Here is a 244,327-nt window from a genome sequence, read left to right on the forward strand (position 1 = left end):
GCTCCCTTTGTGCTGCTGGCTGCGTGGTGTCCTCTTCAGTTCAGCACGGAGTGTGCTGGCTGCAGACAGGAGGCTCTGCCGGCTCCCGCTGGCTCCGCCGGCTCCGCATGGAGAGGAGAGGGACCCGCCTGTCCCCAGAAGCCGCGCTGGATGGGTTTAGCTGTGAGCAGTCCATGGCTGGGTTTAGCTGCCTGCGGCTCTGGGACAGTCCCCCTCAGTGACCCAGGGTCCGTGCCGCAGCGATGGGAAAGGGGGAAAGGGGCAGTGGCCCCGGCCCAGCCTGGCGGGGCCGGGAGGCTCGGAGCCCCCCCACCTTCCAGCAGGCCACCTCCGACAAAAAGGGGCAGTCCCGCCTTTCTGTGCAGTTTAAATATGTAAATTGTGAGAAGCGTAATTGGTCTTAAAGACTGTCCATCAACTCACGGTCAACCCAATACATTCCAATGGGAAAACATATCCCACATTGCAGTAAGGAAAAAAGTACAACTGTGTAATTTAGCAGAGGAGGGAAGATGGTTAGAGTTAGTTTCTATTAGAAATCAGTCCAGCACATCAAGTCTTTGCATAAAAAAAGCTCCCATTCATGGTGGTTTGAAATTCTTCTACCTCTGTTATTAAATGAAGAAATCCTGGCTCCTCTCTGCCAGCTCAGGAACTGTCCCAGCACAGTGCAGCACATCTCAGAAAAATCCCAGTGGATACATGCCTAGCTTGCCCTTCCAGTGGTGCCTGAAATGTACTCCAGGTAACTCCTTGAAGTTTTGTACACATTAAGATTTTCATTGCAAGAAATATCATTATTGATAAAAAGAAACAAAAAATGCCCATCAAGTTAGAACAGCTCATTAAATATTTCAAGCATTTGTTTAAATAAAACATTTATCTGGGAACTGGGAAGACTTTCAACTTCAGTGACAGAGTATTTTAACACTGTCATCAGCCTGCCAAGTGGTTTTCTTTTTTCTTCTTTTTAAACACAGATCCATAATCAAGTGTAAGAATTTTTATGTATTTTTAATAATTTATTTTTTTGGGAGCACTTTTACCACTAATGTTTGATTAGACTATAGCAATATTAGCAGCTATTCAAGAGTGGTCTATTGGAAAGGGAGTAAGAGAACAGCTTGCTGTCAGATACTTCTGGAAAAGAGTGGTAGTCACTATGCCCCCATTGTAATACAATCATGCATGCCCTGCTGAACTTTTTTCCACAACAGAGTTACACAAATAGCATTTATTAATGATGAACAAACATTATTTAGCCCCTATACAGTACCTATGCCACCCTCTGGAGTTTGCACAACAGAGAGGTTTCCCAGGAATAGGTACCAGAGGCACAAGAGTAATGGGCACAGAAGCTGGGCATTGAACATGGGCACTTCTCTGCTGGAGCACTCACCTCAGTGATTTGCACAATTCATTCACTGCAACCTGTCCACTTCTCCCTCCTTCTGCAGGCACTAATTTCACCCTTCCCTGGCTTCAATCTTCCTCAAGCCAAGCCAGCATAACCCACTGCAGTATTGCCACCATTCTGCAGCTTAGAGCTAAAGCCATTCCCAACCTCAGAGCACAACACTCCCAGCTTCCCTCTCAGCTACGACCTAGCAGTATTCAGGAGGGCAAGGATCATCCCACAAAGGGAGACAGAGCTTTTCCACCACAGGCACTTTGGGCTTGGGGCCACTCAGAGAAAATATCTCCCCCTCCAATCCTCAATCAAGCAGATTCTGGAACAAGCCAGAGAAAGCACGGTCACTGTGTCTTCAAGGAGAGGCCAAGGCTCAGACAGCAGCTTTACTAGACCTTTGATGATACAAATGTGATTTTTAAATTAGAAATTTTTATTTTAATGAAAGAACTTTTGATTTGTTACATTATCAACTATTCCATCATTTGCAAGTTTTAGCCAGAGCTCTTGCAACTGTAAGAGGAAAAGTGAGGTGAGTGGATGAGCAGAGCCTTGCACCCAGGTATCACCCTCTGTCTTAAGGCAGGTGATGCTGAGGGGCAGCTCTTGAGCAGTGTTTTATAAGAACTCCCAGACTTGTGAAGTTCCCCCAGACCTCTAAGGGTGTGCACTGCACCCAGCTTTACCCCAGCCCTAACCAGGGCAGCAGGAAAAGGTCCAGCTCCTCAGATGACAAAGGGCTGGGTCACTTCAAATTCAGAGCTCCTGCAGGACAGGAAAGGGAGGAGGTTTGTGAACACCTCAGAGATGCAGGAGCTCTTCGCACATATGTAACCTGAAGCCTCATGCTGTACCATAATCCTGAGCAGTACCTGGGTTTGATATTTGTGCAGACAGGAGTCTCACTGCCTCATGAAAGCAAGAAATACCAAGTTACTGAAAAAAGCCACCATCTGTCTTCTATAAAACCAACAGACAGAGCTTTTGACACTGGTGAACTGTTCTAATATACTGTTTTATTGCCAAAAAAAGGCAAGATGCAACTGAGCCCATCACCATATCATGCTCAAATTAGAAAAAACCTACTGGATGTGTGTTGTGCATTAAATAAAAAGGCAGGTGACTAAAAACTTGTGAATCACCTCCTAACAGACTCACACCTGTACTTGCTGAATCAAGGTATGTTTAATACGATTGAATGATCTTCAAGTACATCAATCAGGACAAGAAACATAACTGATACACAGGCCACCATTCTTTTTCTGGTTTGGATTAAACTAACTTTTAAAGCCAAAGCTACAGAATTGACAGGAAAGGCAACAAACAGGTTCTTATCAAACAGCTCTGCTGTGAGAGTCACATCATGGGCTAGTACATTCTAAGGACAGGGATGGCACTGACAAGCATTCAAATCTGTAGTAAAGGGGGGGAAAAGCTATTCAGTACAAATATTTTGCTGTGTGGGGAAAGGAAGAAGGCAAATACCAATTACTTGTGTTTGGACAGTAGTTCTTTCCGTGAAGTTACTGAATTTGGTAAGATGTTCTTGTCCTGGACATCACAGCCACAGGTGTCAAGTGAACTGACCATAAAGAAATAGGTGACATTTTACTAGTTTGTTTACTAGTTTACTAGAATCCATACTGTGATATTTACAAGTGGAGAAGCTGGATGCTTTTAATAAAAATTTAAAAAAATTTAAAAAATCATTACCTGGATGTTGGCTTCAGTAAATTCCCAAACAAAAGCAAGCCAGCATCCCTGCAAGTCCAGAGCTGACAGTTTCACTGAGATTTAATAAAGCCATCACTAGGGATAGCCAGAACACATAATTTAGTGCACTGGCACTCCAGCTGAAGAAATAGTTCCCCATTCTTAATGGACAACACAATGGAATTTCAGCATTTACCAAGCATGCCAAGAACTTCTAATTACCTAATATGAACTTAGGCAAAGAGCCATTCTGTCTTAAGTTCTGAATTCAGTAAAACAGATCAGTGCATTGTTTCAAGCAAGTAGGCACCGAGTTTATAAAGGAAAAGCATAATCGTGGAGTTCAGCTCTGCATTGCAATACACACCACTTAACAAAATGGGCAAGTTAATCAAGGCAGTGACTTTTCTTTTTTAAAACTCCACAGTAATGACACAGAAGGTGAAACCAACATTAAATACAGGTGTCCAATTAAAACTCATTCTCACACACATGAATTCCTCTGCAGTTATGTAACTATGCCAGCACCAGGATATCTCTGCAGCAAAGCATGTTTTCAGTGATCCCAGCTCCTGCATACCTCAGACCCTGTGACTGTAGTGGTCAAACCCATTCAGACCAGCTGATGGTCACTTGACTCTCCGCACTATTTATACATTGCTCTATTAAGTGAAGCTTCTGATTGGGCTGAATAGATTTATGAAAATCCTGCCCAAGACATTTCTTAAATTGCTTTTCCAGAGAGCACTAGTACAAGCAAGCCTAGGGAGGTATAGAGTTGGCACAGCCTTCTAAAACAACTTCCTAAAGGCAAAACCACTCACATTCTCAAAGGCCAACTAACTAACTTGTTTTTAAAATTTGATTGCTGATAAATGCAAACACAGTTACCTTTAACCAGGACTTATTTTTGCATTGACCTCACAGACATGGTCTTTGAAGGATTTGATACAAACAGATAAGAAACTGGCTTAGCTGCAGAAATCCATAAAGGATGCTGTAAATACTAATTTGAGCACACAAAAAAATGACCAAGCCAAACTGTAGACTAATTCAACATACGTTTTACAGCCATAATAAAATAGGTTTCATAAGGAGTTAAGCAAACTGTTCAAAATGAAATTGATGGAATAATGAAGCCTGCAGCTTTGAAGAGTGGCACAAAACTTCCATGGAAGGGTATAAGCATGAGTTAAGGTCCCTAAGTTAGAGGCTTCTGTATGCTAGGAAGTAATGAACTAAGTTTCTCTAATGCCTGCATTAGGACCACACTGTTTTGCAAGTGAGTAACATTCAGTTGTCAGCTATTGTTAGTACATGCTCATACCCCAGTGTATTGTAACCATCCACTGGATGGTAACAGAATGTGAGAAACTGAATTAACTTATTCATCAAATCACAATTTTATGAGCAGTAAGGTAGAATTTTATATAAAGGCAGCAAACAGTGCCAGTGACGTTTCTGTTTAGGCACACAGTGTTAAACAAACACCTTGCCAGAGGATTCCAGCTCAGTTTTTTACAAGACATAGGGAAGGTAGCACTGTGCACACAAAATGTATTAGAGAAACACCCACAACCAGACCTGCTTGTGTGGACACAAACCAAATGTTTCTAAGCATGAGGAAGGGTTAGAGTGCAGGAGACTGCCAAAGCACAGAAGAGATGGAAAAAAAAAAAGTGAAAAAAACACTTTCCCCCCACAACCTGTGTGTTCTGGGTTCCCCTCAGCAGTCACAGCCCCTGTGCCTCTGCAATGGCTTTGCCAGACTCACTGTACACCAGCACTTTCAGGCACATCAGGGTATAGAACATGTGCAAAACAGACCCACCCAGCCATTCAAGAAGCAAATAGCTGGTGCTCACAGCACATCAATATTGCTGTAGTAGAGATGCTAAGGATTCAACAGCTGTCAAAGAATTATTTTATCAGTTTCTTAGCTAGCTTAATTCTTTTTCTAAACAGCATGCATGCACCTTGCAACAGCACACCCCCAGCATGCCAAATATCAACAATTTGACTATCAATGCAGCTGAAACATGAGCAGAAACTAAATAGGTAATCACAAAATATTGCATTTTAGTGCAGATATGATTCAGCTGAAGACTAAATACTAATAAATTCTGATGCTGGGTGAACTTACTCAAACAAGCCTCTCTCAATACCCCTACAGCACATAATCTTTGATGGCTGAGCTCTGAAAGCCCTGCTATGTCCTTACCATGCAATTCAATTCAAGCTACCATGCAGTTACAGCCTCTATAGTACCCAGTCTGTGTGGAAAACAGGGGCCCTCATCTTTAGTAACACTGTTATTTATTAATGCTGGATACTTACATGCAGAAAATATGACAGAAAGAAAATAAAGAAAAGATAAAAATAAAAAAAAAGAAGAAAATATCAGGGAAAGAAAAAGCATAAAATGGCAAGCACCTAGTAAACAAGTGAAAGCATACCAGGGATGAGACCAGTTTGATCCAGAAGTTGGGTAACAAGCCAAGTGCCAACAATTTCTAAGACTAACTGGCAGCATTAACAGTGTGATCCTTCTGTATCTTTCTCAAGGACCTACTTTAAAGATAATTACTCTCCTAAGTGCAGTTAGTACATACTTCACAGGAGAATAGCATCTGTGTAACTTGAACTTCACAAAATAAGGTACTTAATTAGCCAATTACAGAGCTGATGTTACAAAGCTACCTGGTCCTGTATCACACAAATATGCAACAAGAGGGTGGCAAATATAAATTCATTTACTGTCCTGTTGCCCACCATCTCCTACCTGCCTTCCTGTGAAGTGAACTCAACTGGGGGAAGTAAACACATCCTCCCCCCCTCTTCCAGCCAAGTGCAATATGAAGCTTAAAACATCTATGCTGAGAACTTAAAATATAAGTTCTAATAATATAACATCCCTTACAGTGCTATAGGGAAAGTAACTCTGGCCCCCAAGCAGGTCCAGGTAAGCTGGGGAAAGAAAATAAAATAGCTACCTAGATAGGTGTTTTAAACCAATTAGTTGTAAACCTGAAGGATTGGGAATCTGGGCTACAGGCATGGTTTGGGCGTTGTTGTGTCTTATGAATGAGAGGTACTCACTTTATCCCTCCAGTACATGCAGTTTAGATGTCAGCCACCTTCCTCCCCCTGGTAAATCCTAGAACCATCCCAACAAACAGAACAAGTCCACGCAGGGTGTCACACCTGTTATACAGCAGTAATCTTTACCCTGGAAACCCAAGGGTGCAAGTTACAAGTGTGTGAAAGACAATGCAGAATCTACAACTTCAACAAAAGCACAACACAGTCTTAAGGTGGACTTCAAAAAAATCGTCAGGGAGCATTAAAGCCCTCAGAAGCCTGCAAATCTGAACATAATGCCCAGATTACAATGCAGATGCAGTCAAGGTCTTCAGAAAATCTAAAATTAAACCAGAACTGGTGTTCTAGGCAAGTGTTCTGCAAATTAGAAGATGCAGCAACTTTCAATGACCAAAAATAAGGTTCGCAATTCTTCAAGTGTTAAGAAATCTTTGCAAGAGACATCTGAAAGCCAAGGGCACATTTTATCTTGCCTGAAGATTATCACATGACAACAGCATGCTACTGTGCCACAGAGACCTAACTGTGTGTGTTTATCCCACAGCTCACATGACTTTGCTTCCTTTAGACCATAAATGGTGAAGAGAGATACGTTTAGCAGAAGAGCAACAGGTAAAATGTGCTAAGAAGTTTCCTAAAATAGGCATCTATTCTACAGAACCCAGGGTAATATTTACTGGTGTTAAATCTGCATGAAGTAATAGACACCAGCCAGTCACACACAGGTTACAAACACCAATTCATGCAGCTCTAGATAGGCAATATTCTATATTTAACTTAGGAGAAAGCAGGAATAGTGATGTGTAAGGGACAGTGGCACCAATGCTTTTAAAGTTAGTAAGATTCTTATTCCAAACTGGTCTTCCCAGGAACACTGTGGAAGAAGTCACACAATTCCAGCTTTACAAGTTAACCAGCAGAGGAGTTTTAAAGTACACAGAACTGAAGGACCTTAGGGAAACAAGAAGACTGTTTTACTGAGACAACCATTTGAGTGAGGATCCCCTGCTCCTTCCACATAAATATACAGGCATACATGCACTTCACTGGAGTGATCAGGTAAACAGGGACAAACAAGTGCCTTGGCAGGGGAGATAGATGGCTGTCAGTACTGCTTTACCTTCTTTAAGCATTTCAGCAGAAAGACCTGTTTGGATCTAGGACTGTACTGCATGGGCCACTAGCTGAGCTGTGTAATAAGGCCATTAACATTTGAGTGACACGTGTAAGTCAAAGCCAGGCTGCCCTCTCATGCTTGACCTCTTAATTATCATACAGATAATTAAGAGGGAACCAAAACACGGGGCTGCATCCATCAGCACAAAAGCAGTTTGTACACAGCAAGTGCTAATCAATAAACTTCTAGAAAATGTCACAATAACTATGCTAAAAAGGCACAAAAGTCTGGGGTAAGTCTTAAATGGGATTTGGAAGAAAAACCACAAACCCATGACCTTAGTAGGTGAAAAAAATGCATGTGAACACATTACAATATGAAAATTTAACTTTGACTTTATCCCTCTTTTCAAAAGGGGAAATACAGAACCTGAAAGAGAAGACTGAACTTATAGAAATATTTTGTGCGAGTGTATAACTCCCACGAAACAGAATAGAGGAGGCACCAGCTGGAGAAGCATCTTCTCTCATGATAGATATGATCTCCAGGCTGTTTTACCCACTCAGAATCTTGCCAAGACTATCTTTCAGTTTTTCCATAACATGAACTGTTTTTAGACCATCTCCATGAAAAAAGGCAAAAATTAGCCCAGGACCATTGTGTAAGATGTGACTGGAAAGAACAGAAAAGTAACTCACTCAAGTATCCAATTAAATGGGATACCTCAAGAATCTCAGGAATACTCAAAAATTCAAAAGTATATCCAGGACAAACAGGAAGAAATATTGTCCTTCATTTAAGGTGACCTTAAAATGAAGAAGGCAAATTTATTCAGGGCAGGCAGTGACTATAGTGACAGGAATTCACAATGCTAAGAAAAATAATAAGGACAAGCATACCAGTGAGTTTGAGCAAAGCCTCTTGAAGGGAAATCCTGGATAGTATGGAATATCAGTAATATTTAATCTCATATGGATTGCTAATAGGTTCAGGCTATCACAAAACAGCAGACCACAGCAATTATAAGGGGATCTCAGTTTTGAGCTGTGTATTAAACAGGATCTGCTACCAAAGCTGTGAGATTAACACCCCACTACTACAGTGTGTCGTGGTGGACAGTGATTAAACTCATTCTGCAATTTGAGAAGATCTCTTGGAGAGTTATGAACACTGTGTTACAACAGCAGATTTAACTGGAGCTTCTCATGACATTCCTGATGTGGCCTGAGTAAGTGCTGCTTCAGGAGCGTGTGACTACAGGTTCCAAGTGAAGAGCTCCACTGAAAAGCCATTATTCCTGGTTCCCAACACATACTTAAAACACCAACTCAAAGCAGACTGTGATTACAGGCTGTATTATAGAAACCCAGGCTATACCTGCCCTATTCCATCCAGTTTGATTTACTGCAATGCCCACTCAGCTGTTGTTAAATTTTGCTACTTAATAGGACATCTATTCTAAATGCAAGTATTATCTATTCCTACTCTTAGAAACACCATTGCAGAGCAGGAGAAAGTCTTGGTTATTCCTCTGAGAAGTTTTAAGAGTTCTGTAGGATTGTTTGCTTTTTTTATTCCAAGTAATTTTAAGGTATTCCAGTACTGAATTAGCCACAGTACACTAGAATAAACATCAGAGCATTTTTGAATCAGGCCTACTCCAATTCAACAACTTCCTGCCCAAAAGGGCTTTTTCATAATCAGAGATGCAGCATGAAGAAATGACAGCAGAGTATACTCTAAAGGTAGGATTAAACACCAAACACCCAGACAGGACAGTGAGGATGATCAAGCAACCCAAAAACTTATGGTACATCAGAACACTACAAGCATTTCAAAAGGGCAAAACTCAAAGCCAGCTTAAGTATGAATCAGCAAGCAGAGGACACAGATCAACCATTTAATGTGTCTGCATCAGTATTGTGAATGAAGATTGCAGTTCAGAACAGAGATTTGTTTCACAAGTGAGGTGGTCTCCATCTCTCTACAGCTGCAAGACACACTGACGTGTGTCAGTACTTGTTCTGTTGGTCTAAAAAGAAAAATATCAGTAGCAATCTCTGCAATAAGCACAGAAGACAAGTGTCAGAGTTCTATATTCATGCACAGTAGTTTATCTAAATGCAAGGTTACCTGGACAAGGGAAGTAACTCACTGCAAAATACTGTACGACAGTCAGGAATGTGTCAGATCCATTGCTGCAATTAAATTTAATCTTTGAAACAGAGCCTTTAGAACTAGATTCCTATTACAGGTAAGATGACATTGAGAAAACTTAAATTTAAGAGAACTTAAATGTGTCCATATTAAATTCAGATTTCACACTGCATACTTTTATTCTTAATATCAGATGAAGGAAATACTGCCTTTTTAGCGTAACAGCTGTTAAAAAGTCTAAGTATTATCAAAACATAGTTCAAAAACACCAGGTAGACTTATACTGATAAATCATTTGTTAAAGTCTACTTGAGCCTGATAGCTTGTGAAACACAGCACTAACACAGGAACTACTATCAAAAAGCCAATCTCATTCATCCTCACTCTTTTCTTAAGATGAGTGGGGAAGCCCAAACAAAAACATGTGCATGAACACTTCTGATAGGCAGCAAGGATGACAGGCACTCTTGGCTCTCCATTGTGTATCTGCTAATAGCATGATCAACTTCAGAATAACTCTTACTTCTTTTTATCTCTCTGCCCATAAGAGATTCATAACTACTGCTGTGAACACGTGAAGTAATGCCAGAAACAATTCCTTTTCCCTGTCAAATGTTGTAAGGAAGGCTCAATAATAAACTACTTACTAATAAAGCAGAGTCACTCATGTACAAGCTTTAGAGTTACGGATAACACAGCTTTTCCACTCTAATTGTTTTCCACCTATACAGCACAGTAAGCTCTGTAAATAATGCACAGATTTACAGGTAAGAGACCTGAGAATTCTATGTTCCAACACAGGTTCAAAGCATTTTCCCATCATTTGGTAGCAGCACTTTCTTCTAAATGAAGTGTATGTTCCCATTTGGAGACTTGCTTCTCCATCCCACTGCAGCAGCCTTCTAAAGGCTCCCAGGGGAAACATCTCCCTTTTGTTGACAGAATGCCTCACACAGCATCACTGGATAGCTGGGAAATCCAATGCACTGCAAGAACACAAACATCAGCACAAGATGACAATTAGATGGCAGAGCTGCATGTATCAGGAAAGTAAAGGAAATACATTAAAACAGTAATTTTGGAGATAATGCCATTCAGAGCCTAGATCCTGATGCATATAATCACAAGAATTACATGTACCAAAAAAAAAGTCCATGGTATAAGGCAGGAAGACTCTGATAAAGTTGTTTTAAAAGTATGTCATTCTAAATACACAGAGATTCATAGTACAAGACAGACATTTTCAGTGAAAGTAATCCCTCTGACATCTCAAAAAAGAGGCTCTTAATAATTGATGCCTTCAAGAGAACTTAGCTGAAGCTATATATTAACCCCCAGGAGATGCAGTACAAGTGGTTTTTACCACATTCTGCCTTAAGAACTAGGAAATAACACTACAGGTTCTAATGGGTTTAACTGCTTTCAATACTAAAATGTGGTGAGGAACTAAATATGACCCAAAGTTTGTCAGAAGCTGCTTCTAACTACGTGTGCAGCTGACATACCACCAGTGATCAGTCATACACAGACATGCTATTGGAAATTCTCCTGAAGAATAACCAGGCACTTAACCTAAATGGCAAGAGTGCAAATTGTGAGGGAAGATGTAGATTGAAGCAAACCAGCCTTCTCATCCAGCACTGCCCAAGTTCTGACAGTGGCAGGACAGAGGAGTTCAAAGGTCACTTTCACAGTTGATGTGGGTTTCCTTTAAGATGCCTGGAAAATGAGTGTGCTAACCACATCCACATTCTGAAATACTTTTTTGAGAACTCCTAACGAAGCTTCAGCCAAAGGAACAGGAACTGACTCATTTGTACAGTACCCATGCACTGCACAGTCACACTCAGATGTGTGCCTGAGGTGCACGTGGGCAGGGATAAAGCAGGCAAAGTTCACATTGTATTTGAGGGACGCCAGTCTGGGATTCTGCCTTGACACACCATGCTCAGCACGAAGGTGTGTTCACACACATCTTTATCACGGCAGCCTGCCACCCACTGTCAGCCCCAGCTCTACTATTTCTGCTTCTGAACACAAATTTATGTACAGAACTGAAGACTGCAAGCTGAGCTCCAGCCCGTGAGCTGTCCGCAGTATTTTACTATTTGCAACTCAAACCAGCCATGAACAAAGAGATAAAGATAAATAAGCTGTCGTGGTATTACAGCCTGTGTGTAGAGTGAGGGAAAAAAGCCCGAAAGCTAGTGTACCTTTTAAAATGGACTTGGCTGTATGTACTGTGTGTGAATCAACTCAAAGCCCCAGCTATGTTTTACTGCAAGATAAAACAGTTCTGAAAGCAAAACTTGAAGGATCCAACAAATCATTCCAATATTTCCAATTCATCTGGAAGTCTTTGGTGCATGGGAAAATAGAATGCAGTGAGGGAAGCTCTGTACAGGGCATAGACACTACTAAGTATCACCTTGCAGCTGTTAGCTATGTATAGACTTGCAGAAAACAGGCATCCCATTTAAAACTCTGCTTTCTACAAAATAGGTGTGCCACTAGGCCATTGTTTAAACCCACTGAAACTGCACTGAATCATTTCCCTGAATAGCATCACAATGAAGTGGGTGTGTTGTTTTTAAATCAAGGTGTCTGCTAAGCAAGTTCTTTTAACAATTTTTGATTATCAGCACATCCCAGAACCATAAGATCCATCTCTGAAATTCCATAGAAATTGCACTTACAAGCCTAAGATGCCAAAGAAGCAACTCTGGACCAAATAAATCAGGGAAAGTAAAGGCTGAATTCCAGGAAGAAAACACCTTTGGTCTGACTACAGAACTATGCTGCTCAGGATATCCATCAGAACCTTCATTGCTCCTACCTAACTGGGCTCCTGAATGCAACCCTTCAAAAACAGGTTTACCTGACATCCCAGGAATAGTTTTCCCCATGGGTTTGGCTCTCCAGGCTATCACAAAGAAGCAATTTTATCTACAACATACAAGCGTTTTGTTTGGAGTTTCCCCCCCCTCCCCTAAATGAATATTTGACTAAGCTTCCTTGCCCATATCTAGGCACCTTTTAATTGATGTGTGCTTCTGTGGTATTGAATTGCATACTGCTCCTCCACCACAGCATTGCTTTTAACCTCAGCCAAGAAATAAGAAAGTTCCAGTAGGCAAATTTATCAGGCAGCAAAAGCATTTTGGAAGTGCTCAAACCAAACAAGTCAATCTCTGAAGTTACAAATTACTGTGGGGCATTCTGGCTACAATATGCAGCTCTTTGAGCAGAACATCCTGGGGAAAATACAGCACTCAGCTTGCTAATACAGCTTTTTCCCCCTTCCCTACCAGATCAGGTAACCAAGCAGATGAATCCTGTGCCTAACAGGAGAGCAAGGAATGCCATGGTACTTCATACCTAAGAGGCAATTAGAGATTTCTAATTCAAATATATTGCCACCTTCTGTACTCATTTTCTAGAGCATGATCCACATATGCTTTCAGGGGAAATTTCGTTATATAATAGTGCTACTAAAACACATCATTGCCAAGAAAGAGACACCTAGATAGGATAACAGTCATAAGAGCTTTCTTTTGTGGTATAAGAAACAAGTGGTACATGTCAGTTTTTTCCTTACATAAATGTTTCTCCTACCTTGCTGCTATTACTGACATACCTAGTGGAAGACATCACCTTTCACATTCAGGCAGGAGCCATTCCTCCCCATCACTCAGCCTACTGAAAACAGCTGAACAAAACCAGCAAGGCAGTTGCAACCTGGAGCATCACCCTGACATCAGCACACTTCCCCCAAGTTTGTATATGGATTTCAGAGTCTTGGAGGTTCATTCTTCCCACAGCCATAAGCCAGCTGGGAAGAAAGCACCTTGATTTTCTGAATATGACAGGAGATTTTTGCCTTCTCCAGCTGCTGTACTAAAGAAGGCTTTAGTGAGACCTGCCTGATATTGCTCAACAATTTCTGAGCAGTTCCAGACAGGCAGGTGATCTCCCAGGAAAAGTGGTGCCACTAGTGAGAGAGAAGCTCACACTACACCTGTCTGACAAAGGGCAGCATTTTTGTGTTCTGGATGTGAAGATTGGCTATCATCAGTCATTTCAACTTCTCAGCCATCTGAGCATCATGGAGCAGAGCCAGACCCCTGTAGCTGACAACAGTGGCAGGGACTGGACCACTGCAGCGCTCAAGAGAGCAACTCCTTTACGAGACACATAAATCACAGACAGCTTCCACCAGTAGATTGTCTGGGCTAGGCAGGAGAATGGAAACAAAGCAGCCACTCAACTTCGAGTTCCTCTCCCCAGCCACAAGGCACATCCTCCTGTCTGCCTGCACCAACAGATGCTCCTGAGAGTTAATGACGCTGCACTGCAGCTTGGTTCAGCTGGCACCTACTAAAGGAAGGTCAAAAATCTTCTAAGGATGCTCAGAATCCCTTAAGCAAGGATCAGTTCCCTGGTAAAGCAGCTTAATACCTTCACAGCCCATGCTGTGGTTGTTCCTCCCTGAGAAGACCAGAGTTTCTAACACCTCGCTCTCCTTGCGCCCTGCTCAGGCTTTCCCTATCACAACTGCAAACAGTATTATGCAATGTACGTGAGTGCTACATTTCCTATAGCTTCCGGGAGAAAGAATAAACATTGGATTTCATTCTCATTCCACAGCTGCTTGTGGGGAGGGAGGCCTCCCATCCACTCCTTCCTCCCCTGAGGAATTTCAGAGGAGGCGCGGAGCATTCCCAGCCAGGGCTCAGCTCAGCCCCCAACACAGCGTGCCCAGTTCAGCTGCTGCCCACCAAACCCAGGCACTTCATCCCCGTCACACTGCACAGGGCAAAATACCTGCCTGCTTAGGGAGCTAGCACCCTGGAGGCTGGTTTTGCTGTTAGAGGTAAATTGGAAGCACTAATTACTGATGATAATCTAATTTTTTCACTCTCTAGGGACTCTGTCAAGAGCAAGCTCCCAAAAAGAAGACTATTTGTAAGCACAGTGCAAACTGATTACTACTAGCACACATAAAACATATCCAGCAGAACACTTCTACCTTCATTTACTTATTGAGAAATCAGTGATTTATCAGGCACCTAAATACGCTCAAGCTTTACAAGAGACATGTTAAACTGATTTAAAAGGACTTCTGCACTGATAAGTGATTAGTGATACCACAAACATAGTCATTAATGATGAATATTTAGATCTTCATTAATTCATCCAGAAGCTTAACCAAAGCCAATAGGTCTGAGGAGTTAAATATTTGCTGATGCTACATGAAGATCTCCTCCATTCAAAGGCCGTCATCTTACTAATTAGTGAATTGGGATACAACTTGCAACATTTGCCTGAAAGTTTAGTCTTCCCACATGTTAAATTAAGAAAATAGTTCAAAACCCATCAAATTTTCAATTCTTTTCCTTTCTGCAGATGCCTCCTGAAAATCAGGATGGACAAGTATCTTGTCTCCTCATACTCCCAAATTTTTCACCCTTTTTTTGCCAGCTTGCTAGCATACAAACTTCTCCATTGTATCTGCAGGTAGATACTGGCAAATACCTCCAGTTTTTATACAAAACCAAGAATGGTATCACCTGATCACATTCACATGACCATCTCCCATTCAAATCATCCAAATCCCATTCAGTAAAGCGCACCTCCAAATGCTGAGCCTTATCACAATATCAATTTTAACTAAGCCTGAAATTTAAAGTAGGATTGGGTATAAGCATTATAAAAGTCTGCTCTTTTAAATACTGTTATTCAGGGTTTTAATATCTGTTAAATGGGCCTCTCAAATGAACAACTACTCCAAGTATTTGCAATAAAGGTAGAGCATAGAAATCATTCCACGTGTATTGCCCAACCCCACACTTGTTAGACAAGGGCAGCAAAAGATTAGTAAAACAAAAATATTTAATTATTCACAAGCCATCCAGACCTGTGATGATTTCCTTAAGGTGTGAACAGCTGGCTACAAAATTTAGACCAGATGTTGCTCTTAAAATGTGCACTGATTTATCAACATGCAGTTTCACCATGACCAAGACAGCTACAAAACCGTACAGCACTATGCATCTATTTATAGGAGATATTTCTGATGGTGAAGAAAAGTGAAACATCTGGTTCAAGATGATTATGAAACAGACAAATCTCATCACATAATAACTACAGAGCATAACTTTTCAAGAGCACAAACTGATGTGCAAAAAGGAACCCAAAATTCTGCAGGAAGGTACTCACACATGTATTAGGCAGCATTACTGTAAAGATGGAGTGCAGAATGACCATTACAAGGCCAACATAATTTTTTTCAGGATGTTGACTTTGATATCTCATTATGTAGAGAATAAGCCCAGTCTGCAGATTTCACTGGGAGGGTTGCATCACTGCCTAGTACTAAAAGCAAGCATGTATTGTTGTAACACGAGTAAGCGTTCACATATTCAAAATGAAGGGGGTTTTGTTCTCCCTCATCTACAAAAACCTTTGGAGACAGCCAGAAATTTTCAAAATGGATGCAACCACTAGTAAGGGCTTGGCCTAGAAAACTTACTTCTTGCTGGTTGATATGATCTAATGTTCACTTGTGCTCTCACAGAGAAATAAAGTACATTTTATGAGTAGGGAAGAATCTGAACAAGGCTATACAAAAAGTCAGCGAGTTTTTCCATCTGAGAAACATGTTGCTTGCTCAGTGTTTCTAGGCAATAATTCTGTCAGATCATTAGTTTCCCTGGTTCAATACCTCATCTTATAATACATAGTATGAGCTGTGCCAATATAGTATATTTTTTGAAAGAACAGCCATAGCTTCTTCCCTGAAGTCAGATGCTTACACCAGCGTATCTTGCTGTTGTATATTATAGTCAAAGATGAAATTTTTCACCATTATAAAGAACTCAGGCTCCAAAAAAAAAGAATAATTTCTAGGAGATTACAGAGCATGTTCTCCTGTGAGCCACACCCAATCCAACCTTTCCAAATCTCTGTTTAGGCAATGCAATGACCTGACTTTTGAGACACTGTGGGGATATAATAGTACACAAACTTGAAAAGGAGGTTTAAACTGTTCTTCTTGGACAAAGAGTTTCAGTTAAAATTTATCGCCAGGAATAGTCAGATTCAGCAGCATCTGTATTGTTAGGCAAGCCTAGACAAAGCAAGCTTTTCTGCTGGGAATTGCACAATAGGCCCGTGTCAGTTATCTCTGAGAACAGGTCAGAAACACAGCCATCAGGATCTGCTTAAAAACTGTCAGCCAAACCATTTGGGCAGGGTGATGGTCCAGAGAATCTCCTATGTGCCAGACAGAAGGTGTGAAAGTGAAAGAACAATTTGTAGGTCATCACTCCATCATCAACTTCAAAGCCATCCAGCAACTCTGTAAGGTTGCTTGAGTCAATTCATTCTTAAACTTTATATCTGAACCATAAAAACAGATTTTTCTGTCCTGGGACTTTTGGACTTATAAGATACTACCTATTTGTACCAGTAAATCACTTATTTAAATCACTACTGCTCATCAGCCTTTATGAGCAATACAAGATCTTCACAGAAATGATGATGATGTTCTGGCATTCTGAACTGAAGCCAATGATAGATCACAATTATCATATGTAGGAGACAAGAGGATTTAGATATGCACTCCACCTCAGTCTGTCCATGCAGCAGCTTAAGTTTAACTTTGTTTTTTTTGGTGCTGAGGATTTTCAACAAGGCATTTAAAGAAATATTAACAGCCTATCACAAGCCTATAAAATTGCTACATCTCTTACACACGTATTTTGAAAGATGTTTCATCTTTCTTACAAATCCCAAGCAAACAAGTAACACCAGCTCCACTTTTCAGCTGTGCCAAGTAATTTGTAAGAACAAATCAAACATGATAACCCTCAAAGAAAACTACTTCAATCATGCATTTCTAACAATTATAGGGGCAGAAGAACTATCTGCAGTACTAAAATTACAGATGGATGAACAAAGTGTTTCTGCATTTGTAGAGCACAGATTCCATGTAAAGAAACCAGCTTTCAGACTTCAATGCAACTAGCACTTAAAGGAGAAAAATTTGCTCAAAGAATTGCAGTGAAGAAAAATAATCTAAAGGGCAACTCCTTCCTTTGCCATGTAATAAATGTAACATATCTTCAGGGATTGGAAGCAAGCATCCCTGCCTATCACAAACTTTCCCTAAGTTAAGGTTAACTAGAAGGGTAACAGCTAACCCAGACCCCAATTCCTGGGCAGGGGAAAGAGTAATGTTTAAGAGGTGGGGAACCATGGTACTACCAAAAGCAATCCCTCACCACCACACTTGGGAGTGTGCTTGTGTGCTGATCAGACACTGAAATGACCTGTGGAATCCAACCAGTTCAAGATGCTACAGGGTGAGGAGGGTACACACCACGCATTTGAAGTTTCCATAGTTCACTGTAGCTATTATAAGGATTTCTCACTCAAAGAACCCATTTAGTTGCAAAAACTTATCCATATCCAGAAGGTCAGTGTGTGTTATGTGTGAGAGAGGAATGTGATGTGCACCAGCACATGGTCTAAGAACACCCAAATCAATGAGTCTGGAACTTGCTGCTATCTGACAATTCTGGGTGTCACCATGCAGTGCTGCTCTATCACACACGTGCCTTGCTATCCACACAATCAAAATATTTTACAGAATCCACACGCTGCTGAAATGTTACCAAACAACTGAATAAATCAGGGACAGAGGTGAATCAGCCACATAACCCTTTCAGCATCTAAGCTGCCAGCTGACACAGAACTACAACAGTGTCCCCCCCCCCAAAAAAAGCTATTTTAATGCATTTCTCATGTTCCTCATGTTTGCCCTTCTCTACGTCAGTCAGGCAACACCACTTGCAATAATTAGTAAAAACTGTTATTGTGACACATAACAAAATTTACTTGTTGCGGTTAAAATTTCAGATTCCCCCAAAGCATTTTGTCATTCCAGGCATTTTCTTTTTTAAAACAAATATTTTCATTACATATGTTCACAAAAATCAGACAGCAAAAACTTACTAACAGAATGAGGGCAAAATGTGGTTTTGCATGAGATCATATACTACAAAACGTAAGGGGTTTTTTTTATGAATAAACTGGAACAGTCAACAGTATGACACAAACCAAAATACAAGTAACAGACATGATCTAAACAGAATTTGACTGGAACATGTTTATTTAATTCTCGAAATTTCAGCTTATGCTTAAATCAGTCAGCCCTCACCTCATACAAGCATTTCAAAACAGGTGAGTGAAACCCACTGGGAGGGGACTGATCATTTTAATAATAGACAACAAATTGACTACAGTTAAATTTTTTTCAAGCTCTGACTACTTAAACAGAGTAGTATGTGCTTTTTATTTTTGGGAGAGTGGGGGGAAGGGAGCAGGGGGACCTCTGGGAAGAATGCTAACCTTATGAATTCTTCCTCTGGAATTTTAATTGGTAAATCTATAAGTAAAAACGTACCCAGCTGCAGGGAGCTGCTCCCCAGCCCCACCACAATCATAGAACTTCAGAGCCGTGTGCTCAAGCCTGAAAACAGAACATTACCCTCAGATGGTGCCCAGCCACACCTGAGCTGAGGAGGAGACTCCAACAGCAGAAGTTGGATTACACTCTTCCCGATTTGTGAAGCCAGAGTGCCTCTGGAAGACACGCTTATCTCAACATCTATTCTTTTTATTGCTTCTCTTATTAGACATTTCCTATTCGTTTTTGCAATAAATTTAGCTACACAAGAACCTTGAGCTCTATTTTTATACGCAGCATTGTTCAAAGAGCTTCCGAAAATTGTATTAGGAAAGAGAGAAAGGCCTTTGAACAATTAAGACAAGCTTCATACCAGAAATGTAATCTCAACACTAGCTAATTTCTTTTTGCCCTTGTCGGAAAAATCTTCACATGGGGATCTGAGACAGATGAAAGCAAGAGATTTAAAAATAAGAAACAGCGTTTTATGCATCAGAACCAACGGAGAAGACCATACTCTGCTTGACACCTTTTAACCTGTAACCAAAGATCTTTCCAAATGCATGTTCAATAAGTTACAGCTCAAAAAGAAAGTAAAAATAAAGCTCACTAAGTTTAACAGCAGATTTGAAACGCAGGTTACAACTTCCACATAATATATCCATTCTGTACTTACTGACCAATACGCAAGGTCTGCCATGTATTATGGGCACTACTGTTTCCCATCTGACTTGCAGGCAGTTTTCAATGTAGCAATTAAGGTACCGTATTGAAATATAACTGAAAGAAACGTTTTTATATGCACTCACACGGTAACATGGTTCCTAGGATCACACTATATTCAGAAGTCTTGTAAAACCCAACATCCCGAATATTTATGTATATTTATATATCACTATATTTCTGCCTTGAAGAGAACTGTGTCTCTGAAGTACATTACTTTTTTTCTAGACACTGAGAGGATATTAAGTAACATGCACGTGGGAAGTTATATCTAGTTTTAACACGCAGAACGCAAGCGATCTCGCTTAGCTGGTGATTTAAAGTCACTTCAGTTTCCACACACGAAAAACAATAGCAAAGCAAACTTCCAGCGCCTGCAGCCCCAGCCTCCCCCTTCGGCGGGACCCCGCACACCGGGGATCCTCCTTTCGCCCACCACCACCCACACCTGAACGCCGCGGTCCAGCTCCCACCCCCGGGGAAGGAGAAAGGAGTTTCCCCGCGACAAGGAAGTCGCGGACACACGTGCTAGGGGTACTTTTATCCAGACGGGGTTCCGAGAAACCTCCGAGGAACTTCCCCCTGGGCGAGAAGAGGAGGGGGGAGCAGGCAGCACCCGCGGCGCTCCCCCCCGCGCCCCACAGGTGCGCCCCTTCCTTCCTTCCCCAGCGCCGCGCACGGGGCAGAGCGCGGCTCCGAGCGCGGCTCCGCGGGCCGGGCGCTCCCGCGGGCTGCGCTCCGCACTCACCCGAGCCCGGCGGCGCTTCCCGCTGACAGGCGGCTCCCAGGAGCCCCGGGCCGGCGAGGGCGGGCGGGCGAGGCCCCTGCGCGGGGCCCGGCGGATCGGCGAGGCCGCGGGAGCGGCGCGGAGCAGCGCCCGCCGCCGCCGCGCTCCGCTCTTATAGCGACCCGCCAATTAAGGGCGGCCAATCGGCGGGCGGCGGCCACGTGACGGGGCAGTTCCAATTACGGCGGAGAATTTTCTGAATTAGCGGGGTTACACAAAGGACACTCATTGAGGGGGAAGGAAAAAAGGGCAGAGAGCGGGAGAGGGAACGCCCAGCCGGAGCCTGCTCGGTGATTTAAAGCAGGAAACTCCCTCGCCTCACACAGACACGGCCGCATTCAGCACCGGCCAGCATCTCCGCGGGAGGAATGTCTGGCGCACATTACGCTAATCCTCGCCCCCGAGCTGGGGTTTACACAGCCACCGCGGCCATCGCCTCGCTCGCTTCCCCCCGCCGAGGGCAGAGGCGCAAACCGGTACTTCCCGCCTCACCGCCGAGAGAAGCCCTGTCTGCTACCTATATATACACACGTATACAGATCTGTTTTCACGTATAAGCTGGAAGCGGCTCGCAAAGCAGAGGCTGCTGGTGAGGGATGTGCCGGCACTGCTCCGAAAAACTTCTGCGCGCGGCGGATAGCACGAGTCAATAAAAAACGGGAATTATTGAAAGGCATTATTGAGCGATTAACAATTAACAGCCCCCCGTGCCAGAAAAGGCTCCCGCAAGAAAAAAAGCGCCTGCGCTAATGAATGCTTTACGTTTTAATTGTGAGGGGTTGCTGCGAAAAGACACGAATAGTAGTGTATAAAAGCAGGCTCACCCAGAAGCAATGCTGAAAACCTCACCTGCCCACAAACCCGTACGGAACACAGGCCAACACCTCCGAGCGCCCGCCTGAGATTCCACCGAGCCACGCTGCATCCCCGTTTTCCTGCCCTGAAGAAACACGTGCGGCCGCGAACATCACACGGGCGCAGCAAACGCCGTCCAAGGCACAGCCGGAACAACGGCCAGGCTGCCTGCCACTGACAAGCCCTGCCAATCCCAATTTATGGGCAGGAAACGTATGCCAGGACAAACCAGCCGAGATGACTCAAGTCGCCTCTCCCCCACCCTCCTGTTCCACAGAACAACAGCCCTCTTTAGCAGCGGGGAGTAGGATCTCTTGGAAGAATGACTCAAAGTTGCTCTCAGGGGTAGGGGAAAAACCCCCACAGAACAGAAAACACCCAATTCCCCCCCGCCCCCTCCCCTTCTTCACACTATATTAATTCAACACACAACAACTGTCTTGAGGTAATAAATACAGTAAAGAGAATCTAGCTGGACCACAAGATAAGTTTACTGAGGTCAAACCCAAAGGAAAACTAATCTAACCACATTTTCAAATTGTTTGGACTATTCCATAGACCAATAAAACCATAAAATGACAAAAACATCCTATCCTAGAATAGCATGAGGATAACAAAAAATGTTATGTTTAATTAAAGGCAGATGACTTATTAAAATTTTCACACTATGTACATACAAAACTCAGTATCAGTTTTTCATCTACCGTATTTTTTTTAAGAAAATGATCACGTGTTTTAAGCTTCTGGGGGTATTTTTTATCTTTGATTAAAGCGATTTGATTAGAATAAAGAGATCAGAATACTTTATAAATCTTGTCTATGAGCATTAAGCCAGTAAATGATTTTAAATAACAAATAGATTAGTTTATGGAGAATTACATGTTCCATCTTCTTAGCAGACAGCGAATAAATTTCTCTTAAAATAGCCATGGGCTTCCTCCTAACATAAAAAATGGGAGATGCTCTGTCCACCTTCATTGGAACTTTAATGATAGATAGCAGAATTGAAGACAAGACCTAAGATAATAGGTGGAGCTGCAGAAATTAGGAACTGGAAAGCAAACCAGCTAACATCTCCCTGAGGACTTTATAAACGTGATTGTATCCCCCATCTTGAAAAAAGTTCCAACTTCCCCACAGTTCCCGCAATTGAAAGGTCATTCCAGAAGTTGCTTCTGATGGTTTGGACCTTCTTTTTTTTTTCAAAATTTCCATCTTAAACTTATTCGGGGGCCAGCTGCTGGCACAACATGAAGTGATCTGCATTGTCCTCTCTTCGCTAGAACAGTGCTTTTCCTTTTCCTGTGCTATACCACAAATGCCCCCATTCTTCCATTCTTTTCCTGTGCTATACCACAAATGCTCCCATTCTGCAGCTCACTGGTAGGCAGCCGTCATATCTGCCTTGGACTCTGATGAGATAGTTCATGCTAACGATTTTATCACGCTCCATCTCCGAGTTCTTCCCGAAGCATTTATTACAAGGTTCTTCATGAAAATAATTTAGATTAAAACAATCGGTTCTTTTTGAATGGAAACCGTGACTCAGATGAGCCAAACACAATATTCCACCAAAGTATTCTATGTATAGCATTTGTGTGAATTCGTGTGGCTGAAGCCAGCCAAATAACATAAGTACTCCATAATGGAAAAGCTGATTAACCATTATAAATACTTCAGAAATACATTTTAAGGTAAATCCTCATAATATCCCTGTGAAATGGTAGTCTTAAGTCTCCTTCAGAAAACGAGAGGCCAGGAATACTTAAAATGTCTTGACCAACATCACAGAAGTTTCCATCAGGAAGTGAGCTGCACCTAAGGAGCTCTTGGCTCCCCATCCCACACCACATCTCCTGGAGCACACTGTGCATCTCATTCCAGCCTAGCACTGAGCTAGATCATCTACAGTCACCTTCTATGTGGCAAAAACTAGCACTGAAAAATTACAGCAGCTGCTCTCTAATGGGGTAAGAAGGTGCTTTCATCATTGTCCTCATTGTTGAGAAATTCTCTTTTTGGCAAAGTCAGTATAGTTGGTGGTGGTGGCATTTTAGGGTGGGTTTTTTTGAGGGATTAGGGTCAGAGGCTGAGACTTTTGTCCTGCTGCAAAATGGGAATGCAGAAAGGTGCATCACTGAATTGCTGGCAGTGATGGTCTAATTTCAGCTGCCTGGCAATTCAGACATGACTGAAGTTCGTCTGGATTCCCTCTGTTGTGTTCTCTAGAGTAAGTACATGGAACCCCAACTAGAAACACGGAAACCCAACTAGAGCAAGAAGGCAGAGAATGAGGAATGTGAGAGGGAAGGCACTATTTTCTTCACCCTGCTCCGTGCACCCTCACAGATGAAATCTCCCACCTCCTGTGTTTTCCTCTGCTGACCATTTCCTCAGGAGACCTGCTTCTCTTTATCGTTCGAGCAGAGTGTTTCCTACTGTAGTCAGCAATTGTCCTCTCCAAACTATCTTTCCCTTCTGACTTTCTCACCTCTATGTCTTGGTCCAAATGTGAGGGGTAAATTGCCTGATTGCTTTTGAAATGCTTGTCATTGGTATTGGACACAGGGGCAGGACAACACTGGTATTGGACACTAGTCACTGGTATTGGACACAGGGACCATCCAGCTGACAACACAGGTGAGAGGGACTGATCCTGTCAAGATTTCAGCACTCCACAGCACTGCCAAAGGCCACCACCCACCACACCTTAGGTTCTCCTGTTCCCCAGGGAGCTAGACAGCCCAAGCTAGACAGTTCCCATCTTGCATAAAGCCATGAGGGAGGAGAGGGAGAGGAAAAGGCCACAAAGACACCACATGTGCAAGACCACTCGTCACTCTAGGTCAGGTTTATTCACAACAGTACTTTGTGACCAGGACTGAAGATGTGGAAGTCATCTCAGGACTGGGGAAAAAAGTAGATGCTCCAACTCTCATTTTCCCTGAGGAAGGGAGTGAGCTCCCCAGCAAACTGACACCACCCTCAATGCTAATTGCCCTCCTCTGCCGGAGGGGAAGAGCCCAGCCCACGGGGAAGCTCCCAGCATCATTGGGACGTGTGAACCAGGCAAAGTCACAGACCATGGACACGTGTGAATGTACATACCATTTCCCTATAGCTCCATGCAGAAGCAGACGATGTTAGGGAGAAGAGGAAGAAATGAATTTTCTCTTTTCTCCCCTACAAATCCCCTTCTCTGTCGATATTATTGAAAAAGTAAAGCTTGTAAGCACATATATAAACATGCATCATTTACCTAGAAAGTGAGGAAGTCCATCTTTTTTTTTTTTTTTTTTCCCTTTGGGTAAACAAGAGATCTAGGCTCTGAGAACCTTTTTACTTAAAAATGCCACACAAAACACACAAACAAACAAACAAACAAAAAAACCTCAATCCTCTTTGATATTTACCCTTAAGCTATCCCCTATCTGTCTCTTTCTAGTGAAAGTGGAAGGGCTGTATTAGTATGTTTGGCTGAAAATGCACTTTTCCCCACCAGCTTATGCAAGTTATGGTACCTGCTGAGACTGATTCTCAGCATCAGTGTGCAGGAAGCTCCTCCGTGCTCAGTGTTATATACATAACACACAGCAGTTTTCAGAGGCACTGAGCTGCTCCTAATTTCCACTGGGATTGTTGGACTGCATCACCTCTACATACCAGCTCTCTGTAAACATCTCTTTTTCATGTATAAAACATCTCCTTTGAATGCCTGCAGTGTCTGATCACAGAACCTGAGCTGTGCTCAGCATTCGGCTCTCACGGAACACGGCTCGTCAGATACAATGATGGGCAGAACTGTAACATTTGTGTTTCCAGTGGTGGGTGAAGACAGGAGGTTTCCACCACCCATCCACAGCGGATTCTGGCACAAACTTGTAGGAAACACGAAACACTGCTACACATTTGTGTAATGAAAGCACTGCAGCTTTTATCTCTTCTCGGGGAAAAGCTTGTTAAGGACACAAAATTAAGACTAATTAAGAAGGAAAAAATAATATTAAAGTAAGGTCTTCTGGTATTCCACTTCAACAAAAAATCCCTATGTATGGTTTTCTCAAATAATTGGTTTTTTTGAAACATAGACTCACAAATACAAGAACCTGCCCAATCTTAGCATTGCTTGCTGCAGCTCTGCTGAACTGCTAAAAGCAAGCACAACTCAAGACCAATGCAGTGGTGTTGTGTGCTAAAGTAACAAGAAAACCAGAGTACTGCTGCTGCCTCCATGGCACTTGTGAAAAGGAAATCTTGTTAGACTCATATCAACGTAAGTAAAATGGCAGCTTGAAGAAGGATTTCATTTGCTCCGTTTCTAAATGAACTTTTTCAGACTACAGCGACATAAATATACAGTGGGTGAGGGTGGGGGAGGTTTGGGTGGGAGAAGGGGAGGATGGAGGAGGACAGGGTTTTATGCCAAGAGCTGAATCATAACCATGTGAGTAATTTTGCCTTTTTTTTTTTTTTTTTGTAAGGGTATGAATCAAATTAAATGTGTTTTGCTGTGGGTGAAGGAAGAGAGAATATAATTGCATGAATCAGAGCTATCATCAAATATGTGGCACAGACTAAAAATTAATTACAATTACTGCCTTCTTGTAAAAAGTTTCTGCTGTAAGATGCAGCAATTTTGTTAATCAATATAATCCATTTTAAAAATTCGCAGGAATTTAAACCTTTCAATTACTTTCCTCTTCCTTTTAATTTTTTCCTATTATAGCAAGAAAAAGGTGAGCTTCTTTGAACAAAATCTTTGTTTATCATTTAGGTGTTCTTTTGCTCCAGTGGTAAAAGAACTGCTGCTAATAATGAAAATTAGATATTAGACCACATGTAGTTTATTCAGTCAGGACTAGCTCAAGGATGCAAGTCCAGGGAATACATGATTTACCACTTTAGCACAGATGCTTTATTAGGCATTCTAATAAAGACAACTTATTTAATGGATAAGCCAAACAGAAAAACACTCAATATCCCTTTGTCTTTTCCTGTAAGAGTGAGATAAGGTCATGGAAAAATGAGTGTTGAGCACTGGGTTTTTTACACTTTGGAATAGTCATTTAAGTATGAGATACTGGGAAAACCAGAAGGGGTTTAGAACATTAAACTTCTTTTAAAGAGGCCAACATAAATACTTGGGAACAAATGCATGCATTATGAATGACTAGTTAGACAGATAAGCAAGGATATATGTATTTTTGTACTAGTAAGAAACCACTGATTTTGATAACCAAAAGTTAGTGAGTCTTCGCCTCCAAGTTTCTAGTGTGGAGAAAATGGTGTTTAATTCCCTGTCTGAAAAACACAATAAAGCTACAGCAAGGCATCATTTGGAATCAATTCCTCCCCCTAAACAACTCCAGATCTTTCCCATAGTAATTCTCTTGCACGTGCCCAGTAAAACTCTCTGTATAAAGGACTGGTATACAGCATGTTCAGGAATTCAGCTGAACCACGAGCCTTAAGGACGCGATTCCCAGACAGACAGAAAACTTCTGTCGAGACCACTGCAGCTGCTGTGACTTTCCAGTGGTGTATGTGGGGGAGGAAGAAAAGGGAAGACAATTCCCTCAACCATTCTGAAGACCCCCTTCGATCCTCTCAAACATGAAGCTGCTGGCCCAACACCCTCCTTGTTACCTCATGGAGTCTGTTCCTCCTTTTTTATCAGCATCACTCAGTACCCAGGTTCACCCAAGCCTCTGTCAGGTGCCAGGTAGAACAAAAACCCACCCAATTTTGCAGTGCTTGGTGAGAGGCAGATTCAACACGTTCCATGTGGATTATCCCAGCCTTACAGCACCTCACGGTCTCACCTCACATGCAGGACATGTCAGGGGGAAGAAAATAACTCAGAAGACCTCTTTGCAATTAAACACTCAGGACTGAAGGATTACTAGACAACAGCATCTACTGGAATCACTCTGTAAAACACAGCAACTGAAATTCCCCAAAAAACCTTAAAAATCCCTCAAAACACAGCAATAGAAATTCTCCTGCAAAGAGATCACTGCCACTGTGGCAACCAGTATTTTGAGACAGCTTACTGGTGCGGTGGCATAATAAGAACACAAAAACATTTTTCTTTATATTCACAACCTCAGGGAAGGTCAATTCCCCCTCACTTTCCTCAAAACAAAAATCACTGATCTTCCCTAATTTTACTTGCAATGAAGAATAAGCTCCAAGTAGAAATAAAATGCAAGTTGCCAGAAGTTAACCAGAGAAGATGCTTAATATCTCTTTCTGAAGGATAAACCAGCATTTTTACCATAGCTGTGGTCATCTTTATTTATTACACAACAGATTACCACAGGCCGTGGGTTGTTGGGCTTTTTAAAATTTCTGGTTAAATTATTTCTCAACTACTGTGTAGAAACCAAACTTCTCAAATGTCCCTCCTCCTTATTTTGGCATACAATGGCAGAGCTTAGTAGGGACTTTTAACTGTCCTATAGATGATATACATCACTTGGTAAAGTTAATTCCCAGCTTTCCATGGCAAATAGCTGCCATTTCTTGCAGCTGTTAGAAAGCTACAGAAAGGAAAAGAACATTTTTCTTTGGCTAAAAAATCACTGTATACCAATATTGATCAGAGCAGTAATGTTCCCAGCCACTAAACAGAAAAGCTCTTATACCTCAGTCCCAGATATTAATCATGTTTTGAATATTATTATTATTATATGCAATATAATTTTGTATATTTTAGCTATGAGGTTTTTAAGTAGTTGCTAGAACATACCTTTTCTACCAGCTCTTCTCAACTCCATTTGTCTCCATGACAAATTTCAAAGAGAGTCTTCTATCTTGGCTACAAAACCATATTAAGGATAGAGAGTAATTTTTATCCAATTACAGAAAATAATATACTTATGCACTTAGAAAAATCATTAGGAATTTATCTAAACACCACAGATTTTTTTGGTAGAAAACCTCCTGTAAACTCAATGGCTTTAAATTAGTACACACATTACTAATACTTATTTACTTTAATGGCTTAAGAAATATTTCTGAAAGTAGCCTTTGAAAACTGAAATTCTGTTTTGCTTTCAAAAAAGTCACACATCCTTCACATTTCCAGAATTACTGAAATAGTTCAAGAAAACATGATGGGAAATTCCATTTGAAAATGCCAACACTTGCAAATACAATTTGCAGCATGGGATGGGAACATGATCAGAAACGAAGAACAAATACTTGTCCACAATTACACCTTTTGTTTCTCCAATCCTATGAAGAAAAACTATAGGAAGGAGGAGTGTGTGGATGTGAGGAGATGGCAGTTGTAGTCAGGAACATAACATACCACTCATAACAAAATATAGATCTTTTTACCTTCAAAACTCATAGGCACAGTGTGGCCTTGGGTACAAACTATTGCTTGCACTCCAGTACATTTTTTATTCCTGCCCTGTTAAATTTAAAAGGCAGCCCAGGATTATGAGTTTTGGTGAGTTCATAATGGATGCACATGTGAGCTTTTAAATTAGCCTGTGATTCCTGAAACACATTATTTGGAATTTGTTTTGAGGCATGTTCCAGGAGAGAGAAGTCTTAGCACAGACAATTCTGATCTTGCACCTTTTACAGAGCTAACAGGAGGAATTTGATTTGCATGGATTAGTGAAGCCACTGCGGGCTGATTCATGTGCCTACAACGGCTTCTGCACTCCAGAACTGCATCCAGAGGAGGGCCACAATACTAATAAACGCAAAATTAATTTAACACCTCCTAAATTACAAGGCAAGTCTTATCAGTGCTAGACTGTGAGCTTCTTGGGGCAGAGACAGCCTTGTCTGTCTCTCTTGCAGAGCATTAATCATGCTGTGGGTGCTCACGGCTAATAAGACACGTAAATCTATTCTGATGTGGTTTTTTGCCACTTCAGACTCGAGGAGAGTCACACACACACAGACATAATCTTACCTCTCTACCTAATGATACACTAATGTGCCTAATTGAGAAAACAAGTCTTGATAGGAACAGAAAGGCTTTGTTTTTGTTTATGCCACCCAGACAGAGTCTGTGGCTATACAATGCAAATAGTTGGCAAAACCCAAACCGCAAGTATGCAACAGCACTGTGAGTAATAAAGATAATGTTTGTATTTTGTTTATGAAGAGCCCTAACCAAACACTAAAGCAAGCGTACCGAAACCAAACAACACTCAGATCTTTAGAAAGACTTCAGAGGATCCAAATCATATAATTTAATCACTTTGTTCTTTAACAATCTAAACATCACTTAAAATTTACAAGCAGTAATTCTGTGTAAGTTCTCTGAGCTCAAAAATGGGATGTAGCCAGTTGCCTTTTTCTCCCTCAACTATTAAAGTTCAAACAAATCAAGCTCTATTACTGAGGGAAAAATAAAAAACACCTTACAAAATTCCCTTGCCCCTAAGGTTGAGAAATGCTGTATTGCTCAGCCAACATGGAATTCCTCCATCTCTGGAGTCATGTGAAAGTATCTCATAGTTACTTCACTGTGCCGAATAATCTCCATACAACTTTGACAACACACCTGTACTTCTGTGTGGAGTGCATGGGTAAGAAATGTATTCTATACTTCCTTAAAAAAAAAAAAAAAAAAAAAGAGATGCTGAGGTAAAAGTTCTTGCTAAAAGATAAAAGACAGATGGAAAGCCAAGGATCCAACTGGTTCCTCCCCACAGGGTTCACCAGAGGCAGCCTGGACAGCTGTGCATGACTGTCCCCGAAAGATGTTGAGCAAAACTGCCAACACATACCTTAAAAAGCAGAGTCTGGTCTGCAATATCACTCTCTCCAACCCCTGTGTGTGACATAAGAAATCAAAAGAGCCAGCACAATCATCCCTGCAAGGATCTGCCCAACAAAATGTGGGGAACCTGGCTTGGAGAACTCACCTAGAAGTAGAACACAGCAACAGTCAGCTCCTCCTGCACAGAGCTGGGACACTTCGCTTCCTAACCCATGGTTCTGAGCTTCCACAGGCACCCCAGACCCTCTGCAGATGCTGCCAAGCAAGATTCACAACCAGGGTTGCCAGGTGACCCAGACCTGCCCAGCAATCAGGGGCTTAAGCAGGGACAGTGCTGACCTCCTGTTCTCTGCCTGAAGGGCCAGGTCTGGGTGCATCACCCCATTTTATACCGTGGCTGCTATGACATGACTGTGGCCAGAAGTCTGCTTGGGCAGAACCTTTTCTCTAGCAAAAAATGACCACAACTGACATCTTGAAGACTACCCTACACACACGTGGAGAAGATCAAAAAACACATTCTCTTCAAAACAAAAAGCACTCCAGCAATATTAAATCTTCAGCTCTGAACCAGCTATCTTGTCCTAAGGAAAATCTGCTGGAGGACTGGCTAGGAAGGACTTGGAGAAAGAGCAGAGATTGCCTTATCCTCATATTATCTGCTCTGCAATCACCCCTGTATGAGAGGCTGTGTTGGCTTGGTCTTTGCTTACAGGGTTTCTCAGGGAGAGCCTTGGCAAATACAGCACTGGGAGATAACACCCCTTGTCTGATTATCACCCCCACACGCTCAGGGACAATTGTGAAACACTCCTATAGAAATCCTATCATCCTGTAGCTGGAGAGGAAGGACCAGCATGGGATGTGTGTGTGTGTAGGAGAGAGCATCAACAGCAGAGCAGCAACTAAAGGGGGAAAAAAGTCAAACCAAAAAACCCCCAAACCAACGAAAACAAACCGAGAAAAAGAAAGCTGCAGGAGTAGTTAAAAGATTCACAAGGATGATTTCCCTGCTACCATACCCATACCATTTCCTTTCTTTTATGCATCCACTTGATTTGTAAAGGGAGTAATGTCACAGCCATTACTACAATCAAATGGGAAAAACTAAGTAATTCTGTAAGCCACTGGGAAATCTGCACAGTCTTTGTAGCGTTTGTCTGGCCAATACTCCCAAAAGTGGCACCTTGGTAACTCCTCCTCAAAGCTCTTTGAGCTTCATGTTTGCTCAACAGCCTAAAGATCCCATTCACACATTTCCGCTGGGAAAATGCATGTGAACAGTTACAGAAACCCTCCAACAGAAGGCAAAAAGTGACCAGCATATCTTTCCTTCATGTCACAGACATCATCAGCGCTGTTATTGAATGTCCCTTGCCTCCAACAGCCAAATTGCTCCATTTCCCAAGGAGAATCCTTCACTTAAACCCTTCCCAAAGCCAAAGTGTCCCCGCACGTGGAGTATCAGCAGTCCCAGGGGGTGCTGGCTACATGTGCAGAACCTACACATGAGGAAAGGTGGCACATTTAGGTATTCCTGGAGCTCTGCTCGCACCTTCCTGCCCCACAGCAGTCCTCTCTTGACACAGATGCAGTGAAGTTTGGCAGGATTCATATATCCCATGCCCAGGAATCTTTTGATTTCCTGCAGGCTCCGAGTGTCCTGCAGTTAAGTCCAGGACAGCTAACCACTTAGACGCCTCCACAAATAAATGTTCTGGGAAGCAGGTTAGATTAAAAATACACTGTAACAAACATCTTAAAATATGTCTGCTCAGTCAAGTCTGAAAGGCAAGTGGTGCTGGTACATTAAAGTATTCCTGTTCATAGGGTAGCTTAAAAATACCTGATTTATTGCTCTTGGCAACATTATGTCTATAGATATTCAACCACTCTTACCTCTCCTACACTGAATAGACTGCACAATATCATTCTCAGAGAAATACTACTTCACTTTTAGATACCTTGTTCAAAGTATGAATGGTTATTTTCTCATCTTAATAAATGACGTAAAACCTCCGGACATATGGTAGCATTTGTATGCTTTTAGGCAAGCAGTGATAACTTTCAAATGTTACTTCCCCTCCTCCTCCTCCACTACATGAAATAAATATACTGGAACCCATTTAAATCCTAGTGACAAACACATTTAAGAGAGACTAATTTCAGTTAAAGTTTCCAAATGTCAGATGTACACGTTAAATAACTATATTAAAAAAATAAAGAACAGATGAATTCTCATAATTGGTTGAAAAAGTGCCTATATATTTCCAATAAGGATTGCACAACTTTATGAGACAATGCTTGCCTAAATTAGCAAGGAATAAACAAGTGTCAGCCCATACTTACAGGGACATATGACAAGTATCATCCATACTAACTCAACAGCTACCTGATTAGAGGATTGCTGCTGTTTCATTCAGTTTTTAAAGACTCAATCCACAACTGCTTCACTTTTTCTAGTTTAAGATCCATAGCAGAGCTCAGTTTTTGAATAATGGTTACGCACTCTCTGTGGACTAAGGGTTGGATTTCTCACAAGTGGGAAGTCACAAAATTCTTAAATGAAGGGATGGCATCACACATATCAAGGTACTTTAACAGGAGAAGTCATCTCCAGGAAGGACATGGACCTGGTTGGAGCAAGTCCAGAGGAGGCCACGAAGATGATTATGAGGATGGAGCACCTCTCCTGTGAGGAGAGGGCAGAGAGAATTGGGATTGCTCAGCCTGGAAGGGAGAAGACTTTGAGGTCACCCAGTTGTGGCATTCCAGTACCTGAAGGGAGCTACAAGAAAGATGGACTATTTACAAGAGGCTGGAGTGACAGGAGAAGGCAGGATGCATTCAAACTGAAAGAGAGTAGGGTCAGATCCGAGATCAGGAAGAAATTCTTGACTGTGAGGGTGGTGAGGCCCTGGCATGGGTTGCCCAGAGAAGTTGTGGATGCCCTGGAGGTATTCAAAGCCAGGCTGGACAGGGCTCTGAGCAACCTGGTCTAGTGGAAGGTGTCTCTGTCCATAGAAGGGGATGTTGGAACTAGATGATCTTTAAGGTCCCTTCCAACCAAACCCTTTCTATGATTCTAAGGCTTTGCCTGCTGTTTTCTTTGGAAAAACAAAGCTGCATTTCCCCAGCAGCTTTTTGCATTTACCAGATCCTCTCCTCTGACTGAGAAACTCGCATGTCCTCCCCCAAAGTACGTAGCAGAGTCGCACTGAGTGGTTCAGGCATCCTCTCTGATTGAATGCTGTATTGTCATCCATTATTACTCAAGGCCACTCATAACATGCATTAACATTTATAAAGTTGGAATCTATTCAGCCTGTCCACCCAATAGCTGGCTAACTGGATGTTATTACTTGAAAAATAAACCTCACAAAAAGGGAAAACAAAATAACCTGGGTACACAGAGTAACCCACTCTGTGCCTGTATTTTCTCTAACACAAGCAGTACTAATACCAAATAAATTGGCAAGTATTTAATCTGTAACAGCTTCTAAGCTCCTTACAGAACAAGAAGAGTGAAGACTACACAATTAAAATTATTTTGCATTTTCATAACTGAAAGGAAAACTTTAAATAGGCGAGTATTTTCTACTGGTCTGGGGTAACTTATTGCTATTCCTTTAAATTAAAAAAGGTGCTGCGTGCTTCAGGGGGAAACAGGCACCAGTAACGACAAGCTGTTCAGCACTTTAGTGCCAAGTGCTCACAAGAATACTGAACACAGAACACATCCAGAGCTGCAGTAAGTCAAACTCAGGAAACCAAAAGGGGAAGAAACGTCTTTCACCACCTTGACCGAAATTAAAGAGAGCAAATCTTACCCCAAAATGTTGCTTACAAGGGCTTTGCTTCCAGAAAACACAATGTAAATTTGCATGAAGCTAACTGGAAACCAATAAAGGCTGCACTCCTGCACGGGAGCTGGGCGATGCTGGGTTAATGCACAGAACCTTTAGGCTCTGCCCAGAATTATTCCTGTTTCTGGAGCTCGGCGGGCTCCGCACGCGGTGTCCCGGGCTGGGTTTTTAAAAGGTGGAGGAGGAAGCGCGGCCGGGACCCGACAATGCCCACCCGCCCCCGCACGGCCCCGGAGCGCGCCGGGGGGAGCGCGGCTGCGGCTGCCCCGGGGGCCGCCCCCGCCGGCCGCTGAGGAGCCGCCCCATCCCATCCCATCCCATCCCATCCCATCCCATCCCATCCCGTCCCGTCCCGTCCCGTCCCGTCCCGTCCCCTCCCCTCCCATCCCGTCCCGTCAGCGCTTCCCCCGCCGCCGCCGCCTCCCCTCCCTCCCGGCGCTGGCGATGAGAGACGGAGGCGCTCGGTACTCGAGGTCCTTCCCGTAGGCTCGGTACACAGGCAGGACTCGCGTAAAAGCCTCTTCCAGAACAGACCTAAACCAAATAACCCCCAAAAGCACACGACAGGCACCACCGCCCCCAGCCAGTAAACCCCCATCCTGACTTGCTGGGCTGAACTCTCCTTCCAGACGGAGAGGTTTTTTCCGGGGGGATTCCCGCCCTGTTCTCAGGAAACATTTACATCAGTATCTACAAAGCATTCTTCAGAGACTGATGAGAAGTTTTGAAAAGAGCTTTGTCTTCAATTATGAAGAATATTCAGCTTTAGCACGTAATGTATGTCCCATATCAGACAACGCTTTGCACAGAACAAAATGTTCAGTGAAAAAGCTTTAACTCTATGGCTCATTTTTGTTCACAGGAATTTGGTGTGATGATGAACAGGTTGGGCTATGTGAAAGGCTCATTACATCTTCAGAATTCTCACAACAGTGAACCTTGCATCCTAAAGGAGACCTTTTAATTTTAGTGAACCTCAAAAACTATCTTCTTCAATATTCTTTGGAAAAATACATTGCCCTATCCATTTTTCATATGGAGCAGTCAATAAGAGAACCCACGCAGCCATTGCTCAGAACCAATGGTACAATTTGAGCAGGCACAGATTAAAACACAATTAAAACCATAGTTGCCTATTTGCAAGATGATTTATTGCAACACTTCATATCTGGCCACTCCTCAGGAGCAAACTTCCTGTAGGTTTAGAGAGAACAAGACTGTTATACCCTGCTCCAAAAAGCAGCAATTCCCACCCAGTAGGAAGCAGTGGGCAGTCTTTGAAAAAAGCAATGAATTTGTATCATAGATTAAGTAGAGATTAGAGGATTAAAATTTTCTATCATGTAGTGCACACTTGGGCATTTAATAATTACATAAATGAGGAGGAAACAGTTGGAAAAGCAGGTCTTGAGCTTCTATTGTTATGACAGACAAGATGTGTCACCATAATAGGTCTCTATTTTTAAGGAAAAAAAAATTCTAATGAAAACAACACTTTGAGCAGTGGCACTGCACAGAAGCTATACTAACTTGTCATAATATGTTGCTTCTGTTGGTATGACTTCCGACTGAGTAACAAAATAAATATGAACTTCAGAATACACAGTTTTACTGAAGTGCTTGGAGTACAACCCTTGGGAAGCACCCCTAACGTGGATTTTCTGATTCCTCTTGTTAAGATGTAAATGATTGCCAACCTCGGTTGCAGGTCACTGCTTTGGGGTTTACCCATATTCTTGTCTTACAAATGGCAAATCATGACACTACTTTTCAAAATGCACACACACAAATAAATTCCTCAGAAAAGGTGATTCACTGTAAAGCCAGCTATGAACTGAATGAATGGGGGAAAAAACCCTAAAAACCCCAAAACTTATTAAGATGCCATTTGCTTCATTTAAATTGCAGCCTTTTTTTTCCTTCTTCTTCATTTCAGTCATATTCTGCTTTCTGTGAGCAAGTACTGAGTCCTGATTTTGCTGAAGAACTTTGCACATCATTAGCATCACTAACTCTTTTTGTACTTCCTTGTCTTTTGTCATTTTTATAATATGGGACATTTATGATGCTTGCCATGGCACCTTCTGTGTTCAGGCTCACAAAAATCCTTCTCATCAGCTTCCACAGAGTGCAATCTGCTGTCGCTGCTCCAAGTGGTGCATGTGGTGGCAGGGGGGAGAAAAGATGGCAAAAGCTGCCAGGGACAAACCCCGTGCATGCAGCACTGTACACCTGGTCCTTCCACCTCTCTGAGCATCCCTTTCATTCTCAGGATGAGTACAGAGGCATTTTCATATCAAGCATAGTTCCTTGCTTGTGCCTTTCCCTCGGTGAACTGGCTGGATGCAGAGTTCGTGGAACTGAGGTTCAGAGCACGTGGTGCAGTGACAGCTCTCAAATGAAATGTGTGTTGTGGCAGGACTTTCGCTTCTGAATAATCGTTCCTCACAAAGAGTAAGTGTCAGAGCTCATGACTCTTTTACAAGCTTATTGCTACTATCAATGTAGTAAGGGAATGAGTTTTTTCTGCTCAACCCCTAAGAGGAAAAGCAAAACTGATTTGGGAAGTAGCTCACGTGTATTGATATTAAATATTAACATGAAATACTTGATTTAGAAAGCTTCAGGTATTTGTAACATTTTATTACAGTCCAGAAGATCATGGAAAGTTCACAAACAGCCTTTCCTAGTGATCCAGCCATGTTAAAAATTATTCTGCTTTTGCAGCAAGGCTAAATCTGGTTTGCTAACCTTAATGTCACATTTCAGTAAACAGAGATTTCCGAAGATTCTTTTTTTCATTGTTTCAGCATATTCTCAGTTTTCATCGAGGTGGGTGTTTTTTAGTATGTCTCAGCACAGTCAATCACCATTCACTGTGTATTATATCACACAAGCTGCACCAGTACAGAAAACATGCATAAAACCATAGAATCATAGAACGGCCTGGGATGAAAGGGACCTTAAAGACCATACAATTCCAACACCCTGCCATGAGCAGGGATACGTTCTACTAGACCACGTTGCTCAGAGCCTCACCCAACCATGCCTTGAACACCTCTGGGGATGGGGCAGCCACGACTTCTCTGGGCAGCCTCTGCCAGTGCCTCACCACCCTCACAGTACAGAATGTCTTCCTAATACCTAATCCAAACCTACTCTCTTTCAGTTTGAATCCATTCCCCCTCGTCCTGTCTCTACACGCCCTTGTAAAAAGTCCCTCTCCATCATATCAGGGAAAAGCGAGAAACTAGAGAGCGAGAAACGTTGAACTTGCTGGAGTTGCCTCTAACAGTCTCTTTTTTCATCTTCTGAGTGGAGAGGGGGGAAAAAAAAAAAAAAAAAAAAGGCAGAGAAATGATGGGAGTTCATCGTTTGTGGCTCCCCCGAGCCGGGGGAGCGGCGTGGGCGGTGCAGTACCGCGTCCTGCCACGGGAGGGCGACAGCCCCCCTGCCCCGGCACTGCCCCGCCCGGTTGCAGCCGCGCCCCGGCGGCGGGCACAGAGCCCCGGCAGCCCCGCGAGCCGGGCCAGCGCCACAAACCAGCGGACCACCCCTCCGAGAGCATCCCCCAGGCTCCACAGGCCTCTGCCAGGGAACAGTGAAACCTCACGGGGCTCTTCGAGCGTCAGGATGCAAGCGAAGCCTTAAGAGATTCGTGTGAATAATACCAAAAAGGTCTAAGCTTCTTAGTGCCACGGGAGTGGAAAATCCCATTTCGGATCTTTGTGCTCGTAACTAGGAAAGAGAGGAATGAAGGGTTTTGGTTTTAAGCAGCTGAAGCGCTGTCCAACTGTAAGACAAGTGGGATGTAGCACTTAAGTAATGACTGTTTTGGTGTCAAGTGAAGCCCTACAATGTACAGAAATCTTACTAAATGAGTAACAGCAGGGTCTGCCCTCTATCTAGTAATAAAAAGCAAAACAACAACAAAAAATCACTTTCCGAAGTTAATAACAACAATGTGAGAAAATGTATTGTAAACCACTTCATTATAACAAATATTCCATTAAAATAATGTGATTCAACTTTCTTGAGATTCTTAGACCAATTTTATTTACGAAAGTAAGCATCTCTGTATTTAAAGGTGTTAAGAGCTCATATTCTTGCAAGTTTACTCAGTACAGCTGTGAAACTCTTAATTTTTCTTCCACTGCTCTAAGGAAAATTAAATGCTGCAGATGTTATCCTTTATAGTGCCATATACACAGAATCAGTTCCTCATTTGCAGGGCAAGTTATTTACTTTTTCCTACGATCTCCAAGGCAATCATGATCATTAGGCATTGCCAGGGTTAAATAAACATGACCTGAAGTGATCACAAGTCAGAAGTTATGTGAAAGAGATATTCTCATGTCAATAAGTGGAAATCTAGGAACTGCACTTCAAATATTTCAAACAAATCCCTCTCTTCAGATGAAAACATTAAGAACACAAGTGAAAAGGCAGAAATAGACCTGAAACAGAAGTATTTCCTGTCTCTGAGATATATGTGAACTAGACATGCTACATTATTAAAGATGCTAGTGGTCACAGATAATCAATAGGTTAAAGCCCATAAAATAAAGCAAACAGAACCCAAAAACCAAAATGGCAACAAAAAAAAAAAAAAAAAAAAAGACCAAAAAAAAGAAGAAAATAATTGAGTACTCTCTGAAAGTTTTTACCCATTCCAGTTCCACATGTCCGACCCCCTCTCACTCCACAGCAACACCCCTGTGTGAGGACATGAACTGCCTGGATCCTGCCTGTGCCCTGGCAGCGCTTCTGCAGCGTGCAGCCTGGACAAGCCCACCTGCCAGGAATTCCCCTCAGGACAAATGCAAGGAGCTTAAGAAGATTTGCATCCATTCATAAAAGATTGCTTTGCTTAAGATGAAGCCAATGCAGAAGGGCTTGCAGGAACTTGGGGTACTTTCAGGGCTATTGCCTAATTTTCCAGAGCCCCAAGCCCAATTCTCTTTGGGAACGGGGGCACTGAACACCAAGTGCCTCGTTGTTGCCCTCACGGCAAGGAGCCACTTCAGAGCAATCTCTGCTAACCAGAGCCATTATTGCCTGACACTGTTTCACTTCACCGAGCTTTCCTCACCTCATGAAACCCTCCTCCTCCCATCCCATAAGAAGGGAAAAGCATGCCTTGAAAACCTTCAGTGGGGAACTACTGCCAAGAATTGTTTGAAACTGGAGAGCGCTCTCCGCGCCATGAAGCCAGCTTCGCAGCTCTTATCCCTTGCTGGAAATCCACTGTTGCCCTCAACCTCTCTGATGCTTCCCATGCTTTTGCAATTACCCTCCCAGACTGCCACTCAAGCCTGAGTGTTTCCTCAGGTTTGTACATGATAAAGGTCCACTGAAGGCACCAGAAATGCTCCTCCACCTATCCCACTACTCCATTTCAGGGTCTTCCCCAGATCAAACCTCAGGACATCGGAGCATCTAAGAACCAGTTGTTGTTATAAGACAGTACCAACATCCCCCAGCCAGCTTGTTACAAGTAGAGACTTCTTAACAATCAGAAAAAGAGAAATATCATGAAATTAAACAAAAAATTGGAAAGTCACGCATCTTTATTTATTTGTGTGTAGCACCAGCCTCTTAGAAGAAAGTACAGCTCAAATAGTTTTTATTTAAATACTGCAAATTAGTGAGCAGGAGCAATGTTACCAGTAAAACATAGAAATTTGTATGACAGGTTTTCAAAATAAAGTTTTCAACACTAGACCATGAGGAGTTTTTCAGAGCTGCAGGTGGGAGCTGGGAACACTTGTCTGCCCCTTTCATCTTTAAAAACCCTGAACACATCTTTAAACAGGAGTCTTTCAGAACATCAGAGAGTATCTGAGCTCTTCTAGTAAGGAAAAACAACAGTAAGGAAGAACATCTTACGTAGATACGTTTAAAGAGAAGAGAGTGTAGCACAATACAAGGCATGAAACCAGCTAAACCCCACTTTTATCTGTCACACACACCAGGCATTTTTATTTTGTACTCTTTCATTTATAGTACTTATTACTGGTTTTCAGTCTGTTTTCTTGCTAAGACATTATATAACAAGAATTAAGGAGTCAGAGCCCTTTGAAGCACCCTCAGCACATAAGACGACTCATTCACCAGGTTGCTAGACACAATGAAAGAAAAGATGCATGAAATCAAGAGCACTTGCACAATCCTCCTCCCCAGTCATCTGTTTCATCTCTGCCACCTATCTTCTAGGTTTGGTCAGCAGAGTTTAAACAGCTTCAGCCTTGTGCATCTTTGGGGTTTTTTTTAAGACATATTTTACTACCAACACTGACAAAAGCAGCCACCCAAGGCTGAACGGAGTTTTTATCCTGAACTGTTGTACTGGTCCTTTAACTTTTTATGACTCATAGTTCAAGTATTTGGGAATTCCCCTCTAAATATGAGTTTGACACACTTGCATTATGGAAAGTTATTTTATTCAAAAAGTAACAAAATGCAATATTCATGCAATACCCAGGTCTATATTTAACACCACACAATTGTTTTTTTCTTTTCTTTTTGCAATAAAGCTTCTAATTGAAGACAGATTTAAAAAAAAAAATCAAGAACAAGACTGAATAGCAGAAATAGCAGCATTGAAAGAGACAATCACAGTGTTACACACCCAAGCAAGTCAGGAATTTTTTTTTAACTATTCAAACAATGTTAGAGCTGTTTACCTTCTGCCCAGACCCCCCAGCTGCATGTAAGAGTACACAGCTTCTCTCTTACCTGTGTGCTGAAGTCCCTTCTTGGTGGGCTGGCTACTCATCAGGGATCACCTGACTAAACCCTGGAAAGAAATTAAAATATAATCAGCTGACCAACTCTTGCTCATTGGCTTCCAGCTTAAATACTCCTCTCCACAGCACTTTGTCATGTGAGGCAGGACAGAACCAGCTGTCATTGCTTCAGAAAAAAGGGAAATGGGCCCCTCCGTTTCCACCTCCTTCCTTCCTCCTCGCTCACTCTTTCCTATCTGTCCCTGCCTCCGACCTCCTCCCTTTCTCATTCTTCCACTTTGCTCATTCACTGCCCGCCTGGCTGGGGTCTCCCAGGGGAAGCCGCATTCCACAACGCACAAGCATTTCCCCTGCATCCCGAGGTTTCTCAACAAGCTGCCTACACATTTGTACTGAAAAGAAAAAGAAGAAATAAAAAAAAAAAAAAAAAAGGAGGGGGTAAAAAAAAAAAAAAAAAGAGGAAGAAAAAAATAAATCAGAGAAAAACAGAGAAAAAGGCACCACATTCCACAACCCTCAGTCAGCCCTGGCAGACTACGAGGCATTTTCAGTCACACAGCACAAAATGCATTAGTCAGAGCTGAAAGACCACACACTTTGTACCACTACCATGCTAACACAGAATGGTCTGAGCAGAGCTACAGGAAAAAGGAAAGGAGGAGTTCCTATCGGTGCTTCCATTTTACGTGGGGTGGTCACCTAAATATATGAAAAATTTGCAGGAAAAGGCCCAAAGTTGACATTCCCAGCAGAAACAATGTGGACGTGGGCAGCGGGGAAAGCTTTCGGCTCACGGAGCGCGACCTTTGCCGAAAGGACTCCCCCTCCCGCAGAATGTGTTATTCCAAAGACTGCAAGACATTATCTAAATCAGAACTTCTATCTCCCCAATGGTTTGTTCATAGGAAATACAAGCCTAGAAAAAGTGAAAGTAATACTGCATGATTCAGATTCCCCGAAACCACATATACTTTCAATTCAGACTTCTCTCTTCTCCACTGCTCCTTACAGCTCTGCAGCTTTATCCATCTATGGAGTTCTGTTTCCTCTACTTACGCAGTTTCAGCCCTCTGTGTTCGTGGAGAATCTGATCAGCAAGAAACGAGAAGGGAGCTCGGCGTACAAAAACCCTCCGTCCTCATCCCAATGACCTAATCACTCATCTATCTGCTCACTGCTTCCGTCCCCCACACGCACTTATCTGTTGCTTGAAGGCATTTTAGGAGTGAGGACACGGCTTGGGAGAAAACACCACTTCTAAAATCACATCAGAGAGGGAGAGCACTGAGAGGAGCACACATTTGTGTCAACTGGGAACAGCAGCACGGAGCCCCCAGCCCCAAATTCCCTGCTCCGCACGGGACTCTCCCTAACACACCCTGCCAAGGCTCAGGGGCTTAACTCAGAGTCAGGGAAGTGTAGGCAGGCGGGGGAAAGATGGGGAGAACCCTCAACCGCCTGCACTGGAATTTCTCTTCAGGAAAGTCCATGCTTTAATGAAGGGCTGATACTAGACACCACAAAGAAACTTTTATTTCTGTACGCACATGACTCAGATGCGTTTTCTGTGTGGGTTATGTGGTTATGTTATGTTTCATCTTAAAACACTGTTTCAAAGAAACCTTTAAACATTAGTTTTAAGAAAAACTCCATGTGTTTATGTACAGTGAGTGGTTTTTAACTGCCCTTTATTGCACAGTGCTGTATACAGCAGAGATACTAATGCCTGTTTTCATTATAGACATAATCTGAATCTAATACTAAACACAATAATCTGTAAAAATATTTATTTTAAATTACGTCCCGAAATAGTTCCCAGAAAAGTAAACAAACTGAACCCTTCAGCAAAACAGATCCCCTTGGTTACAATATTGTTATCCGTCCTCTTTTCTCATTTTCTCGATTTTGAAAATACATTTACTCACTGCGGTATTGACTTAGACGCATTAGTTTATAAAATAAATGGTAGCTGCTGCTGTGCAGTATTTCAGCAGAGGAAGGCTGTCCAGAACTGCCTCAGAGACCGAACACTGTCGCCATTATAACAAAAGCATTAAAATGAATAATTCATGAGCAGAGGAAGTACCCTACCATTAAAAGGCACCGACTATTCCATGAATTGTCCAAAAGCTACCCCTTTTACTGCCCAGTTCCTCTTACTATTTAATTATGCTTCATTTTTCTAAAATGGCATCAAGTAGTAATCAGCAGAAACACACGGACCACTTGAGGAGACTTTCCTGAGGAGTAAGAAATGAAAGCTAAAAAGTGAGCCAGAGAGAGAGAGGAAGAAAAAAAAAAGTGTTTATGTCTGATGATGGATATATTAAGGACTTCAGACTTCAAGGGGCTTTTCCAAATTGTGCTTTCAAATCTTGAAAAAGAAGGACATTGACAAATATTTTTTGCAAAAATAAAGGCAATCAGTTCTTTGCCTTTATCTGGTACCTTCCTTTTCAGGATCCCAAGGCATCATGAAAATGCTCAGGAATTAAAAACCCTCATTCTCAGGACTTTCAGAACTTTTCTTCTTTTTATAGGTGCACAACATAAGGCGTCAAGAAGACTAATTATTTTCTCCAGGTCACACAGGAAGGCTTGGAGACTGAGGCAAGAATAGAGCTTCATACCCTGGTTACCAGTCCTGTGCCCAACAAAAAGAGCAACTTCCTTGCTTTATGCTAACAAGCATCACAAGGTTCAAAAGTCCTGCAGGTTTTAACCTCATAAAATGAACTGTGGTGCACAGGCATTTTCTGCAGGGATAGAGGAAACATTCTGAACCGTTAACCCCACATTACAGCAGAATAATTTGCAAATTTAAGTTTTGAATAACATATTTAAAGGAATTTGGCCTAGAGTAGCAAAGTGCATCTGCTCATGTTTCTTTTATCTGCTGCAGGAAACACACATACAGTGCCTGGAAAGAGATTTTTGTTATAACATACCCTTCAAGACATTCAAAATTGGTACACTAACATCAGTAAACTTCTCCGATTTAATTTGAACCAACGTCCGGTTCTTAAAATTGAAGAAATTGCATCTCTCAGACATTTTACCACTGGCACAGCATTCCATAATGTCGAGCAAAAGCCATCCTAAGTATCTTTACTTACATGTGTCACTGTTTAGGTGTCCTACTGTCTTACACTTACTACTGTCTTACACACTCAAACACGATTCTTACTCCAAGGCTCTCATTGCAACAAGTTCACCAATTATGTAGTAGCAAGCCCATTAATACTGAGATACAAAAACCTGCCCCCAAGGCATTGTGGATGGAATGAAAACATGAGGTGTAACTTTGCAAGACCAGACGCTGTAACTGGTCAACTTATTGATGCTCCTGGGCTTTTTATTTTTAAACCAGTTGGCTTCCTTGCAGAGCCTTTGTAAGCACTTTTTTGATTGTGACTTTCCAATTTCTAATTTTTTTCACTTTTAAAAAAAAATTCAATAGCATCTGTTTGAGAGAGATGCTCTTTTGATCTGGTATTAGATGGATGACTTTCATTCTGCCAAAAAAATTTGCCCTTCAGTCAACTCAGAGCTGCTCCCACAGCAAGTTCTTACAGGAATAAGGAAATGCTCTCTAACAGCTAGAACAATCTGTACAGTTAAACATATTTTTAGTGTTCAGTCCCCAAGGAACTGTGAGTAGAACTGAACTACAAAACAAATATAAAAAACCCCACAATTTGTTGCTAGATGTAATTAATACAGCCCAGGTCACAGCAAGCAGGTTTATTGTAACTAATAGACTATTTCAGTACAAATGACCGTTAATGGTTTGATAACTTGTGGCAGGAAGAAAGAGGAGGAAAAACCACAAAATACTTATGATAACTCTTCCAAAGATGGAAGAAGTTATCTTTTTTAAAATTGCACCAAAAATAAAACCCCAAAAACCCCCACAGTTAAAGGAAGAAATTCTGTGAACACTTCAAGTTTATCTCCTTCAAAATATTTATCTTGAGTCAACATTACAGGACAAATTCTCTGTTGACATAAACCAGTATGAGTGTGTCCACCAAACCAGCAACCTCCACCAGGGCATCCAGACTACTGAGTCACTACCTAAACACAAGTGCTCCAGAGAACAAATAGCATCAAATAATTTACTTCAGAGAAAACAATGTCAGCAGAGAAAGATCACCACTACTTCTACTTGGAGGTAGGTTAAAAAAATAAAAGAAAAGGAAAGGAAACAAAAAGTTGTCATGTCTGTAATCAGAGCAAAATTTCCAAGTGAAAGGAACTTAATCAGCATTTTGCTACTTGGACAAGCTGGATGGGAAGAGAGAGGAGACTTTTGTAGAGTAGTAACAATCAGATTGCTATATTGTTCAGTATGCACGACTGTCTCAAAACTACATTATGGCTGCAAGCAAGAATGAATGGAATTACATATATATGAATACACGTCAGGGTAATGATGATAAGGTGACAATCAAGTGCAAAAGAAAAAAAAAGTAAGAAATCAGAGGTAGAAAGAAATCAGAGTAGTGTTCAGCTATCCAAGAATAACCCATCGGATCTCAGTATGCCAAAAGTGTGGTCAGATAATGTACACAAATTTATATCTAGGAGCTTAGATATGTTTAGAGCGTTTTGCTATTTGTTTTACCTTCAGTGAGTAGATTTATGTTCCACAGAGCAGTGGTGTTCTGCCACACTGGTGTTCACTTGTATCAGCAAACACCAGAGTTGTGTAGACTGTGCAAAGAACTACTCACAGACCTTTCAGTGCTACAGAGGAACTGAACTATTACCTAAGCCTTCTAAAATAAAAAATAGTTTTTAGATATTAATATAAATTAATTTTATAAATAAAAAACTACTTTTAGAAGATATTTTGAGGGCTAAATAAACAGATCCAGGATGCAAGAATAGTGAGGGAAAACAGAAGGGCAATTTCCACCTTCTTTATAGTAAAGAAATACCTCAGAGGAGACGTCTCAGCACAACTACAAGATCACAGAATAGTTAAGGTTGAAGAAAACCTCTGGAGGTCATCTGGTCCAACCTCCATGCTCAAACAGGACCACCTTCAGAGAGCTTTTGAACACCTCCAAGGACGGAGACTCCACAACCTCTCTGGGCAACCTGTGCCAGTGCTCCGTCACCCCCACAGCAAAAAAGTGATTCCTAACGTTCAGATGGAGCGTCCTCTGCTTCAGTTTGGGGCTGCTGTCTCTGTTCCTGTCACTGGGCACCACTGAGAAGAGCCTGGCTCTGTCCTCTTTGCAACACCCCTTCCCTTCAGGCATTTGAACACATTTATGATCCCCTCTCTGAGCCTTCTCTTCTCCAGGCAGAACAACCCCAGCTCTCTCAGCCTTTACTCACAGGAGAGATGCTCCAGTCCCTTCATCATCTTTGTGTCCCTTCACTTGACTGTCTCTAGTAGCTCCATCTCTCTTTTACTGGGGAGTCCAAAACAGGACCCAACACTCCAGATGTGGCCTCACCAGGGGCTGAGTAGAGAGCCTAAGGATCACCTTAGGATCACCTAAGGATCCTGTCCCTTCACCTGCTGCACAGCACTCCTCCTAAAACAGCCCAGGATGCAATCGGTCCTTTCCAAGGCGAGGGCACATTGTTGGCTTATGTTCAACTTGATGTCTACCAGGACCCCTGGGCCTTTTCTGGAGCTGCTCCCCATGTGGTCAGCCCCCAGGATACACTGGATGGTGCATGGGGCTGTTCCTCCCCAGGGGCAGGACTTTGTGCTTGCCCATGTAGGTCCTCCAGGTGTGCAGGTCTTTCAAGAAGTTAGGAAAAGTTGCTTACTTGGACTAAGGTGCACACATACTTTCACTGATACCACTATTTCTTACTTTCAGCCACAGGCTGGACTTTATGAAAGAGGTTTTGCTTCCCTTCCCTCCTTGACAAGGAATCCCTCAGCCTCACTATTCTCCTCCTCTCTCTCAAATACCAGTTATTCCTGGAGTAGAAAAGGTAAGGTTTTAGTAACAGTTCATTTCTGTTACCTTGACACTTTCTGCCTCATCCACAGTTTTCCAGCACTTTGAGAGAGTGGGCTTAGAACAGAGAACTTAGAGAGGAAATACATGTAAAATATTTCCATAATTAAAAGTAGTCAAGTCGCTCAGGTATTTTTTCGTAGGATGTTCTCATGGTGTTTTCCAACAGAACTGAAGCAGCAAAAGCTCTCTGAGTTTGATGAACTAGTAGAGTCCCATTGCAGTCTCTGAAATGTCAAACTGTCATAGGAAGGAGAGTAGAAAATATTTTCTTTGGGTCTCCTTATCAGACAATCTACTGCCAAAGGGGCTAGCTAGCTACCAAACAAGCAGCTTCTCTGACACAAATTCAGTAACCACAAATTCTCTTCAGATTTTACAGGTGCAGCTCAGTTCCTCCAGTCCAGTTTTCTGGTGCCCTGACCCCCTGCAGCCAGTTCTCCAAACTCCTGAGGGCTCAGGATCTGCCCCAGACCTGCACACCCCATGCAAGTGGGACACACTGCAGCACCTCAAAGAACACTGGACAATGATGTGTAGGCACTAAAACCCACCCTAAGCACCCCAAATTATAATGTGACTCTTTCATGCTCATATTTGAATCATTTGGACAAGATGTGCATCCAAGACCCTAAATCTCTTTATTCACATGAACGTGTATGTTGTCTGTCCCACAGCAAGAGCAATTATGCTCAGCCATAAACTAGAAACCACTTGTAATTCAAGAAGACACAGAGGCAAATCTAGGCCATTTTACCACAGCATAAAAAGGGAAACAAACTGGTTTGTTTCCAAAGTAGAAGACCAAATGACTTTTCTTATAGCACAAAGTTCACTGAGAGCCCCTCAGACACTCAGCACAAAAAAAATCAGCCAAAACAGAACAGGGTCCTGCCTCTACTATGCCTCATACTCCCAATTAAATTTTATACATTCTGTCCCACAAAAATAATTACATTGCCAGGGCTTGGATTTTCCTCACATCTTTTCCAGTGACCTCCGTATTTTCAAATCCGGTTTTATTCTCTGAAATATTTCCAGACCAATGATCTTTCTAATTAAGGAAAAAAAAAAAAAAAGAAGAAGAAAGGTATCTTCAAATACTTCATCTTTGCTATTAATACACTTCTGAAAACAACTAATAGCTTCTCCAGGCCAACATTTCTAAGAAAAATACAAATTCAATCACTTGCCTCAGAAGGTGCAGGGGTATTGTAGCTCTGAACCGGCTCCTCAGAGACCAGAACAGTTTAAATATATTGACATTTGTTCAGCTTCCTTAGAGAGGCCAATAAAGCTAATCAAGGAGCACAGCACCAATAATTACTCTCGTTTCTACTGCAGTATTTTCAGGCACGCTGCAGTTTCAGTCTTTTGGTGTTGTCATCTTCTGTTTTGGGACTGTGGTGTGAATGGACACCCTTAAAGCCTCCTTTTGGGGCTCAGGGGCTACGATGTGACATGCTGTGAATAATCCCATTGTGCTGGATGTAGGCACACAAATAGGAGGACTGTGACAGCTCTCTCATACCTGGACCGCTCCTGTACAAGTGGATGTTTGTTCCATGTCTACAAAACCAGGAAGAATATTTATTGCATGTGTCTGTAGGAATACCTGCTCAGTATTTTTCAGTGTACTTGTATCTTGTTGTATCATCTCAAGCAATGATTACACTCAAAATGAAGAGTCCAGCAGTGATTCCCAGTAGAAAGGAAGGAGGAAGATTTCAGGGCCTCCCATCCATTGTTCTTTTGCACATCTATCTCACTGGGATTATTCAGAACATCAAAAACTTATCAGCATAAACAAGACTGATGACCAGTGATCAGCACCCTGGTCTCTGGTTTTGTTCTACCAAGCCATCTTATAAACACTCAATGCTATAATTAATAAGCAGTAACATTCATCAACAAGAGCAGCACTTGCTTTCACTGATGATGTATAAAAAAATTAAAGTATGCTACATAATATCAAAAAAGGTTCATTTTGGTTGGTTTTTTTTTATTTTAAATAGAGAAGAAATGAGAGCTGAAGTTCTCTGGTCATAGAGAAATGGTCATTATTTCTTCACAGTTTAAAAAGCTTCAACAGCCTATTTCAAAAACTTATCCTCTATAAATGTGAGGTATTAACTAAATTTCAAATAGCTTGTTCACAGTTTTTATGGCTAGAAGCCTAGTTTTTTTTCTATAGCATGTCATTATTTAAATCAAGTCTTATTTAATTTAAGAACCATGGGGAAACAAAAGAAAGGAGGGGACCTTGGCAAGCTGAATGAAAGTCAGTTCTCAAGGAAGGGTGTAGAGCAAGAACAGGAGAGAGAGAAAGAAGAGGCGTTTTCAAGTCCTAAGGAATGTAAAATTTGCTTATGCAAGTCCTTAAATATAATGTCCATTGCACCCAAACAGTAGGACTAAATGCCATGATTTTGAAAGAGATTATCTCAATTACTTTCTAAATGTGTTTTTCAGGTTGTGAGCCAGATGGAGGCTCATGTGGGCTTGCCAAGTGACCAGCTTTTTAGAACTGTTCTTAACTACTTATCTTAGGAAAACTTTACTGCTGAATTAGTATTCCCAGTTACTTAATGCTATTATGGAATCATTAAGGAGGTAAAAGGCACACAGGCCTGCAAAGCATTAGTGCTTCTAAAAATATAAGATGCACAAAAAGGTATCTTAGTGCGAAGTTGAGCACTCAAAAGGCAGATGGGGCCAGACAGAAGGACCCTTGTGCAACAGTAAATCCATCTTCCTTTATGTGTGCACACACCACGATAACAGTCCTCAGTTATTATTCAAAAGCTGGGGGTTTTTTCTTTTTTTTTTTCTTGAACAGGTCCATCCCATTCAGTGCACAAGATCATTGGCTGTTCACTCAATGAGCAAAGGGATATTCCAGTTTACTCTGCCATTCACCAGATGGCCACAGACTTTCCTGCCATGTCCTATTTAACTCCAGCTTTGAGACTGCAAATTTCTTCATGGGCTTATCACCATTGTATGGATACTGGGAAAATTACTTCCATAATATTTATAAGCACCACCTCCCTATGAAAAAAGAGAGAACAACTATTTTAATTTCACCTGGGGAACTGAGGTGTAAGAAGCCTTGGATGATTCTGGTCATCCAATTCAAGCCATAGCAAAGAAAATGAGAAATGATGCCAGGTGACCACAACAGGCTGAGAGCTACAATGGTTCAGCTGCTTCCAAACCACCCCAGCCATGCCCACAGCAAGACCCTCCCACAGATCTTGGCTGGGGGCAACCACCTCTGAGCGAGGTGTCTCCAACCAGCAGTCAGAGACCTTCAAAATGTAGGTGCCACTGAACTCACTGAAGGAGAAGAGGCTGCTCAGGAATGCCAACAATATAGCAGTCAGATGCTCTGAAAATGGGATAAAGGAGTAGGGAAAACAGCTTTCCAGCAGTGCTGAGGGACTCAGCTGCCTCACAGACCTCTGGGAGAAAGGTAGGAGGAGAATCCCTGGGCAGCCCTCAGCTGTCCTTTCCTCGAGTTGTTCTTTCCTGGCAAACTTCTCTCCTTCACAAGACATCTTTCAGAAGCTCTAGCTGTCAAATTTGATGCATCCCCATGCAAATTCACCTGAGCTAGTGAGTGCAAGAAGGAAGTACTGTGGAATAAATACCATGTGAACATGTAATTAGACCCTCTAACATGGCTATATAATCAGAGCTACAGTGAGCTATGAGAGCATAGACAAAATTAATTCCAACTCTGGATAATCTTTAGCGCCTCTCTTATTATTTTACTACCTTTCACTATGCAATGTGATTTTATTCGGTGTATTTTTTAAAACCCTAGGGAAAAAATACAGAACACATACTCACAGGGAAATGGCCCAGTGTGGAACAGCTGAATCACACTACATTTGTCTCTGTCATTTGTACTAATGGGGGAAATAATTACAGCAGTGAGATGCTCTTATCCATGTAAGCCATCGTTTTGACAGTGGGTCAGCTACGCAAGACATCTAGGAAAAGACAGGAGGCTCTGCTCAGGAATCTTTGGCTCTCCACTGCAGGGAGCAGTGCACCTGAGTTGCACACAACTTTTGAACCATTTCCTCAGCCTTGACATTTTCTGCTTATATACTCTTCATTTTTTTCTTTACAGGACTTGTTCTTCATTCACTCTTAAAGTTCCAAGCACTGGTCCTCATCATTATCCTGCTCTCCCACTGCTCCCAGCTCCTCATTTTGTTCCAGTCTCTAGTCTAGTTCTCCTTTCTCTCTCAAATTCCCTATTTTCCTGACATAATGGCTATTCCTCATCTCCCCAGTTGACCTAATTTCTCTTGCTTGTCTCCTGTCTCAGGTATTTATTCTGGATTTCTCAGGCCCCTTGTCTCAGTGTTTCTATACAGAAGAAGTCCAGCCCTGGCATAATCAGTCCACATCACAACCACTCCTTCCCCACTCGGCACTCCACAGTCTATCTTATGTGTCCACTGCAGAAAAGTCAGGATTTTCCTGGAAAAGCTACAAGATTAACTTGAAGAGGGTCTTTGATCTCAGTTGTAATAGCCAGGGTCTGTACTGCTAGGTACAGCAGGTTATTTCCGTGTTTAATTATACTTGTCAAGAGCAAAGTAAAAGGATGTTGCCTCACCTCCAAGTCTCAAATCCCTACCTCACAGTACAGGCAAAACAGCACTAAAACTACAGAAAACAGTCACAAACAGCTGAACATATTTCAACTGACAATTTAATTCCTCCTCCTCAACTTCAACAAATTGTGCCCAAGGCAGAGATGTGAAGAACAATTGATGTGGTGTGGTGGAGTCATGCTCTGAAGGAGAGCAGGCTCTTGTGCACAGAGAAATTGTCCATTTATTCTCTTTCCATCCTTTACTCCCCAGCACAATCAATTCTTTTCTGTGTCCCTGGACAAGGAATTAAGCCGACACATTAGCCAGGGTCGGGTGCAGACCTTCAGCACAGTTACACAGCTCAGGAGCTGCATCTGGTTCCATCACCCACACACCCCAGTGAACTGCAGTGGTGGCCTCAAAGAGCAGCTGAACAAGGCAGCATTCCAAGGCATGGATGTCAGACTGAAGGATAAGCACAGCACAGTAGCCACAGGAAACAAAAAAGTCCACTTCTTACATTTTCCCTTTTCCTGGTTCTAGAGCACAGATCTGCCCTGTCCCTCCCACCAGTCTGCTCCTGAAATCACTGATGAGTGACATCTCCCTGTCCTTATATTATTTCATTATAATTTCTCTCCCCTGTCCAGTTGAGGAGAGGAATGAGAGAGGGGCTTTGGTGGCCACCTGGAACCCAGCCCAGGTCAACCCACCCCAGTCCCCAGCCCCGCCTTTCCCAGAAGAGCACTTGTGAGCAGGGTGAGGTGGGCACAGCCCAGCCCACACCATCAGACACAACTCTGAGCTGCACAGTGGTCCTCTACTTCCTGATTTTCAGGATCGAACTCACAGAGGTGATTACAATTAAATCCTGCAGGACATCTACAAGTGAAACTGGATGTTTCCCAGATGAATTTTATAGTTCAGATTTACAGCACCACTTAATGATAAAAGCCTGCTTTATAATTTTTATTATAGTTTGTAGTCACTTTACATTACATATATCTTTTGCAAAACGCAGTTCGTTAACCATTTTCAATGTTCTGAAAGCCTGCCTTTAAAGTTTACATGAACCAAATTATTTGTGTATAATTACACTTTTATTATTTTTAAAAGAACTCTTAATCTCCTTGACCAAAAAAAAAATAATCTTTTTTGTTTTAAAAAACAAAGAGACGGAGCCAAAATATGCAAGGTAGTGTGCTGGCATTCCACTTTTAAAAAATAAAAGCTAAGGATACTTTTCTAACAAAGCTTTCACAAATTATTCCTACTTTAATTAAATCCCTCTTTGCTGGAAACTAGCAAAATGCCATTAAGATCAGAAGACAGTTATTATCTTTCAGTCTTTTTCCTTTTGTATAATACATTATTACCTAAGTTTCAGCGATTCTTGCTGCGTTATCCACCTCTCCTTTAAAGAAAATACTCTGTAACCATAGCAATACTTTCCCACCCTGGTATTATTTCCCGCTGGTTTGTTCTAGGCTTTTGCACATAGCAACCACAGCAATCTTCGGTCCAAGCTGTCAACTTCTTCTTGGTAACTCTTAGCAAAATTGGTGGATCTGTAAACTACCAAATATGCAGCTTTATGTTTTCAAAACAAGAAATAACGTTCTGAATAAATTGAGTATTTAAAATCACAACTCTACTTCGTATGATATTTCTAGTGCCACAAATGTGAGGTTTTGATATTCTAGATGCTGTCTTCTAGTTTTTATCATTTTCTGCAGAGCAGTGCATCAATCCCTCCTTAGGCAAAAAGCAATAGGCAGCGTTGTGGTATCTCACAGTTAGTCACCGGTCTCACAACAGAACTTTAGGTTCAAACCTGCTCCATTTTTCACTGAAGTCATTCAGGGGAACACCAGATGTACCATCTACACCCCACCAGCTGGGCTTCAGGCTCACAAAGGCAGCACAGTTCTGCAAGGCCTGAGACATAAATGCTTTGAATCTGGCACCTAAGCACTCAGAATGTCACAGTACAGAGGGCAGATCTCAGCCACGTGCATAAATGTTTAACACTACAGAAGCAAACCATGCTAGTGGGACTTACAGATGTAGGTGTTGGCAGAAGAAGGTGCATCAGAAGCACAGCAAGCCCAAGTCAAACAACCCCAAATTCCTTATATTATTTCACTACTCATCATGTAATGCCATTAAGGTTCTCAAGTCTGAGCAGACTACCAATGCTCTTCTTGATCTCCACTTTACTGTGGATTTTAACTGAAGAGAAGTAATTTTTTCCTCTACAGAAGTAATGGCACATGAGAGAAAAAAATTGCTAAAAAAAAACCCCTCTTAAAGCTAACTAATCTTGATTTTGTTCAACACCTTTTTAATAGTATTTTAAGTTGCTGCCTAATAAAGACAACAAAAGCACTAGTAAATTTTGAGGTTTTGCTACTAGTAGAGTTAGTTTTCATAAGCTGCATAGTAAGGTATGTAAGTCAGTGAATTGTGGTGAAGGTATGTAAGTAAGTAAAGTAAGTTAGTGAACTGTGGTGAAGCAGCACAAAGTATGTTTGGGAACAACAGTGATTTAAAACATTGGTGTTTTACTGTGCATCCTCTCATCCCACTGGAGTTAACAGGGCTTTTGCCAATAACTTCTGTGTCAAAATCCTACCCCCACTCATTATTTGTTCCTGTGAATCACCCAGGGATATTCCCCTCAGATGTTCTCTGGAGGGGGAGTTCCAGAAGTGGAACTAGATATGCAAGACAACTTCACTTACAAATCACCTACTGAGAGAGGTGATTTTCTTCCATTGAAGAAAAAAACCCCATTTATCCCAGTCACAATGATAGAAACAACCAGAGGAAGCTGAATAGGTATCAAATACACATGTACATACATATATATATATGCACATACCCCCACACATTTATTTATATATATATGTACAGCCCATATTTTATATATATATATATACTCACTCCTCCCATATTTTTATGTATATATACACACATACGTAAAACAGAAGGGAAATAAATCAAACAAAAAATCAAATGACCTAATATATTTGTAATATACAAGAAAAGTTACTCACTAAGCCAGTATCAGCTACCTAGATTGGTTTGGGGCTTTATTAGAGTCTAAAATGTTACAAAAGAAAACAATGGTGAAAAATAAATTTAATAGAACAATTATTCCAGGAGGGAGAGAAAAGACTATATATTACCCTACTGTTTTAAATGTTGTTGGGTTAAAGCATAGTCTTATTTATATTCTAATTTATGGATGCATCAGACCCATGCACACAAAATTCCTCTACTACCATGACCCAAGCTGGGGCTACACACCAGAGAAATATACACTACCCAGATGGGCCAATACAGGAGTATAGGAACACATTCCTGATGAAAAAAATTAAATCTTTACACCATTGCTGCCTGTGGTTTTTTGTTTGTTCTGTTTTTTTTTTTTTTTTTTTTGTCTTTTTGTAAAATGGAGTTAGATCTTTATGCATGCAGAAGAACAAGGGCCCAGATTTGGAAATAGAAAGGAAACAAAGGTATATCAAAACTTTTCCAATAAGATCTAAAGAAAAGGACAAAAGAAAGTTTATATTTTGTTATTCTGGTACTGTGCCTAGCAGATACACATTTATGAGTAATTTCCATAAAATTTACTAAGATTTTTTTTTTAAAGAAAAAGATGGAAATTTGAAATTAAAGGTTCCTATGATTTAGCTATTTTCACTGAAAGATTAGCATAAATACAGAAAATAAACTAATTTTGTCACCAGAGCACTTCAAAATTAAGACTTAAAGCTAGCAAATTGCCCTATCACTGTACAGTAAAACACTACTTTGTAATTTATCAGCTGTTATGCTCAATTTGTAGAAGGATTTCCAGACAGAATCTTTCAACTGATGATCACAAATAAGAAAAGGAGGCAACATTTTCTTTTTCCATAAATGAAGGTGGTAATAGTTTTATTAAATTCTAATTCAAATAACGTTATTTTAACATGTTGATCAAACGCATCATGAAATCCAAACATGACTTGCTTCATTTAGTTTTATGAGGGTACAATGGGAAATGCCATTCTCTCCAATCACAAGTTTTCTGAATGTACCCACTTCACTGGTCTCTTAACAACAAATGCAATTACATTTTACTGTAAAATAATCAAATATTCTCTTCCTTGCACATAAAAGCTATTTTGTTTTGGATGTACACACTTTGGTTAAATTTTCTCTTATCTTAAAGATGCAATTTTCTAGAAAGCACCATCCTCATTTAGAAAACTATGGCATTTTCTGACTCTTGATTTGATTTACAGAGAGACCTAAAGGAAATGGAATCACCGAGATTAATTTTAAATTTGAAATTATAACTCAATCCACAAAGCTAAAGAAAATGTACTTAAAAAAAAAATCTATTATTATTTCCTATAAACTAATGAAGGATTTACAACATTTTAAATAACATTTTGCCAAGTTGCTCTTTCCCCCAGTCACAGGAAAAAAACTTTGAAAACTTTTTCAGGAATTAAATACAAAATGAAGTCAATATTTTTTCAGTGAAATTTCAGGTTAAAACAACATGTCTTTTAATTTAATTTCTGTTTATAATGGTTCAGGTTGACATGACTTTAACAAGTCTTCAAAAATTTGCTTAATATTTTAGGTACATCTTGTGCCTCTTACATAGACAGGTCCTTGATTGCACTCCTTATTCCTTGCAAGAAGTTTACTTTTCTTGTTCTTATTTCATGTGTTTTGGAGACTTTTAATATTTATCCCTTCTTTTAAGAGGATAACCAAAGGTCTATCTTCTGGAAGCTGTGAAAGTCTTACCCTTAATGTTTTTGTGGTTCTGTTTGGTTTAGTGTTTGGGGTTTTTTTAACTAGCAAATAGTGTCTTTCTTTTAATTGTAAAGGCCTCATTACAGTGACCTTCCAGACACAATTTACATACTTCCCCATAATTAAAAATGAGCATTGTTTTAATGCTGGTCTACTTAAAGATGTTTGGTTTTTTCCCTTCCAGTTTTCTGAAGTCTCTGAACTCTCTTTCAGAAAACCTTCTGTAACTGGATCTCGTATAGGGACATCAAATGACCCGATATCCACTGGAAAAGTAAAGAAGTGTTAAAGGAATCAAAGCAAGAGCGAGGTCTGTGACAGACAGCAGGTATTTTGGGAAGTTAAAGAATATCCTTTGCTTATAAATCCATCACTTCAAAGAAAAAATTTTTCATTTTTATCCCATTCTTACTGGAAAAGTGTGAGCCAAACCCACAGATAAACTGGTTTTAAACTGCAACCCTGAATCTGAGCAGAAGGAAGAACACAGCCCTGTTTGGGACATACACATTAACCATTGTGGATGCAGAGCTCCTATTAGAATATATTATCACACAGTATCCAAGTTTATCAATGCTGGCCTCAATTCAAATATGCTGTTAGATGCCTTACTAAGTGCTTCACTAAACTGAGCCTTTAATGCTATTTAAAACTAACTTAATATAGAAAAGGGCTATAGATTAACTGACACATCTATTGCCTTTTTTGTTCCAATCACTTCTGTTTAAGTGCACCGCACTCTGGGGAACATAAAAACTTGGCAGGGGGGAGGAGGGGAACCTCAGCAAGTTATGTTTGACCTGGAATTGAAAATTCAAACACCAGACCATTCCAGACCTCAGGCTGTCTGATTCTTCCAGTCTCACGTAATCTATTCAATAGTTAAGCCTCACTCCCTATTACTCCTTAATAGTGGTTGTGCCTTTTATTGAATTCCTCAGAGCAAATCATCTAAAACTGGCTTTGAATGACCATGTGGCTCCTGGAGTTGATTTGGGAATCCAGAAAACAAGACACGTACCAGCATTTGAGCAGCTGGCCACAAAATGACAGCCTCAGGCAGGAACTCTGTGGTACAGGCAGCAATGCCAGAAACCAGCTCCCTCTCACACCACCTGATGCCTCAGCCAGGAGACCCTTCTCTGTCCTTGTCCAGTGCTTGTCAGTCACACTTTCCCACTCTTGTGACAAGGAGAGATTTAGATATGAGATGTTCTCAGAGCACGGAACATGCACCATTAGTGGGATGTTGGCTACTTCAAAACAATAAATGAAGGCTGCCTGCAGAGCCCAGCACCTCCTCTGGACAAGGGTTCAAAGCAGGGAACCTCCTCCCTGTAGGGATTTTCAGCAAGTCCCAGAGGCTGCTGCTGCTGCCATGAGTAAGAGGGGAGTTGCACACAGAGGCAGGTGGCAGGAACCCCTGGGAAGAGAAGATTGCCAAGGGCAAATGTCTGTTACAGCTTTGTGCAAAAAAAAACCATCTCAGGAATATCTGTGAACATCTCATTAACTGCCTATCCCTGACTGATCCCATAAACACCATCGTTTCACCACAGGTGTGTTCCTCCCAGAAACAAAAACAACCCCAAACCCAAAAAAACCTCCAACACTTACCGTATACTTAGATTTTGCTACATGACACAGCCATGTAAACAGAATTAAAGTAACACATGCAACCTTGATTTCAGCATTTCCCAGGCTGGGCTTCGTCACCTTAGCATGCCTTTAAAAGTGCACTGTGTACATGCAAAGTTTCCTCAAATTTAGGGGACAGAAAGAAGCAATCAAACCAGGCAAATTCATTTTTTTCTTTTGTGTCAACCTATTGACAATTGGACACCTGAGAGACAGCGTGAGAGCACTGACACTCCGTGCTGTTGCTTGAGTCAACCAAGAAGTCAAAACCAGGCTCTATCACACTTTGCAGCAGCCCAGGCTAGGAGAGAAAGCAGAACCCAGAAATCTTGTGTTTCAGGCAGTGTTCTGGGAAGCAGCAGCACCCAAGCTCCCCATGGTTGTCCCTCACCCATTGCCATCTTGCCCTCATTACCAGTCTGACTTAAAGTTCCCCTTTCCTGTGTTCACAGCAAGCCTAGCCCTGTTTCTTGCCTGTTGTATGCTGCTTCTATCGACACATGAATCAGAACTGCTTCCCACCTCCATTCACCATCTTCCTCTGCTGCCTGGAGCTTTGGAGATTTGGTTTGCCTTATCCATCTGTCCCATCCTCCAACTGAATCAAATTAATGGGACATGAGGCTGCATTTGAGGTAAGATGTGCTAATACACAGAAGTATCCAAAATACACTGGTACACCCAGTACTTCTTCAACTTCATGTTTTTCTACCTTTAAAGAGGATTAGCTGCCTTTATTTTTACCCTGTTTTCTGCCCCTCTGTCAATCAGAAGACATTGTCACAATCCATATTCCCCCAATATACAGCCTGGGGTTTGTTTTGAGGCAGAACAAAAGAAATAACTTCTTCCAAGTGGTGCACAGTGCAGTTCTGGAGTCAAGGCAATTAGGCCTAAAACTGACAAAAGAAAATGACTTCACATCCCAAATGAAGAGAGCAAATGGAACAAAATATAATGGAAGAATGACACAGCTGAAAACAAAACAAAGACGTGCCATATTTCATAACAATGCAGATGTTAAGATATTGAAAATATTTTTAGCATGTACCAGGGAACACAAAAAAGAAAAAAACCTATTGGGAATTAGAGTCCAGATCTACATTGTTCCCCTGTTTTCATGACGTTTACAATAGTATGATTCCCTCCCACCCGCCATGAATTTAAACAGCTCCAAAACAAGCTCTTCATTCTGCCAAAAAAACATCAACATGTTCATTAATTTTAAACGTATTCTAGTGAATTTTACCTGAAGCAACCCATTAAACTCTGTGCAGCTGTTTCTCTGCTTTCAGAAGCCTAAATTGTCTGTACATGGACCTCACCTTAGTCACAACCACGCTGGACCTTTCACACCCCAACTCCATTTTTAGTTTTGAGTTCTAGTATTCTGTACACTTAAGTTCCAGAACCTCAAAGGAACGTAACTCAAAGGGCGTATCTTTCATTTCAAAGTCAATTTAACACCGCAGGAGTTGATCATGTACGCTCACTCCATTGTGTGTTATCATCCTTTTCCACTGCCCTCTCCTCTAGAAATTCAATTTTTCTTCAGCTGGGTAACCTACACATCCTTCAGCTGCTGAGAAAGGTAACTTCTCCTTTTCTTTTGCCCATGACCTGCTCTTCTGCAGACACCCAGATAAACCCTACAGTAAGAGGAAGAACCAGTGCAGAATGACAGAACTGCTGTGGTCCCCAGCCACAGCAGGTTACCCTGTGCCCTGCTTAGTGTCACTCTGGGCTGTCTCACCTGAACATCCCTGCATGACGGAGCTCTGCTGGGAATTTGTCCCTTCCCAGCTCCCAGTGACAAGACCAGTTTCTTGCTTTGCAACTCTGCTGCCTTTCTCCAAAGGGAAACAAATCACAAATGCAGCCTGTGTGGGGGTTCTGAATTCCCCCACCCATCCAAAAAATGGTTTTCTGGGGTAGGCAACTCAATGTCACAGGGAGACAGACAAGGGAGTCAGAGTTTTCTCACTATAACTCGAACCAGCGTTCATGGCCACCTCACAAACTGGACCAGCTGGGGAGCAAAAACTCCAGCCTCTCAAAGCTTCACACCCAAAGAGATGACAAACCTCACGAGGTTATACCTCCTTTCTCAGCCTCAGGTACATCTCATGAGATGTACAACATCCTTCATTTGCACATGAGGGCTCTGCACACAGCAGCACAAACTCCCATGAGCAGAACACAGCCTATGCAAATCCCAGATGCTTTCTCAAAGCTTTTGACTTTCTGAACATTACACAACACAGTCTGAATCCTCATCTTCCCTCTGGGATGGGAAGTCAACGGCCAGGAATGGGTAATTATTGCCTGGATAATTCACTCCACTCGTAAGAGGCCTCAGTTATCCCCCAGGAACAACTCATGCATAGATGAGGAAGGGACCCACACAAACTGAATTATGCTGGTGGTGACAACCCATGTGCAGCCACAGTGTTTCCAGAGGAGAAATACAGAGAGTGACAACAGAGGGGCTGCAGGGAGAACAGCAGCAGTTAACAGGGTGATACCTCCAAGACCAGGGTCTGCACTGAAGAAGCCTTTGGATAACACCACATAAGGATTTCAACAGCTGAGCAGCTGTCTCGTTTGTATTGGAGAGGAATAGAGGATATGTTTTTATATTAAAAAAGTCTTCAGGCTGAAGCTCTACAGTGCTTCTTCTGGTAGCACACCTTGTTACAGGGCACCATCACATACCAGGAATTCTTAGTGGCCGCCAAAGCTGATCATTACTGAAACACATAAATGGACAAAAAAGGGCTTGTGCGAAGGCAGCCAAACAGCTCTGTGATAATCTTCACTGGTCAGTTGCCCAAAACAGATCAATAGTTCAACTTTATTCATGGAAAAGCCAACATTTCACTTCACATTGTCAGGAAAGAAATGCTGCTTGCTTCTCCCTTCCCAAATTTCTCCAGCAGCTCTGCTACGACTTCGAGGACATTGCACAGTTAAGAGTCCCCAGGACCTATTTATTTACCTGCCATTGCCACCATCCATGACACTGAGTCAGAGGGTCACACTAGCCTACTTATACAAGAGGAGCAGCTTTGGAAAGCCTGGTTTAGTCTGCCTGTCTTTAGCTACAAACTATCAGACACAGGTTTCAGAAAGATCTGCCAAGAAATTAAAATCCAACGCGTCAGAAGGGCAGAAACAGATTGCAGAAGGGCAAGCTGGGAACAGGGGAGTTCCCAAGAGGTCTTAGAGTTTATTGAAGAAAAAAAAAGTCAAAAATTTCTAGTTTTTCCCTACGTAAGAGGAAAGTACAGTTTGACTTAATTGCAAAGCATAATGATAAGCCAGCATATATGTACATGACTCATTTTCAAATAATTACAAAATGCAAGGAGATAGAGAAAACACAGTTTAGGACTGTTTTCTTACTCTTAAGACTCACACAGTAGAATCAGGTCTAAAGGAGTGTTACAAGACTCAGACACCCTATACAAACAGATTTATCTCCGGTCAGGCCTGGTATTTCCCCAAAATCCCATCTGCAGACACAAACTACACACAGTGAAGGCAAACTGCAATGCAAATATGAGTCCATACTCCTCTGAGAACACACAAAGTTGGTGCATGGCTGAAACCTGGGACCGCAACCCCAACTGACACCGCTCTTGTGGAGGTGTAGGATCACTGAATAAATCACTTAACATGTGCCTGGCAGGCAGTGCTATGGAAAAGAAGGATTAGGGCAGTCCCCAGACACCCAACAGATATAAACTCACCAATCTTGCTCTTTCTCTGCATGGCAAGATCAATACTAGAATACACAGACACTGGAACTGCATGCAGAAGGTGCTAAATGAAAGTGGAGAAGAAATAGAAGAAGCCTCAGGTGATTTAAGGGATAAAACTGAAGTGTCTTCAAGTGAGACTTAAGGATTTAAGTCTGTATAAATTATCAGTAAGGATAATTTTTTTGAACAGAGTACCAGGCTAAGTGATGGATTCTCTGTCATCCCCTTAAGTTTTTGCAAGATACTGAACACAGCAGAATCATTGCAGAGCGTATTTCTGTGTCCTTTGGCGTGCAGGATATTTTAAAAGACAGCATGAGAATCTTTCTGGCCTTGAAAACAAAATTCTGAGGGCTGTGCTAAAGCTGAAGACTGAAATCTAAAGAAAATATTTAATGCTTTAAACAAATAATGTGTTTCTTATTTAAATAAAGCCACCTTCAGACACTAAGCATTATGAGTGGGGAAAGTACAAGCATTTACAAATGTCAAGTTAGTTTGACAGAAAATTTAAGAAATAATTTGATTTCTATGAAATATTTTCTATTCATTCTCTAATTGGGGAAAATTCATGTGAATGTCAGTCTCGCCTCCTACCAATTATGACCAAAATATTGCCTTTTACTTCCCATCAGTGACACACCAAGTACTGGCATTTTTATTTCAAAATTTGTATGTGAGGACAAAGTTAACATATCAGTAAAAGGTTGTGGTTAGTTAGGTAAACTCCCCGTGGTAAATTTAGTTATTTCCTGATGTCACAACTTAGTAAGACAGGAAAGTCTTCTGCCAGTCGCTACCTTCTCAACACATGGCAACTCATTTCAAACCAAGAGGAGACACAAAAACCTCCCCTTTTGCAATAAAGTAATTAATCACTGTCTGCTAACTTTCTTTCCTGCTTTTGTGTCACTTTTTAAAGGAATTCCCCACATTCTTCTTCCAAACATAGATTTTAGGTATAGCATTAAGCAAGTTCTTATTAACATCAAATAAACAATTTAATTCTATGCCTCACAAGGCCATGGTTCTTTGCACATCTTCACATCCTTTTGTCACCCTCAATCCCCTCCCAGTAGGTGTAGAAAATGAAAACATAAAAAAATAAAATGAAAATACATGTAGAAATATGGCAGCAAAAAAAATAAGTAAAGGAATAGCAGGGTCAAAAAGTGAAAATATTAAACCCACTCTCATTAAAAACAGAAATGGAATTAAGTTAATTAATCATTCAGGTTTCATCAATGGGTTTCTATATGGATTACATGAGGTATAAGTAACAAATATTACAAATGTGAGTTTGGGATTTAGCTTTAAAATACACAAGTTATGCATTTGAGGCAAACTTTCCGAATGAGATTACACAGTGAGTATGATGGGAAAGAGAAAATAACAAATTAAGAGAAAGCAAAAGAATATACTGCAAAGGTTTCATCTGTTGTTTAGTGTCTTTCTGATTCTACAAAAAGCTACCTGAGAGCAGAGATGCCATTCACTTCCAGAGGTCCCAAAATCCATGCACTGTGAAGCATCATGGATATCCTCAGTAGCAAACATTAACTTTTCATTTAATACAGTCTGGAACCACTCAAAGGGACTAGGAGTAAAGCCTCTGAGGTCTCAAAGGCAGCTTTGTCTCCACAGAAGATTAATTTTTTTCCGGAATAAGAACAGAGATGGGGACATTGTACAAGAACTAAAATTCTTGAGTAGCAATTAATTCATTAGTGACAACTTGGTAACAGCACCACATAATATTTTAACCATGTACCAGCTTCAAAAATCTCTTCAACTCAGGCAAGATAAAAAGCAGAATTTTCTACATGGCAGAACAGGGCAGGTTTTACAGAACTATGATGAAAATTAATGACTGTATTATGAAGCAAATGATACCAGCCAGCCTCCAATTATTTGCAGTTCAACTATAAGAGTGGCACCCTGAGAAAATTCCAGCTAAGCTGTTTGGACTCTGCACTTTCCGACAGCCACTAAAAGTGGAAACGCAACTCAAGCACTGCAACACTCGTAGGGTACATTTTCTATCAAGTGTACACAGTTTAAGCCAACCAGAATCTGTGACCTAACAAAAAGGTGTCACTCTCAACCATTCATCTTATTTTTCCTTTCCAGATACACCGAGCCACCAAGGGCAGGGAGATCCAGCTCTTCACCAGTGGCCATCAAATGCAGCCCTGCTGCAGCTGGAGGAGTCAGTGGCTTCCTCTGGAGGGCAATTCAGCAAAAAAGCCCAACTTGCGAACTCAGAATTGCCCTGGAAACCCCAATCATTTTCCATTAGCCAGGGAGGAAACACAGTCAGTGTTCCCTCTAGACAAAAGACAACCTTTGTGAATGCCCCACCAAAGTCATCAAAGATAATGCCCTTCAACTAACAGTCCAGCAGAAAATAATGCTGCCTAAAAGAGAGGCAGAGGGAGGGAAAGTCTCGCCTGACAAAGCAGAAGCATAAAACAGATTTATCAGAGTGGGAGGAAAAGGGTGATAATGAAGAACATTTCAGTAAGGCCAGCTTGAGGGAGATTAACATTCAGTGTAAAAAAAAACCAAAAAAAAAAAAAAAAAAATCACAGTAAAGTGACTGCCTTGGGAGAGAAAAATGTGCTAGATCTTCAAGGCGCCATGCAGGCCACGTGTCTTTATCAGCAGAGCTGGTGGAAAACCCAAGTGACTAAATAGTAACTGCAATCAGCTTGTAAAGTAAGAGAAGCTTCTTCGTATGGGTCTTAGACTGAAACAGCATGGAGATGGCAAAGGTAAAAGAACATTTGAGACAACTGGAGCAGGCAACAAAACCATCTATGAACTTGAACACGAAGACTGAAGTATTTCTTTCCCCACATAACAAAGAAAAGACACAGCTGCCACTCAAGGAAAGTCCTGTGCTATTTCAGAAACACTGGGTCTGAGAGATGAAACTTTTTATCAGTTCTGATATGCTTCTGCATAAAATACCAAATTTGAGGGTTGAAGATCCACAACATTTTCAGAATAAAACATTCCCCAGTTCAAATGCGGACAATTAGATGAACATATTTCGACAGCATGACCACTGAAGAATAATAGGAAAATGACCTTCAGCAAGCAGGTAGCAGTCAAAATCCAGATGTAAAACTGGAACCATGTAACAAGACATTTGACAAAATGATTTTTAAATGGACTTTTTAACCATACCTCTTTAGTTATTCAGCCATTTTGTCTTTTGCCTGGCCTTGTTGTTTGTTTTTTTATTCCCTAAACCTTTTGATAAATTTTTGTCACAACCTCTGACTGCATTAAATGTAAAGAACCTGGTGGACATGAAATCTAGGCTCACATTCCCTTTTTCCACTGAACAATTTCAACTCTTATTGGTAACTACAAAATTCTTGCCTAAGTGCCACTGCTCACCGTTACTTAATGTCTGTTTTAGAACAGCTACCTGTATTTCTAAAACTTCATCTTTTACACTATACTGCTCCCCAAAAGCCTCACAGCTAAGTTTGATTTAATTCTAACTACCTAAGAATTTTCCATCTACCCAACTTTCTATCACCCCATAGGTTTGATCAGCTCCTCACTATGTTCCAAGACATCAACTAATGAGAAATAAAACACAAGGAAGTTTTTTTGGGACAAAACCTTCTTCTAACTTTAATCACTAAAAATAAAACTTGAAGTAATTGTTGAACCAGCTATAAATCAGTAATTTATTTAAGTAATGCACCTGGCTTCAAATTCTTATGAGCTTTCTAAGTTTTGCTGAATGAACCGAGCTACAGCAGACTTCTTGGAAGGACTGCTACCTTCTGAAGGATTCAAAAGCCATGACAAGCACTACTTCCACTCTCCTCCATTCCCCAGCCTCAGAAACACAGAGCAGTTCTATTTTAGGTTGAGATTTTCTAGGTCTGTCTATGGAGGAAATGGGGCAGGGAGGGATTTGGTTTTTTTTCCACAGACTTTGTGAAATAAATGATTCACAAGATATTTTTGCAAGAAATTAACAGAATCATAGAATTGTTTAGGCTGGAGAAGCCTTTAAGGTCATCAAGCACAACCATTAACCCAGCACTGCCAATCCACCACTCAGATCTAAGACCCCCATGTCTACATGTCTTTTAAACATCCCCAGGGACAGTGACTCCACCACTTCCCAGGGCAGCCCATTCCAATGTCTGACCACCCTTTCCATGACATTTTTTCCTAACATCCAACCTAAACCTCCCCTGGCACAACTTGAGGCCATTTCGTCTTGTTCTGTCACTTGCTACTTGGGAGAAGAGTCCAACCCCCACCTGCCTACAACCTGCTTTCAGGGAGTTGTAGAGAGTAGGTCCCCCTGACCCTCCTTTTCCTTTGGGAGTTAAAAGTTAAGAAACAAGGAGCTGATGAAGAAGAATGAGGAAACATTTCCCCAGAGCAGCTGCTGTGTCTGGATGCTGCAGCTCCCTGAAATTCCACAAACCATCCAAGAGAACCCCTCCCTACTCAAAAGCATCCTCACCACAGTCAACAAATTCTTACACCTTTGCAGATTCCAAATTTAACAGGCAAATGCCCACATGGGAAAGCATTTGAGAAAACAGAGTTTAAGAAGTTGTCAGTACTTGGGTGGTCTTTGTAAAGGATCGTATCAATGTTTATCTAGTGAGGTAAAATATGTTAAATTGAATAACCCTCTCAGGGCATTTGCCACCAGCAAGCTGACACAGCACACCACTACTTAGGGTAGCCCAGCTTGCTCTGACTGAGCAAGCAAAACAAAAACTTCTTTAAACTTCCTAAAATAACCCAGTCTGGGTCAATGGAGATAGCACTGTTACGTCTATGTGTTGGATATGCTGTTAAATATTCATTCCAATTAGAAATTATTTGTGCATGGGGTAAAGCAACCAGGGAGATTATGTTTACATGTGTCAGGAAGCACCAAATTTTAAAAACTCCACCCATAAATTTTGTGTCATTGGGTGATGGTTTGATGATTAAAGGTAAAACTGCTGTGAAGCGAAGAAAAAAACAAACATAAAACCAGAAAAGAAGGCATATCTAAAAGTTGAAAAAGCAAATTGGCAACTGTTTCAGTCTCTGAAATTAGAGGACCTGGAATTTCTGTGCATTCTCAGGAGCCAGCAGGATGCAAGGCTGCAGGAGGTGATGTCAGAAGTGGGTCTGTGCCTCGCCACTGGGCTCAAGAGAGACCAGATAAGCAGTTTCCTGGTTTGCTTTGGGCCCTGGCTTCCATTTTATCAAAGGTTTCGTAAGAGTTTACAACTTTCTTTGTGAGCAACACAGACTTCATACAACCAAAATCTGAATCAAAGGCAGCATGTGACTTTCATTTTTACTTTGGAATTATTATTATTTTCAATATAGAGTGCACAACCACCTCAATTATCAGGAACACTAAGAACCATCCAGATAAAAACTAACAAGTACAATCAACTGTTTGTAGGGCATTAGAGAATAATTACAGTGCCTGACACCCTTCCCCCCCAAAAAAAAGAGAAATACAGCAAGTGTAGTGGACAACAAAAAGGAAAATTTTAAAAAAAAAAAAAAAAAAGGTACACATGCAGGAGCTTTATAATACTGAAATATACAACCTGTTTTCTCTGAGGATCTTGTATTAGAAAAACAGAACTGAAACAGTTTCCAAATAACTGATTCCATAAAAAAAACCCCCACACACCAGTGTCCACTTTCTAAGATAACACTGGAGTAAATAATTGCTTGGGAAATATGCTATGGCTGGTGCATCCCCTTAACTACTTAAGACCATACACTATGGCTTAAAGTATGATTTTAAATAGGTATGGAAGTCTAACCCTCTGACTATGTTACTAGTGAAGTTCAGTTCCATAGTGCCTGGTAACAAATTATTGTTAGAGAAAAAATCAAACCTTACTGTCATCTGTGCTGACCCAAACCTCCTTTAACATCTGACTGCCAGTGGTTCACCTTCATTACCTGACTATATTAATTACCAGATAAAGAGAAAATCAAGATTTTTTTTTTTTATCCATTTTTTCCTTCATTATAATATTCCATTATAGAAAATGAAAATCAAGAAATTACTCTAAGAAGTCTGTTTTGCTATTGTTGAACAAATAGGAAAACTGAAGGCCATTCAAGGGAATCATCAAAATAACTGAGCTAATGACAGGACTGATTCTTCTCCCATTCTTGACAGAGATGAGTGTCTTAGGTGTGGTAAATAATTAACCCCTTCTTTGAAACAGGCTCTGTTGCCTTACTTTTTTAATTTACAAAAACTCTATATAATGTCTTTTTGCATGATTCTTCTTTTTATTTCAGAAAGATCTTTGATTTTACTTTTTTTTTCCTAAACAGAAGAATATTTTAGTCTCATTTTTTTAATACAGCTCTTAGCTTAATAGGCAAGTACGGAAAACTTTATGGGACAATCTGAGCTTTAGTAGGAAACAGACACTTCTCCATGAAACCCTTAAAAATGGGTTTAGCTGGTATTGTCTTTTCATGTATTTTTATCTTAGTACCACTGGGAAAAAAAAGTGACCTACTAAAACCTCTAGAAAAAACAGATCTGACAGTAACATATAGAATGGGTATATTCAAAGGCCAGCTTTGACTTAGGGAGGCCAGTCTGCTTTGTTTCCCTCGTCAGTCTTAGCCAGTGTGGACAGAGAAAACCTCCTCTACAGGGTAATTCAGAGTAGAAACCAGCTTGGGGTGCTCCTTATCACCCACTGGGAAAGCTGGTTTATTGTACCAATCGCAGGAACCCCAAGGAGACAAGTATTCCCGAGTTAAACTTTGTGTCCCCTGCAACATCCATTCCTGTGACTCCTTGTAGGGTGCAGCACAGTGTTTGTGCTGATTCTGTACCTCGTGGTTAGCTGTGTTCACACCAAGATTTACCAGTGGGAGACTCTTCTTTAATTTCATTTGTTACTGGGTTGGAAGGCTCCACAATCTTGGTTTCATACCTTCTAAATACTTTTAATACTTAAGTGCCATTCTCATGTCTAATGGTCAAGTTCTTGCTTATTTTTAACAACCTGTTTTCTCCAAGTTCTTATTCAGTTCAAGTCTAACATAGCTTTAGTCATTGTGCTTTAGTCATTGTGCATTTGGATAAGTAATGAACCTAGGGGTAACCTCACCATATTTATAGGAAAGGAGATTTCATCTTCCACATTCAAAACCTGTATTTTTCATTTTATTATATGGATAAGCATTCTATCCTGAAGCAAAATTTCCCAGTTGGTTTTTGCACGTAGGTTTTTAATTCAGTCCATCTGAGGATAAACTGCAAGGGATAACAAATGTCCAACTTATTTTGAACAAGGGCAGAATTAAAGCTGAATATTGATACTTCAGAACAAAGAATCTTAACTCCCTTGTGTAGGCATTAAACTCCACATATCATAGAATCATAAAGGTTGGAAAAGACCTCCAAGGTCATGGAGTCCAACCTTTGACCAATCACCACCATATCAACTAAACCATAGCACTAAAATGTGCTACAATAAAGACTGGTACAGTCTTCAAAGAAAACAGAACTGTTTTTTCTTTGGGAAGTTATTGGGCCCAAGAAAAAATAAAATCTGTCCTTCTCAACATGTTTTCCTCCCCAATATTTCTGTTATGCATCTGGAGTGGCATATGGTCAGCATTTTCTGTAGGGGACTGCAATTTGTCTTCGTTTTACATATTAATAACCACATTCAGTCAGGCCAAAGATACAGCTATCCCCATATTGTGTCTTTAGCAAAGGCTGAGAGCTGAGGGCTGGGAAGAGCACCAGGACAAGAAACGCTTACAGGCATGGACTTTGGGATCCCTCTGCAGCCTTCAGGGACTGGGCTCTGTGTCCTTGTAAGCAAGAGTTGATGCTTTTGCACTGACAGTCCACACCCAGATAATCCTGCAGTATGTGCAGTGGCTCACAGTTAAACTATGCACTATGAAAAAAATACCACCTCTTACTTCTTCTGGATCTGTCACTTGATAATTTTATTTGATCCCCTCTGGGTCTTGTACTACAAGAGACACTTAATGAACATTCCTTGTTCATTTTTTTCCATTACGCTCCTATATAGATTTTTATCATTTTCATCTTTAGCTGTTTCTTTGCCAGGCTAAAGATTCTCAATCTATTTAATTGCTCTTTATCATCACTGCCACCCATTTCTAGTTCTGTTATCTCTCCTTTTTTCCCCCCCTCATCCTTCCTTTAAACCCAGGGATCAGAACAGCACCCAGAGGTCAAGACAGAAGCACAGGCAGTTTATAAACTGGCACAGCAGACTTCTGCTCTGTGAGCAGAAATTTCTCTGAGAGAAAATCTTCCCTAATTTTTTTTTTTTTTTGACCAGTCCCAAATACTTGATCAATGCCTGGATTTGGCATGATAAACTCTCTACAACATTGCTTCTTTCTGTGCTAATAATGTCAATAATGGCAGGATTGTTCTCCTCCACATGCATTACTTCATAGCACCAGCAGTGAGCTTCATCCCCAGTTACTAAGCATCATAAGATCCCTCTTGGGTTCTTCATAACTGGCTTTCCTTTATGCTACTCTCATTAACTTAGAATCATTCTGCATTCTCCCTTCCAGATTACCAATGCATTATGGTGTTTAACTCAGCACAGATCCATGAGTAACTCTACTGGTGACCTCCATCCCCTCTGTTAAACAGGTCATTTATTCATCTTTTGGCCAACTATCAGTCTAGGACAAAAAAATTCCTCTTATGTCAGAGCAGTTTCATTTTGCTCAGCACCTTTGGTGAGTCGTTTTCACAAGACTCCCTGAAACCCCAGTGTACTGCATCAGCTAAATCACACTTAACTCACAACCTCAACAGTGCCTTCAAAGAACTCCACCAGACCTGTGAGACTGTTCTGACTCTTTCCTGGTACATCAAATTATCCATGAATGCTTTAGTTTTCTTCTCCCCTGTATTTACCAGAAAACTGGTGGGTATGAACGCCAGTCATACTTGTCCTGTTATTTCACAGGCTTTCTGGAAGCCTTTTAAAAAGCTGGCATCACCTTTGGCACCCCCAGCTTCAATGCTACTGTGAACACGGTTATCTCATATGCCTTTAGCTACAGGTGCAATGTTCTTTGAGCTCTTTTAGAACTTAATTATCTATTGAACCACTGTCCTTCCCATTTCTGATGATTTTGAAAGAACTTATGATGAGCTTCTTTGCCTTTTACAAATCACATTTCAGGCTTTAACTCGTTTTACTATACATTTCATGTTAATTTTGCACAAATTTCACCTTTTTAAAATTTTTGGACATGTTTTTGCAGAGTATCTTTCTGTTCCTTACAGCTTGCTCAACCATGCTAAATATTCCTTAGAACTTTTTTAGGGAGCCAGAGAAGCAGTTTTTAGGGAATATGCATTTTTTTCTGAGCCTCTCCACAATGGCTGCAAGCATCTTATTCTCTTGACAGTTCCTCTTACCAGGCTGTCCATAGGAACTCTAATCAGTGTCCTGCTTGCTGTCTTCTCTATGGCAGACCCGGACTGTCAATAACTCACTGTAGAACTAAGCCATCAATCCCTCCATTTTATCTTCCAGTCTTCTAACATTTGCATAGAAACACTTCTATTTTGGTCTGCCTGCCTGTCCTTCTGTGCTCTTGTCTAAATAGGACCTAATTTTTCCAGCAGTTCTTCACTGTTTTCTACTTCTGTCCCATGTACTTCAGCCACTGACAGCGTCACCTTGACCTGTGTGCCTTTCCTGCTTGTCCTCATACAGAACATTGGGGTTACACTGCAGACTGATGCTGCGTAGCTATTTATGCTAAGCCTTTTATCTAGCAACTCATGTATTGTTTCCAGCACTGTTCTGGTAGCCTTTGTATCACCAGCACTTCTCCACCATGAAAAGAAAGCCTAGACTCCTTTTGCTGTAAGCCACCTTGGCACATAGCTGGAAAGGTACCATGTGCTCCCTTTCAGCACTGGTTGCACTCCACAGCAGGAGGTTATCCCTCCATTACCTGGAACCAACACCCTGCAATGACATTTTTAGAGCAAAGGGATACTTGGACATCACCTGAACTCAAGGTCTCATCTACAGGATGTAATTTCAGGGTCATTTCTCCTCTGCAGGATTGATGTCCTGCTGCATTACAACTTCCCATGGGACCCCAGTGGCAGCCTCCCTGGAGACAAAGGTGGGAATACCTGCCTGGAGATTGGCTTTTTGCATTTGCTAATTAGGAGATGTTTCCTTACACTTTGCATGTTGTGACTTTCACAAGAGTTCAGTTGCATTAATCTGCAATGAGCATCTTGCTTGCAGTGTCATAACTATCCCTTCGGTTTAACAGCTGCATTAATACCACTGAGGGCAAGTAAATGCTGGTTTTTTTCTAACTGGAGATCTGATATCAGCCTCTAGCCTGAGAAGCCAAAGGGCCTAAGCTAAATGGCCTCAGACACACTCCTTGTGTTTTACGTTTACTCTCATTGTATTCGATTGAAATTTTCACTTTGTGTCTCTCCCTCCAGAGACTTTGATTCAGACTATCCTCATCCCCCGGAAGACATTGGTTTTCCACTGGTTTTCTAAAAATCTAAAACCATTCCAGTGGTTTTCTAAAAAATCCATCTTTAATACTGGACTAGTTGGTGCTTGGGAAAGTTTAAAGTACTCATTTATTTTGTGAAATGTTAATAACTTCCCTGCCTTCCATTCAGGATCTTTAATCCATTCCCCAGGTTCCCACAAACCATTTTCAAGACAATTCTATGCAAGTAACGAGGAGTGAGAAAGTTTAATTTTTCTTGTGTAACATGCTGGTATCATCAACAGACATTTCCCATAACTGCTGGGCAATCATGCTTTATAATCTAAGAGATCACAGCCACTCCATGATAGCATGAAAGGAGTGATTGTGCAAGCTCTTAAGCACTGCTTTCCCAAGACAACAGAACACATAACCAGCCACAACTTTTAGTTCAAAACAGAAGCACAGAACTGTTTTCTAAGATGCAGCCTCTTCTCCACTGTTGAGGGGAGCTGCACTTACAAACACACCCTTCACCAAATCAAAGAGTATTCTACATAACCAAGACTTGCTGATTCAAAAGGGGACCTCACACATTTAGATTCCAAATTTAGATTTCTTACTATGAGTTCTACTTTCAATTACATCAAGTCTTCTGCATTTTATTGCCTCTGATGTACACAGCTTTTGACACAAAAGAAGTCTTGAGAGCTTACACGCACGCACTGTCACTGCTGTATTTATAGGCAAGATGCTCAAACATTTGCATTTTATTGTAAGGGATAAATTGTGCCATACAGTAGAGAGAAATTCAATACTAACTGATTCACAAAACAGGCCTGATTTTTCAGTTGATAGAAAGTGGTTCTACTTCCCTTTCCACCACCAAATCTAATTTAAAGTAACCCAGTGTAGTGCAAATACATCAGATACTCAGTAATCTCCTGTAATGGCAGGGAAACTCATCACAAATTGCTGAATGTTATGAATCATCTTGTGAACACATAACTGCCATACACTGAAAAAGGAGCTTTAACAAGTGGTTTCATTCATTTATGTCAATACTTCATAATTAGCACAGAGAAGTGCCTGTAAATTGAACTCTTGAGCATCACACTGCTTAGTTACCATTTTTTTTTTAATTTCGTATTTTCAGCACTTGATGTAATGGAAGACCCCATTAAAATTTGTGCCAATGACAAATTACATTTTCATTTTCTCTTTTAAATGTGTTAGCACAAGCTAATGAACTCAACTCAACAATGTTCAACAAAGCCATAAGCATATGCTGACCTGTACTACATAAACAGTTCAACTGACTTTATCAGGGATACTAATGTAAGTTTTTGATGGATATTTAACCCTGTTGCTCAATAACAGCTAATAATAAAAGAACTACTGGTCTACATGGAAATTAGTGCCGACGCTCACTCAGAAGTAACAGGTGACAAGAAAAACATGACAGCCAGATGCTTAGAAGAGCTCTCTGCTGCACAACAGCCTGAAGATCTAGATTAAGCCACCTTTTCATTTGTAATTGAAGAACTTTTAAAGCTTTGCAGGGTATTCTATCCAAGGCACACAGTATTTGGAAAGCTTTATGATGGTACCCAAAACCCCAAATCAGAGATCAGGGTCTTACTATTCCCCAGCAGAGACACAGGTTTACTACAGAGACCTTACAATTTCAGGGCTTGAGAGCCCACAAATCCATACCCAAACTATGGTTTCCTTGTTGGTACTTTAAGCACTGGGTGGAAGTAATTAATCATTTTTACTTGGATTCCATAATCTCAGGATGCCAAGCCACTATAATTTAACAGTTTAGTGGTGTCAGCTGGTTGGTTGAACCTACAGGGTGCACAGTCTCAGCCCATTTTAACAGCAAAATAAATCATTCTCTCTGCAACTTCCTTTGCAACTGGTCACAACTCAAAGCATGCCCAAGGCCAGTTCCTGTGGAGTGGCTGACATAAGGTGACTTAGTCATCTGTGGGGATTTGCAGTATAACCACATTCTCTCAGGAGCAACTGAAAGGTTTAGACAAACTGCTCTCTTAGACCAGAAAAGGAAGTGCAAGAGTATAAATATATCCATGATTGCAGTGATAATTCCACTTTGGCGCTTCTTACCAGGATAACTTCCCACTCATCAGTTCTAAAAAATCCTCAAGCCCCAGCTCTGAGTTTGTCTCATCCTCCATGGCTTCCCAGGATCCCCGGAATACAGACCCATGGACTAATTTCCACAGGCTGTGCACACCAAGGTAAACATACAAGAAAAGCTTTGCCTTACTCTAATGTTGCTAATTAATGACCAAATAATTATTGAAATAATCCAGTATTTCCCTGTGCTTTGAAATAGGAGACCTGATCTTGAGCTCTTATTACATACTGCTTGTTTTTACCTTTATTTCTTAATTGAAAACAGCATTGTGTTGGATTTTTTAAATTTTACAAGATTTAACCCTTAACAAGGTATACATATCTCCACTGCAGTTATTTGAAGTGACATGTAATTCTTAATTACATCTTCGTAATTTTGCTATTTTCCTCACACTTTCAATCCTCCAGTGCTCATTAAAAAACATTACTGATAAGACATCCAAAACATCCAGACATGCAAACTCATCTCTTGCATCTAAAATTTCTCCTTTTCAAGGATATTCAGGCCTGTAACTGCTGCTAGGTTTATCAATATAAACTCTATTTATTTAAAGGGATTAAAAAAAAAAAAGTCTTCAGGCAACTTACTGCTCCAATTCTTAATAGCTACAACAAACCATAAAAAGTAGGAAAATCCCACCTCTCCTTGCATACTGCCTTCAAAGTACTTTTGCTCCTTTTAGTAGTCAAATATAGATTTTTCCATGACATTTTGATTAGGCTCTTACTGTGAACACATTAAGTGATAATTGATCCAAAAATACTTATTGAGCCAGGAATATCAGAATACAGTAAATACTGGGAGCACCATAGGCAGCAGCATGAATCACTTCACATACCTGTGGTTTTCCAGGTTCCTGTGCTTAGTCATGAGTACACTCTTCATATTCTTGTACACAGAACACAATTTCTGCCAATTTTTGTTCTTGGCTTCTACACTGCCACCTGTAGTCATACGAGAGAAATTAGCCATATTTTATGCTGCAAATCCTATTAGCACAGTGTTTCAGCTCACTTGTTTTTCTATACAAACATTCTAAAGCATCCCCTTTCATAAAACCTGCATTTAGATATTCAAACCAAGTTATTTACATTTTTCTCTTTAATACATTTGAGGGGGAAAAAAAAAAAAAACAAACCCAAACCACCAAACAATCCTAACTCAATTTAAACCAAGAGAACATTTAAAACTCTAAGACTCTTTGCAGATTTTTATTTTATCCTTCTTGCTTAGTGGACACATCATAACCTCGACAAAGCAAGGTGACTTCTGAAGCGGCAACGCAAAACCATCTGCCCCTAATTACTTGGTAAATACAAAAACCCCCAATTTGATTTGTTCTTCCATCTGAAAAATGAATATAATTGTACAGAAACATAATTTCCATGCTCAGCTTAGTTACCTGATGTAGGCTATAAAGAAGTGTATACAATTAAAAATTGCTAGTATTTGGTAGATCATCTCATAGAACTAGCAGCTATCTTGAACTTTTTTATACAATGAAAACCACTCGATTTATTCCAGGCTTACTGCACTTTGAGCAATATGCCACAGATCCTGCCAAATTAACCGTTTACAACAAAATAAGACCTAAACACACAGTACCCAGAGCCCTCACGTTAATCCTTCCCTGAAAATGTGAAAAAACCCACAGAAAATTCATGCCTTCCTGGAAAAACCAAAGCTTCTCGGTGTTCAGAACACGGGTTTCACCGAATAGCGAAGTTTCGGAGTACAAGCTCCGGGGGGAAACCTGGCTTTCGCACGCACATGCCTTCTCCTTTCTTCCAGTTAACAATTGCCCATACCATCCCTGGAAGCGGGCGCCCGAATGCTCCCACTACGCGTCTCCCTGGAAAAAGGCTCCGGAGTCAGGAGCGGGCAGAAACAAACTCGGGTCCCCGCGCCCCGGGAGGCTTCGGGCACCCGCACCTCTGCGCTGCCCTACGGCAGCGGCACCGCAGCCGCCACCAGAAACCTCACACTGGAACAGAAACCGAAATCAAACGCGATTTCCAAGAACAAGTTGGTCTTAGAAAAAAAAACCAAAAAACCCGAAGATGATATAATAAAGAAATAAAATTTCCGAGCGCTGGCGAGGCTGCCCACGTCCCGAAGCACACGTCCAGGCAACCCTCTCGCCTTCCCACAGGCGCCGGCCACTCCCGGACAGGGGAGGCTCCCCCGGCCGCGGGAGCCCCCCGGGACGCGGCCACCATCCCAGCCCGGCTGCGGCCGCTCAGGTGCGCCGGGCACCGCCCCGCTGCCCGCGGCCCCCGCGGCACCCCGAGCCATCCCTCAGCCCCGCGGAGCCCCTCGCACTCACGGCCCCCAAGCCGCCCCCCACCCCAGCCGCACACCGGCGGCGGTGGCTCCGCCGGGACGGAGCCTGGGCAGGGGATCACCGCTACAGCCGCGGCGGGGAGCGGGCGCTGCCCACCCACCTGCGCTGGCCGGGCCGGTGCCGCAGGATGAGGCGGCGGCTCCTCCTCGCCAGCGCGGCTCGCTCGCTCCGTGCCGCTGCCTCCGCGCAGCCGAGGGGAGCCGCGCGTCCCGGGTGCCGCCGCGCCGCCCGCCAGGGATTCCTGCGGGAGGGCGGGCGGGAGCGAGGGAGGCGGCTCATCGCTGGGCACAGCCTCCCGCTCCCTCCGCCGGCTTATCCTGCCTCTATCCCTTCCAGGCACGTTCTGCCGCACGGCACCCGGACGGACCCGCAGCGCGCACCTCCGGCCCCTTCCCTTTTTATCGCGGGGCCGGGGCTCCCACCGCCGCCGCCGCCGTGCGGGGGGCTCGGCATCCGCGCCGCCGCCTGCCCACGGCCGGCCCGCCCCCGCCGCCGCCGCCGCGCTCGCACCGCCCGCCACCCACCTGTCCGCGCCCCGGCCCCGCCGGAGCCGCCCCCGCCGGACCGCCCCCGCTCCGGCCCCGCTCACCGCAGCGGCCTCCGCCAGTGCGGGGCTCTGCGGCTCCCGCTGGAGCCGCCCGCGGGCTCGGGCTGGGGCTCTGCGGGGGAAGGGAGGAGGCGGCGGTGACGCTCCCGCGGTGGCCGCGCTGCTACAGCGGGGCCGCGTCCCACCTGTGCCCGCAGCCCCCGAGCGCCGGGATGTTCGCCGCCCCCGCGGCGGGGAGGCGTTTGCCAGGCGCTGGAGGAGCTCCGAGTGCCTCCCCGCTCTGCCGCCCAAACAAACGAGGAGTCTTGGCCGCTGCAAATAATTTACGTGTTCAGGAACGTGCTGGAAGCCCAGTTGTTGATGGGTCTCTGACAGCTGGCGGTGAGAGATGACCTAGCTGGAGGCGGTCGGCTCTTAAAAATTTGGGTTGCGATGCTTAAAAAATTCGAAAAAAGCAGCAGGTAAATACAGAAAAGTGTTGGGAAGATGTCTGTGTTGTAACTAAAACTGCAGCTGAACTTGAGGTTGTGCACATGCTGTCTGAGCTCTCGCACTGATGGAAGAACAGCCCATCCTTATGAACACTTCTCTCCTTCTCTGTCTTTTGCCTTAGGTATTTGCATTTTGGAAACATATGAGATATTTAAATTCTTGAGTTTGTATCTTTTTGGTCAAGTGGGTGATGTTGACATTAAAAGTGTGCCCTACCAAGTTAAAAAGAGGGTTGGGAGGAGTTGAGTGCGTTGATGCAGCGTCACACCGACTGATACCATTTTCAAATTTGTATAATAAAAATATATGACATTCATTCTTTTCACAGCAATAGATTCCACTTCGTTTAAAACAATCTTTATCTTTCCCAAATGTTTTATTCTAATCCTAATATTTTGGGACCCAACCTTTTCAAGGTAAGCCAGAAATCCATACAGTCATGTTACAGACTATGATATCATGCTGTAGTCTAGTCATATTAAGATGTAAGGTGCAAAAATAAAATCACTTGTCTTTGTCTAGTCTTTGGCAGAATTAGGGCTATTTTCAGTTCCTCTTCTTACATCTCATAAGTAAGACGCCAGACTACCTGAATATTTAATGAGTAGTAAACCAGAAATCCGTAAAAGTAGCAAATATATGAGACATATTTTGATGGCAGCATAGACAGGTACTTATCTGAGAGAAGTTTGGACAATTTAATTTCACTGGATTAATAAACAGCAATTATACCTAAACATATCTGCTGCAGCCATTCCTAATGTAAAAATATCAAAATCAAGCAAAAGTTACACCAAAAAAAGTATCAATGAACCCGTAAGAGATGAGGATAAAAATTGATACAGGCATGTAGAAAATGCTTTTTTAATCTTCTCCAACCAAGAAAACATTCCTGGTCTTTCTCTTCAAAACTTAACAACCTAGTGGCACATTGGTGCAATAATTCAGAAGACAACGTGAACACTGAAAATTGTTGTGCCGTAGCTCTGCTTAAAAAAGCATTTGTTAAACATGCAGAGCAAGCTTTTACAGCTGCTAAGTAATGAATAATATTTTATCTCCAGATTGTATGTTTATCCTCTTTCTATTTGAGCTTGTGGTACATGAGACAAAAATATTAGGTTTTTCAGTTTTACCTCCTTGCTTAAATTTTGATTAAATATAACTATCAATATGCCAAGAGTTACCAACTGGTGCATGTCATACTGAAATTCCACAGTTACCTACGGTAAGGTCTGCCCATGACTTCAAGGACTGTGTCTCTTCAAACAGTACCTCAGCAATAGAAACCACATTGACATGCCTCTAGTGTAGAAGAGTTCATTTTCCACTAAGCCCTTCATAAACATAATGTTTTGTCTACAGGTGTCTTTCCTATAACTGTTACAAATGTATTAAATGCTGGCAGAAAGTTCTTGTCTTTTTCAGTGAAGCATGGCCGGTGCACACTGTTCCCTCTGCAAAAAAAGTCATTGCTCCTTTCAGGTCTTACACAACGCTGCTGTTGAATCTAGCCCATCACAGGAGAAATGCTCTCTCGATTCTGATTTTCAAACCCAGAAAATAAGCCTTTGGTCACTTAATAATGACTATTAATCAGACACTATCGTACTTGCCTTGAGTGTGTGAGATGCAGAAAATTAGATCAGTCATGCACAGACCCTTTTTTTTCGTCTCCTCTCCTCTATAACACCCACCTCCCAAACAGCTCTGCCTTTTTTTTTCTTCAGCAATTCAGGCTTGGAAGAATAAATTCCATTGTAACAATGATTCAGAGACAAACTGAAAGCCAAGTGAAATATTGTTCTCCCAAATCTGACAGGAAAACTTATATGATGGAAACACACAGAAGATAAAACTCACTTCTCTTATAATATGCTCCAGAAAGCATTACTTATCACTGTCCCCTCATTCCCAAACTAATGGGTTGCTGTAGTACTGAAAATTTCCAGTTTTTCAGATGATGAGCTGTGACTCAGTACTCCTACTGATACATCTCAATGCACCATCCATTTATTTTACATGCTGGTAAATCATCTCTCCCTTTGCTTCCACCAGAACTTGTTAAGCACCATCCTGTGTCTGCACATCTAATCTGCCACACCATGTGCTTCCCTGTCCATCTGAGACCAGATCAGGCAAAAGCTCTTCCACTCCAGTGTTTTTCTGGTCTAGCTCCTTGTTTCAGTTGCTACCCAGGTGTGCTTACAGCTCTGAGAACATGCAGGTCATCATCTTAAATGGTGCTTTCTCCACTCTCCAGCCTGGACTACACCCTTGTTTATTGTCTAGGGAAATCTGAATGGTGGGTGCAGAGATCTTTCACCTGTGTCAAGGTAGTTTGTAGAAACTACTTCTGAGAAAATTATGGGTTTTTTCTCTATATGCAAAATCCCTTCTAGGAGTCAGTAAGGTGACAAAGCAAATTTTAATCCATTTATAATCAAAAGAATGGCTTCAGTCTATGGAAACCAGAATTTGGCATAATAAAGCCAACAGCTGGTTGAGGAAGAATAACAGTGTGGGCTCTTTGATGTTCACAGATGAATGCAAACAATCAAAGATAGAGTTAGGATAGCACATGACATTTCTGAGTAGCAGTAAGGAGTTAAAACCGTTTCATAAGCACATTTATCAAGAAAGAATTTTCTTATAGGGAAACCATTTATTGCCCATAATAGCAGCAAAAAAAAAAAATGCCCTATAAAACATTAACATGCAAGAATATTGTGCTAATGAGAAATCTGTGTTAAACAGCCCTTATGAACTGTGCAAAATGGAGTGCAAGCAGCTGGAAAGTTATCCTAATTTCAGGGAGTCCTCTTGCCTCAATTTGCTATGTACACTGAACATCAACATGGTGCAATGACGGTATTTTCATATCCTCAACCTCTGTCAAATCTCTGCAACATTCCCCAATGGACATCAGAGACAAAAGAAAAATGGGCAGAGCTATGGAGTAAAAATGCAGTTCTAGTTAAAACTATTAATTTAGTTTTAACATCTGCTTAGAGGCATTCATTAGCCAGTGAGCACTAAAATTTACACCAGAGAACCTCAGAGCTGGAGAGGAGATTAAAATATTTGACATGGGATTCAGAAGAGCAAAGGAAATGAGCTGGCAGTGGGAAGGAACTGCTCATGGTGGTAGTGGGAGAAGTGTGGCCAGACCTCTGCAAGGGTAAGGAAATGTTACAATCCTGCATATAATCCAGCATCTAAGCAAATGGAAGTACTAAGGCTGTCTCCAGCCAAGCTGCAAAAGCCAGGAGGCAGCTGATCAGCTCCCCTAGAACAAGTTCTCCCTCGAAGAGGGAGACTTCAGATAAAGTCGTTGGGAATGCATAACAGTTGCCTATAACAACAACCAATTTCCTCACGTTACATCTCTCCTCCCAGGTTAAATTATCATCCTTCTATTAATAGGACCATCAAGAGCCTTTTTCTCCTTCTTTGGAAAAGAATAGCTGAGAATTATGTTCAGTCATAAAATGTTAAAAAAAAATGGACAACATTTTAAGGAAACAGGCAGTTTCAATCTGATGGTGTTACAAGCATTCCAAACTCGTTTTTTTCAGAGTTACAAAATCTCCAATCATCAGGACAAGAAAACGAGATTTTTCTTCACATCACTTTCGTCAATACCAACTATTTCTGGTCTCTACTCAATGAACATGATCATGCCAGCAACCATCTAGCAGGAGCAAAGTAAGGCTTGAGTGTCAATTCCATGGAAACACAACCTTTTAGTAAAACTCTCCTACTTCATCTACTGTGCTTTAAAGTATTTCCCTTGCCATCTGTGTAGCAGGTTCATGATCAGTGCTGCTTGTAAACTAAACACATGTCCTAGAATCAGTCTTCTTTCTTAGAATGGTCTTCACCATAGGTTTGCTCAACCCCTTCCCATGTTCTTTTCCAAGTGGATTTCAGTAGATCTCAAGTCACTTTTTTTTCCCCCAGAAAAATACATGGGTTTGCTGAAACCCTGTTCAAGGAGAAGCCAAAAAGCAATACAGTTTACCTTTAGATTCCAATACAGGTTTAAAAAAACAGTATTTTTCATCTAGAATAAAAGAGCTCAGTTCCAACAGACTGGGAAATCATTACAATTTTTTATCTATTTTTAAGCAGATCGTAGCTAATATGGGTCTACAAATTAGATGTCCATGACCACATAACTCCCTGGGAAATATATCCTTTTTTGTCCACATCAACCGTTGAAGTAATTTATTAATCTGTTTTCTAATGCAACCATTTCCCTGGACCAAACCCATTTAGAAAAACCACTGGTTATTAAAAGCATTTGCAATAAAACTGACACGCATTTCTAAAAACTGCTGTGTAAATCAATATAATTCTTAATTGGTTAACCAAATAGCTGCCACGCTAATGAGTCACTGCAGTTCTCTGCAAACATCTCCTTCTGCCTGGTTACACTTCTTCAACTACTTCTCAACTCCACAGGAGGAAAAGTTCCAGGGCCCCTCTTTCTGCTCCCTGCAGTCATTTTGGCTTGTAACACTGCAACATGTGGACTATTGGTCTTCTAGTAGTTTGGATCTCTTTAGAATATATTCTTAAAATTTATTTCTAAGGGCTCTGTCTCTAACTGCCCATGCAATATATGCATTTATAAAGTGAGGGGTTTGTAACAGCAGTGAATAGGAAAATCAGATGACTGACTGCCTAGGCAAGAATTACAGAACATCTTGGAGAGAAAGCTAGAGAAATCACAAATTTTATATATGCAAGTGCCAAGCTTAATTATGGGTCAATTTGATGTGAATAAACTCCCAGATCCTTCCATGATAATGCTCTGAACTCACAGGTTGTGAAATTGAGTTAACTCCAGGGCAGTGTTATCACTTGTTGTGTGAGTACTAAACATTTATTGAAGAGACACCTTCCAAGATATGAGTATCTGATGCTCCTAAATGATAAGAATAAATATAAAACATTGAGCCAGACAATCTAATAGAACTCTTACAGCTGGGGTGGCATTTCAAATGATAAAATACAGCCTCCTCAGCAGCAATTGTTTCAGTTAGTGGCAAGAGTTTTGTCAAATATATGGTATTTTGCCAAAAAAGAAAGGGGACTGATACAGCTTTCTATAGTTTCCTACTAGATAATTCACCACTGTTTGAGGCAACACAGTATGTATCTGAATTGTCTTTTCCCCTCTGTCAGTGCAACCTCATTTACTGGGTTTTAAGTTTTAATGTAGTCCATTCAAGAAGAAAGCATCAGCCACAAAGTTCGGATTGTGACTTGGGTCACAGTTTCCCCAGAATGAAGTCCTTTTGGTTTAGGATCCTCTCTAGACTTCCTTTATCCTATCATAGTCAGGACAGGGCACAGAGGGAGGTGATATCTTCTATTTTCTTCTGATCAGGTCAAGCCAGGGCTGCATTCCATTTCTCTGCTTACTTTGAGAGCTGCATCCATGAAGAAAACTGACAGAGCTATGGAAAATTGTGCAGCAATGCTACCTAAACAGAAGCTGGACTTCAGATTTAAGAGGAGTGGCCCTTTCCCAATCATGGATTTTTTTCTTTACTTTTCCATGCTGAAGGGGTGTATCTCAAATCTGTTAATACAGAGGTAATTCCTCATGTGGAATGAGTAATTTCATCACTAGGTCTAATACAGGGTTGGAGTTACTTTCCTATCTACATTTAATCATGGGCTCACATGCCCCAATTACTTCAGAGGTGCACAAAAATATCAGGATGAATAAAATTCTCTACATGTGGTTCAGCATCTTTTTTCAACACTTCCACATGCTGAGTTTTCATTTGTTGATAGCAATGACTGATTTTTAAGCAGGCTACAGTATGAGATGGAACATTTTATTGCCAATTGTAAGATGAATTAATGACTCTTGAAAGCAGGTTGACCAAGTTAGAAGGCACTGACTAATAACCTCTTCATCAAATAAGAAAATTAATCCGCACAGAAAAAAAAAAACAAAGAAACAAACAAACAAAAAAAACACCACAGCAAAAAACCCCCAAACAAAAAAACTCAAAAAAAGCCCCTACAAAAAAACCCCAAACAAAACACAACTAAAAAAAAAACCCTGGAAAGGAAAAAAACCACAAAAACAAAGAGGAGGAGCAAGAATTTGAAATTGCTCTTGCAAATTGCAAGTCTTAAAAATAAAATCTTCAGGCTCTGTCCCTCTCCAGATACTAATTTTCATAAAGATTAAATCAATACCATCAAGGATAAAAAATGAAAGACAGACAAAGAATGCCATCACCATTTCTGTTGCTCAGAGTTGCTGTGGAACATGTATTTATTGTTCCAAGCAGAGTAGGAGAAGTGAGATTGTGGATGCCATAGGAATGTCTGGAGGTCTGTTCTGTTCCCTCGACACAAAAGGAAGCCATTCCCCAGGGACCCTGAGCTATTACTGCAATGAGCTTTATTAATAGCAACTAATAATGCACAAGGATGACCTGGTAAGGTACATGTCCATAGGAACTCAGGGTCATCAGAGTAAAGGATCACAACTGCCCTTTGTGTTTTTATACTCCATGAGGTATCTTAGGATCTGATTTCACAAGTCTGTTGCCATGCAGGCCCTTTAGAAGATGTTGGAGATTGGGCATTTATTCATAAGGATTTCCTAAGAGAATCTTTTCTGTGGTCAAAACTCTCTGTTCTCCTGGAGTCACAGAGTGGTTGGGGTTGGAAGGGACATCTGGAGCCACATTGCTGCCGGAGGCTCCAGCCTATGGATTATTTTTAAAAACTTCTTAGACATGAGGGAAAATGTTTATATTTACACTTAAGAGATAAGAAGATTATGAAAAGCACTAACAACTTCAGCACAGGGAATTTTCAGGGAAATTAATGACTAGCCGAGGTTAATGGCCCTCAGCTTCATGTTGGCCCATCAACTCTCCCAGTCAGTCATTAATTCCCAGGAAATGCCTTGTGCCTTGATTGTTATTGCTTTAATACATTAAATTCAAGTTAAAGGCTTGACTTAATGTTTAGCCACTATAAAGTAAAATGCAAGGAAATGTTCCCACTGGACATACTCATTGTCAAATATATTTTTGTTTACCTTTTTAGGCATTTAAATAGAGGAATTGAATACTCATTTACCAATTTTCTATGATTTTACTACTCATACTAGTACTCAAGAAATCCTCCAATCTTCTTTGCCATTTATTTAATATTTCATTGGAGATAGCTTATCTGAGTTCAAATTTTATTGAATGTGCCAAATATAAATTATTACATTTAATGATAAGATGAAAAAATTAAAATTTGATCAGAAGTCATTTTGTTGTAGTTGATTAGTGCCATACTAGTGAAAAAAACTTGCAAAAAAAAAAAAAGGCACTATGACTATTTAAAGTCGCCAGCAGAAAGTGAAAAATCAATTACTATTTTGGCCCCAAATCAATTGAAAGGTGGAAATCTGCTGGTGCCAGTTGTCCTTGTGAAACTTCTGCCATCATGACCTCTACCACGGGGAAAAATGCTGTGGACAGGATGATGCCAGTTGACCTTGTGAAATTTCTGCCACCATGACCTTCCCCACAGGGAAAAATGCTGTGGACAGGATTTTTTTCTGCCATGTTTTGATAAACCTGAGATGGATTTAAATTTTTTTAAAAAGCCAAACCAAAAAATCCCACCACCTGGATTTAGTGTGAATTCTGGTCTGAAAGCATGGCTCCCAGCAATGGTGAAAATGTCCTGGTTTTTTTCTTGAGTCATTTTATATGTTACTCATCACACATGCTTGGCCACATACTTAAACACGGCCAGTTCATTTCCCTTCAACACATGAAGAAAAAACTACTTTCTTCAACATCACACTCAAACTGTCAGTGTTTCTATTTCATTCACTGGCTGAATAATGTACTCTTGCCACTGTGGAAAATAGTTGCACATGGGCTGAAAAGCCTGATCTTGAAACTTACTTTAATGTTTCACAGCCAAACCTTGCTTCTGGTGCAGCTCCATTAAAGCCAACAGAGTTATGATGGGGATAAACCTGGCATTGTAATGTGCCTGTGTACTTAGGTGAGGTTTGATTTGATGTGCACATAAAAGCACATCAGAATCACTGCTAGATTCCTGCATTAAGTTTTCAGGAGTCTGGGAAATGTCTTGCAGTCACTGTCATGCGTTGCTGAAGACAGTATACACTTAAAAGTCCTGGGAATGTGAGACGATGCTAAGTCAGGCCAAAATATGAGACAAAAGCTGCCTATAAAGGGATTCAGGCAACTCAGTCTATATTTTGACTGCTACTTGCTGGATGAGTGATATTGTATAAGTCACCTTTTCTCTGCATCTGTTTTGCCAGACTTAAAAATGAGAAAAATGCTCATAAAGAGAGAAAGAAAAAAAAAAGGTTATTGTCACTTTTAATTTGATACTCTATACTAGCAGGCCTGCCAATGCAGTGCTTGTAGTGTAATTCTGAGCTACAATCAATTCCCCCTTCCCTGGGATCAGGGGCTGGGGTTATGCAGGAGTTGGAGGCACAGTGTGGAGACACCCACAGTGTTCATCCATGGTCAGCTCTGAGCTGGAGTGAGGAGGCCAGCTAGAACCCCAGGGGTTCACGCTGGGCATCTCTTCACCCCACAATCTGGATTATTGACCTGGCAAAATAAAGAGCTGGCTGCAATGATAATGTGGTTAAATCTCCCAAAAGGCCCAGTCCAGCCCTGGTAAAATGCACACAAAATGCAGGCAGCCTATTCTCATCCCACCTCTGCAGAAGGGGAACTGCAATAGAAAAGCTACTGAGAAAGAAGAGGAAGAGTGTCAGACATCCTGAATGAAGAGGGTTTGCAGCCCCCTGAGACCCCTGTACAGCTCTGCCTGCAGGCTCAAGGAGATTTCAGTGCATCCATCCACCCTCTGGCTCCTGTGTGGATGACACCTGAGTAACTGGGAAGAGCATTTAGACTGGATGTGAGTCAGGGAGTAACTTCAGAGTCAATGCACAAATGTGAGGTACCCTACAAAAATCTGCTTTCGAGGTTCAACTATCTCCCCATACTGGACAGAACTGCTCCATATTTTCCATTCTTGAAATCAGAATTTCTTGCCTTCTCCTGATGAAACCTTTGAGGTGTATTGGGTAATCTGTCTGGGCATTTGCACTGCTGGTGTCAGCTTTACAAAACTGCCAGCTCTGCTTTGAATGTGCCACGTTCCCCTTTCTCAGCTGGCTGTTCTCCCCACCTTCAGTATCATCCTTGTCACCGGTGTTTTGCTCCACCAGAGGACATGGTCATGGAAATGCCAGCATGGGACAGGGGAGGGGCAGTGGCTTAGGGCAAAAAAGAGACAAAAATTCCTGGCTGTGTGTCTGTCACACCCCCACTCCCCTCGGCAGACGAAGCAGATCCTGTACCAGACCAGCTGCCTCACAGGGCTCTGAAGCAGGACAGGGCTCTGGTGTGGAACATGTGCAACAAGTTGTGGAAGCAAAGAAAGTTTGGGAACAGAGAGTCCAGGAGAGGAATGGTGAGAAAGCTCCCAGAGAGAGTGGGGCAGAAGTTGACAACAGGAGGACGTGGGTCTCACTTGAAGAACTGCAGTGAATGCAAGCAGTCATCACAGCTCTCAGCACCTGAAATTACTGAAATTGGCTTGCAGTGGGAAAAAGTGGGGCTGTACTGGGAACTAAACCATCATTTCCAGCCTGTTTGGGGATGGAAGCAACCTTCCAGACATTGTGTGAACAGGAGACCAGCACAGAGAATTACGCCCAGCTCTTCAGAGAGCCTGAAGCCAGGGCTCTCTGTGTGGTTGTAAACTGATTCCATCCCTCTCAGTGGGGTGTTCAGGCTAAGGGCTAATGATGGTAATTGAAATGTCGACCTTAACGATTTAATTGCACAGCAAACAAATATCATTCAGCTCTACAGTACTTTTACATTTATAAAAAGGAATTGTTTTAGCTACCGTGGTAGATAGATGCAGTGTCAACCACCTGCTAGAACTGCTACAGATCTTCACATCAAAACTGTCTGAATCAAGGTATTGCTTAGTTTGTATTAAAAAAATCCTCAATTTTCCTGTAGATACCACTAATATAAACATTTTGTAGCTGCTCAAATTGCTTGCTCTCCCCTAAGCCAGCTGCAGAAGTATCTACATTTAATATGTTTTCAACAATTGGTCATTATTTATTAAAGTATTATATAAGAACTTTTAATAATTTATCCTATAATAATTTACTTTATAATAGTTTCTACAATATATTGAAATTTTCCTCAGTACAAATAATGGTGTCAAAACAGAAACTGAAACACAGAGGGATTCTGAGGTAAGTTGCACTGAATCTAATAAAAGCTAATAACAATAATAAACAAACAGCACAGCTACTCTCTGAAGGCACTGGTTTGCATAAAGAACAATGAAAAAAAACCATATATGAGTGCCTCTCATAATTTTTTGACTTCTCTTAATATCAGCCATGGCCAGTGTGTTGCCAGGTTTTTCAAACAATACTGCTGCACCTAATTAAAGCATAGTCCTGACTGATCCAAAATTATTTCTCAGATTATTCCTGAGAAAACTGTTCCTGAGATTATTTCTCAGGAGCCAGAGGGCACCATGTATACCCAATCTCTGCCCATGGCAGGGAGGCTGGAACTGGACAATCTTTAAGGTCCCTTCCAACCCTCATCATTCTATGATATTTTCCTGCTTTGGGGGAGCAAACCTGTGCCAGATGGGTGAAACAATTCCAGGGCTGGTGCTGCACCACCAGTTTTGAAGCCAGGCCACTGTGATGCTTCCAATGGGTCTCATCTTCAGCATCTCACCTGGGACTACAACCCTGTATCCCTCTTATCCCAACAGCCGTGATGGGAGCTGACGGGCCACAGGTGGGACTGGCTTCTCTTCTTTCTTCCTTCTAGCTCAGGAAAGGTATCACTGACACACGAGTCCTTTTTGCAAACATTTTATTAATAAAATTTAAAAACAATTACCACAACCCACTCATCCCTTGCCCCTTCAGCAACACACCATCAGACACCTTTCACACACTCCCTCTCTTTTCATCCAGTCTAAGTTTTTCCAAAAGATCAAAAGCTGGTAAAACTGCTGGCCAAGTCATATTTTCCTCTTGTCAACTAGTACTATTTTCTTAGCAGACACATAGGATTATAGCTGCCTTTTTTTTCTCTTGTTTCGAATGAAACTTTGCTAAACACAGCCTGAAATTGCAAATAACTTGCCGGGAAGCTACAGTAAGCAGTTCAAAAGACCATTCTGGCAGTAAAATTATTTTTAGCCAATTACCTTCTCTGTCTCTCTTATCATTGCCACTGCTCTTTAAGCAAGCTGCCTGTTAACATTTGAGAAGTAACTCACAGGGGCCTTGATGTGGTTTAATGTGCTCCTTGCCTTCTAAGGACTCTGCATGTGGGTTTGTTTCATATATCTCTCCTTAGGCTGGGTCATGGAACACCATGGTACTGCACAGCTCACCCAATGTAGTTTTGAACTATGTTTTTTAGCCTGTGTCCTGCAGCCCATTACTGTCTGCACACCTTTCTTTAATATTAGTTATCAAACAACATCTAGGCAAGGGCTTTCTGGGGATGCCAATACAGCACAGTTGAACTCTGCCTCGACAAATCATCCTGAACAGAGAGTTTCTCTTCTAGGATCCATTTAATGAAGGAAAAATAATTATAACATGCTCTTTCTAGGTGTCCAATAGTCTCTTTGTTTATTTGGCCTCCTGAGCTGCTCCTCTGTACCATAGCTCTGCCTGAAGCTTCCTCATGCTGTGCTGCACTCTGGCAAAATCCAGGTCTGGTAGGGAAGCTCAGCCCACAGAGGCTGTGCATGAGGAGTCCACCTCCCTGGTGAAATTCAGTTCCATCCACAACCTCTTTTCATATGTTCATATTTACACAAAGGCAGCCTTCATGCTCCTGACTCCATTTAATCTTCCACATTTCCCCTCCAAACAGCTCATCTCCTTTTTATTCAAATCCTCCCCAGATTCACTTCCATTGTGCATTGTAGATGCAGTCCCTTGGCGTAATGAACTCTCTCACAGCTGTAGCAACTATTGTTGAATTGTCAGTTCTATTTAAAATGTCAGGATTAACTGTTACCCAGCTGGTCATCTGAGCAGGAAGAGCATGGGCTCATTTGCTGTTGCCTGGTACATGGGAGACGTGGGAGATTTACGCAGGGCAGCACCACTGCTTGGTAGGTTAAGAATGAAAAACTCTGGTCTCTTTCTTCCCTGATTAAATGCCACCTCTGCCCTACAAATACCTGAAAGAGAAAATACAAAACTGAGTCTAATTATAATTTTCTGTTAATAAGTCAAGGCCATGTTTTATACAGAAAAAAAAAAGTTAGTGCTTCAGTGCTAGAAATAATTTGTTAATCAAAAAAAAGTGGCTGAGGCTTTTGAGCCTCAGGATCTGTGCCTTTTCAAAACAAATATTGCAGTTTCACAATACTTGCAACACAGCCTGATCAAGGCTAGCACACAGCTTCAGCTGTGGATCCCTGGTGCTGGAACTGCTCTCCATGGAATTTTTGATCCACTTCTACCCAAAGTCCATAAAATGCATAGAGAATCAGAATTTTTAAAGCAAACATTTCAGAAACACAGATTGCTGGTTTGGATCCATACTTGGCCTAGAAAGAACATACTTGGTTGAAATGGATTGACTAATTTGACATTAAGATATTACAGACTCTGTAAAATAAGTTCTACAAATCCTATAGTTTCATCCATTGTCAGTTTTACTTTAGCATTTCCTCTCCTAGGCAAGAGATCATGGCTTTCAGACATTTGTCTCAATTAGTTTGCTTGCCAGTTTAAACACTTGTCCCAATTTAAGATAATTACATATCATTTAAAAATAAATGAATATAAAAAAATCTCATCAGAATTGTTTGCAATCAATTTAAATAATCAGCCAAAGTTATTATGACATGTTAGACTGATAGTATCTGCAGATGAGATCAATTTATCATTTGTTGATCATGGTTCAAAACATAGGTAAAATCCCAAGAAACTGCAATCCAACACTGAGAGCATAAAATTGTATTTTTACAAATTGAACTGGAGGGGAGTGCTGGGATTTGACTGCCTGAATTTATTCCTGGGAAGAATATCAGCCAGAAATCATAGTTGGGAACTCGGATGTTGCTTGCTTTCACTTATTTTAAGTAACACAAGAATATAGAACAGAGATTAGCCTGATATGAATGTGGGGGAGTCTTAAAGTCAAGAAGCCTCCTGTACTTCCAGTGAAAACATTATATATGATCCTCTGGGAAGAGCAGCACTAGGTTACATTTGGCAAACTCTGCAGTGAGGAATGCTGGGCTCAGACACATTTGCAAATTACTATAGACAATTTTTGTATTTTGTAGGGCCAGGGCAGCTTTTGCTGATGCTTTGTATCTGTGCAGGAATATAAATATTAGACTAAAAATAAAACCAAAGACTGAAATGGAAGTTTTTACTGAACATTTTTATTACTTAAATGGAAATAGAATTTTTTTATGCATCCCTAAATACATTTCTGTTCTAATTGGCCTGAGAAGTGACACAGATTGCTAAAATATCTGTTTTCATATATATATGTGTGTATATATATATGTGTGTGTGTGTTTATATATGTGTATATATATATATATATATATATATATAGGGATTCCATTTAGTCTTCCCTATTTGTAAGACTTCACAGGCTAAATAGGAATTGTAATTTTTAAGTGCTCCTTTTAATGTCCTTCCAGTGTCATGTTCTGCTGGCTAGGAAGGAAGACCCTTCACGATGATATTGGGGTGCAGCAAATTCCATCATTTTTATGCAATATTGGAAGGGCACAGAGTGTCTTGTGTTTTAGGGTACCAAAGTGTCCTCTAAAAGATCTTTTCCAGATGTTTGTTTCTTTTAAAACTTTGTTTTCAAAATGTAGCTTTCCAAGTTTGCTCTTGGATGTCTTTTGTTTTGTTTTGAGTAAAAGTTGTCAGATACATACTCTCAATATCAGGTGTGGGAAAGTTCTGGTAAATCTTGCCAGTAAGGTATATTTAAATTATAACTAATTCTAATTTCCTACCTCTCTGGAACACCAGGAAAACAGTGAAATTGCCACTGAATTTTCTTCTATTGCTTCCTTTCCTGGTTCATCCTGTGACCTTCCAGACCAAGAGCATGTCCCCTGATACCCGAAAGTATAAAATTCCCACAGTTTTGTACCTGGGTATTAATTTTGGTTCCCAACTTCTCTTCTGGATAAGGAGGATTAAACTCTGTTTCCTTTGCATCCAGTTGCAAAACACCTGCCAACGTCAACAGGGCCAGAATTTCACCTAGAAATTTCCCTCCACGCCACCTGTGAGGTTCCTGATGGTGATGGCATGTCCCCAGCTGGAGCTCTGACTGCTGCACTTCCAGAGCTCCCAGTGGGATCACACCCAGAGGACGAAGCTCAGAGCATGCCCTGAAGTGATTTTAGTTTTCTAACCAGTAAATGGCAGCTTCTCTCTTCTTTCCTTTTCTTTAACAAGGAAGACTTGAGCATGGCTTTTTATCTATTATTATTATTATTATTATTATTATTATTATTATTATTTTAAAATATACTTTTCGAAGTGCAAAAATAAAGTACAAACACTTGCATGTCTGCTATGTCACATGTTTATGTCTTTTACTGCTCTTTAAGGAAAAAATGGAGATGGACTTTTGTGATTTAGTTTTTTACTATAAGAAAGTGAAATTAAAATAAAACTGTATTTAGTACTGCAATACTGTTTTTTATATACATATAGGTATATTTATATCTATGCATATACATATATATGCATAGATATATTCATGTACATATATATATAGAAAGACATACACATGTGATTTGAGTTTGCCTGGCCAAACATTAAATTGCAGACTGTCCCTCTCGAGATAAAGCTATTTTTTTGGACCTTTGTTCGCTGAGGAGAATACAGCCTGCACATGGCTGTTGAACTGAGGAATGTAGCAGCAGTGTCAGGTCCGTGTCATGCCTCCATCATGGGACTTAGAACTCTTGTTCAACCCACAAGAATAACTCACTATATGCTCTACACAGAAAAAAAATAAATCTAAATGTGGCTGTACTGAATCAGTGGATTTAAAAATCTTTGTGTGTCAAAAATTCACTTCTTTTGATGTCAGTCCAGCCAAGTTTAGTCTCATGGTCATATGCATCTCAGAGTCAACTTCCTCTTTCATAGAGTCATGAAACCCTGCTGAAAAGCAGACATTCTGTGGTTAAGAACGTGTTCAGAATTTAGGCTGAACATTATCAGAGCCATGATTCAAATAAAGGATTTTTGAATTCCAAGAAAGCATCAGTTCCCATGTACCTCCATTCATACTTTGCCTAGGGACAGCAAAGTCCTTGTCAGGAGCATCACTGCAGTCCAGAGAAGGCTGGGCACCTGCCCGGGGCAGCACCTGGGCGTAGAGATGGACTTGTCATGTCCTGAATTGTGATCCCCTTTTAGCTCTTCCTCTGTCCACCAAGACAGAGTGAAATGTATTTACAAATACCAGAATTAGCTGTACCATGTGATTAGTTAAGCCCTTTTTTAAAAACATGTGGGCTGCCCCCCTCTCCACCACAAGCCTTATAAATAACTTGCTTCCTGGCTGTTGTGTTGACAAACTGAGCTCCTTCAACCACCTCTGCCACCCCCACCTTCTCCCTTCACCAACACATGCTACTTCTCAAGACTTCAGAGTTTATTTATCAAGCATTTTTGGGAGGTGGTAGGAGAGCAGGATGGAAAAAGGAATCAGATTGTTGACAAAAATCAAAACCATCAATTAAAACCAAATCCTTTCATGTCACATGTTGGTACACACAGGAACTAAGCCCCAACCTGTTTTGAAAGTAACACAATGATTAGCATGGAGTTGCTCAGGAAATCTTGAACTTCAGAAGCCCACAGGACTTTTTAGGTGACACTGAAGTGGACTGAAATCCACCCAGGTGCTGCACAGAGCCGGACACTTCCAGCCCGTGCCCTGGTCAGCTGGCTCAGCAGCACTCACTCGAACATCCCTTCCCAGGCTTTATGCTCTTACTTAAAGGCCAGCTGATGGCTGGCCTTGTGAAAATCCCTCTTCAGTGCCAGTGATTCCATCTGCAGGATATTGGAAAGTAAACTGTCCCCCAGTTTAAATGCAAAAGCCCTACTTTATACTGCATGCAAAACATAAAATACCTTCCAGTAAGTGCTTCACATCCAGTGCTTTATGCACAGGGCTGAAGGGTTTTCTGTCAGAGTCATTAGGATCCAGGAATAAGTAGCAAGAAGTTTCAAGTGACCCACCACAGGTGTGTTAAATGCCTTTTAGAGGTTATCACTGTCTCGTGTTCAGGAGTCTCCCAAATGCTGACTTGTTTTTTACCTATACAAAGCATCTGATGTCACTGGTGTGTGTGGGTGGAAAAAGCTGTACAAAGGTTAAACAAGTTCTTTCATCCTTGCTCATGAAAGTAGGCTCATATTGCATTTCCAGTAACTAAGTGCATTATTATAACAGATTGGGGATTTACTTTCTGCGTGCGTCTGTACCTCTGGTGACTAACTGGCCATGTGCTCTCCCCATTCCTCATGATGTTGCTTAAATTATTGCTTAATCTGAATGCTCTTTTGGCCTGAGTTTAGAAAGGTAGTGCAGCCAACATTTCCCACTATCAGTGAGCAGCCTTTCTAGCACCGCACCACAGAACCTGCTTGCAGGCTACAGAGATGAACATTTTAGAAATTACAGTGTAAAGATTGTATCCCATAAAACAGATTGTTTCTTCAGCCAAGTACTCAAACAGAAAGAGGTCACTGAGTTCAACATAGGAGCACTCATTTGCATGTGAGCATGGGAAAAATCCCACTGGTGGTAGCTTAATATTAAGCAAAGGATTATGAGTTTTGCTAGATGGAGGCCTAAAAGAATCTAGAATCAGTGGAGTTACCTCAGCGGATATTATGCACTAGAACTATCCAAAAGCCTCTGATAAAGTGAGGTTTTTCCCAGAAAGACTGTTCAACACATGGGAGCCCAGGATGCTGGAGAAACCCTCCTCATGGCTGGAATATGAAGGCCATGCACAGGTTGCACTCAGAGGTGCAGTTGGAGGCTGAGGAGCTTTACGTGAGTCATTTTTTGCCGGTGTAGCTCCCGTGCTGCAGGAGGGTAGGTGTATCAGCACAGAGATCATCACAGCTACCTCAGGGAGAGCTCTCAGCCTCCCACACTGCTGCCAGCTCCACCTGGGCCAGCCAGTTCAGAGGCAGCTCAGATGAGTCTGCACCAGCCCCAGTGCCAGCTCTGTGCTGACAACTGCAGCACAGCACAGAGGCGTGAGATGCAGAGTAAGAACAAAGAACCCAGATGGCCCAGCAGAAGCTGAGCTGGGGTGTCTTCTAGCAGAGCTACTGGTGGGAATGAACCCGAGAAAGGGATGTGTGCTTATGTGAGAGCATCTGCAGAGCACACACACACAGAGAATCAAAGTCGTTTCAGCTGGAAAAGGTATTGGAGATCATCGGGTTCAACTGGTAACCCAGCACTGCCAGATCCACCACTAAACCACGTCCCTCAATGCCACATCTACACTTTAATATATAAGAATTAATATATAGAAGACAAATTGCTGGTCTTTTAAATACCTCCAGGGTTGCTAATTCCACCACTTCCCTGGGCAGCCTGTTTCAGTGCTTGACAGCTGTTTCTGTGAAGACATTTTCCTAATATTCAATCTAAACCTCCCCTTGATGGGGACTTCCTTCTCTTGTCCTATGATTTTCTACTTGGGAGAAGAGACTGATCCCCACCTGGTCAAAACCTCCTGTCAGGGAGTTTTAGAGAGTGATAAGGTCGCCCCCAAGCCTCATTTTCTCCAGGCTAAACACCCCCAGCTCCCTCAGCCGCTGATCATGAGATTTGTGCTCCATCCCCTTCCCCAGCTCAGTTGCCCTTCTCTTTACAAACTCCAGAGCCTCAGCATCTTTCTTGTCGTGAGGGGCCCAGAACTGAACACATTATTGGCTAAAATTGAAGAAATTTTACACATGGTGACAACCCTAACAAGGCCAGGTGAATGGCAGCCAAGTACATGCTGTTAAGTGAGAAGAAATAACAATTAGTAAGAAGAATTTGGAAAGTCACAGACACCTTATTGACTTTAAACTGCTACACTCTGGAAAAGGGTTGGTTCACTCCTGACAACAGCTCTGCAGGAAAGCTTCTGTAGAGTGTGGAATCTGTGGGAAAAAATTGACAAATTGTATATTATGAGGCGTAAGACACAGGATGGAAAACATTATAAACAGTATAATGTGATAGGTACATGAATAATGCACTGCCAACAGGGACACTGTGTTCAGTTTTGGTCAGTGCTTTTAGAGGAGATAATACAGCAACAGAGGGGATTCAGATAAAAAATAATTAAAATAAATAGAGGAATGAAGAATTTTCTATGTGAAAAGATAAAAAGGATTAGGTCCATTTAATTTAAAGACAAAATAAGAGGGAATATATTAGAGGTTTCAATATGATGACTTTGATACAAATGAAATATCCTGTGCTCCTATTCAGTGTTTCTCTCATTCAAAAAAATTGGAAACATTGCATGATAAAAATCCATAAGGAGTGATAAAAGACTGCATTTTTTCTCACAACACCAATACAAAATTACTCTCTGTAATTCTTTCTTCTAGCAGAATTAAAATGGACTGAATGCATATAAAGAAAACTAGAATATGCAAATTCAAAAAGTTCAAGAAATATTTTTCACGAAGTTGTAAACACCATCTCTAGATTAAACAGATCCTGCTCTGATATTGTATGCCAATTCCAGCATACATTCAGGACAGGGAAGAGAAAGCATGGGAGGGAGGGTGCCATGAAAATGGTTTTTCTATAACTGGTGGCATTATGACTTTGGATATCTTATGCCCTGTTCATGAAGGTAAGATTCATCCTGTTCCAATAGCAAAGCCTCTCCCCTATCCTTGCACTGCCGTAAGCCAATGAACTTTAACCTCTGTATGTTAAACCCACTGCCAATGCAGACCCAAATCATGCCTGCCCTGTGCCTCAGGCCGGGCTAACACAGAGGAGAAAATCCACTTCTGGTGTGAAAATGGAAAAAAATATTAGCCTGACAAATTATTTTTAAAAAATACTGAGAGCTATTTGTAACTGTTTGGAAAAAAATGAACAAGTCCCAGCGGAGACAGACTGGCAGGCAGAGAGTGGAGGAAACATTGCAGAGCTAATTAATTTATTACATAAATCCATAGCTTAACAACTGATTAACACTCGATATAAATGCCATGAGCAAAAAGAACATGAGAGCTTTCAGGAGCATCAACCAGCATCCTTTTGGGAGGGCAGGACCGGTGTAGTACCGAACCTTCAGGAACGAGTGGCTCATCACACGCTGCATGTAGTGGCCAGATTTTTCCAAAACCAGAAGCTCTTCCTTTCCCATACCTTAAAAAGCCAACAAAACAAAACAAACCCACATGCAGTACAATGAAAGAGAGAGAGAGAAAAAAATTTAAACCCCCTGGTCTTTGTAACCCAGTTCCTCCTACATGCATTTCCCACAAACTGTCAACATCCCACAGGAATCTACCCACGTTGCACATCACAGCACAATGCTCCCGACAAAGGCATCTCAACCCATGATGTTTCAGGCAGCCTTTCAAACCGCCTTCAGTGTAAGTAGGTTCAGCAGCTCTGTAATTAGGTGTTAAGTTTGATCAATCCAGGAATTTTTGCAGGGACAGGCTTCTTTGGCTGTTCAGCATGATTTATGCCTGTGTGGTCTGGCTGGAAGGAATAAAGGGGGGTTTGTCCCATGAAGAAAATGAGACTTTCCATACTTCTCGTGAAGCAATTAAACATATGTTCAGGTTCATCTCTATTTAAAACAGCCTTTAAACAAGCATGGGGACCTCAGTTGTCCTGTTAGTTCCATGGAACTAAAACAGGCAGGTGACTACTCCCCCTAAAGGCTTTAATTTATAAACATCAATAATAATAATGTTAATAATCATTGTCATAACAACATCTGCTCAGTTTGGCTTTACATGACAACACCAGGCTTCAGGAGGGAACTATGATAAATTAAAAACACAGGTTCTTACCATAAACAAAGCTGGGGAGACAGCATTGGGAATAACACTGATCCCTGCCAGTACAGTTTTCTTTGGTACATGCCAGAGTGTTGCAGGGTTAAAATGGCCATTTAAAATGCCTCTTTGGTGTGTGATTAACTCTCAGCAAGCAAATATTCCTATTGACACTGCAAACTGAAGGCTGTGTCATATGTTTCGTTTTAGTCTCCAAAATCAGGGGTTAGGACAAAAGAAGGTAGAAAAATATCATTTTAGGAGATCAGGAGGTAAAAGACAAAATGTAAGATAAAATTATAGGGCCATGTCAGCATCCAGTTCTCCAGAGGGCTGCACAGCATGTTTTGAGGTGTTTCACTAATCATTGCATTGGTACCTGTTGAGAGAGGTGCTGCTAATGACTCTTCTCCTACTCCAAACTCTCTGCCCAGAATGGGAATAACAACAAATTTGGCAATCAATTCTTGAAGTTTCAGCACCTATCATGTCTAGCACAACTCACTAATCTAAACATGCATCTGCCTCTGTTTTCACCACACACATACCTTGATTGCCACAAAGCCTGATTTACACTGTTATCTCTCAGGTGTATTCGATGCCTTCCCTGCGGCCCCTTTCAACTTCCAGATGAACTTTGGATGCACCATCAGCCAGACAACATATTTTGGCTCTATGGTTTCCAATGCTCTGTTACAACTGATACTCTGATAGTCTCTTTATTTTATTTAATTTGCCTTCCTATAAATTTCAGTTAGCAATTATGAGAAGAGTGAAGAGCCATGGGCATGCAGAACTCAGTGGTGTTCAGGGACAGCTGCCACACTGCAGGTGACTGTCTGACCACACTGTGATAAAGAACAGTAGCTCTGCTTACTGTAGAAGAGTTTTCCAGATGAATTTTTGTTTTTATAAATCTAATCTTCATTCACACTATCTTCTCTTCCTGAGAAAAATTACAGCATTTTATTACTGGTTATTTTTCTGAAGTAACTTTGCTTTTGCGGTTGCATGTGGTACAAACAAAATCTTTGCATTTGCTATATATGTGTGGGTATATATATAAATACAGATATGCACAATAAAATATGTGGAGGTATCTTGATTATGCTCATTTGGGGGAAAGATTCAAAATTACAAAAGAGCAAGTTCGGTGGTTAAAAGACATATTTTAACTGGGACATGGTGCAATTCTTTCCTCTGATCTCTACTGTGACCTTATGCAAACCACATTATTTCAGGAAATGTTCTGATCTTTCTAGTCAGTGATTGTGAAGCAGCATTTTAAAGGAGGGTTTTCAGGAATATTGAAGTTTCTTATTCCATGGAAATGCAAGGGAGGAGAAAAAGCACTCTTATCTTACCTAATCATTCAACAACTTGTATTAATGATACATTCATACACCTAAAAACTTTTTTGGATTTATTTGCATGTTAATATTAATGTAAAACACATTGAAAGACAAATCATAAAAATTAGAATTTTAATGTCTGAATCATCATTTAAAGGAAAGGGTGACAACATATGGATGTTGTATATTATGCTTATGTATATTAGATGGTCCTAAGCCCCTAAACCTTGAGACCGGCCTGAATGAAGCATCACACCTCTAAGTTCATGGTAAGTGATTTAAATATGAAACATCTGGAGTTTTAGACAATTATGTCTAAAAAAGTAAAGCTTGCAGCTCCCCCAAATATACTTTTTTTAAAAAAATAATAGTTTTTAATTCTTGGAGTACTTCTGCAGTATCTTGAAATAAGAGAGGTTGCAATGGATCTTTGCCCAGCAGACACACTTGGGAGGAGGATTTGGGGCCAAACTTTTCTGTGTTGGCTCCTTGTAACTTCACAGCACACTCAGTGCTGTGGGTTCCCATCCACTGGGTCCTCTGACTTTTTCAGCTCAGTTTCCACACCCTTGTGAGCTGCTGTCGGGACAGTGCTTGAGGATGTGGCACACGGGAGGAGAGGATAAGGTGGATGAGATCCAGTGTGGTTCACCCCACGTTACACTGGAGAGATGCAGCAACACCTGATGGACAGACATGCTCAGCCCACACCTTTCCCATTGTGTGGCCACAGCTCACAGAAACCAGGAGGGGAAGGGACAGGTTGGGCAAAAAGCAAATGTGGGGGTGCTGACCTGTTTTTATTTGTTTGCTTTTTGTAAAACTCATGGTGATAAAAAGGCAACATAAATTAGTTACTCATCATGTCTGCAATTATTAAGGAGAGCTGTTCCTAGTTTCAGTCCAAATTATGGTGCTAGTAATTTCAGATGGTTTTTTAAATCGGTGTGAGAGATTGCAGAAAATCTGTCCCTGAAAACAAGCAGTGACCATGAAGGTGTAAAATGAGATAATTTCCGCTAGAAACAAAAGAAAAAAATGTTAGTATTCAATTACCTCAATGATAATTAAAACTTGTATCTGATGGCTGTAACTTAAGCATCGACTTAGGAACAGAAACCATTTTGTTCCTTGTTGGTCCTAATTTACATTCCTACAACAGTGCTGGAATAAAAAGACAGGCCAGTGACCAAATAGAGGTGTTTGTATAGCCTTGAAGCAAAACACTTAGGATTTAAATTCCCTTTACTGCAACATGAGCTTGGTTAGGGCAGATTGGCTCTTTGCTTTCATTCACAACAGGCACAGAAGCAGCCAAGTTCAGGTTCAAGAGTCTCTCAAAAGGCTCTTCAAGCCCACGTGCCTTTCTCTGGCTTTGTGGTATGAGAGCAGTGGGCTCCTCAAGCTCTCCAGAGCTGCTGCAGCACACCTGCCATTGAAAACCTCCAGCGGTGAAGATGAACAGCAAAACTGCTTCCATTTTTCAGATGGAAAAAAGTCCATTGTCAACAAACTCCTCCACAGAAAGCAAAGGAGAGATCATCACCAGCACGTTGTAGGGTGGTGAAGCCCCCACCCACAACAGGTACAGCATCTCTGAACACCGACAAGGAAACCTGAGCCTTTCTTTGTTTGCTTTCTCCTGAGGAGGTGTGTGTGGAGGCCGAAGCCCTCTTAGCACATCGAAGTGGGACCAGCCCATCCTGACTGTGGGGACCCAGCAGGCAGACCCCAGCTCCCAAAGGAAACAGTCAGGGCTGCACAACAGAGAAGAATAAATAACACAAAAGGAGGGGAAAGAGCAGTTATGAGAAACAACCTCTGAATGATCACATCTTGATGTATTTATTTACACTACTTTTCATAAATTCCACCGGCCACATCCTTAATCCCAAAGATTCTGAACTATGCAGCAGAACCATTATTTTCCCTGCACAGGGATGCTTTCACTTTCAAGTCGCTCCTTGGAAGCGCTTTTACAATTAAGTCTTTATTAAAACCTTTCAGAATAAATAGCAGGTAAACTTAGAACAGGTTCCCTCCAGGTTTTGCCAGTAGACATGCAAGTGCTGCATGTCCTGAGGGACAAGTGATTTGTTGCCAATAACCTAACAGAGTGCTCCTCACAAAAATATTCTCCCTTATTCCTTAATAAGGTCCACATCCCACGTGTCTGCTCATGCACACTCCTAAAGTAGACAGGTGAGAGACTGGGCAATCTCTGTTTCTTCAGGATTTTTTTAATCTCCTTTTAAACAAAAATGCTTTTAAAATTAATTCATCCTAAAAAGAAGGCAATAGCTCCTCCTTTAATGCCTTTAACTCTGTGGGAAAACAAATGGTTCCACAGAACATTAGCAGCAATCACAGGGCAAACCATCTATAGTTAATCAAAGTAAACATTACAGAGGACACAAGTTTGCTTTCGCTTACAGTAAAGGAGTGTATATAGATATCTACTTGGATAAATAGGCTTCTCAGAAGGTTTGGTGGGTTTTTTTTTCCTGGAGAAAGCCCATAAAACTTGGAAATTCCAAATAGATATATTTTTATGTCCTATTGTGTAGTCATTCATAAACTTAATGTACATTTACTGTAAAAGTACCATTGCCACTGATTACTACCGACTTATTTCAAGCCAAATAATTTTGTGTAACAATCTCATAAGGAATACATTTGCAGTATTTTAAATAGCTAAAATTAACTGATCATAGATGGAATTAAATGGAACCATTATGTGAAAGCCCTGCTACTATGCAAGGTGTACTTTTCACACAATATGCTTATCCCAGCCACACTGGCCCCCTTTCTGAAAATTCTTTTCCTGCATTGTTCTAGCCCAGCAGTCATTCTGCATATTGACGTTCCTGTGCAAATAAACACGTGTAGAAATGAGGCTCCTTGGCATTTCCTGAACTTCAGAGTGTTTTCAAGTGCACTTCCTAAGGCCTTTTACACTTGAGAAAGACTCGTGTAGTTTAAAAGAAGAAAGATGAATTCTCATGGCACTAACACATGCTTTGTGAAGAATATAGATTTTGCAATGTGTGCCATACTATCCACTCGGAATGTGCTGCTGTTGTAGAGAGAGTCACATGCTTGTTTCTCTTGAATAGAATTATGCTGTGAATAAGTCACTGTGAATCAAAGTGTCTCCTAAACCAATAAAGTACTGTACAACAAGCTCAGTAATAACAGAACAGGGTTCAAAGGGTTGCAGGCATTAAATAACGTGGTAAGATGGTGATGGTCAAACATACAAGGTGTGTGTTTAACTCTGGAGTCTTTAAGAAACTTTCAGCCTGGTTTAATGACTCATCAAAGATATTTTAATGCTGCTTTGCAAGAGGTCTTTATCTTGCTGAATGTTATCTTTCCAATAAATTTCCATTGCCCCTCAGGCCAAATCATTTCAGTAGAAGTGCATTGATCAAGGAGTGTAATGATTCTCTTCTCCCACACCTGTCGTTTCTACCATTTCATTTTTAGTAGGTTTTTCCTTGATTTTCTCAATCATTAGCTGGTTTTATGTCTGGGAGAGTGTACAACAGAACAGAGGGGGTGCATACTTAGGGCTGCTCAGCACAGCTCTATCATCCTGTTTTTACACCAACATAAAATTGGTTTAACACAGTGATAAACCAGGCCTCTAACAGCCAGTCCTTCGTATCTCAAGAAGACAGAGTTAATCTCTGGATTTTGGGTACCCTTAGTCACTGCACAGTTGCTCTCATAGCTGCTTTTTGTTTCATAATTAAGCTCGCTGCTCTGTTTTGCCAGTCCCTCACATCTTGTGTAAGCCTGTGTAATATCCAGAGCACAGAAGCTTGAATGTGCTTAGTTTTGAGAATATTCATCAGACTGGGGGATTTGGGTTTGCAGATTCCCTGTCAAAGGTATCTCACAGCTGTGGCTTGATAAACTCAAATGCTCGCATTTGCTCATCATCCAGAAGGAAACAAAACTGAATTGATACATGTAGCTCAAGAAGCAAGTTTTTATAAGGCAGATGCAGAAAGACAGTTCTGGCTCCTGGGATGGCTGTGTGAACAGGAAGGATACCTCCCATCATGCCAGGGTTTGACGACTGCCGCTGCAGTGAGTCGGACTCTCTTTCAGCACTGTTTCGACATCCAGGCAGCCATCACTGTTAGAGCTGCACTTTTGTGATAGCTGTCACATGAATTTTGTTTTCAGCTGGCTTCATGTGTTTTTAAATCAATCCACAGCTCGTGCCATAAGGAGACATTTGTTTCTTAAGAGGAGAAAGATGCGCTGAGTGATGTGGGAAGAGGGACACCGTGAACATGTTCAGAGGGGCTCTCAAGGATGCCAGCCCCACAGCTAGAGCTCATGGTTTCCTCTGAATATCTCAGAGGCCCTTCCAAAGTATCTCCAGCCATCTGTGTCCTCTCTATATGCTGTGGTCCCATGTCTCTGCCCTGCCTGCTCCCTCCCACCAGGGTGGGTGGGATCTTGCCTGCCTGCACAGTACTGAAATCCATTTCTGCCAGTGCAGGTAAAAACAAGGACTGCGAGGAAGCATCAGGCTTTTAGCAAAGGCAGGTCCTGCAGCCCCTGGGGCTGGTGCAAGGACAGGAGAGGAGCATGTGATGGGGGCAGTCAGGACATCGAGCTGCCAGTGAGCTTCATCTTCTGGTTATGGTTTCACATCTTGCTGAGTCCTGCCAAGGAAAAGAGAGGAGACCCTGCCCCTCACCTTCTCTCCTCCCCCAGCCACACGGTCCTGCCGCATTCCCTTGGGATGGTTCTGGTGATCAGATAGCCCTGGGGCAAATCAATTCAGAGAATTGACCTGGTGGAAATCCAACACTGCACATAAATATGCAAGTAAAAGAACAATTTACTGCCAGATATGTCAACCTGTCAAGTGAGTGGGCTCGCCCTAAGGCCACACTATTTCCAGGAGGGAGAAGGGTGCCTGCAGCTGGGGAGAAAGGGCAGGGGAGATGGAGCAGGCCCTTTTCAGTGGAAGGTGAGCACTGACTTACCAGGGCTGCTGTTAGTATGAACTCACCCCCTCTGGTTCTGTGCTACCTGTGCTTAGGATGGAAGGGGGCTTAAGAGGGGACAAAATTCATAGAGGAAAATTTTAGTTTCTGGAGGTTCATTCAGCAGGGTTGAATAATTAATTAGTGGAGAGAAACACACTTCTCTGGGCAAGTGGTTATGTTATCTCAGTTGTGAGATGACTTTACCTCAATTATATCAGAATACTTTATCTCAGCTGTGATCATGGAAGGAGCCCAGAGACATCTACAGCTACCTGAGAGGAGGTTGTAGTGAGCTGTGGTCTGTTTCCTCTGCCATGTCCCAAGTGAAAGGACAAGAGGGGATGGCCTGAAGTTGCATCAGGGGAGGTTCAGATTAGATACTAGAAAAGAAATTCACTGACACAGTTGTCAAGTATTGGAATAAATTGCCCAAGAAGCTGGTGGAGTCTCTGGAAGTGTTCAAGAACCATCTGGATGTGGCACCTGGGGACATGGTTTGGGGGTGATTATGGGGGTGCTGGGTTGACAGTAGGACTGGATGATCTTGCAGGTCTCTTCCAACTTTGATGATTCTGTGATTACACCCTCTAGGGACAAGGCTGCTTTGTGAAAATCTGTAACAGCAATGATTTTCATCTTGTCCATCAAGACCCTGGAGTTCTCTGTTAGAGGGCTGAAGGCTGGTAGGGTGACCCACTGCCCAGGATCTGGGCTGGCTGCCTCACCTCCTGACAGCCCCCACAGAAGTCAACTGTAAGCCCAGGAGTCTGTGGACCACAGGTAGAAGCCCCTGACCCCACAGAACTAGGAACTCAATTCCCTCTGCACAGCCAAAGCAGCAGAAATTAGGAGGGAGCAATAACACCACTCTGCTATTGGTACCACTGAAGTAAAGATACATAGTTAACAAAATTGTTGGATTTTTAAATATGTTTATTTAAAAATATAGAATATCTATGTGTATTTAAAAATAAAGAATATCTGTATTTAAATTAAATTATCCATGTTTTATACTACATGCTCATGATGCTCACCTTGCACTTTCCCCATGGAAACACGTATGACTTATCATGACAAACCACTAGCCCTAGTGAAGAGCAGACCCAAATCTTTGGCAGGAAATGATGCTATGTATTATAAAGCTATTTTATACTAAGCGTGCATGTTTTCAGTCTAATGCAAGGTAGAGGAAAAGCCCCAACTGTTTTTCCTAAATGGATAGAATCTGGCTAATTTAAGACAACCAAGAATAAAATTTCTGAACATTTCGTACTAAAATTAAAATTCAAATAAAGCTAAAGAAACAAACCTTCTCAAATGTTCTCCAAAGAAATTGTTATATTTTGCTATCGTGGAATTTCACCAGGACTCACTGAGTTCTTTTCAATTCTCATTTTATTCCTAACCAGCTCTTTGTCCTCTAGTTTGGACTGATGTTAATTTATAGGATTTGCTGCCACCTTTTTCAGTTACTGAATTCAGAAATATTCCTCTTTAAGCAATCTTAGCTGTTCTAAGTGTATTTTGGAATCATTGGACTGCCTATTAGTGAAACTAATAATTTCAGGTTGTGCATGTGCTGTATGTTAAGAGGTCCAGTTTCCATACTTAATAAACATACATAATAAAGTTGCTGAAAATTTTGTGCCTCTGTGTGCATAGAAGGAAACTACCTCCAAAACTGGTAACATTTGGAGAGCAAAAAAAAATGTGGCATCTTTGTCTCTGCTTTATGAAATTCTTAGGTTTCAGCAGTCATGCACATGGTGCATATGGTCTGTCAGTATAATTTACCTGAGTTCATTCACCATTTTAGTCAGTGAAAAACTCACCACCTGTGCTACGTGCTAAAATATTGATAAATAATAGATATGGAAATTAGTTACTCTTAATGTATAAGATGTTGCTATGTTAATAATTTCCCACAAGGCAGACGGAGTTTGTATAATTAAGATCATTTATCTGTAAAAAAGTGAGTGTTTGAAGTTGCCAATGATATGTATCACAACATTATCAGAAATTATTAAAAAATCCATGCTGAAAAAAAAGGAAGGGTACATTTCTCCACAAAGGCAAGATAATGGAGCGTTGGAGATTTTGAAAATTCTAAAATGCTAGACACAGAAATAAAACGTTTTGTTTATTCAAGATTTGTTTTTCAACTCAAATAAAATGCTCTGTTTATTTAATATTTGTTATTCAATGTAAGTGTGAAGACTGACAAGAATGTTATGTAAGTAACTCAGTGAAACTTGCAGGACACAGCATCATCTTATTTACTTGCTTTTAAATGTCTGCTCAATGCCATGAGCACACAGGACCTGTGCTTTGTTTAAAGTTCTGATGGATAATTCAGGGCAAGTAATTCCATCTCCCTGTGTTTCATTTGTTCACACTCATGTCTGTGCTGGAGGATACTGGGATGTATTATTGGAAGTATTAAGGGTTTGATTATCCCTTTCTGAGCATCACTGCTCTTACCTCAGGACAGCAGAGAAGAGAAGTGACGAATACACAGTTTTTCAGTTTTTCAAAAAAAAAGTTTTTAGTTAAAAGTTGTTGTTCACTGACACACTAGGGGTGAAATTCTAGTTCCATTAAAGATGTGGATTTGCCATCATCCTCAATAGGGTTGGGTTTCATTTGTCTTTGATGGGATTTTGCACACTGTCTCATTTCAAACTACACTTACTATATCTTTCACTAATATCTCAATTCATAAGGGAAAACATCTAAACTTGTAAGGGAAAACCTCTCCTCTGGAGGAATGCTATGCATGAAGAAGGTGACAGGGAGCAGCCATTTTATCCAGAAAGCTCCAAGTACGACAGTCTGACTTTTAATTTATCACAGAAGAGCTAAAATAGCTACCTAAACTGTGGGCAGTGTTTTGACTCTAAAATATGCACCTTTGTTCCGTGCCTTGGCTGCCATCGAGGTATCAGATGTTTGAGGTGCTGCGCAAGAGCAGGCAGTTTATTGCTGTTCCCTGCTTCTGTTTTTCCCAAGCTGCAGCAATCAAATGAACAAGGAAAGTCATTCCTACAAGGTGGAGTAGATATCTGTTAACATGCCTGCTGATTTTATGGTGGAGTAGAAGGAACATAGCTTTAACTGCTCGCTGTAGAACACTCTTAAACTTGCATTTATTTACATAGCATCTAAGGCATTTAGCTGACTGAAGAGAATTGATTAGCAAGGAGGCTGTTAAACAGCAGTCCTGTAGCAGGCACTGCACTGAGGATTAGAGGTTTATTTCACTAATTGGTGCCCTCCTGTAGTCTTTATGGGTCAATTCTAAAAAAATAAAGGAGAGCTCCGAACTGTGTTTGGAATAAAAGCAGAGTGATGCTTTTCACTGCACAGAAATCCCATAGATGAGCTCTTTTAGAAATGGGTTTAGGATTTTCCAGCCAAATTTTTCCTCTCTGGTGAACTCTTGCTGTATCTCTACTATGCTGTTTAACCCTAGAGAGCACAGCATGGTGAAAACCAGACCTGCAGCAGACGCATTAAGGATGATGCTGTCTTAGCTGCCCACCACAGCTGTTTGGGATGTAGGAGCCACACACCTCTGTTTTGAAGAATTTTTTATCAGGGGAAGCAGAAACAAAGCCCTCACCTCCGGGGTTTTAAAAGGTAATCAGAATAAAGGAGATGTGCACGCTGCACCTTAAGAGCAGCGTTGGTACTCACACGAAGGGTTGCCTGGCTCCAGCTGGCTCCCGGAGGTTTCCAGGGCATGGACAGCACCACTAGAGGGCTCACAAAGTATTTAAAGGGTTATTACGTGTGGTACATGAAAAATAGTCTCATTTTACTTTCTGTTCCCCCATTTGTACAAGCAACGAATTTCAGAGCCGAACCTGGTGAAGAGTACCTTTGTTTTAAAGTCAGCCCAATGTCACAGGTTTACCTCCGTATGGGGACACTTCCACCTCCTGCCCTCTCCTGTGTAAGCAGGCTTTCCATGGAAAACAGTTTTGGCCTGATAATGTTGCAGTCACCAGCCAGAGGCAGCCACTGTGCAAAGCAGCACCTGCTCCTCCCAGTGCTTCCAGAGGAATGGAGGAGTTCAGGGCACCAGGTATAGCAATATTGGTGTATTTTATAGACCAGTGCTTCAGGGGCGAAAAAAAACCAGTCAAAAACCCACAAAAAACCCCCAACCACAACACCACCACCACCATAAACTCATTTATCTTCCTCTTATTCTAAATTCTGGGATTACAAACTGTCAGGCATATGAAGATTTTGTTATATTGTTCATGGGGTCAGGGACGTTGGCCATCCCTACAATTGGATATGAAAGCTATTTGTGGCAACTAATAAATAATGTTAACTACCTCTAAAACACATTTCCTCTTAAGGATCAAGATCTATCTTTGTTGATGGGGGAGAGTTCCAAACTAGTATAACGAGTTTTCTTTTTTGTCCTAGCCCTGAAGACCTTGTTACAACATTTGGTGCTGAGAGTAGAAATGTTCTAATATATAGCCCCAAACTAAAAAATGTGAAAGCAATAATCACAGGAGTATTTCAACGCTAACTGAAATTAATTTCCTTTTTTTTTTTTACTCTTTCTTTTCCCTTTCCTCTCTGAAACAGACTGCCAAGGGAGTTATTATGATTACTCTGCATGTTTTGCAGATGGTTGGCGGCTGCACAGGGTTCTCAAGAGAGGTCAACATCCTATAGCATCCAGCTTGGATGCTGCCCTACAGACCAGCTGAGCTGTGGAAGTCCTTAGTCAGCAAAGCTTCTGCTGACATGACTAATTAAAGACTCTGGTACGTGTCATCTCCTCAAAGCTCAGACTGAAGCCCTTTCATGAGCTGGGACCTGATTTTACTCTCCTATTAAACCCAGTGGATGTACTCTACTTGTCAGGAATGGAAGCTGAATTGGACTTTTTCCATTTTAAAATATTTATACGTACACATGTATATACACATAGAAGCTGTAACCCTGATGTGTTCAGAAGCTGTGTTCATGGATCTTTTCAGGAGCTTCAGCTAAACCTCAAAAGGGTTTTTCTTAGGGATACTAGAGACAAGGTCATTGGTTATATCATGTCACCACTGTGAGGACAGGAAGTTTTCCTGCTTTTTGGCTTTGCTATGTGGCATTCAGTCGAACAGTTCAGAGCGACCATGGTGACAGGCTGATGTGAGACAGCAGGCTGTGTGTTTGTTTATTCTGTACCTTTTTGATACATAACTGATAGATCCACATTTTTGGTACCATTCCACAGTGAAGTGGAAGAGAAAAAGGGGCAATACTGACATAATGCTGCAACACCCACCTGTAGGTTCCCCTGCTTTCTGTATAAATGCCAGTAATGTAGACACTCTGGTTTTAGCCCCTTTCCATGATTACACTGATTAAAGATCAAATTACAAGTAGCAACTGCCCCAAAGGCTCTGTTTAGTTTGGATACTCACATCTGCTTCTCCTTTTAAGTAATGAGAATGATACAACAAATCCAGACTTTCAGACCCAAAGAAGGGTAAAAGATCAGCTGCCCCAGGTTGTCTTGGAGTTAACCAGCCCCCATGACTGACAGGAAGGCTGTGGACCTGGGTCAGCAACAAGCATTGCTGTTTGTACTGAGAGTTTGCTCCTGCATACGGCATCAACTCCAGCTGCCCAGCCCTTAGGAAAGGTCTCAAGGGTTTTAGCCTCAGGGAGAGACGAAGAATTCACCATTTGAGGTCTTCAGAAGACCACAGTCACTCTGTTCTCCCTCACATGCATCCTGAAAGAAAACTCCTGGAAATCTGTCTTCATTCAGAAGTAACATCCTTGAGGACAGGAACATGTTTCCCTGACACATCCGTTTCACAGGGACAAATGCGGGGAGGTGATAATGCTGAATAAACAGTCTGAGATTCTCAAAGCCACCTTGAGTAAAAACTGGATTTTCACATCCTTTAGGTAGTTAGGGCCTCTGCCCTCATGATCTGAACTGCACCCTGCAAGTGTGGCATTATACAAGTTCGAGTTTCAGATTTATTGTTTCAAATTATTTTGGAACCAGTGAGTGACACAGACACATCTGCTCATCTATGTCAACAAGTCACTGTTCTTATAATTTGGGGTTGCATGAATCTTGGATTTCTAAAATGCTAATTATATATTTATGCTAGAAATTGATGTGTTTACTATCATTTATTTCAAGGTGGGCTTTTTCACTTTGAACAATTTTCACGAAGTTGCATGCCACTATTTATGTATGATGAGGTTGTATAGACCAATAAAAGCAAAGAAATTACAAGGTAAGATTGATGATAAATTGATGATACATTCCTAACTCATGCTGTTGTGCCTAGTTATTGCAGGATTGCCAACCAGCTCGTGATAATTATATATTGCAAGCAGAGCTAGGGCTGGGGGGGGAAATCATTGTTTTGGGTTCATGTTACTTTCTCTGAACTTTATTGGCATGTTTGATTAATATCTCTTTTTTATATTTTGAGTTCATAGGGCCTGCAAACTCAAATGCAAACCTCCTGATGGATCAGGAAGAGCAAGGCTGGTTTTGACTCTTGTCAAAAGCACAACAACAATCTTAATTACAGAATCAGAGAATCTTAGAATGGTTTGGGTTGGAAGAGTCCTTAAAGATCATCTCATTCCAACCCCTGCCATGTGCAAAGGCACCTTCCACTAGACCAGGTTGCTCAGAGCCTTGAACACTTCCAGGGATGGGGAGTCCACAACCTCTTGGGGCAACCTGCTCCAGTGTCTCACCACCCTCACAGCAAAGAATTTCTGCCTAATATCTCATCTAAATCTACCCTGTTTCAGTTTAGAGCCATTATCCCTTGTCCTATCACTACCTGCCCTTGTAGAAAGTCTTGTTTCATTTTTTACCACAAAAACGTGCAGTTCTTGCTTCTTTCTCTTTGCAAACCATTCTGGACCAAGCTCTTTATTTCCAGAAGAGACACCAGCCAGTCTTGTTTCTGTTTGTGAGAGAAGGAGGGGCTTTGAAGAGCACAGGGAAGGAGCTGTTACACACAGTGATCGCAGATTTCTCTTGGTCTCTGTCTTTACTGCTTCCTAGAGTTCAAAAGCAAACATGTCTTTCCATTCTCTTACTGGATATGAGTGTAGTTTCAGTCCCAGAATGGTGGTGGTGTCTAGAGAGGAGTTTAGTCACTTTTGCGCTCTCATTTTACACTCTTCTGTCCTTAACCCAATTTAAATGGTCAAAGCACTCTGGGCCAGCGATTTTTGTTCACTCAATATGCACACGGTCCCCAGCACTACAGGGTCCCACTCCAATGAAAACATTAAGTGCATCTCTGACAGAGATGCATTAATGCTAAATAATTGATCACAAATCCCTAAATCATACAATGCAATGTAATTTCTTCTCACAGATTTTCTTACACTGTTATTTATATCAGCATACGGTATTGATAAAAGAAATTTGTAATGAAGTCCCAGAGATGCTTTGATTTTATGTGGTTACAGAGACTATCATTGCAAGTGGAAACAAATACCTCTAATGGATTTTCTAGTACCTTGTTTTCATCATCCATAAGAGGCTTTCATCTGTGCTGGTCGGAACTGTAGGATGTCCGTGTGTTCTGCACCCAGACTTTAACAGATCTATATTTTATGGCCCTACAGTAAAAGTAATTGCAGGTTTTATAATGTCTGTGTACTGTTCCGACTGAAAGCAATCCATTTAGAGACTTCTGGAAAGCTGAGTTGTTTCAGTTACAAGTGCATGAGCTGACACGGGCTCCAGTCGTGCAGCCGGCCAGTTTCCACAAAAACGCCTCTTTTCCAGCCTCTTTTTAATGAGGGCACATTCCAGAGATCTAACTTTCTTTTCCTTTCCCTATACCAAAATAGAAGAAGGTTTTTGAACATGAGGGGGTGGAGCTGAAAGGATCCTGCCCCTGAGTTTCATCAGTTCAGAGGAAGTGCAGGAACGTGGAGGCCTGCACAGAAGATGCTGGCAGCTGGAAAGGGCAGCAAGGGCAGGATGCCAGCGTGGCTGCTCACCCTCTTCCCAAATCAGACCCTTCGGCTGCAGCTCCCACTTGACAAAAATCAAGAATTGATTTTGAATCACTGTCTGACCTCAAATTAGCTTTCAAAAGCCGTGCAACCGTTCTTGGCAATCTCACCGTAGCAAAGCAGGAACTAAGGCAATCAGAGAAAAACAAAATCACTTCCTTATTTTTTTTCTCTTTTTTTCCTTTTTTTTTTTTTTTTTTGGTTGTGTTAAATGACAGGGTAATTATACCATACCTAACATTGGAGGGTTCTGCCAAACATTCATACCTACACAGCCCTCCACAGGGCTGCCTCCTGCCCCCATGGTAACAGCCAGCCCTGCAGCAAGAATCTGGCCCAAGCAGCAGGAGAAGGTAACAGGGGAATGTGGCTTTTTAAAGGCACAAATACCCTCTAAATGCCAGTTCTGCCATTTGCTCCTCTCAAGACCAAGAATAACTCAGTCCTAATGTTAACAGTGCCTTTTTTACTGTATGTGATGAATGGATTCATCCTGCTATTATCAGAATAATTAATCTTGCTTGACACTCCAGGCAAAAAATCCAATATGCTGGATTCCACAGATAGGGCAGTGCTTCATAATATTTTGTTATTTTTTCAATGTATAATTAATAAGGAGAGTAGAGAATCCAGAAGAATCAGCCAGCATTAAAATAAGCAGAAAACAGAAAGTCAAGGTATCTGGAGTTGAGTCTCAGTTGTTTCAATGACAGCATCAATTGAAAGGAAATTCCCCAACTGAGAGACAGACAAGATCCAGTTGCAGCTGGCTACAACATAGGTGCCACTTCCTAAACTACCTGAAACTACTTTTTGTCATGACATGAATTATTTCGCTCAGTGATTCATCTAATTTTAAACTGTTATTGTTTTCACAACATGCTCCTTGACTGGACTGCTCCAGATCTATCAGCTGGAGAGGAAAGGGTAGCCAGCCTATACCCTTGGCGTTGTCAGTCTCCCAAAGCAGCCATTCAGCACAAAAACTTGTGCATGGCTAAGTAGGGAAAAACACATTCTTTAGTTTTATGGGCAAGAAATTAGAGAATCCTCATATTAATCATGTAATTTTTTATTTTCAGAATGTCTCCCCAAAGACTTTCCTTGACTCAAACAATACACATCCTTCTCCAGCTCTAGAAAACCATGTGAATCAAACAGTAATTTCCAAACACTGTATTTTTTGGCTTAAAAATTACCTCCCCTCCCAACACACCCAAATTATCTTCTTGTGTGCTTTCTTCTCCCCCAGGTTAAATACTCATTCTGAGGCGGCAGAGATGACCATACAATATTTGCTGCATGCTTGGTTCACCTCCCTACCTGGGAAAATAAGCAGTAGCAACATGCTTGGAGCTCCTACATGGACCAGTGGGGGCTGATGGTTTGAGGCAACCTTCACTTGGCCTGGACACCACTGACCTGCTGTAGCTCAGAACCTGCCCTGAGAGACAGAAAAACTGTTATTTCTATTTTTGGGCGGGGGGGGGAAGTGTGACTTCAGAAGGATTTGCTAAATGACATCTTCACTTTGCAACATCCCCAGCTGAACGTGCCATAGAGCAGTTCTGTGTCACTCCAGGCTGCTCGTGAGGAACTGGTGTGCTGGGACACAGACCTGATTGTGGGACTTTGGGGAATTAGGGAATGAGAAGAATTTGCCTGAGTTTTTAATCAGAGAACAAAACAATCCATGGGAGAGATACTCAGTTGTGATCACTTGCCATGACTTCAGCTGAACAGCTTTATGCAGCAGCAGCAGCAAAGTCTGGTGCCTTGAGCACCTGAAGGAAGGTGGAAGGAGGAAACCACAGTACAGGGAAAAACAGTGTTTACTCTGAAGTTCTGTGTGTTCTTGGATCAATGTGGAAGGGGGTTATATTATTCAGAGATGTGAAAATGCATTCTTGACTCAAAAATCAGATCTCCCCTCAGCCACCATGATGGTACTTAAGTCTTGGTGGAAGTCTCATGGAAATATACAAAGCAGAATCACTGCTGCCCATTCAAAGCTTCCTTAAAATCAAATGCATTCTTCATCCACAAGACCTATCAGACTCGTGGCAGGGGTTAGATACTTGCCATGATTAGAGGTGGTCTACTGGAAGGTGTCCCTGTTCCCCTTAGGGAAGCTGGACTAGATGATCTCCAAGGTCTTTTCCAACCTAAACCATTCTATGGTTCTCTGTACTGGGATTTTGTGGCAAGGTTTTTGGAAGCAGGGGGCCTACAGGGGTGTCTTCTGTGAGAAGGTGCTGGAAGCTTCCCCTATATCTGACCCCACACTGGAACAGGGGAAAGGTGTGGAATGCTCCCCCTGGGGAGGAAGGAGCAGCAGAGATGAGTGATGAACTGACCACAGCCCATATTTCCTGTCCCTTTGTGCTGCTGAGGGGTAGGAGGTGGAGAAATAGGGGTGAAGTCAAGCCCAGGAGGAGGGGAAGGGAGGGGGGAAAGTTTTTCAAGGTATGTTTTTTTATTTCTCATTATGCTACTCTACTTTCATTGGTAATAAATTAATCTGATTTTCTCACATCAAGTCTGCTCTGCCCATGATAGTAATGGGTGAGTGCTCTCTCCCTGTCCTTATCTCAACCCATGAACCTTGTGTTGTACTTTCTTTCCCCTGCCAAGCTGAGGATGGGAGTGATAGGGTGGCTTTGGTGGGCACCTGGTATCCAGCCAGAGTCAACCCACCACAATTCATCAGTCTTTTCCTGGAAGAAAACTTCACTGGCATTGAGAGATGAACCAGATTCCCAGAGAATGTTAGTCATCCATGGAGACAAACCAAAGGTCCTGGAGATCTTGATCTAATTGAGCTCAAGCTTTGCAGCAGAGAGATTGGAAATTTCTGGAACCTTTATTTTAATGGGATCTCTTTGGACAATCCAGTGCTTTCCAGTGGGACCAAAGCTGGGTTCTAGAAATCCTCTCTGGAGAAGTGGACATGTTGCCTGAGCCAGCTGGTCTGAGGCCCAGCACACTCTCAATCCTGCCATGAAGCAGTTTCCAAAAGTGTGGTGCCAGAGAAGGACGGGACTGGGAGCACAACCACCAGCCACAGAAACAGACTCGTTCTTCAGCAGCAAGGACCATGAGATGCAAGCCCAGGTTTGCTAGTATTTTAATCACTCTGCAAACATTTTTTCTTTCAATTGCTTCACCACCTCAAAATCTTGTCTTCTGTTTGACTCACAAATATGGTGTAACTTTTATGTTTGTTTCTTTTAGGGAGCCTTTTACATGCTAGAAATCCTATGTTTTCAGCTGAGGCAGTTGCAGACTAACCCGACCACTGATGGCTGCAACATTATCTTGTTTTTATGCACTCATTTTAGTGTCTCTAACTGGTATTTCTCATTGCACTGTTCAATTTATAACATGACTACCCTTCAGCATATTTATATACAGGGCTAACCACAATAGGGCCCTGTTTCATAATTGTGTTGAGGTAATACCCAAGGCTCTCAGCAAGAAAAAATAACAAATGATGTGACACAACTGTGCTGAGTCACACCTTTTTAAAGCCCAGCTCTTCTTGAGGGACACAAGAGCATAGATGAAAACAGCCACAGGCAGCAAAGAGCCCCTTCTGAACAGCTCCTGGTAACTCATTCAAGTCAGTGGTCATAAACAACAATAGCACAGCTGTTAGATAAATGGGATGCTTACAACTGCACACAGAAAACCTAAAAATTTCAGCAACAAACCCATTAGCTTTTACTACATGAGTGGTACAGGACCTGCTGTTTCAGTAATGCTCTGCTGGGTCACATAAAACCTGTAGAGAAAACACAGAGAAGTCTGGCACCCATCCATTCCTCCATCTGTCTGAGGGCAGCTGGGAAACTGCCCCAACCCATCCTCAGGCTCGGGGATTCTCTAATGTGGCAGCCACTGCCAGGGTATCAGAACTGTGAGCAACATGTTCACAAGCCTCAGTTTGCAGAGAATGCCCTTTATCATTTCTTGTTAACATTTAAAATAAAAGCTCCGTTTTTTTCAGCTGTTTCAATCAGCCCCACTCCTGGGATGTGTATTTTCAAAACAGTGAAATCAGAGACATTCAGCACCTCTTCTGGATCACCTCACCAGCCTGTGACCATATCCAGCACAATCCTCCACACCAGAAATTTAAAAACTATTTTCTACCACATCCTATTAACATCTGTAATCCACAGCTCCATGCAAAACAGTGGAGAGTGTATTCTGAAGAATATGTGATGTATGTTAAAGGCACAAGAGTAGGGACACATCAGAACACAAAGCAAAGACATCATGAGCCAGGGTCTGTTGGGTTTTTCCTAGGGGTTTTTTTGGGTAAGGTGTTTTCCTTTTTTTTCTCCTGCACTACATAGTCCTCCTAATTTGTTATGACTCTGAAAAAACAATAACCTAGGATGAAGGAATTAGATTAAGTCCTTCCACTTAGTTAATTTCCATGATCTAATATTTCCCTCGTGTTCCAACATAACACTGTGCTCTGCTGACGACATCGGGGCTGAGGAAGTCTCTTAGAAGTCGGATTCAATTCAAGGGCAAGGCAGACCAGAGACCACTTAGTTCCCCCGACAAAGTATTCTTGGTTTAGTGTGCTTGTAGGTGAGCCAGAAGGTGTAATGAAAATACTTAGGAAACCAAGTCCCCTTGGATACAGAAGATCAATAATGTTCTCAACAAAGTTGAAAAAAAATTCAGAACACAGTGTCTCACCAACTTGTACTGTAATGTTTTACTGTAGTTTCTGTGGATCTCATTTTTTGGCAATATCTTGGAACAGCAATCAATACTTGCCCAGGGTATGCCTCCCCTCCCATTTATTCTGTTTTCCAGCCAGTGGCAACAACAATTATTTAAGGACAACTAAGCATTGATATGTTGCTAATGATGAGTATTTACTGTATGTGTAACAAAGATCAAGACCCTTCCATGATGGATACTACAGAAGAAAAGATCCCCAGATGCCCTTTGCTGGAGCATCTGAGGAAATTCTGCATAAAATAAACAGCAATGGAAAATCACCAGTGGGCTTCCTACCCTTTCATCCAGCAAATAAAAATGTTACCACAAAGACAGTAGACACTAAAAAGAAATGGACTATCTATCAAGGGGGCTGAGCTTGTATGTAGGAAGGAAGAGAAGGAATTATTTTAACAATATGGGAATTAGGGTTTAGTGGCAGCAAAGTAAAAAAAAGTTGGGTTTGTGGGATTGATTCCTGGTATGTGCTACTTTTGTTCTTCTGTTGGTCTGTATTTTATGTTTGCCAGAAATGTCAAAGAGTGAGATGGCAGATTTTGGTTTAGTCCATAAATTATGAAGGAAGTAAAGCAAAGTGATCCATCAATCCAGTAGCTGGTGTTTAATCTCCTTTCTTCCTTAGACCTGTTGCTCCTGCTCTTCCAAGAGGATGCAAACTGTCTCATTCCCAGGACATATAACAAACCCTCAGCTTCACAAACAAAAATTCTTATTGAGCCTTTGGAAAATGCCCTGAACAATGCTGTCCATCTCATCCTGTGGCAAAACATTTCAGCAGAGACAGCACTGATGGAAATGAGTGGCAGAGGAATATTGCAAAATACATGTGACTGTAGAGCCCAATATGTTTGTCTGAGGGAGCTGAACACAGGGACACACTGGGAAAAGCACTACAAGCTGCTGGATGTGATGGCATTACTGAATACTGAGCAGCAGCAAGAACAGGACATACATAGCAAGAGGAAAACAAGAGCATCACCTGAAATAATTGAACCAAATTATACATTCAGTGCTTTTAGGCGACTGCTAGACGTGAGTAAGGAGCAATATTAGCCTTGTGCCCAGAACCAGCTCAAGTTTTTGGTTTCCAGATCCTTCTTCACAGAGCTGTCTCCTCTAAGCAAACTCTGGACATTGCCTACACTTGATTTCTTGGCCCCAGGTTTCCCATCTCAGTAGTTCAACTGCACCAGCAGGAGCAGCACTGGCCGAGTGAGCATGGAAAAGGCCCCTGGGATGGTGATACCCTCACCAAACCACCACTTCCACCCACTGGGAACAGGACAAGAAGCCTCCATTGCCACATCCACACGGACAACCCTCAGCAGTCACACCCTGTGGGATTTCCTCTGGTTTATCATCGGATCTCCAGCCCACAGCCAAATGGAACCGTCGGGGTTACAGGTGAGAGAAGGAAAAGTGCTCTTTCTCTCCCTTTGCATCCCTCCTTCTTCCCACTTCCCAGCCTCCTCCCTCACCTGAATCAATCCAAAGCTGCAGGAGTAGAATCACAAGTTAAAGAGCAAAAAATAGGGAATATGGAAAAAGCTTGTCATAGAAAGGGGTTACTCATACCATCATGAGGAAGCAGGGTGATTATACACACATTACACAGAGCGATAGAAACAATAGGATTACTCACACAATTTCAAACTCTAATGAAGTGCATCAGTTACACTCCCACAGCAACCTGGAGAAGGAAGGAGAGTAAAATCTGCTGGTGTAGCCTAATAAGGACTTTGTGAGAGAATCACAGTTAACATGTCCTACTTATGGTTTGCCACAAGCCTCCTGGGGACTGCAGTCCGGGGTTTCTGTGTGTGCTCAGCAACCCAATGGAGAGAGAGGAAGCACAGATGTGTGTATTTTTTGTATTTTTTCCAGCCACCTCCTCTTCCAGTGTCATCCTTAACATAATCAGTTCAGGAGGTACAGAGTAGGTAGAGCGAAGGTAGGTACAAAATCAAAGGAGGAAGTTCACCAGCAGCTATTTTGAAACTTTGAAGAATACACTTTGTATTTCATTTTAAATCACTGGTGACATGCCAAAAAGACAGAGGAACAGGGCAGATCTCCTTGAGTGCAATTCTACAACCAGACCTCTTGAAAAGAGCAAGAGCGGGATTGACTTTACACCTGTGACTGTGAAGGCAGTATCTGTAAATTGAACCAATGAAAGGAAACACACCCTCTTCAATTTGTAGATTTCCCACCTGAGATCACCTCATGGGAAAGTCCAAGCTTTCAGAATCTGTAACCCTTGATTTTGTGTGAGATCGAAATAATTCAAAATTAATTATTCGCTTCATACTTACAAAAATGCTTCACTGCTGCTTCATATAATTTTGACCTTTCTATTATAATGTTACCAAAAAAAGATGAATCTAAATGCAAGCATAAAAATAAAATTTGAAGTGGGCATCATGCGTCCTAAATGTATTGAAATAAAGCAAAATTTTTCGTAAAGATGTTGCTGAAATCATTGTGTTCTGTGTTGAATCAGCACTTTCTAAGCCTCCATCCAGCTCAAGAATTTATATGCTTTTTACATTTATTCCTTTACAGCAGAAAAGCTTTCCCAATGTTTTTTGATGGCACCATGATAACTTCTTCATTGCATTTGTGCTTAAAATTCCCTTTGCTTACATTGAAAAAATAATCACGTAGCTTAATTCTTTTTTTTTTTCACTCCTTGCCACGAGAGCACCATCAGCTTCATAAGAAGCTTGGAGCTATTCAGTTTGAATAATCTCAAGCAAAACTGTGCAGAAGACTCCTCAGTTTGCATTACCCCTTCCCTGAGTGTCTGAGCTTTCCAAAGGCATAACTGGAACCCTGAGATCAACCCAAACTTTTTGCAGCAACCCGTTGGTGTTTCTGTTTATTATCATGCCTGATGTTACAATACACCCTTTCTTAAGAAAGGCGGTGTTTAATTGACCAAACAAGAAAAACAAATGCTTCCCCAAGGCATAAATTCCATGAACTGTTTGGATGTTTTCTATGAAGCTAACAAATACTTCTGTCAGTATTTGCAAGACTTAGACACTGGTTTTTGAATGGACTGAAGGAAAGAAGAGACAGCCTTAATGAGAGTTTATAGTTTCAACAAGTTTAAAGACATTCCAGCGTAAATACTACTTGTTTTATAACATTGCTCATAAATAAATGAAGTTTTTAAGATAGACTTTATACTCGATTAAAATTAATTTAAGTTAGTTAGATTAATACAGCTAGAAGAACAGAAAAAATATGGTTATGTTCCAGACCTATCAAGCCTGTTCTTGAAATCCTTCTTTTTAATATATTTGTATTTAATGTGTCCCTGCAATCAGACTACATGTGGAAACACTAAGTGCAGCTTTATGGACTTTTGGGGGCTTAGTGCAGCTGCAGGGATATAATCCACAGATGACCCAAACACAGGAAAAGAAATTAATTCAGTTTTTGATACCAACATCATTTACTGACTTCATGCTGGTGTAGTGTAGGTGAACACAAGACTACAGAGAGGAGGACTAATTCTTGTTCTTCCCAAACAAATGAAAAACATTAAACCAGCATTTTCACTGCCAGAAAAAAAAAGAAAAAAGAAAAAAGAAACAACAAGAAAAAAACTCTTCAACTTTCCATGGTTTTAGCACTGAAAAAAAAACACTGGCAAGCTGTAACTTGGCTCCAAAGCCATTAAATTCTTGAGGAGGTCTTAGCACTGTCCTTAGGATCAATGAATCAAAGGCATACCACTGTCTCACAGGCGAGTTCCCTGGTTTTTCCCCCTTGCCCTTCCCCCTAAGAGGGAGCATTCCAGGAAGGATGTTGCCTTTTACATAAAAACATGATACAGTGAGCCTGGAAGGAAGAGATACCTGACTGGGACAGGTTTGGGTTACTCAAGAGCTGATGTTTTTCTCATCATATCTGAAACAATCTGTAAGTGCTCTGATGTGCATGATTGACTGAAAACTGGATGCCTAATACACACAGTCAAAATGTGAAGCACATAGATGCAATTTCAGCTTGATCAAACCCAGGGAATAAAGTTCTTAATGCAGGAGTTAATTCAGATACTCTTCAGACCATATTTAGAAAATAAATATGGAACAGCAATCCATGTTGCCCAATCTGTACAGTGCCAGACAGAGTTAATCCTAATGAATTGAGTTATTTTGAATCCTGATTTCCCTAGCATGATTTAATTACTTCAGTTTATCAATTGCTTTTAAGTTCCAAGGTTTTAAAATCCAAATTCTACCAAGGCATAGTTGTGGCATGATGTTTAGTGGCATAAAGTCTTGGATACTTCAGAAATCTACAACCAGCTGTAATCATAGTTTCTAATAACATAGGATGGCTGCAACCCAGGCCTGTTGTCAACAAGTGACCATTTCCACTTCAACCAAAGCACAAGACTTTGAACCCTTCCCTACTCCAAATATGTCCTATTTGCCTGAATTGTTGGTTGAGAAAAGAAAATTACTTCTTGGTCTGTAGATGGGTATCTACTAGAAAATCTGATATCCCAGCTGATCTTCATTTTGGAGAGGCTACTGAGCATATTTCCTTAGAAGATGATCAGTTTAAGCAACATTCCTTTAAATTGCCTGGGTTTAAACCCACAGACCTGAAAACTACATTATCTTCCTTGACTGCACTGTGAACTTCTCAACTGTGCCTAAGTAACTTATGTTTCTCAATACTTCTCATTTTTGACAGAGTCCTAGAAAATATGGTCTTCTCACCTGAGTTTTGGTTTTGAACAAAATCAAAATTTGAGGTCAAATTTTGCCCTCAACCTTCTTCGTATGCAGTCGAGTTCATGCTTTGACATAGATTCACCTTGGAGAAGAAAATGGCCTTCAGAATTCTGAACAGAATTTGAGGGGTGAAAAACTACTCATGTTAAAGACAAGAAAACACTCCTACACAACTCTTTACTAAGGAATCAGCTCATAATAAACATCCCGAATTTAGAAAATATAGAAAAAAGCAACCTTGAATAATTAGGGTTGCCAATTATTGATTACTAACTAGAAATTAGCAATGCTATTAAAATGCCACTTGGTTTTCCATGGAAGATTGGCACACTCAAAAAATGAAATTCCTTTTATTTTGTATTAAGGATTATGACAGAATTGTGTTATTTATTACCCCAACTATCCAGAAGTACAAATTGGATTTTAAGTATTAACAGGACCCCCAGAGTATTACAAATTTTAGTTCAAAGGACTGTGTACCATAAAATTCAAAGCCAAAATTGCTTTACTTGTAATTTTCCTGTTTTAAAAGTATCAAGCAATCCGAATGAAGAAACCCAGTCCTGTGCAATCTGTATGACCAGCTGGCACAGGTATGCAAACAAATGAAGAACAGAAAGCAAAAGCTAATAATTTGAACCGAATGTAATTAATTACTGGATAATTAACCCTGGTACTAATAGAAACAATACCAAGAGACTCTTCTGTTCTCTTTGTAACAGATTGTAAATTCTAGGGTTTTATAGGAGATGAGTTTGTGCCATATAGTTTGGAGTATTCTCAAGGTCAGCATGTTCGGCTTCAGAGTTTTGTGATATGAAAACAAAAAAACTTTGCAAAATTTTCAATCTAATTCAATTTTGAGTTCAGATCACATTTCCAGAAGCTCTATGTGTTCAGATCTACCAAGTTTTTGGCTGTAATCTATATGCAATTAGAAAAGAAGCAAGTGAAAAAACACTCTGTAACCTAGCTGCATGAGGTTTCCCAAAAGAGTTTCCAGGCTTTTAAGGGAAAATCCACTTCATCAATATAGCAAATCTTTTCAAAATCTTTTTTTTTCAAAGGATGAGGAAAAAAAAGAGAGTGTTGCTGTGTCACGGACAGGACGTTGAACAAAGATGTTTTAGTGGTGATAATGGTGTGTATCTCCCACTGTATCTAGTAGTTATGCTTAGGTAGCAATAAAAATGAAGGATGGATCATTATTGATTATGGGATGAAGGCCAGACTGGTGTCTGAGCAGTTGGAGTAATCTGAACTCTGTAGACTGCTGGATGCTCCTCTGTGGCACAGAGTACAAGCTACAAGTTTAATGGAGGGAGTTACTATAAATAACATTTCTTCTCCTTCATCTCAGGCTGAATAAGTGCAGCCACCACAGCAAAGCAGTACTTTATCCCACCTGAAAATGCTGATTGTGACAAGATAAATACTGCAAGTTACTTGGGGTATCTTTTTAAGGATATGTAGTTCCAGCTTATTTGGCATTGACAAAATTAGACACATGTACACAAAAATGCTATAATCACTTTCATATCTGATTTTAATAGAAAAAAAGGAGTCATTGAATCTGCATTACATTCTTTCCCAAATGCTCTCTATATCTCTTTCCCAAATGCTCTCTATATCTCTTTCCCTTGCATCAGGAAGATTTTACTTGTGTTGTTATCAGATTCAAAGATACTCAATTGAGTATTGAGAGCAGACACACAAACTTGAGAAGTACCTGGCTTAGTTTCACTTTATCATCTATTACACAAATCAGTTTGAAGTCATGTCTTCTTTACTTAATTAAAATGTGTATGTATCACTGTCAAAGGAGTTTTTTGGTCTATGAGCAAATTCTGACTGGGGCATCTGTGTGCTTCTCAAGTTCCTCAAACACCAGGAGAGATAAAGGAAGGAAAAACAGGTATTTCTCCAGAGAAATCTGTATCTCTTAAATAATGTCAATTCGTTTTCACACAATTTAAGCTGCATATTAGTCAGAGTGTAGCCTGCAGAAAATTATCATGAATTTAAGAAAAAATGTTGTGATGTAATTTCTACACCCTGAAGCGTCTGGGAAAATATCTCTTCATGTCTTCCTTTTCACCTGAGCATTGAGAATATAGAGGAGTTTTAGAAGTCTCAGCAAAGGACCTGTTTATCAATAATACAGACTTCTTAGGCTTATGGAGAAAGTTACAGGCATTTAGTTAACTACAGCATTATGATTAAGCATCCAGAATATGAAAGCTGAAGTGCAGTGTTCATATAATTAGGCTACTGGCTTAAGACTTGATATTAATCCAAGATGTTTCACCTGCCAAGGGCCAAAAGCATATCTAAAGACACATTTCAATCTCATCCCACAGAAAGACACAAATAAATAATGTGTCTTGCAAAGTCATATAAAGTGAAGCTGAATACCATAACTGGCTGCATGTTCCTTCCTTCACTCATACTTTAATTATGTAATCAATAATAAAATACTTAGATCAATAATTTTGAAGCTGTGAGCACAAAGCCAACACCAAAGGAGGAGGTTCTGCAGGTTTTGCAGTGCCAGAGATGCATTTTCATAATAGTTGTGTCCTGCATTTAGTGCATGAATTTATAGATCAGCACATCTTAAGAGAAAATCCACAGGATTTTCCCATGCACCAATATCCCTTTTCTACTCCTTTGGATTCAACTGCTTTTCTGTCTTGACTTGAATCCTTTTACAGGGCATGAACCTGCTCAAGGGAAAAAAAAACTTCAAACTTCACAAAGATACTTCAATCTAGAAATAATTCAGAGAGAGCTGGGCTCTCAAAGCTTTCCCAGCTCAGTGCTCTTCCCTTTCCCTACCCTAAAATAATTTCCACACACGCAGCTTTGAAATGACTTGTAAATGAAAGCAGTTGCAAAGGAGAGGGGCAGAGTCTGTACAAACTGAGCTGGGTGAGGACAGGTTGAAGCAAAGGGCTGAGAGGTCAGTCCCTGCCCTAGCAGCATCCCCTGGCTGGCTGCAGCCCCCGTGGTCCAGGTGAGGGGAGAGGCTGCAGCCCCCACACAGCTTTTCACCGGCCCTGATCCGAGGGAGCAGCTCCTTTGTCAACCACTACATGAGTCAGGCTGCTGCTGAAGGAAATAATTTTGTTTACAGCAACGGGAAGGGAATTGCTAGGGCAATTAAAATAATTTCTTGTTTCATAATACAAGCCATACCAAGAAAGCCTGTTAGCTGCATTTCAGTGTCAGGTACTTAAAAAAAAAACAAACAGTCAATCAGGAGAAGTAGGTTCTAATTTCACAGAGGATTGTTAGTAAAAAGCAATCTTTATTTTAATGCCCTCAAATCTTCCATGTTGCTGTGCCTGGCGGGCACCCAGTCCACATTCTTGTTCCCTGGAGGCAGTGGGTGGACCAGGGTACCTACAGGGGTTACTGTTCTTTGCTGCCTACCTTGAGGCTTTACCTGTTGCTGAAGGCTGTGAATCAGGGGTGTGCAGGTATTTGTGAGTGAAAAGAGGAGAGTGAAACATGAACCTGTCACCCACTTCTCCTTATCAAGGCAGTTGTTGGCAGGGAACTCTCAGACTTCTTGTGGGCATGATGCTGCAGGTGCCTAGGGCCAGCCTGGTTCCAGTAAAGTGCATCCATTTCAAGATTTCTCCATGGATTTCATCACCAAACACAAGATTTGCAATAATGGTGTCTCATGTAAGGCCTGACTGGCTCAAGAAGGGGAGATTTGTTTTGTTTTGTTTCAATTTTTTGAATTTTCCAGCTGTGTGTCTGCATGGCAGAGCTGAAGCCCAAATACATTCCACCTGCTGATAGCACCTGCCAAGTCCAGAAAGAATACCAAAATACTGATATGGTCCATCACAGTTAATATTTCTCAAGACCCAAATATTTACAGGGAATTTTCCAAGCAATTGGTTGGGAAAGAATAATAATCCTCCTTTCTCACGTACACACACAAATGTACAGCTCCATGCAGCAATTCTGAAGAGCCACATTAAATAATGTATGTGCAGCTCGTGGACATTTTGCAGCAGGGAGAAAAAGTGAAATCCACAGTGTTACATATTTCATTATTTGTTCAGCCCTATTGCTTGTTAACTGTTTAGAGAAGTAAAGCAATCTCCCCCAAAACTCTTTGGTATGTGCAGGGTTGAATTTCTGGAAATATACAGTATCCTTTGGAGTGGAGTGGCATAGCAGGAGGATACTTTCATCCTGGAAGATTCCTAAACTGAACAGATCTGATTCAGCTGCCATTCTGAATAAACAGATAGGTAGGTTTTGTTGTGGTTGTTTTAGGGAAATGATAACAATTGATAGAAATGCTGATAACTAACATTTATCAGTTGCAGAGGATTGTGATGGATTCTCTACCACTGAAAATACTTAAATCACAGCTGCTTTTTTTTTTTTCCCCTAAAGATTCATTGCAATTCAAACAGGAATCTGTTCAAAGCCTTCAGATATTTGTTACTACAGGAATCCTAAACAGACTATCACAATGGTCTTTTGCTATGGTTGTCTGTATCATCAAGACTTCGTAGGGAAAGACAACCCTGCCATGGGCAAAACATCAGAAGCAAAGGCTGGTCTGTGTCTAAAAGGGTTTTCAGTGTAAGACTGAGATAAGGGGCAACAGAAGGATACAGGAAAACAGGACAAACTGAGCTACACAACTATACCAGGACAAAATTCTGAACCTTTAGATGGCTTTTAAGACACTGCCAACCTCTGAAAGTTTGGGGAAATTCAAATACTTTGTGAATAAAGTATATCAATATTAACTTCCCAATGTTTTCTTTCTGGGGAAAAAAAAAAGTTACTATTATGTAGTAACTTTCCAAATCAGTTCAGACTGGCTCTACCAACCAAACATTTCAGACAGCAGGAGCTGCAGAACTTCTGTTTTCTTTAGAACCAATACAGACTGACACCAGAATTTGTTACATCTCACAGTCTAGGTAGGGCCAGGTCTGGGCAACACTTGGAATAAATATCCATGGTCTCTTTGGTCTTCTTAAGGAATCCATACCCTTCTTTGTTTCTTTACAAGAAGACTTTAGCTGTGGAGGAGGACTGCTAACAACACTCCATACATGCATTTCTTGTGTCCTATCAGGTTAATTATAAAAAAATCCCACAATATCCCCATGAATCCACAGAATATGGTTTATAGCTGTTCTAAAGAAGGTGAAATTAAATTAGATGTTAGCTTATGTTCTCAGATGTAAATTATGTAGCAGGATTTCAATTTAACTAGCAAAATATTAGATATAACTGAAGCTAAAGAAAATAAAATAGTTTAAATTAAACATATCCCCCGGTATTATTTTTTATTTATAAATCATTATGCAACTATGGACCCCTGAAACTAGTTTTAATTGATAAATATTGCATAAGATCAGTCTTAAATCTGTTTTTTAGTGATGATTTGCATTTTGAAATGGACTCTAACTCTACAGTGCGGGCTTATTTATAATAAATATTTAAGCAGACATATATCTTCAAGAATTAGATATCATTAATGGTAATTGAAAGGACACAGCTTGTGAAATATATTTGGAAATCTTTTCCATATGGTAAAAACATCAGGCAGAGAAAAGCGGGTGACGATACCCAGCCTAGAACGCTGCAGCCTGAATTCCCAGTATTTAACCAAGAAGGTTGGTCACATTATGGTATTTAATTAGGTTTTTTGCAGGTCAGTATTGCACCTGTTACCCTGAAACTGGGGCAAATCCAAAGAGTTTCCCCAGACCTCACATCCAGGTCCCCACCTGTTAAAAAACAACTGGAGGTGTTTGTTCCTGCACCTCTGGGTCTTGCAGGTGCAGCTCTAACCCAGGAAAGCCTGGATTTGCCTATTTGACAATGTGGATGTGTTTAGGGAGAAGTTAACTTGTTAAAAGACACCCACAGCTCTTATTCCAGTCTTGGAAAGCATTTGGGGATCATTTAATTCATCCCTTTATTTCCCGTTGCAGATCTGACTGTTTCTAAGTGCTGTTGGAGCCCTATGGCCTTTTGTAGCTCTCTGAGTACAAATGCTCTTCCTAATAAAAGAGGCAATTAACAAATTGCAAAGGAAATATTCCATCATGGGAATATAATTCTACATGTATATTACAGAAAAAAAAAGGAACAGAAATCTGATCTTGACTGTGGTCACCTAAGTTAATAATACTATTTCCATACATAGCACTAATTACTTGCTTCATATAGTTGCTGGATTGATGCCTACAACCAAAGGAAAGATTTAAATTGAAAGGAGTGGTGGGAAGAAAAAATAGTAGAGGGAAAAGAAACACTGTATTCTTTCCTCAAGTGTTTATTGCTTTCCTTCATTTCTTCTTCCCTTTTTCTTTCACTCATTCTGTATTTAGGTTTTCCTCCTTACAGTCACCTATCTAATCCACTATTTTTGTAATTCCTATCCTTAAAGTATGGAATTTTCTTTCTATTTACACCCAACAACTGGAGTAAGAGGGAGAAAAAAAAGGTTTCTTCACCTCAAAGGGCAGCATTGCTGTGAGGAAATGACTGTGCAAAAATGAAATCTTCTCATGGAAAAAAATTAATGCTTTTTGCATGAGGGGACATTCAAGTTATTTTTTTGGAGAGCAATATACTGCTTCACTGGGTGTTTGCAGGACAGAGCTGATGTGGCTGAAGGAGCAAGAGAAGACCTTTGCTTCATCTTGTGGCTCACTAACAGGGCCACCTGTCCGGCCTCATGGGGTGACATTGGCTGCTGACCCAGTGAAGGGCACTGACAGTGCCACCACCACATGTGGAAGATGGAGTAGCAGGACCAGAGAAGATCACAAAATCACAGGTACACAGAATATGCTGAGTAGGAAGGGACCCACAAGGATCATCAAGTCCAACTCCTGGCCCAGCACCATCCCCAAGAGTCACACCATGTGCCTGAGAGTGTTGTCCAAATTCTTCTTGAGCTTTGCCAGGCCTGGTGCTGTGGTCATTGCCCTGGGGAGCCTGTTCCAGTGCCCAACCACACTCTGGGGGAAGAACCTTTTTCCTCATATCCAACCTAAACCTCTCCTCACACAACCTCAGGCCATTCCCTCGGGTCCTGTCACTGTCACCACAGAGAGGAGATCAGTGCCTGCCCCTTCTCTGCCCCTGTTGTGACTGCAGTGAGGGGCAGAGGAAGGTCTCCTCAGTCTGCTCCAGGCTGAACAGACCAAGAGCCCTCAGCTGCTCCTCACACGGCTTCCCCTCAAGACCCTTCACCATCTTCGTTGCCCTCCTTTGGACACTCCAACAGCTTCATGTCTTTTTTACATTGTGGCACCCAAAACTGCCCCCAGCACTCGAGGTGAGGCTGCCCCAGTGCAGAGCAGAGCAGAGCAGAGCAGGACAATCCCCTCCCTTGCCCGGCTGGCGATGCTGCGCCTGATGCCCCTCAGGTGAGGGATGTCCCTCCTGGCTGCCAGGGCACTGCTGGCTCACATTCAGCTTGCCATCAACCAGGGCCCTTTTCTGTGGCACTGCCCTCTGGCCTCTCGTTCCCCATTTGTATGGTGCTGGACTGGACATAGCTCCTGGTGGTGCAGGCCAAGAAGGGACCCAGGGGATGGGGGGACTGAGCAACTTCCAAATCACATCACATGGCATGAGCTGGCTTGATGTCACCAGAGATGTGATCCCTTTCCTGTAAGGGGAGAGGGATGCAGACGATGGACCTCGACACCAATGTTCAATCCCTGGTCTGATTTAATCTGTGTTTACTGCCTGTGATGACAGACAGGAGGCAAAATCTCAACTTCCTTCGGAGACTATGATAAAACTGAAAGGTCTGGCAGGCATTCACATTGCATTTTAACTGGTAAACCAAAGCTCTTTACATAGAAACCATTAAAAGCACAAACATGAAACTCCACAGCACTGTTTTTACAGTCACCTTTCAGAGGGAGCAACAATCTAAAGTTAAACCTTTTTGTAAGAAGGACTTTTATGACTCCTGGACTTCAGTCTGTTTAGTTTGTTCCCAGTAAGGTAAAAAAGGATCTGAACATGGTCTGTAAATGCCTCTGATAGAAAAGGGCTTTTTAAACTAATGGGATAGGGCAGACCAAGATCCAACATCTGGCAACTATGCTAACTGTATTCAGGAGCAAAGGCATGCATTCCTAACAGCCAAGATCTCCAACCAAATCACTTGCTCAAGGGTACACTGGATTCCTTCTCAGGTGAAGCCTTGAAATTGAACCTGTGTACCACACCAAGGGTCAGAGGCTCAACAGAGAAACCAGTATGATAAAAATCTATGGCTTTTGTCAGGCAAGATGATGCTAAATAGTCCTTTCTGGCATTAAAATTATATGCATTCAATTCCAGTGGCATAATGGGAGGAGAATTTAATTTAGAAATTCTTTAATGAAGAATCTTTCACTCTCTCTCTCAAAACATGACTGTTCAGGAAGAAAGGTGATATGGCCACAGTGGATTTACTGTTCACTGGGTGCAAATTCCTATTCTTCTGTTCTCCAGAACACTTAGTAGCTGTTGAGGCCCACACTTTTACCAGAATATTCAATGCAGAGTAAAAAAATTTGAAATAATAATTACAAATATGTGTGAAAATTTTTGATGTTGAGTAAAAATAGCTCAGGTCAATATTAAGGTGTTCACTTTCCCTGTCCTCTCACAAAAATACTCACTGACTTTTGAGGTCATGTGCAAACATCTGTGGCCTGAACCTCAGGCTCTAATAGAGAAATTCCACAATTCCTGTGGAAAAGTAATTTCTGAGATATTTCAAACTCCTGGGAGAACTCTGAAAAGTCCTGGAACTAAAACTGTTTTCATAGCCTGCCATTAGAAATCATCACATTTTCTTAATGACAGTGATGCAGTGCCAAATATGGATCAATTTTTCTCCAGGTTGCTACGACTTCTAGCAACTCCATAAGCAACTGTGCACTATCTTTTTCAATATCTTAGGTTTGTGTGCTGGAATCTTTGTGTAATAGGCTCCCCTGCTCTGGGAGAGTCCAACACTATCAGTATCTCACATACCAGTTATGTGGGTGTTGTGGTAAATGGTTTACACTAGAATTAATCATCTATAAAGATATCTAGGTTGTATTACATAGATAACAGCAGCCTTACAGCACTGATATCCCTACATCATTACAACGGATTAATTCAGAAAACAGATGAAATTTCTTAGTCAGGATTACAAGAAGCTTCTGTAAGTGTGACCAGCACAGAGATATGTGGATTGACAGCCTGAAAAGCACGGCACATAAACAAAATCTGCCTTTTCCTGCTCCTCTTCATCATCCTTTTGCTGCTTTAGGATCTGACTTCTTCGGGAACAGATAAAATTTCAGTGACACCCCTGTGGATAGGAGGACGCTGAACAAGTGTGTGCAGTGTGTCACTTTACAAGCTGCAATCCTCCATATGGCAAGGAATTCCACCACAGCCATTTTCAATTTCGCAAGCTGCTCTTCCTGCAGATGTACCTGGGGCTGGGGAGGACAGAAATCCACGTGCACAATTCTTGTTCACATTGGCTTTCTCCTGAAGAGAACTCATTCAGCGAGCAGCCCATACACCTGGTTATGGTGTTTCAGGCAGCCCAAGCCCACAGTTTATTCCACTTTGGACTGCAAATTGTGAAAACCACAGTCAGCATTCCGAGCAGCAGCTCAGCACTAAGCCTCACATTCACCATCCTACAGAACGGAGTGCTAATTATTCATAGGGAATAATAGCTTTCACATGAAGTAATACATTGACTGTCCTCCAACATCTAGCTTGGAATTTAAGAGATTATGAGCAGTGCCAACAAAACTACTCCAGGGCAAAACAACCCTGAATCGTCAAGTTTAGACAAGAGCTTTACTATAAACAAACAAAAGCGTGATATTGTTGAAATTGGTCTTTGAAATTGTCAGTGGGCGATCCACTTTTTTTTATTTTTTCATCCTTCAAACAGGAGGGGAACTTTTACCTTCATATGGCAAAGTTAACTCCCAAACATTACCCAGGGAGCATTTCATAAAACATGTTGTGATATACACTCTCTTTTACAGAGATATCGAAACAATCACTGCAAGCTCTTTTCTGTAACTACCACTTAAGGCTTAAGGATGTCCTCAAGGCCAAAGAGGTTTGGCTACAGGGAACTCAGAATTTCATTCCATCTTTCACTGGATTACCTTTGAACAAACCATTCTTTTGGTCACCAAAGCCAAGATTTCACTTTTTGAGGACAAATAATTTTGACACAGATGGCATTCTTCTCCCATGCTCTCTATAACAGGAAGGAACACTTAAGGAACTTTAAGGAACACTTTGTTTATACCAAAAAGCTCATGAAAATTCTCTTTGCACAAGTCTTCCATGTAGGAAACACCTGATGCTGATAGCAGAGATTCTGAAGCACCTGGTGCTACAGCTGCCAAAATAAAATGCAGAGTATAAATATATCTGTATCTATCTATATCTATATCTATATCTATTTTTTTTTTAAGATACAGAGGTTGCTGAATTTCCTGGTTGTGTATAGCTGAAAATCAGACTGAGAAAGGAAGGAACACAACAACTTTTGTACCTTCATGTGATCTTCTGTTTTGGACTCAAGAAATTGTGAGAAGTTCAGAGATGCTCACACAATCACAATGAGTTGCAATCACCACTCAGTTCCTTTGAAAATACAAACTTTCCTTTGGCACTGCTGTGTCTCATGGAGTCAGGATGTTTCAGCTATGAGCATCTGCAAATAACAAGCATGTGAAATGATGCTGCAGTCTAGAAAACATCACCTCCTTGTCACAGAAGGATGCTCCAAGGTGCCACCATCTCCAGTTTCAGCTGGTTTTCTCATGAAGTTGCAGTCATTTTTAAGTTCTAAGATGCTGAACTTCACAGTTATGACTCATAGTCTACGACATTTGATTGCTTCAAAATGTGTTTTAGCTATTTTACCTTGAGATTACTCAGAAATTTCTTCAGTAGAAACAGTAGCTTCACTTTTTCACCTCATCTCTTACAAGAAGTAAGGCAATTTTTTCAAGCTTCACTGGTTTCAAGTTAAGATCAAGATAAGAAAATCACAAAATAAGTGGCTCAATGCTGCAAAGATTCATGTATTTCATTGCACACATGGAGGCTGTTCCACTGACATCCACAAAACTGCATCACTGCACATGTAATGCTTTTGTAGGACAGAGAGGCACAAGGAATTTGATTTCCAAAGGAGTTCAATGCATGTAGCTCTCACTGACCCAAATATCTCTGGCCATGGGGCTACTTGTGTAGGTACCAGTCTAAAAATCTGAAAGTCTTGACCCAAAGAGTTAATTTGAAGTTAAAGCTGTGATTTTGCATGAAAACTACACCTTAATACATTGACCTGGAAAGGCAACATTCTACATAACCATCAGTAGAAGGATGCTTGGATTCAGACTCTCAGATGATACAAAATGTGAGTACATTATTGGACACACTGAAACTACACCCTTTCAGAAAAAGGCGTGGGGAGTCCTGTTTCTAAAAAATCAGTAGTAATAGCAATAACAATAATAATAATAGTCAAAAGATCTCTCTCAGCAATAGGACAAAGCTTTCCAAATGAAGAGCAGTTTACCTACAGAAACCTGCAGGTCAGCTGGTGCCTGTTGCTGTAAGGGGTGTTACCAGGGAAGAGACAAGGCCTGATTCCAGCCTCAGAATACAGAAGAATGTCAGGGGATGACCAAAACCTGTCAGACTTCCTTGGCATTCAGAGTATGTGGATCAGTCTGATGTCAGATACCGTACCAGGAACAACATGTCATTATTGCAGCTCAGAAAAATAGAGAAGAAAAAATGGAGGTCTACAACCTGATGGGTGGAAAGGAGCAATTCCACATGACATTTTTCTTTTTGAAAGAATATTAGCAAGCAATTTGTTTCCCTGGTTTTTTCTAACCATGAGTTTTTCTAAAGGAAAAATCTGTCTCTCCATGCCTGCCAAAAGGCATGTCAGACCTCTCAGAGAAGCAGGACCTACGTGTTGTATGTATCCTGAGTTAGTCTGGCATTCCTAGATACCCTGAAGTGAGAATCAGTTTATCAACTTCATTGCATGTTTTAAAAAGTACCATGAAACCATCTTATATCATCTTAACTTACTTGTAAAGTAGCTTATGGGAAACTCTTTTAGACTGAACACATAATTTCCAGATACCCATGTCCAAAATTTCTCTACTCCTCAGTGACTGCAAGTGCATATTGTTGCTTTATGGATGTCCAAATCTTTTCAATTTTCCACAACTATTCATGTGTATACATCACTCAGGAACATATATGAACCTTCTTTACTTATTCACCTTTTTCTGAACCCTAGAAATACTTTGTGGACCATGAAGCATTCATAGAAAAAATGCTGAAAACTGTGGCACTAAAGGAAAGAGTCACAGCTTAAGAAAACTTCCATTAAAAAAGGGATAAAGACATTTTTTCAGGAATTAAAGTGGAAATTTTCCAGATTCAAGTTTTGTGTCTTAAGAAAATTTCTTCTTTATTCTTTATGTTAATTGGCATCTACATTCCTACTGACAGTAGCAAAGTCAAAGAGATTATGAATTTTTCTCCTTTTTTATTACAGGGTTAAGAATAACCAATGTCCTGAGCATTTCAACAGCTGAAAACTGGACTTACCACACCATTATCTCATCTATTCTCATCACCACAATCCAATTAATTAAGAAAACCCTCCCTTGGGAGAGCAACACAGATAAATACAAAGTGACTTTTCACAGACAAGGAAAGCCTCAGCCTCTCTGAACACCTCATTGGCTTTGGAAGGCAGAACCCAATTACTGGTGGATAACTTTTGGGTTTTCCCATGATGGTGGAAATGGGTGGACAAACAAACAATAAGTTACATATTAGTCCTCTGGTCTTACTTGGTAGGTCTCATCAGGAAAATATCTAAAACCTGTAACTGTATTTTTAAAGATCCACTGTCTTGATGTCTTAAAAGGCCTCCTTTGCTGGTTATTTAACCTATAAATTGGCCAGATCACTGTAGAAAGCTGAATTAATTCCGCTTTTGTAAGGGCTTTATCTTTGCCAGTTGGATTTTCCCAGTTTTCTGATACTAAACTGAAAGGCAAGTTCTGTGGTATTTCATTCCCCATATGAGAAATATTACAGCCCATGGTTTTATGCTTATAAACAGAAAATTCACAAAAATAAAGCAAAGCCATCTAAAAACACTCCATTAAGCAAAGAGAGAAAACTAGAGAAAGTAGGCTTTGAATTCACAACCGTGGGGATCCAAACTGTGGCTGGAAATACGCTCCAAGCCTCCAAGCCATGGCACCACATGACTGTGGGCCAAAGGGTGTTGGCTACAATCCTCCTAACCTCTTCACAAGGCAGGAGCAAACCAACAGAGGATATCCCTGGAACTCTCTGACAAGTTCCCTGACAAGCTTCTCACAAGCTTCTAACAAAAAAAGAGGTTCCAACTGGAGCTGGACCCTCCTGGACTCTCTCGAGCCCCAAACAAACTGTAAGAGATCTCTTAACACCCAACCCAGGTGCCAACAGAGTACCACCTTTATTCATTTACTCACGTGCCTCTGTGCTGGATCTGGAGAGTTGTCCGGGCTCTTGGGGCTCCTCTGCCTCCTGGACTGCCACAGCTGCCCCCCCTGGGTGCCAGCAGAGGCAGGGGAGCTGAGCTGAATCTTTCTGGGTCCCAGAGGATTTTCAGAAGCCCCATTGTCCCTTCTGGTGGTGCCAAAGAACTGATGCCTTAAGAGGCCTCCTAGAAACAGAGACTAGACTGGAGTAAGGGAATAAGGTAGGTATTTTTTTGAAAGGCCTTCAAAGGTCCATCTTGGGGTTCATCTTGGCAGTGGCCTCTGGCTCCCCAGGGTGTGCCTTTGAAGGCCTTTCAAATAAATACCTACCTTTATTCCTTTACTCCTGTCTAGTCTCTGTTTCTAGGAGGCCTCTCAAGGCATCATTCTCCTCATGGAGCATTTGGAAGGGGAAAGCAGCGTGTATCAGACTGTTACCATGTTGGATATACACTTAAAGAAACACTGTGTTGTCTTTTTCTTTTCCTTTTCCTTTTCCTTTTTCTTTTTCTTTTTTTATTTTTCTTTTTCTTTTTCCTTTTTTTTCTTTTTATTTCCTTCCTTCCTTCCTTCCTTCCTTCCTTCCTTCCTTCCTTCCTTCCTTCCTTCCTTCCTTCCTTCCTTCCTTCCCTCACTACCTTTTTGTCCTAATCCATTTGCAAGATCACAACTGGTGGTTCTGGAAAATGACTCCAAGGTCGTTAACAAATTATTAGGACATCCTAAATGGAATACTCTAAGTAGCCAGCTCTCCCCCTTCCGTTCTTCATGAGGCATTTGTACACACACAATATCAGAAGGACATTCAAAGCACAGTAACCAAAATTACCTCCAACAGCTACAACAGATGTATTTTCCTATTTAAAAAAAAATCAAAATAGAATCTTTCATAATTATTTCCCCTTGAGAAAGTAACCAAAATGACACATTATTGTAGGATATATACTTTCTTGATCATAACTATAATACAGATTTTCAGAATTCATTCTTTAAAAAAAAAGATTTATTGTTACATCATTCTACTTTTTGGCGTATTTTTAATCTTGGCTGTTTATCAGTGTTTTGCAGACCAAATGAAATTTTACAACTAGCATTGAAATTTTAAAAAATACCATTTTTCAGAATGTTGTTTAGTAGGTAATTGTGGAATAAAAAGTTTGCAATTACTGATTTTTCTGTGGAATTGCAATGCAATTCCAAGTTTGGACAAGCATACCTGCTTCATCTGGGAAGGAGAGACTGATGCTATCAGGGATCCCTGGTAAACTGAGTTGGCTTTGAACTGATGACATAGTAATGAAGGTTTTAAATTCCTAAGCCATCCAACTGTCTATTAACAGCTCTTTAAACTTAACTGCATACACACTGATACCGATCTGCTTATTACTGCAGAAATTCTAAACATAAACATTATTATGAAATCTTGTTTTAGCCACCAAGAACAGAGAGAGAATGAAACACTAGACAGCTTTTCTTTGTCTTTTATTCCATGTGGGAGATTGGAGTTAGACATAGCAGCCCTGTAACCTGCTCTGGGAGAAAAATAAGCCCTTATAGGACAAAATGACCAGCATTATTCAAACAATTTGGCCTGAAAGGGCTTAGAAAAAGGTAGGTGCAACAGAGGGAGGGAGAGATATCGCAGCTGAGGAATATGAAGTACCGGAAAGTGTGGCAAGGACACAGATGTGTGCTTTTGTCAAGAAATGGTTTATTTTTTAGAAGGTTAATTAATGGGATAATGCTTTTATAATGCACGTTGGCTCCATCAGCCAGAAAAGGGTTGCCCAAATGGACAACCCCTTCATACTGTGGGAAAGAAGGCAAACTCCTCTGACTATAAACAATTTTGCTCCATTAGGAGTTTGTTTCAGGCTCTTCTTCCTACTTCGTCTGAAGCAAAGGACAATTACACCGTCTGGATGGAACACATGCCCACTTCCCCTGGTTTGTTCAGACTGCTAAATGTGGCTGCCTTGCCTCTTTCAGGTTTTGTCTCTGGACTTATTGTGCTCTGCAGCCTGATTTCCACTTGAATCCACTCAGGACTAGGATGCTGAAACTTGATTGTTTCCACTCTTGGAGGCTGCCGGCTTTAGTGCCACACATTGCCTTAATGAGCTTCACCCCGAGCACGCGACCCAGCTGGCACTGAAAAACAGGAAGCATTTTGGCACACATTTTCCCTTTGTGGGGTGAGAGAGGAAGCAGACGCGAGCCCTGGCTAACAGTGACACAATTAAAATGGAAACAGAGAGCTGCCTTGCCCTCAGTGCAGCATGAGATGAGCCCTAGGTCACCCCTTTAGGCTGCGTCCCTGGGTTGGATTGGAGATGTGTGAGGAACATTCACATTAAAACTTGCATGCAAGTGGTCTCCAGGGGCCTGAGCCAGCAAAGTCAAGGGGAAATCTGTCTCCCCATTCCCACAAAATCTGGATCAAGTCTATCTCCTCCCTTCTAGTGAGCAAGAAACCTTTCAATTAATTGGTTGGAAAAGTTTGTTAGGTGAAGATCGCTGCCGTATTTGATGCACCAAGCGTCTTCTAACAGAGCATCAAAGAATTAGTGGCACCTCACTACACTGAGGCATCTGCACCGTGTAATTTACAAGGGCAGATATTCTGGACTTGACAAAACAAGGTGTCTGTTGGTGGTAACTTCCCTAAGTGGTCCCATTTCAGCTGTTGACAAACATAGGATTTCATTCTCCCAGCTGTCTTGGTACTTCCCAAGTCCTTCTCATAGTTGTGCCCAAGAGCCCTTATTGTTAATTCACCTTCATCCTTACTTCATTTCGTCATCTGGGTATTTTGTAATAGCAACAAGCATAGAGGAGGGGGTGAAAGGGTGGGGAAAGCACTCACCTTCCTTTCTTTCATTGGTAAATAACATTCAAAGCAACTTGGAAGCCATGTAGTTGTAAGGAAAAAATATGATCCCGTTCCACACCTTGGGACATTTTTTCTTGATGTAAATTTAGCAAAGGTGCATGAGAGAACATTTTAGCATGAAAGCATTAATCCACATTTCATTATGTTTGTCAGAGCAGGATTCATGAGGATAAAATCTGTGCTGAGCAGGAGCATTTTCCTGTAACTCAAATACGACTTTTCTGAAAGATGGCAAGGTGAAATTTGTATCATCATCATTAAAAGCCAAATCCTACAGTCCTTACCAGTGGCCAAACAAAATCTCTGAGCAAGTGCTACAGGGACCCTTAGAAAAGACAGCAAAATGTGAACTGATATTGGTGTTCAGCACAGTCAGGATGTCTTCTCTTTCTTTTTCAAAAGGGATACACTTTTTGTCACAACGTCATGGACAGTGCCTACCTAAAGTGGTGTCATTCCTGTAGCCAATTATTCCCACTTAGTGAGCAGAATCTGCATAATGAGATGTGATGGCTTTTCCTGCGATGCAGAGGAAGAAGTAATTAAAAAAATCCCACTGGGTAATGCTCATCAGCTTCTACACATTTTTCAGATGAATTGCTGAATTTTGTGGAAAACTTCACCCCCCTCATCCCAGTGGTCAGCCTTCATCTGCTCTACAAGCAAGGGCTGAACACTCATCAAGAACTGTTTAGTGCTTTCTCAGTGTACATAAAAGAAAAAAGCATTTTTTACAGTAAAGGCTTTTGTCATCTGTAGAACTCCAAGTAATTTACAAAGAAGTCAATATCTCCATCTTGCAGATGGGAAAGAAGATCAAGGATGAGCTGCTCAACCCGTGGTCATGCAGAAACAAAGCATGGAGAGCCCTAAAATCTTGACCCCTAAAATAGGGACTGCATTCACAAACCCAGATGCAGAAGGGACATTTTAGGGAATAAAACCCAGCTGTGCTCTCAATATTGTAGCAAAAATCTCCTTAAAAAGAAAATTACTGATCGATACAAAGTCAGGCAGCTGGATGAATGGTGGAAAGATGACATTTGATCACCTTAAATGGAAAATACAAGCATTGTAGACAGTCTGCTCATAAGTCATTCACAGGTATGAGTCTATACAAGCCAGTTTTGCAAGAGTTTGTAGATCTTTTTCGTGATTGTGTTTCAGCTTCAAATCATATTGGCATCTACCCACAGACTTGTCATCTTTGGAAACCCCAGCTTATGCTAAGTGTAGGCCCGTTGAGGGCTCTGAAAACACATGGAATACAAAGAAAGAGCAGAAAAGAACTGGTAATGGAGGGGAAGCAGAAGGAAAAGTAGAAAGAGTAAAGAAAGAAGAATAAATTTGAGAGGACGGAAGCAGGAGAATGAAGAAGATTAGGAAAAGAGGAGAGTCACGAGAAGAAATATAGGAGGAGAGATAGGGAAATTTGGTTTTAATTATGTTTATTGTAGTTCTTCATGCACAAAATTACAAAGTGAAAACAACATAAACAGCTCTGCTGCAGGCATGCTAGGAAACAATCCATAAAGCAAGGAAACATTACACAGGAGCTTGGAGTGACGTACTACATTATTCACTGCGTAGTAATTGCCCAAAAGAAATTAATGAGACTTTTTTCAATTAGTTTGGCGGATAGCTGGAAAGACTTATAGGATTGTTTGCTGTAGATTCTTTACCTAAATAACAGATAAAAGATAACCAAGACCTTTAGAAGCTGGTTGTGAAATAAAAAGTTAGATATGCTCTGTGCAGGAAAGGCACCCCTGCCCCAGAGTAGGACCCCTCATACCAGATGGAGGACGTGTTAATACAGTAAGAGACAATCCCTGCTCAGAGAACTTGAAGGAAACATTGGAATGGAGAGACAAGATGTGCTGAAACACACGAGAATAAAAGATTTTACAGGTCCAAAGCCTGAACCCCAACAAATTCCCAAATCCACCTCTAAAGCTGGCCCAGCTTTCAGCTACTCAAATAGTTCAAGAGAGAAGCTTAACAAAAACAATCAAGCAATTTAGGTGTGACAAGTTTTGGCAGGGTAAAGTCATTCTCCCCAAAGAACTGCATTCTTCTCCACACTGATTAAGGCCAACAGGGACCCAAATACCACATTTCCAGCTCTTCCCATTTGTATTCCACATGTAGGGCTTTCCCCCTTATTCCTAAACCCATGCTCATTTTACTTTCTCTCTTCAAAGAAAGAAACTTCAGAAAACCCTTTGACCTGAAGGGCTGAATGGAGAGTACCTCCTATCCATAGCAGATTTTTTCATTTCCCCCTAGAGTCTGGATGATGATCACAAAGATTTTTCTTTTCATTTCCTTATTACCCATTTCTACCTTTGAACTTTTCTAATTTAGAAATCCATGATTCTTCATCTTCTTCATCTCACAGTTCTAGCTGCTGGATCTTCCCTGGTAGCAGCTAACAAGGCTGGGATCATTAAGCAAACAATCAAGGAGAAAATCTAGATACATGTTAATAGGAGGATATTCTTTCTCGTTATAGCACAGAAAATGTCTCTTAAAGTTTCCTGTCAAAATGTCCTTGAAATCTGCTGAGTGTTATTCTTGCCAAACACATTGTCACAAGAATTCTGCATGTTTCTAACATAAGCCTCTGAGCTGGTTGGTACAATTTCTGGCAAAAAAAGTTAAAATCAGGAAACTGTGTACCCAAAAACAATGCAATATTGTAACGAAGTGTCTACACTCCCAAAAGATTCATGCGGACAGGTCTATCTGTGTGTGACCATGTCCTGCATGGTGTGACTTGGCACCTGAGCTCTGAGCATGTGGCACAGCTGCAGTGCCAGGAGTGCAGCCCATTGTCACACCAGTAGTGGTTAATTGGCACAGCACGCTGGCAAAACTCAGAGCAGCCCCGGACTGCAGGGATGGGCACATTGCACAGCCTTTATCCTGCCAGCTGCCTCCACTCACTCATCACACACTCCTGCCCCACTGGCCAGGCAAACACGACTGGTGCTGCTCTCTGGAGCAGTCCATCTTCTCTTATGTCCTTAACCTGCTCCACTCATGCTGCATTTCTCTCTTAAAGCCTCCTAACAGAGCAGAATTGTGTCCATGGAAACCTTCCTTGCTTTGCACTAGCTATGCAGTCTGTTGCTACACTTGTGCATCGAATTTGTTACTGCTGCTTATTCACTTGGACCGAAACAGCAAACTTGTCTGGAGATGTCCTGAATTATTCATAGGCAGCATGTACAAAGATAAGTCAGGGCATGAGATGCACCTCAGTGCTGAAGTCAACGTGGTGTGTGAGAGTGATGCTTGTGTGGCTTTGTGGGGGAGCTGCTCTCAGCCACTGGGAATGCCGAGGGGTTGGCTAATGACCATTAAGACCTGACAGCCAATTTGCCTTTGACAGTGGAAGACAGGGGAAGTTTTTTCACACAGCAGCTGCCTTTGCCTCACTTTGATTGTGAACACAACAATAAGGCATGGAGTCACTCCCAGGTTTGTGTTTAGACTTTCACAGCAGCAGTTTTGTGGACACATAGGGGCGAGTATATCTGATAGAGCTTAGGCAGCTAATTGCTTCGTTCTGCCTCTCCAGGATATATTAAGATGACTATATATCAACTGTGGCTCTGGAGCTGCAGCTGGAAAACTATCCATGGAAGTTGGATAAATAGGCTGATTTCAGATCTGTTATCAGCTTTGAGCTCATTTTTCACACAGTGCAGGTGTATTCACTATACAGTATTTATGCTTTACAAACAATTTCTACTTTCCTCTGAAGTCTGGTACTGAAAGAGCCAGAAGCCAGTGTTTGTGAACTCTGAGTCGGCCTGGTTTGAAAATGCTACGTTCAGTTCTGATTTCACACCACTCCAGTATGCTTTGCATGACTTCCATCTCTAGTCTGAGTCTGGAGGATCAGAAACAGGCCTATCTATAAAGTCATCACCTAAACAGGCAGTCATGCTTTTCTAAAAAGAAGGTGTATATCTATTACTCTGAGAAAATGGGGGACAAAGTGATTCCATACTGAAAACACTTCTGTAAGCCCTGCATTAAATACTCATTTAAGCACTCATGTTCATCCTTGTCCAAAATGAGAAAATTTTTGAAAACATAAAATCGTTGAGAGAAGAGAAACTTGGTTCTGACCCATTTACAGCCATTAGCAGACTTTGGAAATGTCCCAATTAGAAGATGCAAGTCACAAAAGCAAGGTGCCACATCCCACAGCACAAGCTAATGGATTTAAAAAGAAGAGAGCTACCTTGCTAAACCACCATTGGTGGACCAGTTTGACCATGGGAAGAGACTTCTGTTTGTAAATGGCATGTTCCTACTTAAATTAACTCAAACTTCTCTTTCTGCTATCTTTATTTTAAAATCAGATTTATACCAGTTAGTAATTTTTCCCTAAAGCACTTTACAGATCTATGCCATCACAGTTGGTGTCTGACTTTCAGCTGTCAGTAATGTAGTACTGCAAGATGTTTTTAACTTAAATTATATATATATATATATATCTTATATTTAAATTACTTCAGAATTGTGTACAGAGCCTTGTTTTTAAACACTTGTTCTCTTTCTGGAGATCGTGTACACGTGCAGAGTTTGTTAGGAATCCAAGAATTTTCTGATTCTAATACTCCTACAGAACATGACTAAATATTCAGCAATGCTTCAAATTAAGTTAATGCCCCACCCGAGCAGATCAGCTCTTCAAACAGCCTACATTCCTTCATCTGGGAGTGGAAGGAAATCATGAAAAAAAAGTAAATAAAGGAGTGAGATGGAAAGCATTTTTGCTGTGCAATTATCCTGATTTTTAACTTGCGCTCCCTGAGAAAAAAAGAGGGAAGGGCAACCCTTGACATGTCCCTAGGTCATGGCAGGGAAAAATTGCTTGTGGGTCAGTACTACCATCCATAGTCACCTTGACCAGTACCTTACTCTGTCAGGGCACTGAATTTAAAAAGAGATCTCAATGCCTTATGTTTTAAAATCATAACAGATACAAGTGAGATGCCCCTCAGAGCAGGACTTGTGCCCAGCTCTTGCTGTGGGCTGGAGCAGAGAGGAGGAAGAGTATTCAGGACACCTTCCCTCCCATTTTGCAGTATAACATTCTTCTTACTCAGCCAGTTTTCCCCTAGTCTACTTCATAAGGTAGCACTAAGCTTGAGTTCCTGGCTCATAATGTGATTGTCACACATAACCAACCTGTCTGGGTGGAAAGGTTGGGGAGGAGCATATTTCCACACATGTACTAATTTGAGAGTACACTCATCCACCTCAACTGATCATTTCAGAGTTATTAGGCAAATATCACGATGACACCAGACCTTCCTTCCAAGCCATCTGGAGAGAATAACTCAGAAATTTTGCAAGACTTTTTCTTTCTTCCCACTGCCATGATTTCATTACCATAAACCAGCCTGCTAGCAGACAAATCAGGGAATTATGCACCATGCTGAGCAAAGCCTTGGTGCAGGGTCCATATTTTGCCATTTAGCTCACGACAAAACTCACGTTTATCAGTCATACTTGGGAGCATTGCTGCTCTTCAGCAGAGATTTTTGCCTTCTGAGGAGGTGGTTTGTGTTCCATGCACCCTCTGAATCACATTCTGCCTTTTAGATTTTAGTACGCAGCGATGACACAGCAAATTACACCCTTGTAATATGAAAACATAATATTTTTCTAGCAACAGTTCATAATGCTGTGACCAGCTGGTCCAAAATGGTTAGCAATGACACATCCTCAAATTCTCAAAGGCGTGCTGGTAATGCAGCTCCTCAGAGTCTCTAATTTCTTGGTTTTAGGACGAAATGAATGGAGCATCTTACATGAAGGCATTCCACTCTGGATCATACAGCAGTGGGAGTTTCAGAAGAGTTGAAGCCTTCTTGAATTTAAGCAGCTCACCTTATTTCTGGTGTCCTGTTCTCATGATGAGACTACATCTCTGGTGACATCTCTGTGTGCATGCTGATCGTATGGGGAGATAGGGTCACCCCTGAATTCTCTGCATCCCTGAAAATGAGAGAAATGTGAGTAAGGGAAAGTCCATTGCACAGCATATGCTGCTAGTTACTTACTTTGACTTGACATTGATGGATGCATTCAAGTATTTACAAGCTGCTTGATGAGATGACTCAGAGAAAGTTTGAAAGAAACAGCACGGCTGACACCCCTGCTTAAAGGGGGAGGAAGTGGGAGGGAAAGATTGCCTTGAGATCAGAGTTTGTGGTTTTTTAAAATGCTGCTGCTTCACAAGCCCACTCTTTGTGCTGGAGTAATTATGTGGGTGTACTAGGAAAAAAAAGCTAAGCAGCTTGAGAAAGGTCTGGCTGTGGGGAAACCCAAATTTAAAAATCCTGAAGAAGCAGAGCAGCTCAGTAGTCCTGGAGGAGGACATGCAAGCCACCTTTGCAAGAGCCTAGAGCAGTTTCTGGGCCAGTCATGGAAGTTTGGGGTGCAGATCAGCCATCCATGGGCAACAAGCCTACCTTTCCATCACCCTGCTGTAGAACTCCTCCCTGCTGGGGTTGTCCCCAGTCTGTGGCATTGCACGAGACATAGATCAGCACATTTCTCCCAGAATCTGAAGACTGCTTTAGTCGAAGGTTTCTCTGACCACACGAGAACATAAACAAGAGTAGGGACTGGAGGGTCAAAGAGCCATTCAGAGCTCTTCCTTCCACCCCTACAATGTGTGGCTGGGCCCTGGAGATGTGTCCTGATACTCACCAGCACCAAGCCCTCTTGCTTGGGGTAAGGCCAGAGCCATGGCAAGGCACAGAACAGAGACTTTGGGATCATGTCTGTCATCACTGATTTTTTAATGAGCAGAGAGCAAAAAGGAATGTGCATCCTGTTCTATGAATTGCCATTTTTTGAGCTGTTGGGAGGGAAATACCTGCACCAAGCTGGGAAGCCACTCCCAAAAGCCAACACATTTAACTCTTTCCATTTTTCTAACAGCTTGTGCAGGTCACAGAGCAACAGTGTAGAAAAAACCCCACGGAATCTTTCTCCACAGTTCCATATGGGAATGATGCACCTCCACCTGTCTCCATGGCCAAGGGAGGGTAAGTGCCCTTGTGAAGCCAGTGGTGCAAGGGAAAAGTGTGGTTAAACTTGGACTTCATCCCCATCCTCAAGACAGTCTTCATGAAGAAATCCTCATCTTATAACCAGCATGGTAAGAAGGACAAATTCCCTGAGTAACCAGTTGGCACAGTTCCCCAGCATGAAGAAAGAGGAGGGAAAAGACCATTCCACCTGCAGAGTCCTAACAGGGATTTTGTAACTTACCTTTGTACAAAGGAACCAGGATGTCAAGGATGTGAGCTATTTCTTGTATGCATTGCTGCTTCAACTCATCAAACTCCCTTCAGAGTCCATTTCAGGCAGCTCTAAAAACAATACAGGGATGTCTTGAGCATCCTTTGTCTGCAGCTCACACCCAAGTGAGCTCCATGCCAGCTGTGGGGGCCTGGGTAAAGGTGCTGCTCTGGAAGTGGGAGTTTGGTGTGGATCAACCACCTCAGGATCCACCCAGGTGCTGTAGCAGAGGCATACCCTAACTTGCAAAAGGAATGTGATGTACAAGAATTGTTCTCCACCCAAGGAAATATCACATGCTACTATTTATATTCTTTTATATCCTCTAGGGGCTTGGATAATTCTGGATGCTCCCTGTTCCTTAAAATAAAATGTAAAAAAAAAAAAAAAAAATTTAAAAGGGAGGAGAGATTAAGAAACTAATGAAAAATCCTAAAATGGCTGTCTTGTTCTGAAGAAATAAGAGTATTTCCCTCAAAAGTTTTTTTGCAAAAATCTCTAATTGCAGTAGAAGATATTCTACTTCCTTGGAATTTTGTTTTTCTGTCAGACTTTGCTGAAAGGGATATTTTTCTTGTCAAATCTTGTATAATTACAAAAGTAGAGGCACATTTTCCACTATGGTGGTGAAATTTCATTTGGAATGAAAGACATTAAAGAAATGTAGGTGTATTAATGTTGTCGAAAATAGCATTATGTAACAGACATTTGATGGACTTGCAGGTCTTTATTGGAGGTCAGATGCAGTTATTACTCATTCCCCAGTGCTCACAGAACATGATGCCCCTTCTAACACCAATGGAGGACTGGAGAGGGAACTGTTTTGGAACACTGGTACCTCAACTTAATTCCTCTTTTCTTTTGGGAGTATAAAGGAGCAGCACTCTGACTGGCAGAGTGCAGTGAGGAAATTTGCTTAATTGATAAAACAATAATGCTTAATACAAATCATAACACACGAGTAAAAGAACAGGAGAAAGGAGCCTCTAGCTGCACAAAAGAAAAGCTCTATGAGATTTTAAAATGTTCCCTTCCATGCATATATGCAGTGTTTTGTACAGTAACCATAAAAATGACATGTTTTATACCTTTCAAGCACAAGCAACCTGTTTTGACTTTGTAGCACTTGGTGAGTCATTAGAGAAACTGATATTACTAAAAGCTTTGCTATTTCTCTTGTTCTAACTGAGATCCCTGAAAATAAAGGCTTGGGTAAGATACATGCTGCAAAAACAAAATAGTGTGCATGTTCATTGTCTCCCCATCTTTGCAATGTGCAGGCTTGGGTATCCAGCTTGCCCTTTCTTTACCATCCAGGACAAGTCCTGGCTCCAGAGCTGCTCATCTGAAGTGGAGCCCCACTGGGCACAGGGTAGGTTTCCTCCTTTCCTGCAAGTGCATGTGGAGGGGAAGCGAGGGTGTCTTTTTGCTCATAGACTCAGACCCTGGGTGATCTGGGGTAGCTGGTGTCTGTGATGACACCTGGCTGAGCTCACTCCACCTGCCCATCCACCATGTCCCAGCCATGGCACTCCTGGAAACACTAAGCCTCTGGAGCTGCAAATCCAGGCACTGCGCCTGTCACAGGTCCCTTGGCTCATCCCCTGCCTGGGACCTGCCTGCTGAGCCCTTGTGCCCTGCAGAGCCCCTGGTTTGTGCCATTCTGAGCCCTGGACACCACCCCAGCTGGTGTAGAGCTTCCCTGTGCAGCTGAGCTCTGCATTGCAAACAGCACAAATTAGGGCAAGAAGACAAAGTCACCAGAAAGTTTTTGCCTGTGATCACACCATTGCTCTCCTTAACTATCAGCCACCAGAAGTGAAAGCACTTTACAGGAGGAAAAGCAACAACTAACCTATAAATAAAGCATTGCACTCCTTCTCAATGTATTTTTCCCCTGAGCAATCAATTAATGTTTCTGCAACAAAGAGATTATCAGCTCCTGTGAGTGGGAAAAGCAGGGGTCTGATGTGAGTGTGAGGGGGCTCGGCTGCAGCAGACACACTGCAGAAAGAAGCACCACTCCTGCAAGGTGCAGTATATTGCATCCAAAAAATGGGAGACGTCCCTGCACTGAGGAATCATCTTATCTCTGAATCCAAACATCTGTGGATTTTATTTACTGATTTTTGAAGGCTGAACAGACAGCTATGTGTGCAGAGAGGCAGCAGGGTATTCATTTGCTTCATTGTTCATGCCTTCAGTCTTCCTCTGGCTGGTTGTGAACAGTATTTTGCTGCTGAGTACCAGTGGACTCTTTCATGGTGTCTGAAAGCTTGTCAATAAAAATAACTGCAACAAGAAAAGAACAGCTTTCCTATCGTGCAGCACTTTCAAGTAATCTCTTGATAGCAAGTGGTCAGATGTCACCACTATAAAACCACAGTTTTCTGGGATAATGTATAACCCGAACAATAAATCCAGTATTGTATTCCTAGTCTTTCACATCAGATATGCAGGACTCAGTGTCACTGCTTTTCCCTTCAGTTTAACCAGCGTTGGTCTGTCTGCTTAAGCTGAATGTTCTTCTGACTCCTACTCCTTTCTAAAACTAACCCACTTCATCTGCTGCCTGAATAAAAAGCTTCGCGTTAGTCACGACATCTTCCTGCACTGTTTTATTCACAAAGTTTGACAGAAAAATACATGTTATGAAACCAACTTTTAATGCTTGATGGAAATAGGTCCGAACCTCCCTGGGCAGCTGTCCTGTGAAAACTGAAGGCAGCATTAAGAGCTCCAATCCATTTTCACCCTGCTTGATGTGTTGGCAGGCTTGGGTCACCCACTGATCAGACCAAAGACCATCATGCTGGGTGGACCAAAGGCCCATCAAAACCAATACTTGATCTCTGACAGTAGTCAGTAGTAGGTGTGTCAGGGCAGAGGAGGACAAATAAATTGTAGTGGGAATCATGTTCCCACCTTGTCTCAACCTGCTGCCTCAGACGTCGTGCTCACAGTTTTAGTAGCTCTGGAAGCATTTTTCTTTTTGTGTTTTGGTCATCATATGAAGCAATTCAGACTTTCCACTCCATAGCATCCTATGAGTAAAACATGTCCAATGATCATGCAATGCATAAATCACTTTCTTAATGTGCTTCTGATCTTCAGTCTGGTAGCACCAGAAGAGGTTGCCCAGAAAGGCTGTGGGATCTGCATCCTACATTCAAACCCAAGGAAGACAAATCCTGAGCTAAGCTGGCCCTGCTTAGAGAGAGGTTTGGACCAGATTATGTCCAGGGATTCCTTTCAACCTAAATCATCCTGTCCTTATAACTTGTCAGGGTGTTCACCCCCCTTTTCAGCAAGTAATAGTGAAACACTTCTTTCTTTTCACTTTCTTCTTACCCATCAACCACATCATTCACAGTCCCATGAAGGACCACAAGCCAAGCAGCCCCTCTCTGCCCTTGCCAGGTCTCTTTTCCAGATTCCAGGGTGATTATTCTGTTTTGCCGCTCCCCCTTAGAAAAGGGTGAAGTGCTCTGTACCTCCATTCATCCTTGCTGCCCTTGTCTCAACCTTTATTAATTCTGTTTCATCCCTTCTTAGGGAGAAAGGAAGGATCAGAACTTGCTGCAGAGTTTAAGAGGTGAGCAAATCAGGCACTTTCTACTATGGGAAAGTGGTGTATCCAGACTATTAGATAAACTTCTCCTAATAATCCCAGTCTGGCCAACTTTGCAGAGCCATGAAACAGATTTTCTCCATGGTACTCCCAGACTCCTATTTCTCTCTCTTACTGTAATTCTTTATTGTAATCCCATTCTACAACATCTTAGTTCCTCTTCTCTTCATTCTCACACTTCCCCAGCAGTCAGGGCAACACTGGTGTTTGTGGAGCTCTGTGGAAGTCAGGCAGTCTCAGCAGCAGCTTCCATCACACCAGGAACCTCTGGCTTGAAGGGAAAGGCTGTGACTCCTTGGCAGCCTCAGTCAGTGTGTGTTCTGGCACCACAGCCGCTTCTGCTGTCCTGCCCCACAGCCCTGCACCTCTCCTGCAGCACCTCAGGGCACCTTGGGTGTCCTGCCACACTTCAAAGCCTTCCTCATGCGTACAAACAAAAGGTCACAAGTAGATTTCTTCCATATTAACACCTCAAAATGACTCTACAAAGGAGCAGAGTACATCCAGGCTAGTGCAGGGGATGGAGTGGGGTTGTGGGAGAGGGGAAGATGGTAGCACTTCACTGCAGAGGCAGCTGTTCCATCAGCTGAGGCTGCCATGGGACTGCAGCTGTGCTCACTCTTCCCAGAGAGGAGCCCCTGGAAGCTCAGAGCCTGAGGAAGGAAGTTGCTAATGAGCATCTTTCCTTCTTCCCTTTCTCACATGCAAAAGTACAATTCTTTTACTGGCAAAAGATAATAACTGCAGTATGTTATGATTACAGCACACTTTTTTTTTCCCCCAGCAAATCTTTGCTGGTTTCACATGAAGTCTGTCCTAACAAGGCTGTATGAGGTATCTATCTTACAGAGATATAAGGTGAAGCTCAGGGATGTAAAACTATGTGATTGAATTCATGCAGTCTATTAGGAGCAGTCAAGAAACAGGACTTAAAGGTCTGTCTCAGACTTCATTAATGTCTTTAACCACTAGAAAAATGCTTGTACAGAAGGGGGAATTTCTCCATGTAATACTGCTGGGGAAGCGATTGAGGGAAAGCCTGATGCATGTCTGAAGGAGACACCTAATTTCTTTTCATGCTTTTCAGGTATCTTTTCAATAGCCTTATCTTTTAGTATCCATAGCCTTACTTTAAGTTTCTCATTCCTAAGTAGGATGACTCAGATTAGATGCCCTCACACAGACTGGAAATACAATTTTCTGTCTGGGTCAGGCTATTCCTCTTTTACATACTTCTCTTCTGAAATCCTTCCAGATTTCTCTTCAGATTTCTCTTCAGAAATCTGAAAAGGATAAGCCCTGCTCTTCTAATAGTGATGGGATATCCTCCTCCCAGCCAAGGGCCTCTGCTCTCCAGCTATGGCCCCTGCTAGCAACCTTCATGGGCTTGAGCGAGAAAAGCCTTTCAAAATTTTAATACATCTATCTCTGTTCAGGAAAGCACTGCAGTCAGGAGCTCACTTGCAGACCCCCTGTATTGTCAATGAACTCTTGTAGAAAATGAGTGTCATACCCACAAGGACAACAAAGCAGAGTAAGTGTAACGTAAGTGGTGGGACTTTTTGCCTAAGGTTTTAAATTGTCCATATTTTTATATCATATGACTTCAAAAATGATATTTGTTCATGTAATTAGAGACTGTACCATCCCAGAACAGCCAAATTGAGACTCTGTGGGCAACATGAACATTGTAGTTTCCTGGCATCTGCTTAAAATATATTCCTAATTCATTCTTTCATAGATTTATTTCCCCTGTCTTATTCAATATTCCAACATATTTTAAAAGTAAAAAAAAGAAGAAATGAAGAGAGAAAAAGATAAAGCTAAATTTCTAACAACTATGGCATTGACAATCCTACATATCTCTAAGGAGATGGTTTTTTCTGCACAATCTGGGAGTTATAACCACACCAAGACAACATCAGCAACAACCATTTCTAGCTTTGCAGAACATGATCACAGTCTGAACTGCCATCAGGAACTTAGACTGTCCCACCAAATGCTTTCCACCAGTAGATCTCCAAGTGAACTAAGAAGAAAGGCAAGTATTACTGTCCCCATTTCACACTCACACAAAGGTACTGGTTCCCAAAGAACTGAAGGGAGATACCTTGAGGAGAAAGGTCAGGAGCAGTAAAGTCATGGAACAGAATAAGGCTCACTTAAATCCCAAACCAGATGTGGATGGTTCCCATTACTCCTCCAAAACAACCAGACAAAGACAAATCAGATTTCAGTTTCATTTTTATTTCAGGCTGTCCTCATGTGGCTGCATATTACACCTCCTGTAAGAAAAAGCAAGAGCTTCCCTCAGGCTGTCCCAGGAAGGCCTTGTCCTGAAGCTGTTGCAGGGAAGACAGCTGTAGAAATTGTTTTTCTATGACAAGCACACGATGTGCAGAGCATCACGCTTGGCTCCAGAAGCCGGCGATAAGGCAGGATGCGGAAACTGCCTCCTACTCTGGCCATGAACCCAGAACCACATCCTCTCTCTCGGGAACAACCAACTGTTTTTTCCTCTGCTGCCTACTACAGACCATGAGGATGGTGGACATCCCACTCAAGCCTGAAGAGGATTGTTTACCCTGTCATGAAAACCATGCCTGGGCAAAGTGGAACTTTACAGCAGCCCACAAGTAGTCAAATCCCAGACTCTGTAACCAGAGCGCAGAGATGCACTCCTGCTCTTCCCATCCTTCTGCAGTGTTCTGCTTCTGATAGCTCAGCCATCTGCTCTCCAAAACAAAGAAATAATACTGCAAGCACTTCCCTGACCCTCTTGTTTTTAACTAGACAATGGTCTTTTCATATCCCCCATATTAAATCTGATGAGATGGCTTTGCTTAAACCTGTACACTCATATACATATTTTCATGCTGAGACCATATTTAATAAGCTCAGTCCTGCCTAGCTGAACAATTTCTATCCAGCAGGCATTGCTCAGGTAGGATTACAAACCTTGAAAGGAGTTACCTGGATTCCCTTCATTATTACGGCAGCATCCCTGGTAAATAGGGAATCACAGCTGGAGTTCTAACAGCACTGTGATCATTCTCATCTTCCCATACCAGCAATCCCACTAAAGCCCAGGACAAATCTGCCCCAAGGTAAGGAACTGTTGAGCATTCAGTACTACCAGCATTCAGTGAACAGCTTGTGGAAGCTCTGGGGGGGCTCAATTTCTACGGTGAGTGCTGTTCTCCCTGAAACAGGACAAAACTCCATGAAGAACAAGCCTTTTTACAGCTGTGGTGGAGTCATGCTCTCATCTATTCTAGCAAAAGGATGAAACCCAGAATAGTCAGAGTTGACAGTATAAATTAACCCCTCTTAATATTTGCCTTGCAGTTTAATCTCAAATGTTACTAACCTACGTTTGTTTGAAAACAATCAACTGGTCTCTGTTTCAACAATGGTTGTGTATGTTCTAGAACCGATTTTCCCTATTTGTACTCTCTTCCATGCCTTCATGAGTTTAATCACCTTATCTAAAAATGTGCAAGAACTATAATATGAGAAAAAGCAAACCTTTCAGCCATGAGGCTGAGTGGAGGCATGTATATCAGTGAACACATTTCCTGAATAATAGCACACTATGCAGTTTGTAAAATGCAATTCTGCTGTAGCAACCCTTATCAGGAAACATATTTACATTGATTTCTTGTAGCAATAGATCAAAGAACTTATTTTACTGACCTATATCTGTATTTAATTGTAGAGAAGTTTCTCACATAAATAAGAAATTTGTTCTTTTTTTTCTGAATAATTTCCTACTAATGGGCAGCAGTTTTCCTGACATAGATGCTTTGCAAAGATTAATTTTTGAAGGCTAAAACTGGTGTCTGAATTTAATATAACTCCTGGTTGGAAAATTGTAGATGTATGAAGCACTGGCTGTCTGTAGAGGAAAAGAGAAGCAGTACACACAGTGAGGCCGCCACCTTGAGAAGACACAAGCAGGTGGCCTTGTCACAGAAATAGATAGATTTTTGTTCTCCTGACTACTTTCTCCTTTGTCTCTACCTACCCACAAAACTGTCTAGAAAAGTATAACTAATATTCATCCAGAAGAGGAGGACTAAGGAGCAAACCAGGCTCACAAATCCTGGCTCCTGTTCCTTTAGTAACCAGGGGTGTGCAGAATTTACTTCCCAACCATCCAACCAGACTTCCATTGAGACAGGGCCTCCAGTACAGCTGAGCAGCTTATGGGACTCCTTTGTGGGGGATTTTAAATATTTTGTTTCCATTCTGCTTTAAAAAGTCATTACTAGCTGTGTAAGGGCTCCACACATGGGTCACTGTTGCCTCTGGGCTGCTGCCCTCCATGCAGCCCTGCTCAATTAGAGGCCCTGATTTGTTTGGTTGCTTCAGCACAGACAGGAATACCTGTGAGGGCATTTGCAGCCATTAGCAGCATGTTCCAGATAGCATCAGCTGTGGTTTTCCATGATTAGTTATGCCAAGAGCAGCTGGGATGAGGAGTCACAGAGATGAAGCTTTTAGAGGTCTGAGTGAGAGTCCACAGAGCAGCCCAAAGAACCAGTCCTTTGGCCTCCTGTTCCTTAGAGTTGCTTTGGAAATTTCTATAAAATATCTTTTCTTCCAAAATGTTGACTTGTTAAAAAAACCAGTGATTCTTATGGAAATATAGATGTTAAATGAAACTTTTTGTACAAATAACAGCTTGTGTTGCTCTAGGAGCCAATATGTGTCAAGGCTACTGGAGCTGATGTAGGGATTTCAATTTCGGGATTAGCTCTTCTCTTCACCAGTGTCATTTGATAGAAAGGAAGAGGCATCTTCTTCAAGCCCATTCACCAGAGAAGTTTTCACTTTTTATAAATTAAAAATACTCAGGGGCATGCATCTGAGTCTCCCTCATGGTAGAGCAGTGCTCAAACCCACACAGACAACATCTCTCGGAGAAGCACAAGCAACTTACATGGCCAGAGATATTTAAGGAGACCCATCACAGGGCAGCTGATGGAGTGGTGTCAGGGGAATCCCTCCTGGCATGAGAAACCCAGACCAAGCCAATGAAGGGTTTAAATCTGTTTCTCCAATAACCCCAATGTGAAAAGCAAGCACCAGGCTACCACCTAGTCCAGAATAAACTTGCTCTTTTCCCTATTTGGAGAATACTTTTAGAGATCTGCTTCATCCCAGAGCAGCATGGAAACATTTCCCAGCCAACTCTGCTGCCTAAATTTGTTCTTGAAAATGGCAAATAGTTACACTTAGGTTTTCTTTGACAAATTTGAAACCAGCTTGGCAAAATGATAAATCTTCCATTATCTTGCAAAAGTTACAGCTAATTCATTAAAGCTAACCCAAGAATGCAAGTCATTCATTCATGCTAGCTCATCTTTTAGGCAAGGAGTTTTCTGTGTCTGGCACTGTTTTCATTTAGGTGGAAAAATAAGTCACTTAACCTGGTTAAATTAATAGCATGGAGGAATAAAGCAATCCATAAAAGTCCACATTGAGAAGGAGTTTTATGGATTTGAAAGACTCTTACATGCCATCAAAACCAAAAGATCACCTACAATCTTCACAAACCCTTAAACTCAACTAGTCTGTGGTTATTATGGGGAAAGACATGATATGTTTGTTATTGAATTGTTTGTGGAGACTGATCTGTGTCAGCAGACACTGCCATATGTGGCTGGCTGCCCTGTCATTTCCTACAGAGATGCTCACAAGTCTCTGAATAACACTCAGGGAATTTGTGCAGGAGAGCATCACACATGTCCCATTAATTCCAAGAGGAGACGTGTCACTGCACCGCACCTTTTTAGAAATTTTCCATCATTACTTACATTGTCTAAGCATTTTGCAGTTTCAATGAGTGATGACACAGAAGTAGAATAAAAACAGATTATGGTTAATATCTGAGCTTGCAGAATGTTTGAAGAAGTCATTTTTACTTGAAAGAAGGAAAGAAACTGCCAAAGGCAGCCATGATTTGGATGAAGAGTAGGTTATATCTGTAACTATCTATATCGAGTGAAGTTCCCTTCTAGCATTGCTCTGGAAGGAAGGTTGGTTCAAGGGGTTGATTTATTGACTGATTGTTTTCTGTAGCCCAGAATATTTCAATATTTGCATGATGGACCAAGAAACATATACCTTAGAGGGACAGGAGTAATTTCCTAGTTCAGGGGTTCTGTAGACACAGAGAAGCACTGAAGAAGAGTTGACATGGAAATCAAATCGTTGGACTCGATTTCCCTGAGAATAAGGAAAGGCAAATATGCTGGAAAATATGGGCCAGTGGATTTAAGTAAGTGGAAAACTATGAAAATGTTTTAGACTTGGTTTAAAAACATTTGCCAAGTTGTTTTGGTTTAAAAACAGAAAGCAGCCACTTTAGCTCATTATCATACACAAGCCAGGCTGTCTGGCCATGCTCCCTTCATGCAACACCTCACACTAGTCTTTACTATTGTTATTACTAACTTAAGTAAAGATATGTTTTGGGAAAAAAAAATCCCAACTACCAGACCATCAAAAAAAGTATTAGTTACAGCTTTTGACCAAAAAAAGAGTGACATTTAAAATGATCTGTTAATCCATATGTGCTTTGAAAGATGTTAATGTGAATTAACCGATGCATTTTGAAAGCACCACCATTTATTTTCTTGGTCCACATATGCCCTGTAGGAATTGAATGAGAAAGAAAGGTAGAATCCCAAGATATTGAAATATAATCCAGTGGATGCTGATGGATCTAGTGGTCCCTTAGAGGCCACTGTTGACCACACTGGCTGTGTATGGCTTAAGCTTCCTTTTACATTGAGACTGTGGGGAAAAACAGGGTCTGTGATGTGCTGAGCTATATCATGTCAGGAAAACTGCAGCCTTTTCTGGAGAGCAGCACCCAGCATTTGTAGTAACCAGGTTGTTCATTTAACTTGTACTGGCTTACTAAGTAAAGTAAATTAAAGGCTGAGGTGGCAACAACGATAAGCAGCAAATTTGTTTGTTCAGTAGGGAGCTGGAACGTATCGGCTCATGCTTTGATCAAGTTAAATTGAGGGGTTTCAAAGTACACACAGGAAATGCTCCAACAGATTAACTTTGTCCCTGGAGGTTCGTCCCAGCCACTTTTCAGCCTTCTGCACTCTGTTATCTGTTTCGGCAATTCTGTAACTTTAACCTCAGAGAATCCACAGAGAAAAGTGACAGTGTTAAAGGTCAAGGGTTGACTTCTAGGGTGATGGGCATAAAGTTTTGGTCTTAAGAGGCAGGCTATTGGGCAGTCTTTGGTTCTTTACAAAAAGCGAAAGAAAAGGAGAGGAAATGAAAAATTAAATGGTTTTTAAAATCATTACCTTTAAATGCAGTTAAGGTGGTAAATCATTACTACAAATCAGTATCCCCACATGCTGTGGAGATCAGCACATTGAAGTCTGGCTGCTGAACTCAAACTCAATTGACTTCAGTTCAAAGAAGGAACAAGGTTTCCCTGAAATTCTCCCCATGGACAGGTGTTTATAAATAAGCACTTTTCCTACAGGTGGGTTTTCCTCTGTCTGAAATAGTGCCTGTTCACACTGCAGCCAACCTCTCTGTGAGCAGGTTATCTTCCCAAAGCTTGTAGGAACTTGATTTCTTTGAGAGATCAATGGGTTGAAATTTGTCAATAGGTTCAAAACATTTCGGGGGTGTGGAAGTGACGAAGATACAAGCGCATGCAGCAGGATTGCATAAGCCTCATTTCTGCAGGAATCAGGAAAAAAAGTTGCAGCAATATAAAAATAAATAACTGAGCAGGCATAATTCCTAAAAAAATGCCAGTAGGTAGCCAAAACCTCATTTCTGCTGAGGGCAGAAGGAAAGGGGAGATCTGTCATTTTCCTCAGTGTTTAAGTATTTCAGCCTGTGACATCTGCTTTTTGAGAAGTGAGGACATTTCAGAGATAAAAAACACTTCTCTCTGAAATAAGGAACATGGAATCTTCTTATCCTACCAGGGAACAATAAAATCTCCTGAAACTGGTAGATGAGATAGCATTTTTTCTGTTGCTAGTAATGCTGTTCGGCAACACGGATCTGTTCATGGAACTCGGTGCTACTCATGCTGTGTCTCATCCATCCTGTGCACTGTTTAAAGCTGGCAAGCTATTTCACTGTCAGGGATTATCAATGCAAACACAACTATACAGACCAGAGAGGTACCTACATCAGCAGGATGAAATAGTCTCCATGGCTGTAACACTTCTGAGTATCCAAGCCTGGCCCTACAGGGACCTAACTGGCAGAATCCCACTCTAGTCACTAAATCTGAATCAACTACCAGCTCAGTTAGTACACAGCTTCTCATGTGGAATTCAGAAGATAATGTCTATAAAATCCCTTGTGTGATTGCAAATCCCTTTGTCCTTGCAAAAATAATTGGCTGAGATAGGTTTTTAATATATTTGAAAAAATATGTAGTATATTTGAAAAACAATATAATATTCTAAGAATATTAAAGGCAGAGGTTTTTCAGTATTGAAGAACATAATAATTTCTTATTGTATTGATGACCTATGGCACCACAGATTCTGAGAGTTATTTTCTCATCAATACAGGACCAGCTAGAAAATCCTGCTGTTTGGCAGAGCACAACCCCTAACCCAGGGAAGTGACCTATTGACTTAAAAACAACAGCAAATCTAACTGGTCTGCTAGCCCAGTTAATTTGTTCTGTTATACTTCCCTGTTGTAGGAGTTAAACGTTAGGAACTTCAAGCATAATCCCAGAAACCCAAAAATACCTCCTTCTCTCGATTTTCAGTTGAGCTTTGTGTTTAAACAGCATTGTCTTCCTATGTATCTTCTAGACTTTAAATCCTGTCACTTGTAAGGTATTTCCCTTTAAAGATGAACACGTGAACAAACAAGAAATTTTCCTTCTCTGTGACAACTTGGGATGCTGACCATGGGTGCTGCTGATTGCTGTGCCCAGGGTGATGTGCTGTGGCATGAAGAGCTTGGTTAAAATTCAAAAGGCTTGCTGCACATTTCCCCTCCTATTTAGCATCTTTATTTGCACTCCTCTCTGCACAGCCTCCTGGACAATCCCTTCATGCTTACGGTTTTCCTGACCCCTTCATTATCCTACATTAACTTCTTGTTAAAGACTTCCCTGCTGGGAAACCTAGAAACTTTCTTCCTTCCCCCAGTGAGATCTTAACTTAGAAAGAACAGTTATAGCAATAATTCAATTTAGGAAAGAAAAAAAATAAGACAGCTGCTCAGCTATGCTATTCAGCATTGATTTTTTTTTTTCTTTTCAACCTTCTTAAGTTTTTCACATTTTTTTAGGAATGGAATCTGTGTGGAGCAGAAATTTTGTTCTCATTTTTGTTGAAAACACATAAAACTAGTTATTCATGCAAAAGCAGTTCTAAATTTAAACAAAAAGTAAACCATAACCTGAAATCCATTTTTTTTTTAGAGCTAGCAGTCACTCCAGACAATTCAGTGCAATTTTGACTGTAAGTGCACGAGCTTAGCTTTTTGCTTGAGACAGATCAAAAATACCCCGCAAATAAACTTTCCCTACAGTATTTCCAGCACAGCCTTAAAAAGAGCCAGAGACCAAAAACAATCTTCGAAGTCTGTTGCACCGAGGCAGGAGGTCAAAGTGCTTGTACAAATTGGTAAAGAAGTCATGTTTTATCAGCGACACTGCAATTACGGACGTTTGATTTCTGTTTGTAGGACAAGGTCCTCTCATTGATGGAGAACCCACCGGGCATGGAAAGAAAGGGATCTTTGTGTGAGGAGCAGCAGCACATGACAGGCATCCTTGTGACCGGCCGGCTGACGCAGCCCAGGCTGCCCAGGCTCGGGCTCTCCCGGCTCTCGCTGTGTTCCACCCCCATGACTGGAGTCTGCTCAGCTCTCCTCAAAAAAAAAAAAAAGAAAACCAGCCAAAAAACCACACCAAAAACCAAAACCCAAACCAAAAACCAAACTCACAGCAACAGCTTTTGAAAGAGGTGGCTGTGCTCATGGTCAAAATAAATTAAGGAAGAACAAACTAGAGCCCCCCAGGCAGTGCTTGGCCTGGCTGTCCCCTGAACAAGCTTGTTTCTAGATTGCAGCAGGTATCTTTCCCAGAGCTGAAGGGCTCTCCAAGGGAGTGATTTCCTTTTCTTTTTTTCCCCCCTCAGGCATTTCAATGGGAAAGTTAAAAATAAATGAAACGAATCAATGCCTTTTGGCTGCTGCTGTTTCAGCTGATGCCTCCTCTAGCAAAACACGAGCTTGATATGGTGCCTGAGAGCTCTTCACGAGACAAAATGGGCTTCTCCACACAAGATTTTACAACTGCAGCCTTCTATCCTTATGACTTTGAGTAATGTTTTCCTTCTGAATGTTTATGCTTCCCAGCTATGAGTGAATATAGGAAATAGCTCTTCTATGCAGTGGGAAGCAACCTAACAAGCCTGAGCTACATGAGGGCACTGGAGGAGTTTACAAATGTGTGGAGAGCATGTGATGAGCAACCCAGGGGATGGTACCATTCAAGGGAGTCCTCTGATGGAGCTGGGGACAGCACTGTGCCTGGAGAGGAGCAGACAACCAACGTGAGCAAAAAAAGGGGCATCTTAACCTCCAGCTGAATGTAGGTACCCAAATCTCTGGTCTTGGCTACGGTCTTGTTAGGTTTGAGGAAAGATCTACAGGCAGAAGAAGGCAAGCTTGTCTGACGTGAGTTTTACAGGGCCAGTCTTACCTTCAGTAGGCACCACAGGAAGTGGATGAGTGGAGGAATAAATAACATGTTGAACCAATACAGAGCTGGGGAAGAAAAAGTCTCCTTGGGGTTAAAATTTTGTGAAATTCTTGTTTTTGTCTGGGGAGAGAGGCACTTATTGGTTGGGGACAAAACAACATTGGTGGAGACTGAAGGGGCTGAAGATGACTTTCTGGGAGCAGGGTCCAACCCCAACAGTATCCCCAAAAAAATTCAATTCAGCTCTTGCAGGGAGTGAAAATTTAGCTCTACCTCCAAGGCAGAAGCTAAAAGAGGGGCTGGAGAGGTCAATTGCTCTGTTACGTATAGGGACTGAAGGAAAATTACCCTGTGCACAAACTTAACAGCCACTGTAGAATGTCAGGGTGAATGCCACCTTTAACAGTGATCCTAAAAAAAGCAAATGATTATGTGAAGAAAGCAAATGGCAGCATAATGTTTTGAAAGTCCTGTCAAACTAAATAGTTTCCTGTGGTTTTGCAAGAATGGAGGGGCATGAGTACCATTAATAAAAAGCCCCCTACCATCAGAGATCACATAAGGATGAATTCAGTACTGCCCTTAGGCATTTTACAGTAAGCCAGAACATGTTTTTGATGGTAATGATGCCTTAGGTTTTAACTTTTATATTTTTCAAATCCTGTACTGTCTAGTGTGTAACTCTGAAGTTTCATGTGGCCTGTTAGCTGCTGCTCTCTCATGCTGGTTAGACATAACAAACCTCTCTAAGTTTGCTCTCCAAGGACCCCTAGATTGTCCTAGGCCCAAAATGTGTAAACTAAAATCCTAAGAAGGGGAGGTAAACTTGGGGAAATTACATCATTAACTGAAGTTATAATTGGAGAATTAACCCTGATATCCAAATGGACAAAACTTACAAAAGGGTGAAGAACCCGTGACCCAGGGTCCATCTTGGGTGTAGCCTTTTGACTGCCCAGGGTGTACCTTTGAAGGCCCTTCAAATAAATACCTACTTTTATTCTCTTATTCTTGTCTAGTCTCTGTGTTTTAGGTGGCCACCTCAGGCATCAGTTTTTTGGCACCCCCAGAAGGGACAGTGAGTGGACTGAGAAAGATCCAGCTCAGCTCCAGCTCCACTGCCAGCACCTGAGACATCAGTAAAATGGGGTAAGAGGATTTACATACTGAACATTTTAGTAAAAAGAGAATCAGAAGAGGAGTACAGCCATAGTCTGCTGTTCAAGGCAGGGTACAAAGTTCAGCATTCCACAAAATCTATCTCACTGGCCAAAATCTAGTCTGAAAGCACTCAAGAGCAGTCTGTGAGTAGACTCTGCAGGGATAGCACTCCACAAAGGATGCAGCCCTTAACAGCCTGCCTGTAAAACAGAAGAAGATGACAAGAGCAGGGCAGGGAACAGAGTTCAGCATGCAAGAGATCAAGCACGTGGTAGCACAGTAGAGGGACTGGATAGGTAACACCTCTGCCCCATGGCCTCCGAGCCTAGTGCGCCAGTGACACGGTGACGCAGTGCCAGCACAGCACACCTACACACCCACATGAAAGCAGTCTGGCCTTCTTAGCATGAGGGGATCACAGAACTGACTCAGAAGAGGGGCCACTTGGCTACTGCTCTGTCCAGGAAGACCAGGACCAGAGGGGTCCATTGGAGGAGGCACTTGAGCCTGGCAATGGGAGGCACCAGGACTAACACCAAAGGGCCTGTCGTCACCATGAACTCCATCCAGACTTGGTGTCCCTCAAACAGTTTTAACTTCCCTTTGAGTTCATGCCTGTTGGCCAGAGAGGAAAGGAAGTTGTGCCCAGTGGTACCCTGGCCATGCCAGTCAAACATGGGTGCTGGGCTGGGCTTCTCTTCCCACAGTGCTCAAACCTGCCCAGCACAGGGGGACTGACACCCATCTCCTCACCAGGACACGCTGCTTGACCATCCTCAGGTGGCCACTGTCTCCTTGTGCTTCACCACTGCCTGCCCAGTTTCCCAATCCCTGGGCTTGGCCAGGCAGTGCCCAGGGCATGGGGCCAGCCTGTCTTCTCTGATCAATACCCAGCTGTGGGATGTTCCTCCACCTCCCTCCAAAACCCCACAGTGGTCTAGCAGACAGGGAAAGCAGCATGTGGCTGGCTAGCCCCAGGCTCCCTGGCCCTTCAAGAGGAAGGCAGCAGGCTCTCTTACACCATCCTTCAATAATTTACTAGACAGGCAGTAACAGCTTCCCCCTCTGTTGCAACAAGCAAGTCAAAAACAGGAGAGCAGAAGCATCCATCTCTGACATTCCTGCAGGTTTTCTGTAATGGATCACTTTTGATTAATTAGTGAAACAAGTTTGAAACAGCCTGCAGGATACTTGGTGTGTGTGTCTCAAACTGGAACAGGAAACCGAATTTATCTCTATAAAACATGAACATAAAAACTCTGCCCTTATTGTTTCCACTTTCACAGGGGTCCTCCATTCTCTGCTACCCATGTAGAAAAGAAAAAAAATCTAAAACATCTTTGCTTTTGTACTAGAACTAAAAATGAAAAAAAAAAATTGTTTTGCTCACCTTTCCCTCTCTGATCTGTGAGCACAGAGCCATTGCTTGACAAAATGTAGCACAAACACACAGCATGGCATTTCTTCTGCACATTTGCTGTCTAGAGTTTCCTCAGTTAAAAACTGAGCCAGGGACTGGCTTCCCACAGCTGGTTACCAGTTCAACACTTGAAGCACAGCTCCTCTTTGACAAAGTCCCATGATGCTGAATGTGGTACCAATCTCAAGCCTGCCTGAGCAACACCAGCTCTGGAGTCTCTTGAACAGCAGCACACACTGTGAAGAGAATGTCTTAAGATGCTCACTCGGAGAATTTTTGTTAATTTTATTAGATGTTGCCCAAACCACCAGAAAAAAAAAAAATGGTTAAAGACAGCAACTTTCTCCTTTTTTTTTTTCTTTTCCGAGGAATTAGTCTCAGGCCTTGCACGCTTTCCCACGCTCGCAGATTGCGGGTTATAAACGCGTGGGAGTAATGCAGTTTCGATCAGTCAGGTAGGCTGGGTTTCTGTTAGCTGGCTGCATACCTTTGAGCCCTATCAGCACACAGTGATCAGTGGAATTCCTGGCATTTTTGTCATAGCATCAGAGGCAGTACTTTACAGAGTAAATACCAATGACCTGCTGTTCTGTCAGGGCTCTGTACTTACCTTTTATTTTCAAGTCAAAGGTTAGGCCTATTTATGTAAATCCTCAGCCATGGGCCAAGTAATCTGACCTCCTGGTTTTCATTCTCCTAATTGTTTCAGGTGTTTTTCTTGAAAAGTTTGGTCAGTTAAGGCTAGGGATCTTTTTTTAAGGTGCCTTTGAAGGGCTCTAGGGGCTTTCATAGCCCACCCAGTTTGCAAAGTGGAAACATCAGTGACCTGATGCCCTGGGCACTTATTTAAAATTCATTACCAGGAAATAAGGTTTTGATATATAGCCCCTCTATGCTGAAGAATATCTTAGGGAACATATGCATGCCATTTTTTACTTTGGATTATGTGATCTCTGAAGCCACATAGAGAGGCAATAATAAATTACTCTCCTGTTTGCCCTTCGTTTCTAATAAGAGCGTTATTCAGCTGTAGATAGTTTTGACTTCCCACATGCTGGCCACTGCTTCCAATTCCTTTGTTACTTCACGCTTGGCCGTGCCATTTTATTCATAAAAGGGTGTCCGAAGCTGTATAACAAGAAAAAGAAATTTACTGGGTTTTTTCAAGCCTTTTCTCTGAGATTCAGCTCTGCTTATATTCTAAGATTAAAAAGCAAGATGAATATCTTCTGAATAAGAGAGAAATACAGCCAGTTTACTCACACATAAAGGAGCACAGATACTCTAGATTTTGTCCCATCGCCCCTGGGCATAGAAACTTTCTATTTCCATATGGCCAGAACCAGCCATAGACAGCTCCACAGTGGGAGTAATTCTCTCCCGTCCTCAGGAGTGACTTATCAGATCACTGCTTTCACTTCTGACCATGGATAAACCACATAAAATGCATGTTATCACATTTCAGTATTTATTTCTTCCCTAGTCTTCCTCCAGTTAAGTGTCACTTTGAGGTATGCACTGGAAAAGGATAATTAATATAAGAATAATATGTTCTTTAACTGGTGCTGATACCAGAGCTCATGCAACCATCTGAAAGCAGCAGCTCTAAACTGGAATTTGGCTTCTGCAATTTAGGTCTGTGGGGACCAAAAGCACAATCAGAGAGCTGAAGTTTCAACTTCTGGGGCACTCATTATGCAGCTAATTCTCCAGGTGTATTCCTTTTAATTATTGGAATAGTCACTTGTCTGCTACTGATGAAAAAAGGGATTGTAAGAAACCAGGTTAAGTGAAAAGCACCATTTACATTCTTCACTGCTATGTGCTACTGACTTGAATTACAATGTTCATTTTTTCAACCCTCAGGTAACTACAGCCTCATTCTGGGGGGAAAAAAATTCCTGCATCCCATACCCAGCAACAGAAGAACACTGAGGAAACATTGAAGAAGGAAGGCCAAGGCCCTCTACCTGAAGCCATTAGTAGTTAATGCATATAAGCTGGGATAGAGTTAACAGAAATTGCTATGGCAAACAGATGAGCGATGGAGGCATAAAATAATGACAACAGCTGGCAAATGGAAATAGAAGTCAAACTGTCAGAAAAGGTGAAATTACAGTCAGGCTCTCAGGCCTTCATAAAATGTGGAACCCATACTTAGGAGAGAAATTGTACATTGGGACTTTTCCCCACCTCTCCTGATTTCACAGGCCACTTCCCACGCTCAGCCACAATTGCTCAATATCTCTGCAGTGACTGCAACTGTTACTTACATGCCAAATTTTGAAAATACTCTGACTTTCTTTGCATTGAAGGAGATGTCATTGTTTGGTAAGGCAAGTTCCTGGGAGACACCATTTGAGACCATGCTCTGAAGCCCTGTTTTCTACCAGTAATACCAATGTGCATGTTTCTGTTGATACTTCTGGGCTCCTTAAAGGAGAAGATGGGACCAAATCATTGCCATCCTGAGGTCTATTTATTTTCATGCATAGCTATCTTCCTAAGATTAAATGGATGTGACTGCATAGCCTGCCTGTGCCCAGAGGATGAGCAATGATGTTAAGATTCACCAGCATTGGATGAGGCCAGGACACTGACACCAACCCATTTTCCTTCCCAAGATGTGACCAAAATAAGTCAGCATCACCTCAGTTACACGGCAGGGAGTCTTTGTACCTCTCTATATGCCCCTGTTGCCATGACCTGAGAGGGAGCCATCGGGGTAGTGGGATTTAAGCCTTCCAAGTTGGGAACCCACAGCATTTCACAGACCCAAATGGACACATGCTGATGAGTGCAGGAGTCCAGTTAAAGAGTCCACAGTCAGGTAAACGTGGACGTAAAATATCCAACGGGACTGAAGGTCTGTACATGGATGCAGTGGAGCAGGAGGAAGGGTAAATTGCTGTAAGTTGAGGTTCCCCAGGAGCTCAACCAATCCAAGTCCTGTCATTTCCTTCTCACCCCAGCCACAAATTCCAGCAAGATGTTGTGTGCCAACACCAGACCTTGCTATGACGCTGCTATGAGCTGGTTCAGGGAGTCAAATCAGGTAAAAAGTAACTCTGCAGGAAAAAGCTGAGGCCTTTAAGAAGTTTAGTTCCCTGAACTGGCTCATGACATGACCATGCAAATATCAGTGCTGGCAAGAAGTGAGGGAGCAAGGTGCAGGACCAAAGCTCTGACTTGGACCTGAACCAATTTGGACACGAGCCCTTAAACAAAGGGCTAAACCAGTCTGTGTAACGTCACAAGCATGAAATAATTCCCCAAACTACTGCTCACATTCCTATTTACACAGCAATCCCCTGCTTCATAGGAGTGCACGAGGACACATCTTTCTGAGGCAACAAACATTTTTCTTCCATGCAGAATAAACCCATTCCACACACCACTCAAACGCAACCTGCTTGACCCTTGATTTTTCTACTGGGCCCCTATCCAGATATAAAAACTGAACTCTGAGGGCTGTTAAGCAGGGCTAGAACAGCTGACCAGATCTCTGCCAGCCTTTACAAGCTTGTTGAAAGACAAAAAGAGCATTCCAGTTCAGCTCAGTTGGGCTGGCTAAACCACAGCGTTCCCAACCAAGTCCAGCAGGTTTTCACTCAGCACTATTGTTCTTAGGCATATGGTAGACGCAACTTACTTGCTTCCTATTTTCTTGTTTTGTTTTGTTTTAAAGCGTTGCTTCTTGTCCCTCTCTAATTCCTGGCAGTGTTTCATGGGATTCTGTGCTTTAAACACACAGCTCTCAGAACCAACAATTCTTCTACAGATATTTCTCCTCTGTAGTCATCCCTTTTCTCTTTAGAGACAGCACGATCCTATATCACTTTTGACTAAAAGATATATGATCCCTGACAGCATCTTGGCCTTACTCCATAAAAGCACACTATTTTATTTACTGTCCATGTAAGCCTGCCTGGGAGATATAGATAGAGATATAAGGCATTTTCTATTGATATTTCATTTAGCATTAAAATTTTTTAATGTACTTCTGTCAAATGTCCACCTTCATACTACAAGTTAACTGATGCTTTCCTACTTACTCTTTCCCATGGCTTCTGATTTCATGGTTTGCAAAGCCAGCTGTGCACGTAGTGCATGCACCACCTACCTCCCCACTGACTGGGTTATCCTGTTTAAAACACCATTGTGATCCTTGGTGCTTTACATGGTGTTGTGGCAGCAGCAGTTTTGTCTTCTTGGTCAAACACACAGAAAGACATACCCCACATCCTGCAGCAGCCATTTTGCACGCTACCCAAACAACGTTTTCCCAAGCAACATTTTGTACATTTCCCAAACATGGACCAGATCCCCCAGCTACAGAATACAGCCTTGAGATCCTCACTGGTGCAACCAAAAGAGCTCTGCCTCAGAGCTCAGTAGGGCATGGATGAGACACAGGCCTGGCTGGGCATGGCATCTGGCTGGGCATGGCATCTGGCTGGGCACTGCGGGGCTGGCACCCAGAGCCATCCCAGCTGGTGTTTGCTGCTCCACAGCTCCTTCCCTGTCCACTCCCTTCACCAGGCAGGCAGGGTACATCCTGGCATGGTGCAAACTGGTGTGTCCACATGAGCAGACGTGGCCAGAGGCTGTGTCTGTGTGGTGCATGGCAGTGCATCCTGCAATCTACAAGCAGCCCTTGTGTCCAGGACAAAAATCTCCACTCAGAGAAGGTGTGAGGACAGCACGAGTGGAAATACCTGTGCAAGCTTGCATAGCTGCCTTAATCCTGTGACACAGCCTCTCTCAGTTCTTGGTCTAAACATCCCCTATACATCCACATGCTTTTCCTCTCTTTCACTCTCTGCCAGGGGCCTCGACAACCAGTCCGGGCTCTAACCGCAAGTTCACACACAGGAGAACTGGAATGGTTTCCAGCTCTGTCTTCACACTGCTTGGCTGGCGTGTGAAATGAGGCTTCATTCTCCAGGGAGATATTTGGGTCACAGTCAGGGATGGAGTGACCTACTTCAGTATCCTTGGGAATTACTTTTACTCTCCATTTCTGACTCAAGAGCCATGCCCAGACAGATGTATTACTGCAATATTGCAACTGTCCCAGTAAAACCTGCCAGCCTTGACTGATCTTGGCATCCCTCCTAATATCCCTGGAACCATTCACCCCTCCTGGCTGGTCTGCTGGCATGGGAATAGACGGAGCACCTCAGCAAACCTCACCAGGCCATCCTTGCCCTTTGGTAAATGCGCAGGATCAGCCCATTACAGAGGGATGTTTCAGCATATGCAATGCAATTATGTCAATATCAAGACACGGCGGATTTCTCTCCAACGCAATTTCATCAAATCAAGAAAAATGTCCTAATTCCTGCAGCAGTAAGTTGTCTCCCCTCCCCCTCAGATACAGCATTAACCTTCTCTACTCAGCAACCCACTCACAGGATTGCTGATAGCTACTAATTAAAAAGGTTTTTAACTGACTGCGAAACTGGACTGAGTGAAATGATGAGTATCACTGCTATAGATATGAATTTTGATTTGGATCTCTGAAATAGGCAATTACAGTCTATATATATATATATATACATACATACATATATACACAGACATCCTTACTTGTATGTTTTTGTATATTACACAGAGCATGGCCCTTCTGTGGGTGGGTATGAAGGAAAAGACTAAGCTTGCAAATTCAAATTTCAGATGCCAAGTGGAAGATGAAGAATTTTTAATCCCTTAAAAATGCTCTTTCCACAGAAATCCATTTTCCAGGATTTGCCCAAGTCTGCCAAAGGGTGATTTCTTCCATCCTGTCCTCTACTGACAAGATCACAGCTCTGGACCCTGTCAGCTGAGACATCATAGTTGAAAGTAGTTGAAGTTTTGAAGCTCAGAGCCAGAGGTAATAAGTCTCTGAAAAGAGGAGCTAGTGTTAACTCTCATTGGATGACTCAGGACATTTCAGCTTTCTCCTGAAGAGCTTTGGATTTAATCTGTTCTTGTTTTCACACCCAGAAATGAAGCAGATTCAGCAGCTGAAGTCTGGTCTGGATGGCTGCAAAAAATGATTGAAATGCAACTTGAGTGAACCCTAGAGGCTCATTATATGGAAGGTACCCTCTTCAGTAGCAACTGGAAATATCATGCATCTGTTACAAAAAATACACAGTCCTTCTTCTTTGAAGCCAATTTCCAAAACATTTTTTCACATAAGAAAGGAAAAATTTTCTGAAAATAAAAGAAACTGTAATTCGCTGGGACCTGACAGAACTGACTGCAGCGTTGCACAGACATAGTCTGTCCTGTTTATAAAGACACAAAATCTCTCCAAAAAGCCTTCCTCCATTCATTGCTACACAAGCATGGTTTACACCCTCACTCTAAGGACTGAGCTTCATTTTCATACGATGTTTTTCTGCCTCCTCACAATGGAAGTTCTTCCCCACTTACCTATCCCTTAAGCAAACAAACATATCAAAGAGGTATGGGGTTTTTTACATTTGTTTTTTAACTGGCTATGAATTAATTGATTTAAACTGATAGGACAGAGGCAGATTTTTGGTTTTCTAAAATCTTATTGCTCAAATCTTAGTTTATGCAAAATGAGCAAGAGAAGTCAACTGTGCCTCAGTCATCAGGGTTTCCAGGGAGGAGGGAGAAATGGAGATTACTTACTAAAATCTAGTTTTGGTTTGTCTCAAAGGCAAATTAGCTTTCTTTCCTTCTAGCAAAGCAAGGTGTAGAACCATTCCATCACTGGTCTCTTCTTAAAAGGATTTCAACAAGAGATATGAACTGCGCCTTCATTTTTAATCTATAGAAGAGTTGTGGAAGTGTTTCTTTAAAGGAAAGAGGCGTTAAGAAATGTTATTGAAATGTGGGAAAATAAATAACTTTTATCCCTCATGATCAATATCAGTAAAGGTGAGGAGACTGTCAGAGGCCTAAATCTGAGGCAGAGCTGAAACTCCCCCTGTTGGCATCTGGTGGGCCATGCCTGGAAAACCATCTTTTCCTCTGTCTTCACAAACCCTTGGGGATTTATTTCAAATGAACAGGTACAAATCCTCAGTTATTTGCTCCCTAATGCCAGCCAGGAGAGAAATTTGCCAGATCCTCTGAAATCTGTGCCACTGAGCCTCCCTGCGCCTCGCGCTTGGTGAGCTGTGAGATCTGAAAGTGGAATAAACTCACGTAGCCGTGCAGGCTGGTGAGGAGAAGCTGCAAAGTAAGAAGGAAAATTAACCACAGGGTGCAGCTCAGTGAAAACCAAAACATTAAAGGAAAAAGAGCCTCCAGCCATCCTGAGAGTTTGGGGAGGAGGGAGCAGTACGTGCTCAGTGGAGATGACAGGTATCAGGCAGTGCTTTTGCTAACAGCCTGTGAATTTATCCTTGGGTTCACAAGGTGGTGATGGCACTATCAGTTGGCTCATCCATCATCAGAAAAAACCCCCACCACAAATAAACAAATTGATCTCTGGAGCTGACCCCTATCCAATGGCAGAAAAAAAAATTTGGAGGAGGAAGAATTACATGTGTTATTCTGGCTAGGGGTAGCAAATGATACAAGTCATCGAATCCAGCTAATAAGCCCACTCACTTTGTGTCAGGGAAGCTACATATCCTGGAGGGATTCTTCAGGGACTGAGTTTCAGTCATCCTGCCAACTGCATTTGCTGTCATTTGGAGCAAATTCCTACAGCCCTTTCTCTTTTTTTTTTGCCTGTCATAATTAACTTCCCAGGCCATCTTTATGCACAAGGATTGGGGTTAGCACAGGCAGTACTGTTCGCCTGCAGACTGAACATATGTTGTGGGTCTTCTTGTTCCCTCCTTGTACCTAATGGTTCTTCTAATTCTCAAAATTCAGAGTAATGCATCTGACAATGCCAAAGACAAGAACTAACGAGACTTTTACCACTGCAGAGCCAATACAACTGTGAGGAAACAAATCAGCACCGATTCTTCTGTGTGGACCACAACCACCCGTATCTGCTGACCTGCTGAGTGTAGAAACATTACTTTTGACACTGATGTCAAAACCATACAGATACTGATACTGTTTGATGGTTGAGTGTTTCTAGCCTTGTTTGCCACAAATGTTTGCTGTTCCAAATATGTCGTGGAAATTACTGTAGGGAAGCTCTCTTTATATAAAATAATATCCCCATGACACGGCTGAGAGAAGAATTTACATGGAAAGGGCTGGACAGCACAGACTTATGACATGTGAGATCTGTAAGGAGACATTTCTCCCTTTCATAAAAGGCAGCAGATACTGAAGATTGCCTTAAAGCCTGCCCAGTTCATACTTTCCAAGGGAGGGAGCATTTTGCAGTTAGGGTCAAACTCTGTTCCTCAATAAACATTGAGTGTGTCCTTTCCTCTGCAGAGTCCTACTGACCCCAGTGCAGGCGCTCAAGGAGTGAAGTGCTACCCACAATTACAACAGATGGCAGGATCTCATTCTGCTGTATTGACCCTGCAATTCTGCAGTTCCTGCTGTATCTGTGCTACACTGGCAGGAGGTCTGCTCTGATCTTTCTCTTTTTGTGAAACCATTATCCCAAGAAAAGCTAGCTAGACATTAAATATTAAAAGAAATTAAACTCATACATGCAGTTGTCCTGACAATTCATTTTATTGACAGCAGGATTTTGTTCCTGCTTTTCAGATAAAAATGTGAAGAGACTACAAGAGTGTTTTAGCACTGCACAAAAAAGCAAATATCATTTCTGCCTGTTCACCCATGACGGGAAGAGTTAACCATAGGCACGCTGCTCCACAATGTACCGCATCATGACCAGGAAGCTAATTTCAAGCATCCTTTACACCATCACTGAACTCACCAGCGTAGAGTTTATCACCTCTATGCAATGGCCCTGTGGCCTCCCCTCTGCACAATTCATGTTTGTGACTCAAGTGGAGCACACACATGCTACAGGCACCTGGCAGAGGTCCAAGGAGCTCACTCATCACTCCCCTGCTACGTCATTTCTGAACTGGACAAAACCCCATATGGACCTTGCCCATAATGGAAATCATATTTAAAACAGTTTTTTAATGATAAATCATTAGTGGGGGTGCTTGGAGGTCTTCCTAAGCCCTCAGCAAGCACAGGGGTGACAAAGGCACAGGGAAAGAGCAGTGGATGTCAGCAGGGAATCAGTGTCAGACCAGTGCGTGCCTGGGACAGGAGATCCCTGCAGAGCAGCCCTTGGCAACTGGATGTCCTGAGTGTCCTGCTGGAGGCCACCTTACAGAGATGCACTATTCAACACCTGTAGATGCATTTGTTAAGTCACCCAGTTTCAGCTCAGAGGCATCAGCAGTGGTTGTCCCGAGATGCTGATGTGCCGGAAGGACACATCCACAGCCCTGTGCATCCCCAGAGCCACACAGAAAAAGACACACCAAGGAGACCAAGGCTGTGGACAGCACTTTTAGCAGGCCCTGAGGAAGCTGCTGGTCAGGAGTTTCCTTCCTGGGCATCAGCTGAAGCTCAGCACATTGGCCCAGAGCTCGCTCAGACGTGAGGTGCTCATGCAGCCCCATGACGCTGCTTCCCTGAGAGCAGCAGCTCCACAGTTTGTTTTGCTGTGATGGTGAAGCTCTGCTCTGAGTACCAGAACTTCATCCCAGGAGGGGAACAGCCACAAACAGTTTGAACGTGGTTTCGCGCCCTTTCATGAGCTGCACCCAGCGACAAATTTCCTTTGAGCATCCTTTGCATCCCTACCAGGCTACTGCTGGTCTGGCCTTAAGACCACCTGAGCATCCACTCTCTTTTCTCAAATGTGTTTTCAATGAAATACCTACTTTTGCTTTAGGATTGCTTTGAATGCTAATGTGGTCGTCTTTATTTCTTCAGAACAAACTGTAATTTCACAGGTTTTGTTCTTTTCTGAACGTGCTATCTGCAAATGGATTAGCTTTACTTTCAGCCTCAAGTGCTTCTGTTCAGGCATTTCAAAGTGAAAGAACTTTGGAAAAACAATTTTCTAGAGTGCTTCAAGAAAACAAAAAATCACATGAAGTGACTTTGAATTATTGCACTGTATTAAATTACTTAAATGCTTAAAGCTGGAAGTTTTTAAGGTTCTTCTAATGGTTCGGAGAGAGAAATACATAAAATAATACTCCTTAATGCTTTCACTTGTTCTTTAGTCTCAATTCAAGTTCTCTAAATGCTTACAATGCTATGCTTTATTCATAAAAGGTGAAATTCATTCATTCTGCATAAATCCTTACTCATCAATCAAGGCAACAAGTAGGAAATGGAGGGAAGATAAACTGCACTGTTCAAAATAAGCAGACTAGCAGAGTGATTCAGAGCACTTAAAACTAGGCTCCTGTTCTGAATCATCCGCTAGAGAAGTCTCTCCTTCTCCATTAAGTACACAGGGAGTTTTGGAGGCAAGTCTCCTTTGGCTGAAGTAAGCCACTATGAATTAGCCCCTTCATTCAGACCATCAGTTTCTTCACAGATCCATAATGTTCTGCTTCTGGATCCTCTCTCTACATAGCTTCACTGTGGGGTTAAGTCATTCCCATTTAGAGAGGAATGAATTCCCAAATGTTACAATCACCCCTGAAAGATGTAAAACACAACTGGCAGGAAAAAAAAAATTGCAAACAAAGGAAAAAGTGAGAAGAACTGAATAAACAATAAAAATATCAGTGCCAAAGGACATTAGTCTTTGTTGTCTGGGGCAGCACAATACACAAGGTCTTTCCCTTGTCTCTATTTCAGTAAGAAATTAAGGAAACCTGCCTGCAAATATTTATTCATATTTAAAATACATTAGTTTGGCCATATTTGCAGCCAGTATGTATCCACTTTACTTGATCGTTTCAGCACCCACATTCCACCAAGCTGTATATTTAACAGTAAAATTCACAATTTGCACCGCTTGGTGTGTTACAGAAGCCATTCAATCAGAGAACAGAAATGATTTGACCACAAATTTGCAACTGTAAATATTTATATCTAAGCATTTGTAAATGATGTGCAGTACAAGAATAATTGCCAAATCAATTCAAAAGGCAAAACTGAATAAATTAATGCACCCATGAATTATTCATGAATTTTACCTTCTCATATAGCAAGTTCATTATTTCTCTATGTAACCAGTAAGCGGCTAATATGTCTGAGTGCCTTGAAAATACCGATTAGTCTTCTGGATATACTATTCAGAGCTTTTAATCAACAGAAGATTTCAATAAATATTAAACTTTCATTTAGGGAAAATATGAGAAAACTTGTTTCTAGGGATAATGCATGCTTATTCCAGAGTATAAGGAAAAAGTATTTGCAATTTATCCAAAATATCAAGAGAATTTTCCATAGCTATTTTAGCTCAGATGAGTGTAATAATCAAGTGCTCAAGAATTAATTGGCCAGGAATCTTGCAGATTTGATTGATCTTGGGAAGATCAACCCAAAAGACAGAGCTTAACTGTTCCAAAGAGCTACACACTGTGGAGAGACGCCGTAATTTTCTCTAAAGGTTGGAGAAATCTCACACTTCTCTTGCAAGGAAGAAAAGCCCAAGACACACCTCTTTAGCTTGGAAAGTCTGTGCATGGCTTGGAGGCAGGAAATGAGAGCAGCTCCTGGAGAGTTTGCTGTTCAGTTGTGAGATGGGGCTCAAGGACACACGAGGGATGTTGGCCTCAGCTTGGCTCCCTTGTCCCCAGAACTGGGCATGGGTTTCACCCCACAGCCCCCCACAGCACAGCCTTGGTGACAGCACAACATCTGTGCCTGTGGACTCAGCACATCTCAAGAGCTGCCACAGCTGCCTCTGACCTTTCTTGGGGACTGTGCATTACATTCTGCTTCTGGCTTCAGGAAACAGCTTAGAACAGCAGCGCTGGAGGTCTGTGTAATTTGTGCACTACTGGTAGGAGAAACAAGAGCAATAGTCTCTCTGGGAGGCATCTTCCTGGTTACTAAGGTACAAACACCAGGAGCAAGATTGAGAGTGAAGGGGGTTTGTCAGCCAAGTCAGTCAGAAATACTTTTAAAGCTTTGCAGAGGCTGAGGATGTTGATACAGATTTTATATTAGACTGGTCTATCCCATTTATTTCCACTTGTTTTCTTGTGTTTTGCTTAGCTGTGTATGTGTTTGCATGAGAGAGAGAGAAGGGAAAGAAAAGGAAAACATTGCCAGGCACATTTGCCTACAGCTGCAGAGAAGGTCCAGTCTCTGATTTTATCTTCAGAGGGAGATGACACTCTACAGTTAACCCAAGCAGCAGCTTCAAAAAACAGATTGTTGATGACAGATTCTGGTTTATGAGACCGGATAGTCCAACCTGACAGGTTATTCTACAGTATGAGGAGGTGTGTACATCTGCTCTGCTTAGAAGTTTCAAGGACAGAGATATTTCCAGATAAGACCAACTTATCTCTGCAAGAAAAGGAGTGAGCAGAGGCTGCAGCACATAGGGTGTGTGCAGACCGACAAGATATAGTATCTTCTAGGTTTTGAGAGCCCCATTCAGCTATCCTACTTCTCCGTGCTTTGCTTCATTTTGATGATGAGCTCAGAGAGGCAAAGGAAACGTTTTTCAGCGCGCACTTACCTACAAGTAGTTTGAAGTCATACAGCATTGTGAAAGCAACAGAAATGAAGAAATGATAGAAATTAAAGGCCATAAGGCCACTTCAAAGCTGTCATCTAGCCCAGCCTTCCTTTGACAAGTCAGTACTAAGTATTAATAGGTTATACGTAAAAGAAGTTTGTGAAACTCTGAAAGGAAGAGGGTAGTGTTGAGAGGGACCCCAGACTGCTCAGTTAGAACTCATTCCACTCTTCCATCATACTGTCTGTTCTGCCTCCACTGAAAACCACCTTAAGTTTCCGTTTGTTGTCAATCTTTAAACCAAGCTCTGAGAAGATAAAATGGATAACTGAACTATTGTCAAATTTGTGCAATTCATGACACACTGGTAAGAAGATTTTTCTGTTTAAGTGTGTATTGGCTAAAGAGTTATGTACAGATAAGGAAAGCACACTGAAACTAAGGAAGATATCTGTATTTCTGTATTGCCTGTGCTTTAAGAAAAAAGAAAATCAGAGTCTGTGTGCAAGATCATTTTTAGCTTGGTCAACACTGCTTTTAATAAAATGCAGAATTCAGATTAATTCAATATAGGAAACATGTGCTCATCATCAATCCATATCAGTCAAGTCATATGAATAGATGAAGCCACAGAATGTTACCTTAGCCTGGGTGTATTTCCTTGGGTTCCTCCAGACTGTGGGAGTCCCAGGAAGACTCCCTGGGATGTCCTCTGCAGCACCTTGTCTCTCCACGGAACAATGCACTCCCACAAAGCAAGTCCAAGGAGACGAGGCACACTGCACTGCACGTGGGCTTTAAGAGCTGTTACACTGGGCCTGTATCAATTAATTCAAAACAAATTTGGAGATGTCTTTAAGGTGACTGCCATAAGACAACCTTCCCAGCCCAATGCTTCACTTTACTAGGAGCTAGCTATAACGAATGAGTCGGCTTTGCAAAAATAAATGGAGCATCTACACAGAGGATAAATGGCCATCAGACCTAAACAAGGCATTTATCACAGAAGTACTGGTAAAGAACTTTTAAGGCTACCAAACTATTTAAAACTCAACTTCAGCCTAGGGTGACGTTTACATTTTTTTGCAATCCCATGCTGCTGACAAAACAGTGTTGTTCCACTCTCATTTCTAAATCTTCCTCTCCCATAGTGCTGCTTAGCAGACACTACACACCTGGCATTTGTACTCCCCTTCCTAAATGTCACAGTTGGTTCATTGAACATCCTTTTGTTTATTCACCTATTCATCTCTCTGACAAGTTCTCTATTCATCTGTCTGTCTGACCAAGTTCATTTTGAACTCTGATCATGTCCTCCAGAACATTTTGCATCTCCACCAACTGATGTGTCAAATTTTAAAAGTATCTCTTCCATCAGTCAAATTGTTTGTAAAAAAGAGACGTATTTTTGCATCTTATTGTACATCAGAAGTAGCATAAGAGATATTAGAAACCTTCCAGCTTGATAGCACTGACTTTGAGAATAATTTCTAGTCATTTGTGAAACTGGCTGACAGTGATTATCATTTGACATCCCCTTGAGCAAATTAAAAAAACATGGTCATATGGAGTGCAGACCAGTTGTAGTTTTCATGGAGTCTGGAGACCATTCAGGGCAGGAATGTGAGGAATCCCCTGACTGAACTTGATTTGTGAATGTGTTTGAGTTTCCAAATCCCCATTTAAAAAATGGACCACATTCTGTCATCACTGGCTCAGAGAAGAGCTCTCTCATGGCAAGTGTGAGGAATGCCCAGAGCCAAATATTTTGCACATTCAATTGAGGAGGAAACAGAGAAAACCTTCAGCTGTTTATTTGAAACCTTAAAAACCGTGCACAGTCACAGAAACTTCAGGTTACCTGTCAATCACTGTTAATGTATGTTAATAACAAACCAGATATGAGGCATCAGTGCAGACCCTTCACAGGCTTATTCCAGTCAGGAACATTTTATCCAGGTGACTTTGTCAGGGGGATTAATCACAGTGCAGGCTTCTCCCTCCTCATCTTCAATGTATACAGCCAAGTGGGAGTCCAGAATCCCAGAGAAGTATTTGAAAAGTGTGAATGTTTGTTAAACCTTTTTTAAGCTTCACTTTTGTTCAAGGGCAAATTACAGCACAGCAAAATCTCTGGAGTACTTCCTCACTTTGTTCAGCCCAAGCTTGGCAATACAAGGTTTCTGGAAACCTGCAGTTCCTGATGAATACCAGGAAGATTTTCAAGTTTCCTATCAGGCATGTATTAATTTGATTCAGTCCAAGCTTGGGGAAAAGTCTCTAGACAGAAGAGGAGGAGCTGTAGCAGTCACGCACCGATTTTCCCACTGGCATGTCCCACACCCTGGGCTAACCCAGGCTCTTGCTGGTCCCATTGGCATAATGCTCCATGTCATCCCTCGTGTGGGGTGGAAAACCAAAGTTTTCCCACTCCACAGCTGTCAAAATTGAGAATATTTCTCACTTGCTTTCCAAGGTATTTCTTCTGCACACCTTCCTGTACCCCCGCATTCCTCTCTCCTTCCCTCTGAAACATGCACATGGGGACACCTTTCCTTTATAATCTCTCTTCTCCCTATAGTCACATTTTTTTACTTCATGTTTGCGGGTTTTTAACCCAAAAATTTCCAGAAAAGATAGAATGATAGACAAACCCTAACTATCTTTCCAAGAGCAAATTGCTGTAAGAGAGGTATTTATTGAAGCAAGTGTTCCTCTGATTTATCACCCCACTCCCTCATTCCTACTGCTCACTCCTACTACTGAGGTTGTACGGAGCCAGTAATCCCTACAAAGAAAGAGCTTGACCTTTATAATTCCCAATAAAGGATGTAGAAAGCTTTGGTGCAATTTCATCAGATTTTCTTCAAATAGATTATCCTATCCCTACAGACACAACACAGCAACCCAAACCACAATGAAAGGTTTTGCTGCTGGAGGTAGATTGCTACTTAATAATGGGTGCATGCACATAAATAACTGAGCCAGAGCTGAGATTGTTTGATTAACCATTAATTTTCAGAGTCGCTGGAAAGCAGTTTTAAAATCACTAAGAATCACAACACTGATTTGAAAAGGAGTCAGAACGAAAGTCTTGCTATCACCATGGATACAACAGATGGGGACTCAGCATTTAAGCAAAAAACCTGGAACTTCATACTTATACTGTTGGGCAAAGTAGATCACTTAATATTAATATTTACAATATGTCCTACTTATAAATAAAATTGTAATCAACATGCAAGGCAAATCTTGATGTGTTTTTTGTTGGAGTACAAGCACTCATCATTAGTTACTTAATTTTTTTGCTTGTGTAGTGCCTGTGACAGCACAATGCAACACAACAGTGAGGTAAGCTGATAGTGGTGTTTCAAATGCAAGATAACCATGCAATATTTTAAACATTTTGAGAATAATTATAACTTTCCTGTATTCCCATCAGCCAAATCAACACTCTGATTTAACACAAACGTTATTAATTGACTTCATTATGACCCAGATTATAAAAATGTTCAGACCCTTCACTCACAGAGATTTTGGTGAGCTTTAGGTATTTGAATGCCTTTATTAATGTGGAGCCCTGACTTTGGTTTACTGTCAGTGATGGATCAAAACCCATGGAATGCTGATGGGTATTTGGTCTTGTTCCAGCCCCAGCACTCCTCATGACTCTATTATCATTTTTCCTTCACTGACACCTCCGGAGCCTTGTGGAAGATCTCAGCTGCAACAGCCAGTGCAGCTACAGATGCACAGTGCTAACTGCAGAGAACAGGCACAGCTGAAGGGGGCAGGAATGATTTTCCCCAGTGCCTTCATGCTAACTTTCTTCAAAATAGCATAAAATGCCCCACTGCATCAGACTGAACTAAATATTCCTCCAGCCCAGAGTTCTGTCTTGGACAGTGACCACACACCCAGAGAAAGGTGTAAGGACAAGGTAAAATGGCATGGATTTAATTCAACACACTTGCCCAGTTTCCAGTGATTTCTAAAACTAGAAGCAGCTTTTGCTGATACTTCTTGACAAGATCTTCTTCTGTGATGTCTCTAAGTGCCTCCTGAGCACTGAATTAACATTGTGCCCTGTGACAGGGAATGTCACACTTCATCACGACATGGAATTCAAATCCTTATGAAAATATTGGGCTTAAATGATGCTTCTACTTCCCTCAGGTTGATGGCCCTCTCAACTCCAACATTATTTTTCATAACCAGATGTAAATAGGAACTTTTAGTAATTACACATCACAAACATACAGACTTCATAGAGTCACAGGATGGCTTGGCTTGGTTGGGTTTTCAAGATCATCCAGTCCAACCCCCTTCCAATACTCTTTCAAATGCTTTTCAGTTTAGACACCTGAAATCAAGGGCTAAGTCCATCTGCCCAGATGTGTCCAGACAATTGCAAGCAATTCTAGCCCAGAACCCATGATATTGTTCAGCACAGTATCGCAGATAAAAAGTCCTTTTTTGCCTCATTTTCTCCCCATAAAATTTCACCTGGGACCCAAAAATAACCTTCCAGATAACAGAAATTGGTACATTGCCACAAAATGTTTCCACTTCAGCAAGCTAGCATTTCTGGCAAAAAACAACCCCAAACCTATTTAGTGAGGAATTTCAAAGAAGCTGTAATGAATTACTTAACTAGGCTCCCCAGGTCTTGCTCATGGTTCAGCATGTATGCTGATCTCTGCCTGATGGCATTTGGCTTAGTTTTTGTACCCCTGAAAAATAAACAGAAGGTTTGCCAGTGGCTTTGGTGAGAACAGACTGAAGCTATAAAGAAATGAAGACAATTTCCTTCTGGAAACCGGTAGCTTTCTGTTAATAGAGGAATCCAGAGGAAGAGAAAGCAGCATGACCTGTGGAAAGATTTCATTATCTCAAAACATCCAGCCTTTTGAAAAGGAGGATGTGTAATTAAAATGCAGAGATTGAAAAAAAAATATCTCTGAGCGTGCATAGTAGCAGCCCTGGAAGCAGCTTCTGAGGGCCAGGAGAGGAAGGCAGGGAATGGCAATGGGCACTGAGCCACAAAAGTCCTCTCAGAGGTGGAAAGTGAGGGTTGAACTGTGCACTCTGTGTCCAGAAGGATCAGTGTCCAGCAGCAGCATTTTCTAGGGAGAGTCTGATGAGGAAATGAGAAAAGAAAGATATTTTCCAAAGTCTTCTGCGTGGAGGAGGACTCCTCTTTCATTTTTTCAATGAAAAAAGGAAGCAAGAAAACCTGCAGCTGCTGAATGTTGGATGTATCAAATCCAGGACTGATGGTACAGCTTTTTGCCACTCCTTTCTAGCCTCATTTTACACTAAAAATACGTTATGCCATTTCCTAAAAGGTTTCACGAATGCTTCTAGTGCACCAGGAAGCGAATAATTCTCTTTATCCTGACCAAAAAAAAGTCTCAGTTCCTCATTAACCTTTTTACAGGATGTGATCTCCTGTAGTTCTGCAGAAGAGATGTTGCCTAGCTGGGGTGTTCTTGTTTCCTGTTATTTCATAGCTCTACGGGGAAATAACCGGTGGTTTCGAAGAAAAAGAAAGGAAGTAAAAATGGCAAGGGAACAACAGAAGCATCTCTATTATTTTTCTACACCAGGTTATCTCTAGATTGCTGTGCCATCGCCTCAGGTTTAAAGAAACCCAAGGGGAAATCAAGCAATTCACACACAGTCCCAAATGCTGCATGAAATTGTGCCTGAATCAGAGGGTATTTAAAGCCCATTATAGACAGAGTAGGATCACACATGCACAGGCATCCATATAATTTTTGCAGCAACATGAGAGGGACCATAAGTGTGCTCAGAGCAGGAGAAGAGCAAGGTGACCTCACTCCAGCATCACAGAGCTCCAGGCAGGGCCAGGTGGCCTCACCCCAGGGCTGAGCGGCACAGAGGGAGCTCCCTTCTCCTCACAGATCCTTTACCATCTCAACACTTCAGGACCCATGAGAAGAGCTCAGGCCTGTCAAGTCCTCCTGTTCAGCCCATGGACTGCACATAAACCAGGTAGATGCTGTGATTCAGCTGCTTCTTGTATTTTCCTCAGTCTTCTTTCCTCTTCCACAAATGTGCCTTCACCACCTACTGAGATCCCCTTAATCAGCTACAATGGGGTCTCAGCTCACTTTCAGCACCTCCCTTGCCATGCCAAGGATATTTTACTGTCAGTCTACCACACCTCTGAGCCCCAGGAGTCATAACCATGCCTGGCAGAGGTGGCCTTCCCATTCCACTACCAACCTCATCCTCAGCTATTCACTCACCCCCCACAGCTCACAGTCACTTGGCTTCCTCCCTCCAGCATCCAAAGCAGTTTCCTAAGCCAGTCTGGGAATTATTTGTAGGAAGAAGTCACACGAGGAAGACTGACACACAAGCAGAGGCTGGACTGTGTGTTGTCTCCCAAGCCAATTGCTGGCTGTAAACTGTAAGCTGTATGAAGGGAGGGAGGTGACAGAGGCCAGGCAGCCTGACTCTCATCTGAGCTGCACAAGCAGACAATTAGCCAGAGTGTGTCACACATCTCTAATCTGCACACAAAGGTATTTTACCAAATAACTTCCTGCGTGAAGCAAATGGACCGAATAATTAAAGCACCACGAGCAATCTTACCATTAATGCCATTTTTTCACATTTTTTTCACACACTCATCAAATATTTGTAAAAGGCGTTAAATAAACCAACAAACTTCCAAAACATAAGCGGACATGCTGTTTCCAAAAAGTGCTTTTCCACCTTCTTGCAGTCTTTAGAAGCCAGTGTGCATGGAGGATGCTCATGGGCACCCAGCAGAGCTGCCCCTTGCCCTGCAGCTCCCACCCAGGACAGGCTGAGGGGACATGCAGCAACCTGAGCAAGGAGCTGGCCAATAAATAACAACAGAATCCAACCCAAACATTTCTAACTGGATTTTTTATGGCTGTAGCTCATTCTTCCTCCCTAGCTCCACTATTCCAGTCTTTTGTGGCAGGACTTTTTCTGATACTATAAATACATTTTTACCATCCACAGTAGTGGAGTAGCAGGGGATAAATGTTTGATTTCCCCTCTAGCCAATGAGCATCTGCTGCCTAGGAAGTGATCAATGAAATGATAAAGCTTAATCAGAGTCTTACTGTATATTATGAGAAGAGTCACATATCAAAGCTGGGTTCTGAGGTTTCCAATTTATTTACTTGGTTGTACATCTTTCTGGATCTTGAAAGGACTCCCAAAAAGCCTAAATCTTACTAAGCTCTTCACTTTCTTGACACCCTATGGCATTGTGTGGTTTTGTATAAATAAAAACATAAAACCTTGGTAAAAGACCAGAGATGTTGTCCTGTAAAAACACACAGAGCATGTGGAGCCAAATTCCAGAAACAATGACAATATTTTTCAAAAGGGAACTCCTGAGGGTTTTGGTGACTAAACACACACATATAAAACCGAATATTTTTTAGTACATTTTGAATACTTAAAATATATTAAAATTAAGGGGAAAAAAAAGGACAGAAGCAACTAAACACCTCATCCTTTGCATATACTTTTAATGAAACCAGTATCTCATCCTGGTTGCTTTCTTATATTGTTTTTGAAAAATGGAAATAATTCCTGCTAACGGGCACAACTGAAAATTAACTGTTCAAGCTCAATGTTTTCTAAGTGTGCCAAGAACAGACCATAAAACGGGGAAAAAAAGAAAGAGCACTAATTACTTTATTTGTCTCCTAAAACTAAACTAACAAGTAAAAGCCTTTAAAGAACACCGGTCAAAAATACTGATATCAAAGGAAAAGACTGCTGATAATCCTGGATTCTTTTGCAATGATTTATTCCATATTTTATTGCACAATTTATAAAAGAGAATTGCGGCAATCAGAGCCCTTGCATTGCTACAAGAGATTAAAAGATTTTCTTATCGGACAACTCAGAATAGCGGTGATTCACACCTTCATTATTTCTTGAAACACTCCAGCTTCCTCCAGAAGGTACAGCGAAGGTTTTGCATGACTACATCCCTCAAACTAAACAGTGCTCGTGTCATTTTCCCACGGTGCTCGGAACAAGCTAGGGGTGAAAGAGTAACCCTTTTAAGCCAGTTAAACAACCGTCATTATTTTAAAATAAATGAAGAGGAGCCGAGTTATTTACGACTCTGTGCTCATGTTTTATGCGTGCCTAAGCTCGGAGACATTCGATAGCCCCCCCACAACACTTTGTTGGCTCTAATCTTCAACAAGTGTTTGCCAGGAAGGTCACATTGGCCTATTCACACCGAGAAAGGTGAGATTTGGAGACACGGTAAAGTAACAGGACAAATGGGAAGACACTGGAAAATTATTTTTGCTGCCAGGGTTTCCACACAAGCATAAAACCTGGGTCAGGGAGAGTCCCTTCAGTTAAAAGTGAGTGCCAGTACTTCTCACTGCCAGGTTAAATCAAGGATACGCCCAGCCTTGCTGTGCAGGGAGGAGAGCCAGAAGGAGAATGAGCTACTTGCAAGGAATTTCTTGAAATCTGCAAAGAGGAGCCATCCTACTCACAGAGAGCTTTGTGGGATTCCCCGGCCAACCATGAGCACAGATCAGACCGGCCTTCAGGGTCTGCAAAAAAGATGGGAACTCAGACCTGGAGGGTAAGCACCTGAAACTGTGAGGGGGTGGTCCAGGGGAGACCCTTCTGTTTTGCCAACACTTTTCTGGAGAACAAGACACCTGAGCAGCTGTGCTTGGGAACCAGCTGTACCCAAAGGTATTGCTCTTCACAATTGCTCCACAGCATCCTCATGTGAAATTATATTTTGGTTCTGTCACAGGTAGATACCTTCTCCAGATGTGGCTTTTACCAGGAATATCAGTGCTGCCTTGGTAAAACCAGGGCAGGGCACCCATTCAGCTTGCAGAGGATGATGAGGGGCTGTGTTACAAGTCCTGACTTGAGGACTGTGTGTTTTAAGCCCACTCTTCCCCCATTATTAACCTCAAATATGCTCCCAAAGAAGTCGAGGAAGGAGCACCTCTTTCCTTTTGTGATCTCTCCCACTAAGCAATACCAAGAAGAATTTAAGGTGGGTAGTGGCAGTCCCACTGGACATGCCAAGCCTGATGCCCAGACTCAGGGATGACATGCTTTCTTCCGTGCAAAGTCCTGCAGCAGGAAGGGTGAAAGGGCTCCCTATGCCCTTCAACACACACACACGGTTCATTGAGGAAGTTGCAGCCCTGTTTTGAACACAAAATATACCCAACTACACATAAATTGGTGTCCACTGGTATTTCTATTCTAATCTCATTGATTTGTGTGGCTTATGGAGGCTTGGAGTGAAGCAAAACAAAAACACACCTCTGTATCACCTTCAACATTGAGAACCCCCAAAAAAGGCCCTTCAGTGACTTTCTAAACTCCATTTAAAGTTTCTTTTTAACTGAGAGTTTCATGGATGAGGTATTTAATAGAATGTGACCCCCCTAGCTCATTTAGCTTTGTAGACAGTGCATTGTGCTCGAGTCTCTCATCCATTTATGCACTTGTATTACCTCATAAAGGTATTTTTTAGAAATAAAACATGAATAGGGAGAAATTTTTTTTTAACCTTAGCGATTAGCTGGAGATTAGAATTCAATTGAACAGTTTAGTTAAATATGGGTTTGTGTGTGTTGATATGGCTCCCCATTGTCACTGCAGGTATGAGAGGTTTGGCAGTTTCCCAGCTTGGCTCTCCAGTGGGGGTTCATGGCAATGCAAAAAGCAGTGTCCCACCTTGCAGTAAAATAAAATGAAATACTTCTCAGAAAATGCTTATTGAAATCTTGCCAGTTTTAAGAGAGAGAAATTTGCATGAAACTTATTATTTGTTCCAAAGCTTTACCTTTTTTTTTTTTTTTTTAATGACAGAAATGTCTGGTTTTACTTGATTATACATATATATATATATTGTTGGGGTTTGTTCCCCCTTCAAGCTAGCTCTGAGGAAACAATATTAGAAGAAGAAATAATTAGGGAAGCCAACAGTCAGCTGCTTTCTCTGAAGAATATTGGGCATATGACAAACCCACTACAACATTTGGCACACTATTTATGGGCAGGAAATTTTAATAAAGAAATGACACTCTGCAAATCATGCTGAAGTTGTATGAAAGTTTTTTTCCTGCTAAAACTGAAGGACCATAATGACAGACAGACAAAAATGAACTTCTGTGCTTTCTCCTTGTCATGATGGTAACTCACAGTTTTGTTAGTGTGAGATATCTCTTCTTCTGAGCAGTGACAACATTTATAAATGGTACTCTAAATGAGACAGATCTTTGAAATAATCTGTTCCAGGTTAGCCTATCATTACCAATAAAATACCTCTGATTTGCACAAAACAAGAGGGGTTTTTTTCCCCTGCTGGTGTAACTCTTTTGCTCTTTTAACTCTCAAAACCACAAAAATTTCTCTCAGAAATATTCCCAGCTGCTCGGGTCATGCTCAGCTGTGCTGATACCAGTTTACAGTGAATACATTTAGCACATTAAGTCTTGATTACATAGCAAAATTGGAGAGTCAAACAAACATCTCCTCATGCATCAGGGAACTGCATAGCTACGGTAAGTCCTGAGGCATGACAGAACTTGGTGCCACTTGGTGAATACACAAAGTAGAGGCAAAAAGCCCTAAAACTTTCTCTCTGGCCCCCATGGAGCGACCAGCCCATGGTGCAGGTGGGCAGCAGGGTGGTGCAGTCACTGCAGCCGAGGGATGGCACTCAATGGTGACACAAATGGTGATATTTGTCCCTGTCCTCTGTCACCTCCCTGTGCCACAGCTCTGCTCTGCCCCTGCAAGTCTGACTCTGAGCTCATGAAAGCAGGAGCAGAAAAGACATCTCCATTTCATTAATCCCAGACCAAGCTCTCAAGGCACGTGATGAAGGAAACGCAGATGCACCCACAGAGCTCTGCAGCGCAGCGAAGCCACGTTTCCCAAAGATAGGGATCACAGCTGGGGTAGTGTTACAAACTCTGCACCAAGAGATCCTTCCTGCCAACATCTAAGCAGTGGCAAGGAAGCACAATGATGCAGGTTCAGCTCTGTGTGCTGCCAGAAACCTGACTTCACACTCTTGTCTCCTCTATGACCTGACTAACCTAGCAAGTGACAGCCTTGTTATAAATATCCAAGAATCATGAGGTGGTCACTTTCCCACTGTCACAGCTAATTAACTTCTAGGAATAACTATGGGAACTATTTCATTTCACCATCCCAAACATGGGCCTGGAGTGAATGTGTGTATCTGACTGAACTGGCTGAGGAAAAACATCTCTCTGTTAAACATCAGTGCAGGTATAAAATACTGTGGGTATGTGCCACGTATTCAAGGCTCTGCAATTTTGCACCAAGATTTACAACACAATTTTCAATCACTTACACCACCATTTTCAATCACTTGCACATGGTGGTACTTGTAGACAGAGGAGATATCAAAGAGTTCATCTGTGTAAAACCCCCAAAAAGTGACTGCATACCTGAAAAAAAAAAAAGTACATAAACTGTCATTTCAGTTTAGAAAAATCTAGCCATAACCTCATAATTAGGAACAGCTAAATTGTCTACTCTTTAGTCAACAGCACAAGGAGAAATTTATTTTGTTTAATAAACTGCTCTTAATGATTACTGTTTGTTTGCTTCCTAAATCTCAGAGTAATCATGTACTGCAAGTGCAAAATGCTGGTGAGGAGGTTTGTCTCCCGAGCTTAAATGACAAAAAAAATCTCTTCAGTTTTCCATTTCGAGGGAAACTTTTCTCCATAGCCCCTCACCATTGACCTGTGAGCCTCCTGCCAGCTCCTGGTCAAAAAGAGGGACTTTGACTTATGGTGTGGAGGGCTGCCAAGAACATGAAACCAGCACCTATAATCTTGGGGACACCAGAAAGCTGTAAACTGGCTAGATATAGAGCAGCAATTGTTTTATAATAATTGTCCACCGTACCTGCATCCTGTTCCTGTTCCAGGAGTTTACAATGGATCAATGTACCCGTAAGTGTTTATACCCAGATGAACCTGTGACAACACTGTTCAAAAGACCTTTCTTTCCCTCAGCTGGACTGGCCCAAAAAAGGGAATTTGTTCCCCCTTCAAAGAGGGATTACAAAAAAAACCAACCATCTCTTTCCTATTGTGCTCACGTACTGGAGCACAGAAAGGACAGCACAGGTACGAGTGGCAGGAGGGAGGCCACATCATTCATTATTTCCCTTTTGCAGAAGCTTTTGGAGCTGCAGGGTGGCTTTCCAGACAGCTTTCCAGGAACTGCCAGCTGGAATGCCAATGCAGAGAAGCCATGCTTTGCACAGAGACATATGTGCTCTCACATACATACACAAAGCCTCTGAACTCACTGCAGGAAAGGTTTTACCCAAACAGCAGGATAAGTAAGGTGTGGAAATTACCTTAATGCAAAATCCATGTGAAGATCAGCCCCTTCGATTTTACCACGGTAGCAAGGTGATCCCACTCACAGCTGGGACAAATGCTATTGCTTCCACTTCACTATCTGGTGGCAAAAGCTATTTTAAATTCATAGACAGAAAAAAATGACAGAGCTGAGAGGTTGAAGTTAGAGTGAGCCAAGAGTAGGAAGTGCTGCACATTGTATCCTAGAAACAGCTTTCGGTTCCTCGGTCCTTTTCAGTTACTCATTGTAGAAGGGAGGTTGGAAGAAGCGGTGCAGATAAAGTAGATATCAGCTGAATTTTTGCCAAGTGGTCATTAATCCCTAAAATTTCAATCTTATTTTCATTAAAATTTAACAGCAGAGACATGCCCTGGACTACAGAAACACGGCTGGGTTTGAGCTTCAGGAATGTGTTTATGTGTACATGGGTGGGAAAAGGCAATGGCAGGACAGTACAGCCTGAGATATTCCCTCACCTACAGTGAAAGGATGAAATTATATCATGTGCTTTTCTTCTGTAGTTTACACCAAGAAAACCATGTGTGAAAGATTGAACACGTTATAATCTCAGGAAACATCTCGTTACCCAGATGAAGATGAGGATGGTTTTCTCCAAAGGAAAAAAAAAAGGGTTTTTTCCCTTATTATGAAAGAGAATCTCTCATGATTTAATGGTCCTATGAGAAAGAGTGCTTTGCCTTCGAGAGTCAAACAAAGCTGAGTGAGAATCCAGAAGATTTAAAAGTAACCTTGGAATGATATGCAGATGCTGGTTAAGATGTAGACATGCCTGAAAAAATATCCAGCCCCTCCTTGTAAATCTTCTACCTTCCAAAACATATATCAACCTTAAAACGGAGCAAAAGTTCTGCATATCCTTAGTGAAATCTAAAGTGACAAGGAATTCACCTGTTTTCTCTCCCTTTTGGAACCAAGTCAAGATTGCTTTGGTGAGAGGAGTTACAATGTTTTGCAAGTTCATATCATATCCAGTGGGGAGCAATTAAAAAGAGATCATTCTTTTGGGGTTTAGTTTCATCCAAGGATGAACCTTCAAATAGAGATTCCAGTATGTAGGAGGGGAGGAAAATCTAATTGGGGAAAGAGAGAAGAATGCAGCTTGCAAATTCAGAATTATTCCATCAAAGATAACTAGATCATCTTTTTCATAGCAGGAATTAGAAGTGACAGATGGTCTTGCTGCTGAACCAAAGGTGTAGAAGTCCTGAGATTCAATCTGTATTTCTGGCTCTGAAACAGATTTCCTGTGTAAGATAGGGTAAAAAAGCAGCATTTCAGTAATGGCCAGTTTCTGCAGACTTCATCTGAAACAGCTAAACCCTGATTTTTTAGAAGAGTGGTCTGCAAGCCCCAGCTTACTTTCAGTGGGAGGGACAATGCAAAGGCGCTGTGGAAAAGACAGTTTCTTTCTCACAGATTGGATTAAAAAAAGCTGAAAATTTAAAAATGCAAAAGCAGTGCCAAATCTCGAAAACTCTGACCAACAGTGTTTCTGAGTGGTGGGTTTACATCTGTGAAACAGAGACATTTATCCCCTTTCAATATTCCTGTGCATCCACAGGAAAATATGACCTCAGACAAGAGAAACAGGGCAGAGGTAACACCAATGACAATACCTACAGGTAAGACACCTTTTACATTTTCAATTACATAAGCCTGCCTTCAATTAAACCTCATCAGCTTTGTTCACATGAACTGAAATTGCCTATTATGGTGCTGAATTGCATTAAGCATTGAATTTGAATTTTATTTCTGTATGCAGATATATTTTTAGTTGGCTTATGCATTTCACTCGTTTCTGAAAATGGTAAATTGACTTCACTTTTTTCTCTAGCATTAAAATAAATGCCACCATAAAACTAAAACTCTCCAGCAACTCCGTGCTTTTGACCAGAAATTAGTTTAGCAAAAATGTGGGTGAAAACAGTGCTGATATTTGCAGCCCCTGAGAAAATCTGCTCAGGTTGTGCTGTGCAAGACTCTGAGATCCCAAAATACTCACACAGAGTCATAGCTGACAGGGCTGAGCAGGACATCCCTGCTCTGACATCTTCCAACAAACTGAGGGTGCAGCAGCACGGAGCAGAGGAGGTGGAAGTGATTTCTGGTGCACTCTGGTTGCTCCCATCCTGGTGCTTCAGCAAGGGGGAGGAGGAGAACTCCAGCTGACATGGAAAAGGAGCTCGGGAGAGGATGAGGAAGTGAGGGGTTGAGGGGGAGCAGTTCAAACTGCAGAGCAGAGGAATGGAAACATTCAGTGAGGACAAAAGGTCTGTACAGAGAAGGCAGCAACTGGTACAAGAAAAGGTGCAAAATGAGTCAGCTGAGGAAAGATGGCACTATGAAGAAAGTAAAAAACTCAACTGAAACTTGAAACTTCTTCATCATCCCCATGAATCACAAAAAACCCCCATGGGCTTCTCCATCGAGTTCCCAAATAACCTCCTGGCTGATCAGCCTCTTACCCTAATTGGTAAAGATCTCTACTCGGCATCTAACTTCTAAAACTGTTAAGGGAGCACAAAGGCATAAATTTAGCTCCAGATGATGGATTGTGTTTTATCATTTTGCTGCATTTTAAAACTGAGCATTTTTTGGGAAAAGATATGGTTGTGAAATCAAGTTCCGTAAGAATTTAGTCTATGCTAGGATTAAAGGTTCTTGTGCAGATTTAATCTGACATCTCAAATGTGTATTTTGACACTGTCTTCATTCTTTAGGTATCTGAAAGTTACATGATCTCACATTACCATTTATACTGATTTTTTTTTTCCCAAGTTGATATGTTTTTTCTGTATTTTCTTGTGTGAAGACTTTGCACAAATGGCGTGTAAAATTCCTAGGACATATTTGGTGAAAATGACCTTCTACTGCTGGACCCCTTCTCTTCCACCTTCAAAAAACTTCCATGCACCTTCATATGTTTGCTGAATTCCAAAGTAAAAATAAAAACCCAGAACAAAATTTCCCTTTTTTTAAATTTTTGCAGCAATTAAAAAAATATATATGTTTTCTTTCTATCTGTGCAATTATTTGGAAACAATGCTCTTTGTAAGACAAGTCAAAAGTTACAAGATAAATGAATGGAAAATGAAAGTACAGTCTCCTGCCGCCTCATGATATTTTGCCATATTGTCAGAGAGAAGCTGAGCATTTGCTGCCCTCAAGTGGTGTCCTATTTTTTCTTTCTACAGACATTCACAACGATGCTTCATCATTTTTATAGCTTAAGTTCAGAGCTAGGGTTTTTTTGAAAGAAAATAGAAAGATTGGAGCAAACAGAATTCAGCTTTGATTCAGAAAACGTGGTTTAAAATATATATATTTTTTTCTCTTTAAATATTAGAGAGATCTTTGATAAGCCTGATTTTGGATTTGCTTCATCTCTGCTCTACTGCATTGTAGAAAAGGATGCTGACATACACAACCACACAAAGTGTGGACTCCAAAAGACCTAAATATTGTTTATTATTCTTTTGTGGCTTTGAATTTTGGGCTATAAAAAACAAACCAAGAAATATGGTCTGAGAAAAATGTTATTGCTTAAAAGGGCAACTGTAATGGGGAAAAATTGAGTTTGTCATATCTTTATTGAAGATCATGTTGAATTACTGACAATGGGCTAAAAATGAGTCAGGGAAATGGGTTCCTATCACTTCAGAAGTGGATTATAACTGACTCAGGAGCTAATTCAGCTGCAGCTCAAAGACAGCTGGGTCAGATTCTAACTCAGCCAAAATGAGCAATAGGAATTGTGTCTTCACACTGCATTACAAGAGAAAATACACTCATTCCAAATATACTCCAAACAGAAACCTCCTGTAACAACACACATGCCTTGTTGCAATCTTCACCTACACTTCCAAACCAGCACCAATTCCTATTGACTGCAGAGCATTTGAGAGCTCCCTGGGCTGGAGCTTGTTTTATTCATGCTCTGAATCCAGGAGTATCAAGGAAGGGCAGAACTGCCCTATTCATCAGGCTATTAAAGTGTGTCTTCAGAGCACTCAGGGGCCGTGTGTGCCAGGTCCCATGGTGGTATTTCAGACAGGCACAATGCAAACAGATGGTGCCTCAAGGATAATACACACTCTTGGTTACAAATCCAACATAATGCAAAACTGGGGGATAGGACTGGGACAAAAGGAGTGAGGAGAGCAAGTTCCACATGGTTCTCCATGTCTTTATGCAATAAAAAATATCTGCATATTAACATGAAATAACAGCTCTGGACGCATTTATGTTTTCCTCCCTCTCCAATTTTTTCCTAATGTCCCTGTCCCTCTGACATATGTTGCAATCCTATTGTGAAACCAGTAATTTTCTAAAATGTCTGAAAAATAGCAGGTGGGCATGACACGAAAAGGCTAAACACCATCATTTGGGACTGGTTCCAAAGGAGATGTATATTGCACATACTAAAAAAAGAAAAAGGGAAAGGGAAAATGGTCAGTAAAAATAAAAAGCAGACTTTTCTATTTACTTCTAAGATCATACATACCCTGAACTGGGAAAGCTGCATCCTCTTGGACTGCTGCCTGGACAACCCTTGTGATGCTCCTCAGTTATGCTGGGAGCCTGGCTGGTGCCAAGGCAATGGCAGGGAGGTGTCTCTGCTGTTCTGGGGAACCAGCAGGAGCTGCAGAGCCTGACACAGGCAGCACAACACACCCAAGCAAAATGGTTCATTAATGTGCAACTGCTGCTGGTGCTGCAAGCTGAGAACTTCAGCTTCCCCCTCACCTTACCCCTCAAAGCTCACATTTAACCCTGCTGTTTAGGCTTGTCTGCTTTTTATAGAGCTCCCCTTCCTTTCAGTTTGTGAAACCATGCCATCTTTTGTACCTATTCCCTAATCCATGCAAGAGCACACGTCCAGTCTCAGAACATGCTTGTCTTCACGGCTGACAAAGTCAAACGTCGCAGCAATCACACGTTGGGTTTGCTTGGCAATTTTAGCAACTGCTTCTCTTACATTTCTCCAAAGGTGCAGTAATGAAGCCCAGGGTTTGGTTTACACCAGGAAGAGAAGATACAGAGATCTCCTATTTCCCTGCATCCTGCCTGGATGCCATTTCCCAAAGACTTAGTTTTTCTGAAGAAAAGTGTAGCCCAACAGAGCTGCCAAAGAAAAGCCCACCATGTTATGTGATGGGAAAACTTTGGGGAATTTCATGAAGCAACCAAGTGGGAAAGCTGAAGGGTTTAACAGAATGTCTATAATACCAGTCATTTTGTGAAAACATCCAAACACTTATTCTAAACAAAAGCAAACACCTAGTCTAGACTTACAAATACTCCATCTTTAAATTCCAATACTTTATGTTCCTATGACAGATTTTAGGATTATATAACTTGCCAAGTAACATAGTCCATATCTTCGTCACACCACACCTGGTTTTCTGTACTAGCAGATGTCATGCAAGTATCAAAACATATGTACCAGGAGAAGAACTTAAAATGCCATCAGTGGGAAGATCAGCATAGCTGAGTTCATGAGCTGGAAACAAGGCAATCTATCTCTAGAGCTGCTTTCTTGCAAAAAAAGCCCTCAGGATTCATAAGGTGTAAGGACAGTGCTCATGGAGATGGCTGTATCACTCTGTGTCTGAAACCAAAAAATCTGCATTCAAAGACAGGAGTAATCAAAAAGGGGTTTGTTTTGCTTTCGTTACTTGAAAGGTACTTGTAAGTGAAATACAGCATGTCTAATTGTAGATGAAAGAGAAAACAGGGATTTCCTTCTAGTGTTATCAATGTTAAACACAGGACAAGAAACAGAATACATAGGGACATCTTGATCTTCTGCAGAGGAACATTTCTCCTCCTAAATCCTCCAGTTCCTAACTCAGGCATTGTCAATGCTGTTACCCTGAAATTCTTCACACTCACTGCTTTGTAGTCCTGTTCCTGTTGTTGCCATCCCCTCCACTGTTAATTCATTCCTGTGTTGTTTCAGCCATTCTCTTTTAGTGAGGAAGGAGCTACAGAAAACAGTAAGGAAGGACTCCACTCATCAGGACCCTTTAATTTCTCCTGCTATATTGTAAAACTGCAAAGCCCTAAATGGAACAGTTTAATGGAAGAGGCCAAGAAACCAGCCTGTGTGCGTGCTTAAATGGAGAGGAGCAGAACCTGCAGCATCTCTGCAAATAATGCCCCTGGCAAGGAGTGAGTGTAGTTTCAGAGACTCTGGCTCTTTTGCTACTCCCTAACAAATATATGAGAAGCACAGCACCAATGGTCAGCCAGGCAGAACACACACCAGAACAAAATTTATGATTAAACAGGCAAACAAAGCAGCATTTACATTTCTGAGTCTACAAATCTGCTCATGCACTGGAGCAAGAGTAACAACAATGAAGCCCATAAACAAACCTACTCACAGGGAGCAGGACAGAGAAAAGAAAGGTGGAGCTTTTGCTGTCTTGTTGGGAAGAAAGGACATAGAAGACACACGCTTTTGACAGGAGTAAACACAAAGCCAACTATGAACTGCCGTGACTCCTGTGACAGAATAGAGGCTTGGACTAGAAGTTAAGCAGCAAAATATGAGCTGCATGCTCATGTTACTGACCCAAGAACTCACACATCAACACATAACTTGGAGTTGTTAAAAGTTCATTCATTAAAGGCACATTTGTGGCTCATTTACTCCAGCCAACAGGAGAGGTTCTGGTTTGTAAAGCAGACAGGCGAGATCCAACCTTGCGAAAGGCATGCAGACAGCAAGAGGAGATAAACTTATAGGAAAAAAACCATGCTCTGCACAGACCCTTGCACAGAACAAGGTAAAGGACCAGCAGCTGGCTCAGAGTGGAGGTGTTGCAGTACAAAGCACCATCCACACAAGGCAATACAAAAAGCAAGGTGAAAAACACCCTGCCCAGGAGCAGCAGGGGCAAGGAGCCTAAATGACCTCCTCTGGTCAGAAGGGGCAGAGTAAATAGGCAATCAAAAGTCTCCATGATGGAAAGGATAGGAAGATTTAAAAGTCCATAACTGGGGCAGAATAAAAGTCCACATTTCTCAAGTCAACTCTTTGCCCAGATATTAGGCAAACAGCAGGAAAGAAAAGTCCAGAGCACCACAAAAAGCAGAAAGGTGGTTTAAGGTGTACACTTCTACTTTCTTCCTTGTCTTCTACTAAATATAATATTAAGTCTTATTGTTTAATTATGGAACACAACAGTGGTTCTGGATAAGACACTCAATCAGGACTATGGTTTAATTTATTATCGTTTCTGTTGTCTTGCAAAATGATGTTGGCAAATTATTTTCTTCTCTGCACCACTATTTCACCTCCTAAATTTGGCTATTCTTGAATACTTAGATAAGAGAAATTTCCTGTCAAGGAAAAACTCCTGTGAGTTTTTACAGTGCCTGTATAATGGGACTTTGCACCACTATTTCACCTCCTAAATTTGGCTATTCTTGAATACTTAGATAAGAGAAATTTCCTGTCAAGGAAAAACTCCTGTGAGTTTTTACAGTGCCTGTATAATGGGACTTTGACCCTAACTTACCCCTCAAGGTGCTACTGAATTTGAAAATGGTCACTTACACATTTTGCAATGCCTGAATGAACCCACTGCTGCAGATGGAGCCTCATATTAATGCAGAAAAAGTAGGTTATTTTACCAAAGAAAGATTATTTGTAAACGAGGCAGAACCAGTCAGCTGATGTGACAGAACACGCCAATAGGGGGACAATAATGACTACACCGTGCAGGATTGGTTTCATGGTGTGTGAACACAAATTCAGCACCTGAATCTGCAGTACTGCCTGGAGCTTTGCTGTTGTTTCATGTTGTGGTCGTTTCTCACGACTTTCTGCATGAGTGAGACCCCAAAGTGCCTTTTGAAACAGGGACCTAATCACTATAAAGAAAAAAGCTTTAACTTATATATATATATGTATGTGCATATGTGTGTGTGTGTGTATGTGTGTGCACATGCATTCCCAACAGTACTAATTACGATTTTTTCCACATAATTTAGGAGATAAGGTGCCAAGTATGAAGGAGAGGGGGAGGCAGCTGGGTTGAAAGCAGAGGGATCTTTGTGTCCCATCAGAAAGCAGAGCTGGTGGCACTTCTTCTACAGCTTCACTCAGTTGCCTTGGTGGAGGCCTCCTACATAAAGGAGTCCAGTAGCACTTCAAAATACCACCATGGGAGACAGGAAGACGGTGAGGAAACAAATATGTAGAAAAGGTAACTGGAAACCAGATGAAAAAGCAATATAAAAACACAGTATGTCTGTGGTCTCCACTGTTTTTATTCCTCTTACAATCTGTGACATTAGGAAAACTGATTTATAGCTCGATCTGTTCATTATTAACAACAATAGACCAAATTCCTGGTCTTCAGAAGAAGCTACCACCTCTATAAATGAAGCTACTGTGAAGTATCTCCTTTTTTCCTCACTTTGGAGTTCATTTGTCTCTGATAAATAGCTGTTGATGCAAGGTAACAAATGCTCTATTCTTTCACACCTTTCCTACATCACAGGGTAGGTGAAGGAAGAGGGGCAGGTGATAGGGATTAGGGAGTGCAGCAGGTCAGTGCGATCACTTCAGGTGACAGAAAGGGTATTTCCAGCTATGGACCAATAACAAGAGATGAAAAGGGGATTTCTGACATTGTGGATACCATTTCAAATCACTTGCATTTATTAAAAAAAAAAATCAACCACACAAAATTCAAGAGACCTTGAGGTGTGCCAAGGACTTATTCACTGTGTGACTGCAACCAAGTTCATTCCCTTCCAGACACTTCTGTTTGCTTTGTCTTACCCATTTCATTTCTTTGGGGCAGGGAATATTTCCTTGTCTGTGTTTTCACAGAAATCAGAGCAAGAGCACTCCAGTCTTGAGTGATATCCCTTGCTGATATTTTAATAACAATATCTAAAGACCCATTTGGAGCAGATGGGCTCAAAGTCTTCCAATAAGCAAAGAAGTTAAATGCTGGTTTTGGTTAAGAGCACTTTGAATAAATGCAGGGCTCTGAACCCACAGACAGCTCGACAGAACCAATTTAACCACTGGTAGCCCCTCAGGTGAGAAATGTAATCTGCTCCCATAAAACAGTTGTAGCATTTCCTTCCACACAAAACTCTGCTGCCTACAGCAATTCCTCACCAGTCTGCACAAAACTCAGCTGACCTACAGATGCTGCTGAGCCTGGGGCCAGGGAGGCAGGAAAATGGTACTGAAGCAGTTGCATGGAAGAAAAACTGAGAGAAAAAAAACCCAGAAATGAACCATTCAAGCAAATAATTTTAAAAAATCATGAAAACACAAGTATGTTGGGAAATGCAACACACGTAGGGACCTCTCAGAAAATAAGCAGAGCAAGTTCTTTTTTTTTCAATTAAGCAAAAGAATAGCAACTACTTCAAAGGAGATACTTAAACAGAAGTTCAATGCACCCCATGTTTAATTATTTTATGTAGTTTCCAAGCTCACCTACTTTATTACCAATGCAAAAATGGTGGGATTTTCAACATTTAGTAGTTATGAGTATTACGTATTTTACCATTAGAGTCCATTCACAGGATTTTCTTTATTTGTGCCTCACAACTGATTCTTTAAAGTGTGTAATGTATACTCATTAAAAATGCTGGTTGACCAATGACCCCATATTCAGTAAAGGGGAGGGGGAAATGAAGATATTACAGACCAATTATCTATTTAGAACTAGCTTTCCCAATCTAGGTTTATCTCCACATTTTCAACTGATTTCCTTATACAGATCCCACTGCTTGCTCATCCCTAGACCCAAAGCAAATTCTGTGCCCATTTCACTTAATTCCTTCACATGTTTATTCATTCCAACACTAATTTTTTTGCACTTCTGACACTTTGCAAGATGTTTTCATTTTTTCAGGTGATGTGAATTGTGCCATTCATTCTGCTGACCTTTACAAAAGTGAGAAGAACCTTCATTTTTACAAGTCTCCCATTAACATTCAAAATGTCTGCACCAGGTTTCCTCTAGCCAGGTAAATGCTGCTGAGAAGATTGAATGGTCTACTTAATTTGCTGATTCCAGCAGAGTCATTCAGACTCACTTAAGGTACCCACATTTAAACCAAATGATTCATACAGTGACAGTGAAAACCAGAGGAATTCCTAATTATTAGCTAAAGTGTTAGTGGTAATGTAAAAAGATTGTAGATGGCGACAAGGAATTTTAGTTTGTTGGGTCAGCCTTTTTTGGGGGGGTTAAAGCATCATAGCAAACCACAGCTAATAATTTTGCTTTATTAGCTACTTCTGGTTTTCAGCTGCTGTAAGTTTTAGTTGTCAGCATCCTTCCTTGCCCCACAGATTGAGGCTGAGTAGGTTGGATACTCCTGACAGGAATTTATTTTTGGCTGCACTTTTGAAATAGCTGCTATATTCTTTCATTTTTGTTTGCTCTATTCTGAAGTCCTTTTCTGGTTCTTGAGTGTTTTTGAAATGCCCAGTTTTCTTAAAAGAGGTTACTTAAGTCTCCCTCACATCTAATGGGATGTGAAACCTGGAAAAAGAGAAATTGTTTCTATGCATTTTGCTGTATCTCTGAGAATATAAAATACTCTTCCATTTCTATAGCACTTTTTAAAGGCATCACAAAAAAGAGCACTCTTTACTGCAATATTAAATAAAATTACTGTTAAACAGAGAACTGACTTCACCCTCTCCTGAATTTATAAGGAGTAACTACAGCTAACTGCTCTTTCTCGATGTCACACCAATCAGTCTCTGGAGGATCAGAAAACCCTTTGGAGAATTATTTTTCTTTCCTGGAATGCTTCAAGCAAAGCTTCTGGGAGAAGGAGACAGACCGTAGTCTTAGGTGGCTTTCGAGTCTCACATCCACATCTCACCCAAACATCTGAGCTGGAAATTTGGCTGAAGTGGCTCACAAAAGCCACGTCAATAATCAAATAGAAATCCCTGGGCCAGTGCAAGGGGCCAGCTGGGGCTGTGTTTTGTGCCTTATGCATTAGATGCTCTAATGGTTCAGATATTCGTGAGGAGACTGTGTTTATGTCCTCACAGTCTTTTGAAGACACACAACAATTTTCTAGTCCTGGCCTGAGTCAGCTCCCAGGCAGAGGAGCACATTTATAGGCTGGTGTTGTATTCAAGCAAATAGTGGCAAGTGCAGGGACCCAGCAGCAGCCCTACATCCATGAAATCAAACCTACAGGCAGAAAAAGTCTCATTAATATGAAATCCTACCAGGAGGATTATGAAGACATCTGCAGTAAGACAGCTGTCACAATATTTACTTTACATATGACAGAAAAAAAAACCCCAAAACGTTTTAGACACTCTTAAATTGTAACATCTTAATTTGATAATAGCAATTTATATTAAACATGCTGATAGAAGTTTGAGAACAGAGTAATTTAGAAAGAATCAGGTTGCATCCAACATTACGATTTCAATAGAAATAAAATGTTATTTAACAAATCTAGAGTAAATCAAGTCAATTTATCACTGATGCCACATACTGTGAGTTTTCAGCAGAAAAAAAAAAATCATAATTTCTTGGGGAAAAACGGGATTTTATTAGATGCCTGAAGGGAACTCTCACTTCTCCAGCACAGCCAGTTCTGGTTTAGTTTGTGCTAAACTCGTGCATATATTTACAAAATAACACCACTGTCGAATACAGATACATTGAGGAGAAGGTTGGGGTGGGGGAAGTCCTGGAAATAAAGCACTCTAATTGAAATTGCTTTTGGCAGGAGATAGGCGGGAAGCTTAATAGTATAATATCTACCACACAAGTCCCATTTATTAAATTCCTTAAGTCTGGCAGGCAGGTCTCAGTCAGTTCAAAACATCAGCTGAGACACAGTCGGTTTGCTTCCTCTCAGCCTTGATGCAAAAACATCAAGACAAATAATTTTCTTGCAGAAGAATTATTGTATTGGTGTATCTATTACCCTCTGCTGGAAGAGAACATTACCACAGAATCAGCCTCTTCTGTTTGGACTCATCAGAAAACCAGGCAGAAATCATAATAAGCACGAGCCAAATAAGCCATGTAAAATTACAGTTGCAGAGGAGTTTATCATATATCGCTCCACTTTGCCTGAGGCTCAGGAAGTTTCAGGTTTTCTGCTCTGAAGTAACTTCTCAGGCAGGATATATAAGGGTCTATAAAAAATAGCACTTTTGAATATATATCTGTTACACACATTTTGAAAACCATGACAGAGGAACAAAGACAAAAAGAGGTGTTGGTTCCGAGTCAGCAGCAGGTATCTCCCATTTACTCATGATTTTTAACTTGTGTTTGGGGAAATGTCCTTCTGAGACAAACCAGCCCTTCCATCCACCCCCTGCTTTTCTACTTTCTAGAAGAAACTTCCACTGTCTTTTGTCATTACCAGTGTTATTTCCAGGTATCTGAAAGTTCAAATGGTCTCATGCCATGAGAGGTATTTTCTTCTTTCATCCCATCCTGAATAAGCATATCCTCTGTCTGGTCTATAATGTTCATTTTGGCTGAAGTTCTTCCTTCCTATCTCCCCCTTAAGCACAGACACGCTTTTTCTATGTTTCAGGTCTTAAAATCTGTCACTTAACAAAGAGCTGAGAACAGGAGAAAAGGAAAGAATAAAAGCTGGTTTGTTCCACTGTGGAAATCCTTCATATTCTGTTCTAAGAGGGTCTCCTACCTCAGTTATTTACCAATTCCAGATGTTTCCGCAAGAGGATTAATCCTGCCCCCCCACCCCCAATGAACTTAATTGTTCCATAGCATCCTGCAGGATATGGAGAGGGGAAAAAGAGGGTATTTTCTTCTTGACCCTGAGCTGCAAAACAATTTGTACCCTGAATTTGGAAACAGACGGTTTCTCCAATGCTCCCACAGTGTAAACATGAGCTATTCTCTGCCTTCAGACTGTCTCATTTCATTAAAGACATCAAACCGATTTTATTCAATGATATAACAGGAGCGAACTCCTAAACTGCCCACTCATGTTGGTTTCTATCCTAAATTTTCTCAACAGGCATTTGGGAGGTTTTTCATTTTCAGACATCTGTAATTTACTCTGTAAAGTGATAAAGTCACAAGTAAGACAAACAAAGCAGTGTATGAACAGCTTAAACCTGGCTGGTAGAGCTAGCTGGCAATACATAATGCATTTTTTCAGCAAGTAGACTGCAGAAATCTTGCTTCATTTACTTCAAGAATGCACTGTGAACTTATTGAATGTAGCGTATCTCTGGAGCCTGAATACACTTCAGATATAGCTTAATTACCCGTGCTGTTCACAGGCACAGCTCAGTTCAATAGAGCCTCATGAAAAAAACTCAGTGGTGAAATTTAAAACACTAAAGGAAGATGGAGTGTGCTCTGGTGATGGTATTTTTTTCTTGTAACACCCAAAGAGCATCATGTGCTGTGATGCTATAGAACATTCAGCACCAGGTTATGACTGAGGTAGTTGGGATACACTCAGTGTTTTTAAAAACCTAACATTACTCCTCTACCTACAATCTATAAAAACTCTTAGCTCATACCTACATTTTTGTGCTCCTTTAGCACACAGCTACCCTGTATCCCCTCATCAGGAATCACACAACCCATGGGGATCACCTGGATTCCAAAGGAATTCCCCTGCCACCACAAATTCAAGCTACCCATTTGCGGAGCACCTCGAAAGATCAGCCACACTTTGGAGACTAAAAGGTGAGGCTGTCATACACAATAGGGATGTAAGATCAGACTTTAACCTCTTCAGTACAGATTTTTCCTTTCAAAAGTTTCTACTTCCTAAATAAATAACCTGTAAGAAGCATATATGGGGTTATAGAACATGGCTTCTGGGAAAGCAGCTGCCCCACCAGCCCACTTTTGAGTTTCAATTCTCTCTCTCTCTCTCATCTGGTCTCCATTATTTCCAGGAATTTTTTTCAATGAATGCCGAACAGTAGGAGTTATTTACCATAATTTCTCATTAATTAAGTGCAGAACTATAATCAGTTAGAACCACTAAAGCACAGCATACTTGAGTTATTTTATGTTCTCTTCCCCAAAAAGGCCAATAAAAATAAAGAAATCAAGAGGCAGGACTGAAGAGTAATTAGTGATTTTGAGTTCCCAAAAGGAAAAAGCTTAAAGTCTGTTGTCAATATCTTTTCTCTGTAAATCAGGTTCTTAGAAAATCTCTCCAATTAGAAACATACATCCAGGTATAAACCCTCTTCTCTTCCAGATTTATAAATAAATATGCATAGCTAGATTTATATCTCTTTACCTTGCACTAGTAGAAACAGCTTTTAGAAACAATTAAATGATTAACTAATTAACATAACAGCTCACCATTAACAGAATTTTCAGTCTTACATTGAGAAGTAGCAGAGTGGAAAATTACCATTCTGTTGCCAGCAGAGCACCAGGAAGCTCTTCAGAAGCAGTGTGAAATGAAAAAATTCACTTTCTTACCCGAAGGGTGCTTTTTTTCCCTCTCATTATCACCCAAGTCAGTACTGCAGAAGAGATAAATGTCTAAGAAAGAGAATTACTTTATGGATTAACTACAAGCAACTTCCTCGACATATTGCCATTCTAAGCTGGATACCGGTTCTGATCTCACTGGGCAGGAGAAGGAGAAATGTCATTAAAACCAGAGAAATTGTCTCAGCACAAAGCAGAGAGAAGAGCATCCCTTCCTTGGCACCTACATCTGCCTCCCTGTGCTGGGTGATGGAGACCAGCTTCCCCCAAACTGGAGCAAGACATTTTGGTGGGGACTGTGGGCTATTTTTATTTGCCTTTTAATTTGGAGTCGTTATGTTTCACATTTTAAAGAAAACCCAAGAGTTTGTCTTTTTCTTGTTGAAATGCAAGTTAAAATACACAATTGCATGACACCAAGTTGCTGACATCATACACATCACATGATGTCACGCACGCTGTCAACACGGTGCCACATTTGTGCAAAAGTAAAAAACAGCCTTTTACAGAAACATCTCACATTTTCCCTGCCACATGGCTCTTCTCCTTTCCTTTTATACATATAACATGCATAATTTACTTTCCTGTGCAAATAAATCCCAGCCTTTATTCAACTCCTCTGGTTGCACCTATTTATAAAGGATTAATTCAAAGGCATACAAACTTTTTTTCACAATTTCCTGTTCAAGACCTCCCTGTAACACCTTCTAAATGACAGCAAATAACTTCCCAAATACCTGCTTTTAACCTTACACAAATTAAGCAGAAACAACACCACCCCACCACAAATTAAACGGAAACAACACCACCTCCACACCCCACATATGTTTATTTTTTCCTCGTGTAAGGCAAACCCATTCAGGCTGTGAGCTGTCAAACACGCTGCATTCCTTGGTTAAGAAAGGAAAAAAATAAAGATGCATTGCGTTTTGCCAGGATGGCAAAGTACTGTGCTTCTCACTGATTATAACACTGCAGTCCTAAATCCACTGTTACCACTCTTTTTAATATTTTATTCAGTATTTTATGATCAGCCAGTGATCAAAGGTGGAAATCCCTTACTCTTTTGCATAATCATATTCAGCTACATTTTTTCCATGGGGCTGGACCATTTTTGCAGGGAGTCCAGCAGAAGTTCCACTGGGAGATTCCCTATACTGGCATTTAAAGAGAGTTTTGTTTTCATTACGGCATTTAAATCACCCTTCTATTTCCTACTCTGATTGTTGGATCACACTCCAAAGGACATAACATGTGGCAGTAATATTTTGCAGCAAAATAGAAGAAAGAAGAAATTTGAGTCAATTCAAACAAATACATCCTCTAGCAAAAACCCAACAACTTTCTTCTTAGTTACACTTTTCCCCAATTGCCTGTAATTCCTTAGGGTTGGAAGACCTGTCCAAGCAAAAGCCATGGATTGCCATCACTGCTGGCTGGGTCGTCTTTGCTCTGCAGTCCTTAAAGGACATGGTGGATGGGGACCAATCTAGAAGTGATAAGCATTAAGGCTTAAAATCAAAAGATGTGGTGAGGTGATTTACTTAATTCAGTTGTGACTCTTTGGATTTTTGCACCCATAATGACACTCAGCCAATTAAAATGGGTCTCATACATTTATCTCTAGATAAAACGTTGTTAGCTCCGTTTTGCTCCACTGCAAAAAGCCCACTGCTAAGAAACCCTGAAATGCATTTCTCTGAGCTATCCTCTACATTAAATCAGGCACAGGCTTCTTGCTGAAAAAGAAGAACATGGGCGTATCATACTGTAAAAAATACTGATGTTATTTAAAAAAGTACTACAAAGGATAGCACCTTCGCAGCAGGATGCTCCTCATATAAATGAAATAACCCAAGGTCATTACTAACACATTCCTTCTTTCAGAAATCTCTCAAGCTCTATATATTGCATAACATCGTTTCTTAAATTTGAACAAGCTAAAACTCACCTGCCAACACCTCTGAATTCACAAGGATCATGAAGAGCCATTATCTATGATGTAGGAGATCTCTAGAGATGATGTATAGAGTTTTGAGATCCACTTCTGCTTTTGCTTGGTTTGACATACTACTCCTCCAGTGCTCCCCTGTTTTCTAAATTGATTAAATCAGCCTGACTGATGGCAAAAGGGTCGGGACAGCAACACAGACATTAGACAGACAGAATAAAATCCACCAAAGGAATATTTTGTGACACACCAAATACTGCTGACACTGAACACATACTGCATTGTGGTGTCAGTTAAAATTTCTTAAGTTGTACTTCTCAAAATTACACTTAGAATAGCCCTATTTCCAGCTGAAGAAAGAAGCTGGGTGCTACAAAAAGCCATTATAAGAATGATAAGAAGTGCAAGAAAAATTTATTGTTTAGAAAAGCAAGGCACCTCCTCAGACCTGAACTTACTGAATAGAAGCACTGGAAGGGCAGATTGTGAGGAAGGACAGCACTGCAGGGCCAGAATTTGTAGCCTTCCTTTACTGCAATTGATTCCATGACAGTCCCTGCTTTACTATGCTGCAAACATGGGTTTTCTCAATCTACTGAAGATCAAGACTGTACCCACACTGCAACCAGCACATCCCAGTGGAGCTGGGAGCCTCTGTTTCCCAGTCTTTTCAGCCAGGAATACAAGTGTTCATCCTCCAGTTCTAGTCAGCATTTACCTAAACTGCAGGAGATACAGGGAAAACCATCCAAAATCCTGTGTAACTCTATTCTCTCTCCAGGAGCTTGTAAGTAGCAACCTTCCTTCCACCACCCCAGGCACACTGACACTGTTTTAAATGGCATTGCTCTCACTGTTTTTCTAACCTGCCGTATGGATTTTACAGCCACCACCACTTCAGCTCTGTGTTTGGATTAACCCACAGGTTATTTCTCTGTGGTTTGTGTTCTACTCAGTCTCCTACCCCAGCTCCAGGAGGCAATTTTCTGGAAGAACAGAAACCACTGACAGCAGATCCTGCCAGAGACCAGATATCCAGGAGAAACCTCTGCATTTCGGGGGAAAACTCCTGGGGGAGAAGGCAGGAGCAGGACTGGAGCAATGCCCTGGAATACTGATGAAGACATGGTTTGAAGGAACAGGTTTCCAACAAAAACATGGCAATACAGGACTGGAAAGAACCCACATCCAGTCAAACTCAGCTGCGGGCACCACAGAACAACACATCGATGAGCAGCCCCACATCCCCCGCTTGCTGTGACACCTCGGATGGGAAATAAAGGGAGAAAATTCACAATCCATTTAGGAACCTCTCCCTGCGCTGAGGAGGGATCCCCCACACTCAGAACACATCTGGCAGATGTTTCCCAAACCTTTTAAGACTCCCATGGCAGGAGAAGATGAGAGGGCCCTAAATCAGCTGGGATAGCAGCATTCCCACACAAGCACCCTCTCTCTCAAGCCAGTAGGATTTTGACCTGGGTGTCATAACCTCCATTTGCCCCAAACATCCCACCAAAAATTCTGGGCTCCAAACATGACCAATGGGATGAGCATTTCAAAGAGCACATTGTGATACCTCCAGGGACATTCCAGTTCCCAATGATGGGATTTCTCTTTTCTTTCTCATCCAGACAAGAAGCCTCTCATTAGTGCCCAGAGATTTCAGGACTCAACTCCCATTCTCCAGCAGGCAACTGAACTTTTTCATGGCTTTTTTGTGAAGTTTCTCAAAATCTAGCATTTATTTCATGGGAAATTCTGTATTTTTCAACGAAGTTTTACTCTAAAAGGAACTTTCCCATGGAATAAAACCACTGAAATTTGTTTCTTTGAAAGAGAGTAGCTAGGAATTTTCAACTATTTTTTATAAATTCTTAACTTTAGTTCATATATACTGTTCTTATAATATTTAACAAATGGAAATATAGGAAATCGGTTATTCAGGAATTAAATATAACTACTCCCATTAATTCATAAAACATCTAAGTTTTATTCAGTTTTGAAAATCATTAATGACAGTAGCAATTCAATACACACTGAAGGCTTTGCTCTTCTTTCTGCTTAAAGTTTCTTTCTCTGTGCTGAAAGTTTCATCACATTTTTACTAACAGAACACATATAAAAAAATGAAATCAAATTTCAAGAAAAATATGCAGTTTCTTTTTGCACCATCTTATTCTTCTGAAACATTTTCCAAAATTGAATTTTTTTTTTTTTTTAATTATTTGTGAAATTGCTTGAAAAAGATACCACATGGGCATATTTCCACATAAAAAATTCATCAGATTTTTCTGACAAACTCTTTTCTGGCTAATTGCACTGGGATATTCATGAGGAGGGCCCCTAAAAACCTCACTGAATAGAATACAGAATCTGGTTTCCTCTGTACACTTCCTTTTGGGATCTTGAGTGCACATACTTGCCCAGTATGGACTTTTCCTTTCAAAATTAACCTGTTCTCCATTTCTCAGATAAACAGACCATTAAGAGACGTCTATTAGATTGCAGCAAGTGGTTGCTGTTGTTGAAAATACACATGCAGGAAAGTTGGTGCCCCACCACGTCCCTTTACGACAGTTTCAATTCCGGCTCTCATTTGTTACATCCAGGCTTTTGCTCCTGTGAATGCTGATCAAGCTTCTGCTGAGCCTGGGAAAGGGGCAGGAAGGTTTTCTACTGAAGTGTTTATTTGATTAGTTTTCTCCCTTTTTTCAACATCAGAACCAAGGTGAACAGAAGTTTGTGTTAATTCTCAATAAATTAGATTAAATAAAAATTTCCCCAAGTAGGGACAGTTTTGCCTGCAATAACTGCCTCAGTCACTTGTGCTTCTCTGCCTGCACTGGAATTTATGACAAAATAAAATCAGCCTTATAAGCACAATGACAAAGCAAGCAATAATTTCACCAAGGAAAGACTCACCACTCCAATAGCACTAATGTACAAGTGTTAAAAGGAAGATCCCAGAGCTTTCACAGAAATATATTTCACATCCATCTACTGTAAACATCAGACTCTTTACACTATGACAAATCAAAGTGCACAGGATGGTTATTCTTAGAACAAGCAGGTACAGAACATTCCTATCACAGATGATTACATAAAATAATAGACCTAAACCTGACATATAATCACATGAAATTATTTTTAAGATTTAAAAGTATTTTCTTGCAGACAGAGTTCATTTTCCTACTTTTCTGCTTCCTTACTTGGCATTAATTCATATTATTGAACCAACACACCTTGTCTGACTGGAGGCACATAACACCACTAAAGTCCAAACTTCCTAAATCCTCTCTGTCATTTAAGGGTTCCCGATGGTCTGAAGTGCATATTTGGAATGTCAGAAAATCAGACTGTCTGACACTGTCAGATTTTCTTTTGTCTCAGATTATTTGCCACAGAAGGCTCTCAGGGTCAGGTGCATTAGAAGTCTCCAGGACTGACCACCTGGCGTGGATTACCTGCTTCCAGGAATGAGGAAGTCATAGGGGAGTGAAGAGTGTAAAATCTCAACCTATAGGGCAGCAAAACCCCATGCATTTTATCGGGGTTACAAAGTAATAATCCAAAAAGGATCCTAATGGATGAAGTCGAGCCCATCCCACCTCCCTCCTGGTGGAACAGGTTGCCCAGAGAAGCTCTGGATGCCCCATCCCTGGAAGTGTTCAGGGCCAGGCTGGGTGGGGCTCAGAGCTACATGGGATAGTGGGTGGCACCCCTGCTGCTAACAGGCAGTTTGGAACAAGATGGTTTTTAATGTCCCTTCCACCACAAACCATTCCATGACACTTTACAAAGGCAGAACCTGTGTGAAGGAACACTTTAGTTGAAATTTAAAATCACACAGATTCCAGGTCTGGATCAAAACAGGATTTCTCCACTGCCTGAGGAGTGGCTGTGCTTCCATTAACCAGCAGTACAAAACCAAACCTCCCCCTGAACATCCTCCCAATGCGAGCTCATCTGAAAACGCTTCAAATCTTAGTAGTCTGTATCTAGGGAGAAAAGAGGAAGTAGCAAATAAAATAAAGCAATTATTAGTAAACCAGAGAAAACTCCTTTACTTTCATAGAAACTCCTTTATAAATTTCTTGACAGAACTTTTTGTTAGTTAACTGAGGAGCTTCCTACCTCTTTTTTTTTGGTGTTTTCATGTTTGTTTCTTGTGGTTTGGACTGTACAAAATAAAACTCTGCTCCCCCAACCAGTAAGGAATTAACAGCCACTGTAAACTGAATCATGACGTTTGTATTAGCTCATTCTTGTTATCAACTTGATATTCCCCCTACCTCCTCCCATTCTCCAGGTTTCTGAAGGAGGCCACTGTGTGGCAGCCCAGTACCAAAAACAGATGGCTGACAGGGTCAGCAGTGCCCAGTGAAAATTTATCGAGGCATTAAATACATAGGGAGCAAATATTCAACTCTTTTTGCTGCAGTCACAGATGGCAAGAGTGAAAGGGACTGGATTCCTTGGTCTGTTGCTGAAGGAGCATACTCCATGCAGATGTAGTCAAATACTGTGTTAAGGATCTTCTCTCAGTCACTTTTGCAGGGAAATGCTTTGCAGAATAACAGATCTAACAAAATTTCTTTGTGAAGTTTCAACTTAAGATTACCTTTTTCAGCATCATTCCACATAATTCATTATATGACTTTTATTTTAGAAAGGTGAGTAATATACCAGCTCTTACATAGTCATAAAATAACTTTTAGCATCTTCCACTACTCCCTATGAGAAGCACTGCAGCTGATATAATGGTGAGTTAAAAAAATATACAAGTCCACAAAACTCAAAACCCACCATTGTGAAGGAGACTCATGCAGGGAAAACAGAATATGAGTCAGACAGAATATTAGAATAATAGTTCAGTTAAAAGACCCCAAAGTGTACCTGTGTCTTCTCATTTCTGAAGCGTGAATGACAATTTCCCTTTAGAAAATTCTAAAATAAGTATCCAGAGAGCTCCAAATCTGGGTGCCCTCCTTCTACATCCTGGACAAACAAGCAAGTCCATGAAGATGTCTTTTTTTTTCTCATTACAAATATGTCCTGATGCGTGACTTCAGCCTCTTGAGCTGTGGCCTCATCCCACCTAGCAAGCGGAGTAGATCGACAGGTCTGATCACTGTTTGGATGGAGAGAGCCAAGGAAAACCTCGCCTTGTCCCACAGCTCTGGGGCTGATTCAGCGAATGGAACTTTCTCTTCTTAGTCAGCACTGAGTCACTGGTGGGGCTCAGTGCTATGGGACAAGGGATTTCCACTGAAATACAAACCAAGTTCCAGCTGAGCACTAAACACAGCTCTCTTCAGCCAGGACAATGAATGCAACAGCTTTATGTGTGTAAAAATTAATGAAGTCAAAGAGTCTTTTATTTCCTGCATCTAGAAACTAGATGACTTCATCTAATTATGAAACAGTAAAACCTTCACATCAGGCAGTGACACTGCTCTGTCTTCCCAGGGACTCAGTCTCCTTGTCTCTTCCACACACAGAGAATTAGAGCTCTAGTCTTACTCCTCCCACCCACATTTGCCTTACCAAACAGAGCCATATACAGGCTTTATATTCCACAACCACAGCTCCTCTTCGCTCCCTGCAAAATGGAGCTGGGAGCACTGGATATGCAGCCCCATGTAAACCCAGTTTTCCTCTAGAAAAGCCTACAGCCACAGTAACAGGGCAAGATGAGGGCAAGGGTAGGAAATGCTGCAGGATCTCCAGAGCTCACTCAGGAGTTAAATCCTTTCCTTCCTTACCACAGGTTTTTGTTCCTACAAAGAGTCTTCTGAGCAAGCACAGGGCAGAAAAGTGTCCATTTGCAAACTCTTGCAAGAGTTTGTCTCTGTTCCACAGCCCATGTGAAAAAAATATTTTTTTTCGTTGGTGTTTAGATTCCCAGACACTGGATAGTACATGGGACCCACAGGCCTTTGTCCATAATACCTACCAGGACAGGAGAAATTGCCTCAGCTCTTCTCTGGTGCCTGGGGCCAGACACTCTCCTTCTGCCCTTATTTCACTTAAGCCCTTCCATGTGCCATCCTCTGGAATATCCATTGAGAGTTCCTGAGGGGCTGAACCTTGGCCACGCTACCCCCTCAGCCCCAAACCCTTCTTTTCACCACCACTCTGTCCCTCCTGTGGTACCCATGCTGGCACCACAGCAGCTTGGCCGCTGGCCTTCAAAACACTGTCAGCTCTCTGGGGAAAGCAGAGCCCTCAGGCTGCTGAAAGTGCAGCCAGTGGTCAGGGCTCTGTCACCTGGTACCAAAAACTCATGTTAAATCCAGAGCAGACACCCAATTCCTTAAGTCTTCCAGCTATTGGCACCATGGGATCAAGCCCACAATCAGAACGTTGTTTTAAAAGAATAAACTCCCCAGGGAAATGCACAGGACCCACAGCTATCTCATTGAATATGCAGAGTTGAAGAGGTACACATGTTCTCACCATATCTGGCTTTGGCTTCTTTTGCTTTCTCTGGTGTCTCATTTCCACAAGCCTTTCCCTGCAAGGTAGAAAATTATCCCAATAGTCTGCTCATTCCAGTGCTGGCTTTAGGTGGACAGATAACAATACAAAAATCCTTAAGGAGAATTTTAGGTCATCCATAGGCCCCATTTTAGAGGTCTGGTACAGCTGCCTAACTGTGTGTTAGATTGTCATACATTTACATACATTTACAAAGTACATGTGGCTTTCTCACCAATGCAGCTAGAAAAGCATGCTCACTAATCTCCAATTTTAACTCAGCAAAACCTTTTCTTTTTTTCCATAGGAAAATGCCAGTTCCCGAAAAATATGCATATATATTCTGCAGGAACAGATTGATTGAATCAAATCTCCTAACAGTGAGCAAACACACTTCCTAGGGAAACCTGGCTGGTTTCCTGCTAGCTCCTGGACTCCCTGGGAGCCTCCCTGGTGAGCAGCATGTCTGGGCTCACAGGCTCCCTGCTGCAATCATCATGGGGACCTCTGTCCTTTCCTGTTTAAAAATAAAAATCTTTCTTTTATTAATTATATGAAATTTCATATTCCTGTTCTGTGGGAAGTGAAAAATTCCAAGATACATAGTTTTAATACAGAAAGGATGTGAGGGTGGTGATAAACTTGCCCATTTCTCCCTCTACAGGAATTTGAGGTTCTGATGAGCCCTTCTTACACATCATTGCTTATTCCATTGCCCACCTCTGGCTGGGTAAAGACAACTGGTGGAAATCCAAACCTGACAAATTAAGATTTGAAAAAAAATTAAACTAACCAACTGCTATGAGTTTAACAACAGGAGCCTACGCTCCCCAGAGACCGACCATAGCAAGCAGCTGGCAATAAAACCTGATTGCATGTGGAAGTGGTTAGGAAAAAAAACCAAAACAATAATACAACTTTGGCACGCAAACTCAAACTTCTAATCTCACCCAGGCCTTGGGAAAAAAAAATAATCAAGTAGCAGAAAGAACTACTCAATTTTAAAGCAGCACTTTCTGACCGTGAATCTCAGAAAGTTTAATGTAGTTAAAAGTTTTACAAATAGAAAAACACACATAAAAAGTAAAAAATAAGGAAGATGAGCAGGCCAGTGTTAGGTGAGCAGAGCATGTTTCACAGCCACAGCTCAGCACCCAACCTTCAAGAATTTATCAAGGTGAGTTAAAGACTCAGTTTCTCAGTGCATAAACCTTGTGGTCTTCAAAATTGCTGCCAGTGAGCCCTGGACTGCTCCGCTCCCGCTGCCAACAGGTGAAGGTGGCAGCATTTCCAAACAGCAAGTTTTTCAGCTGGGCTGATACCAACATGATCATCTTCTCCCTCCTAAAATCCACTTACATGAAGTCTTCCTCTTTAGGGACATCCTCTGTGGCTGGTATTTGCATCCCTCTGGGTGAGGGTGCAACCAAGAAATATATTATTGATCTTATGGTAGCCTGTGTTCCAACAACACATTTCCTCCATGAGGAAATGACAGAGCCTTGTCTTTGCCCATCCCAGAGAACAGTCAAAAAGCCCAGAGACATCTGCCCAGGATCCTGAGGGAGCATTTTAGCTGCAAGCATTGTAACATCTAGGCCAGCATGAGATAATGTTTTGGCTATCTGCTTGAGGTAATTTGCACGACGAGCATATGATCCTTTTGTGGCTGGTGTTAACATTTCAGATTAGGGCTGTAAAGGGTGTTGAGAGAAATGAAGTAGACATCTGGTCATACTGTTGGAATTTATGTGGGAAGAAAGAGAAGTATCTGCAAACCACCAAGAAACAAGATTTAGACTCAGAAAAGGGGAAAAAATTGTAGTTTGGCTGACCAGGATGGCAGGTAAGAGGAGGCTGCTCCTCTTGCTGCATTTTCCTCCACGCACTACACTGCTGCTAGGCAGTGTAAGTGCAAGGAGCATTTCCATGTTGAAAGATACAGAGGGATTCTCTAAACCACTCGTGCAAAGAACAGTGTGATTAGATTTTCTGTGGCAGAAAACAGACTTCCAGAACAGATTAAAACAGCTCTTAAAAAACCACAAAGCTCTGCCTTGACACAGCCTTGCTACAAGTATGACACATCCACCCCTCCTTGCAGCAAAGGCATTGGGGTAGGTGTTCAAGAAAAACTTGGTATCAAAGACGAGCAAATTAATTTCTATCCTGATTTTTTTCTGCATTTTGAGGCATCACTTTTTGGTGTTTTTGCTTCCATTTCTTTGATGCAATAGCTGGGAAACCTATGGGAGGAGAACCCAGGTTATCTTGGAACCAAGTCAGCATCCAAGCCATCAGATCATAGCATCTTTCTGCACATAAAGGGCAGTTACAGGCACCAGAAATATCCCATATTTTTAAAAAATCAGAGAAGAAACTTAACATTTATTACTTCTTTTGATAGAATTTTTTTATTTGTTAGTAACAGATTTTTGAAGGGAGGAAAATTTAGCTGATTACAATGAAAGCATTCTCTTTTTTTTTAAATAATTCTCAGTTTATTTAAAAGCTCGGAGTTAACACTGCTCAGAAAACTGGCAGCTCCAGCAACTAAGGCATTCTCCAAATCTAGATATTTATTATAAATGTTATTTGCTGTTTTAAAAGGAAAATATCTTCCAGTAGAGGACATGATGCCTCTTAACGGGAAGGAGGAGTTTCCCCATAGTCTTAAAAAAAAAATCTTACTTTTTAAGTTGGTAGTGCTACACATATTTGAGGCAGAGCAAATATACTCAGTTTATAAAGACCTGTGTTTTGAATGATGCATTATTTTCATGTGTGAGAAAACATCTCCAAACTTTGGGAGTCACAGATCCAAATCCTTATTTTTAAAGTTAATACCTGATATAGCCACCTTTCTCACAAAATGGACTTGCAGATTAGATAGGCACTACTGATAATTCTCAGTTAGAGAAAGGAACTGAACCTAAAATTTCTAGAACTTAGAGAGCTCTTAGAGTGTTTTCAGAATTGAATGATCAGCTCAAACAGAAGCAGTCAGGACCCATGCACTCATAAAGCCCAGTCAAACTGAAGACCAAAATGAAAAAAAATAGGCTTGTCTTGCACTTTCAAGTGAAATTCCAATGTCCCCAATGCTGAAAGTGAGTGCTTGCAAAACTGAATATAGGAATCCTTTGCACCTTCATATTTTATGTTCCTGAGTGTGGAGCAGATGGGTTTTGCAGATTTAAATCTTTGGGGTTTGACTGCTTGAGGTGCACTTAAATACTTCTCACTGCTACTATTATAATGAACATATTTCACCAGTTAATAAGGTAGCAAACTTTGAAATGCAGGCATATGGGCAGCGTGGGAATTCAAGCGAACTCGTGTTTCTGTGGGATGGAACAGCCTTGTGCCATCAAAGGTGAAAATTGTTAATGGCTGGAAGTCCAACATCTGCTACACCACCTTTACACGGTTTCATGTGAAAACAAAATCCATATGAAATGCTGGTAGGAAGCAGGGCCTCGTGAGCTCTCTTCAGGCTCACAGGATGCCCTGACCATCCTTGCCTGGCACATGCCCAGCCTCCAATTTCACCTGTCACATGAAGCAGGGCTGCGTAGCACTTCAGTAAAATACCAACCTTATACTTTTTCTGCTTTTAAACTACATCATTATTTAATATTTTCGGGAGATAATATTTTTTAAATTAATATTGATTTCTATTTTACACTTTTTCCTGTAACACTAGAAAGTTTCAAAAATGAGACTGTTGCAGAGACTGGTTTTGCCTTACCACCGCTTGCTTTATCACCATTCTGCTACATAAAAGACACTTCTTAAGAAAAAATTAGGCTGGTTTTAATTTTATCAGTGTTCACCCTGAAAACAATACTCAAAAACTTCAACAACAAGCAGAAACTGAAGATCCCTCCCACCCTGAAAAATTGGTATTTGATTTGCAACAATTTTTCTTCCAAGACTCCTAAACTTTTTAATACAAAAAACAAACATTACAAACCCATTCTCCTTGTTAGAAAGGATCCTGCCCCACATCCCTTCATATTTTAGGAATAGAAGTTGTTGAAACTTGCACATTCTGGTGCCCTAATGAGGCTTAAGGCAGAGGTCATTCCTCCAGCTAAGGTTGATTAGGGTGTGTAGGTACTTGCACAGATGAGTTGTTTGAAATTCTGTGATTTTTTAACAGCTATGATTAGAAACACTGGCACAGTTGAGTGAATCAGTGCAGCCACACCAGTGCTGGACAGTGGTACAAATGTGCCTCCCTCCCTTAAGGAAGAAGAAACCATGCATATGTTACTCTGCTGGTTAAAAAAAGAGAATTACCATATCCCTAACTAATTAAAAAAAATGCAAAGGCCAAGCCCTGGGAGAGAGTTGTGGTAACTGAGTTAACTGGCATTTCCATGGATAAATTTCATCTTGAGAGTGTGTTTAAATGAATGTGGGTGTTGGTCACCTGACTCAGTACAGACTCCTCATGAGCTATTTTACAAATTACTGAGAGAAACAGGTACCTCCAGGACACAACTTCTTCATCCTGAGGAGGAAAGATAAAGCATGTCACATGTGATTTACATGTAAATCACACCCAGCAATGCCTGCTCCCTCCACTGACTCTAACTGGAGCCCAAGAGAGCAGGTCTGATAAAGATACCTTCTTCAAATGTCTGTAGACATGAAGAGCATGCAAGATGATTCCTGCTCTAGCTAAGGCTCCAGGAGACCAAAACAACAACAAGTGCTGGTTTAGAACAGAAATATCCCACTTTAGGGCAAGAGCTGCACCAATAATCAATGGAAGCAGAGGTACCACTCACTACATGCATGGGCTTCACAGCTCCAGCTGCTCCACAAGCAATCCCAAAGGCTTTTGGCTAGACGGCCTGCGTGGCTAAAGGTTGGATGATTCCTAGTGGATAAACCACATCCTGTCACTGGTCAGGAGGAAACCTGAGGACTTCCAAGTCCCTTGGGGACAAATTACTCAGAGAAAGATCTATAAGGGTTTTAGTAGTAGCAGTAGTAGTATTAGTAGTAGTATTCAAAATACAAGTGCCTTAAATAGCATGACCAGGAAGGGTGGATTCAGGGAGTTGACATCTGACAGATGTTGGTAGTTAGGAAAAACTCTGGAACCCAGCCCAAAGACTCACTGACTGAAATAGACTTGACGCCCAGATCTAACCAGGGAAACAAATGCCCAGATCCCTCCATCCTCTGGTGCCTGGGTGCCAGATGTGTCAGCGTCTAGTCCACACAGAAAGGCCACAAAGTACTTCCTCGCTGTTACAAACAAAACCCAGTCCTGGCATGTGCCATTTAATAAATGTGCCTTTCAGTGCTTAATGTTGTGGTTCCCAAACCAGCCCAAGCAGCAGGAAAGGAGGATTAGTGTCTTTCCAGAGAGGATGCAGCAGTGAGTCATGATCTCAGCACTGCTGTGAGTCACTTCAGCAGTGCTGCTGAATGGCTCAGCTATGAACATAAAGTGACAAAACATTCCCTTTGCGCTAGAGATCACGGGCAAATCCCCAGATCCAGACGGGGAGATGTCTGTGATCCAGCCCTGTATCCAGATAAGAACTTCCCCTCTGCTTCTGCTCATTTTCATGATTACAGGAAGCAGAGAGGAGCTGATACATGAGGCAACTGGATTGTAGCTGTGTTTGCAACTCTGCCCCATCACCCACTGGAGAAATGAGCTGCACCAGAGTCCTGACTTTTCACTTACTGTGTAGGTGCTGCTTCTCAAGAGCCTGTGGCAGTCCTTGACAGTCATCCCTGCACCTCACTGGGAGGAGCACAGTGTCTGTGGCGTGGAGCAGGACAACTTCCCCAAGGCACAGGGTCACAGGGAACGGGCAGGGGATTTTCCTTGCATTCCAGTGGGCAGAAAAAAACATCCTCATTGGGACAAATCTCTAATAAATATCTCTTTTCCTAATCTAGGCCCAAACATTATGCCTGGATTTGAGTCAACATCTTTCCAATAGACAAGTGACTTCCCTGATCAGAGGTTGGACCTTCACTGGAAAGCCTTCACGTTTTCTGGTAGCAATGTCACATAACTTAAGCCCTCAGCTTAAGCTCAGCTCAGCTCATAAAATGATCCCAGAAAAAGGTGATTCTAAAGACATTGCCTGCTGAGCCAACGAGATTATTCACCCCCAGCCCTTCTTCTCATGTGCATCAGAGTGAAGCGAAACTAGGTAGATAAACCTAGAGGTTTCCAGGTAATGAATCCTATAGGCAAATCTAAGCCCTTGCAACAAGACACCTCTGTTGTTTCTGAGAGGATTTTGCATATAGACAAAGCAGCAGCTAGCAGCTTAAAGAAATCACAGCAGTTCGTGGCAGGATATAATAGAATACCTGGCATTTAGATGGAGACCAAAAAAACCTTTCATTATATAAAAACTCCAGACCACAAATGCTACTTCACACTTTCAGATTACATATTTTAGTGAGTGAATAAAACTGAGCAGGCAACAAACCATTCTCATTAGTGAGAGACTTACCTGGATGCATTACCCAGTTACTTCTGGATGACTGCAATTTGAGAGTTGCTTCACTGCATCTCAAGTTCGAATTCTCTTGGAAAAGGAAGGAAAAGCTTGCATGAAAGAAAAAAAACATATCTAGAAAACAAAGGTTTGAATTCAGATTGTGCATGAGTTGCATTTTCCAGCTGTTTCTGTCAGTACTTTGCTGCCAGAAAGCCGTAACTCTTTGTCTCCACTTCTGAAAGTCTTATATAATAGAGAGTTTATGGAAAAGACAAAGGAAAGAGCTGCTAAAACCTTTTCTTTACTATTTAATTTTCAGCAAGGTACATAATAGTTCAAAGAAAGTGGTATCCAAGCAACAGGTTTGAAAGGGGCAAAGACTGTTCAGTCAATTAACATAGCCTGAACATGCTGTGAACTGGCATAATTGCCTTTGATGAAAACCACACTTTTTATAGTTATATATAATCACAGAATATCCAAAAGATATATTAATAATGAAGAAAACCATCTCTTGGAGTATTCCTGTCACATGCAGCTCACAGTCCTATACATTTTCTCCTCTAGCCAGAACATCATATCTCACAGGAACTAAAAGCTGACACCTTAAAACAATATATTATTTTGATTTTCAGTTAACTATAGCCAGAAAAGTGAGATTTCTTCAAAACATACTTATATATATCTGCATTCAAAACATACTTAATGTCAAATCTCCCTCTCTGAAGGGACTAAAAATAATCTTCCACTGTTTTATTCCCTTAGCTCCATTGAACTATCATGGCTGAAAGATTATGGGTAGGATTCTACACAGGCATTCTTAAAGAAATAATAAATAACATAGCACCATAGAGAATCTTTTGATCAGAAGAATATATGTCAACCATGGCCTAAGTGTTCCCCTGTGATAGCTGAGTCAAGGTTACAGGTGATGATTCACAAGCCAGAAAGAGCATAGCTTGACTTTCAGAGTTTCCATGGTTGGCAGATAGATACTCTCTATTCCTGCAATGAACACAGCTGATGCAAAGACAGCAAATGGATAATCTTAGAATGCTGTATCTGCAGAACTGGGCAGCAGTCCTGGAAATATTCATATTTAACAAGTACAGTGCTGTTCAGACATGTAATATGGTGTGTGTGTGCTTGGAGCGTTAGGCTTTGGTTCAAGAGCCAGAACTGCACCTTATGATGTGACAACGCTCCCTCAAAACTGCCACAGACCGGGCTGTTTCCCGCACAGATTTAAAAATGAAAAGAATTCTCCCAAAGCAATGTATCTGGCAGTGTAGAAATGAGAAGACAGGTTACCAGGCAGCAAAAGAGCATCAGCAAGGAGATACAGCCATCAACCTTCCCTCCCTGATCCAGAGCTGCTCTGGCAGAACCTAAGCCATCCCTGTGGCAAACCAACTACTTGGGCGCAGTTGATGAAAGCACAGAGAGGAAGGAAGGCATATGGCATCTGTCTGGTTCTTAGCAGAACTTTTTGTCTCAAATCTCTTCCTGTTTGCACTCCCCTGTGCCAGAGAGATCCTGGGTACAAGGATGGGGAGACTCTTCTCTGTTGTTCCCAGCTTGCAGACCAGCCCCTCCCTCTCAATATTCCACCACTTGGTGCCAAGGGATCCTATACAACTCCATGCTGGTTTCACCAATCCCTTATGAAGGGGGCAGTTGAAAAATCGCCTTTTGTCTCAAATAGGAGACAAAATTTTGTCTTTTCTGTCATGCATCAATGTGCAAAGTATAAGGCATGAATTACACTTGGAGATGAATACAGAGAAATTAACTGATTGTGGGCCAGCCTCACGGCTACCAGGTTTGGCTCCAAGGTGATGTCTGTTCTCCACTCAGCTGTTTCAAGTCAACCTAAGCCTTGGGATAATTCATGGTAATCAATTTGTGTGGCAAGCCACTTTTTTTTGGAAGAAGCTTTCCAGAAAAGGCTCTTTAATGTGGTATAAGGTCTTTCCAATAACTGTCAAATCTGATACCACTTGATATAAAGAAGAAAACACCTTAAAATGTTCCCCATGTAAAAACTCTGTGACAGTTTTGATCATTGTTGAGTAAAGAAGTTTTCAAAATGCAAATTCACAAATGGAAGATCCAGCAAATCTGGCATCAGCTCGACTGCAAAAAAACAAAGCAAACTTCTTTTCTGGCAGGGAAGGTAGACAAGGAAATGTTGCATTACTTGTGGAATGTACATTAACACCAACCTCCCAAGGCATACCAAATACCCCTTAGACACATGTATCTGTAAGAAGAGGGATGATGGTTCTTGATAGGGATGAACACAATGTTCAAAACAAAGCTGGGGGCAATAGTGACTGTGCAGAAGGTGAGTGCAAAGTGCACATCAGCAACAGAGTCTGAGGAGAGGGACCCGTTGGTCAGAACTCACATAAATAAAACTATAAAGGAATCATAAGCTAATTTCACATGTGGTACCAAAAGTGGCAAGAACGAGGAAAGTGTTATCAGCTAATAGATTCATTTTTGCAGCGATCAGCTAAGACACACTCTCTAAAAATGCCACAGAAAACCTATCATTATTGTAGACTTCTGTGCTCATACCCCTTGAAGCATAAGGGACTGAACACTCTGATGAGAGCTCAGGTCTCAACAATTACCTTGAGGGTACAACTCAAGTTGTTAAACCCTTCTTCTAAAAGCCAGTCTGAAAAATGTTAATATAACTCTTTAGTCTCTCCTGTACACTCAATGGCTGATACACTGCATATCTTAAATATAGTCTTGCCACCAAGATGTGCATTGGTAACTGATTTCAGACCAATTTTCCTTTTGTTTATTACAAAGTGGTTTTAAATTAGAACTCCTGCTTTGAGACTGTGTACTTTGTTGAATCTAAAATTTCATGATTTAAAGTACAATTCTGAAAGCAGATACAAAGTAGTACACAAATGGAAGCCTCAAAACTAAATGTAAACCAAGCCAATACCAATAAGTAGTTGGCAGGTGCTGCTTGAGCTTGCCACCTACACACAAAATTTGACAGAGAATGAAAGACAAGTACTGTACTTGTGTTCCACCTCAAGCCCTCTGAATTAACTGTTGGGACTAACATTTGGAAACATATTTCTGCAAAAATACAGTACAATGAAGTATTTGAACTTCACTCAGCTGAAGTGGCACACCAAACTCACTGTACTAAGACATGGAGGTTGTAGCAAAGGATTTCTTGTGCAGCTGGGATGTAGATGATACCAATTCCATTCTCTTCTGCATTTTAAATATCCTACTTGAATGCACAAGCACCTCTATCCTTGAAACGGAGAGATCCCATCCTTAAAACCTGTGGCTTGGAGTGTTGTGAAATAAAGATATACAATGTAACATACAGCTGTGAAAACTGCGGCGCCTGACTCAGAACAGGATTTTATGTGGATTCACAAGCTGACCTTCCATAGTCATCCTCCCAACAGATTCTCTGTTTAAACCTTCAGATTTCTTCTTCTCCTTTCTCGCTTTAGATGCCTGCAGCTGGTAAAGCTTCCTGGAGGTGCAAGATCCCACATCTTTCTGTTTAGGCCTAATTCTCTTAGGACTCCTGGCCTGTGAGAACAATCCAGCCCCACAGGATATCCCTGGGCCTTTGCACCAGGCCAAACCTCTGTACAAAGATGATGAGTTTAAGTCCATTCTTGCAGCTCTGCTGGAACAGCAGCAAGGCTGAGTTAGGGAAGGAGTGCCATGGGAAATGGGACCTCTAGGATTTACTAGTCCCTTCTGGGGCTCTTTGGGCAGAGATTCAGAGGAGCAAGTGAACCAGGGCATGGGGCTCCAATGCACCACTGGCTTAGAGACTTCGCTGGTTCAGACACCATTCACACCATCTTCTTCCAGAGAGAATTAACATTTTGCTTACAAAATGGTTATTTCAAAAGCCTCTTTTACTTCATAGCTCTACATAATCCTACACTCTTAATTGTACTTCATTTCTTTAATGCAGTGTTAAGTCTTCAGGCACATTTAAATGCTAGAAAGAACATTAACTGCTTTGTAGGTATTTTTAGGAGACATTTTGATGACTTTGTATCACAGAGTTCAGTTAGAGTTTTCTTTCTAAAAACAACTAAGTCATGAACATGATTAAAATATGAGTATTAAATCCTTTAAAGCATTTAAATAAGCTTGTGGTTAGAAATAGAAGAGTTCTTCAGTTTTTTGGAGACACAGGGCATCCAAAACTGTGCTATGGTTTCAAAGCTAAAGATAACTTTGACTGAGAAAAGGTCACTGGACCTTCATAACCCATCTACAGGTTCAAGGCTAGAATCCACAAAAATATTCTTTGACAACCTCAACACAATTAGACCTAAAATTATCTCATACATACGAATTCTTAAAATTGATCAGTCATCACTAATTTCCCTCAAATATGGCAAACTCATTCATGTTTATGAAAGAAATAAATTGTATTTGAGCAGGGAGGAGAGGCAGTAATGCATTAAACAAAAGACATAATTGAAAATCTGACAAGTTCGACACAAAGCCTGTTTAACACATTTGCTCACATTTGGTAAAGCACAGCCTCTTTCCCTGCAGAGCCACAGAGCTATGGATTTACACAAAACTTAACGAGGCTGAGCCCACAAATCATCACTCAAGCGTTATCCCCATAATGCAAACATTCCTGCTCCTTTTAAAGGTTTTCATAACGTGAACAAGAATTACCTTCAGAAAGCAGACTCTGGCAGGACGAATGGATACTGAACAGAAGTTTAGCTACAGAAATGTTGTTATGGTTCACAACACAACCGAGCTGCAGTGAACATCGCCAGGCCCTTCCACTCCTCTGGAGAATGCAGAGGAATGCAGCTCTCCAGCAGCAGCCACGGGACCCAGGAAGCACCAGCAGATGGTGCTGTGAAAGAAGGCAGGTTTCTAAGAAAAATCAGCTTTTATGAATCAAAATTTGACAAGCACTGACGAGAAAATATCTTCAGCAAAGATACCACAGTAATATAATAAATCATTCCTTCCTTCAGAGAAAAATACAGCAAAAAAGGGCAATTTCCCCCTTAACGCATCTGCTTTCAGGTGATTCTGCTTTCATTATAATAGCACTGCTTTGTTTCCAGAGCACAAGTGCCAGTCATCATGCAGCAATATCCTCCTTACCCATCAGTGTATCTTCAAGGCATCATTCCTTCTTGATACTTCACAGATTTGCCTTGGAGGCAAGAACAGTTCAAGTCATTCATTTATGAAACCAAAGACATTCTCAGTGTTGTCAGAAATTGTGAAAAATTTGGGTACATGATTCCAGTGCTTTCTTTTTTCCTTTTGCTTGGCAGCATAAAGTAGCGCTGATTAAATAGATCTCACACTTGAATTTTTATTTCATATATTCTCTATTTAACAGCTTCCAGAGTAGGACTGGCTTTCAGCACATACAGGTGCAGTCACACAGCTGCAGAGGGATGGAGCACCACCTAAAATGGACTGCAACACTGGAGAGCCAGAGTGGGATCACTAAAGGAAGAAACTGGTGATAAACCAAATCAAGATATTTAATTTCAGTTTTAGAAAGTGATCACGGATCCAAACCTGACAGAAGTCAAGAAGTGTTTGGACAACACTCTCAGGCATGTGGTGGGATTCTTGGGGTGTCCTTGGTGACCCTGATGGGTCCCTTCCAACTCAGCATGTTCTGTGATTCTATGAAAAATGACCATGAGAAATGTGACCTGAAGTGCCCAAACAGGCACATTTCCTCAGTGGGAGCAGGGAAGGGATCCCCACCACGTGAGCTGTGCACGTATGCACAACAGGAACATGCCAGAGCCAACCAATGTGCTCTGGTCAGCCTGGGCAAGACTTACTGATGTAATGCAGGAAAAAAACCAACCAACCAAAAAAACCTCCAAACCCCATGTATAGTTAAGGTGTAGGTATTTGATATACATTTCTACATTTATTTATTTGTAGAAGTTCATTTTATGTTTGCTAAACCAGGACCCAAATCTTTCTAACAACATAAAGTAAGGTATGAGGTATGTGCTTCTCTCTTTGGCTTAGGAATCATGTTATCTTTATTTAAATATTTAATCATTAGGTGCCTCTCTGGGGACTCAGAAGACCTGAGTTTCCTGGCCCAACTCAGGATTTTGGTCTGTGATAAGACATCCCAGCTGCCAGTGGGGAGACAAATCAGCAGCAGAGGGGAGGGAAGGGCAGCACTGAGTCCTGGAAGGAGCAGAAGCAGCTTTGCTGGGCTGGAGCAGCAGGGACAAACAAGGGTGAGCTGAAAGAGGAGTGGGGCAGGTCTGAGGTGCTGACACCCAAGGCAGAGCTGCTGGGAAGAGGTGTGGAGGAAGGGGAGAAGGGTGGGAAAGAGAAGGGAAATGCAGTATCCTGGATGGATGCAGTCTGGGAACAGCTGTAAACAGGTAACTTACTATACCACACCACTAATCCTAATTAACAACCTTGGATATCAACGACCTAATTTGTGTAGAGTCTGAGCTTGAGACTTTTGGCTGGTTTGGGTAAGCTCAGCCCACCACTGCCTGCACACAGGAGTGGGATTTCAGCCTCAAGGACTGCCAACCCATGGAGTTCATCAGAACCAGATCTTTTTAAGGTGGTCTGTGTACATATGGGGGGGATTGGGCAACATTTTTCCTCTCTAATTGAAGAGTCCATCCTTTTCCTGTCCATTTTGCAACACAGGTTACACCAGCTTTGAGGACATACTTTACAAAGCTGTTCACCTGCAGGGACGGATTTCCCCCTGCACATTTCCATGTCAGTTGCTAGCCAGCTATTTTACATCAAAGTTTGTCTTTGGCAACCAGTTTCACAATGAGAATATTCACACCTGGCTTCTCCCACCACAGCATTTAGCTCCAGGCAGAGAAAGAACAGTGGCAAAGTGGGCACTCTTCACTGGGGATGCACCACTCGCCTCCCACACTGGGTCACACTAAACACTTACAAATTCTCTTTTTATTTACTTGTTTAATACAGGAGAAGCAGAGAACACACCTCACTCACTGCACCAGAACACACATTAATTTGCTGTATCGTAGAACAATTCATGAGTTGATTTAGTACTCATTAGTTCCTATGATCTCTCCCTCATCATTAAACTTCTCTCTGATGCCCTGCTTGATTTTAATGGGACCTTAAATTAGTGAAGAACTGGGCACTCTGAGCCACACCTGTTTCCCCTAAGATTTTTTATGCTATTGCCTGTAAAATATTTCTATATGTTTCAAAGTGAAAGGTCAAAAATTATCATGAGGTTGCTTCCTCCAACTGAAGCACTGTTTTCCCACCAAGTCATTGATTTGCATGTAATCGGAAAGTTCCCCTTGCTTAATATCTTTGTCAACCCTAAATCTTTCATTACCTTGATGGAGAAAACACATGATCTATCATTTGTCACTCTTCCTGGATTAATATTTATATCATCTCCACTGGAGTTAATTGTCTACACTTTTTTCTCTTGGAGTAGTGGTAGAGATAACAGGTCATGTTGTAATATTGCATATATTAGATCTTAACTTTAACTGATGCAAGGAATTGACATTTGCTGTCTGCCTCAGTTTCTTGGATAAGGGCATGCATTTGGATCATAGATCAGCCTTAGGGTCCCAACATGTACCTTTAACCCTCATGAACAATCTTTCAGCTCTTCATCTACAGCAGAAAAGTATTCTTTCATTCCAGTGGAACATTCTACCTTTAGCCTTATTTTATTTTCAGTCCTTCCTGACATCATTGTTATCAACTTCTACTGGTACAACAGATCCCTCCAGCACAAAACCCAGCACTTTCCCCAGGACATGACACAGAATATGATGGGTTTAATTTCACTTTTTACCACACCAAAAAAAAAACCAACCCTGAAGTGTGAGCAGCAGGCAGTGGATATAGAGTTTGCTCAATAGACAAGAGGAGCATTTTGCAGCTGCAGAGCACATTTCAGCTGAGGGCCTCAAAAAATAAAATAAATTTCACAAGAGCCTTGCTGAGATAGGGTTTTGTGAGGTTCATTTAATTAAGGTTTAGTTGATGAATGAGGGTAATATTTGGGTTTTTGCAGAGGAAATCACGACAGTGACAAACAACTATATTTCTCATTCATTAAGTGAAAGTTGTGATGTTTCTGGAGCAGAATTTTATAATAAGCGGTGAAGACAGCCCTGGATAATCTTTTTCATACCAGAAAATTTAAAAAAACCTGCAACTCTACTATGTAAAACCATAATTGATTTCATATCGACCAGTGGTATTACTGAGGAGCAAAACACACCACAAAAGCAGAAGAGCAATTGTGTGGAAAATAAGTGACAGGATTATTGAACCATGTTTATCTGATATTGCATGGGAAGATGACTTGCCATTCAGGCAGAAATTATATGCAAAAAAACATCCTCAAACTAGGAAAACAGTTAATTAATATATTCAGGTTCACAGATGTTTTAATCAAGTGCAGTCTAGATGACTGAAACTGTAACTGTTTGCTATCCTGAGTAAAAGACATCAAAATAAATCTTCACCATTAAATCCTGACATGAATATGGACCTTCTAATAAGGCAAAAATTTACAATAATATTAGCTCAGGCATTTCTTGACAATTCAATTAGCTTAAAGAAATGTATGGTTTTACACAGATCACCAAGAATCTATCACTTCTAGGAGCTAAAAATCCTTTTGCATTTACCACTAAAAAATTAAATAGTATATACCTCAGGCAATACAGAAATTCCAAGAATATTAGCCATATTCTTATGGTTGCATTATCTTATGAAATAATAATGTCACATCTTTTTGGGGAATGGAAGGAGGAGAGCCTTTGGGAGAGTGAAAACAGAAGGATAGGCTGGGTCCTACTGCATGGTGTAGGAAGAGTGAGTCTGCCTTGGGTCTGTCTTGGTGGCTGGAATAGTCCTGGGAGATTCATGCCACCACCCCTTAAAATGGAAGCACAGGTCGAATAAAATACCCTGCAAATGGATTGAAACTGTTGCACTCAGGTGGTGGAAACACAAAGTTTCCTGTTTGCTGCAGAGAAAAACACCTCCAAAATTCAGCAGACTGCAGCAGGGGTTAAAAACCGGGGTAATGAAAGTAGGGAAAGTTAAATCATAGAATTATAGAATGCCCTGGGACATTGGAAGGGAAAATAAAGATCATTTAGTTCTAATCCCCTGCCATGGGCAGGAACACCTTCCACTATCCCAGGTTGCTCAAAGCCCCATCCAGCTTCACCTTGGACACTGCCAGGGATGGGGCAGCCGCAGATCTGGGCAACCTGTGCCAGGGCCTCCCCACCCTCACAGGGAAGAATTTCTTCCAAATATCTAATTTAAACCCACTCTCTTTCAGTGGGAGGCCACTCCCCCTTGCCTTGTCGCAGGGCTGTGTCAGTGCTGTCCAGTCAGTCAAGGGCTCCCACTAGTGTTGTTCTTTATTTCAGTTCCATCCCTTGAATGAGGAACTAAAAATACAGAACTATTAAAGAGAGGAAAAAGTACAGTAAGAGAAAGAAGCTCTCATAAGGGTTAGGCTCACAGATTCTTTCACACTCAATTCATCTGTTTTAAACCTGATCCATGCTGTCAATTCTCCAAAGCTTATAAACTCTGGAAACTGTATCATCTGGAAATCTTGTTGAAAATATTCAGATGCCATTGTCAGCACCTAATGAAGAACTGCAAGACTTTGTGAAAAACAAAGTTTTAGCTGGAGCTCTGGAGAAGGATGGAGATCAGGGTGATCTGTCACTGCTGCCTGTGGCTCCTTTTAGGGGCATCCATGGGCATTTTACAACTGGTCCTCCAAATATGTGGTGTTGGGACACAGAAGGTATCTAAGACCAAGGGGAAATCAATCTGGTTAAAACATTTAGTGTGGAGGATTTTTTGGTTGTTTGGTTCAGTTCTTTTTCTTTAAATCAAAGCTGCAAGCTGAGCATCCTGCTCTTAAAAAAAAAAAATCATGCAGGACTGGCCATTGGATTGGACAATAGCAGGTAACACTGGAAAATGAAGGTCTTGGGAGCAGAGTTACAGCTGGCACATCTGGGAGTAAATATTTCCATAATTGACAACTTAGGCTGGTTTGTATGAGATAGCAATTTGCACATCTTAACAATAACAAGTACTTTTCACCAGATTATTTTTGTGTAGAACTGAGAATTTCTGATGTTGGAACCTTTGTAATACTCCAGCCAAGTTCACATCTTTTGAAATATATCTTCTAACACACTGAAGTGCATCCCTGACTTGGATTTTCTTTTCTAGCAAACGTGATGAATTTGCATTAATAAGAGCTACTTACTGGAGAACTATGAGCTTTTCGGTCTATGTGGACAAGAATTGAGTATCTAAACAGGAAGGGGCCACAGGAAGAAATTTTTACTTTTGAATTCGATAAATACATAGGACACAAATAACATCTTTGTATTTTCATTGAAATTTGCATCTAGTCTGGCAATTTCCAGGCTCATATCCTGCATCCCTTATTAAATAGATACTTTATATTTGTTTTCTGTGTATCATGATTTGGCTGGTATGACTTGGGGAAGCAAACGGACTTTCTGCTGGTACTCAGGAGTCTACTGAGAATATTGTAAAATGTCAACTATTTTACATGTTAAAAGTCTGGAAAAATAGCCATGAGGTAATTCCACTAGAGCATATGATAGAGATATTTCTGACCCTTCATATCTCTTGGCACAAGAGCTCAACAAAATCCACAGCTCAGAAAAAGAAAGCCACACAAATCCAAATGAGAGACAAACCTTTTGTGTGGAAACATGCTGCAATGACCCACTTAATACATGGTCAATTTCTGATTTTTTTTTTTATTAAGCCTCTAATTCAGGTTTGTGCAAATACATATTTTTAAGTACCTGCTATTCACCAAATATATTAGGACAAATTACCTGTGGGACAGCAGTTTGGTAAGAAGGAAGGAAGAAGCTGTGGCTTTAAAACCCCAATTCCCTTTCTCAGTAAAAAATTGAATTCCTCAAATAAGTGTCACAAATTCCACAAATAAGTGATAATCTTACTTTTCTGGAAGCTCTCTTAATATAAGTAGATTTGTGAACATATGTTGCATTGCTGCCAGTAATGAAAATACAAATTTCCTTGTGCCTCCAGGACTACCATGTACCAAGTTTTGCATAAAGAAATAGTAGTTTCTTTCTTAATCTTCCCGAGCTTTTGGTCATTTAAATGTATCCACTTTATCAAAGGTGGGATATGTACGAGCTTCTTTAAAAAAACAAGAAAAACTGAGATAAAAAATTCATACCCTTGGGTTTGATTTTAAAAGGAGGAATAAAAACTTAAGCTGAGCCTTCATGAAAATGGACCTGTACAACTTTGAAACCTGAAACTTTGCTGTTTCATATGAACAGGTGCTACTGCCTTAAGTGATTGGATGCCCTTGACACTTACATGAGTGTTAAAGCCACGAGTAACCAGCTGCGTTGTGTCTGTGCTTGAACACTCACAGGCTACTGAAATCAGAAATAACCTGCACAGCTGATGTGCTGCTACGTTCAGGTATAAATCTTCATTGTTTTTTGATTGATTAACTGAAAGGCTTCATGTTATTACTGAACCTGGTCAATGCTACACTGTCTTCCTTTGTCCATATTGCTACAATAACACATGCCTTTGTTTTCGAAACAGATGCCGCACTCTTTCTTCTTAACAGGAAATCATCATCAATTAGCCTCGAACATTCAAATCACTGTTTTGCAGCCTTTAAGGGGATTTTTCAAGTTAAAGAAGGCAAAGGGATTTTCTTGTGACCCAGAATACAGCTTCTCTATTAGGTGTACACAGGGTTTCTATTTACAGCACCAAAACAATGGAGATTATCACCGCTGATCATTTCAAAACAGCAGCTGTGGGCTTTGATGACTAGACACTAATTATTTTTTAAGAGACAAAAGCATTGCCATAGCAGATTTCATCCTATTTCAACAGGCTGGATTTCCAAATCACCTTGCCCTTCACAAGCCCCTTAAGAGTACAAAGCCACATGTATCCAGCAGTTAAAAAAACAATTCCACAGTGGAGCAACGGGAGAAGGAAAATCCTCTGCCTGCTCCTGACCATCCATCCTGTCCCCAGGAGAGGGAAGCCGAGCTCCGCCAGTTGCAGAATAAAGTTGCAGTGGATTAAAGTGAAGCGTGGGAAGGATCTTTTATCCCTTAACATCAACTATTCTTATGCTTGTTCCCAGGAATGAAGTTAATACTCTCCAACTGTCTCCTCCCAGGGCCCCCCACCGTGGACAAGAATCTTTCTATCCTCACTGAGAATGCTCTAAGTTTTGGGTCAAAGAGGATTTTTTTCTTTTTTTTCCTAGGCAATTTTGCTCTTGAGCAATAGGAGGGTGAAGCTGACACAAACCACATTGCCTTTCTGGCTCCACTCTCACCCACGTAAATGTGCTGCTCAGAGCTTTAACAAGGAGTCCCGAGCTCAAGCATCAGTTTCAATTAACAAGAAATGCAACTGTTCTGTTATCCAGGGCCAGCAGCCTGTCTGGAGGGTTCCTGTCCATAATGAGGAGGATCGTGCTACTTTCACAGAAGGCCGTTTTCACTGCTGGAAAATGAGGAGGGTGATTCAATTGCCAGAACACTTTCATATCATTGGAGACACCTTGGTCCCCAGGTGCATCCAAGCTTCCTCTAGGTCCACATTGCCCCCCAGACGCCCAGGGTCATCTGTCCTGGCACCACTGCCCACCTTTGGGCACCAAATCCTCCACTTGGATGTGCTGCCTGCCCACCCTGCAGGGCAGGGCTTGGTCTGTGGGCAGGTGTGAGGTGTGAGCAGCACGCAGCACAGGCTGAAGTGTGGCACTCAGAAAATGAAACCTTCTCGTGAAGCACCGTGATGGAAAACCGTTAACTCTGGAGTTGTTACCTACAGTTTCAGCTGCTCCAAGGATACAAAGCCCACAGAACTGTTTTATGAGCTTCCCAGGCCGCGAGGAGCTGGGGTGACAGAGGAACATGTGTGTTTGGTGGATCATTTATTTAAGGGAGGGCAGGCTGCCTGCAGGCAGGGAGTGATCTCCCCCAGAAGAGGAGCTGCCAAGCAATGATGCAACAGCCACAGCAACACCGCTCCAGACCTGTCCTCCCGGGAAATCAAAAGCAAAAGCTCCCGACAAATGAGTACATTTTATTATCCTCAGCGGACAACTTCAAGCACTCAGACAATTGTGCAAAGCAATCCTTTAATTCAGAGCAGAATCATCCTGAGAGCTATCTGCCTTCATCTGCCTGACAGCCCAAACCAGTGTCCTTTCCCTTTTGATAATGCTGTGCAAGGTGAGCACACCTGACAAGCCTTAAGCTCAGCAAACAAACACGGTATGAAACCAGGGATTAAGCAAGCAAATTCCGCCCCACTGGTTTTAATGAGGAAACAGCACATGCATTACAAGTAGGTCTTGCTTGTGCTACCGCATGGTAAGCACACAGAGCTGCCCCCCTTCTGATGCCTTACAGTTAGCCTGAAAAAAACTTGACAAGAAATCAAAAAGATTCTTTTAGCACAGAACTACTTAGCAAAAGATGTCCAGGTTCTCCTGCAATATAGTATTTCTAATAGGGTGTATTAGCCCTGAACTTTTAAATCATCTTTCCAGCCTTCCTCTAAATGACCACAACCAAGCAAATACAAAAAAAAAATTTTTTTAATTGAAAGACATGGAGAATAATTTTTTTTTATCTTAGTTCTCTGCTGTGCCTTTCTGTGCATTTGTATAATGCACAGACTTTTGTTTCTTATGGGAAAAGCAAGTACACAAGCAATATATAGCATTGTTGGCCCAGAATTTTTGGAATTTCCTACTAGAAAAAAAAAGCCTCCTTATTGAGTATGCATCCTTAGGGAGCAGAAAACTGACTCTGTGCATGTCAATTTTTGCATAGAAATAAATAAAATTTGGCACTGTGATTTATATCTCCAGAATAGAAGCAGTTGCTTGAATAAAAAAGTTTCTAAGAGTATACATGATTTAATGATATACAAGACTCACTGCCACTGCCTCCATTCCAGGAGCTTATATTTCCCATCAGGAACTGCTGAATATTTTCTTCCACATTCATGCAAACCAATACAACATAAATTATTCTGTTAGACTATTTTTTAATTATGCCTGTTGGAAAAATCCTTATCTATATGGAAGCTGTGTTAACATTGTGCAATTCAGTGTCTAACTGCATCCATGCTCATTTCCCTGCCAGTGCCAATAGCAGCTCTGTGGTATAAACCCCGTGCATTTCTGTGGCACAGCAATTCACAATCTGGGGCTCTAGGTAATGGAATTTTTTTATGCTAGACCTTCTACCAGTCCTCTTTTCTTTTTTTTAAATTACAATAGGGTCAATTAAGATTGAGATAAAAGGAATAAGTGCTTTACAAGTGTTTTGCAAGTGGTTTTGTGCTCAAGAAATGACTGGACATGGCCCTCGGGCACAGACAACCTGGTTTGGGGTTGGCAACAGTGGGAACAACTCCAGAGCCACAGCACACAATCCTCTCTCTCCCTTACTTTACTTTCAGGGTCTCTCTGGAGCAACTAATGTACAGACTTGATTAACCCCAAGCAAATTATAGCTGGTGCATTCTTTTTGGGTTTTTTGGTGTTTCTGTAGACACCACCAGAGTCCAAGAGAGGGTGTGTTGTCTGACACAGTGCCACACCTCAAGGGCCCTGTGTCACTTACAAGTACAGAACACATCCCAAAATCCATTTCAGCCTGTTCCTGGATCTCATCCAAACCCAGGGTCTGAAAGAAACCTGGTGGAAGTGACTGCTCCATGTGGTCTGTGGCCTTGTGCTGACCCTGAGCATCCCCCAGCATGCTCTCCCCAATACACATAATTAAGCCAAACCTACAAAAATCTTTATACATGTTAGAAGTGGCATATTTGCTCTCAAACGACTTGCACTGCCACATCTTTCTATACTCAAAAGAGAGAATTTGGGAGCCTCTTCTAACGAGCTTGAGTCAGTGAGGCCTTGTGTGCCCCGTGCCCTTTCTGCCTCTCCCACCTCCTCCCCGTGGCCTGGAGTGTCCACCAGCTCCTGACAATGTTGGGGGGTCATTTCTGTGGTTGTATGTGGATAATCTTGATTTAATGGGCAACAACAACCAGTTTCTTTCCTCTTTAAAGTCCTTGAAAGTTCTCAGAAAACCCACTGTTTCTCCTTACTACTCATGCTCATACTTTAGAGTCTAGGTCCTTCCCGACTGAAGCACATTTTGTTCTTCAGAGTGACAATGTTTTCTTTTTTTTAAAGGCTACCCCAGTTTATTTTCCTGCTCTTTAAGCTCTTTCAGCTCCCAGTCTAGATGGGGGCAGCAGCCTCTGCGGTGTCTCTTAAGCCAAAACAGCAACCACTCATCAGATTAAAAATGAAGGGAGGGTCTCAGCTTGAACGTACCCAGAGTTTGAAGCAGAGGACCTACAAGGATGAGAGAGAAAGTAAATGGCTGATGTTGGAAGCCTGGAATCCATCTTGCACAAATTAATCTCATATTACACTCGGATTCATATCTGAACTTACTTGGCTGTGGGAAGTTTTAGACAAAGCTCTTAGCCTAAGTCTGTTATAGATTAATACTAAGTGACTTTAAAACAGCACAAAAGCAACCACGGAGTCTGTGCATGCCACAGGCATCTGTGTTTCTGGTTTTGATGCACTAATATGAACTAATAAAGTGAAAACATTCAGATTTTAGTACGCCTTTATCACTTTCCAGCACCTATTTCTTCAAGAATTTCAATGCTTTTGTGAGAAATAGATGTTCCTAATTACAGTTCTTCACACCAGGAACAGCTTTATATCTGATATTAAAAGAACTGTAAACCACCCACACAAGCTAAAGCATTATAAATTTATTACCACTATAAGAGTATTATTTGTTGGAGAAGCCTATCCCCGTGGAATTGGGATGCTGATTCTTAGAAAGCATGAGAGCCATCTGCTCGTGTTGGCCTCAGCAAAAGTCTTTTCACCAGAGAAGGGAACTGCCCTATCCAGCCCACAATACAAAGATTATGTCTAGTGGCATCACTGCCCCTGACAGTACTAAAACCTGGCTGACACTGTAGCCTGAGAGTTGCACACAACTGTGCATTTTTCTCTTTTGAAAGACAAAGGCCTTGACCCTACAGAGATATCACACAGAGAACATCCAGAACTGGATAATCACGGAAACAACACATCCTCTGCTCAGAGGTGACCAGCCAGGGGGTTTATGTGAGTTCAAGAATTCTCATTTCTGGGCCTACTTTTTCTGGTGAAACAGCCAAACAGCCAGCTATTCCTATCATTCTCAGGTTACTATTGAAGAATAAATCTTACCCTGTTACCTGTAGGTACTTTAGCATCATATTAGGATCTGATCCTCTGATTGCCCAGTGGACTTGGCTTGGGACATCTAAAATTTTTCTCACCTTGTCTGAAACTTCATACTATTGTCCTGAGGCTGAAAGAACAAAAGATATCTCTTGAGACAGCAGAGATATTAATTATATTCTAGACAAGTCTGCCTCACTTTTCCTGCATTCCCAGAATCTCTGGGGGGTTTTTTTTGAGACCAATTCTCTTCCCTGAACCACATCTCAGAATGAATGAAATTGTCACATAAACTGCAAAGAGGTTTCTCACAAGTGCCCTAAACTTGGTATACAATGAAAATCCTGTTAATACATTTTGAACTCTTCCCTTGATAAACAAAATATGTTTATTTTAATTCTTCAAGGCTGACAGAAGACAATAAGGTCACATTTTTCTTTAGCTAAATCACACACAGATAGTGCTTATTTGGGCACAATCATGACTAAGTTTCAGTATCTACTTCTACCACAGTCACTATGAAAACATTCTTTTTAAATGTTTTTAAAAGGAAAGTAAACATTCTTAATACAATAGAGTTTTGATAACACTTTCTGCTGCCATACTTAAAATATGGACCTAACAAATTCTTCCCTGGCTTGGACTAATAATCCCCCCAGTGCTACAAGAACAGCTCAATTAACAGTTGCAAATATATAGTAGATAAGTAAACTGGCTAAAACAGGCTGTCTCTCAGGTCAGGGACTATCCAAAATTTATGAGATTTCTGTGTCATTTCACTCTTAAATCATGGTTTAGATTTCACTCATGTAAATAAGATCTAGACTGCAGCTTTCCTTATTCATATTTCTTCCATGGTGATGTAAAAAACCACACCTTTTTTTTTTTCCCCTCCACAACCACATTTTTGTCTTTATTTGACATGAAATTGAGATTGGTTTTATGTTATTTCATTAGCTACCCAGAGAGTGTTTATGCTGACCTTTGTGGTGATTTTGTAGACCACTGAGGTCTTCAATCTGTAAATCCCTTATTGAGGCAGTCTCACTGAACCCTGTGTGTACTCAGTTACAAAGCCTACTTGCCTGGAGGGTGGAAACCTCCATCAGTATCCATCAGGTCTTTTACATAAACACTAGCATACAAAAATATTCTTTCTCTTTAACCTCTTCAAAGACTTACCAAAACAATGATTATTTATAGGTAATAATAGCAAAATGTGTCTCATTTTGAGAAAACCATACAGGATTGTGAATCCAAGAAAGGAACAGGACTTTTTAGTCCACTAGTTTAAAAATCATCCTGTAAACATATTTGAAAGTGTTTTATCTTGGTTCTAATGGTGTAATTGCAAGGTTTTCCACATCTGAATAGAAACAGGATAATTATCAGAAAATATAATCTCCTGAGAGCTGACAGGAAAACAATATAAAGTCAATGTAACCAGGAAAATTCCATCTGTATGTTACTGTTTTGTTCTGGGCAACCTCAATTCACATCCAGTCTGGCAACAGATGAGAAGCAGACACAGAACCAAAGCAATCACATTAAATTATAGCTACACTATTATTTTACTGCGTAATTATTAGAGATAATTGCTTTCAGCACTTGAGGAAAGGCTGTTCAAAACACTCTCAAAGCAAGCACCACAGCCAGCTGGGAGGAGACCAAGCTCTGCTGTTGCTTCTTGATGTTGGCTCCACACAAATTCACCTCGTGGCCTTGTCCCTGGCTCAAAGTCCATCACCTTTTAGCAAAGTCTGTTGCTGAGGTGTGAGTGCAGGCAGTGACCAGCCTCACAGCCCTCTCACTTCCCAGCTACACCCCATCAGCAGAGTAAAAACCCTGCCTATCTCTGAAGGCAGCCTCAAAGGCCGCCCAGCCATGCAGCCAACCCTGTGTTCAACAGCTGGACCTCAGCACAAACCCAGTGAAACACCACCAATCGCTATAGCAACCTCAGGATATGCTTTTTAGACACGTTCTCAGGCCACCACTGATCAGCAGAAAGTTAACATTTTCTACAAAATATGACTCAGACAGAAAATGCTCGGGGCTGTGGTTCTAGAGCAGGGGATGTTCTCCCCTGCAAGACTCGCTTTCCTTTTAATGGCTTTCCAAATATTTTGATCCTTCCATTGGGAACAAGAGGAATGCCAAATGGATGCCTTCTGCTTGGGCAAGACCATACTGAGCTGGCTCCACACAAAGCCATAGCCATGAACCAAAAGATAAGATTCTCAGAAACAATTAAAACACACTGTTGTGGAGTAATACGGGAACAAATATATTTAGGAGCTATGAGGACATAAACAGTCCAGACAACTTACTGGAGTCTGATATTGGATAGGAAAAAAATTTATTGGCATGGAATCTCATTTAGAAATGAGGAGACTTGTTTACTCCCAAGGAGGTAGTAAAGTTAAAAACATTTGTAATACATGTCAGATGTATGTCTGGTGTTGTGGTCTAAATAGCAGAACTTTCAGGGACAGAATTATCCCAAGTATTCTTAAATTATTTCCATTGCTAGCAACATTGCCATTAGGAAGGGATGCCCTTCATCACTCTCACCACAGATGATGTAGGCACTCGCACACTTTCACAGATTCCTGCAACTACTGGCTGTGTTCATTTAGGAGTGCACCATACTCCGTACAACATCTTCCCTTGTGTCACTGAGTAGCTGATACACCACTTTCTGTCTGTTTTCACAGCTTGTTCTGCTTTTGTGGCTGTGTGGGTGGACAAGCCTGGGCAGCCCATGCGAGGAGCGCAGGCACAGGAAGCGGCTCTGCGTGCATGCTCCACTGAGACCCTTCCAGCTGTGATTCCAGGAAAACCTTGCATGGCCCTGCATGGGAAAACAGGTGTTGGGTGGGGAAATTAGCATGAATAGGGAAACTGATCACTCTTACCTTATGTGTGCTCGCATTTTTTATTCCAGCAAATTGGAATCTGGGTGAAAATCTCCGCATGGAATGCAGAGAACAAAGTAAAAGATAAATGTACGCTGAATTTTGAGTTGCCTCAGTGATGTGTGTTGTGTTGCCAGTGTATTCATGTGCTTTTCATTCCTGCTGCTTTCTTTTCTAACCTCCTGTGCTCATGGGTGGAAGTTCTCATGAAGAAAATGGTCAAGGGAAAGATACAGCTTCTCAACAATGTCATATTATATTTCTTGTGGATCCATGCACCTGTGAATACATACATGCATTTCCCTTGCCATAGTCCTGATATTCTGAAAGCAGAGTAAAGTATGGATTGCATACATCTGTTGTGTAGATATATGAGCAGCATGCAAGAGAACAGGGATTCCTTCTCTTCCCTAAAATTAAATTAATGCTCAATCTGGTCCATTTAAAAGCAAAAAAAAAACCCAAAACCACAAACCTCACAAAACTTAAAAAACCCCTCTCTAGAGCACTCTTATGAGCTGTAAGGGCAATGCTCCTTTCTATCAAGGCTCACAAATTATACACTGAGTGGGAGTGAAAACCACTAGGGCAAGAAAAATAATCTCAAACTTTCTTTTGATTCGTAGATAAGTTGCCTTGCAAATTCGTCCCTGAAATTCCTAAATCATCTGGTGTTTTCTCTCCCACAGCCAAAATACACCAAATCCTAACAACAGACATTAAACAAACACAACTCTTCAGGCAGATGTGTGACAGCACAAACTCTGAGGTGTCCTACTTTGGGAAATAAAATAGAACTGATTGGAACAAGGGAAACTGTAGGTTACAGGTTCAGGGGTTCTGTCGGGACGGCCGGACGTAGACGGTGACGGATGGAGACGAGAGATCTCTATAGGCGGGTCTTGGGACACAGCCGGTTTATTGTAAAGGGCGTGGGTATTGGGGCACTGCTCAGAGCTGGTAGACTCAGCTCTGAGCAGGCCCAAGAGAGCAAGAGAGTGAATGGGTGAGAGAGAGAGAGAGAGAGAGAGAGAGAGAGAGAGAGAGAGAGAGAGAGTAGGAGCAAGAGTAGAAGTGGAAGAGAGGAATGAATAGAAGAGAGAATGAACAGAAGTGAGAATGAGAATCAGAATGAGAATGAGAATGTCTGAAGTCCTGGTTACAATACAATAAATCATCTTCTGCACTGAATATTCTAATTGTCACTAACCAATCTAATACAAGATACAAATCCTATAGCATTTACATACAGCCTATAAGAGTTCTTATATTACCATAGAGTGTTACATCTTAACTTCTAAAAACTACTCTTTGGACCCCTTCTGCTGAGCTAGTAGGGTCTGCTCTGACCCTTGGACCTGTTTGCAAGCAGAGGGTATTGTTCCATCAAGAGGGGATTACCTTCAGTCGGCCATATCATTGTTTTCTAGTTGTTCAGTAACTAAGACCTGGTATTTCAAAAGTGGCTTCCATTTCGATGTTGCCTGTAGTTTTCATATTCCCAAAATCTTTTGTCAGGCAATCATATTTCCAAGGCTTTCCTGTTTCATCTTCCCCAACAGGAAACGACCACTACTGAGATGCATCAATCCCTAAAACAGTCACTCAGAGAAGGTCCAAACGTTGCTTGGCAGCTTTTTTGCTCCTAAGAAATCTCCTGAGAACCTGAGAGGGAGGACAGAAGAGGGACACAGCTGCTCATACATCAGCAGTCCTTCACTTGTGGTCTTGCTGTGTGCCAAACACACACAAACGTGCTCATGAGGGGAAGAGGAATGCACATTTCTGCACCCCATCTAAGGTACAGCAGGAGCAGACAGTCTGTTAATCCTATTTGTTGCAGGATGGCAGACTTAGACAGATCCTGCTAACATAAACACACTCAAAGAGGAGAATGAAAGGGATTACAATTCCTTATTCACACTACAGAGAAACTACTCTTAACAAGTGCTCTAGAAAACTAAGCCTGTAATCTCTTAAAACATTTGGAATAGGATCTTAAAACATCGCTCAACAATCTCAGACCTCAAAGGCTGAATGACTGCACTGCACTTTCAACAATGAAATAAATATTTGTCTTTACAAGGGTAACACTTCCTTGTTTCCACTTAGAGCACGAATTACCACACTTTAAAAAAAAAAATCTTCCTGTACAACCAAGAATATTTCAAATGTATGTACTTAAGACTCTATTAAAAATTATCTACTGATCTCGAGAGTAAATTATTTGCATTTTTTTAATAACAAAACTGGGGATCACCACAGGAACAAGGATTTTTTTTTTTTTCTTGAGGCACAGTAATATTATAAAGATGATGGAGGAAAGATGAACTCTTGTCTGTCCTTCTCACAGAATCCGTTTCAACAACATTTAAGTCAGAGCTTAATTTGGCCTTATTTATGCAAGTCATCTGCTCTTAAAAATGGGTTTACCAGGGTTCTGTACGTCTGCCTGCCTTTCTGTTCTTCTTTTTCAATTTTCCACTGAACATTTTGGGAAGAGCCAGTCTATTAACAGTGCAATGAAGACAGCACTTCCAGTACCCTGCTAAGAATAGACAGAAGTGTTTATAGACTTACAATTCGTATGATATGTTGCTCCTCTGATGGAGCAGAGGCAAAGGATCTGATTCTGCACCTTTAAAGCCCATCAGTCCTTTTGTACTGACTCATTCATTGCTGCCTTTGAATTTGTGTTCTATTCCACCTTTAGCTGCACTGCTGTACTGGTGAAGAACAGTAGGTCATATCAACAATTTCTCAAGCTGCAAAAAAGCAAGAAATGCAATGAAAGGTCAATGTTCACAACAAACAGAAATGTATTTCAGTGCAATGCTGTGGCACAAAGCCCATTAAATGGCTGGCTGAGGAAGAGGAGAGAGGAGGTAACCACTCTAGCAAGGCTCTTCACTCCAGCACAGAAACGAGAAGGAAAACCAAAGACTGGAAGCAAATGCAGGCCACTGCCATGGGAGAGTGAGGAAGAAGTTGTTAAGAGTAAGAACAATAAGGTCTGGAAATGAACCACTGACTGACATAACAGATCCATGTGGGTCTGTTTGTCTTGGGGTTGTAGGTTAAACCTGGAGGTCTTTCTGGAGGCGATGCTCTAGCCAAGCATTTGCTGAAGAGCTCAGGGCCCTTTGACTCTGATGGCTTAGAGGAGCCAAAATAACAGATTCAATGGTCCTTTGGCCTCTGCAAAGTCACCAGAACAAACACAGATCCGAAACAAGACAGGAGGTGAGTGAGGGACCCGGGGCAGCAAATATGCCGGAGTCTCCAGCCACTCTTTCCTCTGCTACTGCCTTGGATGGAAGCCTGGGTGGAGGCAGCAGAGAAGTCTGCCAGCCTTGGGGGCCAGCCAGCTTTCTTATCATACCAGTGCAGCATGTTCAGAAAGCAAATTCGGGGGTTTTTATTTGTTCTTTACAGCAAAGGGAGTGTTGTGGCTGAAACCAACTGCCCCAGGAGCTGTGGGTACGTCAGTTCCCAGAAATGCTGATGCCTGGTGAAGCTGAAGGGCTGGAGCCAGATGGCAGAGCAGGGGTGTCCAGCATCCTCTTGAGCAAGGTCCCCTCAGCTGTCACAAATTCAGGAGTCAGTGTTTGCTTCACAGTGCTGGCTGTACAGCATGACCACCCAAGGGTCAGTGTGACAGCTCCTTGCCTCTTGCTGCTGAGAGCTTGTAGCCCATGTTCTTGAATTGCCCAAAACAGTGGGATCCCAGTCTTCTCTGGGATCAGGCTCTGGGTTGGGCAGAGTCCCCAGACTCAGAGCTGCACATTACTGGAGGTGGCCACAATGTGCTGATGAGGGCTCTGAGAGATTTTGGGGAGTGCAGCCCCCTGCAGAAGTCCTTGTTCCCTTGCCTGTCCCTGCTCAGTGTGTGGCCCTGGGTACCAGAGCAACTGCCCCGATCTGGTCTGGGCAAATGAGAAAGTTGCTCTGGGGAAAGCTGGTGTACAGACCTTTGGGGCACCAGCTGCATGGCAAGAATTACCTGTGAGTGTGCAGATGTGTGCCAAAGTTCATCTCCTTTTCACTGCTTTCTGGAGTATTTCGGGGAAGTAACATCAGAATGGGCAGAGTTCGCTGAGCAGCTGACACCCTGCCAGATCACATCCTTCTTTACCCCAGGAAAAATTATTTCTGCATCATTAAAGGCAAAACTCATCTCAAATATCATCAAGTTCTGGCAGATCATGACTTCTTCTCTTACAAAAGAGCAGAGTCTTCAAAATTTCTCCTTCAGAAATGAAAGTCAGTGTGAATTATCTCTGGAATGTGTCTAGACAAAGATCACATTATTGCCTTCACCTGTCACAGGAGCACCTACAGCTCTGAGGTAGATCCTTCCTTCCTCTCTCTCTCTCTCTCAAAGGGGGCAAAATAAAGTGATAATCAATAATCAGACAAACAAAGCTGAGAAATAAAAACCACTTCTCTCTCTGAGCTGTAACTGGTACAAGCAGTGTTCACTGCTCCACCGAAGCTCGCTTGCATTACATCACACCAACATCAGTAATGGAAAAAGAACAAAGAGGCCATATTGCAATATCAGCTGCAGATAAGCGCCAGGAAAAAAAGAAGTAAAGAGGCTGGGAAAGTCAGAATTAAAACATTACAAAATATTACATCTATGCAATCAGTGGTGCAAGAATTTCAGCACCAGGGGCTGGAGGAAGATGCTGGACAGCTGATCACCAGCTGATGAGCCATGCAATATTGCTCATTTTTTACTTTCTGGGGCGTGCCCTGTCCTGCTGTGAACAGAGGAAAGAGGTGGCACATCCATGGCTGTGTTTCATGGCATGGCACACACACAACCAGGCAGCATTCACAGCCCCACCTGTACTCATTGTCCTGACAGCTACTGACCTGCCTAACCCATTACGGAATCAATGTTAACGTCCTTACCACTACACCTCCTGAAAGGCAGGGCTGTTAGGGGAATTCAGCCCAACCACTCATCTGTCCTGCAACCACATTTTCAAAAGCCCAAATGCCACACTACCCTACAGCTACTGCAAGTGGTATCAGAGGGAATTTTTTTAGTTATTTAAGGGCCAAACCAGCTTTTTACAATAAGATGAAACTACAGTTCTCATCAAATCCTAGTAGTAGTACTATTTTTTATCAAATTATTCAATAAACAGCATTAAGTCATACAGATTTCAGTTCCCATTTCTCACTATTTGGCACCCGTATCATATCCTGTTGCATTACATGGTTTCCTATTTGACTGTGCTATGAGGAGAAATAAACACATTTCTAAATTTTTTATTTCTAAAACCAATATTAAAACATAATTTTTGGTATGTGATGGGCACTGTTTTGCTCTGATACTAATGTATCCAGGAATACAGCTGTGTTTTTCTTCAAAAGGAAATATTTTCATATCAGAGATTGGTTTCCAAAATTTGCTAGATTCTTTCCTTCATGGCAATGGCTTATAGCAGGACAGATACATATTTGCTTTCTAACATAGTATTAAGATTATTTTTCACTATACCTGTTCTTAAAATAGCTTTCTATAAGGCCCATTTAGACTTGAAACAAAATATCATTTTCCAAACCCATGCTTAATATGTTTTATAATTTCAAATCAGAGCTCATTTACTTTAACAATGCAATGTTGACATAATGATGATAAGCAAGTTACAATTATATCTATAAAATGACAGAGAATATTTTTCTTTTAATCTGCATCTTAAAACTCTTGATGTTCAGTGAGATATGAAACAAAAATCTTTGATTTGCACAGCAAATACCTGTGCTGCATTTTATGTTCTTAGAGTAAATATTAGTCTTGAGACTTTACATAATTGTGTTTGCATTTGAAAAATGTTTCACCTGTTCAGATATTGCCACAATGGCTCTTATGCATTTTCTCTGAACATTTCATTAGCTCTCCTCACAGAAGATCACCATGATCAGAAACAAAAAGAGAACTTAATTGTATGGCATTTTATGGACTTAATCTTACCACAGTTTGGGAAGGCTGAGGTTTGAAATTAGTTTTGGTAGATTCTAAATACCTTTATGCTTTAGTTCTAACCAGAGAGCAGCCGGTGCAGGCACCATGAACTCCCTCTCCATGCTCTCTGTAGAGAGTTTGCCAGTCACTGGGATCCAGGCTTAGCTGTCATGGGTTTTTTTTAATTTCTCAGAGGATTTCCAATGCCCTGTGTGTTATGTGGGATCAGAAATGCCATGCTGAAGAAGTTGTCCTAAAAATTAACAACTTCCTTTTGGAGAAGGAAAACTTCTGCTGGATGGTTTCAGACAATTTGCTCCTTGTCTTCTTCAGCTGAAAGCACCTGCCTCTGGCTTGAGGCTGAGTTTATTCAGCTGTGCTCCCCTCTCTTGTCATTCTTACAGTTAATGTAGTGAACCTGGGCAAAAGAAAGTAATCCTTCTCCAGAAGGCATTTCACACTCTAAATGAACCTGTGAACCCTGAAACCTGTGAACTCTCTGCCCAAAGAGATTCTTTGATGCATTGTCTAGTCTCCTTAGCAAAAGACCAGAGCAAAGGATATCCGGTAAAAATGGAAGTGAGCGAAGGAGCAGAGGGCAATTCAGACAGCAAGAGCACTCTTCTCTTTGGAATCATTCCACACAGGATAATATGGCCTGAATACAAGAGGCTCATCCTTTTTTTTTTTTTTTAACATGCCTACACACAGTGAGCAGGGAAAAGTATTGCCAAGTTAGTTATTCCCTTGCTATTCCTAAAACAGGAAATCTCAACATTCACAACTAACAAAGAACTGCGAATACCAGTGCTCCTTTCTAAAAATGTAACTGAGTACAATACAGTACTTTCCTTCTCTGGGTATAAATAAATGGATTGCCATTGCTACCACACACACAGAGCACGTCTCAAAACACGTGTTTTTACAGGGCTACAGTTTTCTTCTTTTGCATGGAACAGTCTAGGAATTTGGGTGTTAAAAGTGATATTTTTGGCCAATGCCCTGAGTGCCTGGTGTGACAACAAAATGTGAGCTAGAGAGCAAACAGTCAGACAATTATTTCCTCCTAGTTCATCCACTTCTGTCAAATTATTTTCTCAGAATCACAAAGTACTGCAACTGCATCTTTTCCCTCATCACCAGACTGTTCTTAGCACTCAGCTTTGCTGTTTTGTTCCACTGTCTCCATTAGTTAAGGAAACAATTTGTGTTTGTACACTGTTCTCCCCTCACCCTCTATTAAGATGCAATGTCCTCCTTCCATTTGCTGCTTCTGTTAGCTTCTGTGGAGGCAGAGAAAAAGGGTTGAAAAAGTGTTGCACACAAAAGAGAGGACAAAGTAGCTGTCAACAATATTTTTTTTTAAAATCACTCTAGGAACTCAGCTGTCTCTGTCTGAATCTTTCTATAAGCGTATGGTGGGAGGGATGAGGAGCCACATGTGATGAAAACTTTTCACATAGGCTTTTCCAACATCCCTGTCTGTTATTGCCCACCTTATCTTTGATGGGATACTTGTAGGGCAAAGATCATGTCACTGAGGCCTCTGTTTTGACTCTGAGTCAAATACCCTGACTTATTGGTAGCAAATGCCATATTAACAAATCTGCGTCCAAAAGAATAAAAACATATTTTTATTGTATGCTATTCAGTGTAAATACAAGGAACCATATCAGCTGCTTCTCCTTTTTTGCTTGTGCAGGAAGAAAAAGGGAAACACTCCCCAAAAAACATCCTATATGTAATGGCAATGATCTGTCGCTGAGAACCTGCTTTTATTAACCACAGGGTTGTTTAGTGTGTGCCATAGGAATGGAGTCACTGGCAGAAGAATACCCTTATATTTCAAGTCTTCTGAGGAATTGTGCAGGTAGGGGCAACTTAGGACCTGCCTAAGGCTGGGCCTTCATGAACATCATACAGAAGTAGGGAGGCACCAAGTCAGAATAACAATTTAAGGGGGAAATTAAAGAAAAGGAAAAAAAACTAAAAGAAAACACTGTTTCAAACTGACAGAGTCAAGATACAACCTGAGTCCCTGTTAGGCAGGGTGGTGGTAGCAGTCTGGTAGAATGGTGGCTGCAGTCCTCTGAAGCTGTGATCCTGTAGAAAAA

The 244,327-nt window shown here is 41.5% G+C and overlaps 2 long non-coding RNA genes across 6 annotated transcripts; both read right to left on the reverse strand.

Annotated features, from left to right (window-relative positions):
• Positions 1-250: 250 nt before the first annotated feature.
• LOC125318954 lies at positions 251-77,766 on the reverse strand. Of its 2 annotated transcripts, none has more exons than XR_007200547.1 (4): positions 77,304-77,766; positions 75,066-75,171; positions 40,694-40,754; positions 251-10,486 (listed from the first exon to the last, which is right to left on the reverse strand). It is a non-coding gene; the product is annotated as an uncharacterized LOC125318954 (long non-coding RNA). The 2 variants fall into 2 exon arrangements; XR_007200546.1 differs by lacking the exon at positions 77,304-77,766 and adding an exon at positions 76,672-76,874.
• Positions 77,767-95,822: 18,056 nt separating this feature from the next.
• Positions 95,823-221,915, reverse strand: LOC125318965. 4 transcript variants are annotated; one of them, XR_007200552.1, is made up of 6 exons: positions 221,627-221,915; positions 216,935-217,029; positions 145,523-145,623; positions 144,131-144,238; positions 97,063-97,142; positions 95,823-95,908 (listed from the first exon to the last, which is right to left on the reverse strand). It is a non-coding gene; the product is annotated as an uncharacterized LOC125318965 (long non-coding RNA). The 4 variants fall into 4 exon arrangements; XR_007200550.1 differs by lacking the exon at positions 97,063-97,142 and having other exon boundaries at positions 221,627-221,914; XR_007200549.1 differs by lacking the exons at positions 95,823-95,908; positions 97,063-97,142 and having other exon boundaries at positions 138,940-144,238.
• Between the last annotated feature and the right edge of the window lie 22,412 nt (positions 221,916-244,327).

The sequence above is a fragment of the Corvus hawaiiensis genome, chromosome 2 (assembly GCF_020740725.1).
Source record: "Corvus hawaiiensis isolate bCorHaw1 chromosome 2, bCorHaw1.pri.cur, whole genome shotgun sequence".
Classification (NCBI taxonomy): domain Eukaryota; kingdom Metazoa; phylum Chordata; class Aves; order Passeriformes; family Corvidae; genus Corvus; species Corvus hawaiiensis.